The following is a 288,358-nucleotide window of genomic DNA, read 5'->3' on the forward strand; positions in this document are numbered from 1 at the left end:
GGCCAAGTCTTGTAGTTCTCGGGCTAGCGGACTGCTGTTGCCCTTGCCTATTCCTAAGAGGCCTTGGACACACATCTCGATGGATTTTATTTCAGATCTGCCTGTTTCCCAGAAGATGTCTGTCATCTGGGTGGTCTGTGACCGTTTCTCTAAAATGGTCCATTTGGTTCCTCTGCCCAAGTTGCCTTCTTCTTCTGAGTTGGTTCCTCTGTTTTTTCAGAATGTTGTCCGATTGCACGGTATTCCTGAGAATATTGTTTCTGACAGAGGTACCCAATTTGTGTCTAGATTTTGGCGGGCATTCTGTGCTAGGATGGGCATAGATTTGTCTTTTTCATCTGCTTTTCACCCTCAGACTAATGGCCAGACCGAGCGGACTAATCAGACCCTTGAGACATATCTGAGGTGTTTTGTCTCTGCTGACCAGGATGATTGGGTTGCTTTTTTGCCATTGGCAGAGTTCGCCCTCAATAATCGGGCCAGTTCTTCCACCTTGGTGTCCCCGTTTTTCTGTAATTCGGGGTTTCACCCTCGATTTTCCTCCGGTCAGGTGGAATCCTCGGATTGTCCTGGAGTGGATGCGGTGGTGGAGAGATTGCATCACATCTGGGGGCAGGTTATGGACAATTTGAAGTTGTCCCAGGAGAAGACTCAGCGTTTTGCCAACCGTCATCGTCGTGTTGGTTCTCGGCTTTGTGTTGGAGATTTGGTGTGGTTGTCTTCTCGTTTTGTCCCTATGAGGGTCTCTTCTCCTAAGTTTAAACCTCGGTTCATCGGCCCTTATAGAATATTGGAGATTCTTAATCCTGTTTCTTTCCGTTTGGACCTCCCTGCGTCCTTTTCCATTCATAACGTTTTTCATCGGTCGTTATTGCGCAGGTATGAGGTACCTGTTGTACCTTCAGTTGAGCCTCCTGCTCCGGTGTTGGTTGAGGGTGAGTTGGAGTACGTTGTGGAGAAAATTTTGGACTCTCGTGTTTCCAGACGGAAACTCCAGTATCTGGTCAACTGGAAGGGTTACGGCCAAGAGGATAATTCTTGGGTCAATGCATCTGATGTTCATGCTTCTGATCTTGTTCGTGCCTTCCATAGGGCTCATCCTGGTCGCCCTGGTGGATCTGGTGAGGGTTCGGTGCCCCCTCCTTGAGGGGGGGGTACTGTTGTGAATTTGGATTCTGGGCTCCCCCGGTGGCCGCTTGTGGAATTGGACTTGTCATCCTCTTTCCTGTTTCACCTGATTCCATCAGTAGTGGGTGTCGCTATTTAAGCTCATTTCTCTGGTGGTTTCTTGCCGGTCAACAATGTTATCTGATGCCTCTCAGTGCTTGTTCCTGCTTCTAGACAACCACTAGATAAGTTGGACTTTTGTCCATGTTTTGTTTTTGCCTATTTGTTCCAGTTCACAGCTGAAGTTTTGTTACTGTGTCTGGAAAGCTCTCGTTGATCAGGGATTGCTACTCTGGCGTTATGAGTTAATGCCAGAGTTTAAGGTAATCTCTGGATGGTGTTTTGTTAGTGTTTTTCTGCGGACCATGAAAGTATACTATCTGTCTTCTGCTATCTAGTAAGCGGACCTCAAATTTGCTAAGACTATTTTCCTGCTGCGTTTGTTGTTTCATCTGAACTCACCGTCATTATATGTGGGGGGCTACTGTCTTCTTTGGTATATTTCTCTAGAGGTGAGCCAGGTCTTATATTTCCCTCTGCTAGCTATTTAGGTCTTAGGCCAGAGCTGGGCATCTAGCGATAAATAGGAAATGCTACCTGGCTATTTCTAGTTGCGCGGCAGGCTTAGTTCATGGTCAGTATAGTTCCATCTTCCGAGAGCTTGTCCTTCTATAGGCTTGCTATGATCTCTGCCTGCAGAGATCATGACAGATGGCAAAACGCAGGAACCTTTAAGGTGGCGGGAAGACTGGGATATGGAGATAAGCATCTTTGATGTCTATTGATGCTAAAAATTCTCCTCTCTCCATTGAGATGACTGACCGAAGGGATTCCATCCTGAAGTGCCGGACCTTTACATATTTGTTTAGGAGCTTTAGATCCAAAATAGGGCGCACCGTCCCGTCCTTTTTTGGAACGATGAAGAGGTTTCAGTAAAAACCTCTGAATCTCTTGTGTTCTGGAACCGGAATAATGACCCCGTTTTGACGGAGAGACTCGATGGCCCAGAGAAGCACGCGAGACTGAGCTCCTGAACTTGGAAGATGAGAGGGAAAAAACCGAGCTAGAGGGGAGGCGGAGAATTCTATTTTGTAACTGGAAGACACCAGGTCTCTGACCCATTTGTCGTGGATGACGGAAAGCCAGACATGTTGAAAGAGAAGCAGGCGTCTGCCTACTTAGGTGGTGTCAACCGGAAGACACCCCGAGTCATTGAGAAGGAAATCTGGAGGCCCTGGACCCCCTAGTTCTGGGTTGCCTAGGCTTACCTCGCCAGGACTGATTCGGCCTGTACGAGGGCCGAGAGTCTTTGTCTGTACGTGGAGATCGTTCTGATCTGGACGAGGCTGTGGAGGACCAGAAAGGGAGGAATTTGCTTTTTCCTCCGGCAGCATCAGAAATAAGCTGTTCTAGTTTTTCTCCAAACAGACGTCCACTCTGAAAAGGCAGAGAAATCAGAGACTTCTTAAAAGATGAATCCACGCGCCACTCTCTAAGCCATAGTGCTCTTCTAATGGTGACGGCGTTTGAGGCAGCAATTGCCGCACAGTCTGCTGTGTCTAAAGACGCGTACATCACATAGTCTCCAGCCATAGCGATTTGTTTGGCAAGATCCGCCGCCTTAGACGGAAGAGCCTGGTCCTGAATGGATTTTGCAAGGGCATCTGCCCAGAAAACCATTGCTTTTGCGACCCATGCCGCAGCGAAGGAAGGGAATAGCGAGGAACCTGAGGCGAGCCATGGAATCTATCTGGTGTTCTGTTGGATTTTTAATTGAAGCACCATCAGGTACAGATAAAAGCGTTTTGGTAGCCAAACGCGATACCGGAGGATCTACTAGTGAAGGTTCCGTCCAATCTTTGACAAGATCTGCGGAAAAGGGATACTTCGTTCCCAGGGTCTTATTACCCATAAAGCGCTTATCCAGTCGCTCCCTGTGTTGCCTGACTACCTCCAAAAAGTCTGAATAAGAGGCGAACACCCTATGGGATCGCTTGGTTCTTGTAAAAGATACCGCATGATCCGGAGCCGAATTAGGGTCATCATGAACCTTTAGCGCATGATTGACCCCTTCAATGAGAGAATCCACAAACTCCGGAGAATCCGGGTCCAAGGATGCCTCAGACTCATACTCAGTCATGATCGCTGTGAACCCCTGGAGAGGGTGAGCGAGAAGTGGAGCTTCCAGAGGCTGAATGGCGTGGTGAATGCTCAGGAGAGGTAGTGCGGATCCGTTTTTTTGGATGTCCGTACCTCTTTCAGGTGAGAGCGGCCCCTGCTGGCCGATGATTCCCCTGTAAGGGAGGGGTCTCTTAACCCAGGTAAACGAGTGCCCCGCTCCCCAGAGGGGTCATGAAGGGATTCAATCGCCTTGGCCAGCGAAGCCATGGATTGTGAGTGACGCGGCCCACTCAGGGGGGCTAGATACACTAGGGTCGGTAGTGACGGAGGGCTCCTGGGCACATTGAGCATCACAGGCTGAGCAGAGAGGGGAGCTTTGAGGCCGAGGTAGAGGAGCCTGGCAGGTGGTACACGCAGTGAAAAAGGTGGTATGTACCTTTGTAGTCTTTTTAGCCTTTGACTGCGACATGATGTACCCCAATAAAAGTGAAAGAACTGCTAGTGGAAGCAATGTGGGGTAAAGCTGCAGGGAAGCACCTAGTGCAGTCTCCTTACCCAGGTCCTGTGTCCCGCAATGTGAAGATGATGGCGCTGAGTAAACCGGCATCCAGGAGTGCTTACACGTGCAGAGGGTGGCCAGAGCTGCTGTGCAGTGGGAAAAAATGGCTGCCGAGAGCTGCGAGGTTGTCTTGCAAGGAGCGAGAAGCGCCAGGTCTGGGGGCGGAGCCGCCGGAATGATGCGAGCGATGGGCAGGGCTTACCGGGATGCGGCCTACACAAGGCCGAAGCCGGGGACTAAATTTATGGCTTTGGCCGGCGCGCACCCGCGGACCGCCGGGAAACGTGCCGCAGAGCTCTGTGGGGACCCTGCCGCTATGGATCCGCCCTCCTATGACCGCCAGAGCTGTGCTGGGGGTTGTTAGGACGGTACAGGGTTGGGGAGCCTTGAAAGGGGGGGGGTGGAGAGGAACCGTCTGCCTCCTTCCATCATCCGCTTTTTCAGTGGTGATGCAGTGGGGGCTACACGGAAGCCACAATGGAGAGTGCCTCTGAACAGCCGAGGGTAAAACCTGGGGGCAGGGCAAAATGTCCGGCAATAGGCCTGGCTGCAGAAGAGGATACATGGAGGTACCACTCCAGTGCTCGTCTGATAAGAGAGGGGGAGAGATCGGTGCCCTTGAAGGGGCCTGTCGCCCCTAGAATCAGCTCAGGCAGTGGCATCCCACGTCGCAGGAGAGGATACGGAGAGTTAACACTCCCGTGCTCGCCTGTTGTTGGTTCGGGGAGATCGGAGCCTTGAAAGGTTCCATCGCCCCTTCGCCCAGGTGAAAGGGATAAATATTAGAAAAATCCAAAAAGTTCTGGTCTGAATAGCAGACCCTGTGTGCCTCCTACGGACACTAAGCTTGAACTGGGTCTCTGGAAGCCAGCATGAGGGTGTATACTGCAGGGGAGGAGCTAACTTTGTCTCAACTTAGTGTCAGCCTCCTAGCGACAGCAGCATAACACCCATGGTTCTGTGTCCCCCAATGTGGCGAAGGAGAAATATATTTTTCTTTATAAAGGAGATCTAATGATGCTCAAAATATTAGATTTTGATGGAATTTTCTGTTCATATTTCTGTCAGTTGTCTGGTTGTCATGTAGACTTTGAAGTCATCTAACCAAAATCTATTGCTGTCCCCCACATACACACAGAAGTGCAGTCTTATGCTTTGATTTCAATCATTTGCAAAATAAAAGTGTTTAAAAACTACTGATCTTTGACGTAGAAAAAGTATCTATAATCTCTATAATGAGCCGACAAACACGGGAAGAGAGTAAGCGATTGGACCAACCCCTCTCCCTGCCATGAGTGTTCTCCTCTCTAATAACCCAGCCTTTGCAATTTACTCCACCACTGGCGCAGTTGCAATGCTCTGTTACATACTCTGTGTGATCTGCCCTATGGTCGGGGTCACGTGCTAGAAACTAGAACGAGTCTCGCATCTCAATACCCGGCACTTGAGACCGGACTGTGCGGCTGCATGTATTTCTATGCAGCCGCACACTCCGGTCCTGAGTGCCGGCAGCAGTGCCGCATATTGAGATGTGAGACTAGTGCGAGTTTCTCGCACGTGTGACCCCTGCCTATCGAAAAGACTCCCTCTCCGCTTTCTGGTGTACCATACATAACCTACTGTTTCCAGGAGGTTAGATCTATTTAGATTCAGCAGAAGAGTCAACTATGTGAAAAAATGAAACACACTCATACATCATTAAAAGGGTAGGAAATTTATCAAGACAATTTAAAAAAGATGCCTAAATTGACCATAGCCTTTAAAAAAAAAAAATGGTATCACATTAACTATACGGCCTTTTAGAAATATTCTTCCGGCAGGTCTCCTTTAATCAACAATATATACTAGCTCAAATACAGAAAGTGAATGAATAGGAAAGTACATGTCATTAAAAGAGGTTGTCCAAGCTTGGCCCAAAAGTCTGCAATCACTGTGAATCATCAGTGTGTATAGCACACACTGTCAGGATTCTTCGGTTTCAGGATTGGGCGGTCATGTGACTGCAAACATGCAATATGGATTTTCTCAGTCACAGTCCGACTAGATGTTTGTGGACTTGCTCAATACAAGTGAATTGAGCAAGGCTGAACACGTAGTTGGATTGTGGCCGGAAGTATGCATATCGCAAATTTGCAGTCATGTGACTGTCTGGTCTCATTGCCGGCATTGGTGGAATCTTGACAGCACAGACTTTAAGAGTATGTGCACACAGTTTTTGTAAGGTGATCAAAAAACAAGTTTTCAAATGGAAACTGCTTTAGGAGACGTTCCTGTTTTGGGGATTTTTGGAGGAGAAAAAACACAGGGGATGTCAAAGCCAAATTTAAAAGCATATTTCCAACATTACTCGTTATCAACTATCCACAGCACAGGTGACAGCTTGCGGATAGGTCAGAGTAGGACAGATAGACAATCGTTTTCAATAACCTTTTAGAAAGGTGAGCATTTAGTTTGTTGTTTTTACATTTACTGAGACAAATGGCATTTTTGGGGAAGAACTCTGAAGACCCGTAAATGATACAATGAAATTCACATAACAAATTTGGGTAATACCACAGATAATCTTTACATTACTTATTAAGTCCACTACTCCAAATACAAAGTGAACGCCAAGTAATTACATTTCTAAAATTGTCACTTCACTATATTCAAGTTCTGCAGGTCATAACAATGACATATGTTTATAAACTAGCACACCTCATCCCAACAATACTTGTTGAATTTAGTCTTTTTCCTAAATGTTTATTTTTTCATTTTTTTCTGAGCAGCTTTCTTTTTCACCATTTGAAGTCTCTTCATGGCGTTTAACTGAGATTCTTGAGACGTCGGACCTTTGGCTCCAGACTGTTGATCTGCAGGAGCTTTACTACTAGAGCTTCCACTGCTTCCTGCAGAGCTGCCTCCGCCATTACCGCTGCTCATCTGACTGCTCATGCTACTCCCAGAACTTACGCCTGGACTTGGCAGGCCTGTTTTGCTGACGTTCTCGCTGCTCATAGTACGGCTGAGGCCTGTTTTTCCAAGTATTAGAGGCGGCAAGGGTTTTAATGGAACAGAATTTGTACTGCTGCCCCCAGAGCCTGGCTTAGAGGTAGATCCTGTCTTTATGGCTGTCAAGCTACTTGATCCCATGGGCTTTTGACCTGCAGACAGGCTCGGAGGTTTTCCACCAGCAGCCTGTACTGCGTTGCCTAGTTTGGAGGACGCAGCTGCAGCCGAAGCATTTTTTGCGACAAATACTGCCCACCCTGTAAGACCACTTGCAGCAGAGGACGATGTTCCAGAATTAGAGGAATTCCCAGAGGCTGCCGCTGATGCCTGTGATGTAAAGTAGAAATTAAATGGTGGATTATAATTACTGAGATTGCAGCAAATCACAATATACCCACATAAAATACATAAACCACGTAATCAGTCTCCAGAGGAACAAAGTAAAATCTAGCAAACAAAATAGAGAGTCCTGTATTTATATATCCAGATACACATTCGTACATCCAAATCTCCTCATATCCTCTTAGCAATGAACATATGTGTCCATCTATGATTTAGATAAGGCCGTGCTGTGGGTGACGCAGAAAAATATTGACAAAGAAAATAAAATGGTTTACTCAGCACACAACGTCTACCTTTCTCCATTGTTATCTCGTCTAAACTAAATATCGCCTGCCAGATGGCACTGATCCTCACGCAACTTCTGTATGGAACCAGATTATCAGCAGCTGAAAAGAAGATGTGGGCTGTAAACGGGCCACACCTTCAGCTGCATCATGGAAACATACAATGCAGATGATGGCAGCCTGCACTTATCTTATTTTCTTAGAAATGGAGCTAGGACTAAAAATACTGGGGTACAGGAGCAAATAGAAGCTGTGTCTTTATTAAAGGGAATCTGTCTGTAGGTTTTTGCTACCTCATCTGAGAGCAGCCTGATGTAGGCAAGGAGACCCTATATCCAGCAATATATCACTTAGTATACTGGGTGCAGCCATTATGACACAATCAGAGCTTTTAGATTTAGCATCAAGCAGTGCTGTGGAAACAGACTTCGCCCACACCAGGCTCTGTACATACAATATCCATAGGCAGTGAGCTGCCTATCACAGGAGGGGGCGTGTCAGACTAGCATGCATTCACTGCAGTGTGCAGCAATGATAAGCTCCTGGTAATAAAACAATATTTGCAAGCAAACAAAACCAATGGACCCAGATAAGAGAGGCATCGCTGAAATCTGTGTTTTAACCTCTAGATCATGTTGTCTTCAGCTTCTATAGCAAAATCCTTCTGATATATTCTCTTTAAGCGATTGATAAAAGTGCACAATGAGAATAACCAAACCATTCCAACCAAAGTGCTCCTATCATGAGACAAAAGTTCAAATTGGTGCATGGAAATAGATAAACTGGTAATAGAAGCATGCACTTAATTTAGTTCCCCGGTACGGACTTTGCAGAAGTGGACTGGTCAGCTGCAGAAACCTGAAAGCAATCTTTGCCGACTGTGTATTGGGCGCACTGAAGACACCAAACTTATGTCTGATTTAGGTTATGCTCCCATGGTGAGTGTTTGATGCTGAGTATTTTCGCTGCACAGAAAACACAGAGTGTCACAGTTCAAGCAAAGTGGATGGGATTTATCGAAATCTCATGTCCTTTGTTTTTTTCTTTTTACATACTGCATAAACTGATCTACAATGCCTGTTAAAAATCTGCAACATGCGCACCACCGTCCAGCAAGTGTGATGTTCCTGATAGAAGATGAAAAACCCCTTTAATACACACCTGTCTCACAATGTACACATTTTAATATGATAAAAGGATTTTTTCCATATGCAAACCTAATTAATCATACAAACATGAGAATCAGGGCAGGTTAAAAAAAACCTAGTGTAGTACTCAATGCTCAAGGTGGATTGTGGCTGAACTGCAAGGAATCAGCAAGTGTTCATCTTTATGTGATTCAGGGAAGCATTGCTGACATTTTAGGGTATGTGAACATGATCAGTAAACTCCGCGGGTTGGACGCTGCGTACTTCTGCAGCGTCCAAATGTTACAACATAGTGCAAGGGATTTCAAGAAATCCTGTGCCCACTCGGCGTCCAGAGATGCCCATGGCTCACCCACGGAAACGGACATGCGGTGTATCTCTCCAGACTGCAGCATGCTGATTTATATTGCGGAGCCGCAACTCTACACAAGATAAATGTCACCCGTGCAATGTATTGGATTCTGCACGGTTCAGTGAACATGCGGATTCACCTGCATTCAATAGACGGCAGCGCTTTGGATGGAGCGGACATGTTAGAACCTTCAAGGGGCCGCAGGGCTGTGGCCCATTCCCTCTGGGGTAGACCGTCCTACATGCTCTGGGACAGGTAAAATAAGGCAATACCTTCACTTCTGTCCTTTTGAAAGCTAGGAATGTGTTTGAGGAATCCGTTTTGGGCTTCATTTCAGGTTTGATGATGGATGTGTCCTTTACTACTAGCATTGTAGCAGAAGCGGCTGAAGGGGAAGGCTTCTGAGATGGCTTCTGATTTTTCTGTGCCTACAAGAACAATAATTAAACAAAAACAAAGAAATCATCAGTAACACAGAAAAGCTTAAATAGTATGTAGTCAAAAACATATGCACAAGAGCCTGCCCCTTCCCGTCAATAGCCATTTATTGTTTTTGTCATTTCATTTTTCCTGCCCTTCTTGTAAGAGCCACACATTTTTTATTTTTCAGTGGACAAAGCAGTACGAGGGCTTTTTTTGTGTGGGAGGAGTGGGAGGAGTCGCAGTTTGATATATCATCTTCATTCACTCTACAATAGAATCTACTGAAAAATAAGAAGAAAATTCCAAGCGGTGTAAAATGGTAAAAAAAAAAAAGAAAAAAAGAATTTGGCCATTGTTTTTTGGGTTTTGTTTTTACTGCATTCAATGTTTGGTAAAATGATCCAGAAACATGAAATGACAATTGCTGTCATACCACACTAGTAGTTTATTCATTTATATGTTACTGGTTTTAGTTGAAGGTGGGGTGACTAAAAAAATCAATCCGGTCCCCCCCTTCTCCTGCGCCTCCAGGTAATGCTGACCGGAGGTGGACTGGGGTCCACCCGGAACTCTCCAGCCTCTGTCCTCTTACCTTCCATGCCGCCTTGCAGTGAGCGTGCATCGGAAGAGACGCAGGACACCAATCCCCTTCAATTGACGTCACTTCTGGATGCATTCCATCATGGAACGCAGTTTTGTCCACCCCTCAGGGCAGAAAGAGTAGTTAATTGGAGGAAGGAGGACACCAATGGCCTTCACGGAGGCCTCCTGCAGATTGGAATCAGTGGGAATTCTTCAGGAAGGGGAGAAGTCACATCCAAGGGATGCCTACTGCGCTGGGTCACAGTCACTTCTATATGAGGTACCCTGACAAGAAGACACCCTAAGGTAGGATCGATCCATTATACCCATGGAGGGTGCATCTTCTCTTAGCTCTGCATCTGCTGAGGCCAGCGCGAACCCAGGCCCACTAAGTAATCTTGGGGTGGGTGCCTCATTTTGGGGAGTAGGATATGGTTATGACAGCCTCCTTCCTTTTCTTTCACGGGGACAAGGATTCTACACCAAACACGAGAGGTAAATCTACGGGCTGTAGATGTGCCATATGTAATAAGATATTCCCATCCTCACATTAAAAGCAATTAAGTCAGGAGTGCACAGAAAAGATTGGGATGAAAAGCCATCTCTAATAGAGGAGTTAATGGGGTTGTCCGGTATGACTTATGAATCCCCCCAGCATTCGCACTGTGTGTGGCGGGGATTCGCCGGTTCCAGACCCAGGACTGGAGGGTATGTATGAGTCATACATACCTCCGGCCAGTGGGCGCAGCCTCGCTCTCCATACACTTGAATGGAGTGAGGCCACGCCCTCTAGTTGGACACATTGACTGGCCGGCTGAGTCGCTAGATGGGACGCGGCCTCAGCTCCATACAAGTGTATGGAGTGAGGCCACGCCCATTGGCCAGGGCTATGTATGAGTTATACATACCCCTTATATCTCTAGTCCCGTACTGGGGAAGTTTGTTCCCATTGATGAGATAACTCCTTATTACACCTATATACAGTAGGTAGACATCAATCCATATGTTTCAAGCATACTCTGTTGCTTATGACCTTCTCTATAAAAATGCTATTTCTTTGCAATATAATAGTAGATTCCTTATTCTCACATCACAATATATTCCACACAGGTCCGGATGACCTTACATTGGGCTATAACACCCTTCCAGTTTTATGGTTCATGATACATTACAGGTATTGTGACACACTGTTTTATAGTGGATAAAACTTCCCTTGTATATGTATATGCTCCAACTAACATGTATCTCCATTATCACAGGCCCTTTTGCAACACAGCATCATCCTTGTATTCCCCCTTCTTTTAAGCAGTCGGGTAGGTACCTTGGTCCCTTCCCATTTGTCCTATGATCCCAATCCTGTTTTTTGTATGATATTTGTTTTTTTGCAAGTATGGCTAATGCATTTAAAGAGACAATGTCGTTCAGTAAATTTTCCTCATTTCTTTTTGGACCTTATATGATATATGTGTTTTATTTGGTTTTTGTTCTGTTCTTTTGTGATATAGCAGACTGATGTAGGTCTATGTGTGACCAAAACGTCTTACATCTTATACAGACTGCAATAACATTTCCATAAGGATTTATCTTGAGTTGAGTGCCAAGTTTTATTCTAACTAAAATTCATCAACCAGAAAAGTTTTCCTGGGGTTCCTTCAGGATTCTAAAAAACAGGCATCCTTTCTAACAAAAGGAGAGTAAATGCGGAAAAAATGCATAAACTCTGCGAAGTCAAGTCAGTCTCCATAAGGTTCGCAATATCGGTCCTGGGATCCATGACAACATGTATCCCGGCAGTACCATGGTGCTGGCTGGGTTATACACATAGGATTGAATAAGGCAAAGGGGTTGTCAAGTCTTCAGATAAAATTCTGTCATCAGATTCTTCTAAATCCTTAGAGCATGAGCACACTGTTAGGATTCTCCGGTATTGTCGGTGAGCGCAGTCAACCATATGACTGCAAATATGCAAGTTGCATCATGTGCCGACTAGACGGCCTGTCATTATACACTTGTACGGATAGAGGCCGAGCACTCCTAGTTGAAACGTAGCTGGATCTATGGTTATATGACCAATCGCTCTCATCGGCAATACTGGACAATCCTGAAAGCGCGCAGCAAACACTATATGGATTCAGAAGTCAGCAGTCACATAGGGTTGGCTAATATGATAGAATCCGACAGTTTCACAGTCCATAATCACCATTTTGGCATCATACTCCTACATTCAAGGACCTTACCATTCTTTTCATCTGCCTAGTACAGCGTGCACAGTACCAGACCAGTCGGGGATCATTCACATCCTTATCTGTGACTTGAGGTTTGTGACAATCTTGATGGTAGAGATTATGGCATTCCTGACATTCTACCAGCTGATTACCAGAGAAAACGGTCATCTGTCTGGAATTATTGAAGCATATGGGGTCAAAAAGACTCTAAAAAAATTGAATTGCTATTAAAAACTTGCAAAATTGTATTTCATTTAATACAACATGTGAATAGGAGCAATGGCAATGTCTTTGTTTTACAAAACATTAGATTTCAATCACTTACCGGCAGACTACGCAGGCTAAACCCATCTCCATGGCAAAGTCATCTGCATTAGTTTCATCAAAGTTGGAGAGATCAGTCATTGGTATGTCCTTACTGTTCGGCACAGTGATCGGTGAGGAGCGCACCTCTGGTTTTTCCAAGCGGGGCTTCTTCGGTAAATCAATAGGGTCACCCATATCTGCCTTCATCTATCATGATACACACAAAGTGAACTATGGTACCACAGCACTGCCATCATACTATAACCTCACTTCAAAAAGAGGTAACCAGAGCTGTGAGAGCAAGTATACATTAGGACCTACCTTCTCTGCAGACCTCTTCTCTGCCTCTTTCTTCACCTTCTCTGTTGGCAGTGGTTTCAGGATGCTGCTTGCAGAACTGCTGCTACTCTTCACATCTGACTTAGGCTTAGGCAGCATCACTTTAGACTGCTCCACATCCTACAACAAGACACAAAAGACAACGTTGTTCTAGTTAAGGGTCATCTGTGATTCACAACTACGGAATAGTACGTCCGAGGGTAGAACCCCCGCTTTGATGTTGGCACCGGTGGTGAGTCCGCATCAAAGCCGGAACATGTCAGCTGTTTTGTACAGCTGACATGTGCCTGCAATGGGAGTAGGTGGAATCGCGATCCACCCGCACCTATTAACTAAATGCCGTGGTCAAACTGAAACGTGATCGGGGGTCATCGGCGCGTCGGCACAACAACCAGAGGTCTCCTTGAGACCTCTATGGTTGTTGATGCCAGATTGCTATGAGCGCCACCCTGTGGTCCGCACTCATAGCAATGCTGTAATTCTGCTACATAGGGGCGATCTGAGCATCACCTCTATGTAGCAGAGCCAATCAAGTTGTGCCAGCTTCTAGCCTCCTATGGAGGCTATTGAAGCATGCCAAAATTAAAACAAAGTGTTTTTAAAAATATGAAAAAAACTAAAAAAAAAAATATAAAAGTTTAAATCACCCCCCTTTCACCGCATTCAAAATAAAACAATAAAAAAAAATCAAACGTACACATATTTGGTATCGCCGCGTTCAAAATCAACCAATCAATCAAAAAAGGATTAACCTGATCGCTAAATGGCGTAGCGATAGAAAAAAAGTAAAAACGCCAGTTTACGGTTTTTTGGTATAATTAAAAATGGCAGCTCGGCACGCAAAAAATAAGGCCTCATCCAACCCCTGATCACGAAAACTGGAGATGCTACGGGTATCGGAAAATGCTGCAATTTTTTTTTTTTTTTAAGCAAACTTTGGAATTTTTTTTTCACCACTTTGATAACATGTCTGATGTCTATGAACTCGTAATGACCTGGAGAATCATAATGGTCAGTTTTAGCATTTAGTGAACCTAGCAAAAAAGCCAAACAAAAAACAAGTGTGGGATTGCACTTTTTTGCAATTTCACCACACTTGGAATTTTTTTTCCCGTTTGAGTACACGACATGGTAAAATCAAGGGTATCGTTCAAAAGTACAACTCGTCCCACAAAAAATAAGCCCTTACATGGCCATATTGACAGAAACATAAAAAAAGTTACGGCTCTTGGAAGCGAAAAACAAAAACGCAAAACCGACAAAAGCTGGGGTCATGAAGGGGTTAACACTGCTAGGAACAAGCAGTAAGCACCCCTATTTTTAATGACATCCATGCAGTCAAACATTCAATGAGCCTGGTCTTACATGTCATCCTCACAAAATCAGAATGGGATTCCCCAAAAACAGACAAAGTGAACAAATGTGTCCTCATCTACCATCCTGCAAGCAGTATTAACCCCATACAGCAGTCTCCAAGGAGTCTCAGCAAGCACTTCCCCGGTATGCACCGCACCCCAGCACTTAACTTCCCTGGTAGTCACAGCAGCAGCCCACACATACTACCTGAGCAGAGGACATACTGCAGCCCTGCTCCCTAGTAGTCACAGCAGCAGCCCACACATACTACCTGAGCAGAGGACATACTCCAGCCGTGCTCCCTAGTAGTCACAGCAGCAGCCCACACATACTACCTGAGCAGAGGACATACTGCAGCCCTGCTCCCTAGTAGTCACAGCAGCAGCCCACACATACTACCTGAGCAGAGGACATACTGCAGCCCTGCTCCCTAGTAGTCACAGGAGCAGCCCACACATACTACCTGAGCAGAGGACATACTCCAGCCCTGCTCCCTAGTAGTCACAGGAGCAGCCCACACATACTACCTGAGCAGAGGACATACTGCAGCCCTGCTCCCTAGTAGTCACAGCAGCAGCCCACACATACTACCTGAGCAGAGGACATACTCCAGTCCTGCTCCCTAGTAGTCACAGCAGCAGCCCACACATACTACCTGAGCAGAGGACATACTGCAGCCCTGCTCCCTAGTAGTCACAGCAGCAGCCCACACATACTACCTGAGCAGAGGACATACTCCAGCCCTGCTCCCTAGTAGTCACAGGAGCAGCCCACACATACTACCTGAGCAGAGGACATACTGCAGCCCTGCTCCCTAGTAGTCACAGCAGCAGCCCACACATACTACCTGAGCAGAGGACATACTCCAGCCCTGCTCCCTAGTAGTCACAGGAGCAGCCCACACATACTACCTGAGCAGAGGACATACTGCAGCCCTGCTCCCTAGTAGTCACAGCAGCAGCCCACACATACTACCTGAGCAGAGGACATACTCCAGCCCTGCTCCCTAGTAGTCACAGCAGCAGCCCACACATACTACCTGAGCAGAGGACATACTCCAGCCCTGCTCCCTAGTAGTCACAGCAGCAGCCCACACATACTACCTGAGCAGAGGACATACTGCAGCCCTGCTCCCTAGTAGTCACAGCAGCAGCCCACACATACTACCTGAGCAGAGGACATACTCCAGCCCTGCTCCCTAGTAGTCACAGCAGCAGCCCACACATACTACCTGAGCAGAGGACATACTGCAGCCCTGCTCCCTAGTAGTCACAGCAGCAGCCCACACATACTACCTGAGCAGAGGACATACTCCAGCCCTGCTCCCTAGTCGTCACAGGAGCAGCCCACACATACTACCTGAGCAAAGGACATACTCCAGCCCTGCTCCCTAGTAGTCACAGCAGCAGCCCACACGTACTACCTGAGCAGAGGACATATTCCAGCCCTGCTCCCTAGTAGTCACAGCAGCAGCCCACACATACTACCTGAGCAGAGAACATACTCCAGCCGTGCTCCCCAGTAGTCACAGCAGCAGCCAACACATAGTACCTGAGTAGAGGACATACTCCTGCCCTGCTCCCCAGTACTCACAGCAGCAGCCCACACATACTACCTGAGCAGAGGACATACTCCAGCCGTGCTCCCCAGTAGTCACAGCAGCAACCCACACATACTACCTGAGCAGAGGACATACTCCCCAGTAGTCACAGCAGCAGCCCACACATACTACCTGAGCAGAGGATATACAGGTCCTTCTCAAAAAATTAGCATATAGTGTTAAATGTCATTATTTACCATAATGTAATGATTACAATTGAACTTTCATATATTATAGATTCATTATCCACCAACTGAAATTTGTCAGGTCTTTTATTGTTTTAATACTGATGATTTTGGCATACAACTCCTGATAACCCAAAAAACCTGTCTCAATAAATTAGCATATCAAGAAAAGGTTCTCTAAATGACCTATTACCCTAATCTTCTGAATCAACTAATTAACTCTAAACACATGCAAAAGATACCTGAGGCTTTTAAAAACTCCCTGCCTGGTTCATTACTCAAAACCCCCATCATGGGTAAGACTAGCGACCTGACAGATGTCAAGAAGGCCATCATTGACACCCTCAAGCAAGAGGGTAAGACCCAGAAAGAAATTTCTCAACAAATAGGCTGTTCCCAGAGTGCTGTATCAAGGCACCTCAATGGTAAGTCTGTTGGAAGGAAACAATGTGGCAGAAAACGCTGTACAACGAGAAGAGGTGACCGGACCCTGAGGAAGATTGTGGAGAAGGACCGATTCCAGACCTTGGGGAACCTGAGGAAGCAGTGGACTGAGTCTGGCGTGGAAACATCCAGAGCCACCGTGCACAGGCGTGTGCAGGAAATGGGCTACAGGTGCCGCATTCCCCAGGTAAAGCCACTTTTGAACCATAAACAGCGGCAGAAGCGCCTGACCTGGGCTACAGAGAAGCAGCACTGGACTGTTGCTAAGTGGTCCCAAGTACTTTTTTCTGATGAAAGCAAATTTTGCATGTCATTCGGAAATCAAGGTGCCAGAGTCTGGAGGAAGACTGGGGAGAAGGAAATGCCAAAATGCCTGAAGTCCAGTGTCAAGTACCCACAGTCAGTGATGGTGTGGGGTGCCATGTCAGCTGCTGGTGTTGGTCCACTGTGTTTCATCAAGGGCAGGGTCAATGCAGCTAGCTATCAGGAGATTTTGGAGCACTTCATGCTTCCATCGGCTGAAATGCTTTATGGAGATGAAGATTTCATTTTTCAGCACGACCTGACACCTGCTCACAGTGCCAAAACCACTGGTAAATGGTTTATTGACCATGGTATTACTGTGCTCAATTGGCCTGCCAACTCTCCTGACCTGAACCCCATAGAGAATCTGTGGGATATTGTGAAGAGAAAGTTGAGAGACGCAAGACCCAACACTCTGGATGAGCTTAAGGCCGCTATTGAAGCATCCTGGGCCTCCATAACATCTCAGCAGTGTCACAGGCTGATTGCTTCAATGCGGCGTGGCATGGAGGCAGTCATTTCTGCCAAAGGATTCCCGACCAAGTATTGAGTGCATAACTGAACAATATTATTTGATGGGTTTTTTTTTTGGTATTAAAAAACACTTTTATTTGATTGGTCGGGTGAAATATGCTACTTTATTGAGACAGGTTTTTTGGGTTATCAGGAGTTGTATGCCAAAATCATCAGTATTAAAACAATAAAAGACCTGACAAATTTCAGTTGGTGGATAATGAATCTATAATATATGAAAGTTTAATTGTAATCATTACATTATGGTAAATAATGACATTTAACACTATATGCTAATTTTTTGAGAAGGACCTGTACTCCAGCCCTGCTCCCCAGTAGTCACAGCAAATACTCCCATTTTCACAGTACTCGTGTCATGCTCACTTCACCAGTATTCAGCACTTGTGAGAAAAGGAAGATTACCAGCTTACACTGCCAGCAATATCACCATGAAGTCGGTGCATGGAATCCTCCAGGTCGGCACGCCTTGATATGCAACACTTGCAAAGTGGGAGATGGAGAAGTGGGATTGTAAAATCCACCACCAAATAGAAAAATCTTCAGTAGGTAAAATTAAAATTTATTAAAGAGGTTACTCCATTAAAAAAGCCATATAACAACGGGGGTCCTTATTCTACTATTGCTAGTCTGAAACGTGCTATGTTCATATATACCCCATGTCTTTCTATGGGATTTTTAATGGAGTAACCTCGTAAATAAATTAGAATTTTACCTACTGAAGATTTTTTTTTATTTGGTGCTGGATTTTACAATCTCCCTTCCCCATCCCCCACTTTGCAAGTATTCAGCAGTGCCCATAGCCCACTTTCCTAGTAGTCACAGCAGCACTCACCACACATTTCCCAAGTAGTAACACCAGAAGACTCATTCCAGGCCCATCACCAGTAGCCGAAGAAAGATTTCTTTCATGCTGCGCCAGTCTTCTGGAATGCACTAACCCAGACAATCCGATTAATGCCTAGCCTCCACATTTTAAGTGGGTTTTGAAACTTATGAATCATGTGTTACTTTGTATTGTCTTTATTGTCTGTACATGTCCCGGAGTAATTGTAAAGTGCTATGGAATATGTTGGCGCTATATAAATAATTATTGAAGGTTTCTCTTCAAAGGTCACACGATGTGCCCAACTACTAGGGGGGACTTACATACAAGAAGGAATTACTGACTGTATGGCTGACAGATGCCGTTTGCCTTCTTTACAAACACCAGAAAACCAGATGATATTACATACAGTATTTGCCCATTGTAAAAATCCCCTTTTGTAAGAAGTTATTTGTGTGCTTCTGTCAAACCTTCAGCGGAGGTCGATACCCAATGTCAATGCTTTTACACAGAGATTCATCCAACAATGCCTTCAGTCTCTCCGCAGAATCTTTGCTCTTAGAATGGAGAAAACCAAGTGCTTTCACAAAAACTGGATCCAACTCTGTGTTCATCACTGCCGCCATGTTTACACCCCTAAGAACAAAATACAAAGAAAAATCTTCATGTCACAAAGCTATTCAATATGGAAATACAACAATTCCAGTGATGACTATAGCCCTGGCACAACCATGGGGCATTTAGTCCACAATTCCCTCTATGTGATTTCTGCTGATGCAGTGATATCAGAGACAAGACATGGACGATACACAAACTTACAGCCTCGTCCTCTGCTTCCCCATATTGACACAAAGAAGTAAAGAATTTATTTAATGAAGGCCATTTTCTAACTGGACAAAATAGCACAAAACCTCTTCACTATTTTATCTGGTGTTTTGGTCAGAATCTGAGGATCCAAACAGAGTGTAGTCCTAGCAAGTGTCCCGGGTTGTCTTATCGCCAAATGGCTTATTGTACCACGGGAAGGGGTGACCAGCCAGGCATTTGTGGTGGCTGCTGTAGGGAAGGTCTAGTATGCCATGTCAGCTATGTGTCCTAGTGGGGCAGATGGACTGGGGTTGTGCAGAAACGTAAGGGTCAGATTGTGAGTAAAATGATAATGTTAGTGTGTGCAGTGTGGAAAAAACCTGCAGATAATGCGAGTGGTGCAGCAAATATGACACCGCCAGGTGCACAAGATCCACAACTGGCAGAGTTTTGGACGCAGTGCATGTTTGCTGCATCCAAAGCGCTGCCGGCTATTGAACGCAGGTGAATCTGCTAGTGATGAGCCATTGTACTGGTTGCTGGGGTTTTCCCGAGCATGCTCGGGTGGTCTCCGAGTATTTGTAACTGCTCGGAGATTTAGTTTTTGTTGACGCAGCAGCATGATTTACGGCTGCTAGCCAGCCTGAGTACATGTGGGGGTTGGCTGGTTGCTAGGGAATCCCCACATGTATTCAAGCTATCAGCTGTAAATGATGCAGCTGAGGCACCGAAAACTAAATCTCCGAGCAGTCACAAATACTCGGAGACCACCCGAGCAACGAGTACACTTGCTCATCACTAGAATATGCATGTGATCACTGAACCGTGCGGATTCATAGCGATCAATACATTCGATTGGTGAAATTTCTCTTGCAGAGACTTACGTCTCCGCAAGATAAATAGATATGTTGCAGTCTGGAAAGACGCGCTGCATGTCCATCTCCGCAGGTGACCCGCTGGCGTCTGTGCACAAATAATGGACATGCGATTTTTAGAAATCCTATTCCACTATACTGTTAGGCTATGTGCACACGTTGCGGATTTGCCTGTGGATCCGCAGCGGATTGGCAGCAGTTTTCCATGCAGTGTACAGTACCGTGTAAACCTATGGAAAACCAAATCCGCAGTGCCCATGGTGCGGAAAATACCACGCGGAAACGCTGCGGTTTATTTTCTGCAGCATGTCAATTCTTTGTGCAGATTCCGCAGCGTTTTACACCTGTTCCATAATAGGAATCCGCTGGTGTGAAAACGCATGTGAAATCCGCAGGAAAAACGCAGTGCGGCTTACCTGTGTATATTGCAAAAACAGTGCGGAAAAATCGGCACACGAATCCGCAACGTGGCCACATAGCCTAACAGCTGGACGCTGCAAGGTTGACGCTGCATGAATACCGCAGTGTCCAACCTGCAGTAACTCCTGATGATCATGGGCACAGACCCTAATAAATCTGCAGCAGAATTCAGCCTGTGCACAGAACAAGAACCGCTCAGCCTCGGTTTCCTATGAACCAGACTATATATATATATATATATATATATATATATATATATATATATATATATAGGGTCTCATGGGTCACTAGTCCTGGTGGGCACCCATGTGGCTCCCCTTTGCTGTGGCATACCATGACAGCGCCCCCACCCTGTCTATATGGGTTACTGTAAGCCCCATTACTGTAGTACACATGTATAGAGAATAATTCTTAGGGAAAATCCACAAATACAAAATCTGTGACACTGGTCAGTCACTAACTACAACCAGTAAGTGATGGAGCCCAGAATCCATAGGTGAGAACAGTACTGCTCCACCATGACACAGGGAGCTGGGAGAGAAGAGCTGCAGAGGGCTCGGCCCGCCCGGAGACCACACAGGGCAGCGGTGCACCCGCCTATACCGCCCCGCAGGACAGCTGTGCGCCCTCCTATACCGCCCCGCAGCCCAGCATTAGCCACTAATCAGTCAGTACCTGACCCCCGGCACTCGGCAGCTCACCGGCTACTTCCGGGTGTATGAAGCCACGGTCCGTCCTCCCCCTGCTCCGCGAACCTGAGCTGAACGTTCCGCTCGTGCCTCTTCGTAGAACAATTCCGGTAGGTTGTGCGGGATGGATGCGGGATTATTGGCTGCTGTGGGAGCGCTACACGGAGGTGACCAGTAATACTGCGCTGGGCAGGGGGACTTGTTCTAAGGTTGCACAGCCGGGGCCGGAAGTGTCCTTCCACATGTATGTGTATACAGGAGCCCCATCTGCGTAGGCTGTAGTGGAGGCTGCAGCTCCCCGGACAGGTAGATGACAGCATTCTCCACTATAGGAGGCAGTATATATATATATATATATATATATATATATATATATATATATATATAGTGTATTGTTAGGAGGCCACTTTGCTATACAGCTCATGTGTGGGATTCTCCTTTCTCTGTTCCATCTGCGTCATCCTCTCTGCGTCCTCTGTGTCATCCTCTGCCTCATCCTCTGCATCATCCTCTGCGTCATCCTCTGCGTCATCCTCCTCTGCGTCATCCTCTGCATCATCCTCTGCCTCATCCTCTGCGTCATCCTCTGCGTCATCCTCTGCGTCATCCTCCTCTGCGTCATCCTCTCTGCCTCCTCTGCACCAAAAACGTAGCAAAACCTAATAGCTGCATTTTTTGCAGTGATTTTTGCACTTTTTCCTTTCAAGGGTATGTGGACACGATCAGTAAACGCTGCGGATTGGACGCTGTGTACTTATGCAGCGTCAAACCCGCAGCGGCCTGATGTTACAACATAGTGCATGGGATTTCAAGAGATACCATGCCCAATATGCGTCCAGAGATGCCCGCGGATCACCTGTGGAGACGGACATTCGGAGCATCTTTCCAGACCGCAGTATGTCCATTTCTCTTGTGGAGACTCTAGTCTATGAAACAGAAATCTCACCCATACAATGTATTGGACGTGGTGAATTCGCACGGTTCAATGAACACATGCGGAATAACCTGTGTTCAATAGCCGGCAGCGCTTTGTGTGCAGCGAACATGCACTGCATCCAAAGCACTGCTACTTCTGGATCGTGTGCACCCGGCCTTAAAGATCAATATGAGGATGCGGGCAGCAGTTTCCCTCGTGTCTGCTTATGTGTTCACCAAGGAGCGCTTGTCTGCAGTGTGGATTGTACCAGAAACTTCCATCTAATGGTCAGCCTGGAGCCGCAGTACTTCATCTGCTATTAGATTATGTAGTGTATGACCATGCGGTGCACCTGCAGCAGGAATCCTGCACCTACAGTGGCCAGTGATGCACAATTGTGCCATTAAAAAGCATCTGAGTAAATGAAGGCTGGAAAGCTAAAAAGCGCAATAGGGTCTTATCCGGTATAAAAGGAACAGTGAAGGCTATGCTCATCTTATGGAGTTGTGACTGTCGCAACTCCTTTGTTAGCTTATGGGAAAAAGGGGCTGCTGCGGATCCACCTGAAGAGATGAGATGCTGAACTGCAGGAAAGTAGATGTAATGCCGAGCTGCCAATAGTCTGATTGTGGTTTGTTCTGATGAAGACTTCGAAACGCGTTGACAAACAAACACCGCATTTATACTTTCTTGATCGCGTGTGGACTATTGGCAGCGCACCATTACATCCACTTTTCCTACAATTTTGCATTAAAAAGAGTCTATCACATCTGAAATGCCTCCCCGCTGGTAGGAGCAGGGCTGTGGAGTCGGAATTGCAGAGTCAGACCCCATTTTGTTGGAGTCGGTATAAAATGGAGTGACTTCAATCCTAAAATATATAATAAATTGGGTACAGTAGTACAATGCAGGATGTGCTGTAAATATTTTCATAAGAATTTGTTAAAGTTAAAAAAATGTCCTACAAATGTCTGTTCTGTTCCTGATCTAAGGATCTCGGCTTCATGTACATGCTCAGTAGTGAGGCAGTGCTGTGTAGTCGTTGTTGGAAGTCTGGGAAATGATGCCTGTGATTTGGCTCACCGACTCCACATCCCTGGCTGGGAGGAAATGAACTTTATTCCTCCCTGCAGTGTTTGGCTTCCGGGTATGGAGGTGGCGCTGGTTTCAGTCACCACTAAGTGTTTAGAGGTATGGCTGTAACTGTACCCCCAGAACTGACTGACATCAGGCTCAGAACTAAGACTGTCAGTCAGGGGCACGGTTACAGCCATTGCTCTCTATACACAGAGCAATGATTGTGACTTTCTTTCTACGGGCCTGGCCCTTTCTTTCTACGAGCCTGGCCTTTTCTTTCTAGGGGCCTGGCCCTTTCTTTCTACGAGCCTGGCCTTTTCTTTCTAGGGGCCTGGCCCTTTCTTTCTGTCTTTTAGATAAAGAAATTCTTACACATACATACATAAGGTACACCTTATCTCAAAACACACATACTGGCTCAAACTCCATTTTGGAAAGCAGGGTAGATACTTATAAATCCTGCTCTCACACTCGCCAAGCTGGACGGCCCCGGGCAAGCTTCTCCCATTCGGTGATGTCGACTCCCAGGTTTTTGAGAGATGCTTTAAGGTAGTGTTTGTAACATTTCTTGGGCCCTGTGACTGTTCGCTTCCCTGACACCGTTCTCCATACAGCAGTTGTTTAGGCAATCGGCTGTCTGACCACCTGGCTTGGGCATTTAGCAGGAGAGTGTAGATGCTGCAGAGCCTAACTTGTTCCACGATTGCCATGTGGAAAAGTCTGTGGAGGCAGCTCAGGTGACTGAACCTCTTGGCGTGCTAGCTGCAGTCCAGGACTCGCTGGCATAGAGAAGTGTGGTAAGGACCATCGCGCAGTAAACCCTAAGCTTGCTGGTAAGGCTGGGTCCCCTTCGTTCCCAAGATGTTCTTGCGCAATCTCCTGAAGGTGCTGCTGGCTTTGGCAATTCTGTTGTTGACCTCAGTGTCTATGGTCACTATATGGGAGTGTGTGCTGCCCAAGTAGGTGAAGTTGTCAACTGCTTTGAGGACCTGCTCCTTCACCGTTGTGTGGCTGCTGGTATGGTTTTCCTGGAGCAGGTTGGTACATAACTTCAGTTTTTATAGTATGGATAATGATATCAAAGTTGTTACTAGCTTGTGAAACACGGTCTATTTCATGCTGTATCTGCTGCTCTGTGCTGGCATTGAGTGACCAGAAGTCACTGATAACAGTCCTTTATAACACCTTCAGGCATCTGGAGTTGAATGGCTTGTTGTCAGTCCTGTACCTGACATGGATTCTCTCTTCACACTTGCTAAAGGCGCCTCTCAAAATGGCAGAAAATATACTAAACAGAGTCGGTGCAAGTACCCAGTTTGTAACTGGGAAGGCCTCCGATTCATCTCCATCATTCAGGACCTTCACCATTGTACTTACATGAAGCTGCTGGACAATTGTGATGAACTTGCTTGGGCAGCCAAACTTTGCCATGATTTTCCACAGGCTTTCTCTGCTGTCTGTGTTGAAGGCCTTGGTCAAGTCGACAAATGTCACAAAAAGCTCGCTGTGTTGCCCCTGGCACTTTTCTTGAGATGATGCTCTGCGAAGACTATATCTGCTGTCCCATATTCAGCGTGGAAGCCCCAGTTGCTTTCGAGTAGACTTTACTCAAGGTGCTGGAGGAGGCTTTTGAGCAAAGAGCAAGCCAGAATCTTCCCAGTAGTTAACAGAAGGGGGAGATGCTTCAATGGTTGTCACAAGATTGTCGGTTGCCTTTTTTCTTGTAGATGTGAATTATGCTTGCATCTTTCAGCTGTTGCGGAACCTGTTTTTATTTCCACATGGATTGGAATAGTTTGGTCACCGCTTGCATCAGGACAGGGCTGCCTGCTTTGTATACCTCGGCAGGCATAGCATCATTTTCTGGCGCTTTGCCACATGAGAGTTGTTTTACTGCCTTCCTGAGTTCATCTACACTGGTAAAACATTGAAGTCCTTGTTAATTTCTACCTGGTGCAAGTGAGCAATGACATCGTCGTTGATAATGACAGAGCGATTAAAGACACTCAAGTGCTCAGCCCACTCTTTCAGAATGTTTCTTTGCTGTCAGCAGCTTAGGCTAGGTTCACATTTCAGGTTGAGTCCGCGGCATATCGTCCACAAACGCATTCTAAAACGCATGCTAACGCAGCGTTTTTTATCCGCATCAGCTTACGCATGATGGCAGAAAGATGCTGTGTCTGCATTCGTTTTTGCATGTGTTTGCGCTTTTTATGCGCATGCGATCGATAGGAAAAAGATTGTCCAGGAGAATTTCCTTGACACAAGCCACGCTTAATGGGAGTGTCTCATGGGATTTCTGTATATAAACCCTTGTACAGATGAAATCCTCAATTTTTGCTCCTGTATTCAGCATCAAGATGGATCTTCCCAGGGACAGTTTCTATCGGAATCTGGATTTGGATGTCAACTTGTTTCTTGCCTTTGCATTTGCTTGTGAGCAAGAATGGAAAAGAGAAAGACAGAAGACGGCGTCGGCGCTTTTGGCAACACCCCATTGTTGAAGTCCGGGATAGCCGTGGAGCCTACCACTCCTTATTCAGTGAGCTTCATGAAAACCCGGAGAAATATTTTGAGTACACGATGATGTCTCAAGTGAGCTTCAGGGATTTGCTGCCTCTTGTACAAGGAGACATCAGCAGGCCGGAAACCCTGCTTAACCACTGTCCTAAATATTATTGTTATAAAAGCCATGTCCTCGTCCTTTTTTTTTTTCCTTTCTTGGTTTTGCAAAACCCCAGTCATAAATATTATTGTTCTGAATTTTTTTTTCTTTCTCTGTTTGGCACATTCCTGGCTAGCGGAGAGAGCCTATCATCGCTCCATTTCCAGTTTCGGATTGGAATTTCAACACTTTCTGGGATTGTCGCAGACACCTGCTGGTCTTTGTGGGATGTTTTCCATGAGGAATTTATCCCTCTACACACCAGAAATCTGGCAGGAAACTGCAGAAAAATTCTGGGAACTTTGTAATTTCCCAAACTGTCGGGACTTGAACCACACAAAAAGGATTTTTAATTACCGAGTGACCAGGGCACAAAGAACTGTTGAGTGTTCCTTTGGTATGCTTGTCTCGAAATGGCGCATTTTAGGGACAGCCATTAATCTCAAAATTAAGACAGTCCATGAGGTGGTCAAGGCGTGTGTGGTTCTGCACAACTACATAATGGCTAAAGAGTGACCCAACGTTGAACTTGATGAACCTGTTTGTAACCCATTGCCAGATTACCATCATCAACCTCTGAGGACAACAGTTAAAGTTGCCCAAATGAGGGATACATTTGCGGCCTACTTTGTTTCTGAGATTGGACGTGTGGCCTGGCAAAATGAAATGGTTTAGTAAAATGTTATTGTAATGTTATGTACCTGGAATGTTAAAATGTACCTTTAATGTTTGCTGACAATAAAACACCTCTAATGAAACACCTGTTCCAAGTGCCCTCTACATTACAATACTTTTTTTAAAGTTTAATAAGGTGATCACCGGTTTACAACTACAGTCTTTATAAAATCCACTCCCTGTCTCATGCAGATTGCATGAGACAGGGAGTGGATTATAACCAAGTTGGGTTATGTCACCCATGCTTTACACTACACCTCTTCTCTCTGAGGTCAGTGCTATGGTAGGTGACGTTGGATTAGCTCCATCGTCTCTTCAGTCTGCATTTCTATAGTCCAATAGATTAATGCAGACTGAAGAGATGATGAAGCTAATCCACCTCATATCTTTACAGACCTGCCCGTGTGTCAGAACTAGTGCACTCAGGATGCAGAAAAACCAACATCCTGAGTGCACTAGTGCTGACACCTGGGCAGGTGAGCATTGCTGACCCCTGACCCTTTGTGCTGAATTAATATTTTTTTGGGAGGATTTTCAGTCCTCTTTGTGTTTTTGCCACCTCATAGCTCCATAACAGACACAACAAGCAAAGCTGCAGTGTAAAGAAAATAAAGAAGAGGGGCAGCAGATTGTGTGTCATGGAGCTTTGAGGTGGCAAAAACAAAGTGTGTGTTGATGGCGCACGGTGTGTGTTGACGGCGACGAATGAGACTAAGAACAAGCAGTGATTCTGGGAAAACAACACAAAATTATTTCACAACACAAACAAATTTTTTTTTTTTTTTTTTTTACACCATATTGACCTGATAAATCTAGGACGCAGAGACCTGGTGATAAGGGTCTGGTAGGACCCTATGCCAGCAGAGACACGGCGATCATGATTACTAGGTCCTACAGAAGCACTGGCATTGATGGTGTACATGTAAGAAGAAGGACTGGACCGGGGGTACCTCTCTTGTGCCAGGTCCGGAAGTGTCGGGGCTGTCTCCTCTGTTGTCCGGGGGGAAGCTTAGAAACCCGGACCGACCTTTGCACTTGGCAGCAGGGGGTGTGGCTAAGCCAAAAAGGCCAGAGTGCGCTCGGAAGCAGTCAGTCCTGGCGGGAACAAGCAGCGTGTAGCAGGGAACAGTTGGTGCTCTGTCCTCTGAGTACCATGACAGCGCAGGCCCGCGCGATAGATTCCCTGCGACCACGTACAAAGACTGACGAGAGATGTGCTGTGTGCCCATGGGCTCCACCAGCTGAAGGTGCCAAACGCTCTGGGCCAGGAAGCTCTGCTCGCGTCCCGCTTAGGAAGGACCGGGTGACTCGCCGTGAACGGAGCCCCATCTCACCCGCTTACATCTGTGTTGAGCTCTGACGGAGTCGGAGATTGCAATTCATACCGCACAACAAACCCTGGATCCAGGACCCCGTCCAAGATGACAAGGACCCACCGTAACCGCTGCAAACTGCACTTGCGCCACCGTTTAAACCGAGGACCTCTACACTCAGGAAGCCGTCATACCGATAAGTTAACCCTTAAAGAACTGCTGCATTGCTTATTGTTGTTGATCTCACCCTGCACACCATTTGTGTTTATATCACCTGCTATGTTCCTGTTTACTCCTTCCTCTTCCTGCGTAGAGCAACCCCCTGTTCAAGTAAAGTAACGTTAACCCTTGCTCTGCCTCCTGTCCATTACTGCATCCCGCTAACTGCTCACATACACTACTGTACAGTTACGTACATTGAGTGCTATGTATCTTGCGAAATAAGACAGGAGCGATAATAAACCACTTCCGTCTTGTCACCGGGAAATCTGACAGCTGGATACTAGACCTGCTTTCGCTAGATTGCAGGAGCTTTAATCCTGCGTTATAAATTTATTATCACAAGGGGTTAAAGCCCAAGACCAAGGGCCATAAATTTACCGTGCTTGGTTGTTAATAGGTCAATACATACCAAGTGTTGTGTGGTCTTACAGCCAATTAGCGAGGTGAGAGGTGCTGCCGATGTGGAAGTCATTGGCCAGATATTGGGAGTTATCATGTATTTGATACTTTGCATATTACAGTGTGGCATAATACAATATTAGATGTAATATATTAAACCTCTGGAAAACCCCTTTCAGACAGATATAAGTCTCATTTTCTAGTTATTTTTACATAGAAGATTTTTTTTGTCGGCATGGCTACACGAGTAATTCTGCATGCATGCCGATTAATTCTGACTGCATCGAGAGATAATTGCTGTAAATAGCCCAAATCAATCATTTTCAGTTGATGATAATTACTGTAATTGTTATTGAAATTAAAGGAAATCTACTAAGTAATATCAGAGCTATCCATTTTAATTACTTATAGTGCAATAATGAGCAATTGTAAAGCCGTAATTTGGTGACAATGCACTGATCTTTTCCCGCATATTCTGATATGTTGCCTGAAACTCGGATCACTGGCCTATGTATAGATGATAGTGATCTGCTGATGAACAAGCAAACTGCTTGTACGTTGGCTTTTGGCATTGTTTATGCAGGCCTAAAAATTATTGCTGCACACCTAAAGGCACTTGGAGATGCCTCAAATAGGATATATTGACAGAAACTGAAACCCATTGGTTACACAGTGGTAAGTCCAGTATTGCGTAACATTTCAGGTGAAACTGAAAACCTTTCATCAGAGGTACAGTGGGGAAAATAAGTATTTGATGCACTGCCGATTTTGCAAGTTTTCCCACCTATAAAGAATGGAGCGATTTTTAATTTTTATCGTAGGTACTCTTCAACTGTGAGAGACAGAATCTAACAATAAAAACCAGAATATCACATTGTATGGTTTCACATAATTAATTTGCAATTTATTTAATGAAATATGTATTTGAATCAATAGAATAACAGAACTTAATATTTGGTACAGAAACCTTTGATTGCAATTACAGAGGTCAGATGTTTCCTGTCGTTTTTGACCAAGTTTGCACACACTGCACCAGCAATTTTGGCTCCCTCCTCCATACAGATCTTCTCCAGAACTTTCAGATTTCGAGGCTGTCGCTGGGCTGCATTGAGTTTCAGCCGGGGCTGTGGAGTCAGTAAGCCAAATCTCCGACTCTGACTCCTCAATTTCCATGACTCCGACTCCATCAAAATGGGCTCCGACTCCAACTCCATAGCCCTGGTTTCCGCTCCCTCCAAATATTTTCTATTGGGTTCAGGTCTGGGGACTGGCTAGGCCACTCCAGGACCTTGAAATGCTTCTTACAGAGCCACTCCTTAGTTGCCCTGCCTCTTTGTTTTGAGTCATTGTTATGCTGGAAGGACCCAGGCAACACCCATCTTCAATGCTCTTACTGAGTGAAGGAGGTTGTTGGCCAAAACCTTGCGATACATGATCTCATCCATCCTCCCCCAAAGTGTGATGTTTCCCCCACCATGGCTGGGATGGTGTTCTTGTGGTTGTACTCATCCTTCTTCCTCCAAACACGGCGAGTGGAGTTGATGCCTAAAAGTGCTATTTTCGTCTCATCTGACCACATGACCTTCTTCTATGCCTCCTCTGGATCATCCATTTTGTCATTGGAGAACTTCAAACGAGCCTCCACATGTGCTGGTGTGAGCATGGGGGACCTTGCATGCCCTGCAGGATTTTAATCCATGACATTGTAGTGTGTTACTGATAGTTATGTTTGAGACACTGGTCCCAGCTCTCTTCAGGTCACTGACCAGATCCTCCCGTGTAGTTCTGGGCTCTTTTTTACCTTTCTCAGAATCATCCTTACCCCACGAGTCGAGATCTCGCATGGAACTCCAGATCGGTGATGATTGACAGCCATCTTGTGTCCATTTTCTAATAATTTTGCCAACAGTCATTGCGTTTTCACCAAGCTGGTTGTCTATTGTCCTGTAGCCCATTCCAACCTTGTGCAGGTCTACAATTTTGTCCCTGTGTCCTTAGACAACTCTTTGGTCTTGGCCATGGTGGAGAGATTGGAGTGTGACTGATTGTGTGGACAGGTGACTTTAATACAGGTATCGAGTTCAAACATATGCAATTAATATAGGTAATGAGTGCAGAGTAGGAGGCTTCTTAAAGTAAAACTAAAAGGTCTGTAAGAGCCAGAATTCTTTCTGGTTGGTAGGTGATCAAATACTTATTTCATGCAATTTAATTATTTAAGAGTCATACAATGTGATTTTCTGTTTTTTATTTTTAGATTCTGTCTTTCACAGTTGAAGTGTACCTACGTTAAAAATTACAGATCTCTCCATTCTTTGTAGGTGGGAAAAGTTGCAGAATTGGCAGTTTATCAAATACTTATTTTCTCCACTTTTTTTTAAATTATATTTTATTAATTGTATAGGATATATTCACATCTAAAGAGGGGACATGATTAACTTGTATAAGTACATAAATGGCTCCTACAAAAAGTATGGTCAAAAATTGTTTCACGTAAAACTCTCTCAATAGACAAGGGGACTATCTGCATCTGCAGAAAGAAATGTCACTGAGGAGACAAAGCTTCTTTACTATAAGGGCTCGTTCACACTGACGTAGTAAAATATAGAAGTGCAATGTGAGAAAACACCGCATTGCACTCTGACCAATGTTATTAAATGATTCAGTGCTCATCTGTGAGTTAGAATATGTAGAATAGATATATAGAATAGATGGAGAAATATATAAAAGATATAGAATACATAGGATAGATGTCGTGAAGATATTTAATGTCACAAGGCCCCTACATATAATAGACTAGCACCCTTTAGTGCACTTCATGTGACACTGAAGAGTGTTTATAGCCTTATTTAACCTATTAAATAAATACATAATTAAAAAAAATGATGTGGGGGGTCTCCCCTATTTGTGATAAACAGCCAAGGTTAAGCAGACAGCTGCAGGCTTATATTATCAGGCTTGGGAGGTCCCTGGTTATTGGGTCCTTCTCAGCCTAAAAATACAAACCCATCACCTGCCCCAAAATTGGCACATCACATTAGATATGCCAATTCTGGTGCTTTGCCTGGCTTTTCTCGATTGCCCTGGCGGGGTGGCAATTGGTGTAGGTACAGTTTATGGGGTTGTCAGCTGTGTAATGTCCTCTGGCATCAACCCCTAAGGTTAGTAACAGAGAAGTGTCTGTCAGACACCCCATTACTTACCTAGTAGGTAAGTTAAAAGAAAAAAAAAACACACATAAATATTTTATTTTCATAAACACCCCCCGACTCTAGCCCTGTTTCACCAATTTATTAGAAAAACAGAACAAGAAAACCCCCAAAGCAGTCCAGTGATCCCGATGTAGTTTACCAATTCCGAAGTAGTCCACAAATGGGAACCTGAAAGACATAAAAAGAGAGAGTTAAAGATATGATAACAAGGAACACTCCCTCATTCACCAATTTATTATTAAAAAGATTCCCGCAGCTCTGACTTAATCCATGACATTCCCATGATGTCCATCGATTCTGTACTACAACCTATGGAGCGTCACAATGACGTTAGTAACTTCTGTAACATCATCGCTCATGAGACAGGATCGGGAGTGACCTGTGCTCACAGTACACAATCACAGTTGCCCCCTTCTGCGAGACCCAGTGGCTGTGAACATCGGTGAAGTCAGTAAGGCTAGTTTCACACTAGCGTTTTGAGGAGCTGTGGAGGGATGCGGACTTCCTCCGTGAAGACCCGCCCTTGGCCGTACCTCCGCCGCTAGCTCCGCCTACTTCTGCATGCGGCCTGCGTACCTATCTTTAACATTAGGTACGCAGGTCGTGCCGCTGTATGTGGATGCTTCCACATGCGTCATTTTGACGATGCGGAGAAAAAAAAATTGCTACAAGCTGCTTTCTACTCTGGTCGCCGCATCGTCAAAACAACGCATGCGGAAGCATCCGCATACGGTGGCACAACCTGCATACCTAATGTTAAAGATAGGTACGCAGGCCGCATGCAGAAGTAGGCGGAGCTAGCGGCGGAGGTGCAGCCAAGGGCGGGTCTTCACGGACGAAGTCCGCAGCTCCTCAAAACGCTAGTGTGAAACTAGCCTAACTAGACTGCTCATCAGGTCAGCCAATTTCCAATCCTGTGGCACCGACCCTCTTACTAGACAGTCTGAGAAGATGAGATACAACGATCTGTGAATTGCTGAACTCAGCTCCCTCAATACCAGTGGATGAATGCTGCCTTTCCCCAGGGCTTTGTTGATATTTAATTTTCTCAGACGCAGCCGTGTTATGTAGATTATATTAGGTGCTCCTTGATTATTGCCTTTCTTAATGATAGCTGACACATTGGTGAATGTGCATGGAAAGTACATGTTTAATTTCTCAGCCTTCTGTTTGTCCGCTACAATCAATATAATACATTTCAATAATACCAGTTGATGGTTGATATTTAAAGGGAACCTGTCTCCTGTAGATAAGCCCCCGGGCCGACCTGCAAGTGAAGAAAAATAAGTTATATTATACTCACCCGAGGGGGCAGTCCTGTGCCGTCCAGTCCGATGGGTGTCGCAGGTCCGAGTCCGGCGCCTCTGATCTTCTTGCGACGTCTCCTGCTGACCCTGGGTAGTCATGCCAACCCATCGGCGACCCACGGTCATGTGACACAGGCGCCGTGGGAGGAGGTAATGATGCGCTTCCTGCGCATGCATGGTAAATGCCGCTGTCAGAGTTTGACAGCGGAATTTAACATGTTAACAACCGCTGGTAGATCGCCATTCCAGTCTTCTTAAATCTTTCAGTACAGAACGGCACAGAATGTAAATGTCCAGACATCTACATCTGCTGAATCCATTGCTGTAGGATATAAGAATGCAAATTATTTTAAAATGTCATTTAACCCCATTTGTATTTGCCCTTTCCTCTAAATTTGAGATTCCTTGACAACTGTCTGATGCCATAGATTATTATTTGGTTCTTGAAAATAGTGGAGTTCTTCAGATCAATTGCCTAATTCCAAGGTGACACCACCGCTTCCAATTAGCCACGGGGTGCAGCTAAACCCGGTGACATATTGTTTATGTTCTGAATATATTTTTGTCATGTCTTGACGGATTAAAGTCTTACTGCTAAAATGTAATTTAGATTTTCCTCTTGAGGGTTTGCAGTGTTTTCCGTCTTTTTTTCTGCATTGTGGGCTCTGAACAACATGCGCCGAGGTGGCTCATTAAGCAGCAGGTAAAATTAAGAATCACAGATTAGCGTGGATTTGGCTCACTGGCTGCTGAATATTCTTAATGTGCTAATAATGCCCCTGTGGCTGACAGAGTCTATGTTCTGCTGCTTGCGTCCCTGATTATAATGGGATCAATGTCTGCAAGCTGAGAATGCCGAGGGTATTACAAAGGAAAAATCCCTGATATTTCATTTTTGCCCGTTTTATGTTGCATCTGAAACAAATTTTTGGCATCTTTCAAACCCAGATTGGTTATGATTAATCGTGCCTTGAAACTATAGATTAGTGGTTTGTTGTAAAAAAATAAATAAATACAATAAAATTGTGGGCCGGGTCTGCTTAACGAGCTGGTATTTTCCTTAAGGCTGTGTGCACACGGTGTGTTTGTGGTGTGTTTTCCACGCAGAAATGGGCCAAAAACGCTATGGAATCCTTTTTCAAGCTAATTCTTGGAGAATCCTGAAGTTCTGTGCACATGATCAGTAATTTTCCTTTGAGTATTTGCAGTGCATTTTTTTTTCTGCAGCATGTCAATTCTTTGTGCGGATTTTTAGCATTTTTCACCTATTGAGTCAGTCAAAATTGTAGCAAAAACGCAGGTATAAAAGTGTTTGCTGATTTGATGAGAGTTTAAGGACTTCCTATGCTGTTTCTCACGCTGTCATCTGTTTCACAGTGTGGGAAACATCGGCGTTTCCGATTGGCGGTAACGTTACCGTCGGTCAGAGCGCTGCGGGGTCACGCTGTCAGATGTCAGCGTGACCCCACAGAGATACTGTGACCCACGGCAAAACCTTACTGCAGGTCAGCAAGTGTCGGCTGATGAGAGACTACTACTCCCATGAGGCAATGTCTGCTGTCGCTGATAACAGTGATAGCAGGTGCCGCTGATGGGAGAAGTAGTCTATCGTCAGCCGACGCCTATGCTCAATCTTAAAAAAACAAAACAAAATAAAACATGTTAAATAATTAAATACATATTCAAATGCAAATAAAAAAAACACATTATACTCACCTAACACCAAATCCCTGATGCCCTTATCTTCTATAAAAAAAAAAGTAAAATAAAAAATAAACTCACTTTAAACGCCCGATGCCCATTGTGGAGATACGGGGGTCAGTGGGTGCTCTCATCCGCTGGCCTGGCTGTGTTTAGAAAGACTGCATGGACCAGGGCTCATACCACTGAACGCCCGCTCTATCTCCCCGTGGGCAGAACACTATTCAGACAACACAGGGTGAGGGTAAAACAGTGTGGCAATAATTTATTGAACCACCAACACACAATAGCATACAGAACAGTCCCAGCAAATACCCAAGATGGTGCAAATTACAGAGTCACATCCTTCCGCTGACTTGCCGGGATTAGAGCTGCTTCCAATGTCGCATACCCCCACCAGTGGCTCCTTGCTTTTGATGGGCCCCCACAATGAGGAGGTAACAGCAAGCTTAGGAAGCTAACTGAGAACAGTGAGGTATGTGGCCAGGTGAACCTACTGCCCCAACCTTGATTCTTTAAGATGTCTCTGGGGTTTCAGTGATGGTTAATGATACAGTCCTGTGTCATTCCAGCTGGGTCCGTAGTACCTTAAGCTCAGATCCTGAAGAGTCACGCAGACCAAAAGAAAAAGTCTCTTTATATACACTGCTCAAATAAATAAAGGGGACACTAAAATCCTACATCCTAGATATCACTGAATGAAATATTCCAGTTGTAAATCTTTATTCATTACATAGTGGAATGTGTTGAGAACAATAAAACCTAAAAGTTATCAATGTAAATCATAATTAATATCTCACGGAGGTCTGGAGTTGGAATGATGCTCAAAATCAAAATGGAAAATGAAGTTACAGGCTGATCCAACTTCAGTGGAAATGCCTCAAGACAAGGAAATGATGCTCAGTAGTCTGTGTGACCTCCACGTGCCTGTATGACTTCCCTACAATGCCTGGGCATTGCCTGGGCCAACTGCACCAGCATATGGTCTCACAAGGGGTCTGAGGATCTCATCTCGGTACCTAAAGGCAGGCTACCTCTGGCGAGCACATGGAGGGCTGTGCGGTCCTCCAAGGACATGCCACCCCACACCATTTTGGACCCACTGCCAAACCGGTCATGCTGAAGGATGTTGCATGCAGCAGATCGCACGTCTGTCACATGTGCTCAGTGGGAACCTGCTTTCATCTGTGAAGAGCACAGGGCGCCAGTGGCGAATTTGCCAATCCTGGTGTTCTGTGGCAAATGCCAAGCGTCCTGCATGATGTTGGGCTGTGAGCACACCCCCCATCTGTGGACATCGGGCACTCAGACCATCCTCATGGAGTCGGTTTCTAACCGTTTGTGCAGACCCATGCACATTTGTGGCCTGCTGGAGGTACTGGTCTGTCCCCTGGTAGCGCCTCCAGCCTCTAGACACTACGCTGACAGACAAATCAAACCTTCTTGCCACAGCTCGCATTGTGCCATCCTGCATGAGCTGCACTACCTGAGCCACTTGTGTGGGTTGTCTGTCTCATGCTACCACGAGTGTGAAAGCACAACCATCATTCAAAAATGACAAAATCATCAGCCAGAAAGATGTGACTGCTCTAAACGGCCTCCAGCTAAACACTGACAGGAGCGTCACCGCTGCCGCAGTGTATAGTGCTGAGCTGCCGTGAGAGAAGTCATACGACTTCGTCAGCTGATGTACTCCGATGACCTTTGTCAGTGCTATTCACTGACACAGGAGCAATTACCTCCTATGTCAGTGTGTAGCCAGCTGTCCTTGAGAGCAGTCACATCAGGATCGTCGTGGGACATTATGGATCATTTATCTTCTCTGCAGATAGGTGAAGAATATTGTTTAGTGTTTTAAATCTGTTACAGGAGACATTGGCTTCAGTGGATTCGGCGATTACGTGAGTATAGTTTGATTTAGATTCAATAAAGGAGTCTGTATCATTTCAAATAAAGGACTTTGTTCCTGGTGTGTTTTTTTTTTTTTTACATTATCAATATGGGGTTAGTAATGGGGCATCTTATAGATGCCTCTTCATTACTATCACCCCACTTGCTACCGCAACAGGGCAAGTGGGAAGAGCGAGGCTAAGTGACAGAATTGGTGCATCTTATGGGTGCTCCTTTTCTGAGTTGGCTGAAAGCTGATGCTTTTAGTATGGGATGTAGCCAATATCCATGGCTCCTTCCTAGGCTATTAATTTCATTTCACATCTGTCTGCCTAGCCTTTGCTGATTATATTTTATATGGGAGTCAATTTTCTCTGACGCCCATGACGGCACCACGGAGAGAGGGGATCCGCCCACCAAGGACAGGAAACCTACAGATAAAAAGGCGGTACCTCTCTCCTGCATCAGTTGGTTTCCTGTCCTTGATGGGAGACCTACAGATTCACCTCCGTGGTGTCGTCAAGAGAGGAAGAGGCCTTGGTTTTCCTGGATGATGAGAATGTCCATCTCCGATCCATGGGTACTGCCGGATCTCCCAAACCTCCTCTCCCAAGGCCCAGTTCATCATCCACAGGTGGAGAATTTGCACTTGACAGCTTGGCATTTGAAAGGGAGTTACTAGAAAACAGGGGGTTTTCTCCGGGGCTGGTATCTACACTGCTGAAAAGTAGGAAGCCTGTTACAACCAAACAATACGGGAAAGTATGGAAAAAATTTCTTTCATCTTCAGGTGCCAAAATGGGGGAGGGTGTCCCCCTTAAAGCCATACTTGAGTTTCTGCAGAAAGGGTTAGAACTGGGTCTGGCCACAAGCACACTAAAAGTTCACGTTGTGGCTCTAGGAGCCTTATTCAACTATGATTTAGCAGGGAATTGGTGGATTTCTAGATTCATCAGAGCAGCCGGTAGATCAAGACCTCTACCTGTGAAGGTTACCCCTAAGTGGGATCTAAATTTGGTTCTTAAAGCACTATCTAAACCTCCCTTTGAACCCTTAGCGGAAGCTCCAATCAAAATCTTATCCCTTAAAACTTCCTTGCTCGTTGCTCTCACTTCTGCACGTAGAGTCAGTGATATCCAGGCCCTATCCGCTAACCCCCCTTTCACACAAGTCCTCGATGATAGGGTCATCCTGAAAATTGACCCAGCATATCTCCCAAAAGTGGCATCCCGTTTCCATAGGACGCAAGAAATATCTCTGCCCTCCTTCTGTCCTAATCCCAAAAACAAAGAGGAAGAGGCATTACATACGTTAGATGTGAGGAGATGCCTGATGCATTATTTAGAAGCCACTAGGGAGAGTAGGGAGGATACCTCTCTCTTTGTGTGTTTCTAGGGCCCCAGGAAGGGGAAGAAAGCATCTAAGGGCACCCTGGCAAGATGGATTACAGAAGCCATCAGCCTGTCATACTCATCGAGTGGCGTACCCGTCCCGGGAAATATCAAGGCGCACTCAACAAGAGCAGTGGCAACCTCTTGGGCGGAGAAGGCCGGAGCTTCTATTGAGCAGATATGTAAAGCTGCTACCTGGTCTTCACCGTCCACTTTCTATAGGCACTATAGATTGGACCTTTCCTCCTCTTCGGACCTTACCTTTGGTAAAAGGGTTCTGGAAGCGGTGGTCCCTCCCTAATGTACAAATCTCTGCAATTCTTTCCGTGGTGCCGTCATGGGCGTCAGAGAAAATAGTAGTTACTCACCGATAACGGTGTTTCTCTGAGCCCATGACGGCACCCGTACATTCCCTCCCTTCACTTCTTGGGTGTGCACAGAAATATAGTGCCTTATGCTAATAGTGTAAATAGTCACGCGGTATCTCAATTAAGTAATGTTAAATAAATAAGTCTCTGTTCATAGTCTCCCATCGTTCTCTAGTAAACAACTGATGCAGGAGAGAGGTACCGCCTTTTTATCTGTAGGTTTCCTGTCCTTGGTGGGCGGATCCCCTCTCTCCGTGGTGCCGTCATGGGCTCAGAGAAACACCGTTATCGGTGAGTAACTACTATTTTTTTCCTGGAGTCCCCTTAAACTAGCTAGTAAACGCTAAGCAAACAGCTCTGGGCTGATATTAATAGCCTGGGGACCTTTATGGCTATTGGCTCCTTCCCAAAATATTAACTTCAGCCGTCAGCTTTCCCTCTGCTGGTTATGAATATTATGCTGGAACCCACGCATTATTTTTTTAATTTTTAAAAAAAATTTACAGGTATCGCAGTACACGATGATTTCTGCCAGTTGCTGTTTGGTTATAGCCTATGTAGGTTCATTCTATTAATGCTCCTGCATAGGCTGGTGACTGTGCGTGTGTGTTTATTTAACGCTTTACTTACGGGTTTAGTAATGAGGAGTGTCAGGCTTGACACCTCTTCATTACTAGACACCATACAAAAGGAAGGTTGACGGCACTCACTAAGGCCGGGTTCACATTAGCGTTTCTGTGCGCAGCGTATGATCCGCATGCGTCATGCGTACATATCTTTAACATGGTGTACGCAGGGACATACGTTTGCATGTGGATGTGTACACATGCATCGTTTCGCGGTGTGCGGCGGTGTCCAGCAAACGCAATATGTTGCATTTTTTGAGGTGTCAAATATTGAGCAAAAAAGTGTGTAAAAAAATGCATTACTGTCTATGGTAACACATTGGTACGCAAGGACATGCGTACGCATGCGTTTGATACGCATGCGTACTTCAGACTGTACATGGCTAGGAAATAATTTCACCACCTCCACCATGCACATAAGCAATGCAAACGCATGCCAAAACGCATTTAACCGCATTCACACGCAGCGTTTTTTTTTTTTTTTTGCGTCATGCCAAGATGATGCAGAGGCATAAACATGCATTTGCATGCGTTTTGACATGCGTTTGCTCATGCAGATGATACGCTGTGCCCAGAAACGCTAATGTGAACCTAGCCTAAGTGGACGCTCGCTCTTGTTTCCAAGGAACCCACTTGGAAATGTGGCGGCAATGAAAATAATTAGGAACAGTGTCCAACCCAGGTGTAGAAATTCAAAAAGAGCTTTATTCCGCCATGTAGAGCATATGACGTTTCGACCTGCAGCAGGTCTTTAACAAGTACAACAAACATCTCAAAGGGCTGGCTTGTGTAGTGTGGAAGCACAATCTGCACCAATCTCAACGGAAGCCCAGCCTACCAACATATTTTACATAGTGTATATACAAAAATCACAATAAGGCAGCAAAAATACATAAAATGTCTCTAAATAATCATAAATATATATGTTACATACGTATTAATTCTGCATATCAGTAACAGAAAGCTCTATTGTTTACAAAATAGTGCAAAATATGATCAGCCAATCGTAGGGTAGCATCCCCATCGCTATAGATACCAAAAACCAATCCAAGGAAGAGGGGGAGGAAAAAAGCAATGCATAGGTTTGAATACTTGGGGAGTGGATGCCTGACAAGTCATGTGACCGGACCCCGTGTGACGCATGGACCCCCCTCTTCATTACTAAACCTAGGGCTTGGTGTCAATGACAGCTGCTGACACCAAGCCCTAATCCCATTACGCTGATGCTACTTCATTAGAATGAAAAAAAAGGGGTTTAATCAGAAAATTGCATCGCAAATCTTTTTTTTTTTTTTTTAACTATCTTTAGCTCAAAAAACATTCATTGCTGTACAAAACCGCACCAGAAATGCGCTGTTTTTGCTGGCAAGATATGCAGAAATTCTGCAAGTACACCATGTTCCAAATTATTATGCAAATTACATTTTTCTCGGATTTTCCTAAATGGTCGGTGCAAATGACAGTCAGTCTAATAAAAGTCATCACCCATTAGAGTATACATCGAATTTTATTGAAGAAACCTCCCAATGATAACAGTATAATCTCCAAAATGAATAAAAACTCAAAATGCACTGTTCCAAATTATTAGGCACAGTAGTATTTCTAAACATTTGATATGTTTTAAAGAACTGAAAATGCTCATTTGTGGAATTTGCAGCATTAGGAGGTCACATTCACTGAGCAAAAAAGCTATTTAACTCCAAAACATCCCAACAGGCCAAGTTACATATTAACCCTAGAATGCGTGACCATAGAAATCTACACTATTACGTACCTGGGGCCTTTGAGGCCTGTTTTCAAATAACATGGAATAACTAAAAAAAAATTTTTTTTCAAAGTTATTTGAAAGTAAGCATGCATTCCCACTAGCTCTGGGGTCCGCCTGGACGGGATTTCGTAATGGATCTGACCTCCTGGTGACCCCGGCTAAGGCTGGTAGAACGCGTACCTGGGGCCTCGCAGGCCTGTCAGGTTACTTTTTTATTATTTTCTGTAAAACTACTTTAGTTACAATTTTGAAACTCTAGGTATTCCTCAGCTATATAGTTGTTAGTAATTTCCAGTTGTTCGTATATTTTTATGTTATAGGCATTTCGTATAGCAACGCTTTTTTTGTGACTACCCCATATTCACGTACCTGGGGCCTTTTAGGCCTGTGTGCAAATAACATGGAATAACTCAAATAAAAATAGTTTTCAAAGTTTATTTTAAATTTGCAAAGTAAGGATGCATTCCCACTAGCGCTGGGGTCCACCAGGAGGGGATCCGTAATGGATCTGACCTCCTGGTGACCTCAGCTAAGGCTGGTGGAATCCTGGCATTCCATCAGCCTTAGCTGGAGTTACCAGGAGGTCAGATCCATTATGGATCACATTCTGGTGAACCCCAGCGCTACTTGGAACATAGCCTAAGATGTGTATAATTCCAAAAAAAAATTATGTACATAAAACAACAAAAATGTAACTAAACGGGCACGCCCAATATATTCACTCAGTACAATTTTTTATGATGGATACATTTTTTCTTATAAAAAGTTTTTACATAAAGTCTGTAGCAAACTTGGTGCAGGAATATTTATTTTCCACTTTACATATTCCCCCGACAATTCTTGCATATTATTTTTTCTTCAGAATGTTCCCTGCATACATTTTGTCCGCAAGTAGAACAGAAACGCTCCGATTTTCTTTCTTTCTTTGCTGAACAAATATAGCAGCGTTTTCTTTTTTTTTCTCTTTGCTCTGGCTGTTCCTGAAAGCATATTCCACATCGGATCATTGCCTCCGTAATTTGCCTTGATAAGCATTTTGTGCTGCTTCTCTCTAGCATAGTAGGCATCAAAAGTTCATAACAAAGTTCTGTCAAAAATATACGTCTATTGTCCTTCCTGTTGGCATGGAATTCTGGATTAGTTTGACAATAAACAATATAGCTATTGAGGGATGACACATCAAGGATATTGGAAAAAAGGGCAACAGGCCAACATTTAGTCTGCCTTTTACACGAATATTCAGTAATCATTTCGTCCATCTTGTCGACACCTCCTTTTGTCTTATTATAATGAAGTATAATTTCAGGTTTTTGTTTCCTGTCATTGGTGTCAATACTTTCATCGTGATGCATTGTGCTCAGTAATATCACAGATTTTTCTTTCTTGGCTTTATAGGACACCATTGTTGCCTCATTGCAGAAACTGAATACACTCTCGTAGATTGGTCGCTGTGCATTGTGCTTCATTATTGGTGGAATTTCTGAAGCAAAAATTTGGCCAGTTCTAAATTAGTAAAATAATTATCCATAGTGATATTTTTTCCAGAATGGAAAATTGGTAAAGCTAGTGTTTTCACTATGTTGGAACATAGATCTTTCTGGACTGGAGCGTCAGCTTCTTTTCCACAGTAAATCATGCCATTCATCCCATAATAAGTTGCTGAATCGCACATCCAGAAAATTTTTATGCCATATTTAGCTGGCTTACTGGGCATATATTGGATAAATTTGCAACGTCCCCTAAAGGCAAGAAGTTGTTCGTCCACTGTCACATATTCGCTAGAATTGTAAAGTTTGTAACAGTTCTTGATAAAAAGATTCCATATATAGCTAATAGGCGCTAATTTATCGGTTGCCAACCTCACAGGCCGAGTTCTCTTTTCATCAAAACGAATGCATCTCCGAATAGCCTCAAATCTATCTACGGACATAGTGGCTTTGTAATGTGGATCTGCAAATGGGTTCAGAAATAACTCTCTGATTGGCACATCATATGATTTAGTCGACCGTGCCAGAAGAGTAAGGCCAATATAGGCATATAGTTCCTCTTTAGTTAAATTTTTCCAAGTTTTTTTTTTTTTTCCGAAGCAATACGTTTACCTTCCACATTCGTACACAAAACTACCTCATCTGCAATATCATCTGAAACAAATTTACTGAAAACATCTTTTTTGGACATGAATTGGGAAATTCCGACAGCTCCTTGAGGAACTCTAATAATGTTATGTGATGGGGTGCGTGCATGAGCCACAGCAGTACTGTTCCAAAAAACATTTGTTTTAGATGTTCTACTTGCACATTCTGCTGGATCCATTACTTCTTCATCATCTGAGGAATCGCTGGACGATGAAGTTGATACATTAGCTGGTGGAATATACTCTTCATCCGACAAAGAAATGTCACTGTCTTCATCACTATTGAAAATAATCGCCTCAATTTCTTGGACAGTCAATCCCCTTGATGTAGACTGTGCCATTGTAATCTTAGATGTGAGTAAACTAAAATGAAAAGTAAAAAATAAAGATTACAATCAGGCTTGTGCACTATACACTGTGTGTGCTAAGACTTTGTTAGTGTTTGTGTGCTTAGGGTAAAGTACAGCCCCCCCTACTCTTACCTTCAACAGATCACTTTCTTGTAAGTGCAGTAGAAGCCTCTGGTGTTGGAGCTCAGAAAGGTTCTTTGTTACAGACCAAAGAAAGCTGACTTCTTCCTCCAAAGTCTCTCCAGCAACTAGGATTTAGGACTAAAGGACCTGTACTGACATCATAATCACGTTACTTTGTGAGGGGAAACTCCCTTCCAGGATCACATTACCATGTCAGGCAGAATCCACACTCTTCCCAGCAACAGCCATCGACCAATAGTCATAAAGACTGAGTCATAAGTTCTTCCCCAACAACAGTACAGACAAAAAGACTGAGGAGTACATGTAAACCAAAGCAGGCCTCGAAGGCCCCAGGTACATGAATCTGGGGTAGACACAAAAAAAGCGTTGCTATACGAGATGCCTATAACATAAAAATATATGAACAACTGGATATTACTAACAACTATATACCTGAGGATTACCTTGAGTTTCAAAATTCTAACTAATGTAGTTTTACAGATAATAGAAAACAAGTAACCTAGCAGGCCTGCGAGGCCCCAGGTACACGTTCTAGGGTTAACATAGGACCCCTTCTTTGATATCACTTTCACAATTCTTGCATCCATTGAACCTGTGAGTTTTTGGAGAGTTTCTGCTTGTATTTCTTTGCATGAAGTCAGAATAGCCTCCCGGAGCTGCTGTTTTGATGTGAACTGCCTCCCACCCTCATAGATCTTTTGCTTTATGATACTCCAAAGGTTCTCTATAGGGTTGTGGTCAGGGGAAGATGGTGGCCACACCATGAGTTTATCTCTTTTTATGCCCATAGCAGTCAATGACTCAGAGGTATTCTTTGCAGCATGAGATGGTGCATTGTCGTGCATGAAGATGATTTTGCTCCTGAAGGCACGTTTCTGCTTTTTATACCATGGAGGAAAGTTGTTAGTCAGAAACTCTATATACTTTGCAGAGGTCATTTTCACACCTTCGGGAACATTAAAGGGCCCTACCAGCTGTTTCTCCATGATTCCGGCCCAAAACATGACTCCTCCACCTCCTTGCTGATGTTGAAGCCTTGTTGGGACATGGTGGCCATCCACCAACCATCCACTACTCCATCCATTTGGACCATCCAGGGTTGCTCAACATTTATCTGTAAACAAGACTGGAAATTAGTCTTCATGTATGTGTGGGCCCAATACCACAATTTCTGCTTGTGAACACTGTTTAAGGGTGGCCGAATAGTAGGTTTATGCACCACAGCAAGCCTTTGAAGAAGCCTACACCTTGAGGTTTGAGGGACTCCAGAGGCACCAGCAGCTTCAAATATCTGTTTGCTGCTTTGTAATGGCTTTTTAGCAGCTGCTCTCTTAATCCGATGAACTTGCCTGGCAGAAATCTTCCTCATTATGCCTTTATCAGCACAAACACATTTGTGCTCTGATACAGCCACAAATCTCTTAACAGTACGATGATCACGCTTAAGTTTTCGGGAAATTTCTAATGTTTTCATCCCTTCTCCAAGGCATTGCACTATTTGATGCTTTTCGGCAGCAGAGAGATCCTTTTTCTTTCCCATATTACTTGAAAACTGTGACCTGCTTAATAATGTGGAACATCATTTTTAAGTAGTTTTCCTTTAATTAGAATCACTTGGCAAACCAATTATCATATGTGTTTAAGATTGATTTCAGTGATCCATTGAGCCCTGAGACACAATACCATCCACGAGTTTATTTGAAAAACAAAACAATTAAATCTTTATGACACTTAAATCCAATTTGCATAATAATTTGGAACACAGTGTAAATACTCAACTTGCGCACAAGACTACGTTCCTACAATGAGCTTTTCGTGAGGGTTTGATGGTGCAAATTTTTTGCACCTATTAAGTAAATTAGGTTACTTGCATTTTTTTACATTTGTTTTTATGGTGTGTCATGTTTTAAATAAAGCTGCTTTGTTTTTGATACTTCCTGGTATTTGATTTTGACAAAACTTTATTGATAGTCATATGCGGATTAAGTGCATTTTGACTTGTTTCCACCACAGAAACATACTAAAAATGTGTTTTTTACCTGCAGATTTTCTGCGCCTAATGCAAGTCTATGTGAAAAAATCTGCACAGAAAACTCAGTGTACCCGCAAGTGAAACGGACATGTTGCAGATGTGAAACACACGGAGTAGAAATAAACCCAGAGGGCATGAGATTTCTTTAAATCCCATCCACTTTGCTAGAGGAAAATATCAGTCATTTGCGCTGCCCCATAGACGAACATTAGTTCGAGTGCGATCCCATGTTTTGTTGGATCACACTAGGACCGATAATACTGCCATGAGCACAAGCTCTAAGGTTTATGCATTACATTCAAATTTGCTGCAATTTTTGCTAAACTGGTAACAAGGTAAATTCCACAAATGTGACTGCACAATGAAAACACAGCCTAAGAACACATTTGCACACAGCAGATTTGTTACAGAAATTACTGTGACTGAATATCTGCTTCATACCTGTAAAGGGTAATATAAGGACTTGTTTTTGAGTGTTTTCCAAGGTTAGTCATGGCCAAAAGTGTTGACACCCTTGAAATAGTTCCAGAAAATGAAGTATTTCTCCCAGAAAGTTATTGCAACTACACGTTTTATTATTCACATGTTTATTTCTTTTGTATGTATTGGAGCAACAAAAACAACAGAGAAAAAAAAGCAAATTGGACATAATTTCACACAAAACCCCAAAAATGGGCTGGACAAAAATGTTGGCACCTTTCCAGGATTGTGGGTAAACATCTACTTTATTTCAAACGATGTGATGCTCGCTCAAGCTCACCTATGGCAAGTAACAGGTGTAGGAAATATGAAAATCAATCATGAACACAAAAAGGAAAGAAGTTGACTCAATCTTTGCATTGTCTGTGTGCCACGCTAAGCAGGGAGAACAGAGAGAAGAGAACTGTCTGAGGCAGTAGCGTAACTACCGGGGGGCAGAGGGGCAGTCATCCTGGGCGCATGCTCTGAGTGGGCCCAGCTGGAGCTATGCTACTGTAACTGTATCGGTGTGCATAGGTTTCTAGCAGTGGGCAACCCTGCCCGTCATCGTAAATTCAGCTGTATCAGCTAGATGCCGATACAGTTAACCGCATTGATGAGAGTGGGAACGTTACACTCCCTATCCCATCATAACCCTCTCAGCATCTGACATCACTGATGTAGACACTGACAGCGGGTGCGATGACGTCATTACTTGGTGCCCTCTGTCCGGAGATGTGCGGGCGCTCGAAGCAGCAGGGGAATGAGAAGGAGAGGTGAGTATTGTATTTTATTTTTTATGGGGATTGTATTATACAATATAGAGTCTACCTATGGGAGTGCATAAAAATAATCTCTTTATTTATGTAGTGCCAACATATTCCGCAGCACTTTACAGACATTATCATCGCTGTCTCCGATGGGGCTCACAATCTAAATTCCCTATCAGTATGTCTTTGGAATGTGGGAGGAAACCGGAGAACCCGGAGGAAACCCATGCAAACACAGGGAGAACATACAAACTCCTTTCAGATGTTGTCAGGACTCCAGTGCTGCAAGGCTGCCCATGGGTGCTACCCATGGAGAGTGCTTTATACAATATAGAGTTTACTTATGGGGTTGCATTATTTTATACAGAGTCTGCCTGTGGGGAGCGCATTATACTATATAGAGTCTGCCTATAGAGAGTGCTTTATACTATACAGAGTCTGCCTATGGGGTTGCATTATTCTATACCGAGTCTACCTATGGGGAGTGCATTATACTATATAGAGTCTGCCTATGGGGGTGCATTGTGCAATGTACACTGTGTTCCAAATTATTATGCAAATAATATTTCCTCATATTTTCTCTAAATTACCTATCTGAATTGCAGTCATTTTTATTTTCCAATCATCTACTATTTTAGTATAATTGCAATGTTTTGGAACAAACTGCCTATGAAAACAGTATCTTTTTAAAAAAAATAAACACTCAAAATGCATGTTCCAAATTATTATGCACAGCAGAGATTTCAACCTTTTTTTTTATTTTGAACAAAAAAATGGTCAACTGTGAAGTTCTAAGCATTATCAGCTTATTACAAAATGAAATCAAACAGTTTTCAAGTGAAAACTTTATTCTAGGTGATGTTACATTTGCACATAGGACCCCTTGTTCGAAAGAAGCTTCTGAACTCTCTCGTCCATTGAATTTGTCAGTTTTTGGATGGTTTCTGCTTCAATTGTTTTGCGTGTGGACAGAATCCCCTCCCAGAGCTGTTGCGTTGATGTGAACTGCCTCTCGCCATCATAGACACTCCTTTTGATGATGCTCCAGAGGTTCTCAATGGGGTTGAGGTCAGGGGAAGATGGTGGCCACACCATAAGTTTGTCCTCTTTTTATGCCCATAGCAGCCAGAGATGCAGATGTGTCTTTTGCAGCATGAGACGGTGCATTATCATGCATGAAAATGATCTTGCTGCGGAAAGCACAGTTCTTCCTCTTGAACCATGGCAGGAAGTGTTGTTTTAGAAACTCCACATAGATTATGGAGTTCATCTTTACCCCTTCAGGGATCATAAAGGGGCCGACAATCTCTCTTCCTATGATTCCAGCCCAAATCATTACTTCATCTCCACCTTGTTGGCGCCTTAGCCATGTTTTCATGGGGTGTCTATCAACCAGCCATCCTCCACTCCATCCATCTGGACCATCGAGCGTTGCACGGCACTCATCGGGGGAAAAAACAGTTTGGAAGTCAGTCTTCATGTATCGTTTGGCCCACTGGAGCTGTTTCTGCTTGTGTGCAGTGGATAGAGGTGGTCGACAGGATGGCTTACGCACAGCTGCAAACCTCTGAAGGACCCTGCATCTTGTTGTTCTGGGGACGTTGGAGGCACCAGCAGCTTCAAAAACTTGTCTGCTGCTATGACAAGGCATTTTTGCAGCTGCTCTTTTAACCTTATGCAATTGCCTGTTGGAAAGAGTCCTCAATTTTTCCTTATCAGCACGCACACGTGTGTGCTGGGAATCGGCTACATACTGTACTTCTTGATTGTGCGATGATCACGATGAAGTGTCTTGGCAATGTTGATTGTAGTCATGCCTTGACCTAAATACTCCACAATTTGTTGCTTCTCAGCAGCCGACACATCCTTTTTCTTTCCCATTTTGGCAAAAAATGTAGGCTGCTTAATAATGTGGAACAGCCTTCTTAAGTAGTCTTGCCTTTATTTGGACACACCTGCCAAACTAATGTGCACAGGTATCTGCAATTGCTTTCAGTGATATAAAGAGCCCTGACACACATCACCATCAATGAGTTTAAATGACAAACAAAAAAATTCTAACCTTATCACTCCTAAACTCTTTGTGCATAATAATTTGGAACACAGTGTAGAGTCTGCCTATGGGGAGCTGATTATACTACAGGGTGGGCCATTTATATGAATACACATAAATAAAATGGAAATTGTTGGTGATATCAACTTCCTGTTTGTGGCACATTAGCATATGGGAGGGGGAAAACTTTTCAAGATGGGTAGTGACCATGGTGGCCATTTTGAAGTCGGCCATTTTGGATCCAACTTTATTTTTTTCAATGGAAAGAGGGTCATGTGACACATCAAACGTATTGAGAATTTCAGAAGAAAAACAATGGTGTGCTTGGTTTTAACGTAACTTTATTCTTTCATGAGTCATTTACAAGTTTATGACCACTTATAAAATGTGTTCAAAGTGCTGCCCATTGTGTTGGATTGTCAATGCAACCCTCTTCTCCCACTCTTGACACACTGATAGCAACACTGCAGAAGAAATGCTAGCACAGGCTTCCAGTATCTGTTGTTTCAGATGCTGCACATATCGTATCTTCACAGCATAGACAATTGCCTTCAGATGACCCCAAAGATAAAAGTCCAGCTAGAGGACACACAGTTCCACATAGCAGGTGCAGTAATAGGGACACATATGGCAGCAGCAGCTCAGTATTGGGGTATTAGCAGAATGACTAGTTTGTGCAGGTTGGGAATAGACGGTGCTGGAAATATCAGAAGTGAAATGTGTCTTGTTGTAATCTCTGCAGCCGTCCAGCCTGGCTGAAGTTGTCATGTCGGTCTGGGCCAGATGGAAAAGATGGGAAAAGTTAACAATTCAATCAGAAAAAACGTCCTCTATAAGTCATTATGTGTAACTGTTCTATAATCCCTTATATGTTCCTTAGGACTGGTATTTACCACTGACCATATGACGGTATTATCAATGTTGGTCTTTGTATAGAAATTATTTTCAGAAACAGTGCGGTCATCTGTTGAGGTTCTCCTACATCCACCATTAGGGTATGTTACATAGTTACATAGTTATTAAGGTTGAAGGAAGACTGTAAGTCCATCTAGTTCAACCCATAGCCTAACCTAACATGCCCTAACATGTTGATCCAGGGGAAGGCAAGGCAAAAAAACCCCATGTGGCAAAGAGTAACTCCACCATGGGGAAAAAAATTCCTTCCCGACTCCACATACGGCAATCAGACTAGTTCCCTGGATCAACGCCTTATCAAGGAATCTAGTGTATATACCCTGTAACATTATACTTTTCCAGAAAGGTATCCAGTCCCCTCTTAAATTTAATTAATGAATCACTCATTACAACATCATACGGCAGAGAGTTCCATAGTCTCACTGCTCTTACAGTAAAGAATCCGCGTCTGTTATTATGCTTAAACCTTCTTTCCTCCAGACGTAGAGGATGCCCCCTTGTCCCTGTCTCAGGTCTATGATTAAAAAGATCATCAGAAAGGTCTTTGTACTGTCCCCTCATATATTTATACATTAACATAAGATCACCCCTTAGTCTTCGTTTTTCCAAACTAAATAGCCCCAAGTGTAATAACCTATCTTGGTATTGCAGACCCCTCAGTCCTCTAATAACCTTGGTCGCTCTTCTCTGCACCCGCTCCAGTTCAGCTATGTCTTTCTTATACACCGGAGACCAGAACTGTGCACAGTATTCTAAGTGTGGTCGAACTAGTGACTTGTATAGAGGTAAAATTATGTTCTCCTCATGAGCATCTATGCCTCTTTTAATACATCCCATTATTTTATTTGCCTTTGTAGCAGCTGCCTGACACTGGCCACTGAATATGAGTTTGTCATCCACCCATACACCCAGGTCTTTTTCATTGACAGTTTTGCCCAGAGTTTTAGAATTAAGCACATAGTTATACATCTTATTACTTCTACCCAAGTGCATGACCTTACATTTATCCCCATTAAAGCTCATTTGCCATTTATCAGCCCAAGCTTCTAATTTACATAAATCATCCTGTAATATAAAATCGTCCTCCCCTGTATTGATTACCCTGCAGAGTTTAGTGTCATCTGCAAATATTGAAATTCTACTCTGAATGCCCCCTACAAGGTCATTAATAAATATGTTAAAAAGAAGAGGGCCCAATACTGACCCCTGTGGTACCCCACTGCTAACCGTGACCCAGTCCGAGTGTGCTCCATTAATAACCACCCTTTGTTTCCTATCCCTGAGCCAGCTCTCAACCCACTTACACATATTTTCCCCTATCCCCATTACTCTCATTTTATGTAACAACCTTTTGTGTGGCACCGTATCAAAAGCTTTGGAAAAGTCCATATATACTACGTCCACTGGGTTCCCTTGGTCCAGTCCTGAACTTACCTCTTCATAGAAGCTGATCAAATTAGTCTGACATGAACGGTCCCTAGTAAACCCGTGCTGATACTGGGTCATGAGGTTATTCCTCTTCAGATACTCCAGCATAGCATCCCTTAGAATGCCCTCCAGGATTTTACCCACAGTAGAGGTTAAACTTACTGGCCTATAATTACCGAGTTCAGTTTTTGCCCCTTTTTTTAATATTGGCACCACATTTGCTATACGCCAGTCCTGTGGTACAGACCCTGTTATTATGGAGTCTTTAAAGATTAAAAATAATGGTCTATCAATGACTGTACTTAGTTCCTGCAGTACTCGGGGGTGTATCCCATCCGGGCCCGGAGATTTGTCAATTTTAGTGATTTTTAGACGCCGCTGTACTTCCTGCTGGGTTAAGCAGGTGACATTTAATGGGGAATTTTTATCACTAGTCATTTTGTCTGCCATGGGATTTTCTTTTGTAAATACTGATGAAAAAAAGTCATTTAGCAGATTGGCTTTTTCCTCATCCTCATCCACCATTTCACCCAGACTATTTTTAAGGGGGCCAACACTGTCATTTTTTAGTTTCTTACTATTTATATAGTTAAAGAATATTTTGGGATTATTTTTACTCTCTCTGGCAATGAGTCTCTCGGTCTCAATCTTTGCTGCCTTGATTTGCTTTTTACAGAATGTATTTAATTTTCTGTATTTATTTAATGCCTCCTCACTACCTACTTCCTTTAATTCTCTAAATGCTTTCTTTTTGTCCCTTATTGCGCCCCTTACAGCTCTATTTAGCCATATTGGTTTCCTCCTATTTCTAGTATGTTTATTCCCATACGGTATATACTGTGCACAGGTCCTATCCAGGATGCTAATAAATGTCTCCCATTTTCTTTGTGTATTTTTGTGTCTCAGGATATCGTCCCAGTTAATTGCACCAAGATCCTCTCTCATCCGTTGGAAATTTGCCCTCCTGAAGTTTAGTGTCCTTGTCACCCCCCTACTACCCATCTTATTAAAGGTTACATGAAAACTTATTATTTTGTGATCACTATTCCCCAAGTGACCCCCAACCCTTATATTTGATATGCGGTCTGGCCTGTTGGTTAATATTAGGTCTAGCAGTGCCCCCCTCCTTGTTGGGTCCTGAACCAGTTGTGAAAGGTAATTGTCTCTCATAGTTGTCAAAAACCGATTACCTTTGCTGGAACTGCAGGTTTCTGTTCCCCAATCTATTTCAGGGTAGTTGAAGTCCCCCATAATAATGACTTCTCCTTGAGTCGCAGCTTCATCTATTTGCTTTACGAGGATATTCTCCATTGCTTCCATTAGTTTTGGAGATTTATAACAAACCCCTATCAGTAATTTATTATTTTTTCCCCCTCCCCTTATCTCCACCCACAGAGACTCTACATTTTCATTAGATTCACCTATATTATCACGCAGGATGGGTTTTAAGGTCGATTTTACATACAGACACACCCCACCCCCTCACTTATCTGTACGGTCATTTCTGAACAGGCTATAGCCCTGCAAGTTAACAGCCCAGTCATGGCTCTCATCCAGCCATGTTTCAGATATCCCCACCATGTCATAATTATGCTCCAACAACATTAGTTCTAATTCATCCATTATGTTGGCGAGGCTTCTGGCATTAGTATACATGCACTTGATGTTACTCTCTGTACCTCTATTCTTTCTTAAATTACTAACTGTTCTAACCCCACCCCCCATGCCACCACCACCCCCAACTTCCTTATTTGTGCCCAGGTCTCTATCTGCACTATCTTCCCCTCCTATAAAATGAATACCCTCCCCCCCAATCCCTAGTTTAAACACTCCTCCAACCTTCTAACCATTTTCTCCCCCAGCACAGCTGCCCCTTCCCCATTGAGGTGCAGCCCGTCCCTAGCGTAGAGCCTGTAGCCAACTGAGAAGTCGGCCCAGTTCTGCAGGAACCCAAACCCCTCCTTCCTACACCAATTCTTGAGCCACTTATTAACCTCCCTAATCTCCCGTTGCCTCTCTGGCGTGGCACGTGGTACAGGCAGTATTTCGGAAAATACCACGTTGGAGGTCCTTGCTTTCAGCTTGCAGCCTAATTCCCTGAAATCATCTTTAAGGACCTTCCACCTACCTCTAACTTTGTCATTTGTGCCAATGTGCACCATGACCGCTGGGTCCTCACCAGCCCCTCCCAGTAATCTGTCCACCCGATCAGCGATGTGTCGGACTCGAGCGCCAGGTAGGCAGCACACCGTCCGACGATCCCTGTCTTTGTGACAGATTGCCCTATCTGTTCCCCTAATAATTGAGTCCCCCACTACCAGCACCTGTCTGGCCTGCCCTGCTCTCCTTTTTCCCTCCTTACTGGAGCAGTCACTCCTCCGGCTTTCAGAGGACATGCCTGGCTGCAGCAGTGCTACCCCTGTACTGGCACCCCCCTCATCTGCCAACTTAGCAAACTTATTGGGGTGTGCCAGATCAGGACTAGCCTCCCTGGCACTCTTCCCTCTACCCCGCCTTCTATCTGTCACCCAGCTAACTGCCACACTGTCCTGCAGCTCCATCCTACCATCCCCCTCCTCATCTATCCCATTGAGCGTCTGCTCTGTGAGCAGAAGACTCGTCTCCATATTGTCTATGGATCTCAGTGTTGCCAGCTGCACATTTAGATCCAGTATCTGGGTTTCCAAATGCACAATGTGCTCACATCTCGCACAGCAGTATGCACCCTCGACCGGCTGGTCAAGGACTGCATACATGTGGCAAGATGTACACTGGATGGCATTAACAATTGTGGAGCACATTTCCTAATGGGGATTGCACCACACAGAAACGTTAATTAAAAATAAATACAAAGTATTAATTAAACCAAAAAAATGTTTCCATGTTCAGGAAAAGCTGCGTGTTTGACGCTGCGTAGGGCCACAGCGTCAAACACGCAGCGTCCAGATGTTACAGCATAGTGGAGGGGATTTCATGAAATCCCGTCTCCACTATGCATTAAAAGACGCAGGCGGCAGACCCGCGGAAACGGACATGCGGCGCGTCTTTTAAGAACGCAGCATGTCCTTGCATTGCTAAAACAACCCAAGAACAATGCAGGTGACCTGCCAGTGACCTCAGGTGCAGATTTGGTCAGGATTTTACCTGCATAAAATCCTGACCAAATCCTGATGCAATCCTGAACGTGGACATATACCCTTAGGGTGCGTCACCCAATTCTAATTATGGTTACCTGGTTAGAGGCCCACTTAGAAGTTTCAACCCCCTGAACCAAAACCCTAGATGGTCTGAGGACTTGAGAACCAAAATTGTTGAACAATATCAACAAGCTCAAGGTTACAAGTCCTTCTCCAGAGATCTTGATTTTTTTTGGCCATGGTACCCAACATAATCCAGATGTTTTCAAGCCATAGTACTGTAGCTAATCTTCCTGGACATGGACGGCAGAGAAAAATTGATGAAAGGTCGCAACACGGGATAGTCCAGATGGTGGATAAGCAGCACCAATCGGCTCAGGGTGCATTGGTGTCAGTGCAAACTATTTGTCGACATTAGAATGAAATGAAACGCGATGACAGGAGACCAGGAGGATTGCTGACACAGATATAAAATAGCTAGACTGTAGTTTGCAAAAATGTACATGAGTAAGCTAAAATTCTTCTTGGGAAGTGTTTTGTGGACAGCTGATACCAAGATCGAGCTTTTTGGTAAAGCACATAATTCTACTGTTTACCAAATGCAGAACGAGGTCTTCAAAGAATAGAACACAGTGCCTACAGTCAAATATGGTGGAGATTCAAAGATGTTTTGGGATTGTTTTGCTGCCTTTGGCACTGGGTTGCTTGAAAGTGTACAAGGCATCACAAAATCTCGTGATTACCAAAGGATTTAGGGTCGCAATGAGGTGCCCCCCGAGTCACATACTTTGTGTCCTTGGTCTTTGATCTTCTAGCAGGACAATGACCCCAAACATACTGTACTTCAAGAAGTTGCCAGAAATGGATAGAAACAAAGCTCTGGAGAGTTCTAATGTGGCCAGCAATGAATCCGGATCTAACTCCCATTGAACACCTGTGGAGAGATCTTAAAATTATTTCCAATTTTTCTTTTTCCACTATTTTTTGTTTTTTCCAGTACACAAAAGAAATAAACGTGTACAGCAAGACGTGTAATTGCAATAATTTTCTTGGAGAAATACTAAAATTGTCTGGAAGAATTTGAAGGGTGCCAACACTTTTGGTCATGACTGTAGATAAACCTCTATAAATATAGATGTATATATGGGTTAGCATGTATAATATATATATATATATAAATCCTAAGCCATATATCCGTCTATATTTACTTTGCAGTATATATATATCTACCGTATATATATCTATAGCGATATCACACACACACACATACACATAGATACGTCATACATCTTAGAATAGAATATGACCCAAGAGTCAGGCTCATTTGACATGAGTAGTAACGTAGCGTTGATCTGATGTTTCCCAATAGTCAGTAGGTCTGTGCCTGTAATGTAACATTTTCACTGTGGTCTATGGGTCACTGTGTGTCATGTTTGTATAATACTGGTATACAGTGCCACCTAGTGACAAGGGAAGGATACACGCTAGCCTTGTGCTATTTTGGTCACAGTGTAAAATGATGTGCAACGGTGTGAATAAATCAGGGAGAATACTAATCTACATCTGTCTTTAGAAAAATGTTTTATTCATGTTATTAAAAATGACAATTGAGATACACACTTTATCCGTGGGAGTGCATCTTACGTTTAGAATCATTATTATTGCTGACGTCATGACAGCTTGGATGATCGCTGTAAGATCTACATGGTGCTACTTGTGTCTCCTGGCAATGTATTAAAGTGTATAGAGCGTTGGCTGACGTTTAGGGGCATATTGTGGGTTAGACTTTGGGGGCTTCGTGATTGTGTGAGGGGGCATCAAGTCTGCCCCTGGGTACACACTAGATCTGAAATTATAAGGGCTGGCATGGTATGGAGGCACGCGGTACAAGTCTCACATCCAAATGAGGTTCTGCAGCAGCTGCTTGTAATTAAAGGAATAAATTGCTGACTAATATAAATGTTTACAAATATTGGAAGTCCCTACCTCCTTTTTCTTGCATATGATTATATACAGTGGGGCAAAAAAGTATTTAGTCAGTCAGCAATAGTGCAAGTTCCACCACTTAAAAAGATGAGAGGCGTCTGTAATTTACATCATAGGTAGACCTCAACTATGGGAGACAAACTGAGAAAAAAAAATCCAGAAAATCACATTGTCTGTTTTTTTATCATTTTATTTGCATATTATGGTGGAAAATAAGTATTTGGTCAGAAACAAACAATCAAAATTTCTGGCTCTCACAGACCTGTAACTTCTTCTTTAAGAGTCTCCTCTTTCCTCCACTCATTACCTGTAGTAATGGCACCTGTTTAAACTTGTTATCAGTATAAAAAGACACCTGTGCACACCCTCAAACAGTCTGACTCCAAACTCCACTATGGTGAAGACCAAAGAGCTGTCAAAGGACACCAGAAACAAAATTGTAGCCCTGCACCAGGCTGGGAAGACTGAATCTGCAATAGCCAACCAGCTTGGAGTGAAGAAATCAACAGTGGGAGCAATAATTAGAAAATGGAAGACATTCAAGACCACTGATAATCTCCCTCGATCTGGGGCTCCACGAAAAATCCCACCCCGTGGGGTCAGAATGATCACAAGAACGGTGAGCAAAAATCCCAGAACCATGCGGGGGGACCTAGTGAATGAACTGCAGAGAGCTGGGACCAATGTAACAAGGCCTACCATAAGTAACACACTACGCCACCATGGACTCAGATCCTGCAGTGCCAGACGTGTCCCACTGCTTAAGCCAGTACATGTCCGGGCCCGTCTGAAGTTTGCTAGAGAGCATTTGGATGATCCAGAGGAGTTTTGGGAGAATGTCCTATGGTCTGATGAAACCAAACTGGAACTGTTTGGTAGAAACACAACTTGTCGTGTTTGGAGGAAAAAGAATACTGAGTTGCATCCATCCAACACCATACCTACTGTAAAGCATGGTGGTGGAAACATCATGCTTTGGGGCTGTTTCTCTGCAATGGGGCCAGGACGACTGATCCGGGTACATGAAAGAATGAATGGGGCCATGTATCGTGAGATTTTGAGTGCAAACCTCCTTCCATCAGCAAGGGCATTGAAGATGAAACGTGGCTGGGTCTTTCAACATGACAATGATCCAAAGCACACCGCCAGGGCAACGAAGGAGTGGCTTCGTAAGAAGCATTTCAAGGTCCTGGAGTGGCCTAGCCAGTCTCCAGATCTCAACCCTATAGAAAACCTTTGGAGGGAGTTGAAAGTCCGTGTTGCCAAGCGAAAAGCCAAAAACATCACTGCTCTAGAGGAGATCTGCATGGAGGAATGGGCCAACATACCAACAACAGTGTGTGGCAACCTTGTGAAGACTTACAGAAAACGTTTGACCTCTGTCATTGCCAACAAAGGATATATTACAAAGTATTGAGATGAAATTTTGTTTCTGACCAAATACTTATTTTCCACCATAATATGCAAATAAAATGATAAAAAAACAGACAATGTGATTTTCTGGATTTTTTTTTCTCAGTTTGTCTCCCATAGTTGAGGTCTACCTATGATGTAAATTACAGACGCCTCTCATCTTTTTAAGTGGTGGAACTTGCACTATTGCTGACTGACTAAATACTTTTTTGCCCCACTGTATATATACACTCACCGGCCACTTTATTAGGTACACCTGTCCAACTTCTTGTTAACACTTAATTTCTAATCAGCCAATCACATGGCGGCAACTCAGTGCATTTAGGCATGTAGACATGGTCAAGACAATCTCCTGCAGTTCAAACCGAGCATCAGTATGGGGAAGAAAGGTGATTTGAGTGCCTTTGAACGTGGCATGGTTGTTGGTGCCAGAAGGGCTGGTCTGAGTATTTCAGAAACTGCTGATCTACTGGGATTTTCACGCACAACCATCTCTAGGGTTTACAGAGAATGGTCCGAAAAAGAAAAAAAATCCAGTGAGCGGCAGTTCTGTGGGCGGAAATGCCTTGTTGATGCCAGAGGTCAGAGGAGAATGGGCAGACTGGTTCGAGCTGATAGAAAGGCAACAGTGACTCAAATCGCCACCCGTTACAACCAAGGTAGGCCTAAGAGCATCTCTGAACGCACAGTGCGTCGAACTTTGAGGCAGATGGGCTACAGCAGCAGAAGACCACACCGGGTACCACTCCTTTCAGCTAAGAACAGGAAACTGAGGCTACAATTTGTACAAGCTCATCGAAATTGGACAGTAGAAGATTGGAAAAACGTTGCTTGGTCTGATGAGTCTCGATTTCTGCTGCAACATTCGGATGGTAGGGTCAGAATTTGGCATAAACAACATGAAAGCATGGATCCATCCTGCCTTGTATGGAGCATCTTTGGGATGTGCAGCCGACAAATCTGCGGCAACTGTGTGATGCCATCATGTCAATATGGACCAAAATCTCTGAGGAATGCTTCCAGCACCTTGTTGAATCTATGCCACGAAGAATTGAGGCAGTTCTGAAGGCAAAAGGAGGTCCAACCCGTTACTAGCATGGTGTACCTAATAAAGTGGCCGGTGAGTGTATATATATATATATATATATATATATATATATATATATATATATATATGTCGTATGATCTATGACACATGTAATATTTTTTGCTAATTGTTGTCCTTATTTGATGCTCATCATCCCCCATCTTTTATGTTGTGTCTTAGATGTGGTAAGCTGGCACCTAGAATGACTGCCTACCATGTGTGTGGGGCCAATATGGCCATTCGGAGAATGCATACTTTGAGAAGCCGTCACTGATGACTAGTCCGAGGCCAGTTCCTGGTGGCTGCTCCCCTACACTGACAGGTCCGTCCCTGCACACACACATAGGGAGAGATCTGTCAATCTAGGGGAGCACGGGGGAGAAAACGGCCGGGGAACAGCCCAGACTAGACATCAGAGACGCTATGAGCCCAATTCATTATTGCATTTGCTCCTCCTTTGGTGTTTTTCTCCAGTTTCTCATTTCTTTTTAAATCTATTTTATCTATTTTGCCTGTCTTATTATGTTTGTCATTGTGGGCAGGTTTTGGGATAGCCAAATGTATTTCGTCTGTTTTTTATTTGGTTTTTTTAAATCTATTTTATGTATTTGCCTGTCTTATTATGTATTAACGATAATGACTCTTAGGATTGCTACTTCCAGTAGGCGGCGCTAGAGTTCTAGTCCCCTCTGAAGAGGCAATTTGCATATTTCATTTCCCAGAGGAGTACGCATGGCGTATAAGTCTCCTCACTCTGACATACCAGGCCTTGTTTGTCGCTCCCCACAAGGTGAACAGTTACCCCTTAGATCCCAGTCTTAAACCTCTCACCTATGCAAATCTGATCTCATACTTTGCACTGATTAGGGGCAATACCCCGAAACACTGTGTCTGCAAATTGAGATTCTGATTTGTCTTTAATCCTAAGTCATATAGTAAGGCTCATTAAAGGGGCGATATTTTTCTTTAGGATTGGACTTCCAATAGGTGGCGCTAGTGTTAAAGTTCTTTTCCTCTCTAAAGAGGCAATTTGTAAATATTTAATTTCCCAGAGGGGCGTGCATGGTGTATAAGTCTCCTCACTCTCACATGCCAGGCCTGGCTTGTCACTCTCCACAAGGTGAAACGTTACCCCTTATTTCGCATTGTGATGTCAGCAACCCAAGGTTGCCACAAGACTAAGCCCATGAGATCCCTGTATTTCCAGCTTCTGGGGCGGCGGAGGTCCATTTAATCTTTGGCTGTTCTGTGGCAGGTTCTGATAGTCGTGCTCGCCACCTGTAAGTTCCCCGTGAATACTGAGCTGTGTGGCTCTGCTGGAATGTAATAAATAATCACTAGTATGCCGTTATTCAGAGAAGGAGAAATAAACACTGGCAGGGCAGATTGATTTTTTTTCTTTCTGTGTACAGCAGTGGTGAGGCTTAATTTTAAGAATGTATGAAAGACATGGTTTTATATTCCCAGAAACGGAATCCAATTTTAGATAATCCATAGGACAAAGCAGCTGCACCATGTGCGTCAGGCTTTGTATTGATAAGCATGTCTAGAATACATTATTTCATGGCGGCAGAGCTGGCAGCAGCACTAACATCAGCACTTACATTTAAAGGGAAAGTCTGTACCTTACCTAGCCTCTGCCTCACTTTAACCACTCAAAATCTAAACATTCAGGTACGGGTAACATTAACCCACTTCCTCATTGTCGGTGTTCTCCAGGAAGCTTAGCTAGAGGGCGTTGTCTGATGAGGCATTGTATGGGGAGGTTCTTGAAGAGGTTGTCCAGTTTTGTAGCAAGTATATGTAAATAGTGTTAAATGAAAGTTAAAAACTGGATTTTTGTCTTCTTGGGGTAAACATAGCTATTTTGAATGGGTGTCCAGTGTTAAAGGGATTTTCTGGGCACACAGATTATTAAATTATCGCAAAGCCTATGATAAATTATCAAACTTGATCATTTACTTGCTGTTAAAATTGTGTTCTACTTCTGACCTATCATGTGGTGATGTTGCCTCTAGCTCCGTACAGAGATTTCCTGCTTGTGCTTTGGCTGGAGCCTGTGAGTCAAGCACAGCTCTGCCTGCAGGGGGCGGGGCCAGAGCCAGCATTGGTTTATTCCATCTACATAGCTGTATGAGGGCTTGTTTTTTACTGGACGAGTTGTACTTTTGAATGACACTATTCATTCTACTATTTAGTGTACTGGAAAATGGGGAAAAAATTCTAAGTGCAGTGATATTGCAAAAAAAAGTACAATTCTACAATCATTTTTTTTTATTTAACCCCTTCCCGACCTTTGACGCATACGCTGCGTCATGAAAGTCTGTGCCTTCCCGACCTATGACGCAGCGTATGCGTCATGGAATGATCGCGTCCCTGCAGATCGGGTGAAGGGGTTAACTCCGATTTTACCCGATCTGCAGAGACAGGGGGAGTGGTGCTTCAGCCCAGGGGGGGTGGCTTCACCCCCCCGTGGCTACGATCGCTCTGATTGGCTGTTGAAAGTGAAACTGCCAATCAGAGCGATTTGTAATATTTCACCTAAAAAACTGGTGAAATATTACAATCCAGCCATGGCCGATGCTGCAATATCATCGGCCATGGCTGGAAATACTTAAGTGGACCCCCCCCACCCCACCGATCGCCCCCCCAGTCCTCCGTTAGTCCTCCGGTCCCCTCCGTCCGCCTGCCGGCTCCCCCGTCCTCCTGTCCGCTCCCTCCTTGTGTGAATAAAGCCCCCCTGTGCTCCGATCACCCCCCCTGTGCTCCGACACCCCCCCCCACCACCCCTTCATACTTACCGATCCTCCCGGTGTCCGGCCGTCTCCTCGCTGGGCGCCGCCATCTTGGAAAATGGCCGGCGCATGCTCAGTGCGCCCGCCGAATCTGCCAGTCGGCAGATTCCTTACAGGTACATTTTGATCGCTGTGGTAGGTTCTATCACAGCGATCAAAATAAAAAAAATAATAAATAACCCCCCCCTTTATCACCCCCATAGGGACAATAATAAAATAAAGAATTTTTTTTTTTTCTTTTTCCACTAGGGTTAGGGTTAGAACTAGGGTTAGAACTAGGGGTAGGGTTAGGGTTACGGGTAGGGTTAGGGGTAGGGTTATGGCATGTGCACACAGAGCGGATCGGCCGCGGATCCGCAGCGGATACGCAGCGGATCCGCAGCGGATCGGCCGCGGATCCGCAGCGGATACGCAGCGGATCGGCCGCGGATACGCAGCGGATTGGCCGCGGATCCGCAGCGGATCGGCAGCGGATCGGCCGCGGATCGGCAGCGGATACGCAGCGGATCGGCCGCGGATCGGCAGCGGATACGCAGCGGATCGGCCGCGGATCGGCAGCGGATCGGCCGCGGATCGGCAGCGGATCCGCAGCGGATCCGCAGCGGATCCGCAGCGGATCGGCCGCGGATACGCAGTGGATCCGCAGCGGATCCGCAGCGGATCGGCCGCGGATACGCAGCGGATCGGCCGCGGATCCGCAGCGGATACGCAGCGGATCGGCCGCGGATACGCAGCGGATTGGCCGCGGATTCGCAGCGGATTGGCCGCGGATCCGCAGCGGATTGGCCGCTGCGAATTCGAAGCAGTTTTCCATCAGGTTTACAGTACCATGTACACCTAAGGAAAACCAAATCCGCTGTGCCCATGGTGCGGAAAATTCCATGCAGAAACGCTGCGTTGTATTTTCCGCAGCATGTCAATTCTTTGTGCGGATTCCGCAGCGTTTTACACCTGTTCCTCAATAGGAATCCGCAGGTGAAATCCGCACAAAAAAACACTGGAAATCCGCTGTAAATCCATAGGTAAAACGCAGTGCCTTTTACCTGCGGATTTTTCAAAAATGGTGCGGAAAAATCTCACACGAATCCGCAAAGTGGGCACATACCCTTAGGGTTAGGGTTGGAATTAGAGTTAGGGTACCGTCTCACAGTGGCACTTTGGTCGCTACGACGGTACGATCCATGACGTTGTGTCTGACACGCAGCAGCGATCAGGGACCCTGCTGAGAATCGTACGTCGTAGCAGATCGTTTGGAACTTTCTTTCGTTGCTGGATCTCCCGCTGTCATCGCTGGATCGGTGTGTGTGACAGCGATCCAGCGATGCGTTCACTTGTAACCAGGGTAAACATCGGGTTACTAAGCGCAGGGCCGCGCTTAGTAACCTGATGTTTACCGTGGTTACCAGCGTAAAAGTAAAAAAAAAAAAAAAAACGTACATACTCACATTTCGGTGTCCTTCAGGTCCCTTGCCGTCTGCTTCCCGCTCTGACTGTCTGCCGGCCGGAAAGTGAGAGCACAGCACAGCAGTGACGTCACCGCTGCGCTCTGCTCTCACTGTATGGCGGCACTCAGTCAGAGCGGGAAGCAGACGGCAAGGGACCTGAAGGACACCGAAATGTGAGTATGTACGTTTTTTTTTTTTTACTTTTACGCTGGTAACCACGGTAAACATCGGGTTACTAAGCGCGGCCCTGTGCTTAGTAACCCGATGTTTACCCTGGTTACCTGGGACCTTGGCATCGTTGGTCGCTGGAGAGCGGTCTGTGTGACAGCTCCCCAGCGACCACACAATGACTTTCCAACGATCACGGCCAGGTCGTATCGCTGGTCGTGATCTTTGGTAAATCGTTATGTGAGACGGTACCCTTAGGGTTGGAATTAGGGCTAGGGTTGGAAATAGGGTTAAGATTAGGCTTGTGGTTAGGGTTAAGGATAGGGTTAGGGTTGTGTTGGGGTTACAGTTGTGGGTAGGGTTGGGATTAGGGTTAGGATTAGGGTTGGATTTAGGGTTACGGGTGTGTTGGGGTTAGGGTTGTGGTTAGGGGTGTGTTGGGGTTAGGGTTGTGATTATGGTTATGGCTACAGTTGGGATTAGGGTTAGGGGTGTGTTGGGGTTAGTGTTGAAGTTAGAATTGAGGGGTTTCCACTGTTTAGGCACATCAGGGGTCTCCAAATGCAACATGGCGCCACCATTGATTCCAGCCAATCTTGCGTTCAAAAAGTCAAATGGTGCGCCCTCCCTTCCAAGCCCCGACGTGCGCCCAAACAGTGGTTTACCCCCACATATGGGATACCAGCGTACTCAGGACAAACTGGGCAACAACTATTGGGGTCCAATTTCTCCTGTTACCCTTGCAACAAAAAAAAATTACTTGCTAAAACATAATTTTGAGGAAAGAACAATTATTTTTTATTTTCACGGCTCTACGTTATAAACTTATGTGAAACACTTGGGGGTTGAAAGTGCTCACCACACATCTAGATAAGATCCTTTTGGGGTCTAGTTTCCAAAATGGGGTCACTTGTGGGGGGGTTTCTACTGTTTAGGCACATCAGGGGCTCTGCAAATGCAACGTGACGCCCGCAGACCATTCCATCAAAGTCTGCATTTCAAATGTCACTACTTCCCTTCCGATCCCTGACGTGCGCCCAAACAGTGGTTTACCCCCACATATGAGGTATCAGCGTACTCACAACAAACTGGGCAACAAATATTGGGGTCCAATTTCTCCTGTTACCCTTGTGAAAATAAACAATTGCTTGCTAAAACATCTTTTTTGAGGAAAGAAAAATTATTTTTTATTTTCACGGCTCTGCGTTGTAAACTTCTGTGAAGCACTTGGGGGTTGAACGTGCTCACCACACATCTAGATAAGTTCCTTGGGGGGTCTAGTTTCCAAAATGGGGTCACTTGTGGGGGGTTTCTACTGTTTAGGCACATCAGGGGCTCTGCAAACGTAACATGATTCCCGCAGACCATTCCATCAAAGTCTGCATTCCAAATCGTCACTACTTCCATTCCGAGCCCCGCCATGTGCCCAAACAGTGGTTTACCCCCACATATGGGGTATCAGCGTACTCAGGAGAAACTGGACAACAACTTTTGGGATCAAATTTTTCCTGTTACCCTTGGGAAAATTAAAAAATTCTGGGCTAAAAAAATATTTTTGAGGAAAGAAAACACATTTTTTATTTTCACGGCTCTGCGTTATAAACTTCTGTGAAGCACTTGAGGGATCAAAGTGCTCACCACACATCTAGATTAGTTCCCTTGTGGGTCTAGTTTCCAAAGTGGGGTCAATTGTGGGGAGTTCCTACTGTTTAGGCACATCAGGGGCTCTGCAAATGCAACGTGACGCCCGCAGAGCATTCCATTAAAGTCTGCATTTCAAAACGTCACTACTTCCCTTCCGCTCCCCGACGTGTGCCAAAACAGTGGTTTACCCCCACATATGGGGTATCAGCGTACTCAGGAGAAACTGCACAACAACTTTTGGGGTCCAATTTCTCCTGTTACCCTTGGGAAAATAAAAAATTGTGGGTTAAAAAATCATTTTTGAGGAAAGAAAAATAATTTTTTATTTTCATGGCTCTGCGTTATAAACTTCTGTGAAGCACTTGAGGGATCAAAGTGCTCACCACACATCTAGATTAGTTCCTTGGGAGGTCTAGTTTCCAATATGGGGTCACTTGTGCGGGAGCTCCAATGTTTAGGCACACAGGGGCTCTCCAAACGCGACATGGTGTCCGCTAATGATTGAAGCTAATTTTCCATTCAAAAAGCCAAATGGCGTGCCTTCCCTTCCGAGCCCTGCCGTGCGCCCAAACAGTGGTTTACCCCCACATATGGGGTATCATCGTACTCAGGACAAACTGGACAACAACATTTGGGGTCCAATTTCTCCTATTATCCTTGGGAAAATAAAAAACTCCGGGCTAAAAATCATTTTTGAGGAAAGAAAAATATTTTTTTATTTTCATGGCTCTGCGTTATAAACTTCTGTGAAGCACCTGGGGGTTTTAAGTGCTCACTATACATCTAGATTAGTTCCTTGGGGGGTCTAGTTTCCAAAATGGGGTCACTTGTAGGGGAGCTCCAATGTTTAGGCACACAGGGGCTCTCCAAACGCGACATGGTGTCCGCTAATGATTGAAGCTAATTTTCCATTCAAAAAGCCAAATGGCGTGCCTTCCCTTCCGAGCCCTGCCGTGCGCCCAAACAGTGGTTTACCCCCACATATGGGGTATCATCGTAGTCAGGACAAACTGGACAACAACATTTGGGGTCCAATTTCTCCTATTATCCTTGGGAAAATAAAAAACTCCGGGCTAAAAATCATTTTTGAGGAAAGAAAAATATTTTTTTATTTTCATGGCTCTGCGTTATAAACTTCTGTGAAGCACGTGGGGGTTTTAAGTGCTCACTATACATCTAGATTAGTTCCTTGGGGGGTCTAGTTTCCAAAATGGGGTCACTTGTAGGGGAGCTCCAATGTTTAGGCACACAGGGGCTCTCCAAACGCAACATGGTGTCCACTAACGATTGGAGCTAATTTTCCATTGAAAAAGTCAAATGGCGCGCCTTCCCTTCCAAGCCTTGCCGTGCACCCAAACAGTGGTTTACCCCCACATATGAGGTATCGGCGTACTCAGGAGAAATTGCCCAACAAATTTTAGGATCCATTTTATCCTGTTGCCCATGTGAAAATGAAAAAAATGAGGCTAAAAAAAATTTTGTGTGAAAAAAAAGTACTTTTTCATTTTTACGGATCAATTTGTGAAGCACCTGAGGGTTTAAAGTGCTCACTATGCATCTAGATAAGTTCCTTGGGGGGTCTAGTTTCCAAAATGGGGTCACTTGTGGGGGAGCTCCAATGTTTAGGCACACAGGGGCTCTCCAAACCTGACATGGTGTCCGCTAACGATGGAGATAATTTTTCATTCAAAAAGTCAAATGGCGCTCCTTCCCTTCCGAGCCCTGCCGTGCGCCCAAACAGTGGTTTACCCCCACATATGAGGCATCAGCGTACTCAGGACAAATTGGACAACAACATCCGTGGTCCAGTTTCTCCTTTTACCCTTGGGAAAATAAAAAAATTGTTGCGAAAAGATCATTTTTGTGACTAAAAAGTTAAATGTTAATTTTTCCCCTATTTGTTGCTTCTGCTGCTCTGAAACACCTGAAGGGTTAATAAACTTCTTGAATGTGGTTTTGAGCACCTTGAGGGGTGCAGTTTTTAGAATGGTGTCACTTTTGGGTATTTTCAGCCATATAGACCCCTCAAACTGACTTCAAATGTGAGGTGGTCCCTAAAAAAAATGGTTTTGTAAATTTTGTTGTAAAAATGAGAAATCACTGGTCAAATTTTAACCCTTATAACTTCCTAGCAAAAAAAAAATTTGTTTCCAAAATTGTGCTGATGTAAAGTAGACATGTGGGAAATGTTATTTATTAACTATTTTGTGTCACATAACTCTCTGGTTTAACAGAATAAAAATTCAAAATGTGAAAATTGCAAAATTTTCAAAATTTTCACCAAATTTCCGTTTTTTTTCACAAATAAACTCAGAAATTATCGACCTAAATTTACCACTAACATGAAGCCCAATATGTCACGAAAAAACAATCTCAGAACCGCAAGGATCCGTTGAAGCGTTCCTGAGTTATTACCTCATAAAGGGACACTGGTCAGAATTGCAAAAAATGGCAAGGTCATTAAGGCCAAAATAGGCTGGGTCATGAAGGGGTTAACCATGTTTACTATCTGGTAAAACTGTCTTGGCAATATGATTCCCCAGGTCAGTATGAGTACACAGATATCAAACATATGGTTTATTTTTATTTATTTAGTCCCTTCCCGACATTGCACATATCCATGCGTCCAGGTCACTAGTTTCTTACCAATAAACATAAGGATGAATGACCTCGGGGAGATCAAAACATCCAACACCGCGGAGACACCATCACGTGTTTCTCAACGCAGTGATCCAGAACACTGCCCCCATCCCTTATGGGAAATATGCAAATGCATGTAGAAAAGCCGCGGAGACACCATCACGTGTTTCTCAACGCAAGCAATGAATAGCCAGGTCTTTCACCGGGAAGGAACAACCACGGGAAGGGCAGCCACCCACCCACAGCTGTTAAAGGCACATGAGACCCCTAAGTCATCTGGGTAATTTTGCAATGCATCTCTGGGAACAGAAGCTGGCTGCCGCATCGCGAGCTTCGGGACAGCTTCGCTGGACGACGGAGGGTGAGTATATAAATATTTTTTCTCCAGTCACCTTCCACGACAGCTGTATCGGAGGATGTCTCCCCGCCCTAATGGGGGACAGGAAACAGAAGAAGTTAAATACCCTCCCCTTCCTGCAACCACCAGTATTTTTCCTGTCCCCTATGGGGCATGAAGAGGTCCGGGATAGTGCTTCCGTGGCCGGCGATCGGGAGCACTTCTTACCCTTTTATGCCTGGCAGCTGAGGTCGGGGGCTCCGCTCTCCTCCTTCGGTGGCTGCTCCCGTCTCCACAGCTCTTGTGCGACTCGGGACCCCCTTTCCCGCCCTTCCTGCGCCTCCGTGTGGGGTAAAGCAGGGCGGTGACGTGCGGCCGGGGTCCTCCTGTAGCTCCTCGGCATCTTCCTCCCGCTTTGCTGCTGGATCCAGCGTCGCGCGCGCATCGGAAGTGATGTCGGCCTGAACTTCCGGTTTGAACCTGTGCGTTTCATGCTGGAGCACACGCGCACATCGGCCGGTGTTTTCCGGAGCAGGCAGTAATTGGGGTGTCCTCTTGGGGATTTCCCCCTTCTGACCACAGGGAGGAAGAGCACTCAACTAACGCTGGGACCTCAATATTTTAAAATCCTGGTCTGGGGATGCCTCCAGGTAAGGCCCATTTGTCTGAGTTCCTTTGTGACTGTCACGGACTGACCTATGGCGGCAACAAACCCTTACACTCTGCTTCTGCAGAGCCCAGCATTCACCCTCCTACTGTAAGTAGCGGATGTGGTCCCTTACTGTCCAGGGTATAACCTTATGGTGACTTAGTATACCTTTCTCTCTCTTTTTAGGGAGACAAGGTCCCTGCCCCTAAAAAGGATAAGGTGCCCAGCAGCAAGTGTGGTATATGCGCCTCCAGACTTCCTTCTGCATATAAGAAGGAACTCTGTCAGCCTTGCACGGACGAAGTATTATGTACTGTAAGGTTTCTCTTACTGAGAGTGTTGGGGGACACTCGCTTAGCCGCGATATTTAAGCACACAGCATGGGTTTTTATATCAAAACAGTTCATACGGTTTATTAAGCCACGTAAACCGGGTTTAAACACAGTTCATTACATAGAACACAACAGGCACCAACAGTCTCTTTGGTACCTGACGGGAGCTCCTGCTCCACCTTGCCGACTCTTCCAACAGCCTTTGGGTAAGCTGCCTAACGGGGATCACCAACTCGCCTGGTCAATACACAGTAGTCAGTCCAGACCTCACCGAAGGACTCCAGCTTCCCCACACTCTGTTAACCCTCTTCCGGGTAAGCTGCCTAACGGGGATCACCAACTCGCCTGTCCGGCATACAGTAGTCAGTCCAGACCTCACCGAAGGACTCCAGCTTCCCCACACAGTAACAGACACCGGCCCAGCAGATCCTGGTGCTCACCTCGTACCCACAGGTCCTGGACCCCGTCCTCCACCTGTCACAACAGGTCCTGGACCCCGTCCTCCGCCTGTCAGCTTAGGTCCTGGACCCCGTCCTCCACCTATCAGCTTAGGTCCTGGACCCCGTCCTCCACCTGTTACCTTAGGTTACCAGGATCACGCCGGTGGCCTAGTCCATGATCTCAGGTGCTCTCCGGACCCTAGTCGTTCCTAGGACAATCCAGCACCTTCACCTCGTTCTCTGGTGCTTGCAGGACCCTGGTCATTCCCAGGCCAATCCAGCAGCATTCAGGACCCTAGTCATTCCTAGGACAGTCCTGCATCTTCGGGACCCTAGTCATTCCTAGGACAGTCCCCGGGACCCTAGTCATTCCTAGGACGGTCCCACCGGTCAGCGTTGTTCGGGACCCTAGTCATTCCTAGGACAATCCCCCCGGCCAGGTCCATACACAGGAACCACACAGGTTTCACACAGGACCTGCCGGACACGCCTCCCATGTGACCCACAACCTGGTCACATTATATACCTGAAACCACACCCCTGGATGGGTGTGTGGATGTGTGGCTAGTCTGACCCTCCCGTCTCTCATGACTAGCCTAGTAAGTCACCCAAACTTAACTATACACATTGCAACAAAACTCTTGAGGGACTACAGGTCCCAGCATAACCACAATACATCTGACTTACTACGCAGACTCCTTCCGCGACACACATCGGCCATTCATAACACTGCCGATTACAGGTACACCATGAATATCACCACCACAGATACGCTTCCATGCATATCTCAGAGCGCACAAAGCGCCCCCTAGCTACCACAGGGGTCACTACACCATCACATATATCACATATCCTCCCCCTCTGTTCACACCCGTAGGGTTGAACACCTGACAAACACCTGGACTCTCGAGACAGGTTACACACACTCTCTTGTCCCACCAGTCAAGAAGACTGTCTCAAACGGTTTTGAGCAACACTCATAATCATACTCATACCCTTGTTGGGTTACCCCGCCCCCAGCGGTCAACACGTAGGCCTTAAGCTTTGGCCCTTAAGTCACAGTTTGTCTATGTTACCCAATGTCTTTACATTTCTCTACCAGGTCTCCCACCTAGGTCACTCAATACTGAGTTAACTGAGGAGTTACTGCCTCCAACTCTTCCTTGGCGATCAGCCATTCCACCAAGCCCAGGCGACTTTGAGCTTCGCTGGCTTGCTCCAAACGTCGAGTTACTTCACCCTTCCTCAACAGGACCATCTGTTCCATGCGTAAGCACCGTAAACGCGTATTCTTCAGGACAGGTCCTCGCTTCACTGTGACTTCCTTAGTCGACAGTACCACCAACTGTTTCATCTCTAGTGCCCAATGCACACCATACGCTTTTACTGACTTCTCAAAGGCTTCATGCACACCCTCACCGGTACATGCATCTTGCGCCTCTTCGGGTACATCTATCACACACTTGAAGAGTGGATCCTCACTTTCTTCAGGAACGGACGGCCCCTGTTTTGCCATTGTCCTTTCCAACAAGACACCTGCCACAACCGGGTGACTCTCTTGTTCGGCTCTTAACGCCCACTCTTCTTCAGTTTTACCCTCTTCCAGACCCCTGGTCACGATAGGCATTAGCAGACGTGAGTCTTCAACCAGCATCTTCTTCTCTTGTAGAAGACCACATAATGCTTCTCTGAGCCCTTTCACATCCTCCCTTAAGGCTTTACTCTCACCTTGCCAGGTTAACAGGTGACTTCTGAGCTCCGAGACTTCCTTCTCCAGCCCACTCATCCTGTGCTCAACCTCTTGTCTCAGGAGGCTTTCTTGTTTGACATGTTCTTTCACTGTCTCTTTCTCATCGGCGTCACCGTCTGAATGGGAGTCACCCCCAACCGTCAGCACGGCACATGCCCTTATTACTGGCCATGACTTGTCATAGTCACCCCCAGAGTCTGTGTCACACTCCACAGTACGTTGACCCCGCAAGTCACTCTCTGTCTGGGTGTCAGTTCCAGTTGTCTTATCCAACAGACCACTACCAGTCATATTGTGGCATACTCCAAGTGACGTCAGGTCAGTTAGTTGGGCAATCGCACCTTTTCCCTTGGTCAGGCCTACCTTAGGACTGTCACCTCTAGGGGGCGCACTCTCAACATTACTAACTGACATCCAAATTATACCCACAAACACGTCACCCTTTTCCCACAGTGCTGCCAAATCTTGTCCTATTACCATAGGATACGGCAAGATCGGGTCTACAGCCACTTCACGGTACGTGGAAACTTCCGGTGCGACAATATATATAGTGGCTACCAGGAGATATTCAGCGTCCTCAGGTGACACAAACTCCCCTGGATGGGTTCCCAGCACAGACGCTTCTCTCCCTGGGTCTATCAAACCCCGCACACACTTTCCATTCAGCCAAAAAGTACACAGACGTGGCTCCTCACTGATTGCCACCCCTTTTTTGGCTCCACCCACTTTTTGGGCAAGTGCTCCATTTTTTAACACCACCCCGTTTCGGGATTCAGCCCCCCTTTGGGATTCCACCCCTTTTTGGGCCATTACCCCTATTCGGGTTACCGCCCCTTTTTGGGACTCCGCCCCCTTTTGGGCAACTATCTCCATTTGGGTTTCTGTTCACTATTAGGGATACTCCCCTCCCTGGGATACACCCCGTGAACTTCCCCACGTCACTCAGGCCCCAGTTCACACAGTACACCCCTTTGTCTCTGGGCTTGTACTGGCCCTTTAAAAGTCTGCACAAAAGGAAAAAAAAATTTTATTTTTTTTTTTTTCTATGTCAGTTCACCAGCTCCTGCTGGTACCGCTACAGCTCCTGCTGCAGTCACACACAACCGGCGTCTCCAGGTGCTGCTAACCACAAGCTACCGCAGCTACTCTCGACACGGCTCTGCACGGCTCCACCGCTGCCGCTTGTCACCTTCGTGACCCCGCCGAGTCACAGCCGACGCTTGTCACCTTCGTAACCCCGCCGAGTTACCGCTGACGCTTGTCACCTTCGTGGCTCTGCCACAGCAATTAACTCCACGTGCTAGCGGGACCGTTGCCAAAATTCTCCACCAATTGTAAGGTTTCTCTTACTGAGAGTGTTGGGGGACACTCGCTTAGCCGCGATATTTAAGCACACAGCATGGGTTTTTATATCAAAACAGTTCATACGGTTTATTAAGCCACGTAAACCGGGTTTAAACACAGTTCATTACATAGAACACAACAGGCACCAACAGTCTCTTTGGTACCTGACGGGAGCTCCTGCTCCACCTTGCCGACTCTTCCAACAGCCTTTGGGTAAGCTGCCTAACGGGGATCACCAACTCGCCTGGTCAATACACAGTAGTCAGTCCAGACCTCACCGAAGGACTCCAGCTTCCCCACACTCTGTTAACCCTCTTCCGGGTAAGCTGCCTAACGGGGATCACCAACTCGCCTGTCCGGCATACAGTAGTCAGTCCAGACCTCACCGAAGGACTCCAGCTTCCCCACACAGTAACAGACACCGGCCCAGCAGATCCTGGTGCTCACCTCGTACCCACAGGTCCTGGACCCCGTCCTCCACCTGTTAGCTTAGGTCCTGGACCCCGTCCTCCACCTATCAGCTTAGGCCCTGGACCCCGTCCTCCACCTGTCACAACAGGTCCTGGACCCCGTCCTCCGCCTGTCAGCTTAGGTCCTGGACCCCGTCCTCCACCTATCAGCTTAGGTCCTGGACCCCGTCCTCCACCTGTTACCTTAGGTTACCAGGATCACGCCGGTGGCCTAGTCCATGATCTCAGGTGCTCTCCGGACCCTAGTCGTTCCTAGGACAATCCAGCACCTTCACCTCGTTCTCTGGTGCTTGCAGGACCCTGGTCATTCCCAGGCCAATCCAGCAGCATTCAGGACCCTAGTCATTCCTAGGACAGTCCTGCATCTTCGGGACCCTAGTCATTCCTAGGACAGTCCCCGGGACCCTAGTCATTCCTAGGACGGTCCCACCGGTCAGCGTTGTTCGGGACCCTAGTCATTCCTAGGACAATCCCCCCGGCCAGGTCCATACACAGGAACCACACAGGTTTCACACAGGACCTGCCGGACACGCCTCCCATGTGACCCACAACCTGGTCACATTATATACCTGAAACCACACCCCTGGATGGGTGTGTGGATGTGTGGCTAGTCTGACCCTCCCGTCTCTCATGACTAGCCTAGTAAGTCACCCAAACTTAACTATACACATTGCAACAAAACTCTTGAGGGACTACAGGTCCCAGCATAACCACAATACATCTGACTTACTACGCAGACTCCTTCCGCGACACACATCGGCCATTCATAACACTGCCGATTACAGGTACACCATGAATATCACCACCACAGATACGCTTCCATGCATATCTCAGAGCGCACAAAGTGCCCCCTAGCTACCACAGGGGTCACTACACCATCACATATATCACAGTACCGAACAGCCCTCTCTCCTGGACAGCATAAAGACCCTCATAAAACAAGAGGTTCAATCCTCATTGACTACTCTTTCCCAGACCCCAATACCACAACCATCTCCTCCTAAGAAGAGGAAAATGGCTCCTGTGGAATCGGACGCTGACTCTGGCGAGATCCGTACCTCTGGTTCGAAGGACATTGGGAGAATGAGGGTTCCACTCCCACTTCCCCCAAAAAAACAAAAAAAACTTTTTTCCTCCGATGATATGGAAGAGCTGATTAGTATGGTGAAAGGCACCATGGGGGTGGAGGAGGAGGAAGTGAAACAGTCCGTACAGGACGAAATGATTAAGAACCTTATCCTTCATGAGTGGGGGCCTCCATGGAATAGGACTTAGTGTTCCTTCAGAGTTAAGAATCCGCTTCCCGAGGGAAGAGAATTGTTCCTTATGGGAGATCCCCAAGGTAGATGTGCAGGTGTCCAGGGTCTCTAAAGGACGGCGCTTCCTTTCGAAGACTCTTCTAAGCTCAAGGATCCCAGGGATCGTAGAATCGAGAGCTTGTTATGGGAATCCTGGGACACCTTCACTAATCTACTAAAAATGAATGTGGCCTCTACGTGCGTCGCCAGGTCTGTACTCCGCTGGCTTAACACATTAGAAAATCACCTTACCCATGCTTCTAGGGAGGAGATACTGGACTCTCTTCCCCCTACTCCAGAAAGCAACAGGATTCCTGGCGGATGCCTCGGCTGAGTCCATCTGTGTACCAGCAAGATCAGCAGTCCTCTCCAATTCATCCAAGAGAGCACTATGGCTTAAGTCATGAGGGGGTGACCATACCTCTAAAACTAAGCTCTGTGGTATTCCCTTTCAGGGACTCTATGTATTTGGCCCGGCCCTTGCCAAAATTTTAGACAAGGCTATGGATAAAAAGAAATCTCTTCCATCTCTCCCATGACCAATCTTCCCAGAGAGTACAAGGGGAAAGGTAAAACAGGACAATGGAGCTAGCCAAAAGGGGATAAGGACAGAAATATCCTTGTCCCCCAACATCAGCAGACTCCTGATAAGCAATGACTGCGCTCCTGTCGGGGGTCGACTCTCAGATTTTCTCGCCCAGTGGCAAAACATCTCCACAAATCGGTGGGTTCTCCAAACCATACAGGACGGATTGAGGTTAGAATTCGAGAGTCCTCCCCCTCAGCGTCTGACAGTTACCTACCTACAGTCTTCACACCTGCGAGAGTCCTTGATGTTAGATCTGCAGGATCTTCTTCACGCAAACGTTATTTCCCTTGTACCTCATCCAGAGATAGGGGAAGGCCACTATTCTCTCCTATTTTTGGAGTAAAAAAAAAAAGAACATCTGGAAAACACAGGATTATCATAAACCTGAAACCTCTGAACCGTGTAATCAAATACAGGAGATTCAAAATTGAATCGGTCAAGTCAGCAATCCTGCTCATTGGACAGGATTGGGTGATGGCTACAGTAGACCTTAGGGATGCCTATTATCATGTGCTTCGAGTGTTTTCCAAGATTATGGCGGAGGCGGTGACCTTTATCTGACAACAAGGGATTTTCATCTCACATTTAGACGACTTTCATTGTCGCTCCATCCATCCCTCGTCTGAACCGGGATGTGACGAAAGTCCTGGAAATTTTGGAATCCCTGGGGTAGATCCCGAATTTGGAAAAATCAAATCTCCATTCTTCACCAAGGGAGAAATTCCTGGGAGTTCTTCGGGACTCGGCAAAAGGAACATCCTTTTTGCCCAGAGAACGTCAGCTCGACCTCATCCACAGGATCTCCAGATTCAGAGACCAGAAGACACCAACCTTAAAGGACTCAATGTCAATTCTGGGATCACTGACATCGTGCATTCAAGCAGTCTCATGGGCTCAGACCTATACAAGAGTCCTTCAGTCCCATGTCCTGCTGTACTCAAGAAAATACCAAAATGCACTAACCAGTAAAATTCCCCTTCTCAGTCATGTGAAATCCTCTCTCTTATGGGGGCTAAACCACCGAAATCTCCAGCGGGGAGTCAGCTGGGATCAACTTCCTCTGAGGATACTCCGCTCAGAGGCCAGTCAGAAAGGCTGGGGTGCTGTGGTGGAAGGGCCTCACTTCCAGGGGTTATGGCCCCCACACATCAGGTCCAGCAGTTCGAACATGACAGAGCTGAAAATGGTAGAGGAAGCGCTAAAAGCTGCATCGCTCCTCATCCAAGGACACCATGTACATGTCTTTTTAGACAATATGACCACAATGGCCTATCTCCGGCACCAGAAAGGCACGAAATTCGCCAACTTGAAATCGACCTCTGCAAGGATTTTTTCCGGGGCAGAAAAACATCTGTTGTCCATAACAGCAGTACATCTGAAGGGATTGGACAATACCCAAGCAGATTTTCTCAAGAGAAAGGATGTCCACCTGGGACAATGGTGCCTAAACCAGGAGGTGTTCTTGTCCCTGGTATCAAAATGGGGGAGTCCCAAGGTGGACCTGTTCGCCAATGGTCAAACAAAAGGGCAAGGGCAAGAACATACTTCTCCCTCAGGCCCGAGTACGATGCACAGGGGATAGATGCCTTTTCACATCCTTGGAAATTCAACCTGGCATATGCCTTCCCACCAATTCCATTGTGAGCAAGGATGCTACAGAAAATCCGATCAGATCGAGTCACCACGATTCTGATTGCGCTCATGTGGCCAGCAAGAAACTGGTACAGCGCATTGATGGATATGGCTCAGAAAGGTCCACTTCCTCTGCCCCAGGAGGTCAATCTTCTTGAACAAGGTCACCTATTACACCCGGGTTTACACAGATTGAACCTTGCGGCCTGGTTACTGAAGCCAAAATTCTAAAAGCCAGGTGCCTCTCAGATGGGGTAATACAAACTTTCCAGAAGAGTAGGAAACCAGTAACCAACGTTATATATGGCAAAGTTTGGAAACGGTTTTCATCCTGGTGTTTCCCGAACACCCTGACCGTCACATCCATACACAGACCAAGTGTGAACAGGTGCTAAACCTAGAGTCGCCAACTCCTGTACATTCAAGCAAATAAGGTAGCACACTGCAGCGCTGAAACATGCAAACATGAAACATGAAAACTGCATTACTGCACTAGAAATATGAAAAATGAGAGCGTTTAGCGTATAAAAAAGGCCAATTTTATGTGTACCTGGTAGCCACTTTACGGCATCTCTCTTATACCAGGTCCTACGATTTCCTTCCTCACTGAGAATAAATGTCTCCATCTGAATGGGTGCCTATGAAAACCTCTTATGAGACTACTATTCTCTCTCTCTGTGGAGGGGTAATGGAACTGCTGCAATTCAAACACCTGTCACTAGGAGGCGGAGTGCTCGGTCAGAAGGCAAAATAATACATTTGAAAAAACTGACCGTCACATCCATACACAGACCAAGTGTGAACAGGTGCTAAACCTAGAGTCGCCAACTCCTATACATTCAAGCAAATAAGGTAGCACACTGTAGCGCTGAAACATGCAAACATGAAACATGAAAATTTAACTGCATTACTGCACTAGAAATATGAAAAATTTCTAGTATATACTATATACATACTATATACTATATTTCTAGTATATAATATACTACGTGCCTGTGTTATATACTGCCTGGCTGCTATATACTACGTGGGCAGTGTTAAATACTGCATGGGCTGTGCTATATATTAAGTGGGCTGTGCTATATACTACGTGGCTGCTATATACTATGTGGCTGTGCTATATACTACGTTGCTGTGCTATATACTACGTGGCTGTGCTATATACTACGTGGCTGTGCTATATACTACGTGGCTGTCTGTTGTGTGGGCTGTGCTATCTAGTATGTGGCTGCTATATAGTATGTGGCTGTGCTGTATACTACATGGCTGTGCTATCTACTGCGTGGGCTGTGTTATATACTACATCGCTGTGCTATATATTACGTGGCTGTACTATATACTACGTGGCTGTGCTATATACTACGTGGGCTGTTATATACTACGTGGCTGCTATATACTATATCGCTGTGCTGTATACTACGTGGCTGTGCTATTTACTACGTGGCTGTGCTATTTACTACGTGACTGCTATATACTACGTGGCTGTGTTATATACTACATGGCTGCTATATACTACATGGCTGTGCTATCTACTGCGTGGGCTGTGTTATATACTACATCGCTGTGCTATATACTACGTGGCTGTGCTATATACTACGTGGGCTGTGCTATATACTACGTGGCTGTGCTATATACTACGTGGCTGTCTGTTATGGGGGCTGTGCTATATAGTATGTGGTTGCTATATAGTATGTGGCTGCTATATAGTATGTGGCTGCTATATAGTATGTGGCTGTGCTATATACTATGTGGCTGTGCTATATACTATGTGGTTGTGCTGTATACTACGTGGCTGTGCTATATTCTACGTGGCTGTGCTATATTCTACGTGGCTGTGCTATATACTACATGGCTGTGTTATATACTACGTGGCTGTGCTATATACTACGTGGCTGTGCTATATACTACGTGCCTGTGTTATATACTGCCTGGCTGCTATATACTACGTGGGCAGTGTTAAATACTGCATGGGCTGTGCTATATATTAAGTGGGCTGTGCTATATACTACGTGGCTGCTATATACTGTGTGCCTGTGCTATATACTACGTTGCTGTCTGTTACGTGGGCTGTGCTATATAGTATGTGGCTGCTATATAGTATGTGGCTGTGCTATATACTATGTGGCTGTGCTATATACCACGTGGCTGTGCTATATACTACGTGGCTGTGCTATATACCACGTGGCTGCTATATAGTATGTGGCTGCTATATAGTATGTGGCTGCTATATAGTATGTGGCTGTGCTATATACTATGTGGCTGTGCTATATACTATGTGGCTGTGTTATATACTATGTGGTTGTGCTGTATACTACGTGGCTGTGCTATATTCTACGTGGCTGTGCTATATTCTACGTGGCTGTGCTATATTCTACGTGGCTGTGCTATATACTACATGGCTGTGTTATATACTACGTGGCTGTGCTATATACTACGTGGCTGTGCTATATACTACGTGCCTGTGTTATATACTGCCTGGCTGCTATATACTACGTGGGCAGTGTTAAATACTGCATGGGCTGTGCTATATATTAAGTGGGCTGTGCTATATACTACGTGGCTGCTATATACTGTGTGCCTGTGCTATATACTACGTTGCTGTCTGTTACGTGGGCTGTGCTATATAGTATGTGGCTGCTATATAGTATGTGGCTGTGCTATATACTATGTGGCTGTGCTATATACCACGTGGCTGTGCTATATACTACGTGGCTGTGCTATATACCACGTGGCTGTGCTATATACTACGTGGCTGTGCTATATACTACGTGGCTGTGCTATATACTACGTGGCTGTGCTATATACTACGTGGCTGTCTGTTGCGTGGGCTGTGCTATATAGTATGTGGCTGCTATATAGTATGTGGCTGTGCTGTATACTACATGGCTGTGCTATCTACTGTTTGGGCTGTGTTATATACTACATCGCTGTGCTATATATTACGTGGCTGTACTATATACTACGTGGCTGCTATATACTACGTGGGCTGTTATATACTACGTGGCTGCTATATACTATATCGCTGTGCTGTATACTACGTGGCTGTGCTATTTACTACGTGGCTGTGCTATTTACTACGTGACTGCTATATACTACGTGGCTGTGCTATATACTACGTGGCTGCTATATACTACATGGCTGTGCTATCTACTGTGTGGGCTGTTATATACTACATCGCTGTGCTATATACTACGTGGCTGTGCTATATACTACGTGGCTGTGCTATATATTACGTGGATGTGCTATATACTACGTGGCTGTGCTATATACTACGTGGGCTGTGTTATGTACTATGGCTGCTATATACTACATGGCTGTGCTATCTACTGCGTGGGCTGTGTTATATACTACATTGCTATGCTATATACTACGTGGCTGTGCTATATACTACGTGGCTGTGCTATTTACTACGTGGCTGTGCTGTATACTACGTGGCTGCTATATACTACATGGCTGTGCTATCTACTGCGTGGGCTGTGTTATATACTACATCGCTGTGCTATATACTACGTGGCTGTGCTATATACTATTTGGCTGTGCTATATACTACGTGACTGTGCTATATACTACGTGGCTGTGCTATATACTACGTGGGCTGTGTTATATACTACGTGGCTGCTATATACTACGTGGCTGCTATATACTACATGGCTGTGCTATATACTACGTGGCTGTGCTATATACTACGTGGCTGTGCTATATGCTATGTGGCTGTGCTATATACTATGTGGCTGTGCTATATACTACGTGGCTGTGCTATATACTACGTGGCTGTGCTATATACTACGTGGCTGTGTTATATACTACATCGCTGTGCTATATACTATGTGGCTGCTATATACTACGTGGCTGTGCTATATACTACACGGCCGGCCGCTACCAATCAGCGATCTTGCCGCTGGATTTAAACACCGCTTCTGGTCGCGGTTGGCCAGGCACGACTAATCACAATCAGCGAAACGCAGTCCGGCCGCTAATTGGTGCGTGATTTCAACCACGCTTCGCTGATTGGTCGCGCCCGGCTGGCTGCGACCAATCAACGATATTGGCGCGGAATTTAACCCCCACTCACAGCGCAACGTACATGCATATTCTAGAATACCCGATGCTTTAGAATCGGGCCACCATCTAGTATATATTCCACCCACACCCAGACTCATAGTAAAACAGGTGGTCAGGAACAATGTCCCCACCCCTGTGCGTATAACTCCCAATAGGAACTATATAAGAGGAGGACAACGGGAATATATATAGAAAAGTAACAATTTTATTGAAAAACACAATTAAAAACACACACATTTAAAAGACACCAAATGAATGTACCAGGAATCCATATTATATCCCATTTTAACAACCAACCATTGGAATGTACAAAGAGAAGATGTGCGGTAACTCCATGTAATCCTACCAAGTGGACCCAGTTCCCAATGACCACCCTATATCCGCAGTAATACATATAAGCCTGTGCAACTATGAAGTTAGAAAAGGTGCCAATACAAGAACCTGATCCACAATGGAGACTAACATGGAGAGTGCCCGGAGGAGCAGCAAGAGTAACAAGCCATGCGGCGTTAGAAAATCCACCTCCCAGAGCACAAGCACAATCTTACCCACATGAGGATCCCTGGACTGAGCGTCACCCCCGACGCACGTTTCGCTGCTATCCTAGCGGCTTTCTCAAGGGGAAGTGTCATTTCCTCAAAACACCTAACCTTATATCCTGTAGGACCTGCATCACATGACAGTCATGTGACCGGGTATTTACACCACTGCTTGTATCGGCGCATGTGTCCACCGCTCCGGGCCCCGCAGCCCCGCGGGCCGGCCCACGTCTGAAAAACAGTGAATGGCAGCCAGGTAACCCCAGCAACCAAACAGCCACTCCCAGACGCACCGCGGCCGGACTTTGGAGGTGAAGGGGGGGAGGCAAGTGAGCACACGCGCACTGCAGCCTATAATTTGCACCCTACCACAAACTTATTTTATATTCTATTATTCAACACCGCAACTATACAGTCTGTACAATGCCCATTATAACATACAAAATGCAATTTAAGCAATATTCCAATTCCGCAGTTGCAGCGAAGTGTGATGTCATCATTAGCATGATAGATTAGGATGCGTCCTTCTTCAACCAGGATATTTAGATGTAATATAATAAAATCACTAAATACAAAACAAATAAGAAAAATACAACGTTAAAAAAAGAGAAGAGAAAACAACAGAAAGGAGGGAAAAACCACAACAATAAATTTCCATAGGCTTATAAATCACTCAGACCTTACAGGAATGGGGCAAAATTTAGAGCTTCATTTAAACCACATGGTTTAACTGTATTCAGGGTGACAATCCATTTCAACTCCCGTTGAGCCAGCATTTTTTTGACATTGCCACCCCTTATCCCCATATATATCACATCAATCCCACGCACCTTAAAACTCCGTGGGTCACAATTATGGACTTCTCTAAAGTGCCTGGGAATGGTGGTTAACTCAGAAAATCCTCCACCGTCTTTGCTGCGCCAATGCCCCGCACATGTTCCCTCACTCTCACTCTCAGTTCCCTGGACGTCAAACCCACATATATTAGTGGGCAGCCACACGTGGCATAGTACACCACATTCTCCCTATTGCAAGTGATGTACTCCCTAATTTGAAATTCTCTTTTTCCATCTGAAGAGTGAAAGGAGGTACTGCGCAGGACATTGGCGCAGGCCAGACAGTGGCCACATGTATGGCACCCCCTAATTGGTCTTGATGCCCCAAATAGGCTAGTAGTTGGTGCCATATAGTGACTTTTGACCAGCATGTCTTTTAAATTTCTGGCCCGCCGTGGGGTCATTAGTGGACAGTCGGATAGAAACGGACCCAAGGAGGGCTCGGTGCTCAAAATGCGCCAATGTATTTTTAGGATGGCTCTGATGTTATCCCACTCATGATTATATTCAGATATGAATCTGATTGATTTGTCACCACCCTCCTTCCTTTTTTTATTATACAATAATTGATCACGTGGGGTTCTCTTAGCCCTGTTATACCCGTATCGAACACGACGTCTACTATAACCCCTTTGTTGAAAGCGTCTGCTCAAGTCATCAGCCTGTTGTTCAAATGTCTGATCAGTCGAGCAAATTCTCCTCATCCGGAGGAACTGTCTGACCGGGACGGCCCTAATCGTGGCTTGGCTGTGCCCCGAAGATGCATGTACAAGCGAATTAACCGCCGTTTCCTTACGAAATACATCCGTTTGAATAAGTAAATCAGAATCCACCCTCAAACAGATATCCAAAAAATCGATTGTATTATAGTCATATCTGTAGGTAAGTCTGATATTAAAAGAATTTTGATTGAGCACAGCCATAAAATCCCTGAGCTGTTGTTCCGTCCCCCGCCAAAGAAACAAAACATCATCAATATAGCGCAGCCAACACAGCACATGGTCGGCGGCCCGTGCCCCCGCGTCCCCAAAAACCAACCTCTCCCAATACCCCAGGAAGAGGTTGGCATACGCGGGCGCACAGGCCGCACCCATGGCTGCGCCGCGCTTTTGTTGGTAAAATGTATCCTTAAAAGTAAAAAAAAAAAAAAAAAAAAAAGTTTTCCCCCCTTGTCTCTCTGCCTTGCTGTGGAGGTATTTACCAAGTTGGTAACAGAAGATTTTAAAAAACTTTCGACGCGGGGGCAATTCGACAACCTGACAAATGATGAGAGAGAAGCAGTTAGGCAGTTACAATCTATGAAAGATGTGGTCTTTAAGGCGGCAGACAAGGGGGGGAAACATTGTGGTCTGGCCGGTGGAAAAATATGAAAAGGAAGCATTTAGACAGCTCCGTAATAATAATATTTATGTAAAGCTCTCCTTTAATCCGGTGGTCTCCTTCTCGGGGCAGCTGCAGAGGATACTGTACCAGGCATTTGAGGATGGGATCATAAATAAAAAAGTTTTGGATGGTCTGATGGTTGAATTTCCCAAGGTCCCAACTTTTTACCTCCTTCCGAAGGTCCACAAAGACCCGGTCAACCCCCCTGGACGTCCGATTGTGTCAGGAATGCAGGGTCTGTGCGACTCCACATGTAAGTTTGTAGATTACTACCTAAAAGGTTTGGTGGAAACTTTACCATCCTTTGTCAAAGACACAACGGATGTCCTTACCAGGGTTGACGGGGTCTTTGTGGAGCAGGGGACCCTTCTAGTAACAGCTGACGTGGAGGCCCTGTATACCTGTATCGATCACTTGGATGGTCTACGGGCGGTTCGCTTCTTTCTGGGGACCTCCGACCTGGACGGCCCTCTGTGTGAACTTATCCTTGAGCTGTTGGAATTTGTCCTTACGCATAATTTTTTTACTTTTAAGGATACATTTTACCAACAAAAGCGCGTTGCAGCCATGGGTGCGGCCTGTGCGCCCGCGTATGCCAACCTCTTCCTGGGGTATTGGGAGAGGTTGGTTTTTGGGGACGCGGGGGCACGGGCCGCCGACCATGTGCTGTGTTGGCTGCGCTATATTGATGATGTTTTGTTTCTTTGGCGGGGGACGGAACAACAGCTCAGGGATTTTATGGCTGTGCTCAATCAAAATTCTTTTAATATCAGACTTACCTACAGATATGACTATAATACAATCGATTTTTTGGATATCTGTTTGAGGGTGGATTCTGATTTACTTATTCAAACGGATGTATTTCATAAGGAAACGGCGGTTAATTCGCTTGTACATGCATCTTCGGGGCACAGCCAAGCCACGATTAGGGCCGTCCCGGTCGGACAGTTCCTCCGGATGAGGAGAATTTGCTCGACTGATCAGACATTTGAACAACAGGCTGATGACTTGAGCAGACGCTTTCAACAAAGGGGTTATAGTAGACGTCGTGTTCGATACGGGTATAACAGGGCTAAGAGAACCCCACGTGATCAATTATTGTATAATAAAAAAAGGAAGGAGGGTGGTGACAAATCAATCAGATTCATATCTGAATATAATCATGAGTGGGATAACATCAGAGCCATCCTAAAAAAACATTGGCGCATTTTGAGCACCGAGCCCTCCTTGGGTCCGTTTCTATCCGACTGTCCACTAATGACCCCACGGCGGGCCAGAAATTTAAAAGACATGCTGGTCAAAAGTCACTATATGGCACCAACTACTAGCCTATTTGGGGCATCAAGACCAATTAGGGGGTGCCATACATGTGGCCACTGTCTGGCCTGCGCCAATGTCCTGCGCAGTACCTCCTTTCACTCTTCAGATGGAAAAAGAGAATTTCAAATTAGGGAGTACATCACTTGCAATAGGGAGAATGTGGTGTACTATGCCACGTGTGGCTGCCCACTAATATATGTGGGTTTGACGTCCAGGGAACTGAGAGTGAGAGTGAGGGAACATGTGCGGGGCATTGGCGCAGCAAAGACGGTGGAGGATTTTCTGAGTTAACCACCATTCCCAGGCACTTTAGAGAAGTCCATAATTGTGACCCACGGAGTTTTAAGGTGCGTGGGATTGATGTGATACATATGGGGATAAGGGGTGGCAATGTCAAAAAAATGCTGGCTCAACGGGAGTTGAAATGGATTGTCACCCTGAATACAGTTAAACCATGTGGTTTAAATGAAGCTCTAAATTTTGCCCCATTCCTGTACGGTCTGAGTGATTTATAAGCCTATGGAAATTTATTGTTGTGGTTTTTCCCTCCTTTCTGTTGTTTTCTCTTCTCTTTTTTTAACGTTGTATTTTTCTTATTTGTTTTGTATTTAGTGATTTTATTATATTACATCTAAATATCCTGGTTGAAGAAGGACGCATCCTAATCTATCATGCTAATGATGACATCACACTTCGCTGCAACTGCGGAATTGGAATATTGCTTAAATTGCATTTTGTATGTTATAATGGGCATTGTACAGACTGTATAGTTGCGGTGTTGAATAATAGAATATAAAATAAGTTTGTGGTAGGGTGCAAATTATAGGCTGCAGTGCGCGTGTGCTCACTTGCCTCCCCCCCTTCACCTCCAAAGTCCGGCCGCGGTGCGTCTGGGAGTGGCTGTTTGGTTGCTGGGGTTACCTGGCTGCCATTCACTGTTTTTCAGACGTGGGCCGGCCCGCGGGGCTGCGGGGCCCGGAGCGGTGGACACATGCGCCGATACAAGCAGTGGTGTAAATACCCGGTCACATGACTGTCATGTGATGCAGGTCCTACAGGATATAAGGTTAGGTGTTTTGAGGAAATGACACTTCCCCTTGAGAAAGCCGCTAGGATAGCAGCGAAACGTGCGTCGGGGGTGACGCTCAGTCCAGGGATCCTCATGTGGGTAAGATTGTGCTTGTGCTCTGGGAGGTGGATTTTCTAACGCCGCATGGCTTGTTACTCTTGCTGCTCCTCCGGGCACTCTCCATGTTAGTCTCCATTGTGGATCAGGTTCTTGTATTGGCACCTTTTCTAACTTCATAGTTGCACAGGCTTATATGTATTACTGCGGATATAGGGTGGTCATTGGGAACTGGGTCCACTTGGTAGGATTACATGGAGTTACCGCACATCTTCTCTTTGTACATTCCAATGGTTGGTTGTTAAAATGGGATATAATATGGATTCCTGGTACATTCATTTGGTGTCTTTTAAATGTGTGTTTTTAATTGTGTTTTTCAATAAAATTGTTACTTTTCTATATATCATCTAGTATATATATATAGTATTGACTTGAGGACAAAGAGTACATCCCTTTGAAAAGGAATATTTTTGTCAATACCTCACTAAACAATTTCCACAATTTTAACAAGACTGAGTTTCCTGGACCATTTTTTTTAACACATGAGAGTAAAGTTGATAATATAACTTTTATTACAAAATCTTCAGTTAGGTTGATGCAGAAATGAATACAACCCATATCAAATACTACTAAATGTAGTATTTTTTACGACCCTCATGACTTTTAGGCCCCATACACACGTTCAGGAATTGATGCAGAAAATTCCTGGGAAAATCCTGACATTTCTGCCGGTTTTCTGCATGAAAACCGCATGCGTTTGACGCGTTTTTGATGCGTTTTTGACGCGTTTTTGTCGCGGTTTTTCCCAAACATTTCCCAATGCATTAGACAGTGGAAAAAATGCGAAAAAACCGCAAAATTAATGAGCATGTCCGGATTTTTACCGCAATGCGTTTTTCATGCGGAAAAACGCACATCATGTGCACAGAAATTGCGGATTTCATTAAAAATGATAGGATGCTTAATGTATGCAGATTATTTGCGGTTTTATAGCGTTTTTATAGCGCAAAAACGCTAAAAAACCGCAAATAATCTGCACTGTGTGAACATAGCCTTAAGGATAGCATGGAATGTACAAGTGATGCTCAACTGACTGGAAGGGTGTTGGCAGGACAGATGACCCGACCGTAACACCCTGTGATTCTCCCCCTGGCTCATTTGCAGCTCTCTCCTTTCCTACACAGACACATAATTAGGGAGTAAAACCTTTCATACTGCTCTTGGCATGTTCATGGGTGCTGCTGTCCAACGTGGGCTTTAAAAAGTAAAAAAAAAAATTATGAAAAAAAACACGATATAGTTTGTATATCCTTGTTACGATGTTCAGTAATTATAAAGCCTGTTATGTAGTATCATACATACATTAATTTGATTGCTTCACTTATAGAATTGTTGTTTTTTATATTCTAGTAAATATGAAAGATAGTGAGAGCATCAAGAATACTGAAGAACGACTTTTCCTGGATATTGACCTTCACCATGATGACACATTGCTACCTCTTCATACATCCATTGTACTGTTTCTGATGTCTTATTGCGATTGCAAAACATTGAAAACCTTTCTAGTGATACCAGAAGATGACCCCAAGACTCTCAAGGAAAGTTTGTTCCCAAGTAACCTGAACGTCTCAATCATCTCCAGAAAAGATCTTCCAGCAATTGTTCAGAGCTGTCGTCTGCCGGCTGTTCTGGAGGCCTCTGGTGCGTTTTGTAGAGCCGGTTTGGCTGTGGTACTTAGACACATTATACAGAGAACATTCCTTTCCGATCCCTCCAGGAAAGATGTGATCCAACTTCTAGGGTTTAAAAAGACCTGCCTAAAGGCTTGTGCTGAAGTAAGTTTTATGTCCTTTTATCTCAGTTTGGGTCTCTCAATAGATGTACACCTATTCCGATGAACTTGTGTCCATGTAATCTATCGTTGTGCTGTGTCTGGTATAGTTACTGCTCCTTGCTATGGCTCACAAGTGCGGTGCCCCAAATCATACACAACTTGATACTTGGTGGCTGATTCTCTAATACTGACATTCTGCCCACCTGTCTTAACGTAGGGCTCACAGGAGTACGATTCCCTGAATTCACGAAAAGGCGTTCTCCACTTAATAAATCTGGCGCATCTTCTCAGTGGCGTACCGCTCCACACCTTACCGGAATTGCCATTCCAGTTAGGGACTGAAGTAGCATCTCTGGCGTAAGAAGAATGTGCAATTTTTTATTTTTTTAATTTTATGGGCAGGTATAGCCATGCCCATGCAAGCCCTGCTCCTCTCCAGCTCCACCTATTTTGGCAGAGTGGCTTCAAAATGGTGTGAAAAGGACAAAAACAGGGCTGTGGAGTCGGTAAGCCAAACCTCCGACTCCTCAATTTCCATGACACCGACTCCGCGTCCACCAAAATGGGCTGTAACTCCGACTCCACGACTCCGTCTCCACAGCCCTGCCAAACCTCTGACTTCTTAATTTCCATGACTCTGACTCCACAGCACTGGACAAAAGACAAAGTGTTTGTGCAACTCCGCATTGTCCAAAAATGATTCTACTTTTCAGAGCATTTTTTGCTTTCTTTCTAGCTTTAAAGCTTATTGTTTTGCCCCAGCAGAATTTTGATGTCACATAAATATTTATGTGCAAAAAAAAAAATAAATCTTATTTTTGGAAACCTTGAGATAATGATTCAGTAAATTGGCTTTAATTATGATTCTGTTTAGTTGAGTGTGCCAACAAGTGTAATTTCTGTATGTGGTGATGAAATGCCATGTTCGTGATATGTATACATTGTGGCTTTGTAAGTGCTTATAGATTTCATGCCAGCGAGTTCTGCAGCGTGCGAGTACACGGCTAGAAACCTAGGCAGACATGTTGGAACAGACACGGCCTGCGCTGTAGAAACTCTACCTTAATTAACCTTTAATTACGTCTAGCATGCTGCTCTTTGCATCTGTCTGCCATGTCAGATACTAATCTCCTCACAATGTAGAATTGTTTTGTCTCACATCCCAGCATTGGATTTCCAAAAATGTATCCTTTTCCATTGAGATGGACTTGTCAGATGTTTGTTATTGTAACGTGTCAGGGGCCAACGTCACGGAAACATTTCATGCCATGTTTTTCTGTCTGGATGACGTATTGGTCCCATCATCAGTATACAGGGGTAATGTAACATAATATTTGTGGGACAAGCCTGGCTTCATCAGTGGGACAGCCATTCTACAGAGATGGTTCCCTTTTGTCAGAATACCCTTTTTTTAACCAGACCATCCAGCCATTTTCCACATATATGTCCCAGTATCCTAATTAAGTAATGAACATGACCGGTACAGCAAGAGAGAAAGGTGAGATATATCATCATTCATACACTGGATAGGTGGGACACTATGGGGGCATTGTAGCTAAAGGGGTATTGTCTGTCTGCCATTTGTAGGGACGTTCGGTCAGGCAATCCAAGGGCTTGGGCTGGCATGTAGCATTGGAAATGAGGGGGACTTTTGCTGACTTTATGGGGCATTTAGACTAGTAATAAATGGCATTGTGATGAACTGTATGGGAGCACTGTGGTGAAGACTCTTCTTGCTGTTAACACGAAATAGGGCTGAAGTTGTCATCAACTTGAAAATATTGATTTAACAATCGAGTCGATAGTGGGTGACACTATGAATGACACTGTAAGGTCGAGTCACACAAGCGTATTTCACAATCCCTATATGAACTACAATATTCAATTTCCCCGTGAGTCTCCCAACCTAAACTTACATCCTTATGTGTGTCTATAAGGCTGTTAGTTCGGGTCAGGAGACCTCTTTGTTTGGGCATTGTGGTCCAGACATGGACCGTGAAATACGCTCATGTGAGCCCAGCGTAACACACAGCTGTCCTACAGACTCTACTTTTGATGGTCCCCCTAGGCCAAGGGATATTTTGTGTAACTACAACCCCTGACAAAAATTATGGAATCACCGGCCTTGCAGGATGTTCATTCAGTTGTTTAAATTGTAGAAAAAAAGCAGATCACAAGACATGGCACAAAACTAAAGTCATTTCAAATGGTAACTTTCTGGCTTTAAGAAACACTAAAAGAAATCAAGAACAAAAAATGTGGTAGTCAGTAATGGTTACTTTTTTTAACCAAGCATAGGGGAAAAATTATGGAATCACTCAATTCTGAGGAAAAAATTATGGAATTACTCTGTAAATTTTCATACCCAAATATAACACCTGCATCAAATTAGATCTGCTCGTTAGTCTGCATTTAAAAAGGAGTGATCACACCTTGAAGAGCTGTTACACCAAGTGGACTGACATGAATCATAGCTCCAACACAAGAGATGTCAATTGAAACAAAGGAAAGGATTATCAAACTCTTAAAAGAGGGTAAATCATCACGCAATGTTGCAAAAGATGTTGGTTGTTCACAGTCAGCTGTGTCTAAAATCTGGACCAAATACAAACAACATGGGAAGGTTGTTAAAGGCAAACATACTGGTAGACATCAAAGTGTCAAGACCGGAAACTTAAAGCAATATGTCTCCAAAACAGGAAATGCACAACAAAACAAATGAGGAACGGATGGGTGGAAACTGGAGTCAACGTCTGTGACCGAACTGTAAGAAACCGCCTAAAGGAAATGGGATTTACATAGAGAAAAGCTAAATGAAAGCCATCATTAACACCTAAACAGAAAAAAAACAAGGTTACAATGGGCTAAGGAAAAGCAATCATGGACTGTGGATGACTGGATGAAAGTCATATTCAGTGATGAATCGCGAATCTGCATCGGGCAAGGTGATGATGCTGGAACTTTTGTTTGGTGCCGTTCCAATGAGATTTATAAAGATGACTGCCTGAAGAGAACATGCAAATTTCCACAGTCATTGATGATATGGGGCTGCATGTCAGGTAAAGGCACTGGGGAGATGGCTGTCATTACATCTTCAATAAATGCACAAGTTTATGCTGATATTTTGGACACTTTTCTTATCCCATCAATTGAAAGGATGTTTGTGGATGATGAAATTATTTTTCAAGATGATAACGCATCCTGCCATAGAGCAAAAACTGTGAAAACATTCCCTGAAAAAAGACACATAAGGTCAATGTCATGGCCTGCAAATAGTCCGGACCTCAATCCAATTGAAAATCTTTGGTGGAAGTTGAAGAAAGTGGTCCATGACAAGGCTCCAACCTGCAAAGCTGATCTGGCAACAGCAATCAGAGAAAGTTGGAGCCAGATTGATGAAGAGTTCTGTTTGACACTCAATAAGTCCATGCCCCAGAGACTGCAAGCTGTTATAAAAGCCAGAGGTGGTGCAACAAAATACTAGTGATGTTTTGGAGTGTTTTTTTGTTTGCTTGTTTTTCATGATTCCATAAGTTTTTTCCTCAGAATTGAGTGATTCCATAATTTTTTTCCCCAATGCTTGGTTAAAAAAGTAACCATTACTGACTACCACATTTTTTGTTCTTGATTTCTTTTAGTGTTTCTTAAAGCCAGAAAGTTGCCATTTTAAATTACTTTAGTTTTGTGCCATGTCGGTGATCTGCTTTTTTTCTACTAAATTAAACTACTGAATGAACATCCTCCAAGGTCGGTGATTCCTTAATTTTGGCCAGGGGTTGTAGTTTATATTTTCATTTTTTTCTGCTATTTTAAGCATATTATGGAAAAGGCAAAATTTCAGTGGGTTGTCCTCTCCTTTTGTAGTCTTCTTAAACAGCACAGCTTACTCTAAAAAGAAAAAGTTCTGGTCTCCTTGATTCCCCTTGCAGCATTGATGGGCAGGTGAACAACGTGTCACTACTGCAGCCAAACAGGATACAAGGAGATCGGTGGGAGTACCATGCAGAGGACTCCCATGGAAAATAACAAGTATATCTTTTTTTTTTATAATGCATCATCCTGCTCACCGTTTTAGAAGAAATAAAAAGGACTTGCCAAGCTCTTTAAGTAAACTGAGCAAACAGCAAGGTAGTCCTTGACACTACGTAACAGATCCTTTGTGTCACTAGATGGATCTGACATGATGCAACAGTTGATACATTTTGTGTTATTTGCTTGCTCTCTTCTACCTACATCTGTTTTTAGCATTGCTGTCACAAAGGTATATTTTTCTTAATTTTGGAATATAAAAGTTTCTATTTTATGCTATTACGTAGGTTAGCCAGTGGACCAGACTCTGTGAGATCAGCATCCCGTTGGCTGTGGAAACCTTTCTAAAAGACCCCTCTGCCCCTATTCCTCCAGAAGTTCTTCAGCTTGAAAGAAAGCTTGGCGAGCCTGTAAGGGTCCACAATGATGATAAAATACGCCGACAGAAGATGCAGCAGCAAATGAAATCCAATGATACTGCTGAAAGAAAGGAAGTACAAGAAGAAACTTCTCAGAGCAGCATTCAAAAACCTCCAAGTTTGGAACTGACTGCAGCTTTGTCCAAACTAAGTGTTCAAGATGTGCCATCAAAAAGTACAAGAGAACCTGCACATATCAGGAAAGCAAGGAACGCCGACCTCCCATCTCTCGAGCATGTCTTTGCTGAGGGTCTATATTTTACTCTGACTGATGTTGTTCTTCTGCCATGCATCCACCATTTTCTGGTAAGAATTTCATTTATTTTGCTCATTAGCATGTTTTCCGATATTGCTGTTAGACGGATGTTACAGGACTTAGCTACTGGTGACCTATCCTCAGGCAAGGGTCACACGAGCGTATATTCTCTCATCCAAGAGACACAAGTCGATTATGCAAATCATATCAGACACTGACCAGAATTTCTCCATTCTTCCAGTCCGTGGAAATCGGGTTGCACAAAGATGACATCCGAAAGTAATCTGATGTTTTCAACGCACTCATTGACTTGCATGGCCAACTGCGATCTGATATCAGATCATACTCTGGCATGCTGTGATTTTTTGTGACGGACAGTCTCTGTTCAAGGAAAAAATTGGACATTTGCACGGTCCTATAGACTAACATTGGTTCGAGTGAGATCCGATGTTTTGTCGGATCGGACTGGGACCGAAAATATGATCATCTGTGTGAGCTCCTAGAATTGGTCATCAGTATCAGATCTGTGGGGGCCTATACCCAGATCTCCCACGACCAGCCATTTTCAGGTAACATAGCTGAGAGAAATAAAAAGTGTAGAAAGCTGGCTCAGCAATGCGACGTGGCCATTGTCAGGTACTACTCCTTTATCCCATTCCCTTCAATTTCCTGTAGTGTGTGTAGTTCTTGGAGCTTGTTCTGCCAGTATTTATGAAGCTATCTGCGCCTGCCATGGTCCACCCCTTCTATATAAATCTAGGCTGTCTTTACACTTTGTGGTTATATTGCATTTTTAACAATTATTTTTTTCAAAATACTGTAGTTTAGAGCCGCAACTTCAAAATGATCCAAAGTATTAATATATTCTTAGGTGTATAACATTGATTGATGTGTGAAATAAACACACGTAAAGGGGTTGTCTTACCGTGGCTCCCATTCTGATGCTGTCTGCTCTCCTCCAGACCTGTGAGGGGCCTGGGAGTAGTCAAGATGAGGTTGGCTGGGGATCGGGAAGGTATTGTTTTTTAATTTGTTGTTTTGGGGGTTTTTTTTGGCCTTTTCTGACCAATTTTAAAAAGAAATTTCCAAAGAAGTTCAACTTCTTTCACCTAGTTTCTACATTTTGCCATTTTCTGTAAGTCACTCCTGGTAAGTTGTAGGCATGATCTTTGTTTGTAGGTGATGACTTCATACCTGAACCTACAGACTATCACATTACAGGGAGGTCTGACAACTCCTCACTCCCTTGGTTATCTCCCAAGACATGGGTAGACACGTCTTATGTGAAAGCAAAGCTGTGCAGACACGGAGGCTCCATAAATACTCCTGATACCGTCTTCAATAATTAGTGGTTTCTGATATCACATGTTCAGACTGCAGTCACGGCCATCATGTATATTCCCAGTGGCATGTCAGTGTTCTGTCTGCATAGAGAATGTAAGAAAAGCGACTACGTGGTCTCATTGTGTAACATTGCCTGTCCTTACTGATTGCTTATCTTTATATTTATTTGCTGCTGATATCACGGAAAGTGTCAAACCATGAATCTGATCTTTTATGTATCTGGAAAAATCAGATCCTGTGTCTGGAAATCCACACATTACACGTAGCAAGTGCTGCTGCCATTAGTGACAAGACCTGGAGTTGGTAACTTCACAGAAGAGGGAAGAAAGAAGACTAATAGCAGTGTATGCAGGGAATAAAAGGATGATATTAATAAGAGGTGAGAGGATTGATTCTCGGGTCTCCGGTCCAGCGGCCAGGTCAGTGGTGATTGGCTGACCGCGAAACTCTTACCTTCCGGCATTCCCAGCACAACTTTCGATTAGCCAGATGATGTCCCACCAGCCCTAGCTAATCAAAATCCGCGCTGTGGACACCAGAAGGTAAGAAATTGACGGTCCTTCCTTTTCGCTGCCAGGTACATCTGATCTAGCCGATGGATCAGAGACCCATGGATTCATCTGCTCATCTCTAATATTAATAGTAACAAAATGTTAATTATTTTATGGACTTGATATGGAACATGAAAAACAATAGTTAAAAGACTTTTTTTTAGGGGAGAATTTTCAAGGCATGCTCTGTGATCTGTGCAGAGGTCATTGCGCAGGGAGGGGAGAGGAGGTGACATGTGACCATTACATATTGTGAATGCTGTGACCCTGTGGGGTCAAAATACAAGTGTTACTTTTAATTGTGATTCTGCCTGTGATGAGAATGAGATACCTACAGAAAAAGTGATTTATACAGTGCAGAAAGTATTATGAGACTTAGTGGCCAAAGTGAAAATTTCAGGACTTTTTTTTTTTTTTTCTTTTTAACATTAATGATGCGAGAAAAACACCACCAATACCTGTGAATATTTTCTTACCTTTGTATTAATGAAAACAAAAAAGTCGGTTTCAATAATCATTTGCATGCAGGGAAGCTATGCATAGTTGGTAGTTTATATTTTGTAGATCACAGAATTATCTGCTAGGTAAGCAAGCCATCAGAGGAAATCCTCCTCCATTGTGCCCTTGGCTTCTCGCCTGCTTCAGTTCCTGCCGGGTATTTATGACATGCTTACAACATGTGATAAATGCATTGCTTACTCTGCCCATACACGGGGCTTAATGGGCTGTAACCCCGATTAGAAAGTCCTCTGTTACACAGTAGCGGCTTTTAGGTGTATGTCTCAGGAGTACGACTAACTTTTTACAGCTTTTTGTATTATTTTCATGTGGATGTTGCTGTGTGAAATGAAATAATCATATTGATCTAGTTCTCGTGTTCGGTGCTACCTTTATCCATGTTGCATGGCCTTCCTTATGCACTTCATGCTTTCATTTACCGCAGTTAATGACATCCTATATTAATTTTGTGTTCCTATACTGTAAGGGTATGTGTCCACGGTCAGGAAACGCTGCGTATTTGACGCGTAGAGCCGCAGCATCAAACACGCAGCGTCCAGATATTACAGTATAGTGGAGGGGATTTCATGAAATCCCGTCTCCACTATGCGGTAAAACACGCAGGCGGCAGACCCGTGTAAACGGACATGCGGCGCGTCTTTTCAGAACGCAGCATGTCTGTTTACAGTGCGGCGACCCTCCGTCGCCACCCCGTAAATTTCCCATAGACAATCATGAGATGCGGTAAAACCTCATCTAATGATTAGTGAAATGCGTAGTAACTGTGTTAATGCAGCTTACTATTCATGTCACATGCCGGCTTACCTGTCCCGCCGCCGGAAGCCCCGCGTCCACTGCAGTTCTTGTGGTAAGATAAGTTCTCGCGATAACTTAGCTTACCGCGAGAACTGCCGTGCACGTGACCGGGGGTTATGTCCGGTCACACTAGGCTGGTTCTCATGGTCAGCTGACCTTGAGCGCTAGAATGTAGATGATCGCTGGAGAGTTATCTCCAGCGATCATCTACAAGCTCTGCTATGTCTGGATGTCAGGCATTCAGATGTAGCAGAGCTGGACTCGTCATGGGACACTCGTTATGGGATATCTGCGGACAGGGAGTATGAATTTGTTTTTTGTTTTTTTTTGCTTTTTTGCAGGACGAGGGTCTTCAAGAGGATTGAGCGGACAATAAAGATATGGTCAAAAAGTGTGTGTAATCATTTAATTAAAATACTTTTTTCTAGTGTCTGTGTTTTATTTACACTTTACTAGGATTAATAATGGATAAGCGTCTTATTGACGCCTCGCCATTATTAACCGGGCTTAATGTCACCTAAGGTGTAATTAACCCCTTATTACCCCATATCCCACCGCTACTCGGGAGTGGGAAGAGAGAGGCTAAGCTCCGGAATTGTCGCATCTTACATTGAATATCAGCCCGCATCATTTTTTGGGGGGGGTCCCCCCATTTTTATAGCCAGTAAAGGCTACGCAGACAGCTGCGGGCTGATATTCATAGCCTGGGAAGCTCCATGGGTATTAACCCCTTCCCAGGCTACAAATATCAGTCCCACAGTCGCTGGCTTTCCCTCTTTGGCGCAGAAAATTGAGCGGGAGCCCAAGCCATTTTTTTTTTTCAAAATTTTTTTTTTTAAATTAAACATTGAATTTAAGGCCAGGGTAAATACCCGACACTGCCGCGGGCACTCAGGACCGGAGCGTTTAGCTGCATAAAAATACATGCAGCCGCACACTCCGGTCCCGATTGCCCGCGGCAGTGCCGGGTATTGAAGTGAGAGACTTGTGTGAGTTTCTCGCAAGTGTGACCCCTGCCTAACACAGATTTCATGGGTGTATGTGTCTTTATTTAAGGCCGGGATCACACAGGCGAGAAACTCGGACGAGTCTCGCATCTTAATACCCGGCACTGCCGCCGGCACTCGGGACCGGAGCGTGCGGCTGCATAGAAATACATGCAACAGCACGCTCCGCTCCCAAGTGTCGGCGGCAGTGCCGGGTATTAAGATGCGAGACTCGTCCGAGCTTCTCGCATGTGTGATCCATCTATCGTATCCATCTATCGTATCCATCTATCGTATCCATCTATGGTATCCATCTATCGTATCCATCTATCGTATCCATCTATCGTATCCATCTATCGTATCCATCTATCTATCGTATCCATCTATCGTATCCGTCTATCTATCGTATCCATCTATCTATCGTATCCATCTATCGTATCCGTCTATCTATCGTATCCATCTATCTATCGTATCCATCTATCTATCGTATCTATCGTATCCATCTATCTATCGTATCTATCGTATCTATCTATCGTATCTATCTATTAATCTATTATCTATTTATCCATTATCTATCTATCAATATATCTATATATAGATAGATATATTTATAGATAGATATATCAGTAGATAATAGATAAATATATCGATAGATAGATACCATAGATAAATACGATATATAGATAGATAGATACGATAGATGGATATGATAGATAGATAGATAGATAGATATGGTATCTATCTATCTATCTAGCTGTGTGTGTAAACATTATTCTTCAATTAAGTATGTAAATGAAGAGGTTGGACAAGAAATGACATCACAATTCTTTTTTTTTTGTATATCTTTAGCTTACAAAAACACATACAAATCCGCTTGAAAAAAAATGCATGAAAAACGCAGGTGACCTGCCAGTGACCTCAGGTGCAGATTTGTTGCAGTTTTTACCTGCGTCAAATCCTGAGCACATCCTGATGCAATCCTGAACGTGGACACATAGGGTCATTCTATTTTGTGTCGAGTCTTCAAAAAAAAAATTCTGCCAGATTTCTTAGAGGTCTTTTGTCTAGAGAATGTGTGTGTTTAGGCTGGGATCTTTTTACTTTCCAGTCATAAATGTGATATTTGATTTATTGATGGAGATTTCTTTTTAAGAGCGTCATCATTTTTGTCAAGAAAGTTCCAGAACCTCCTTGGTAATGATGAGGTTTCTCAGTAATATTTAACATCCTTAAAGGGCCACTGTCACCCCCCTCCAGCCGTTATAAACTAAAAGAGCCACCTTGTGCAGCAGTAATGCTGCAGTCTAACAAGGTGGCTCTTTTAGTTTTAGGTTCAAGTATACCCCAAAAAAAGCGATTTGATACTTAGCCATAATTGGTGTCTCTAGCCACATAGGCTGGTCCTCCCTCCCCAGCTCGAAACGCTCCTCTGCCGTCACTCACATCTTCTTGGTCTTTCTGCGCCGCCCCCTCAGCGCTGTTTACGTTTTCAAACCGGCGCCTGCGCTGTGTAGTACTGTTCTACGCAGGCGCAGTAAGCTCTGCCCGTCTGCCGTCCAAGCCAGGCTTTCACACTGCGCCTGCGTAGAACAGTACTACACAGCGCAGGCGCCGGTTTGAAAACGTAAACAGCGCCGAGGGGGCGGCGCAGAAAGACCAAGAAGATGTGAGTGACGGCAGAGGAGCGTTTCGAGCTGGGGAGGGAGGACCAGCCTATGTGGCTAGAGACACCAATTATGGCTAAGTATCAAATCGCTTTTTTTGGGGTATACTTGAACCTAAAACTAAAAGAGCCACCTTGTTAGAATGCAGCATTACTGCTGCACAAGGTGGCTCTTTTAGTTTATAATGGCTGGAGGGGGGTGACAGTGGCCCTTTAAGTCCACTGGGTAAAGGGGTGTCCAGTGAAAACACGTTACCACTAGTGATGAGCGAGCGTGCTGGGATAAGGTGTTACCTGAGCATGTTCGGGTGCTAACCGAGTGTCTTCGGCATGCTCGGAAAATATGTTTGAGTTCCCGTGGCTGCATGTATCGGGGCTGTTTGACAGCTGCAGCACATGCAGGGATTGTTTGTTTGTTTGGGATTGCCTGTTTGTTTGGGATTGCCTGTTTGTTAGGGCTTGCCTATTGGTTTTGAATTGCCTGTTGGTTTGGGATTGCCTGTTTGTTAGGGCTTGCCTGTTTGTTAAGGCTTGCCTGTTGGTTTGGGATTGCCTGTTGGTTTGGGATTGCCTGTTGGTTTGAAATTGCCTGTTGGTTTGGGATTGCCTGATTTGTTTGGGATTGCCTTTTTGTTTGGGATTGCCTGTTTGTTAGGGCTTGCCTGTTTGTTAGGGCTTGCCTGTTTGTTTGGGACTGCCTGTTTGTTTGGGACTGCCTGTTTGTTTGGGACTGCCTGTTTGTTTGGGACTGCCTGTTTGTTTGGGATTGCCTGTTTGTTTGGGATCAAGGCAGGCAATCCCAAACAAAAAGGCAATCCAAAACAAAAAGGCAATCCCAATTGCCTGTTTGTTTGGGATTGCCTGCTTGTTTGGGACTGCCTGTTTGTTTGGGACTGCCTGTTTGTTTTGGATTACCTTTTTGTTTGGGATTGCCTGTTTGATTGGAATTGCCTTATTGTTTGGGATTGCTTGTTTGTTTGGGATTGCCTGTTTGTTTGGGATTGCCTGTTTGTTTGGGATTGCCTTTTTGTTTGGGACTGCCTTTTTGTTTGGGACTGCCTGTTTGTTTGGGACTGCCTGTTTGTTTGGGATTGCCTGTTTGTTTGGGATTGCCTGTTTGTTTGGGATCAAGGCAGGCAATCCCAAACAAAAAGGCAATCCAAAACAAAAAGGCAATCCCAATTGCCTGTTTGTTTGGGATTGCCTGTTTGTTTGGGACGGCCTGTTTGTTTTGGATTACCTTTTTGTTTGGGATTGCCTGTTTGATTGGAATTGCCTTATTGTTTGGGATTGCTTGTTTGTTTGGGATTGCCTGTTTGATTGGGATTGCTTGTTTGTTTGGGATTGCCTGTTTGTTTGGGATTGCCTGTTTGTTATTTGTTATGCCTTGCCTGTTTGTTAGGGATTGCCTAGTTTGTTAGGGCTTGCCTGTTTGTTTGGCAATCCCTGCATGTGTTGCGGCTGTCGAACAGCCGCAGGACATGCAGGCGCAAGAATTCGATAATGTGCCGAAGACACTCAACCTAGCATGCTCAGGTGTTAATTAACACCTCATCCGAGCACATTTGCTCATCACTAGTTACCATCTTACAGAATAAATTGCTGACTAATGTGGGTCCGACTACTAAGACCTGCACCGCTCAGCTCAACTGGGTACTTTTATCCCCATTACAAAATGAAGCCCGACCACCTCTCCATTCATTCTTTGTGGGGCAGTCCCATAGTTAATAATTATATTCGTGGTTAATCAGGTACAATTCTGTGCCCGTTCTGCCATTGAGTTCTGGTCCCAACAGTGGGACCCTCAGTGATCAACCAGTTATACCATAATCTGTGAATAGAGGATAACTTGTTTTCACTGGGCAACCCTTTTTAGGTTCAGTGAGGGCTCCTGTACTCCAAACAGCCAATGTACATGTATAAAAATGGAAAAACATGGCCTGTTTCAAAGCTGGGTATGACCAAAAGGTATAATGCAGCACCATTTTCTATGGTGAAACAGTGACTGAATGTTGCCACTCACTGTAGAGTTATCTGTGGATGTCTGACATCTTCAGCGTATACTTATTTCTAAAGAATATACTTCTACCTCTTTAATAGTTAATAGTTATTATTGCCTATACCCATTTATCCAGATCTGCCAGTAATCTCTTATATGTGGCTTCTATCCATCCCCACTGCACCATGCTTCGTAGTGGCAGAAAGGTGAATATGTTACTAATTTTCATTACCAATTTCTCTTCAATTTTCCACTGGGATATGCAGCAGCAGAAAAGTCTGGCAGGCTCATGCCCAGTTCCACCCTCATGATTTATAAAGGGAGTGTTTTATCAGAAAATAATTTATTCAGGTTTTTGTGTTAAATATATTTTTTTATATCAAAATCTGTATGAGATAAAATTAGCAATTTTGACACTTTCCACTGGGGTAATTATAGACTAATACTGACCTGTTCATTATAACAGTGTTTTCAGCAGCCTCATATTCATCAGAGGCAGGATTACAATGTCCACCTCAATATACAGCTGACAACATAGGACCCACCAATCACCGTAGATGACGCACAAAAGACAAGGTGTGATCCAGTCCATTGCTGCTAATGTACATGTGGATTTCTTAAAGGAACAGAAAGGAGTGTTCTATAGCCGCAGCGGTCAGTGTGAAAATTGCATGATTTTTTTTTTATACAGATCATAATATGAAAAAATAAAAAATTTATATTTAACATAAAAATCATATTTAAACAGTAGGTTATTATCTGATAGCACATTCCCTTTAATGTTTGGATCGTCTTGTGATCACATCCATCCAAAGACCTTTTATGGCTTGATTTTCTAATTATTGTACTGTGTTAGAAGTGTCTCAAGGTCATTATTTGGACAGTTTATGAACCTGTGACGGTGGGCTTATAGGATGTGCATTTTTTAATGTTATAACATATTTAGTGCTATTTGTGGGCTTCATTTTGGAGGATAAATCACACAAGAAATAAACTCTTTCAATGCTTTATTTTAGGTTGCTTTTCAGAAGATTTCTCCCGAGAAGGTTTCTGAACTTCCATTAGTATTAGGCTGGTATGAACGGGTTCTCCAGGTCCAAGGTGTCCAGAAGGCCGCTGCTGCGTCTAATATTACATTTCTACACTTTCTTCATGTGGATTCTCAGCACCAAGAAGTGGCAGCATTATTCAAAGTAGACACCGAAGAAAAGGAAATCTCAGAAGGCCATTTTCTAGGAGGCCCCAGGCCCACCATGACCAAGCTAAAAGTAAGATCATCAGGTTGTTGGTTTATTTGTTCCTGCACTTGGAGGAAAAGCATTTTCCAAAACTAGAAAACTCCATTAGTGCATGTGCATAAAATGCTTTTTGCAGGTGGGTTCGCTTGGAATCCCTTCTGAAAAAGTACTTAAAGTATGCTAAAAGCAATCAACATCTAGTTACATATCGTTAGATAGGTTGAAAAACGACCTCGGTCCATCAAGTCCGTCCTTTCTCCACAAATTATACATTTTTTGTCACTAAATTATGCATAACCCACATGTTATGTGTATTGATGAAATCGTTCAGCCTTTTTTAAAGCTGTTATAGCGTCTGCCATTACTACCTCTTTTGGTTGGCATTCCACAGTCTGACTGCTCTAACTGTAAAGAACCCTTTCCTATTTAGCTGCCGGAATCGCCTTTCCTCCACTCAGAAGGAGTGCCCCCTGGTCCTTAGTATGGTCTTTGGAGGGAATAAAGAAAGGGTGAGACTCGGCACTCCGTTTGCAAATAACTAAAAACATTTTTAATGGCATTCCAAATTATTTAGCTTTTCGGTCCCTATTCCCAGACTTTCATCGGCTGATTGCCCTCACTGTGGAGAGACACGATTGCAGAGTGGCAATGTGGTGAGAATGTGACCTATGTCGCTGTGGTACAGCGCTCTACCAGTTTCTGATGAAGGTCCGGGAATAGGGACCGAAACGATAAATATTTTGGAATACCATTAAAAATATTTTTCCCTTTCTACATTTATGGGTTGGAATCCGACTCGAGCACCACATCTTATATCCAGAATAAAATGTGGAGCCCAAAACTGGATCCCATATTCTAGATGTGGCCTCACCAGCGATTTATAAAGGGGTAATAATACGTTGGGATCGCGCGATTTTACCCTAAATCTTGTTTGCTTTTGGCGCCACTGCTGTGCTGCAATGTAAAAACAACTTGCTGTGCAGTCAGTTATGTAGAGCTTCTTTTAACCGCTTCAGGTTTTGTTAAAAGAAGTGACCTGATAATTCTCCTTGCTGCTTCACATTCACTATTGTATTCATAATGTAAAAAAAAAAAAAAAAAAAAAACGCTGGCCGCCACAAAGCATGGCGGAAAAGACACTGTAAAAATAACTCAGTTTTCCTGAAGTGTCTGCCTCTTACAAAACCAAGCAGTTAAGCCTGACATTGTGTGCACATACTCTTAAGGAGCTACTATTGCCAGCAGAAAGGCTGAAACGTCGACCTGTTTATCCATACAACAGATTTGGTGCAGTGCTCACAGCCAGTTGTAGAGCAGAAGCGATGATGCTAGTGGGGACAGGACTTTTTTTTTTTTAGAATACACAAATGCTGCATGAGATTTTGCAAAAGCAATTTGGACAAATATATGAAATATTGATGTAAGGTATTAATATTTAAATGCACTGCTCAAAAAAATAAAGGGAACACTAAAATACCACGTCCTAGATATCTCTGATATTCCAGTTGCAAATTTTTATTCATTGCATAGTGCAATGTTTTCAGAACAATAAAACATAATTATCAATGTAAATCAAAATTAATATCCCATGGATGTCTGGATTTGGAATGATACTCAAAAATCAAAGTGGAAAATCAAATTACAGGCTGATCCAACTTCAGTGGAAATGCCTCATGACAAGGAAAACATGCTCAGTATTGTGTGTGGCCTGTATGACCCAACTGTACAACGCCTGGGCATGCTCCTGATGAGGTGGCGAAGGGTCTCCTGAGGGATCTCCTCCCAGACCTGTACTAAAGCATCCGCCAACTCCTGGACAGTCTGTGGTGCAATGTGACGGTGGATGGAACGAGACATGATGTCCCAGATTTGCTCAATCGGATTCAGGTCTGGGGAACGGGCGGGCCAGTCCATAGCTTCAATGCCTTCATCTTACAGGAACTGCTGACACACTCCAGCCACATGAGGTCTGGCATTGTCCTGCATTAGGAGGAACCCAGGGCCAACCACACCAGCATATGGTCTCACACGGGGGTCTGAGGATCTCATCTCGGTACCTAATGGCAGTCAGGCTACCTCTGGCGAGCACATGGAGGGCTGTGCGGCCCTCCAAAGAAATGCCACCCCACACCATTACTGACCACTGCCAAACCAGTCATGCTGAAGGATGTTGCAGGCAGCAGATTGCTCTCCACGGCATCTCCAGACTCTCTCATCTCTGTCACATGTGCTCAGTAAACCTGCTTTCATCTGTGAAGAGCACAGGGCGCCAATGGCGAATATGCCAATCCTGGTGTTCTGTGGCAAATGCCAATCTTCCTGCATGGTGTTGGGCTGTGAGCACAACCCCTATCTGTGGACGTCGGACACTCAGACCATCCTCATGGAGTCAGTTTCTAACCGTTTGTGCAGACCCATGCACATTTGTGGCCTGCTGGAGGTAATTTTGCAGTGCTCTGGCAGTGCTCCTCCTGTTCCTCCTTGCACAAAGGCTGAGGTTGCCCTCCTACGGCCCCCTCCACGTCTCCTGGTGTACTGGCCTGTCTCCTGGTAGTGCCTCCAGCCTCTTGACACTACGCTGACAGACACAGCAAACCTTACCACAGCTCGCATTGATGTGCCATCCTGGATGAGCTGCACTACCTGAGCCTCTTGTGTGGGTTGTAGAGTCCGTCTCATGCTACCACGAGTGTGAAAGCACAACCAACATTCAAAAGTGACTAAAATATCAGCCAGAAAGCATTGGTACTGAGATGTGGTATGTGGTCCCCACCTGCAGAACCACTCCTTTGAGGGTGTCTTGATAATTGCCAATAATGTCCATCTGTTGTCTATTCCATTTGCACAACAGCATGTGAAATTGATTGTCAATCAGTGTTTCTTCCTAAGTGGACAGTTTGATTTCACAGAAGTTTGATTTACTTGGAGTTATATTCTGTTGTTTAAGTGTTTCCTTTATTTTTTTGAGCAGTGTATATATAATCTAATTATGTGATCTAATTAAGTTTAAATACATGTCTGGTGTCAGTACAAAGGACTAGCACATGATTTATTATCTTCATGGACATTACAGAGAATCAGAGGACATTCATTACGTTTGGAGAAAAAGTGACTTGTATAACTAAATAGGAAAGGATTCTTTACAGTTAGAGCAGCCAGACTGAGGAATGCCCTAGCAATGGAAGATACTACAACAGCAATTATAAAAAAGCTAGATGTTTTCCTCAGAATAAATGGCATTGTGGGTTATTAATAATTTAGAGAAAAATAATGTATAATTTAACACTAAAGGTTGAAATTGAAGGTCCATTTTTCAACCAATGTAAATACAGGGTGGGCCATTTATATGGATACACATAAATAAAATGGGAATGGTTGGTGATATCAACTTCCTGTTTGTGGCACATTAGTATATGGGAGGGGGAAAACTTTTCAAGGTGGGTGGTGACAATGATGGCCATTTTGAAGTCTGCCATTTTGGATCCAACTTTATTTTTTTTAGTGTGGAGAGGGTCATGTGACACATCAAACGTATTGAGAATTTCACAAGAAAAACAATAGTGCTTGTTTTTAATATAACTTTATTCTTTCATGAGTTATTTACAAGTTTATGACCACTTATAAAATGTGTTCAAAGTGCTGCCCATTGTGTTGGATTGTCAATGCAACCCTCTTCTCCCACTCTTGAATCACTGATAGCAACACCACAGAAGAAATGCTAGCACAGGCTTCCAGTATCTGTTGTTTCAGATGCTGCACATCTCATAGTAACATAGTAACATAGTTATTAAGGTTGAAGGAAGACTTTAAGTACATCTAGTTCAACCCATAGCCTAACCTAACATGCCCTAACATGTATCGTATCTTCACAGCATAGACAATTGCCTTCAGATGACCCCAAAGATAAAAGTCTAAGGGTGTCAGATCGGGAGACCTTGGTGGTCATTCAGCTGGCCCACGATGACCAATCCACTTTCCAGGAAACTATTTGTGTAGGAATGCTTGGACCTGACACCCATAATGTGGTGGTCACCATCTTGCTGGAAAAACCCAGGCAAAGTGCCATCTTCAGTGCATAAAGTGGGCAACACATCATCATGTAGCAATTTCAGATATCCAGTGGCATTGAGGTTTCCATTGATGAAGCATGGCCCAACTATCTTTGTATCCCATATACCACACCATGTGGAGATACGAGATGTGCAGCATCTGAAACTACGGATACTGGAAGCCTGTGCTAGCATTTCTTCTGCGGTGTTGCTATCAATGTGTCAAGAGTGGGAGAAGAGGGTTGTATTGACAATCCAACACAATGGGCAGCACTTTGAACACATTTTATAAGTGGTCATAAACTTGTAAATAACTCATGAAAGAATAAAGTTATGTTAAAAGCAAGCACACCATTGTTTTTCTTGTGAAATTCTCAATGGGTTTGTTGTGTCACATGACCCTATTCCCATTGAAAAAATAAAGTTGGTTCCAAAATGTTTGACTTCAAAATGGCTGTCATGGTCACCACCCATCTTGAAAAGTTTTCCCGCTCCCATATACTAATGTGCCACAAACAGGAAGTCGATATCACCAACCATTCCCATTTTATCAAGGTGTATCCATATAAATGGCCCACCCTGTATATTGCACTGCACTAGGGTTTTCTGTCCTACATAGCAAATTCAGGACACTTTTGCTAAATAGGTAAAGTTCTGGTTCCGTGGAAAGATAAAATATGTAAAGACAACTAACTATGGAAAAAAAGAGAAACGGACCACACCACCACATCAGCATCATTCTGTTTTTCCTTGGTACCAGAACTGCACACTTTTGGCTCAGATGTTTTTCAGTTAGCAGGAGATAACAAAAAGTCTACCACATATTTGCTCTCAGTTTCTTGTCTGAGACCACAGGTATAGATGAGTTTATATTGTGTTCACTGGCTATGGGGCTGTTGGGCAGCCATTGTTGCTTTGGTGTTTTGTGGAATGGTGGACCCAGAGCTTGTCTCTTGGTGCTTGGTTGTACAGGCGATGGCCTTAATAGAGTAGGGACCCCCCGCAGAAGGTCACTGTGACGTGGCAGTGGGCATACACTTTGATGAACCACATTTTTGTATATTTTGCTTAGCCGCAGTAGACCACTGTATAATATTTGGATGTGTGGTCCACTCTTTTTTTCTGTAGGTGTGTTGTATTTACTTATTGGACAATGGGGTCCTTGTGGTCCCATCATGCTTTCCATCAATGTGATGGGACAAATTGTGTTTCATGTTATCCTCCATCCAATTTGGGAGGCAGACCGTAGTAAAATGTAGAATGTATGCCAGCTTGAGATTTCACTTAGTCCCGAAACCATTTTACTTTGTCTCCCATCACAAACTTTCAGGTTGGCTAAAAAGTCATTAAACTATTGATCCCTCTAAAATGGAAGGACACAGATCTGCCAGTGTTAACTCCATGCTGAGGCCAAGTCCACCAGTTATTGCCAAAGACTCCCGAGGGGCATCCGAAGGCAAATTTCTTCTCTCCAACTGAGAAAGTTGTTCTGCACATGCTCAGGTGGGGAGAACGAGCGCGTAGGCCAGACTGCAGACGTAATTACTGTCCGTTGTGTTTCAGTGGTGGAGTTTCCCTTTAAACATGTTTTTGGACTCCACTGTGTTTTCCGGGAACATTCAGAAGTTGTACTTGGTTGTTTTGTTAGATAACAGATCCTAAGCAACTGCTGATGAAAGCAATGTGCTGCCGGCATTCCACGCTCAGCACTCATGTACTTTTTGGCTGAAACTTGAAAGACCGTAAAATAAATATTATAGCAGAAATGGTAAATGTTAATATTACGGAAATGTGTCTGTATTGATGTGATCTGATGATATAGTGGTTGGTGGGACTGCCGTAACCTGGGGGGAGGGATCGGAAAATGCTCACTCTTACTGAAGTTACACTGTGAGGACTGCATTTGTCCAACATTACAGACTGTTTCTTTATACCCAGTTCAGAAAACCCTGCTTCCCTTCATTCACATAAAATGCTCCCCTCCCCTGGAACTTAGTAATGATTTTCTGTGCAGTGCGCTCCATATAGTGGAGGCTGCCGGCGGCCAGGGTGGTATAATTCACCTCCATGACTGTGTAGTGTAAGAATTAAAGTTTGGGACATCCGACCCTTCTGACGATTTGTCATGCAATCATCAGTGGTTTTTGTGCCTATTAAAAAAAAAATTACTCTTGAAAATGAATGTCCTGATTCACCAAAGTGTAAAAAAGCTTGAAAAGTCGCAAAAAAACACATGGTTCCACAAAAATGGTGCGACTTTTGAGTTGAGGCACCACAAAGACGAGTGGAGGCGGCGCTATATGGGGCTTGGCTATGCTCCTCAAATTCAGCAAAAATGCCGGCGTTTCTTACATTGGAAGCGTTACTCCTGTCCCTGACTGGAGTAGCATTTCATGCTGGGCGCACATGGGTTCACGTCACTGAGAAGATGTGCCAAATTCATTAACTGGTATGGGCTTCTTAATTCGGTGCATCATACTCCAAAACGCCCCTTCATTAAAACTGCCATGTATAGCGCAACTCTTAATAAATCGGGCCCTATATTTACATTTTTGTACAGTCATGACCTTAACCTTGACTTCATAACCCAACACAAGTAACATGGCTGCAATTTGCAGTGAAGTGCCAAAAAGAATCTTCTCCACTTCTTTAAGTGTTCTATTAAGCAGATGATCTCGCCATCATGTGACCACGACTCTGCAAAGCGCATACTTGTGGTCACATGACCACCCACTGGCACAGGAATTGAAGGGAAATCATGACATTGTGCACATTGCACACTGTCACAATTCAATAATCTTCAATCACATAAAGTGATTCAGAAGTTTGTCTAAAGTCCAAAAAACCTCTTTATGTTTATTGCAAAATTCATGCAGAATTTCTGATTCCGGACTACAGCAGTGCATGCTTGTTAGTCTGACTCCGCCCCCTCCTATGATTAGCAGCTCACTGTTTATAGACATCGTACACACAGAGCCTGGGGTGGGCGGGGTTACATTTCTCAGCTCTGTTGCATTACTAAATCTAACAACTCTGTTTTCCATCCCCATTATCGTGGAGTTCTAGGGATTGAAGCAAGTGTCCTTGTCTTTTACCTTAATTTGTATTCATTATTGTTCAGGAACACAGCATCGAGGCGGTCTTTTCCCCTCATCCCTGCCCATCCCAAATTATTGACTGGGGAAGTCTTCCTGCAGCAGTAAGCCCAGCAGAAGGTAAGTGTGAATTATCCTCGCTAAACTGAATATATTGGAACTGGGATTAATAATATGTCAATCAACTGAACATGAAATTCATTGTTCTCGCCATCCCTTGTTTAGAATATGAGAATAGGTTAGAGGAAAGGATCATGGTGCAGCATTGTAGGACTGGGCCCACCAATAACATGGACTCTGGGGGACCACTGTTTAGCTAAATGCAAATATTACATTGCCCTCTTTCACAGATTTACCTGTGTCTCTATATAATAATAAACTACGTAGTTTGTTGAATGAATGATGAGATGCTGCTTTTGTCTGTACATCGTGAAGCAAATATATTGAGGGAACTACTGCTCATGTTGGGAGGGTAAGTGGCTCAATCTTGCACATGGGCCCACCGGGGGATTTTCCTTTTCTCCTGTGGGCCAGTCCAAGTCTGTGGTGCAGGCTGCTTTCCATCTCTACCACATTGTCGGTATAGTCACACCAAGAAATGACATACCAGGGAAATTCTGTTAACTTCTTGGTGACGGAGGGTGTGTGTACGAGATACATCAACTGGACTCGGGAGCTGATAAAGTGCAAGTGTCGATCAGAGGTAGCTCCAAATGCAACAATTTAACCGCTTAGATGCCACAGTCAGTAGCGAACACATCTTTTAAGTGGTTTGAAGACTGCATACTGATGGTGTTTCTATGGCAGTGGCCTACTAAAGGCCCTCTTGTCTACTGTGGTAGTAGCACTGCAAACCCCATGGCATCATAAAAGAGTGGTAACAATAATAATAATTTTATTTACGGTATACAGTGCCAACAAATTCCTGAGAACTTTACAATTAAGCGGGGACATGTACGTACAACAGAGAAATCACAAAGTAATACATAGTTCAACAGTTACAGGACTGCGAGTCCTGCTGGAAAGCTTACGATCTATAAGGAAATGGGGGGGATACAGTAGGTAAAAAATGTTTGTCATGTATGCTCCAACCATCATTATCATGAATAGGGTATCTCAAATAAAGCTGCATCAACCGGTCATCAGTCAGAATCTAAGTACAGTTACCAAGTGCTATTGGATGCATGGAGAAAATGGAAACAGATGAATAGGAGGGAGCAGATTCTGAGGACAAATTCAAAAGAGGGAACAGAAAAGAGTTAGATTAGTGAAGTGAGGTGATAGGCCTGTTCAAAGAGATGCATTTTAAAGCACAATTAAAATGTGGGGGCAGTCAAATCGTCTGGGGTAGTGCATTCCAGAAAACTGGCGCAGCATGAGAAAAGTCTTGGAGATGGAGGTGGGAGTTTTCAATTATGAAGGATGTTAGTCTTAGATCAGTTCCAGAACAGAGAGCATGGATAGGGTGATAGACAGACACAAGGGAGCTGATATAGGGCAGTGCAGAACTGTGAAGAGCTTTGTCGGTGAGAGATAAGTTTGTATTGTATTCTGCAGCGAATGCGCAACCACTGCAATGGCTGGCATAGGGTGGAGGCATTGGTGTAGCAGCTAGACAGAAATAAGACCCTTGCTGCCGCATTAATGACAGATTTGAGACCAGAAAGCTTAGATAGAGAGAGACCGATCAGTAGAGCGTTGTAGTAGTCCCGACATGAAAGAATAAGAGCATTTTTGCAGTAAAATGAGAGTACACTACAGTATAGTTTTTCAGTGTAGTTTACAAGCGATTAAGCTCTTGCAGGTTCCAAGACCCCTAGTGGGAAAATAACAGCAAGTAAATAAATCTAGAAATTCAACAAATAAAATATCTTATTATTTATCTCATATGATGTCATGCCTTGGGATTCGATCTGGCGGCTCTGTGCTCTTTTGTTGGTGTCTCTTTCCGCTGAGCCACAGCAGGTTCTGTCACTGAGTGCTGATTACTTTTTGACTTTGTCCATTCCTTTCAGACAGAAGGTGTTTTTCATTTATCTAGGCTGTCCTATCACACTGCAGTTCCTACTATATAAACCCTCCTCCTGCTGGTCTTCTCTGCTGGTGATAGTCTTTAGTGGATCCTGCCTAGACCTCCAGTGCCACTTCTGAGTATCCAGGCCAGCCAGATAAGTGTACTATGGGGTTTATTTATTTTGCTGCACTCTCCCTTGGTTTCTTAGGAGGTACATGATACATTTGACAGCCTTCTAGTGAGCCAGGTCCAAGTTGTCCTCTCTAGTTGGGTTAAAGCTAGATAGATTCACAAAATGGCTAAATAAAATATTGTTTAATAAAATGATAATGGAATAATACATTACTTACACAAAACATACAAGAGATGTGAACAGCTAACCAGGCAGGATATCAAAAGATGCATAGCATATCGAAGGATGTCATCCACGTCTATGTGCCAAACAAGAACAGTAACTAGAGGTTATGCTGAGCCTCCATATCTGGACCAGGGCTGCACTCGTCTCTCACGTTGTTAAAACAAAGGGAAAAAAGAGGATGAGTCTTCTAATAGTGACATCCCGTGGACAATTGCCTTCATCACAAAGGATTTATTCTACGGAGAAGCGTTAATACTTTAAAGTTGCATATGAAATCAGATCCAAGCAGAAGTTCATCTGCTTGACTTGGAGTTTCACCTACCAGCTTCTTCACGAGACATGACCTCTGTCCTAGCAGGTCCTGTTTAATATCTTCATGATTTGCGTATTCAGTTACTGTTGTTACATCAAAATTGTACACTGATAAAATATATTCATGTAAGATATCAAATTATAAGCACCACTTTTGATAAATGCACAATCTACAAACCTACAGCAGAGGTTTTCAAGATTGGTGTATCAAAGAAAATGTTAAATTCACCTTACAGGAATTGGCCACTACTCGGACAACCCCTTCTGAATTTCTGTATTCCCCCTTATGAAATAAAACCGCCAATACTCACCTCGGGTGCAGGGGCCGTTTCAGTGTTGTGTGCGTTGGGGCTTGCGGGACGTTGTTATGTCATGTGAGCCCAGCTGCCAATAAGTGGTCACTTCACTCTTACTTCCTGCATAACTGACATTCAGAGAGAGATGAAGAACAGCAGCTCTCTTTTCTTCCAGCTGTCAGTTTCATCTAAAGGAAGTGAGAGTGAAGTGGCCGCTTAGTGGATGCTGGGCTCACCTGTCATAACCACATCCCGCGAGACCAGGCCCCAACATTGCTAGGACGTCGCTGGCTTCTCAGGTGGCTGTTTTTATTTTGTAAGTGGGAATGTAGAAATTGAGAAGGGGTTATAGACAGCTACTTTAATTCATACAATATCTGGTTAAATATTCCTTCTCACAGGACAGAAGTAGAATTCAATCCTGAAACCCTTGGTCTTGGGACCCAAAATATCCAATAAGAATCCAAAGGTGGATTCATTCCTGTTAGTATGAGATCATTCACCACTTGTATATGATTAATTCATAAAACACTTGGTAATTTGGCCTAAAAGGTCCAAGCAGTATCCAGATTTGGATCATCATATGAAGACTTCTGAACGTACATCACTTTTATGGTGACATTGTATTTAGTCGTAATGAATCTATTACAACAGAATGTTAAACTGGTATATATTATATTATTATTTTTTCATTACATGCCGCTCACTAATTTCCCCTTCCCCCTCCCCTCCTCACCCCCATCTCATCTCACCCCCATCTCATCTCACCCCCATCTCATCTCACCCCCCATCTCATCTCACCCATTCACCACATCTTCCTCACGGTTTTTTGGCACATTGCCCACACTCCATACTGAAGCCGTCTCTTCCCCTTTTTTCACTTACTGCTCATGTGTATAATATCTTATGCCCCTCCGAAGTCATCCTTGTATTCAGCACCGTTCCCAGTCTTGTGCGCATGCGCTGGATCGGAATTTCCACTTGACTTCCCCGAGGGCACCACACGTGTGACTAGCAGTGCGTTCCACTCCGTGTCATGGAGCGCCGGACTGGAAGTCCCCTTGGTTATGGGGGTTCCTTTCAGACAGCATGCGCCATGACAATGCCATGGACACATCCGCTGACGTCACCCGCCTACAATTACCCGGCACCTTCACATAGGGTTTAAAAACTCACACTAGCAGCCTAGTTTATATCCCGCCCCAAGAAGAAGCTCATCAGCGAAACGGCGCTCGTCGGGCGCAGGGCTGGTCACTGTATTCCTCTTTCTTGCCGCACCATACCACCGCAATCCATAAATAACCATACCAGGTAAAAAAAAAACTTCTCAAACATCATCTATACACAACAAATTTTTCTTTCGTGATTCTTTTTGGTTGTGTTCCGGTAAATTTATGTGTTTTTTGACAGAGGCTGTAGCAAAGGTCGGTCCTTTGACATTTCAGTCACTTTTACTTCATTTTGTATTGCATAGCACTTTGCTAGCACCTAATAGTGACTTTTCAAGTATTTATTCAGTCCCCCTTTAGTAAAATCACAAAACACTTTTGGTTTGGCCTGCAGGCGCAATTTTCCTTTACAATTTACTGTGCCCTTCCCTGATTATTTGGAGGTTTCCTTTCCATCTTTTCCCTGTCTTTTTAAACTTCACGTTTTAACATTTTGGGTATTTAATAAAGAATATTTTAATTCACCTCCCTCTTCTTCCTTCTTCCAGTCACTTTGTACTGCAAAGGCCGATTATGTGTTTATCAATAATTGAAGTGCAATTAGCCTATCGGAAATAGGATTATGGGTTTAATATATATTATAGTATAAAGCATCAGTTGTATTAGTGCAAATGTCTCCATTATTTTTACTGCTTACAGAGAAAATTTCTCAGTTTAACAATGTACTTAGTTAAAAATTGAAAGGAAGCCCTCTAATAGTTAAAGGAGTTATCCATTACCTTTAACCCCCATTAAAGTAAAAACATCTATACTCTCCGGTGCTGGCGCCATTCTAGCGGTGTCGGCACGCATGTTCCAGGGGCTCACGTGAGCTGGTTATAACATGTGAGCCCTGCTGGCGTCACTTTCTCCTCCTTTAGGTGTATAAGTAATCAGCGGGAAGTTGGAGCTGGCCATGGCCTCTCACCTCCTCTTGATTACTTATACATCCGATGGCGGGAACAGTGACGCCAGCACTGATTGGGCACAGGGATCACATGACATAAAACGTCACGCGAATGCAGACATCGCTGGAATGCCGCCGGCACCGGAGGTGACCGTTGGTGATTTTATTTTAACGGGAATTGAGAAAGGGTTCTCCTAATAGTGAACAATCCCTTTAATTGGAATTTAGCATACCAGTCAATGCATGGACAAAATATACTATGTACTGTACGGTATCCCAATATTCTTTTAAAGGCAAACTTTTGCCAACTCTTGGAATCGCTGTCTTCTTGTTTTTTGCCGGCTACAAAGTTCAATTCCAATATAAGTAAATCTAACTGGTTAGGAAAATCAATTTTCAGATACTTTATTGAGACCTCTAATATTACAAAGAACACCTCTGTGTCTGGAGGGCCCATCTTGTCTGTATATTACATAGACAACCCACCGAATTCAATAGAATTCAATAGATGCCGTGTAATACCTCATTTCTCCTGAGGTGGCAATGCAGGGATATTAAATACTTGCTGTTCCAATCAAGAAGATGCCTTATTGTACCGGTGACAGGGACAAGGGGGCATCCTCTACGTCTGGAGGAAAGAAGGTTTAAGCATAATAACAGACGCGGATTCTTTACTGTAAGAGCAGTGAGACTATGGAACTCTCTGCCGTATGATGTTGTAATGAGTGATTCATTACTTAAATTTAAGAGGGGACTGGATGCCTTTCTGGAAAAGTATAATGTTACAGGGTATATACACTAGATTCCTTGATAAGGCGTTGATCCAGGGAACTAGTCTGATTGCCGTATGTGGAGTCGGGAAGGAATTTTTTTCCCCATGGTGGAGCTTACTCTTACCACATGGGTTTTTTTTGCCTTCCCCTGGATCAACATGTTAGGGCATGTTAGGTTAGGCTATGGGTTGAACTAGATGGACTTAAAGTCTTCCTTCAACCTTAATAACTATGTAACTATGTAAATCGCTGTCAGCTTTATATTATTTTGCTTCCCTGTACCCCCAACATGTATGTGAGGTCCCAACCGACAGAGTGCTAGACTCTAAACTTCAGAGTATTTAGGACATCGATCAGTCCACGGTGGGCATGGGAGGCCACAAATAATAATAAAGGGGTGTTTTGTAAGTGCCATTGAGACCCTCCTGCCCAGCAAATTTTCACTTGTCGATCTCAATGGACAGGTTTCTGACCCCAGATGTAGCTCATTACTTTGGACCCCCAACCTCCATGAATTTGTACATGAATAATAGCTCTAAACACAGAGAGGGCCGCTTGTCAGGAATGGTGCTGCTCTAAGTCCTGAGATGTGGGAACATGAATTCTCTCCTCTTATCTATGTCTTATCTCTGGCATATTAAACAAGGATTCACTTTTTACATTTTTGACTTGGTAAAACTTTTGATAAATTGTGCATGGCCATTTAAATTCCTTACATTTTACTGTTATCTGCGTTGATCTTTCCTGTATACATAGTAATATATACAAAGCAATCTATTCCAGAAGTGCAATTTATTACTAATAACACTATGTGTAGTTTTTATTCTGTCGTCTATAAATGTATCTGTAGCTTCTCTCACTTACCCGGAATTAGCCAGAATCCTGACAGCGTCCAGGACCCAGAAGCCACTTAACCTTATCATATATCTTCATAATAAATAGAAATGTGCATTTTTCAAATCTTCTTTATTGTTCCAATACAAAATAAAACCAAAAATATTCCAGCATTGAAACTCTTCTCAACTACTCGGACAATCCCTTGTAAAATAAAAAATAACACACACTTGCTTACTGCGCCAGTGTCGTTCCAGCAATGTCGGTGCCAGGTCGGCTGGGATTTGTATGACATTGGCTGCAGGGCTCCATGTAGCATAACAATCAGTGGCCACTATTGGGTGGAAGAAGTGAGAACACAGTAGCCTAATAGTGGCCGCTGATGTACCACGTGAGTCCTGGGAGATTTATCACCAACAAAGGAGGACTACTTCATTTTTATTAGGGTTGCCCATGTACTGTACAACCCCCTTTAAGTGCTGATTTTCTATCTCCAAAGTGGGTTAGGCTTATGTAAATATGCCCAAAATGAGCACCTCTTAGAGTTTTTATGTTGTGGGGTGGAGGTATAAGACCTGCTAATAATGTTCAAATGTTGGAAGATGCTGTATTTGTATTCACTAGTAGAGTGGTCACCATCCAGTAGCTTGGGAGCTATATGTGCCCCCTACCAAAAGCTAAGTGGCTGGCCATAGGAGCTATTTCTAACCATATGCACATCCACAATGACTAATGTTGTAAACATATCCCGACTTCCAAGCAGGGCCATTAGAATGGGATAATGTTCTGCTAATCTTTTAGATGTTATAGTTCCTTTTTACTCTTTATTGAAATGTTAGTCCACCATTTTGAGTTAATTTTGCCTTGCAAAAGTCACTCAAAATCATACTCTGTTTTCAACATACAAAAGGTTTGGGACCTCTGCAGCATTATTACTGTATTAGAACTGGTTGTGAGAATGCTGGTGACCTGACAGGTTCGGGTTATGGATGGGCCTTTCAGTAGCTACTTCTGGAAAAAATAACATGGAAATTACAAATATTCAGAAAATTATACCTATTTGACTACCAGATGTGGAATGTTGGCTCACTTAGCTGCTCCTCGAGGTAGACACAGGACCACGTTTGGTTAAAGTCTCTGGGTAGTTTATTGCGTCATAAACCAAAAACCCAAACAGCCTTTCTGGCTCAAAAGAAAGTAAACAGTTCATACAAAGTCCTGCCCAGTACTTCTGGGACACCACATATGGCAGCTCTCGCAGGAGCTTCAGTCTGGAGGCTTCCTTTCCTCCACACACTGGCTGGACATCTAACTCCCTGCAGACACGCCCTGGAGGTGGAGATATGGTGGGTAGGCGTCCTGCCCATCTCTGACCTACCCACCATGAAAGCCAGGCCCATATAGCGACTGGATTGCTGACAGCACATATCATGCTGGAGAAAACAATGGCTTTCACATCACGCAGGAAAGCACCCCTTGCGACACATATCTCCCCTCACATACTGCACAAGTGACCCTGTCACATAGTATATAGATGTATATCTCATCATATCACCCACAAGCAGACAATCGTCCTAATAATTCCTAGCCAATTGTGCATGTAGCGAGTATTTGGAGATGGGAGTAGGCTAAAGACCCAGGCCCACATGGCGGAGCTTAGCTTGAGAACGAAGAATTGTGCATATTAAAATTCAACATGCCTGATCTTTATCCAATGTAAATGGTCTTTGTGGCCAGCACAGATCATTCTAGCTTGCGTGGTATAACTACAGCACAAGTTGCTCATTTTCGACACCGCTGAATATGTTATTAAGATGGTAAGGAATGTCAGAAAACCCTCAGCGTCTCCTGTGAGCTCCTCTAAGTGCACCTGCATATGTATTTCCTGACGAGGCGGCTGATGGAGTTAAAAGCTTCCTTTTCAGACTCCTCTACAGGGACATACTTATGTCTTTGACCTAAGCAAACTACTTGTGTGTGTGATAATCCCATGTAAAGCTGTGAGCGCACAGGTTATTGACTGGGATGTGGAGTGATTATTGGGGTGGGCTGCATCCTAATGAACCCTTCTTGGCAGATGCATCTTCTTAATATTGGCACGGGACTTTCCTTCTGAAGCTCCGACATTTCATCATCGCTTTCAGAGGAATTTTTGGAGGGGATTTTAAACAAATCACATGGCTGGATAAGCGTCTTGTACCCAAATCCCTCATCGCCGGCACCGTGGTTTGTTTCCTGAAAGCCTCTCTGTTTTCACCCGTATAGGGAATAAATGAATATCATAAACCTTGCTTTTGTCACACTTCTGGACTGTCCTCGGGGAAATGCACTTAATCGCAGCAAAAGACATGAGGCAGGTGGCAAGCAAGTGTGTAATGTGATGAAGGTCAGCGACTGAGATCTGAGGCAGCTGTCATGAAAGCCGTCGTTACATTAGGAAACGTCTCTGCCTGGCCAACTGTTTCCACCATTTGGGCTTTCTATAGTCAGTTGCAGCTACAGTACGTCTAGTTTTGGTCACGTGAGACTTTCTTATCTGTACAATAAGATGGAGGATGCTTTAAAACTCCTTATAAAACAGAGACACTTTGAAAATCTACAAAATAGGGCCCTCGCACCTTAAGTATTAAATACGCACACTGTGGCCAATATACGAACATGTATACATTCACTATCCATCAGCACACTGCGGCTATTGATTATATGTATTACACTACTGTTCTACACGTAAATAAAACCATAAGATACTTAGTGAACATTTTTTGATCAAAAAGTGTAAAGGCCATCCAACCACATCAAGGTGTACCTGAACATGGATGGCACAGCCAGGCTTCAAAGGAAGTGGGGAAGAGATAGAAACCAGGCTTAGCTCATAATGAACCTTTTTGGGGGGAACAATGGGTGGATAACCATGCACAGTCCCTAGGTGAGGGCCCCCCAATGCAAACTACAACATCACAAGAGTCGTTGATGCGCAATATGTGTATATGTTTGTATATTGACCACAATGACGTATTTGTGCATCTCTATGTTAATTTCATGATTGAGGTGTGCGGGCCCTCTCTTGTTTTTTGTAGTATGCATTGGCAGGCGTGCCCCCCTCATCTAAACATCTTTCCCAAAGAGGTTAAGTTCCAAGTTAAGCTTTGTTCCGATCTCTTTCCCTTTTCATTTGAGGCCCTCATGGGCACATGGAGAGATCTTTGAGTCCTTTGTGTTAGGGACCACCCATATAACGGTCACCATGTGCTTGGATGGCTTTTATGCTTTTTGATCAAAATATGTTAAAGCGCCACTCCAACGCTTTGTTTTTATTTTTATATTTCAGCTCTGGAGTGGTGCTACTAATCTAAATTCCCTACCCCTAGTACTCTACTCACCAGCCACCGTCTTCAGCTATTTCTGGTGCCTCTCCGCTCCCGCACTGTCATATTGTGACCACAATTAACGGTCACAAGCTCTCAGTGTAAGTCTATGAGAGTCTCGTTCTGGCCTCGTTCTGGCTCTCACACTTCTGAATCACCAAGCAAGCACTGGAGCGATCCGGCAGGTCATAAATTGCTGGAGACTGACCGGAGCAGCCCGGAGCTTTAACTGAGTACCTCACATTTTTATCTGTATAGTGGGATTAGTGGGATTCAAATATGCATTATACTTGCCGGGTGCTGACACATCGTGTATATAAACATTTAAGGAGAATCTGTCACCAGGATTTGGCTGCTCCATCTTACAGCAGCATAAAGTTAGGACAGAGATCCTGATTCCAGTGATGTCTCATTTACTGGGCTTCTTACTTCTTAACTCAATCTGCAGCAGTTCCTTTAGTTTATCTGCTGTAGTTCTGCTAGTTCTCTCATTGAGGAACTCCTGCTATGTAGTCATCAATATTTGTGAGGTCTGATTGTCCCTGGTCTGGTCACATGTACATCCACCAGCAGCCATTTTATGGACAGAAGTGCCGAAAACTGCACTAACATAAACTCCTTTAACCCCTTCCCGACATGTGCCATATATATATGGCGCTGCGGGAGCTGCATTCCCACAAATTGCAGTAAATATATGGCATGATGATTTTGCAGGCTCAGGCCGAGGGCCGCCGCTATCAAATGCTGGTGTCGGCTCTATATGAGAGGTGACGCCCTGCACCTTTAACTTCTCCGATGCTGCTGTTAATAGTGACAGTGACATCGCAGGGCATCACAGAGGGAGGGAGCGCCCCCTGTGCTCCAATTGGCACAACACGGTTGCGATCACATTGTGCCGCTTGGTCACCCGTGAACGGTGGTCTGTCATCCACATGAAGCAAGAAGGACGGCATCGCAAGCAGATGGGAGGCGCAGGAGCAAGAAGAGCGACACCCCTTGGACCGGACCACCCCGCCCCGCAAGTGAGTATAATAAAAGTTATTTTTCTTGTCTTACAGGTCGGGCTGGAGGCAGATATACAGCATTATAGAATGTTGTGTATAAGCGCTGAAAGGTGATGGCTGTAACTCATATCGCCCTAAACTGCTGACAGGTTCACTTTAAGATGCTCACCACACTTCTAGTTTCCAAAATGGTGTCACTTGTGAGCGGTTTCCACTGTTTAGGCACATCAGGGGCTCTCCAAAAGCAACATGGTGTCCGCTAGTTATTCCAGCAAAATGTACATTCAAAAAGTCAAATGGCACTCCTTGAAGGTGATACAGCATGTATAAAAATCGCACCTATAGTGTTCTAATCGCTGCCTGTGTTCTACAGAGAATGGAGTTTATTATGGTGTACTAACTAGGGTGCTCTGTGCACCCTTAGTGTGACCAAGAGACTGAGTGCACTGTTTCGCCCACTGGTTTTACATGACTCCACTGCCCTGACTGGTGACTGACAGCAGTGACTTGCCTGGAGCGATCAGTGTCTGCAGAAAAAGCTCAGGGAAGCCTGTGCTGTCAATCACTAGTGATGGAGGCAAGGATGTGTAAAACTAGTGGAGTGGTGCAATGAGCACCCTTATTCACATGCTTGGTATCTGCAGAATGAAGGTATTTACTAGAAAACTAAGTACAGTTATATGAAAAAGTTTGGGCACCCCTATTAATCTTAAGCTTAATGTTTTATAAAAAATTGTTTTTTTTGCTACAGCTATTTCAGTTTCATATATCTAATAACTGTTGGACACAGTAATGTTTCTGCCTTGAAATGAGGTTTATTGTACTAACAGAAAATGTGCAATCTGCATTCAAACTAAATTTGACAGGTGCATAAGTATGGGCACCTCACCAGAAAAGTGACATTAATATTTAGTAGATCCTCCTTTTGCAAAAATAACAGCCTCTAGTCGCTTCCTGTAGCTTTTAATGAGTTCCTGGATGAAGGTATTTTTGACCATTCCTCTTTACAAAACAATTCCAGTTCAGTTAAGTTTGATGGTCGCCGAGCATGGACAGCCCTCTTCAAATGATCCCACAGATGTTCAATGATATTAAGGTCTGGGGACTGGGATGGCCATTCCAGAACAGTGTAATTGTTCCTCTGCATGAATGCCTGAGTAGATTTGGAGCGGTGTTTTGGATCATTGTCTTGCTGAAAGATCCATCCCCTGCGTAACTTCAACTTTGTCACTGATTCATGAACATTATTGTCAAGAATCTGCTGATACTGAGAGGAATCTATGCGTCCCTCAACTTTAACAAGATTCCTGGTGCCGGCATTGGCCACACAGCCCCAAAGTATGATGAAACCTCCACCAAATTTTACTGTGGGTAGCAAGTGTTTTTCTTGGAATGCTGTGTTTATTTGCCACCATGCATAACGCCTTTTTGTATGACCAAACAACTCAATCTTGGTTTCATCAGTCCACAGGACCTTCTTCCAAAAAAAAATTGGCTTTTCCAAATGTGCTTTTGCATACCTCAGCCCACTCTGTTTGTGGCGTGCTTGCAGAAACGGCTTCTTTCGCATCACTCTCCCGTACAGCTTCTCCTTGTGCAAAGTGCGTTGTATAGTTGACCGATGCACAGTGACACCATCTGCAGCAAGATGATGCTGCAGCTCTCTGGAGGTGGTCTGAGGATTGTCCTTGACTGATCTCACCATTCTTCTTCTCTGCCTTTCTGATGTTTTTCTTGGCCTGCCACTTCTGGCCTTAACTGTACCTGTGTTCTTCCATTTCCTTACTATGTTCCTCACAGTGGAAATTGACAGGTTAAATCTCTTAGACAGCTTTTTGTATCCTTCCCCTGAACAACTATGTTAAATAATCTTTGTTTTCAGATCATTTGACAGTTGTTTTGAGGAGCCCATGATGCCACTCTTCAGAGGAGATTCAAACAGGAGAACAACTTGCAAGTGGCCACTTTAAGTAGCTTTCGTCATGATTGCATACACCTGGCTATGAAGTTCAAAGCTCAATGAGGTTACAAAACCAAAAAAAGTGCTTTAGTAAGTCAGTAAAAAAGTAGGTAGGAGTATTTACCCCCCTCCCGACCAGAGACGCCATGTAGGTGTCATGAAAGTCGGTGCCAATCCGACCTGTGACGCCTATGTGGCGTCATGGAGGGATCGCGTCCCTGCAGATCGGGTGAAAGGGGTAACTCCAATTTCACCCGATCTGCAGGGACAGGGGGAGTGGTACTTCAGCCCAGGGGGGGTGGCTTCCCCCCCCCCCCCCCCCGTGGCTACGATCGCTCTGATTGGCTGTTGAAAGTAAAACAGCCAATCAGAGCGATTTGTAATATTTCACCTATGAAAATGGTGAAATATTACAATCCAGCCATGGCCGATGCTGCAATATCATCGGCCATGGCTGGAAACCCTGATCTGCCCCCCCCCCACAGCCACCAATCGCCTCCCCAGTCCTCCATCCTGTGCTCCGCTCCCCTCCGTCCGCCTGTCCGCTCCCCCATCCTCCTGTCCGCTCCCCCGTGCTCCGATCCCACCCCCCGTGCTCCGATCCCCCCGTGCTCCGATCCCCCCCCTCATACTTACCGAGCCTCCCGTTGTCCGTCCATCTACTCCATGGGCGCCGCCATCTTCCAAAATGGCGGGCGCATGCGCAGTGCGCCCGCCGAATCTGCCGGCCGGCAGATTCGTTCCAGGTACATTTTGATCACTGTGATAAAACCTATCACAGTGATCAAAATAAAAAAAATAGTAAATTAACCCCCCCTTTATCACCCCCATAGGTTGTAACAACAATAAAAATAAAGAAAATATATTTACTTTTATTTTTCCACTAGGGTTAGGGTTAGAACTAGCGTTAGAACTAGGGTTTAGGGCTAGGCTTAGGGCTAGGGTTAGGGTTAGAATTAGGCTATTCGTAGCAGTTTTCCATCAGGTTTACAGTACCATGTAAACCTATGGAAAACCAAATCCGCTGTGCCCATGGTGTGGAAAATACAGCACGGCAACGCTGCATTATAGTTTCCGCAGCATGTCAATTCTTAGTGCGGATTCCGCAGCGTTTTACACCTATTCCCCAATAGGAATCTGCAGGTGAAATCCGCACAAAAACACTGGAAATCCGCGGTAAATCCGCAGGTAAAACGCAGAGCATTTTACCTGCGGATTTTTCAAAAATGGTGCGGAAAAATCTCACACGAATCCGCAACGTGGGCACATAGCCTTAGGGTTAGGGTTGGAGTTAGGGTTGGAATTAGGGCTAGGGTTTGGAAATAGGGTTAAGATTAGGCTTGTGGTTAGGGTTATGGTTAGGGTTAGGGGTGTGTTGGGGTTAGGGTTGGGATTACGGTTGGGATTAGGATTAGGGTTGGGATTAGGGTTAGGGTTGTGGTTAGGGGTGTGTTGGGGTTAGGGTTGTGATTAGGGTTATGGCTAGAGTTAGGATTAGGGTTAGGGGTGTGTTGGGGTTAGAGTTGGTTAGAATTGAGGGGTTTCCACTGTTTAGGCACATCAGGGGTCTCCAAACGCAACATGGCGCCACCATTGATTCCAGTCAATCTTGCGTTCAAAAAGTCAAATGGTGCTCCCTCCCTTCCGGGCCCTGACGTGCGCCTAAACAGTGGTTTCCCCCCACATATGGGGTAGCAGCATACTCAGGACAAACTGGGCAACAACTATTGGGGTCCAATTTCTCCTGTTACCTTTGCAAAAATAAAAAATTGCTTGCTAAAACATAATTTTTGAGGAAAAAAATATTTTTTTATTTTCACGGCTCTCCGTTATAAACTTCTGTGAAGCACTTGGGGGTTCAAAATGCTCACCATACATCTGGATAAGTTCCTTGGGGGGTCTAGTTTCCAAAATGGGGTCACTTGTGGGGGGTTTCTACTGTTTAGGCAGATCAAGGGCTCTGCAAACGCAACGCGACGCCCGCAGACCATTCCATCAAAGTCTGCATTTCTGAACGTCACTACTTCCCTTCCGAGCCCCGACGTGTGCCCAAGCAGTGGTTTACCCCCGCATATGGGGTATCAGCGTACTCAGGACAAAAAGGGCAACAAATATTGGGGTCCACTTCTCCTGTTACCCTTGTGAAAATAAAAAATTACTTACTAAAACCTAATTTTTGAGGAAAGAAAAATGTTTTTTTTATTTTCACGGCTCTGCATTGTAAACTTCTGTGAAGCACTCGGGGGTTCAAAGTGCTCACCACATGTCTAGATAAGTTCCTTGGGGGGTCTAGTTTCCAAAATGGGGTCACTTGTGGGGGGTTTCTACTGTTTAGGCAGATCAGGGGCTCTGCAAACGCAACGTGACGCCCGCAGACCATTCCATCAAAGTCTGCATTTCTAAACGTCACTACTTCCCTTCTGAGCCCCGACGTGTGCCCAAACAGTGGTTTACCCCACATATGGGGTACCAGCATACTCAGGACAAACTGGGCAGCAACTATTGGGGTCCAATTTCTCCTGTTACCCTTGTGAAAATAAAAAATTGCTTGCTAAAACATAATTTTTGAGGAACGAAAAATGATTTTTTATTTTCACGGCTCTGCGTTATAAACTTCTTTGAAGCACTTGGGGGTTTAACGTGGTCACCGCACATCTAGATTAGTTCCATGGGAGGTTTAGTTTCCAAAATGGGGTCACGTGGGGGAGCTCCAATGTTTAGGCACACAGGGGCTCTCCAAACACGACATGGTGTCCGCTAACGATTGGAGCTAATTTTTCATTCAAAAAGTCAAATGGCGCTCCTTCCCTTCCGAGCCCTGCCGTGTGCCCAAACAGTGGTTTACCCCCACATGTGAGGTATCAGTGTACTCAGGAGAAATTGCGCAATAAATTTTAGATCCATTTATCATGTTGCCTATGTGGAAATGAACAAATTGAGGCTAAAAGAAATTTTTTGTGAAAAAAAAAAAAGTACTTTTTCATTTTTACGGATCAATTTGTGAAGCCCCTGGGGGTTCAAAGTGCTCACTATGCATCTAGATAAGTTCCTTGAGGGGTCTAGTTTACAAAATAGGGTCACTTGTGGGGGAGCTCCAATCTTTAGGTACACAGGGGCTCTCCAAACGCGACATGGTGTCCGCTAACGATTGGAGCTAATTTTTCATTCAAAAGTCAAATGGCGCTCCTTCCCTTCCGAGCTTTGCCATGTGCACAAACAGTGATTTGTGACCACATTTGAGGTATCTGTGTACTCAAGAGAAATTGCCCAACAAATTTTATGATCCATTTTATCCTGTTGCCCATGTGAAAATAAAAAAATTGAGGCTAAAAGAATTTATGTTAAAAAAAAAAAAAAAGTACTTTTTCATTTTTACGGATCAATTTGCGAAGCACCAGGGGGTTCAAAGCATTCACTATGCATCTAGATAAGTTCCTTGGGGGGTCTAGTTTCCAAAATGGGGTCACTTGTGGGGGAGCTCCAATGTTTAGGCACACAGGGGCTCTCCAAACGCGACATGGTGTCCGCTAAAGATTGGAGCCAATTTTTCATTGAAAAAGTCAAATGGCGGTCCTTCCCTTCCGAGCCCTGTCGTGCGCCCAAACAGTGGTTCCCCCCCCATATGGGGTATCGGCGTACTCAGGACAAATTGTACAATAACTTTTGGGGTCCAGGTTCTCTTTTTACCCTTGGGAAAATAAAAAAAATTGTTGCTAAAATATCATTTTTGTGCCTAAAAAGTTAAATGTTCATTTTTTCCTTCCATGTTGCTTCTGCTGCTGTGAAGCACCTGAAGGGTTAATAAACTTCTTGAATGTGGTTTTGAGCACCTTGAGGGGTGCAGTTTTTAGAATGGTGTCACTTTTGGGTATTTTCAGCCATATAGAACCCTCAAACTAACTTCAAATGTGAAGTGGTCCCTAAAAAAATGGTTTTGTAAATTTTGTTGTAAAAATGAGAAATCGCTGGTCAAATTTTAACCCTTATAACTTCCTAGCAAAAAAAATTTTGCCTCCAAAATTGTGCTGATGTAAAGTAGACATGTGGGAAATGTTATTTTTTAACTATTTTGTGTCACATAACTCTCTGGTTTAACAAAATAAAAATTCAAAATTCGAAAATTGTGAAATTTTCAACATTTTCGCCAAATTTCCATTTTTTTCACAAATAAACGCAAAAATTATCGACCTAAATTTACCACTAACATGAAGCCCAATATGTCACGAAAAAACAGTCTTAGAACTGCTAGGATCCACTGAAGCGTTCCTGAGTTATTACCTCATAAAGGGACACTGGTCAGAATTGCAAAAAACGGCCAGGTCATTAAGATCAAAATAGGCTGGGTCATGAAGGGGTTAAAACAAGAAAATGATAAGGGTGCCCATACTTTGAATGCAGATTGCACATTTTCTGTTAGTACAATAAACCTCATTTCAAGGCAGAAACATTACTGTGTCCAACAGTTATTAGATATATGAAACTGAAATAGCTGGTGCAAAAAAAAACAATTTTTATAAAACATTAAGCTTAAGATTAATAGGGGTGCCCAAACTTTTTCATATAACTGTATGATCTCTATAGGCTCTGTAACCCCTACAGGCCACGTGCTTAGTGTATCTGACAGATTCACATTAGCGACTGTATGGTTTTGCTGGTTTATCTGTACACTGCGGCCAAGTCGTGGCCTCTGCACGGGACTGTGCCCTTAACCTTATGGCTGATATCAGGTGCCGGAGCTCTACATACAGCAGCACATATAATATATAAGGACTAATTATTGGAAGGTACAATGCCCCGGGGGCCTTTTATTGTGAATTTTCAGCTCCGTCAATCACCGGGAATAGTGGTCACATTTGATAAGTGCAGTCCGACATATTAGAGTCATGATCTAGAACAGCGCAGGCAAGCGGCTCCGTTATGAATAACTTATAATGCTAGGACTTCAAATAGCCCGTCGTTCTCTAACCTATCTTTCACGATTATTTTATTTTCATGAGAAAAACATTATAGAACAGTGCCATCACTCTTAAATCTCCGCTTATTACGCTACCAGCTTGTACCAAGTCTCATCTGCAGGCGGCATTGGATTCATTTATTAGAGATTACACTTTCTAATTCACAATAGTTTTTCTCCCTGGTAGCCATTGATGAGTGTCAACCAGTCAAGATGTCACTGAATATGCAGCACCCCAACAAAAATCTGTTTTTTCATTGTGAACTACAAGTAGGCTTATTTATACTTGATCATTGTCATTCTCCCAAGGCCATGACTAATATAGATAATGTACGTTACTTGTAGATAAAGTGTACACCCAGTTTACATTTTATGCAGTCAAGTCTCTAATTTTAATTTCTTAATTTTCATTAGGACAAGTCATCAATGTAAGACTGTGGTGGTCTGGCACTCGGCCCCCCAACCAATCACCTGTGTCAGTGGTCAGATGTAGCCCAACCACCCTGTGGCACCAGTTATTGGTACTGCAGATCAGTATGGCCCCATGCCGGAGATGATCAGTATGGCTGCTGTGTGTCGTACCTCCTCCCCCAACGTGATATTCAGTATCATCGCCGAAGTACTGGAAACCCCCTTGAATCACATACCGTAATATGGAAATATTTTAGGCAAGTGGTTAAATGACACTGCAAAGTCAAAGATCTAAGTAAAAATTTAGATCCCAAGAAATGAATACATATTCATGAGACAAGGCAGCTAAACAATTCAACATATGGGTCCAAATTCATCGTTGCTGTTTCTCTGCTGTTTTCTGGACTAATTTGTTCATTTTTATTGGCTGTAGTATCTGCGTTATTTTCTATGCAAGTTGTGCCACCTTTAACCCCTTTACGACGGGGCCCATTTTTGTTTTTTCGTTTCTGTTTTTTTACTCCCCTTCTTCCCAGAGCCGTAACTCGTTTATTTTTTGTCCACATAGATAAATGATGGCTTGTTTTTGTGGGTTGAGTTGTACTTTTGTATTACCCTATTCGTTTTAGCACACAGTGTACCCAAAAACAGGAAAAAAAATTCCAAGTGCGGTGAAATTGTGAAAAGAAAACTCAATGCTGGCATTGTTTTGGGGGAATTTTTTATGGTGTACATTTTGTGGTAAAAATGACCATGCAATATGATTCCCCCCATCAGTGCGATTACAGCAATGCCAAACATGTCCAGTTTTTCTATTATTTTAGTGGTGGAAAAAAAAATCTGAAGTTTGCAAAAATAACTTTTGGGAGTGCTGTCGCCATTTTACGAGACCTGTAACATTTTTATTTTTTGTCCAATGAAGCAACAATTTTGGTTCTCAAGTCCTCAGACAGTTCTCTTGTCATCTTTCTGTCATCTTGCTTAGTGTGGCACACACTGACACACAATGCAAAGATTTGAATCAACTTCTCACATTTTTATCTGATTTCATGTGTGATGCTCATATTGCCCTTACCTGTTACTTGCCACAGGTGAGTTTGAACAAGCACCACAATTTCGGAAAGGTGCCATCAATTTTGTCCAGCCTATTTTTGGGGTCTTGTGTGAAATTATGTCCAATTTTTGCCTTTTTTCTATGTTTTTTTTGTGTGTGTTATTCCGATACACACAAAGAAAATAAACATGCATATAACAAAACATGTAATTGCAATAATTTTGTGTGAGAAATACTTCATTTTCTGGAACACTTTCGACAATGACAGTATATACCTTTCATAAATGTCCATCATTTTCCTTGAGTGGCGTCTGAAGAAAGACTGAAGTGCAATTAGTGTGTGAGATATCTCCGTAAACCTGTAGATGGGCCGGTTGGGCTCGGCTCATTCATTAGTTATGTGTGCTCTTCAGATTAAGTCATGCTGGCTGCTCAAGTTTGGAACCGAATATAGAATTCTGAGCGTTCATCCCAAATGCACATCCATCATTACAGTCCATCATCATAACTCATTATCCCCGTGCTGAAAGCTGTCATTTCTCCTCGCAGGCTTTCGTTAGTGTTTTTGGCAAACAGGATGAGTATGCTCGTCTTCCATATTACATCATGTGTGCTCAGAGGTTTCATGTCATTCCCGTTTTCAGTAACCGCTGACAATTTTGTCATTGCGTGTTATATACTCACATATCACATTCTGTTGCCTGTACACACATACTGTGTAAGTGATATTTTCCCTAGCTCATCAGATGGATTTATTAATCGTATTTATGGTTGCATTTACCTGCCGGTTTGTGGCATCTCCGCTCATGTCGGATCTTAATCCTGCCACCGCTATGACAGAAGCGCTCGGTGCCGCTTCTCCGCCTTGTTTGTGCCTGTGTCTCGGGCTGTTTGTCTCCTGTTAAAGGGCCAGGTGTTCTGGATTACGCTCACTGTTCAGCTTTCTACATCTGCAGATATATTTCTAGTCCTAGGGGGATCATGTATAATAAGTGTCAGAGATAAGAATCAGGCGAGTTACAGTTCCAGAGGAAAATTCAGTAATCTTTTTGAATTGTTTCCACATTAGCTAAACTGATTAGGAAAGCGGTGTGACTGAAAGGACTGTCCACTTTCGACAAGACTTTTTTTCTTAAAAAAAGAACCAAGCTTCCCCCCCCCCCCCCCTAAAAAGGCTGACCACACTGTGATCTGCTCCTAGGATCCAAGCGGCACCATGTGTGATCTGCAGTTTAATCTGTCTGTAAGTTTCCATTTTTTTCTGTATCACCACCTCAGGAGAAATTATCTTTTCATTTTTGAGTTAATGATATGCTCGTGCTCCGATTAATTAAAGATTAAACAACAACCACAAGACAGATTTCATCAGCAAAGTTATCATTTTAATCAGTATAATGGTGCCGAGCTGACACTTTCAGTAGGTTACTGAGCACAATCAAGTTCCCTTTAAACTTCAAGGGGTTTTTCCATCTCCAAGATCCTATCCCTATATGTAGTAAGTGTAATAATAATAATAATATTAGCAAATACCTCCAATTAGAAATTCAGTATAGTTCTTCAGATTCACTATGTCGCTGACCCCATGTGCAGGGCATTGTAGCGGCTTAGGTATCCATGGTTACGACCACTAGCAACTAACTGTCACTATATGAGTGGTGTAAGACTATTCCTACTGAGTGTGTTGGGGGACACTCGCTTGGCCGCGATATTCAGCACACGGGCACGGGTTTTTAAAACAAAACAGTCTATTTGGTTTATTATGCCTCATAAACCACATCATGAACAGTCCATTTACACACTGTACCAGGACATCACATCAAGTTTCATATCCTTAGTCTGCAGCAACTAAACATGCTGGTCCTCTCCTGACCAGTTGCCGTGGGTTACCACACAGTTCATGTTACAAGCACCAACAGTTTATGGAGGTACCTTATGGGAGCTCCTGCTCCATCTGCTGACTCCTTGTCAGTCCTCTCTCCTGGGGAAACTGCCTTACGGGGTTCACCAACTTGCCTGGCCGGCACACATCAGTCAGTCCAGAGCCACCGAAGGCCGGTAGCTTCCCCAACACCGATCATCCAGGTCCACAGTCTCTCAGGTGCTCCAAGAAGACTCCACTCACAGGAGCTTCTCACACAGACTGTCCAGGACCATGATCACACTGTGGTCTTCAGAACGTCCATCCCACCTGGGACCGTTCAACACAGAGGCATGTGGCCTGTCTGGGTGCTATTCAGGACCTAGTCCAACACCACAGGCCACCAGGTCCAAACCATGTGCTTTCCAGGAAGCCTCCTCCCAGGTCTTCCAACACAGGCTTCCAGGACCTTGCACTTGGACCTATCAGATCCAAACACTGGAACCACACAGGAACCATACAGGAACCATACAGGAACCGCACAGGAACCATACAGGAACCACACAGGAACCACACAGGAACCATGTGACCCACACCCTGGCCACATTATGTATCCATAAGCACACCCACAGTAATGGATCACCTGGGCTGGTCACATGATCCTGACATCACTGCAGGTCGATTCTCACGGCCTCAATACGCCTCCGTGCACATACCGGGGAGACCATGCAGCGCACCCTACCTGTTACAGGGGTCACTGCATCACAGTGGTTATAACCATGGCTACCTAAGCTACTGCAATACCCTGCACATGTAAGTGACATAGCAAATCAGAAGAACTATACTACATTTCTAATTGAAGCCATTTGCTAATAATATTATTATTACACCTACTACATATAGGGATAGGATCTAGAAGATGGGAATACCCCTTTAAGTCTGCAAACACCATTGCATTCTAAACCATACCTGCCATCGCCTCTAGAACTGGAGAGTTGGCAAATCTCCCTGGCACCATAAAAGCCTTCTGAGGGTTTCCTGTCCTTGACTGGAGTGCTTCATCTCGATCTGTAGCTTTGGCATATTGACCCATACTGGGGGGGATAGGAATGGAGGTATGGAAGAAGTAAATAGGCTATGGCTATGAAAATAAAATCTGTAGCACAAGAATCCTACATACGATCACGTTCACAAATTGGCAATTATGCCAGAAACATGGGATCAGCCATCAACATCACTTAATATTTTTTTTACACCTTTGTTTTTCAACTTGAATAATGAGAGTATGTGATCACTGAGGTTTTTTTGGGGGGTGTTCAAAAATGATGAATTTTTTTTTACTGGAAACCACTTCTGGTAAAGTTCCTTATTTGTGGATATTTGGGAGTTGTTTACATTTCCTAAAGCGATTTTGTAGAGTTTTCAAATTGGTTTGAAGAGTTTTTTTGCAGCCTTCTGATTGGACAATCCAAAGAAAGAGATGAACTGGAATATAAGGTGGTATGTATGCAACGTGTAGGCGCAAGTTCACACTGGCCACTAAACAGACAAAACCTAAGATTAAAACAAAATGATCAAATACCATCCATTAAATAAATAGCAATAGTGCATGAAATAGGGTCGCCTTGTCATGGTAGGATGGCTTTTATGTTTTGTTTTTTTTTATCAAAATCACGTTAACTAAGCACTCTGTATTAATTTCATGCACTATTGCTTTTCATTTACCGTACTTTTCGCTTTGTAAGACGCTCCGGATTATAAGAAGCACCCCAAATTTTGAGTAGAAAAATAGGAAAAAAACTTTTTAATAAAATGGTGTGGCTTCTTTAATCCATGCGTCTTATTGCTTACCAGGGGTGGTGGCTGCAGTGAAGCGGGGTCCCAGGGTCGCTGCTGGAGGAGGCAAGAGTGGAGCGTTGCTGCAGGCCGCAGGCTGGGGGTGTGCAGGTGTCCTGTGCTGCGGGGGTGTCTCTGGTGATGCTGGCGTCTCCGGTGCCGCCGGGGGGTGCTCTGCCGACATTTTGTGAAAGGCCAAAGCCCCCCGGCAGTTCGTCCATGCTTTCCTGTGCGGTGGACTTCGGGAAAATGGTCGCCGGGAGGCGGCGCATGCGCAGATGGAGATCTCGGCACCAGGATCTTGGGAGATGAGATTTCAGCGCTGAGATCTCATCTCTCAAGATCTTGGTCCCGAGATCTCCATCTGTGCATGCGCCGCCTCCCGGCGACCATTTTCCCGAAACCACCGCACAGGAGGAAACCAGTGAACTGCCGGGCGGCTCTGGCGTTTCACGAAATGTCTGCAGAGACCCCCTTATCCCAGCCTGCAACTGTACCAGTAAACTGTATATCTGCTTTGTAAGACGCACCCCCATTTCCCCCCAAAATTTTGGGGGAAAAAGTGTGTCTTACAAAGTGAAAAATACGGTATATACTGCAGGGTATTTGCTCACTTTGTTTTGTATCTTAGATTTCGTCTGTTTGTGGCCAGTGTGAACATACGCCTACACGCTGAATGCTTACCACTTATATTTCAGTGCATCTCTTTGGGTTTTTGTTTCAGGTGTTTGCTCTCTGTGCAAATAAGGGTGTGACTCCCTTTTCTTTGAGCTGGACATTACCTTTAGGGCTCATACTCACTTGCGAGAAACTCGGATGAGTCTGGCACGGCAATACCCAGCACTGCACCCAGCACAGAGGAGCGGAGCGTGCGGCTGCATGTATTCCTATGCGGCCGCACGCTCCGATCTGAGTGCCGGCAGCAGCGCCGGGTATAAACATGCGAGACTCATCCCAGTTTCGCGCAAGTGAGTATGAGCCCTAAAATAGCTCCTCATGGTTGTGAGTCTATTAGTTGGGGTATCGGTCCTGCTCGACTCATATTCACATTCACTTCATTTGACATCATTTGCTGTTTTAATAATAGAGGTTAGGTCCGTCCCGAATAGGGTCACCTTGACGCGGTGGAATGGCTTTTACTTTTTTTTTATGAAAATCACGTTAACTAAGAAACCTATATTATTTTCATGCACTATTGCTATCTATTTACTGCAGGGTACTTACTCATTTTGTTCTGATGTTCTGAATTCTGAATTTCAAACAGCTTCTATGAGAAGTCGCTTAAAAGAAGTGACATGCACATTTTCTCCTGCCGGGGAGAAATGGAAGAAAAGTGCCCGAAAGACTGATCATATGAACAGCAAAGTGGTTTTACAAAACAAATGCATAGTAAGTGGGGTATTTTAGCTACGGTACTTTTTTTTTCAGGCTTTTTGTTTTTGGACGGACCAGACCCTTTCCAAAAGATTCCTCTAAAAACTCAGCTTGCACATTCCCTAACACCTGCCTGCAGTCACCTCTTCACTCCCCTTAAAATCTAATCATAAAATAAAGGACGCTTACAATTTTCGGTATTTTAATGGCCCGTGTGCAGCTCCTAGGCAAGGCCTCCCAGCTGATCTTCTATAAAGTAGGCCATTGTTGGAGCTCTTTTTTTGCTTTGCTGGACAAATCATCTAATTAAATATATTAGTTAAGCCTGTCTGTGTTTGCCTATAATTATTCCGATATCTGGATTTCCAAGAAAGGAAAAATGACAAGCCAAGGGCTATGAGGTTCCCGGCTCTGGCGGGCTGCCAGTGTTTATCTAGCTGAAGGTACAGATGAATGTGGAGGTGTAGGGAAGGAGTCTGGGGTGGCAGCAGCAGCTGACAGTATTGTGATAAGAAGCAGATCTTCACGGCACATTACTTGACAGATAAAAACAAAGGGCTTACTGTAAATCTGTCATTCCATTGCCTTAGGAATGTTCCAGGTAGGGAGGGACGCCATGATAAAATTAATCCTCCCCTAGCATAGCAATTCATTTTTTTTTCTTTTCTAATATTTATCAATCAGCGTGGGTTTTGTGAGAATGCTTTGTTAGTTTTTCCATTAGTAGACTTTTTATAAGTTGCTGGAGAATTGCCTTTTTTGTTTGCTTGTTTAAGCCCCTTCAATCTTGAAGATGGTTTCAAGCCATAACTTTACATGGCAGCACAACTAGAGTATACTGACAGTCCCTTAGGCTATGTGCACACCATGCAGATTTGCCTGCAGATTTTTCTGCACTGAATCTGCATCTCTTGGCAGAAAACACAGGTGCGTTTTTGATGCGTTTTTGAAAGCTAAATAAAGATGTATTATTGAACAAAAAAAAAAATGTGTGATGTCATTTATTATCCAACCTCCTCTTTTACATTTGTCCAACCCACACTCCATTACACACAGATAGACAGATGGATAGATGATAGATAGATGATAGATAATAGATACATATAAATATACCGTAGATAGAAAATAGATAGATAGAAGGAATGAGATAGATAGATGACAGATAGATATATCTATACATAGATCGATAGATATTATCTATCTATAGATCGATCTGTCATCTATCTAGCTCATTCCTTCTATCTATCTATCTCTCATTCCTTCTATCTATTATATCTATCATCTATCTAACTCTCATTCCTTCTATCTATTATATCTATCATCTATCTAACTCTCATTCCTTCTATCGATACATAGATAGATAGAAGGAATGGGATAGATAGAAGGAATGAGATAGAAGGAATGTGGTAGATAGATGACAGATAGATCTATACATAGATCTATACATAGATCGATAGATATTATCTATCTATAGATCTGTCATCTATCTATCTAGCTCATTCCTTCTATCTATCTATTATATCTATCATCTATCTATATTTCATTCCTTCTATCGATAGATAGATAGATAGATAGAAGGAATGGGATAGATAGAAGGAATGAGATAGATAGGTAGATGATAGAATAGATAGAAGGAATGAGATAGATGATAGATAGATAAATAGAAGGAATGAGCTACATAGATAGATAGATCTATAGATAGATCTATACATAGATCGATAGATATTATCTATCTATAGATCTGTCATCTATCTATCTAGCTCATTCCTTCTATCTATCTATTATATCTATCATCTATCTATATTTCATTCCTTCTATCGATAGATAGATAGATAGATAGATAGATAGATAGAAGGAATGGGATAGATAGAAGGAATGAGATAGATAGGTAGATGATAGAATAGATAGAAGGAATGAGATAGATGATAGATAGATAAATAGAAGGAATGAGCTACATAGATAGATAGATCTATAGATAGATCTATACATAGATCGATAGATATTATCTATCTATAGATCTATCTGTCATCTATCTAGCTCATTCCTTCTATCTATTCTATCTATCATCTATCTATCTCATTCCTTCTATCTATCATCTATCTATCTCATTCCTTCTATCTATCTATCTATCTATCTATCTCATCCCTTCTATCTAACAGATAGATAGATGGAAGGAGTGGGATAGATAGATAGAAAGAATGAGATAGATATATCTATTCATATATCTATCTATAGATATATCTATGGATAGACGTAGATAGATATATGGATAAATATATATCTATCCATATATCAATCTACATCTATCTATAGATATATCTATCTCATTCCTTCTATCTATCTATCTATCCCATATCTATCTATCTATCTATCTATCTATCTATCCCATATCTATCTATCTATCTATCTATCTATCTATCTATCTATCTATCTATCTATCTATTTATAGAAGGAATGAGAAAGATACTTATATAGATAGATCTATAGATATATGAATAGATATATGTATGGATAGATAAATGTATGGATAGATATATCTATGGATAGATGTAAGAGTCCTAAAATCAGAAGCAGCACACCATTATTGATTGAAGTTTTAAAGGTGCTACATTTTAATAGCCCATTGTGGCGACGTTTCGGCTCATGGAGAGCCTTTCTCAAGGCTTGAGAAAGGCTCTCTTATGACAAGGTTTGGTACATGCCTGGGGTGCTCTGCACCCTAATTTTTTTTTTTTTTTTTTTTTTTTTTTTTTTATGCTGCTCTTAACTCTTTTTGTAATTGTATGGATAGATGTAAAAAACTTTCCTCTGTTTGTTTTCTCCGTCCGCCGGAAACAGCTTTTTTGACGGATCCGACAAAAAACGGATGAAACGAGTGGCCATCAGGTGCAGTCTGGCGCCAATACAACTCCATGAGAAAAAAACGGATCCGACAAAAAAAAAACGGATCCGTGTTTGTCAAAACTCGCCGGATTGTGCCTGACGGCAAAAACCTGATGTGTGAAAGTAGCCAGATACATATATTTATGTATCTATGGATATATCTATCTATAAATATATCTATAGATATATCCATAGTTATATCTATGGATATATCCATAGATATCCATCTATAGATATATAGATTTATCCATAGATATATAATAGCTAGGCCGATGTTGATTAATGAACATGTTTAATTTAAAAATTGTGTGAGCTCCTGAGCAATTTTCTGCGCCAGAGGGGGAAAACCGACGGCCGGGGACCAATATTTGTAGCCTGGAAGTGGGGTAATACCCATGGCCCCTCCCAGGCTATGAATATCAGCCCGCAGCTGTCTGCATAGCCTTTACTGGCTATTAAAATAGGGGGACCTATCTGGGATCTGGGTGCTATGCCAGATGACCTGGCCTCCACAGTCACCAGACCTGAACCCAATCGAGATGGTTTGGAGTGAGCTGGACCGCAGAGTGAAGGCAAAAGAGCCAACAAGTGCTAAGCATCTCTGAGAACTCCTTCAAGATTGTTGGAAGACCATTCCCGGTGACTACCTCTTGAAGCTCATCAAGAAAATGCCAAGAGTGTGCAAAGCAGTCATCAAAGCAAAAGGTGGCTACTTTGAAGAACCTAGAATATAAGACATAATTTCATACTTTTTTGTTAAGTATATAATTCCACATGTGTTAATTCATAGTTTTGATGCCTTCAGTCTGAATGTACAATTTTCATAGTCATGAAAATACAGAAAAATCTTTAAATGAGGTGTGTCCAAACTTTTGCTCTGTACTGTATGTTGTATGTACTGTAGTATGTTGTATGTACTGTATGTTGTGTGTTGTATGTACTGTTGTATGTACTGTATGTTGTATGTACTGTCGTATGTTACATGTGCTGTATGTCATATGTCGTATGTACTGTTGTATGCACTGTATGTCATGTTGTATGTACTGTTGGGTGTGCTATATGTTGTATGTTCTGTTGTATGTTGTATGTACTGTTTGTCATATGTTATATGTTCTGTTGTATGTACAGTATGTACTGTATGTAACAAAGAATAGTAAAAGCGGCGCAGGTGTCAAAAAGATGTAAATACCTGCAGCAAATTAACAATAACCACAATATTGTACGAGGTACAGAAATAAAAATACAATAATTTGCGCTGGTATAAAAGAAAAAAGTTGTACCAAACTAGTTGCAACTGTACCACCGGTAAAGTCGACCAAAATGAAGTCTAAAAAGGTGATTTATAGTTTGCCACTGTATTCAAGATACCTAAGTTGAATAATACCAAGACCCAGAGTTGGTTAAAAGGAAAAAGTAAAAATAAAGTAATAATCAAAGCCTTACTGGCAGGCGCTGAAACATGCGGCTCCGTGGTTTCCAAATGTTCCCGGAAGCGGTAAATGCGGTGAGCAGATTTCTTCCAGACGTGGAGTTGGAGAGTTGCCCCGGCCGGTGGCAGCTGCTCCGTCTTTGCACTCCTGTGTGGGGCGTGCGGGTGTATAGAAGCGCCGCTCGAGGTGCGAGCAGTGAAGGCGGCTCGTCTAGGACCTGCGTGACGCAGTTTATCAGGTGACTGCCCGCGTGATTAGGAGCTGGATACGGAACGCGTAAGGACCAAAACCAACGCGTTTCGGAAACACCTGTTTCTTTCCTCAGGGATGGTCCTTACCCCAAATAGAGATTGTTAAATAGCCTCATCAATTAGATATGCTAATAGAAGCCAAAAAGCTCAACTTCGCTATTGAGTCCTCTGGGAACCAGCGTGTTCAGCATGAAGATCCATTTGCTTTCGGTCCTTGACATGGATTTAATAAAACTCCCACCTCTCCAATGGGGGTATACAATTTCAATACCTGCTATCTCCATAGTTTGGACCAGTCCACCATGATAATTAATAAAATGTTTAGAAAGAGGGTGGCCCATAACTTTTTTCTTTATGTTCCGTATGTGTTCATTAATTCTCACCCTCAGCGGCCGTTTTGTACGTCCCACATACAGTTTATTGCAAGGACACTTAATGGTATACACTCACCGGCCACTTTATTAGGTACACCATGCTAGTAACGGGTTGGACCCCCTTTTGCCTTCAGAACTGCCTCAATTCTTCGTGGCATAGATTCAACAAGGTGCTGGAAGCATTCCTCAGAGATTTTGGTCCATATTGACATGATGGCATCACACAGTTGCCGCAGATTTGTCGGCTGCACATCCCAAAGATGCTCCATACAAGGCAGGATGGATCCATGCTTTCATGTTGTTTACGCCAAATTCTGACCCTACCATCCGAATGTCGCAGCAGAAATCGAGACTCATCAGACCAAGCAACGTTTTTCCAATCTTCTACTGTCCAATTTCGATGAGCTTGTACAAATTGTAGCCTCAGTTTCCTGTTCTTAGCTGAAAGGAGTGGTACCCGGTGTGGTCTTCTGCTGCTGTAGCCCATCTGCCTCAAAGTTCGACGCACTGTGCGTTCAGAGATGCTCTTAGGCCTACCTTGGTTGTAACGGGTGGCGATTTGAGTCACTGTTGCCTTTCTATCAGCTCGAACCAGTCTGCCCATTCTCCTCTGACCTCTGGCATCAACAAGGCATTTCCACCCACAGAACTGCCGCTCACTGGATTTTTTTTCTTTTTCGGACCATTCTCTGTAAACCCTAAAGATGGTTGTGAGTGAAAATCCCAGTAGATCAGCAGTTTCTGAAATACTCAGACCAGCCCTTCTGGCACCAACAACCATGCCACGTTCAAAGGCACTCAAATCACCTTTCTTCCCCATACTGATGCTCGGTTTGAACTGCAGGAGATTGTCTTGACCATGTCTACATGCCTAAATGCACTGAGTTGCCGCCATGTGATTGGCTGATTAGAAATTAAGTGTTAACAAGAAGTTGGACAGGTGTACCTAATAAAGTGGCCAGTGAGTGTATATCACCCCTGTTGTGGAACACGTGATGAAGTCCTTGATAGTCCTTGGTATCCCCCCTGTCAATACTTGTCAATTTGTGCACATTTGTTTTATTTACACATACTGCACTTGCAGCATGGGAAAAAAGCCTTTTAAAACGTTGTGGAAGAGGGTGGTTTGTACAGAGGGGGTTTTATTTTGGATAGTGGGCGCAATCATGTTTCCCAAATTGCAAGATTTTTTATATACAAATCTGGGGTGAGTAGGAATTTTTTCCCCTATAATTTTATCATCTTTTAATAGATGCCAGTGTTTTTTCACTATTTGGCGCAATATGTTTGAGTTGGCGTTATGTTACGTGATTATGGTGATAAACTCATTAGTTTCCCTCTGTACTGGAGTGGGATTGATCAATTCCTGGTATGATTTTGTTAGAACACTTTCCTTGGATCTAAGTGGAAATCTTGAGGCCTAGAGCAATTTCGATAAATTCTCATGAACTGACTTATAGGGATATTCAGCAGCCAGCTAAGGAGGTGACAACTCTCTAGAGGAATAAAGCTGTTGGTGTCCGTGGGTTTAAAGTAGGTGCAGGTTTGAATCGTGCAGTTTTCAATAAGCGGCGCTTCTACACAGGATCTCTGCCCCCCACAGGAGCGCAAAGACGGAGAAGCTGCCACCGGCCGGGGCAGCTCTCCAACTCCACGTCTGGAAGAAATCTGCTCACCGCATTTACCGCTTCCGGGAACATTTGGAAACCACGGAGCCGCATGTTTCAGCGCCTGCCAGTAAGGCTTTGATTATTACTTTATTTTTGCTTTTTCCTTTTAACCAACTCTGGGTCTTGGTATTATTCAACTTAGGTATCTTGAATACAGTGGCAGGCTGTAAATCACCGTTTTAGACTTCATTTTGGTCGACTTTACCGGTGGTACCTGTGCAACTAGTTTGGTACAACTTTTTTCTTTTATACCAGCGCAAATTATTGTATGTACTGTATGTAGTGTGTTCTGTATGTCATGTTGTATGTACTGTTGTATGTAGTATCTTCTGTATGTCATATGTTGTATGTACTGTATGTTGTATGTTATATGTTGTATGTACTGTATGTACTGTATGTACTTGTTGTATGTACTGTATGTTGTATGTTCTGTATGTACTGTATGTGTGTATGTGTTTTGTTTTTTTTTTACATTCAACACATTAGCCGAATGATGGGACTACTACTGTCCCATCATTGGCTAATGTGTCAATCACTGTCACTGTAGCAGGCATAGCCAATGGGACTTGTAGTCCCATCAGACGATGCCTGCACGCACACACACACACACACACACACCCAAAGACCCCCCTCCCCCCCGCACAGCCCCGCACACCCCCCCCCCCCCCCGACAACCCCGCACACACACCCCGACAGCCCTGCACAGACCCCCGACAGCCCCGCACAGACCCCCCAACAGCCCTGCAGACGCCACGGCAGCCCCAGCAGACCCCCAACAGACCCCCGCAGACCCACGGACAGCCCGCAGACCCCGTCCGCACACACATGCATGCACACAGTCACCGCCCACATTCCACCCACACACTTCCCTCCTCCCGATCTGCAGCATTTCACCACAGCTTAACCGCAGATCTTTCTTACATCTGCAGTTTTGCTGCGGATGTGCCCGACTCAATGCAAGTCTATGGGTGCAGAAACGCTGCAGATCCGCACACAGAATTGACATGCTGCGAAAAAAACGCTGCGTTCCCGCCCATTTTTTTCCGCAGCATGTGCACAGCGGATTTGGTTTTCCATAGGCTAACATGCTACTGTTAAACGCATGGAAAACTGCTGCAGATCCGCAGCGTCAAAAACGCTGCGGATCCGAGGGACAATCCGCAACTTGTGCACAAGGCCTTTAAGAGACAGGTGCAGTTAGTCCCTTTTTCCTGCTTATACGCAACTACCGTAGCTTTAAAAAAAGTCATAGCATGTCACATATATTTATTTGTTTAAAGATTCATGTTGGATAGCGCTATATATTCACTTCTACACCGGCGGCGATGTAAAAAAAAAACTGAAGCGGTATTACAGGGTGATGACCTTGGCCCTCTGGATCAAGTTTACATTGATCAGATAATGAGATCAGACATGCTGCAGAAAGTGGCTGGTTAATTACTGTCATTGAACTGTAGCAGCCTTCTAGTTCAAGTTACAGGCGTCTTTGAAGGGGACATGGCTGAGCTAAAACAGTAGACTAATTACTTGGTTGTTAGAAAGAAGAAGTTCAGACACTGATTGGGCTGCAAAGAGGAGGAATATCATATTTAACCATTGTTATGGAGACTAGAATGGTGGCAGCAAGAGAACAAGAGAAATTCCACGCTTAGATTCATTGCAATTTTTCTTACAGGTGCATTTTATGGCTGCTAAGATGTATTTTTACCTGTCCCCTTCCAGAAAAATCAAAGGGTTAAACCACGGTTTCTCATAGTAATTTTGTATTGCTGTGCTGTTTAAAAGTGGTACCTTTTATCAGGGTAGTGCTGATTAAAGTGAATCTGTCAGCAGGGTTTTTGACCCCCAATCTGAGAATAACCTAATGTATGGGGTAGATACCCTGATTCCAGCGACGTGTCACTTACTGGACTGCTTGCTGTAGTTTTGATAAAATCAGTGTTTTATCAGCAGTGGATTATCACAAGAGGACCAGTGAACCTTCTGCACATGTAGTCAAGCATATTAATGGGCTCTGTGTTACTCCATCCCCACCCCTGATTGGCAGCTTTCTGTGTACATGGGCAGAAATGTGCCAATCCATTCTGTGGGCGCAGTTATACGGAGCTCAGCATTGAGAGAACTGGTAGATCGGAATGTAAGTGACACATTAAATCATGGTTTCTGCCCCTATATTGTGCTACTCTTAGATGGGTAGTTCAACACCTGGTGACAGATTCTAAGAGGCCCTACTATTCTTCAGGTTTACACCTCTCATGGCCACCTCTGAAATAGTCATCTGCTCATGGCAGATGCCCTGGTGATGATGTTGGAAAAGAACGTGAAGATGACCGAGTTGCACTTCAGGTCACAGGATATCCAAAAGTCAAAGCCAGAAAAGCATTTATGACACTGTTGAAAGAACCAAATAAGAAGACTAATCCTAGGTGGTGAGCAAGGTCTCTGGTGTAATTCCAAAACAGGAGTGATGTTCTTGACATAGTAGGATTTAGTCAAAGGACAAATGCAAAAGATAATGCACAGCAAAGTAATGTGAGGTTCAGGCATGGTCTGTAAGGCCTTTTTCACACTTCCGTTGTTCTGTTTCCGTCACAATTAGTGTTGAGCATTCCGATACTGCAAATATCGGGTATCGGCCGATATTCGATGTATCGGAATTCCGATACCGAGTTCCGATATTTTTGTGATATCGGAAATCGGAATCGGAAGTTCCTATAAGTTCCCAGGCGTGTGCGGTGCGTATGGTTCCCAGGGTCTGGAGGAGAGGAGAGGAGACTCTCCTTCAGGCCCTGGGATCCATATTCATGTAAAAAATAAAGAATAAAAATAAAAAATATGGATATACTCACCCCTCCGATAGACCCTGGACCTCAGCGGTGCAACCGACAGCCTCCGTTCCTAAGAATGCAGTGAGTGTAGGACCTGCGATGACGTCGCGGCTTGTGATTGGTCACGTGAGCGGTCACATGAGCGGTCACGTGACCAATCACAAGCCGCGACGTCATCGAAGGTCCTTCACTCTGCATTCTTAGGAACGGAGGCTGCCGGTTGCAGCGGTGACAGCCAGGGCTCGTCCGAGGGTGAGTATATCCATATTTTTTATTTTTATTCTTTATTTTTTACATGAATATGGATCCCAGGGCCTGAAGGAGAGTTTCCTCTCCTTCAGACCCTGGGAACCATCCAGGATCACTTCCGATATTTGTGTCCCATTGACTTGTATTGGTATCGGGTATCGGTATCGGCGATATCCGATATTTTTTGGATATCGGCCGATCCAATCCGATACCAATACTTTCAAATATCGGAAGGTATCGCTCAACACTAGTCACAATGCGTCGTCACGACAGATCCATCAAAAATAGTGAAAAACGGATGCAACAGATCCTGTTTTTCCACGGTTCCATCTAGCGGATCCATGGAAAAACTGGATCCGCTGCATCTGTTTTGTTCATCCGTTTTATCCGGTTTTTCGACGGATCCGTTTTTCATATCTCCAAATGGGAGGCTCCCAAACGTGATTGGCTACTGGAAAATAATGGAAATCTATATATTGAGTGTTTTAACACCCATCTGTGAGATGTTGTAGAGCAAGTGGTAGAAATGGAAGGAGTTATAGCAAATAAAATGTGACCATTTATGCGGATTTTGCTTTTGAGGCCAATCGGTTGGCAGTGATTGTTCGGGAAAAGGAGGAAGCAAGGCAGACCATCCTTCATCTGCGGCGTCGCCGACGTCTTTGGATCCATCCGATCACAGCACAGCGATTGACCCGTGGGGTCTATTCAACGCTGTATATGGAATTGAGGCAAAACCCGGAGAAGTTCTTCAATTACGTACGCATGAGAGCTGAAAACTTTGATGAACTATACCTGCTGAAGTCACACTTGTGATGATACCATGTGTTTTGTTTTACACCCAGTTTTATACCTTTTCCTACAGTTGGGCATGTTTTTTGTAAACCAGCCATTTTATACCTTTACAACTAGAGTTGTATGTTTTGTACCCTTTTTACAAATATTTATATAAAAACACTTGACAATAAATTCTTAAACAAAAAATTTTTTTTATTAACAAAATTTACAAATTAGTATACTGTTGCTTGGAGATAGTATCGGAGGAGCTGGCAGGGCGGACCACGTCGATAGTGGGAGAAAGGCGAGTTGGGTTGGGGTTGATCAGAAGTGGAAGGGGGAGAAAACATGAGGTTGAGCAGGGAGGACAGATTGGTGTAGGTGAGAAATTATAAGGTACAGGAAGCTGGGCCGGGGAAGGAATATGTAACGGGGAAGGAAACGGTGGGGAAGGCATTTGGAACTGGGATGGATTTTGGAACTGGGACGGATTTTGGAAACTGCAAGGGTTTGTGTACTGGAAAGGATTTTGGTACTGGGAAGGATTTTGGTACTGGGAAGGATTGGTAGGAGAGACAGTGGCTGGGGGGGAGGTGTGGGAGCAACTACCAGGGTAGGTGGAGGGGCTTGGGAGGTGGCCTGCGCTAGAGCAGCATGGCAGCCTTGCATTACATGCATCTGCTGGTCAAGAGTAAGATTTTCCATGCGCGCGAGTACTGCCTGGAAAAAAATATTATTCGGCGACTGACTTGCATCTAAATGCATCCTATCCGGACGACTGCTGAGTTCAAGGATGCTTTTATTCAACATGTTGAACCCAGCAGTCATTTGCTCGGCCAACAGCTCGATCGAGCTCTGGAAGGCAGCATTCAGAACATACAGGTGTTCTAGAGGTGGTGGCAGCATCAGAGGGGTGGGGTAAAGGGAAAGCTAACTTGTCACCAGCAGCTTCATATGACGAAGTCTGACATGATGCTCCAGCGCTGGTGCATGGGGCCGAGGGATCAGATGTGAGGGAAGGGTCAGAGGGGTGTGGTATACCGACGTGGTCCCCGGTGGCATCGCTCCAGAGGGGTCCAACACAGCAGCAGGCTCCTGAGTGCTGCAGATGGTGCTGTGAAAGAAAATAAAAACAAAAATTAATATATTGATATTGCATAGCCTTGGCTGAAACCCAAAAATAAGGTTAGACAGGTAAACATTGTGACTTCATAAATGGCCTGTGGAATATTTACCTTCTGCTAACCATCATCGACCGGAGGAATGACGGGGCTCGTCTGTATTTGTATTGGCTCCTGCGTCCTCCCGATCCACTCGGGGCCTGCATCTCCTTGTTGAACTCCCTCTTGAAGCAATCCCTGAGTGACCGCCACCGCTTCATTACCCTTTCATCTGTAAAGTGTAACAAAACAAATGTTTTTTACAACACATTCCGTCCTGCAGTCTAAATTACTGAAATGTGAATACTTACGCGCTTGAGTCTGCTGCCTAGGTTCGAGGTCCTCCCAGCTGTCCGCAACGATGAAGCATACTTGCTCCCAGAGCCGACGGGTGATAAATTGATCAGCATGGCCGCGGTCAGCCATGTTCCACAGCGGCTCCCGCTCACGCACCTCTTCGATGAGGCGGTCCACATCAAGACCCCCCCTCCTCAACATACGAGTTGGGAGCACGCTGTGAAGACTGTTAAAAAATAAACCAAACAAAAAAAATTAAACTGATATCCACATGTAATATAAAAAAATAAAATAAACATTTGTACTTACTGGAGGCTGACCACAGCGGCGATCACGACTCCGACCCTGGGAGGTGCTGGGAGAACCTTGACGGCCTGGGCCAGAGCGTGCAGCAGACTAGAAAAAAAAATGATGTTGGATGTAGGCATATGTTTTGTGTGTACTGTGATGTATGATGATCTGTTTTTATATGTGTTGCGTGCACTGTGATGTCTGTAGGAACTGTTTCTGCACAACTTACGCTCTGCGTGGCCGCTCCGGGCATTTCTCCACCCATCCGGTCTCCTTCTGGGAGGCCCTCTGCTGCTTCAGCTTCCTGTGAAAACTTAATTAATGCATATAGTGTTAACCAAACATTTTAACAAGAACAAAAAGAAAAAATAAAATTTTTAAATTACCTCAATACGCCAAAGCTGTAAAGGAGGGATCCCAGAAGACTGTTTTTTGTTGTTGGATCTTCAAGTATAAAGACACTTGTTAGCTACTATACAAATTATATGCAAAGCTTTGTGTTTTTTAATACTTACATCCGAGTTCTGCTTGCTGGCCTAGTTGGTCCTTGATTTTGGCCTGGTATGGCCTGGTACTGCAAGTATAAACACAATTATCAAAATTATGTGTAGGCAGCTGACTTAAAACATAAAAAGTTGCTCCAGAGCTAGTATGATTTAAAAACCTACCCCCTAAAATAATCCCCATAAGACCCACAACCAAAAAAAAAATGCTAAGTAATTTATTAGGTTTATAAACCAGCCCGCTCAAATTTTATATCTGAGCAATGTGCAAGCAGGCAAGATCCTTCTGTAACCCCCAAAAATATACCAAAGGCACACAAGTCTGAGTTTGATATCCTCCTTCCATAATATGCGCAATGCGCAAGCTGGCAAACCCTTACCCCCCCCCCCCCCTCATCCCCCCCAAAAAAAACTTAAACCTTGCAAACAATACCCTCCTTCAAAGTTTAAATGCCTAAACCCCAGTTGAAAATCTATGGACCACATATGCTATTCTTAAAAATCCATAAAAAAAATTAAAATACTCAATTTATGCTATCCACATTTTCATACACCTTTTATTTAAGCAAATATAGCCTCAACCAACTCTGTATTGCATGTTGTGTGTTCCAGTTTTACATAAACCACACTAATTTACCTTGGTGAAATGATACATTGTGCAGTTTTAGGAGAAATGTTTATTTAATTTTTTTATTTTTTTTTACATCACAAGTAGGAGCTACACTGCTCTTTATTTTTAATACAAGTACATTAAATGCAAATTTTGTACCAAAAAAAAGGAACACTCCACACACACATGCCACACACACACACAAACATACCGCCAACAAACCACACAGACACACCACAGAACTTTGTTTAAAATGCATGTAAAGTTGTAAAAAAAAAAAAAAACCTAGACACACACACCGCCATTACACACACATGCCACACACACACACACCGCATTTTACACACACATGCCACACACGCCGCACTCACACAGGCCACACTACTTTTTATTAAATACATGACCGTAATAAAAAAACTAAACAACCACGGCTGGACACACACACACACACACACACACACACACACACACACACACACACACAAAAAAAAAACACTGGCAGGACTCACACTGACTGGCAGGACTCTGGCTGTCTGGTAGTCCTCTGGCTGGCTGGTAGTCCTCTGGCTTGCAGGCCTCTTGCTGGCTGGCAGGCCTCTGGCTGGCTGGTAGTCCTCTGGCTTGCAGGCCTCTTGCTGGCTGGCTGGCAGGACTCTGGCTGGCTGGTAGTCCTCTGGCTGGCTGCTGGTATTCGGCTGGCTGGCAGTCCTCTTGCTGGCACATTGAGGAATGAAGCCACATGGCAGGTTTACATAGATTTGGTGCTGTCTGGCCAACTGGCTACTAAATACATATTTAGAGCATGCTCACTGTAAAAAAACAGAATCCGTTCCTGGATTCCGTCATTTGACGGACAGTGACGGATCCTGCGCCCATAGGCTCCCATTCTAGCCAACGACGGACGCCGCAGGATCCATCACTGTACGTTTTTCCATTGCAGACAAAAAATGTTTCTTTGTACGTTTTCTCCAGACGACGAATAAACAAATTCTGACGGATCCAGCACACGACGGACGAAACGTGTGGCCATCCGTCACTAATACAAGTCAATGAGAAAAAGACGGATCCAGTGGGCAAATTTGCTTGACCCGTTTTTTTCACAAAACGACGCATTGTGACGGAAAAAGAAAGACGGAAGTGTGAAAGAGGCCTAACCCTGCTGTACTGTTCGGGCCTATTTGAAAAAAAAGCTTGTGAAGCTGCAGATTATTTATTATGAGGATCTGCATGTTGTGAACAGGTGAGTTTGTTTATGGGTAGGTGCTGTTTGGGTCAAGATGACCTAATAGTGTTTTATTCAGATCTCCCGCCATATTTTCAGTCACATAAATGATTTCTAATATCATTGTGGATTATCTATTGTATCTGCTATTGTTTATCGATTTCTCCAGTTCCTGCCGGTCCGTGCGCTCGATTCATTTGCAAGTTACTGCAGATGATGGGGATGGGTGGGCTTTGAGTACAGGTCTGTGCAGGTCTGTTTGGCTGTAGTATATAATCTTTTATTGTTGCTACACTGGTTAGTGTTTGCTGCAATTTTGTTATTATGGTTATTTAGTCATATAGTGCTATTTTATTCCACAAAACTGTTTTTACCACTTGAAAGTCATGAGTGTCCATTTTTGCAAGTTGGATAAAAATGTGGCAAAAATGTCGATTGAGTGAAGCTAAATTGGAAAAGCTTCCTAACGCCTCAGATTCTGAAGAAGATATCCAACTGGAAAAGGTGTCCGAAGATGAGGACCACATAAATGGCAGGGAAAGTGAGAATTCTGATTCTGAAGTTGAACCTGAGGGTGCACGATACCCAGACAACTAGTCCGATGCAAGCAATTCAGTCTAAAATAAAAGATGTCATGTGGAACTTGCAGCCTTCTTTCCAGGCAGGAAAATTGTCCTCTGCTAACATCAGATAATTTTCTAATAACTAGCTGCTATTAGAGAAGTTTGGGATTAATGGATAGAGATTCTTCCAAAATTATACAATACCGGTCAAAATATCATTGTGGATGAACAACTTGTGGCATTTGGAGAAAGGTGCCAGTTCATACAATACATACCGAGCAAGCCAACAAAGCACGGCATCATGACATGGACAGTTTGTGACAGCAAAAGTTCATACACTCAAAACTCTTATATATACAAAAAGCCTCCTAGAGAAAAATCTGAAAAGAATCAGGGTATGCGTGTCGTTTTGGACTTGACGTATGGACTATGTGGACAAAATGTGACAACTTTTTTACATTACACCAACTGGGGCAACTGTTGCTTAAACAAAAGTTGACAATGGTGGGCAGTGTAAGAAAGGGCAAGTCGGAGCTTCTGTAAGGTATCCTTGGTATAAGAGATGTTCATAGTTCAGCCTTTTACTTTACTGGAGATACGACAGTGGTTTCTTACATCCCCAAAAGCCATACCTTTATGCTACATATTCAGGCCCTCTCCAACTATTCCAGCACCGTATTCCAGGTATAACAACAACAACAACCGTAGAGGAGATTGTGTGGTATACTACTCAGTCTTGTGACCAAATGTAACTACTACGGTATATACAAGGTGTTTGTAAAGGATCCATACACCATGTTCACTGGTGTAAAATAAAGTTCATGCATCAGGCATGCTTCACACAAATGAACTAAGTGTGTTCCTTATTATCTTGTTCCTTGAAATTCTTGGCTAAAGGTATTTAAATTCTGTCAAAATAGAAGTGATAAGAAAAAAATGTCTAGTGAAGACCCGATGAAAGAGGCATAGGTAATGGTTTTAAGCTATGAGTGCAGACTAATATAGTAATAAGATCACATTTAGTCCTCGTTTGGCTATGAAGTAGTGGAAGCCTTGCGGTAATTTTCTGGTCAGATGGCGTTGGTGCTGTTGCTCACAGAGGGTGTAGAGACACAGGAAAGTGCACGTAAATGGCTTTATTTGGACATCAATGCGTTTCGAGGCCATACAGACCCCGTGGTCGGTATACTTCCACCATATGTAAAACAATCCGAGGGAAAATGCTTTAAATAGTTCAAACTGCCCTTCAAAAGATACGTCATTGTGATGTGAAATTGTGAGTGTGAGTAGTTAATTAACATCACACCTCAGCTTACAGAATTACATTTAAAAAAAAATACAAATAAATATACAAATACATCTAAGTCTCTGATAAAATTGATGAACCTTTCAGGTATAATGGAGACCCCATGAATTCAGAATGTATACAAAGGGAGAGATCTGTCAGTATAAGGGAGTGAAGAGAAGCTGTAAGGACTAGTTTAGGACTAGCGCATTGAGATGCATAGTTCCTGACCTGCTCTTCAAAGTGCGTTTTCTCTGAAATGCAGCATTTCACAGTAAAACATAGCTACCATAGCATAGCCAGACTGAATCAGGCGAGACTAAGTGATCACCAGCACAAAGCGGCCGTTGTCTGCATTTTGTACCAGCATTGTCTCCCATGAACCGCATTCTGTGTATGTTATAAAGCATTTAAACATATCCAGGGTAAGTAGTGTCACTTGTGTTTTTTATACAGTCATGGTCGAAAGTGTCGGCACCCCTGAAATCTTTCAAGAAAATTAAGTATTTCTCCCAGAAAATTATTGCAATTACACGTTTTGTAATACACATGTTTATTTCCTTGGGGTGTATTGGAACAACACAAAAAAAACAGAGAAAGAAAAAGCAAATTGGACACAATTTCACACAAAATCCCCAAAATAGACCAGACAAAATTGTTGGCACCTTTCCAAAATTGTGGGTAAGCAACTTTGTTTCAAACGTGATGCTCTTTCAAACTCGCATCTGGCAAGTAACAGGTGTGGGCAATATGAAAATCACACCTGAAACCAGATAAAAAGGGAAGAAGTTGACTCCTTCTCTGCATTGTGTGTCTGTGTATGCCACACTAAGCATGGAGAACAGAAAGAGGAGAAGAAAACTGTCTGAGGACTTGAGAACCAAAACAATGAAAAATATCAACAATCTCAAGGTTGCAAGTCCATGTCCAGAGATCTTGAGGTTCCTGTGTTAACGGCACACAACACAATCTAGAAGTTTACAACTCGTGGTACTGTAGCTAATCTCCCTGGACAAGGAAGACATAGAAAAATTGATGGAAGGTTGTGATGGTGGATAAGCCGCCCCAATCAAGTTCCAAAGAAATTCAAGCTGTCTTGCAAGCTCAGGGTGCATCAGTATCAGCGCGACCTATCCATCGTCATTTGAATGAAATTAAATGGTATGGCAAGAGACCCAGCATGACCCCATTGCTGACACAGAGACGTAAAGAAGCTAGACTGCAGTTTGCCAAAATGTACGTAAGGCAAAATCCTTCTGGGCAAGCATCTTGTGGACAGATGAGACCAAGATAAAGCTTTTTGATAAAATACATCATTCTACTTTTTACCAAAAACGGAATGAGGTCTACAAAAAAAAGATAACAGTACCTACTGTCAAATATGGTGGTGGTTCAAAGATGTTTTGAGTTTGTTTTGCTGCCTCAACACGTTTCAGCCATGACTGTATTTATACAGAGGTCATATTGCACTAATATACTTGAAGTCATCAGCAAAAGAAGTCTCCTCTTGTGTGCAGCCCAGCTGTTTCTCTTTCAGTGAGTTATGTATCAATCAGACGTCCATATGCAGACTGAGGCACGGACAGGCCACAGGCCTCCTTCACAGCCCCATGTATTTTTTATGAAGTTCAGATCAGAAGACTCACTACTAGTCTGTACATCACAGTTTGTACATAAATGTATAAATCATGCCTTGCAGCGCTGGGGTCTTGGGTTCTACATCCCACCAAGGACAACATGTGCAATAAGTTTGTATGTTTTCCTTATGTCTGTGTGGATTTCTTCCCACACATAGGTAATTTAGATTGTGGGCCCCACGAGGAACAGTGATGCATTGTCGCTTTGTGGAAATCAATGGTGCTTTACAGCGGCTTGCGAAATTATTCACCACTTTTGGCATTTTTCGGGTTTTGCTACTTCACAACCTGGAATTTCACAGTTTGTTTTTTTTTTGGAGGGTTTGCATCAGTTCATGTCTCTGCCTATAACTGTGAACATTTGGTTTCCTTTCTATTGTGAAGCAAACAACAAATCAGACAAAGTAGCTATAAACTTCAGCATGCATAACTATTCACCTCCCCAAAGTCAGTACTTTGTAGAGCCTTCTTATACGACATTTACAGCTGCAAGTCTCTTTGGATAAGTCTTTATGAGCTTTCCAGATCTTGTCACTGGGATTTTTGCCCATTCCGCCAGACATAACTGTACCTTCTTCTTCAAGTTAGATGGTTTCCTCTGGTTTACAGCAATCTTCAGGTCTGATCACAGATTCTCAACTAGATTAAGGTCTGGACATTGACTAGGCCACTCCAAAACATTTACACTTTTCCCTTTAAACCACTTGCTTTGAGCCATTGTCTTATTGGAAGGTGAAACTTCGTACCAGTCTCAAATCACTGACAGACTGAAACAGGTTTTGCTCAAGAATATCCCTGTATTTTGCACCATTCATCTTCCCCTTGACTCAAAATGTTTTCCCTGTCCCTGCTGCTGAAAAACATCCCCACATCATGATACTGCCACCACCATGTTTCACTGTGGGGAGGTATTCTTGGGGTGATGAGTTGTGATGGATTGGCACCAGACAGAGCATTTTCCTTGGTGGCCAAAAGAGTACATTTTGGTCTCCTCTGACCATAGCACCTTCCTCCATACATTTTGGGAGTCTCCCACATGTGTTTCTGCAAAATCAAAACAAGGTTTACAATTTTTGTTTGCAAGAAAGGCTTTTTTTCTGCACACACTTCCATAAAAGCCACCTCAGTGCAGTGTACGGCTTATTGTGGTCATATGGACAGATACTCCAGTCTCTGATTGGGAACTCTGTAGCTCTTTCAGGTTTACCTTTGGTCTCTGTGCTGCCTCTCTGATCAGTGCCCTCCTTGTCTGGGCTGAGAGTTTTGGTAGGCGGCCTCTCTTGGCAGGTTTGTGGTGGTACCATGTTCTTTCCATTTGTTGATAATGGATTTGATGGTGCTCCAGGTGATCATCAGAGATTGGGATATTCTTTTTATAACCCAACCTTGACTTGTACTTCTCAATAACTTGTTTGGACATCTCCTTGGTCTTCATGGTGTTTGTTTAGTGATGCCTCTTGCTTAATGGTGTTTCAGCCTCTCTGGCCTTTCATAAAAGGTGTGTATATACTGACAGACCATGTGACACTTAGATTGCACATAGGTGGGCTTTCACTAAGCATGCATGAAGGTAATTGCTTGCACCAGAAATGAAGGGCTTCATAGGAAATTGGGGGAATACAAATGATCATGACCATTTTTATATATTTAACTCCATACATTTAATTTATGCTTTTATTTTTCTCACTTGACTTCACCAACTTTGACTATTTAGTTCCATTGCATCACACACAAATCAGATTACAAAAATATTTAAACACAGGTTGTAATGTAACAATATAGGTGAAAAGCCAAGGGAGTGAATACTTTTGCAAGCCACTGTATAAGCAAGTGAAATAAATAATGTAAATACACCAATGCTATTGTATGCTCAAGTTTTTTTGTGTATTTAGCATATCCGTATGGTTTCATTCCACACTCCAAAGACATACTGTTGAGGAAATTAGACTGTGAGCCCCAATGGGGACAGCATTGATTAGTTCTGTGGAGTATAATAGCGCTATATAAGCAAGTAAAATAAATTGAATAAATCCATAATTGTAAGTCAGTTTAGCTTTATGATCCAGTATTTGGCCTTACGCTTTATATTTTTGGATATATAATGGCTGAACTGTCACGGGGAGACTAGGTGGGCGAGAGCTAATAACCCGGGCCCCTGCAATTTCCCTCAGACCAGGGAAATGCTGACTGACCCTCTACCTGAAGTTTACACTGATGGTGTCCATGTCCAGGCCTCGAACCTCGCCCTGCCTCCTGTTACAACCCTAGGCTGAAAATCTCCACCCTCCACCCGGTGAATGCAATACACCAATACCCACAGTTAGCACAGACAAGGATAAAGGAAAATATACACCACGCCGCAGTCACTCAGGAATACACTATAAATGTGCAGGGCAAAATAAACACAAATATAGGAAGGAGTAAATAAGACAAAGGAAAATACACCACCAGCAACGATTCTCCAACAACCAGCTCTCCACTCCAGACCGAGATAACAACGCAAGACAGAAGCTATAATCGTCGACGCCCAATGATCAGGAAAGCTATTTAAAGGCAATGGGCATGGCCCAGCTTCCAATCCGAGGATCAGGTAAATTAACCCCGGAACAGCTAGAAAAAATCTAGCTGACGCCAATGAGCAAATAGTGGTCAAAAGCGGAACTACCGCTGTCTGTCGGACGACCTGGTCTGAACGGCGTCCGACATGACAGTACCCCGCCTTCTACGAGGGACCCCAGGGCCCTCACGGCTTATAGGACCCGGCTTGTCCGGATGGCGACGATGAAAAAACCTGACCAGCCGATCCGCATGACGTCCGAGGCTGGTACCCAGGACCTCTCCTCAGGCCCATAACCACGCCAGTGTACCAAATACTGTAAAGTGCGACGCACTACACGACAGTCAACCACCTTAGAGACTTCAAATTCCAGGTTACCATCCACCAAAACTGGAGGTGGCATAGGCGCCGCGTCCATAGAACCCACCACCTTCTTCAGAAGAGACCTGTGGAACACGTTGTGTATCTTATACACCGTAGGGAGCTCCAGTCGGTAAGCTACTGGGTTAATGACGGCGGTGACCCTAAATGGACCAATAAACCTTGGACCCAATTTAAGGGATGGTATCTTGAGTCTTATGTTTTTTGTGGATAACCACACCCAGTCATCCACACTCAGGTCCGGACCTGGCACACGCCTACTGTCAGCCACACGTTTGTACCTGGCACCCACACTCAACAGGTGCTGTTTAACTCTCCTCCAAACTGACGACAATTGTGCTCCTAACTGGTCTTCCTCCGGAACGCCGGAAGAGCCCCTCTGACTCAAAGTACAAAATTGAGGATGTAGCCCGTAAACACAAAACAACGGAGACTCCCCAGATGACTCCTGGCGGTGATTATTGATGGCAAACTCAGCCAAAGGAAGAAAGGTACACCACTCCTCCTGGTTATCAGAGACAAAACAGCGTAGGTACTGTTCCAAATTTTGGTTCATACGCTCAGTCTGACCATTTGACTGAGGATGAAACGCCGAAGAATGGGACAACTTGATCCCCAGCCGTGAGCAAAATGCTTTCCAAAATTTTACCACAAACTGAGACCCCCTATCAGACACGATGTCAGACGGAACCCCATGAAGTCTGACCACCTCCTGCACAAATACCTGAGCCAGAGTCTTAGCGTTAGGCAACAAAGGCAAAGACACAAAGTGTGACATTTTTGAAAACCGATCAACAATCACCAAGATGACCGTGTTCCCAGCTGATGAGGGAAAATCAGTGATGAAATCCATGGAGATTTCCGTCCATGGCTTACTAGGTACCTCAAGAGGAAGTAGTGTGCCAACAGGACGGGAGTGGGGCGTCTTAGCCCTAGCGCACGTGGTACAAGCTGACACGTATGAGACCACGTCCTGTCGGATCTTGGGCCACCAAAACCGACGTGACACCAACTCCAAGGTACCTCTAACCCCTGGGTGGCCAGCCAGGACAGCATCATGATGCTCCGCCAAAACCTTTAAGCGGAGATGAAGCGGTACAAAAGATTTGTTGATGGGAAGCTCAGATGGTACCTCCTCCTGTGCCTCGGCAATCTCTGCCTCAACCTCGGTAGTGAGAGCCGAAACAACAACACCCTTTTGGAGGATGGGTACTGGATCCTCCCGAGGTTCTCCCCCCCGGAAAACACCTGGACAGAGCATCCGCCTTAGTGTTTTTAGACCCGGTCTGTAAGTGACAACAAAATTGAACCGCGTGAAAAACAATGCCCAGCGAGCCTGCCTGGGGGACAGACGCTTGACTGGCTCCAAATACAGCAGATTCTTATGATCGGTAATAACCGTAACCTGATGTACCGACCCCTCCAAGAAGTGAAGAAGTGTCGCCATTCCTCAAAGGCCAACTTAATAGCCAACAACTCCCTGTTGCCGATATCGTAGTTACGTTCGGCGGACGACAGTTTCTTGGAGAAATAGGCGCACGGACGCAAACCACTCAAAGATGAGCCTTGAGATAGTCCCGCCCCCACACCAACCTCAGACACATCGACTTCCACAACAAAGGGTTTTGATACGTCTGGCTGCACAAGAAAGGGGGCTGAAACAAAACTGTTCTTAAGAAATTCAAATGCGCGCACAGCAGCCTCAGGCCAAACGGAGAAATTGGTACCCTTTTTAGTCATGTCAGTTAGCGGTTTAGCAATGATGGAAAAATCCTTGATAAATTTTCTATAGTAGTTAGAAAACCCAAGGAACTGCTGAAGTGCTTTCAGGTTATCAGGACGTTCCCAATGCAGCACCGCTTGCACCTTAGCAGAGTCCATTTTAAAACCAGAAGCAGACACAATATAACCCAAGAACGGCAACTCTTGAACAAAAAATACACATTTCTCAAGTTTAGCATACAGCTTATTCTCTCTGAGAAGCTGTAACACCTGCCTGACATGATCTAAATGAGCATCACGGTCGCAAGAATTTATGAGAATGTCATCTAGGTACACGATAACAAATTTCCCCAAAACATGCGAGAACACATCATTGATGAAATGTTGGAACACTGCAGGTGCGTTAGTCAACCCATATGGCATCACCAAATTTTCAAAATGACCCTCAGGGGTATTAAAAGCCGTCTTCCACTCATCACCTTAACGGACTCTTCTGAGGTTGTACGCCCCCCCTGAGGTCAAGCTTGGTAAACCACTTAGCACCCGCCACCTGGTTGAACAAGTCTGGTATCAGTGGCATAGGGTATGGATCACGAACCGTAATCTGTTTCAACTCCCTGAAATCCAAACACGGGCGTAATCCGCCATCTTTCTTCTTCACGAAGAAGAACCCTGCTGCCACCGGCGAGGATGACGGCCTGATGTGCCCTTTGCTCAAGCTTTCAGCAATATAATCTTTTAACGCTTGTCTCTCCGGACCGGAGATGTTGAACATCCTTGCTTTAGGCAATTTGGCCCCTGGTTTAAACCTGATAGAACAGTCATAGGGACGATGTGGCGGCAACCCTTCTCAGAGAACACATCCACAAAATCCAGAAGTGACTCCGGAACGCTTGAAGTCACCGCAGCCACACATGTGGCCAGGCAATTCTCCTGGCAGAACTCGCTCCACTGAATTATGTCCTGAGTTTTCCAGTCAATTACCGGGTTGTGCATAGACAACCAAGGAAAGCCCAAAACCACCTGAGCAGGAAGATTCCTGAGCACCTTACAAGTAACCCGCTCAGAATGTAGAACCCCAATGTGGAGTTTCACCTCAGCCACAAATTCAGTAATCTCCCCCTGAGAGAGAGGAGCTGCATTGATGGTGACCACGCGGATAGGATGAGACAGTTTCTCAATCCTAAAACCTGCTGTGCGCGCAAACTCCTCATCAATGAGATCTGTGGCTGAACCGCTATCCACAAAAACAGTAATTGGCCGCTCACTGCCAGCGATAAAAACCTTAGAAGGGAGCATGCATTTATAAACCACCATGGAGGATATACATAAGCTCAGATTGGTCTCCTCCACACCCTCTGAGCTTAGAAGTTTTCCGCCGTTGCGTTTTTCTTAGACAGCAGAGGACAGATGTTAATAAAATGACCAATTTTACCACAGTAAAAACAGGCTCCTTGCTTCCTGATCTCTGGGGCTCGACCCTTTACATGTGACACCCCTGCGATTTGCATAGACTCCGTGGGCTCACCTGCAGCAATCTCACGTGTACCTAAACCTTCACCCACAGGCGGTGTCTCATGCTCCCCCTGACGCAGACGGCGATCAGTGCAGACAACCAGACTCATAGCAGAATCTAGAGAAGCAGGAGTCTCGTACATCAGAAGGGCTTTTTTAACCCTTCCAGAAACCCCATGAATAAACTGACTCCGCAATGCTGGATCATTCCATTGGGTATCGATCGCCCAGCGGCGGAATTCAGAACAGTAATCCTCTGCTACTCGCTCCCCCTGGCGAATAGAGCGTATCTTAGACTCTGCCAGAGCCAGTCTGTCAGGTTCATCGTAGATTTTCCCAAGAGAAGAAAAAAAACTCTCCACAGAGTCAAATGCAGCAGAATCAGATGGCAAAGATAACGCCCATGCTTGGGGATCCCCACTTAACAATGACAACACCAGGCCCACACGCTGAGCCTCATTACCCGAGGAGATCGGGTGCATACGGAAATATAGTTTGCAAGCTTCACGAAAAGAAACAAATTTACTGCGTTCCCCAGCAAATTTTTCAGGCAAAGGAAATTTAGGCTCAGCAACTCTTTCTGTCGCTCTAGCTTGCACATTAGATACTGCTAGTCCCTGTTGCTGTACTGCCCCCTCACTCCGTGACCTGTAGGGACAGTGCCTCCAACAGGCGGGTTATGGAAGTCATGGGATCCATGACAAAACACACAAAAAAAAAAAGAAACCCCTTTTTTTTTTTTTTTTTGTTGGGCCGATTATAATGTCACGGGGAGACTAGGTGGGCGAGAGCTAATAACCCGGGCCCCTGCATTTTCCCTCAGACTAGGGAAATGCTGACTGACCCTCTACCTGAAGTTTACACTGATGGTGTGCATGTCCAGGCCTCGAACCTCACCCTGCCTCCTGTTACAACCCTAGGCTGAAAATCTCCACCCTCCACCCGGTGAATGCAATACACCAATACCCACAGTTAGCACAGACAAGGATAAAGGAAAATATACACCACGCCGCAGTCACTCAGGAATACACTGTAAATGTGCAGGGCAAAATAAACACAAATATAGGAAGGAGTAAATAAGACAAAGGAAAATACACCACCAGCAACGATTCTCCAACAACCAGCTCTCCACTCCAGACCGAGATAACAACGCAAGACAGAAGCTATAATCGGCGACGCCCAATGATCAGAAAAGCTATTTAAAGGCAATGGGCATGGCCCAGCTTCCAATCCGAGGATCAGGTAAATTAACCCAGGAACAGCTAAACAAAATCTAGCCGACGCCAATGAGCAAATAGTGGTCAAAAGCGGAACTACTGCTGTCTGTCGGACGACCTGGTCTGAACGGCGTCCGACATGACATGAACACATAGTGATGTATTTGGTTGGTCTATTTAGCTAAGTTTTAATGCTGGCTTATTTTGGAGACAGTTGTTGAGAAAATTCCATGAAGTCTCCTTTCTGTAAGAAATCCCAATCGCTCTTTTCACAGCATTTTTAGTCCATGCAGAATTGGTATGCCTCAAATAAGAACATAACCACTATGTACACGCACTTTATACGTTGTTTTGTTCGCTCAAAGCCCACAGTGGGTGGTAAAATGATTTTCCTAGAAGGGGAATGGAATCTGCTTTGAAAAGGATTGTGCTATTCTTCTTAAAACATGGCAGGAATGCGTATTCATCACGCTACCTGATGACTTCCTAAACATTGCTGCACTGAAGGTGAAATGTGCTTTGTAACCATTAGTTCTGCAGAGTCTAGTGTAGGATATTTGTATTTTGTTTAGATGGTTTCCGATCAAAATATTTCTGATACGATGTCATCCTGATATTGGTCAAGGTTAGCACTAGTCAGTGTGCAATTTTAGATCTTTTTTTCGCTATACCTCTATCGTGGGTGAGTAATTAAATGCAGTGTGACCTCACATAAATTTGACATCTACTTGGATCACTGCAAACTATAGATGCCAGCCAAAATGGATGCTAGTTTTGACTATCTTGCCACCACTATTATGTCATCATCTAGCCACTCTTATTTTTTTTTTTTTTGTTAATTTGCGATATAATTTGTTAGACTGGACATACTCATGTGATAGGGAGCAGCTTGTCCAGCTGACCGCTGTCTCTCTAACCTTACCATAAACTCCAAAACATCAATGTGTAGAGGGAGACAACCAGCTGCCATACGTTTTAACAGTCCAAAACAATTGGACACGTGAAATCCAACGTGCCTTATCCTTTTTTTCCCCCCTCAAGAGCTACTGCCCGTAGACTTCAATATAATTTGTATGGACAATCTGACAATTGAAATGACTCTGTAACTAGTTGTGGATTACTCATTGATTATAAACGTCCACACTTTACTCTGCAGTGACACTCTAAAACATCAGTGCAGTGTAAGCAATTTGCTGGAGATTGCGGGACTGACTCGCCAGCTTTCAAACCTGGCCAGATTCCCCACAGATAAGGTAAACGTGATATACCATCATGTTTGCTTTCCTGATCACTGTGTACACAATACTGAACCAGATTAGGAATCACTGACAGTGCTTCCTCCTCCAGACCCAGCGGTCATGTGATCGCTTGGTGCAGGGAGGTAGCAGGAGCTGCTGGGTGTTAGTAGACACAGTCAGTTCTGCTATGCAGCCAGGAGGCTGAAATTCCAGTGAAACTGGGGTTAATACATCAGCCCCAGTTACAGTGAAAATCTGCAATAAAAAGAAAGTATTATCATGTTAACATGCCCCCTATAAATCTTTTAAGATGTCATGGGGAACAGTATGTGAAATCAATGGAGAAAAAAAAAGAATAAATAAAAACAAGAAAAAACAAGCAAAGAAGACACATCACCAGACAATCGCTGTTTCTTACCCAGTCCCTGTTAAAAAATATTTATTTATTTATTTTACTCATTTATATAGCGCCATTAATTTCACAGCGCTTTACAGACATTATCATCACTGTCCCCATTGGGGCTCAACATGTAAATTCCCTATCAGTATGTCTTTGGAGTGTGGGAGGAAACCGGAGAACCTGGAGGAAACCCACGCAGACACGGGGAGAACATACAAACTCACTGCAGATGTTGGCCTTGAAGGGATTTGAACCCAGGACCCCAGCGCTGCAGTGCTAACCACTGATCCTGAACCAGGTAGAAAATGAATATTAATCTGCTGCGCATGTAAATACAATAGTCTAGTAGTACTCTAATGGAGAAAACTCTTTGTAAATGAGCATTCTATTTATTCCCTTTTTGTAGATTGTAAACTTTATGGCAATATTCTGTATGTGGAACAATTTCATAACTATACTGGTACCATATTTTCTTTATAGATGTCAATGGAGCCTGGAAAAATCTGCAGTGTTATTTTCACTCATGGTTTATATTTGTATTTGATGTGATTTATTAATTCTATTTTCAATAAGGTATAAAATACTTGCAAATAGAAAGTATGACCAGCTCAATGGAAAGTCTATGAGTGCATCTTTAGTCTTCAAAGAGAGTAGGTCTCCTGCCCCTCCATGTTTGCAGTTGGTGGGTGTCATAGCTCCAGAGCCCCCGCTAATGACATCTCTATGACATATTAAAAGTGCAGTTACACTTTAAGCAACTGTTACAAGTCTTGGCATTCTGAACTCCTTTCTTTATAATAGTCCCTATTAGTTATCACCCAACTATACCCTAACTCAGGGGTCCCCAACCTTTCTTACCTTGAGAGCCACATTCCGCTATGAAAGTTGGTCGAGAGCCACAATGTAGATAGTCATAGAAAAACCTAGAGAAGGCACAAATAGTAACATGTAGATTTTCGCTTTCACTCTATCCTTATGTATTTTACATTATTGTTATGCAAATTGAACTCTAGTGCCACCTATTGGAAGTAGCAATCTTAAAAGTCAATACCCTATAACAGTCCCATAAGATGCTTCATATATTATTGGCCCCATATGCTGCCCAATATGGAATTGGCCCCATATACTGCTCCATATGGAATTGGCCCCATATACTGCTCCATATGGAATTGGCCCCATATATTGCTCCATATGGAATTGGCCCCATATACTGCCCCAAATGGAATTGGCCCCATATATTGCTCCATATGGAATTGGCCCCATATATTGCTCCATATGGAATTGGCCCCATATACTGCTCCATATGGAATTGGCCCCATATACTGCTCCATATGGAATTGGCCCCATATACTGCTCCATATGGAACTGGCCCCATATACTGCTCTATATGGAATTGGCCCCATATACTGCTCCATATGGAATTGGCCCCATATACTGACCATATGGAATTGGCCCCATATACTGCTCCATATGGAATTGGCCCCATATACTGCTCCATATGGAATTGGCCCCATATACTGCTCCATATGAAATTGGCCCCATATACTGCTCCATATGGAATTGGCCCCATATACTGCTCCATATGGAATTGGCCCCATATACTGCTCCATATGGAATTGGCCCCATATACTGCTCCATATGGAATTGGCCCCATATACTGCTCCATATGGAATTGGCCCCATATACTGCTCCATATGGAATTGGCCCCATATACTGCTCCAAATGGAATTGGCCCCATATACTGCTCCATATGGAATTGGCCCCATATACTGCTCCATATGGAATTGGCCCCATATACTGCTCCAAATGGAATTGGCCCCATATACTGCTCCATATGGAATTGGCCCCATATACTGCTCCATATGGAATTGGCCCCATATACTGCTCCATATGGAATTGGCCCCATATACTGCTCCATATGGAATTGGCCCCATATACTGCTCCAAATGGAATTGGCCCCATATACTGCTCCATATGGAATTGGCCCCATATACTTCTCCATATGGAATTGGCCCCATATACTGCTCCATATGGAATTGGCCCCATATACTGCTCCATATATGTAATTGGCCCCATATATTGCTCCATATGGAATTGACCCCATATACTGCTCCATATGGTATTGGCCCCATATACTGCTCCATATGGAATTGGCCCCATATACTGCTCCATATGGAATTGGCCCCATATATTGCTCCATATGGAATTGGCCCCATATACTGCTCCATATGGTATTGGCCCCATATACTGCTCCATATGGAATTGGCCCCATATACTGCCCCAAATGGAATTGGCCCCATATATTGCTCCATATGGAATTGGCCCCATATACTGCTCCATATGGAATTGGCCCCATATATTGCTCCATATGGAATTGGCCCCATATACTGCTCCATATGGAATTGGCCCCATATACTGCTCCATATGGAATTGGCCCCATATACTGCTCCATATGGAATTGGCCCCATATACTGACCATATGGAATTGGCCCCATATACTGCTCCATATGGAATTGGCCCCATAAGATGCTCCCTATAGAATTGGCCCCATAAGATGCTCCCTATAGAATTGACCCCATAAGATGCTTCATATTAAATTGGCCCCATAAGATGCTTCATATTAAATTGACCCCATAAGATGCTCCATATTAAATTGGCCCCATAAGATGCTCCCTATATTACTGGCCCCATAAGATGCTCCCTATATTACTGGCCCCATAGGATGCTCCCTATATTACTGGCCCCATAAGATGCTCCCTATATTACTGGCCCCATAGGATGCTCCCTATATTACTTGCCCCATAAGATGCTCCGCTCCCTATATCACTGGCCCCATAAGATGCTCCCTATATTACTGGCCCCATAAGATGCTCCCTATATTACTGGCCCCATAAGATGCTCCCTATATTACTGGCCCCATAAGATGCTCCCTATATTACTGGCCCCATAAGATGCTCCCTATATTACTGGCCCCATAAGATGCTCCCTATATTACTGGCCCCATAGGATGCTTCCCATATTACTGGCCCCATAGGATGCTCCCTATATCACTGGCCCTATAAGATGCTTCCCATATTACTGGCCCCATAGGATGCTCCCTATATCACAGGCCCCATAGAATGCTCCCTATATTACTGGCCCCGTAAGATGCTCCCTATATTACTGGCCCCGTAAGATGCTCCCTATATCACTGGCCCCATAAGATGCTCCCTATATTACTGGCCCCATAGGATGCTCCCTATATTACTGGCCCCATATATTGCTCCAAATATAAAAAAAAAAAAATGAAATACTCACCTCTCGTTGCTTGTCGCTGCTCTGGACTCTTCACCGTCGGCGTCTTCCTGCTCTGCGCTGTGACTGCTCAGGCAGAGGGCGCACACTAGTGACGTCATCGCGCCCTCTGACCTGAACGTCAGTGTTAGAGGATGGAAGACGCTGCAGCGCCGGAACCGGGAGAGGTAATTATTGCAAGTGCCGGGGCCCGGAGCAGGCGGGGGGTCCACTCGTGGGGGCCGGCACTATAGCGTGCCAGTGTGCCCGACGGCGAGGGGGCCCCCTGCCTGCTCAGGGCCCCGCCACTTGCCCGGGTGCTGACGCCCGCCCTGGGTTGGGGACCCCTGCCCTAACTGGTAACATAAGACATACAGAAAGTAATTAGGAATATTTATATTTTTAGAATATCTTTTTTAGGAGTATTACTCCTTGAGAGAAGCAGTGTTCGATGGTGGCATCCAGAGGCTAGGCACGGTAGACATGCCAGCAAGTTGTTTTTGGGACTGACTACTGTATTTATTGCTAGCTGGGCACTCTAATTTCAGCTAGAAAAAAACTTCATAACTGAAAGGAAACTAATCATTGAAAAAACCATAACCGTATTTACCTGCGGTCTTAATGCTATTCTGCGTGTAAATACAGGTCCATTCATATACAGCTGTCTAAAGGGATGTTTAGGTGCAGAGAGAAAATAAAGTTTCTTCCTGCAGCCATTTGGTTTCAGTCATCTGGGTGGCACCAGAACAGTTAGCAGTTATATCCTGACCTGGAGAGTGTGTGAATGTGCTGAGCAGGATGACACTGAAGAAGCTGGTTCCTTTGCAGAGAAACAGCCCCGAAGCATGATGTTGCCATCCCCATGCTTCACAGTAGGTATGGTGTTCTTTGGATGCAACTCAGCATTCTGTCTCCTCCAAACACGAGTTTTGTTTCTACCAAACAGTTCTACTTTGGTTTCATCAGACCATATGACATTCTCCCAATACTCTGCTGGATAATCCAAATGCTCTAGCAAACTTCAGACGGGCCCAGACATGTACTGGCTTAAGCAGGGGGACACATCTGGCACTGCAGGATCTGAGTCCCTGGCAGCGTAGTGTGTTACTGATGGTAGCCTTTGTTACTTGTGATCATTTTGACCCCACGGGGTGAGAGCTTGGAGCCCCAGATCGAGGGAGATTATCAGTGGTCTTGTATGTCTTCCATTTTCTTATTATTGCTCCCACAGTTGATTTCATCACACCAAGCTGCTTGCCTATTGCAGATTCAGTCTTCCCAGCCTGGTGCAGGGCTACAATACTGTTTCTAGTGTCCTTCGACAGCTCTTTGGTCTTCACCATAGTGGAGTTTGGAGTGTGACTGTTTGAGGTTGTGGACAGGTGTCTTTTATACCGATAACAAGTTCAAACAGGTGCCATTACCATTACATTATGTACATTACATTACAGGTGCCATTACTACAGGTAATGAGTGGAGGACAGAGGAGCCTCTTAAAGAAGAAGTTAAATATCTGTGAGAGCCAGAAATCTTGCATGTTTTTAGGTGTCCAAATACTTATTTTCTGCCATAATTTGCTAAATAAATCTTGCCAAATCAGACAAGGTGATTTTCTGGATTTGTTTTCTCATTTTGACTCTCGTAGTTGTGGTCTACCTATGATGTCAATTACAGGCCTCTCTCATCTATTAAGTGGGAGAACTTGCACAATTGGTGGCCGACTAAATACTTTTTCCCCCACTGTATGGATTTACCTGCAGATTTGGACATTGGCCACAGGTAGATGTTTTTTTCCCTTTAAACCCCTTTCTTGCTGTAGCCTGAACAGCTGATATATCGAAGATGGATGGGAGGAAGGCGGTGTATTTGGGAAGATGCCTAGATTGTCAAGGTGATGACAACGGCATGTTCAGCATTGAATTGCTGGTAAACTGTGGAGAAGCAGTCAGACCTGCAAGACGCTAATTGCTCCACAATTTCATTCTGTATAATGTAATAATATCCTGGGCTTACCCTGAGATGGGAGACTGAGGTCACCATGCATGTCAGTTCTTGACTGCGCCTGTTTGTGTTTACATAGGGGCTGCATCCATCAGCCATGTGTGTGCCGATGTGCCTGGAGCTGTTCACTTTTCCACTTGCTGACAACCAGACTGATCACTGAGATCATTAGTAAACTACAGGCGAAGCCCCCATGGAATGTCGGACAGAATAATGAGTGTTCTGAGAACAAATACTTAGCAGGAAAGTTTTCTGGTTCAGGGCGAAGGGACTATTTCAAACTCTGTTGCCTGCGCACGGAATTCTATTTAAAGATTAGCTCCTGTAACGGTTCCCTGCTGGCTTATTTTATTATTGCAAATGGCAACAAAAACGTATTATTACTTTCTAACCATGGGGGGCTTGCCTACATTGTCTAGCAGGAGTCTATGGTAGTCTGAAATTCACTATCTCTCTAATCTATCTATCTATCTATCTATCTATCTATCTATCTATCTATCTATCTATCTATCTATCTATCTCTTTCTTTTGGTCTTTGCCTGATGAAGAGACCTAGGTAGTCTCGAAAGCTTGCAATTTGTTACCATCTTTTCAGTTAGCCATTAAAAGGTATCAACCACTGAGGACTCTCAAATCTAAATATTGTTCTATCTCTCTAATAGATTTTCAGATTATTGTTCTATGCCATACTTCTGATTAAAATAGCAGCATCTACTTATAAGCACAAGAGCAGGAAGTTAGTCTGTGTCTTCCTGATACAAGGATACAATGGTTATAAACCACCAATGAGAAAATAGATTGTCATGTATTCTGTTCCGGTAATTCCCACAGATATGAACAGGCCTTTTCTAAACTGTGTAACACAGGAAAATAGTAAAGGGAATCTGTTGTCAGGTTTTTGCTATTGAATCTAAAAGCAGCATAATGTAGGGGCAGAGAGCTTGATTCCAGCGATGTATCACTTACTGGGCTGCTTGATGTAGTTGCATAGAATTCCTGTTTTATCTGCTGTACGTGTAGCTGTTGTCAAATGAGCTGTGTATAACCCCCCCTACACCCCTTATTGGCAGCTTCTTGTATATATTGTCAATAATCTGCCAATCAGGGGAGTGGTTACACAGATTAGGCCTCTTTCACACTTCAGTTGTTTGGTGTCGGTCTAAATCCGCCATTTTCCTCAAAAAACGGATCCGTTTTTTTTTTCGACGGATCCGTTTTTTCCCCATAGACTTGCATTAACGACGGATTGTGACGGATGGTCATCCATTCCATCCGTCATGCGACGGATCCGTCAAAATTTGGCGGACGTCATCTAGACATTGACGGTCATTGCAACGTTTTTTGTCTGCGTTGAAATGGCGGATCGCGACGGATCCATCGCGTCCGTCATTTCATAGAATGGCCATCTATGGGCGACGGATCCGTCGCGACCGTCATTTCGGCGGATCCATCGCCCCAATCCGTTTTTTCAATTTTTTTCAATTGCGCATGCTCCAAAAAGTATATACAACCCCCGAGTAACGGATCCGTCAAAAAAACGGATCCGTTACATACGTTTTTTCAACTATTGTGACGGATCCGTCGATCCGTCATTATGTCGGAAGTGACTGACGCCAAAAAACTGAAGTGTGAAAAAAGCCTTAGCTGGACTGCCTGGCACCAGACACCTAGTCCCGCAGTGATAATCTCCTGTTGGTAAAACACTGATTGTACTGAAACTACAGCAAGCTACTAAATAAGTGACACATCCCTAGAATCAGGCTCTCTGTCACTACATTATGCTACTCTGAGATTAAATAGTTAAAGCCTGCTGACAGATGCCCTTTATTTTATACTAGCTGAAGAGCCCGGCGTTGCCTGGGCATAGTAAATATCTGTGGTTAGTTATAGCACCTCACTTCTCTTATTTTCCCATCACGCCTCTCATTTTCCCCATCACATCTTTCATTTTCTCCCTCACATCTCTCATTTTCTCCCTCACACCTCTCATTTTCCCCCTCACTCTTCTTATTTTCCCCCTCACTCCTCTCATTCCCCCCTAACACTTGTCATTTCGACCTCACATCTGTCATTTTCCGATCACTCCACTATTTTCCCTCACTCCTCTCATTTTGCACTCACACCTTTTCATTTTCACCTCACACCTCTCATTTTCACCTCAGTATATACATGTTTGTCATCTCCCTTATATATAGTATACACCTGTATGTCATCTCCTGTATATAGTATATACCTGTATGTCATCTCCCCTGTATATAGTATATACCTGCTGTGTGTCATCTCCCCTGTATATAGTATATACCTGTATGTCATCTCCTCCTATATATAGTATATACCTGTATGTAATCTCCTCCTGTATATAGTATATACCTGTGTGTCATCTCACCTATATATAGTATATATCTGTGTGTCATCTCCTCCTGTATATAGTATATACCTGTATGTCATCTCCTCCTATACATAGCATATACCTGTATGTCATCTCCTCCTGTATATACTATATACCTGTAGGTAATCTGCTCCTGTATATAGTATATACCTGTGTGTTATCTCCTCCTGTATATAGTATATACCTGTATGTCATCTCCTCCTGTATGTAGTATGTACCTGTATGTCATCTCCTCCTCTATATAGTATATACCTGTGTGTCATCTCTCCTGTATATAGTATATATCTGTGTGTCATCTCCTCCTGTATATAGTATATACCTGTGTGTCATCTCCCCTGTAAATAGTATATACCTGTGTGTCATCTCCTCCTGTATATAGTATACAGGTCCTTCTCAAAAAATTAGCATATAGTGTTAAATTTCATTATTTACCATAATGTAATGATTACAATTAAACTTTCATATATTATAGATTCATTATCCACCAACTGAAATTTGTCAGGTCTTTTATTGTTTTAATACTGATGATTTTGGCATACAACTCCTGATAACCCAAAAAACCTGTCTCAATAAATTAGCATATCAAGAAAAGGTTCTCTAAACGACCTATTACCCTAATCTTCTGAATCAACTAATTAACTCTAAACACATGCAAAAGATACCTGAGGCTTTTAAAAACTCCCTGCCTGGTTCATTACTCAAAACCCCCATCATGGGTAAGACTAGCGACCTGACAGATGTCAAGAAGGCCATCATTGACACCCTCAAGCAAGAGGGTAAGACCCAGAAAGAAATTTCTCAACAAATAGGCTGTTCCCAGAGTGCTGTATCAAGGCACCTCAATGGTAAGTCTGTTGGAAGGAAACAATGTGGCAGAAAACGCTGTACAACGAGAAGAGGTGACCGGACCCTGAGGAAGATTGTGGAGAAGGACCGATTCCAGACCTGGTGTGGAAACATCCAGAGCCACCGTGCACAGGCGTGTGCAGGAAATGGGCTACAGGTGCCGCATTCCCCAGGTAAAGCCACTTTTGAACCATAAACAGCGGCAGAAGCGCCTGACCTGGGCTACAGAGAAGCAGCACTGGACTGTTGCTAAGTGGTCCCAAGTACTTTTTTCTGATGAAAGCAAATTTTGCATGTCATTCGGAAATCAAGGTGCCAGAGTCTGGAGGAAGACTGGGGAGAAGGAAATGCCAAAATGCCTGAAGTCCAGTGTCAAGTACCCACAGTCAGTGATGGTGTGGGGTGCCATGTCAGCTGCTGGTGTTGGTCCACTGTGTTTCATCAAGGGCAGGGTCAATGCAGCTAGCTATCAGGAGATTTTGGAGCACTTCATGCTTCCATCGGCTGAAATGCTTTATGGAGATGAAGATTTCATTTTTCAGCACGACCTGGCACCTGCTCACAGTGCCAAAACCACTGGTAAATGGTTTACTGACCATGGTATTACTGTGCTCAATTGGCCTGCCAACTCTCCTGACCTGAACCCCATAGAGAATCTGTGGGATATTGTGAAGAGAAAGTTGAGAGACGCAAGACCCAACACTCTGGATGAGCTTAAGGCCGCTATTGAAGCATCCTGGGCCTCCATAACATCTCAGCAGTGTCACAGGCTGATTGCCTCCATGCCACGCCGCATTGAAGCAGTCATTTCTGCCAAAGGATTCCCGACCAAGTATTGAGTGCATAACTGAACATTATTATTTGATGTTTTTTTTGTTTGTTATTAAAAAACACTTTTATTTGATTGGACGGGTGAAATATGCTAATTTATTGAGACAGGTTTTTTGGGTTTTCAGGAGTTGTATGCCAAAATCATCAGTATTAAAACAATAAAAGACCTGACAAATTTCAGTTGGTGGATAATGAATCTATAATATATGAAAGTTTAATTGTAATCATTACATTATGGTAAATAATGAAATTTAACACTATATGCTAATTTTTTGAGAAGGACCTGTATATCTGTATGTCATCTCCTCCTGTATTAGACCTCGTTCACACGTTATTTGCTCAGTATTTTTACCTCAGTATTTGTAAGCTATATTGGCAGCCTGATAAATCCCCAGCCAATAGTAAGCCCACCCCCTGGCAGTATATATTAGCTCACACATACACATAATAGACTGGTCATGTGACTGACAGCTGCCGGATTCCTATATGGTACATTTGTTGCTCTTGTAGTTTGTCTGCTTATTAATCAGATTTTTATTTTTGAAGGATAATACCAGACTTGTGTGTGTTTTAGGGCGAGTTTCGTGTGTCAAGTTGTGTGTGTTGAGTTGCGTGTGGCGACATGCATGTAGCGACTTTTGTGAGATGAGTTTTGTGTGGCGACATGCGTGTAGCAACTTTTTGTGTGTCGAGTTGCATGTGACAGGTTAGTGTAGCAAGTTGTGTGCAGCAAGTTTTGCGCATGGCGAGTTTTGCGCGTGGCGAGTTTTATGTGTGGTGCCTTTTGAGTAAGTGCAAGTTTTGTGTGAGGCAACTTTTGCATGTGTTGCAACTTTTGTGCATGTGGCAATTTTTTCCGCGTGTGCAAGTTTTGCGTGTGGCGAGTTTTCCATGAGGTGAGTTTTGCACGTGTGGCGAGTTTTGCATGTGGAGAGTTTTGCGCGTGGTGAGTTTTGAGCGGCGACTTTTGTGTTTCGACTTATGTGGCGAGGTTGGTGTATGTGTGGTGAAATGTGCGCTGAGGGTGGTATATGTGTTCGAGCACTTGGTAGTGTGTGGCGCATTTTGTGTGTGTGTTCATATCCCCGTAATGGTGTGGTGATTATCCCATGTCGGGGCCCCACCTTAGCAACTGTACAGTATATACTCTTTGGCGCCATCGCTCTATTCTTTAAGTCCCCCTTGTTCACATCTGGCAGCTGTTAATTTGCCTCCAACACTTTTCCTTTCATTTTTTCCCCATTATGTAGATAGGGGCAAAATTGTTTGGTGAATTGGAAAGCGCGGGGTTAAAATTTCACCTCACAACATAGCTTTGACGCTCTCGGGGTCCAGACGTGTGACTGTGCAAAATTTTGTGCCTGTAGCTGCGACGCCTCCAACACTTTTCCTTTCACTTTTTCCCCATTATGTAGATAGGGGCAAAATTGTTTGGTGAATTGGATAGCGCGGGGTTAAAATTTCGCCTCACAACATAGCCTATGACGCGCTCGGGGTCCAGACGTGTGACTGTGCAAAATTTTGTGCCTGTAGCTGCGACGGTTCAGATGCCAATCCCGGACATACACACATACACACATACAGGTCCTTCTCAAATAATTAGCATATAGTGTTAAATTTCATTATTTACCATAATGTAATGATTACAATTAAACTTTCATATATTATAGATTCATTATCCACCAACTGAAATTTGTCAGGTCTTTTATTGTTTTAATACTGATGATTTTGGCATACAACTCCTGATAACCCAAAAAACCTGTCTCAATAAATTAGCATATTTCACCCGTCCAATCAAATAAAAGTGTTTTTTAATAACAAACAAAAAAACCATCAAATAATAATGTTCAGTTATGCACTCAATACTTGGTCGGGAATCCTTTGGCAGAAATGACTGCTTCAATGCGGCGTGGCATGGAGGCAATCAGCCTGTGACACTGCTGAGATGTTATGGAGGCCCAGGATGCTTCAATAGCGGCCTTAAGCTCATCCAGAGTGTTGGGTCTTGCGTCTCTCAACTTTCTCTTCACAATATCCCACAGATTCTCTATGGGGTTCAGGTCAGGAGAGTTGGCAGGCCAATTGAGCACAGTAATACCATGGTCAGTAAACCATTTACCAGTGGTTTTGGCACTGTGAGCAGGTGCCAGGTCGTGCTGAAAAATGAAATCTTCATCTCCATAAAGCATTTCAGCCGATGGAAGCATGAAGTGCTCCAAAATCTCCTGATAGCTAGCTGCATTGACCCTGCCCTTGATGAAACACAGTGGACCAACACCAGCAGCTGACATGGCACCCCACACCATCACTGACTGTGGGTACTTGACACTGGACTTCAGGCATTTTGGCATTTCCTTCTCCCCAGTCTTCCTCCAGACTCTGGCACCTTGATTTCCGAATGACATGCAAAATTTGCTTTCATCAGAAAAAAGTACTTGGGACCACTTAGCAACAGTCCAGTGCTGCTTCTCTGTAGCCCAGGTCAGGCGCTTCTGCCGCTGTTTATGGTTCAAAAGTGGCTTTACCTGGGGAATGCGGCACCTGTAGCCCATTTCCTGCACACGCCTGTGCACGGTGGCTCTGGATGTTTCCACACCAGGTCTGGAATCGGTCCTTCTCCACAATCTTCCTCAGGGTCCGGTCACCTCTTCTCGTTGTACAGCGTTTTCTGCCACATTGTTTCCTTCCAACAGACTTACCATTGAGGTGCCTTGATACAGCACTCTGGGAACAGCCTATTTGTTGAGAAATTTATTTCTGGGTCTTACCCTCTTGCTTGAGGGTGTCAATGATGGCCTTCTTGACATCTGTCAGGTCGCTAGTCTTACCCATGATGGGGGTTTTGAGTAATGAACCAGGCAGGGAGTTTTTAAAAGCCTCAGGTATCTTTTGCATGTGTTTAGAGTTAATTAGTTGATTCAGAAGATTAGGGTAATAGGTCGTTTAGAGAACCTTTTCTTGATATGCTAATTTATTGAGACAGGTTTTTTGGGTTATCAGGAGTTGTATGCCAAAATCATCAGTATTAAAACAATAAAAGACCTGACAAATTTCAGTTGGTGGATAATGAATCTATAATATATGAAAGTTTAATTGTAATCATTACATTATGGTAAATAATGAAATTTAAAGGGAACCTGTCACCACGTTTTTGGAAGATGGGATAAAAATAGCGTTAAATAGGGGCAGAGGTGGGCGTTACATTAGTGTGTTTGTTATGCGTTTATTACCCACCTAAGTTGCCGAAATACCTTTGCAAAGTCTCCGTTTTCGCCTGTCAATCAGGCTGGTCTGGTCAAAAGGGCGTCTTGTCTTCCCCCAGATTTTGCGTAGTTTTCCGTTGGTGGCGTAGTGGTGTGCGCATGCCCAAAGTCCTGAATCCTCTGCCAGGGGATTTAAAAGAGCGCGCTGTTCGTTTTCATTGGTGATCGGTGGGCGCGGCCATCTTCCTTTGGCCGCGCGTGCGCAGAAGCGGCGCTCTGCTGGCCGCGGCTTCAGGAAAATGGCCGCGGGATGCCGCGCGTGCGCAGATGGATATCGCGGCGGCCATTTTCCTGAAGCCGCGGCCAGCAGAGCGCCGCTTCTGCGCACACGCGGCCAAAGGAAGATGGCCGCGCCCACCGATCACCAATGAAAACGAACAGCGCGCTCTTTTAAATCCCCTGGCAGAGGATTCGGGACCTTGGGCATGCGCACACCACTACGCCACCAACGGAAAACTACGCAAAATCTGGGGGAAAACAACGCCCTTTTGACCAGACCAGCCTGATTGACAGGCGAAAACGGAGACTTTGCAAAGGTATTTCGGCAACTTAGGTGGGTAATAAACGCATAACAAACACACTAATGTAATGCCCACCTCTGCCCCTATTTAACGCTATTTTTATCCCATCTTCCAAAAACGTGGTGACAGGTTCCCTTTAACACTATATGCTAATTTTTTGAGAAGGACCTGTACATACATACACACATACACACATTCACACATTCAGCTTTATATATTAGATTGGAGTTGTAGAAATGGCTTTGTTTATTCATTTGCAGCCATTTCCATGGCCCTGCCGCACCTGGATGGGGCAAAGATGGGAATATTCCTTGATGCATCGCCCCTTTGCTATGTTCTTGCCACGTGGGTAAACCCTGTCTCATCAGCCATCTAGCAGATGAAAATGACAGAGATGCAACTACCGGTATCCTCTGCCAAGTCTCCACACGACTGTTGTGTCAGGAACACACCGAAAATCTAGCAGAGACGAACAATCATGTTGATGCTCAGGAAAGCAAAAATCCCCAGAGACTACTAAGATTTCTTCTAGTGAAAAAAAGAAATTCTTCTCTGCTCCAGTTACATATTGAAAATATCTCTTGTTGTTTTGGTAACATTTGCCATCACAGCTTCTACCGGGCTTCTTCCAGGTTCTGCAGTGTCTCCCATCCTGGTGTCTGCTGCTGCTTTATCTTTGTGCAATTCCGCTTGGACAACATAATGCTACAGAGTCTGTTCAGGTGGCGAAGAGTACTTGTGTTGCTATCTCTGTGCCCTTCAGGGCTTGTTTAACCTTGAGGACCCCTTTCTATATGTCCTACAAAGGCCTGTGGGTGTAATGAAGGGAATAGACGTAGGCAGAGGAAGAGCAGAGGGATGCGTACAACACTCGCTCAGGTAGGCCCGGTTGCTTCATATATTCATCTGAATGACGGGGTGTAATATTACATTTTTCTTGAAGCAGCCAAAAAGTAAAACTAGCCACATCTTTCTCAGGTAAAATCAGTTTATCGCAGTGCTCATAGTAAATAGGTTGTCCGTGATAAAACACATTTATCTGTACCATTTTTAATGAAGACCCATAATCCGCCAGCTTGCAGTATAAGCCATATATTGGCCTACCTCCTCTAGCCCCTTTACCCCCAAGGGTGGTTTGCACGTTAATGAGCAGGCCAATTTTCACAATTCTGACCACTGTTCCTTTATGAGGTTATAACTCTGGAACGCTTCAACGGATCCCGGTGATTCTGACATTATTTTCTCATGACATATTGTACTTCATGATAGTGGTAAAATTTCTTTGATATTGCCTGTGTTTATTTGTGAAAAAAATGTAAATTTGGTGAAAATTTTAAAAATTTCGCAATTTTCCAACTTTGAATTTTTATGCAATTAAATCACAGAGATATGTCACAAAAAATACTTACTAAGTAATATTTCCCACATGTCTACTTTACATCAGCACAATTTTGGAACCAAATTTTTTTTTGTTAGTGAGTTATAAGGGTTAAAAGTTGACCAGCAATTTCTCATTTTTACAACACTATTTTTTTTTAGGGACCACATCTCATTTGAAGTCATTTTGAGGGGTATATATGATAGAAAATAACCCAGTGTGACACCATTCTAAAAACTGCACCCCTCAAGGTGCTCAAAACCACATTCAAGAAGTTTATTAACCCTTCAGGTGTTTCACAGGAAGTTTTGGAATGTTTAAATAAAAATGAACATTTAACTTTTTTTCACAAAAAATTTACTTCAGCTCCAATTTGTTTTATTTTACAAGGGTCACAGGAGAAAATGGACCCCAAAAGTTGTTGTACAATTTGTCCTGAGTACGCCGATACCCCATATGTGGGGGTAAACAACTGTTTGGGCGCATGGCAGAGCTCGGAAGTGAAGGAGCGCCATTTGACTTTTCAATGCAAAATTGACTGGAATTGAGATGGGACGCCATTTTGCGTTTGGAGAGCCCCTGATGTGCCTAAACATTGAAACCCCCCCACAAGTGACACCATTTTGGAAAGTAGACCCCCTAAGGAACTTATCTAGATGTGTGGTGAGCACTTTGACCCATTAAGTGATTCACAGAAGTTTATAATGCAGAGCCGTAAAAATAAAAAATCATATTTTTTCACAAAAATGATCTTTTGGCCCCCAATTTTTTATTTTCTCAAGGGTAAGAGAAGAAATTGGACACCAAAAGTTGTTGTCCAATTTGTCCTGAGTACGCTGATACCCCATATGTTGGGGGGAACCACCGTTTGAGCGCATGGCAGAGCTCGGAAGGGAAGGAGCGTCATTTGGAATGCAGACTTAGATGGATTGGTCTGCAGGCGTCACATTGCGTTTGCAGAGCCCCTAATGTACCTAAACAGTAGAAACCCCCCCACAAGTGACCCCATATTGGAAACTAGACCCCCCAAGGAACTTATCTAGATGTGTTGTGAGAACTTTGAACCCCCAAGTGCTTCACTACAGTTTATAACGCAGAGCCGTGAAAATAAAAAAACTTTTTTTTTCCAAAAAAATTATATTTTAGCCCCCAGTTTTGTATTTTCCCAAGGGTAACAGGAGAAATTGGACCCCAAAAGTTGTTTTCCAATGTGTCCTGAGTACGCTGATACCCCATATGTTGGGGTAAGCCCCTGTTTGGGCGCACGGGAGAGCTCGGAAGGGAAGGAGCACTGTTTAACTTTTTCAACGCAGAATTGGCTGGAATTGAGATCGGACGCCATGTCGCGTTTGGAGAGCCTCTGATGTGCCTAAACAGTGGAACCCCCCAATTATAACTGAAACCCTAATCCAAACACATCCCTAACCCTAATCACAATGGTAACCCTAACCCTGACACACCCCTAACCCTAATCCCAACCGTATTCCCAACCGTAAATGTAATCCAAACCCTAACCCTAAATTTAGCCCCAACCCTAACCCTAACTTTAGCCCCACCCCTAACCTGTAGCCTTAACCCTAGCCCCAACCCTTGCCCTAACCTTAGCCCTAACCCTAATGGGAAAATAGAAATAAATACATTTTTTTTAATTTTTTAATTTTTCGCTAACTAAGGGGGTGATGAAGGGGGGTTTGATTTACTTTTATAGCGGGTTTTTTAGCGGATTTTTATGATTGGCAGCCGTCACACACTGAAAGACGCTTTTTATTGCAAAAAATATTTTTTGCGTTACCACATTTTGAGAGCTATAATTTTTCCATATTTTGGTCCACAGAGTCATGTGAGGTCTTGTTTTTTGCGGGACGAGTTGACGTTTTTATTGGTAACATTTCGGGCACGTAACATTTTTTGATCGCTTTTTATTCCGATTTTTGTGGGGCAGAATGACCAAAAACCAGCTATTCATTAATTTCTTTTGGGGGAGGCGTTTATACCGTACCGCATTTGGTAAAATTGATAAAGCAGTTTTATTCTTCGGGTCAGTACGATTACAGCGATACCTCATTTATATCATTTTTTTATGTTTTGGCGCTTTTATACGATAAAAACTATTCTATAGAGAAAATAATTATTTTTGCATCGCTTTATTCTGAGGACTATAACTTTTTATTTTTTCTTTGATGATGCTGTATGGCGGCTCGTTTTTTGTGGGACAAGATGACGTTTTCAGCGGTACCATGGTTATTTATATCTGTCTTTTTGATTGCGTGTTATTCCACTTTTTGTTTGGCGGTATGATAATAAAGCGTTGTTTTTTGCCTCGTTTTTTTTTTGCGGTGTTCACTGAAGGGGTTAACCAGTGGGACAGTTTTATAGGTCAGGTCGGTACGGACGCGGCGATACTACACTATGTTCCAAATTATTATGCAAATGATATTTTTCTAGGATTTTCTTAAATGGTCGGTGCAAATGACAATCGGTCTAATAAAAGTCATCACCTGTTAGAGTATACATAGAATTTTATTGAAGAAACCTCCCAATGATAACAGTATAATCTCCAAAATGAACAAAAACTCTAAATGCACTGTTCCAAATTATTAGGCACAGTAGAATTTCTAAACATTTGATGTTTTAAAGAACTGAAAATGCTCATTTGTGGAATTTGCAGCATTAGGAGGTCACATTCACTGAGCAAAAAGCTATTTAACTCCAAAACATCCTAACAGGCCAAGTTACATGGTAACATAGGAACCCTTATATGATATCACCTTCACAATTCTTGCATCCATTGAACTTGTGAGTTTTTGGAGAGTTTCTGCTTGTATTTCTTTGCATGAAGTCAGAATAGCCTCCCAGAGCTGCTGTTTTGATGTGAACTGCCTCCCACCCTCATAGATCTTTTGCTTGATGATACTCCAAAGCTTCTCTATAGGGTTGAGGACAGGGGAAGATGGTGGCCACGCCATGAGTTTATCTCCTTTTATGCCCATAGCAGCCAATGACTCGGAGGTATTCTTTGGAGCATGACATGGTGCATTGTCATGCATGAAGATGATTTTGCTCCAGAAGGCATGTTTATGCTTTCTACACCATGGAAGAAAGTTGTCAGCCAGAAACTCTATATACTTTGCAGAGGTCATTTTCACACCTTTAGGAACCTTAAACGGCCCTACCAGCTGTTTCCTCATGATTCCGGCCCAAAGCATGACTCCTTCACCTCCTTGATGACGTTGCAGCCTTGTTGGGACATGGTGGCCATCCACCACTCATCAGTAAATAAGACTGTTTGAAAATTAGTCTTCATGTATGTCTGGGCTCACTGCAACCATTTCTGCTTGTGAACACTGTTTAGAGGTGGCCAAATAGCAGGTTTATGCACCACAGCAAGCCTTTGAAGGATCCTACACCTGGAGGTTCGAAGGACTCAAGAGGCACCAGCAGCTTCAAATAACCGTTTGCTGCTTTGTAATGGTATTTTGGCAGTTGCTCTCTTAATCCAATGAATTTGTCTTGCAGAAACCTTCCTTATTATGCCTTTATCTGCATGAACTCTGTCTGTGCTCTGTTTCAGTCACAAATCTCTTCATAGTATGATGATCATTCTTAAGTTTTAGTGAAATATCTAATGTTTTCATACCTTGTCCAAGGTATTGCACTATTTAACGCTTTTCAGCAGCAGAGAGATCCTTTTTATTTCCCATATTGCTTGAAACCTGTGGCCTGCTTAATAATGTGGAACATCATTTTTAAGTAGTTTTCCTTTAATTAGAATCACCTGGAAAACTAATTATCACATGTGTTTAAGATTGATTTCAGTGATCCATTGAGCCCTGAGACACAATACCATCCACGACTTTATTTGAAAAACAAAACAAATCCATATTCCGACAACTTCCAGTATAGGCCATATATTGGCCTACCTCCTGTAGTAAGCGCCTGGACACAGTTCTTTCCGTTTCAGCCATGGAGCCCCACATTCCGACAGCTTGCAGTATAAGCCATTCCAAAGACATACTGATAGGGAATTTACAGTCATGGCCAAAAGTATTCACACCCCTGCAACTCTGTCAGATAATACTCAGGTTCTTCCTGAAAATGATTGCGAACACAAATTCTTGGTATTATTATCTTCATTTAATTTGTCTTAAATGAAAAAACACAAAAAGCATTGTCCTAAAGCCAAATTGGATGTAACTCCACACCAAACATAAAAAAGGGGGTGGACAAAAGTATTGGCACCATTCGAAAAATCATGTGATGCTTCTCTAATTTGTTTAATTAACAGCACCTGCAACTTACCTGTGGCACCTAACAGGTGTTGGCAATAACTAAATCACACTTGCAGCCAGTTGACATAGATTAAAGTTGACTCAACCTCTGTCCTGTGTCCTTGTGTGTACCACATTGAGCATGGAGAAAAGAAAGAAGACCAAAGAACTGTCTGAGGACTTGAGAAACCAAATTGTGAGGAAGCATGAGTAATCTCAAGGCTACAAGTCCATCTCCAAAGACCTGAATATTCCTGTGTCTACCCTGCGCAGTGTCATCAAGAAGTTTAAAGCCCATGGCATTGTGGCTAACCTCCCTAGATGTGGACGGAAAAGAAAAATTGACAAGAGATTTAAACGCAAGAGTGTGCGGATGTTGGATAAAGAACCTCGACTAACATCCAAACAAGTTCAAGCTGCCCTGCATTCCGAGGGTACAACAGTGTCAACCCTTGCTATCCGTCGGCGTCTGAATGAAAAGGGACTCTATGGTAGGAGACCCAGGAAGACCCCACTTCTTACCCCGAGACATAAAAAAGCCAGGCTGGAGTTTGCCAAAACTTACCTGAAAAAGCCTAAAACGTTTTGGAAGAATGTTCTCTGGTCAGATGAGACAAAAGTAGAGCTTTTTGGGCAAAGGCATCAACATAGAGTTTACAGGAGAAAAAAAGAGGCATTCAAAGAAAAGAACACGGTCCCTACAGTCAAACATGGCGGAAGTTCCCTGATGTTTTGGGGTTGCTTTGCTGCCTCTGGCACTGGACTGCTTGACCGTGTGCATGGCATTATGAAGTCTGAAGACTACCAACAAATTTTGCAGCATAATGTAGGGCCCAGTGTGAGAAAGCTGGGTCTCCCTCAGAGGTCATGGGTCTTCCAGCAGGACAATGACCCAAAACACACTTCAAAAAACACTAGAAAATGGTTTGAGAGAAAGCACGGGAGACTTCTAAGGTGGCCAGCAATGAGTCCAGACCTGAATCCCATAGAACACCTGTGGAGAGATCTAAAATGGCAGTTTGGAGAAGGCACCCTTCAAATATCAGGGACCTGGAGCAGTTTGCCATAGAAGAATGGTCTAAAATTCCAGCAGAGCATTGTAAGAAACTCATTGATGGTTACCGGAAGCGGTTGGTCGCAGTTATTTTGGCTAAAGGTTATGCAACCAAGTATTAGGCTGAGGGTGCCAATACTTTTGTCTGGCCCATTTTTGGAGTTTTGTGTGAAATGATCAATGTTATTCTTTTTGCTTCATTCTCTTTTGTGTTTTTTCATTTAAGACAAATTAAATGAAGATAATAATACCACAGAATTTGTGTTTGCAATCATTTTCAGGAAGAAACTGAGTATTATCTGACAGAATTGCAGGGGTGTCAATACTTTTGGCCATGACTGTAGATTGTGAGCCCCTCGGGGACAGCGATGATAATGTGTGCAAACTGTAAAGAGCTGCAGAATATGTTAGCGCTATATAAAACTAAAGATTATTATTACTTCCTGTAGTAAGCACCTGGACACAGCTCTTTCCATTTCAGCCATGGAGACCCATATTTCAACTGCTTGCAGTGTAGGCCATATAGTGGCCTACCTCCTGTGGTAAGAGCCTGGACACAGTTCTTTCCGTCTAAGCCATGAATGGCTGAAACGGGAAAAAATGATTTGCCTGTTTCTACATTTTGTGTCTGAAGTGTCATCAAGAGCCTCTGTTGTAAACTCCATTGTTAATTTTTTTGTGATGACAGTCATATCTGTGTAACCCAGCAGACCACATTGAGAGTTAGTGGGTCAATTGCATGGGTGTTCAGTAATATGTGGGGTTTCCAGTTATAAATGGAAAGGACATCAAATGGTTAACATCTTGCAGTGTGAAATGCGTGGGATATATATATTTTTTTCTTAATTGGCCAGTCCTAAATTTTGTTAGATCCACTCTTTCCATGGCTACAATAGACTTGAATGGAGCACACCGTGGACAGCTAATCCGTCTTCTCTAGAGGGAAGCTTTCAGCCAGAATCGCTGAACAGGGTCACAAAATCCCTGTTCTCCTGACAAGAGTGTAGTCACTATTCCATACTTACCCTTCCTAATATATTCTTGGTTACTGAGTTCTGGAGGAGGAGGACCATGGTCATGGGAAAGATGAGGGATTTGTTTTTGTGTCCTTCGGTGGTCACATACAGATTCCTTCCGGACTGATTCATTGTATCTAGCTTGACCCTGCTCTGGTTTTCTGATTGATTACTTCTGGCTGCTTTTCATCTATACTTATTTTTATAAATGATCTTGCTGCTTTGCCAAGCGGTAATTATCTGTCAGCTAGTAGATCCTGCAGCTGGTTGTACATTGCACAGTGAGGCGTATTTATAGTATAGGAAGGGTATGATATAGACATTTGCGCTCCCACCAAGGTTTCGGTCGTCACAGGACATTAGAATAGGAAGGAATTTTATTTATAATGAAAGATACAATTAAAAAGGGATAGATAAAAGATAAAAGAAATACGAGAGACAATACCATAATGATAGCTGTTTGTTTTGCCCTCCATGAGGGGTTGTCCAGGCTTTGGGCCCTAGTCTGCAGGCATTCTCTGTGACTGCAGACCTGTGGATCCTCACAGCACACAGTGCGGGGATTCTCTGGTACCGGCGCAACGTGACCATTACAATATTTGCATACATGCGGTCACATGCCGTCTAGTGCACGTCTACTCAGAATGTGGCTAGAAGTATGCAAATCGCATACTTGCAGTCACATGACCGCCCCCATCCCAGCAGCGGATAATCCCTGTATGGTCAGACACAGCCATTACACAGTACACAGCAGGGCACATTTATAAGATTATCTCAGCACCGGAACATTTTCTTTAACCCCTTTCTACCATTGGACGTACTATTCCGTCCATGTGACCTGGGCCCTAATTCCCATGTACGGAATAGTACGTCCAACGCGATCAGCGGGGGGAGCGCGGCCGGGTGTCAGCTGATTATCACAGCTGACATCCAGCACTATGTTTCGGCGGCATAGGGGAGCATCGCGCATGGAGTGGCCTCCCTGTGTGCTTCCCTGAGACCCTCAGAACAACGCGATGTGATCGCCTTGTTCTGATCATCTCCTCTGTTCTCCTCCCTGCAGGCCCCTGGATCCAAGATGGCCGCAGGGGTCCTTCCGAGTCCTGCAGGGAGGTGGCTTGTCAGTGCCTGCTGAGAGCAGGCGCCGACAAGCCTCCTGTACTGTCTGTCAGATCGATGATCTGACCAACGCTCTACAAAGTGTTAGATCAGCGATCTGACAATATATAGTGATGTCCCACCCTGGGACAATGTAAAAAAAGTTTAAAAAAAAATTAAAAAAATTACACTGTGTAAAAATATTTTTAAAAAATTCCTAAATAAAGAAAAATAAATAAATATTGTTCCAATAAATAAATTTCTTTATGTAAGTAAAAAAAAAACAATAAAAGTACAGATATTTAGTATCGCCACGTCCGTAACGACCCGACCTATAAAACTGTCCCACTAGTTAACCCCTTCAGTGAACACCGAAAAAAAAAAAAAAGGAGGCAAAAAACAATGCTTTATTATCATACCGCTAAACAAAAAGTGGAATAACACGCGATCAAAAAGACAGATATAAATAAACATGCTACCGATGAAAATGTCATCTTGTCCCGCAACAAAAAATAAGTTATAACCCTCAGAATAAAGCGATGCAAAAATATTTTTTTTATATAAAATAGTTTGTATTGTATAAAAGCGGCAAAACATAAAAAAATATAAATGAGGTATTGCTGTAATCATACTGACCCGAAGAATGAAACTGCTTTATCAATTTTACCAAAGGCTGAACAGTATAAACGTCCCCCCCAAAGAAATTCACGAATTGCTGGTTTTTGTTCATTCTGCCTAACAAAAATGGGAATAAGAAGCGATCAAAAAATGTCATGTGCCCGAAAATAGTGCCAATAAAAACATCAACTCGTCCCGCAAAAATCAAGACCTCACATGACTCTGTGGACCAAAATATGGAAAAAATATAGCTCTCAAAATGTGGTGATGCAAAAACTATTTTTTGTAATAAAAAGAGTCTTTTAGTGTGACAGCTGCCAAAAAACAAAAAACCGCTATAAATAGTAAATCAAACCCCCCTTTATCACCCCCTTAGTTAGGGAAAATAATAAAATTAAAAAAGTGTTTATTTCCATTTTCCCAATAGGTTTAGGGTTGTGGCTAAAGTTAGGCTTACGGTTAGGGCTAAAGTTAGGGTTAGGGTTGGGGCTAAAGTTAGGGTTGGGGCTAGAGTTGGGGTTAGGGTTTGGATTACGTTTACGGTTGGATTAGGAGTGTGGTTATGGTTAGAGTTGAGATTAGGGTTAGGGGTGTATTGGGATCAGGGTTAGGGGTGTGTTCGGGTTAGGGGTTTGGTTAGGGTTATGGTTAGGCTAGGTTCACATTGTGTTAGGGCAATCCGTTTAGCGCTAGCGGATTGCGCTAACGCAATGTATTTTTAGGGGTCGCGCTAACGTCCCCGCTCTCGCAGATCCCCGATCTGCGAGAGGGGGGGACGGACCTCGGGCACGCCGCGGACGCTGCAAGCAGCGTCCGAGGCGCGCCACAAAAGAACGGCACATCGCTAGCGCGAGCCGAAAAAGGCACGCAGTAGCGATGCGCTTCAGGCTGAAACAACATTGCTGTCAATGGGTGCGCTAACGGACCCATTGAACGGCGTTAATTGCGACATTTTCGCCGTGCAACGCTGTCTGTTAGCGATCACCCACTAACGCAATGTGAACCTAGCCTTAGGGTTGGGAATAGGGTTAGGGGTGTGTTGGGGTTAGGGGTGTGGGTAGGGTTGGGATTAGGGTTAGGGGTGTGTTGGGTTAGGGTTGGAGTTAGAATTGGGGAGTTTCCACTGTTTAGGCACATCAGGGGCTCTGCAAACACAACATGATGTCCAATCTCAATTCCATTCAATTCTACATTGAAAAAGTAAAACAGTGCTCCTTCCGTTCCGAGCTCTGCTGTGCGCCCAAACAGAGGTTTACCCCCACATATGGGGTATCAGCGTACTTTGGACAACTTTTGCCGACCAATTTCTCCTGTTACCCTTGGGAAAATAAAAATTTGGGGGCTAAAAAAATCATTTTTGTGGGAAAAAAATTATTTTTTATTTTCACAGCTCTGAGTAATAAACTTTAGTGAATCTCTTGGGGGTTCAAAGTTCTCACAACACATCTAGAAAAGTTCCTTGGGGGGTCTAGTTTCCAATATGGGGTCACTTGTGGGGGGTTTCTACTGTCTAGGTACATCAGGGGCTCTGCAAACGCAACGTGACGCCCGCAGACCATTCCATCAAAGTCTGCATTCCAAAAAACGCCACTTTTTCCCTTCCGAGCCCCGACGTGTGCCCAAATAGTGGTTTACCCCCACATATGGAGTATCAGCGTTCTCAGGACAAATTGGACAACAACTTTTGGGGCGCAATTTTTCCCGATACTCCTGGGAATATACAAAATTGGGGGGGGATTCCACTGTTTAGGCACATCAGGGGCTCTCCAAACGCGACATTGGCGTCTGATCTCAATTCCAGCCAATTCTGCTTTGAAAAAGTCAAACATTGCTCCTTCCCTTCCAAGCTCTACCATGCGCCCAAACAGTGGTTTACCCCCCACATATGGGGTATCCGCGTACTCAGGGCAAATTGCACAACTTTTGGGGTCCAATTTCTCCTGTTACCCGTGGGAAAATAAAAAATTGGGGGCGAAATGATCATTTTTGTGGAAAAAAAAATATGATTTTTAATTTTTACGGCTCTACATTTATGAACTTCTGTGAAGCACTTGGGGGTTCAAAGTGCTCGCCACACATCTAGATAAGTTCCTTAGGGGGTCTACTTTCCAAAATGGTGTCACTTGTGTGGGGTTTCCACTGTTTAGGTCCATTAGAGGCTCTCCAAACGCAACATGGCATCCTATCTGAATTCCAGCCAATTTTGCATTGAAAAGTCAAATGGCGCTCCTTCCCTTCCGAGCTCTGCCGTGTGTCCAAACAGTGGTTTACCCCCACATATGGGGTATCGGCGTACTCAGGACAAACAACAACTTTTGGGGTCCAATTTCTCCTGTTACCCTTGGTAAAATAAAACAAATTGGATCTGAAGTAATTTTTTTGTGAAAAAAGTTAAATGTTCATTTTTTTTAAACATTCCAAATATTCCTTTCAAGCACCTGAAGGGTTAATAAACTTCTTGAATGTGGTTTTGAGCACCTTGAGGGGTGCAGTTTTTAGAATGGTGTCACTTTTTGGTATTTTCTATCATATAGACCCCTCAAAGCGACTACAAATGTGATGTGGTCCCTTAAAAAAGTGGTGTTGTAAAAATGAGAAATTGCTGGTCAACTTTTAACCCTTATAACTTCCTAACAAAAAAAAAACTTGGTTCCAAAATTGCGAAATTTTTGCCAAATTTCCATTTTTTCACAAATAAACGCAAGTAATATCAAATAAATTTTACCACTATCATGAAGTACAATATGTCATGAGAAAACTGTCAGAATCACCAGGATCCATTGAAGCGTTCCAGGGTTACAACCTCATAAAGGGACAGTGGTCAGAATTGTAAAAATTGTCCCGGTCATTAACGTGCAAACCACCCTTGGGGGTTAAGGGGTTAAACCTATCCAATTGTGGAAATTAGTATTATACCGAGATCTGTTGATTAAGATGAGCTTTTGTTCGTGGCACAACCCCTTTAAGTCAAAATTCTGGTTCCCAGCGCATTCCCAAACCAAAATAATTTTAATATTACAAAGAATCATGTTTGCATGAACAATTTCCAGTTTTCTAGTATCATCTTTATGCCCAAAAGCTCAACAGACTGTTCTCTTACTAATAATCAAGTCCGCATTTGTCCTTCACTGTTTTCAAAACATAAAATGTGTAATGCAGTGTACACATTTATATACAAATTGTGGTATGGAGACTGGCCGTATGTGTCACAGAGATGGCTGCTTCCTGCGTTTAGTGCACCTGGGTCTGGGTTGCGGGTAGCTATGAGAGATGGGAGGATCTGGCTACCCACACACCTTACCTCTGGGTGAGGGTGCTCACTGTACCCCTTTTCCATGCAGGACCTGCAGGTGTTTGAGGACCAGCAGTGATGTCACGATCACGTGACCAGCCCATGTGATACATACCTCACCTGTGCGTGTGGCTACAACTTACATAATGGAGGTGTGTTTGGCACATGGCAGTGTTTGTGAGTCTGTCAGTGTGGCCAGATTTCCACGTGTCCAGGCTGGACACTACAGAGTGGTCTGTGTGCAGAGAGAGAGAAGCCTTCCTGTGTGCGGGGCTCCAGACCCTCCCATCTCTCATAGCTACCCGCAACCCGGACCAAGGTGTACTAAGTGACATCTTAGTGTTTATGTGCACTAAAGACAAAATACTCCTGGTTGCATTGCAGGGAGCAGCCATCTCTGCGACACTTACCTCCCATTAACTACACGGCCAGTCGCCATACCACAAAATAAAATCATAACTTATTAATTAAGGTAAGCAATATTGGCAACTTAGAGGTTATGACAGCTATATTGATTATTTCTTCATCAGTTAAGTGTGGTAGTGAATCGCTTAATTAGAAATATCCTTTTCATACTTACATTATATAGGACTGTGTCTTTTCTTAAAGAGTACCCGTCACTTGCTCAAAAAAGTGAAACGCTGAGCTCCCCTGATTCTGTCTCTTTTTTCCATTTTGCGCTGCGTCGCTCTATTGCAGTTATTTACTTCTTTTTTTTAACCTTTGGAGCACAGTATGTGAAATCTCTGGACATTCCTTCAGAGTGTTCTCTGGGGGCGTTTACATTCTCACATTTTTCCAGATGCTGCAAATCACAGCTCAGAAGTGTCTGAGACTGCTAGGTAAGCTGACTAGTTGTGATTGACAGCGCCTGGTAGAGATTCGTGAAACTGTGCAACCCCAGGGAAAACTCTAAATAAACACCCAGTTGGTCTGCAAGCAGAGATTTCACATATTGCCAAAAGCAATGAATACTTATTCAATGGTGCAATATATGCAAAAAAGATTTTTTTAAAAACTAGAATCAGGGAAGTTCAGGGATTTTTACAAGGTGTTTAACGCAACTTTTTTAAGCAACTGACGTCCTCTTCAAAGGACATTTCCACTTGTGGATGTGGTTATTCACTCACTTTCATTGTACATTTGAGACCATAATTCCTCTTACACGTACCGATACAAGGGGTTGGAAGGATCTCTGTAATGATATTTTGGGAAGTATCATGATCCACCAATACGTGGGGCACCTGTAACTTCCTAATTTGAAGCTTCTGCTGTAAAATGATACAGGTATTTAGAATGGACTTGATACCTGAGGTTCTTCTGTTCACAGCTGAATGTTCAGTATGGTTTTATTCTAGAATCTAGACCAGATAATTACATATACTGTACACGAGCACTCTCCATTATAGTCTGAGGTATACAACACAATTGCACGTTACCCAGTTTCAACCCCTTGATTCAATAGTCTGACTTACTATTTTACTGTCTGCTTCGGACATAAGCAGTGAGGTCACCTGGGACTTCTCAGGTGGTGAATTACTGCTGCCAGCTGTGTTCTCTCAAGTAACATGGAAGCTGGTACGCACTACCCTAATTGCAAGGTAAGCAGGTGCCAGATAAGATTTGGCTTCCAATCATTTATAATGTTGCTTTGATTGGATTCTGCCCTATAAATAATGGTGCAGAACGTAAGATGATTTATCATTGGTGTTCCAAGTCCACTCATTTATAATTATATAAAACTGTGAAAAATAAGAATAAAGGAATAGTGTATGCCAACTGACAAGCCTGCCTCACGATGTCTAATGGTGTTTTTAATGTATATCCTAGGTAAAATGTCCAGTGACCGTGCACTAAGGAAAGAGCAGCAGCTGAATAATCTCTTATCTATTGTCACTAATATGGCAAAACCAGGAGACACAGTCGTGGACTTCTGCAGTGGAGGGGTAATGTATCCCTTTCTACTAGATATGTTTGTTTTTCTATTTCTTAAGTTTTCATTATATTAGCCAGTTAAAGAGGACCTTTCATCAAATTTTTCATGTTGAACTGAACACACAATTTAAGAGTGTCTGCAGAATATAGCATGTTGTTGTTGTTGTATTTTATTTTATTTTTTCTCTATTTCGCCACTACATTACTGAGATATTAGCAATCAAAGGATTTGGCACCTAATGAGTTCATTTTTGTTAAGTCCAGGTGGTTGTTTTCAGATATGTTTATCAGAGGGCGTGCACTTCTTACCCCTGTGTGGTTCTGACAAATCATAAGAGGGCAGCAACACAGCAGAAAAAGAATAGAATACAATAGAATAGATTAGGTTTCTCAGTGTGGGACATGTACGACAGATAGCCCTGTTCTCCTGGTCTAACCTCCTGCATGAGTAGAGGTGGTGGAGAGGCGAAATTTAAAAGAAAAAAAATGTAATCCATGTTGCAGCCACTTGTGTCCAGATCAATATTAAAAATGTGATGAAAAGCCGACTTTAAATAGTATGTTGTATATTGATTTTTGTTTACGTGAAGCTATTATAAAATAAAATGGTCACTGTTTTGCTACTTTGTTGCCTTATATAGAACAGTGAAAACATGAGAATATTTTCTCATTCTTTCTACAACACCAAGTCCAAAAAAGTTGGTGGCAAAACAGCCAGGACAGTTTGCAAAGGGCTGGATAAGTGTTACTAATGAAAAACAGCTGGAGGGTCAATGTTCAACTATGTGACAAGACAGTGTATGAAAAGAGCATGCTAGAGAGGCAGAGTCTCTCAGAAGATAAGATGGTCAGATGTTCACCAATCTGGGAACAACTGCGCCTAAAAATTGTAGATCAATTTCAGAAAATGTTGCTCAATGTAAAATTGCCAATGCATCATGTGTTTTTCTCACACAGGGTCACGTTGGAATTGTTTTGGCATATATGCTGCCATCATGTCAGGTAGGCTTCTGCATTTTATAACAGTGCTTCAGACCACACAAGTACGTGGATATATATGAATGTGTCTTGTTTCTTTATTCATTTGCCATAAAAGGAAAATAAAATTACTTGCTAATAGGTAAACTTCTAAAAACAAAGTAACCTGGAGGAGATCTAAAATTATATACCGTATTTTTTGCTTTGTAAGATGCACTTTTTTCCCCCAAAGTTGGGGGGGGGAATGGGGGGTGCGTCTTTCAAAGCGTACATGCCTTACCGATGCCATGGGTGTAGGCTGCAGGCTGGGATGAGGGGTGTCTCCGGGTGCCCGGCAGTTGCTGGCCGTTGCTGCGGGTGTCTCAGGTGCCCAGCAGTGCTGCGTGGGTGTCCGGTGCTGCCTGGGGCTCTGCCTACATTTTGCTACAGGCCAGAGTCCCGGTAATTCCACGGTTCCCTGTGCGTGGGCGGTGGACTCCGGGAATATGGCAGCCGCCGGGAGCGGCGCATACGCAGATGTGATCTTGGGGCCAAGATCTCGAGAGATGAGATTTCAGCTCTGAGATCTCATATCTCGAGATCATGGTCCTGAGATCACCATCTACTCATGCCCTGCCCCCCCGGCGGCAGCCATATTCCCGGAGTCCACTGCACATGCCCGGGAAACCGTGGAATTACCTGGGCTCTGGCCTGTCGCAAAATGTCAGCAGAGCCCCGGGCAGCGCTGGGCACCAGAGACGCAGCACCGGACATGCACCAGCACAAGACCCCCGCAGTAGCACAAGGCCCCCGCAGGAGCACAACACCCCGCACCAGCGCGACACACATCGGAGCCCCCCTCATCCTAGTCTGCGGCCTGCAGCATCACCCCACTCCTGCCTCCAGCAGCGACCCTGAGACCCCGCTTCACCGCACCCACCACCCCAGGAAAGCAATAAGACGCATGGATTATAAGAAGCACCAGCAATTTATTAAAACAAAAAAATTTTCTTATTTTTCTCCTCAAAATTTGGGGTGTGTCCTTATAATCTGAAAAATATGGTAGCTACAGTTTCCTTTTATAGGTTCTAAATCTATTGCTTATAAAATATTTGATAGCTGTGCATCTTACAGACATTGACAATAAATCACTGCTGTGTTGTTGCAGCGCATAGCTAGCCTTTGAGTCTATGCTGCTGTACCGTTATGGTTTATAGGAGAGACTTTGATGTCATTACTTCCTGTGATTTGTTTTTGTAATTATTTAGAATTCTAGGATCTCTACTGAATTATATATGTCCTTGTTTCTGGACAGTAGGCATGTAACTTGTAGATTAGATATTAATAGACAAATGGGAATGGTTGAATTATAACTTTTTATATATTGTATGTGATATTGGTCTGTTTCATCTTCCTATAGTCTCTGTCCAGTTAAAACAAAAATACTGACAGGTCTACAAAAACTGTCAGCTCTTACTTTCACCCCCATAGACAATGAATGGAGTTGCAGGGCGCTTGTGCAGCTGGTTGCTCCATTCCCCTGTTCCTGGCTAGCAGGGATACAAAACGGACCAAAGCCCCCATCCTGATTATTAGTGGGAGTCCCAGCAATAGTACCCACTTTAATCTAATAATTATTACCCATCCAGTGGTTAAGTAATAATATTTTTAGACTGTACTACAACCTTAAATTATTAAACTGTGCTTCTGCCTAGCTAGTTCGTAGTCTTTAGGGCAGTACTCACTAGAAAAAAAAATATATATATATGTTTGTGAAAGGAAACCTGTCACTAGGTTTATGCTGGCTGTTCCACAAGCAACGTAAATCAGACATGCTTGATTGTAACCAGGCATGCTTTTCTCTGAAACGCCGCTGCATTCCACAGAAGTTGTGTGTTGGACAGCCGGCGGGGACTATAGGTGGAGACCTAACTAGTTTGGAGCAGTCTCTAGACAGCTTCTCCCTGCACCATTCCAGGTGATTGATGGGTATCCTACTATGTACACAAATAGGAGAGACCTGTCAATCACTTAGAGCTGGATAAGGAGAATCGAGGGGCCCTACTGGATTAGTCAGGTCCAGCTCTATGGTCACAGACTGGACAAACTATGTTTTCTCTGAAAGAGCAGTATGTTTCAGAGAAACACATGATTAGCTGTCATCAAGTAGCCAGATTCTGATTTATGCAGCCATGGTTCGAGCAGCATGAATCTCATGACAGGTGACTTATGAATATCTGATAAATGAGTTCCACTTTTAGAACTTGCACAAATTTCAAGAACCGGTCCCGGTATTACGCCACGTGTGTATTTTATGTGAATGGGCATGATGTATGGAAATGCTTACCATGACTGTTGTATCTTCCAACTTTAGGGTCAGTTATCCCTGTAGAAATTCTATATTTATTGCACACATCTTTTTCTGTTGCAATAAAAGAAATTCTCATCGTTAGACAGAGCAGTCCTATAATACAATAACATAAGACATTTTGCTTCTCCGACTTCAGATTGTTCTGATAGAGAATAAAGAGGAGTCTTTGATGCGTGCCAGGGACAGAAGTAATGGATTAGGATTAAGTAATATCTGGTTCGTTCAAGCAAACTTGGATTACTTTGCTGGGAAGTTTAATATAGGGGTAAGTAATTTGTCATGTCTAATTGTGTCTTTTCTTAGTTTTTTTATGTAATGCAGTTTTATGTTCAAATTTCTGCACTGGCTGATTATGGTGGTTTTATGTAATACGGTATATTTCTTTTTTGTCTCTCTTTTATTTTGAAAAGTCATACCATACATGTATTTACACACAAAACATTCCATTAGATTACACCGAACATAAAACTAAACTTGCAAACTAAACAACTTGCCTTACACATTCCCTATACATCATACAATGCAGCATATTCGCATTTCTACGTGTATAAAATGACTGGGCGTATAAGACGACCCCCAACTTTTCCATATAAAATATGAAGTTTGGGATATACTCGCCGTATAAGACGGGGGTCATCTTGTACGCCCAGTCATCTTATACGGCGTAGCTAGTTGCAGATTCCTCATTGACAGAACTATCAAATACATCAAAATCCAGAATTTCCAGCCCAACAGCAGAACCTGCAGGAACAAAGATCTGCCACAGACAGTGAGAGCTAGGGAGGTAGTTGTTGGGAAATCCTTGAGATAAAATAAGATCTCTGTCTGCCGGGTTTAGTACAGCTCCACAATCAAAATACACCTTGCATTCCCCTGGCTCTGTGATCCTCAGCAATAAGCTTGTCAGGAAGATCCATGCTGCAGGAGGGCTCCCCATATCTGGAGCTGCAGCTGATCCAAGACAGCACAGTAGTAACTGATGTGAGTCTCTTAGATCTTGGCTTTCCCACAGTGGACCCCTCTCTCTGACTCAACCTTCCTCTCTGGTTTTCACTCCGGCGTGTGCGGTGCGGATGGTTCCCAGGGTCTGGAGGACAGGAGACTCTCCTTCAGGCCCTGGGATCCATATTCATGTAAAAAAAAGAATAAAATAAAAAATATGGGATATACTTACCCTCCGACGGCCCCCGGCTCTCAGTAGTGCAAGCGGCGGCCTCCGTTCCTAAAGATGCATTGAGCGAAGGACCTTCATTGACGTAGCAGTCGCGTGACCGCGACATCATCGAAGGTCCTTCACTCACTGGACAGGACCGCTCCCTGCACACGCCGTACCCGGCGTATAAGACGACCCCCGACTTTTGAGATGATTTTCAGGGGTTAAAATGTCGTCTTATACACTGGAAAATATGGTACATCCATAAATGACTGTCCAAAGTAAAGGAACGTCCAAGCAGATCTTTATCTCTCCGTCGGGTCTTGCCTACCTATCCATACATTTTGGAAAAAGTAGAAAATGCTTCCGCAAATATTCCTACTGATTTATAGGCATAAGAAACCTAACACAAATTGAATGATGTGTGCTAAAACTGTTAAAATTCTACATCAACTCATCGTCCAAATATAGTTAGAAGCAACATGGCCATGGACAACTTTTTCCTAAATGGACTGGATTAAAGCCACAGTCCAAATACAGATATGATGTAAAAACCTCTTCTTGTGTTCAATGTCATTCATATTGATTTGAATATCACGCCAACTAATCTCAATTAAAATTCCTTGGGACAAAAACACAGTAAAGGGAATAAAAACTGAATACCAAAAGGTTACACTACAGCTGTCGAAGAAGATGGCCAAACTTCTACACCCAGGAGAGAATATGTCTGCTCTATCTGCAGGTTAGCTCACCTTCTTGGTACCCGGCTTGTCTGGAATAGGTTTCCCAGAAAGTGAGAAAACTCTGCAAGCCTCTGATCCTGGTAAATCTTGATGACCGCTTACTAGTTGGTGTGGAATTGTATGTGTCTAATGCTATTCTTTGTTTGCTAGGTATGAAAACGGGAAAATATATAGTAGACCCTGTGTATCATTCAGTTTTTATAGTAAGCTTTATCAGAGAGCATCAACTTCCAAGAAAGTGGAGATACCATGACTCTGATATTTTGGCATTTCCAAAATTGCTTTTAATCTTTTTTATTTTAAATGGTTTGGAAAAATAGATTTTTTTTGTATAGGCAAACCTTTATTTATTTATTTTTTTAAGGTCAGTCAACTAAGCCAACCATAGTGACCACTGTCTTCTTTTGCAGGGGACCTTTAATGTATTTCAAAAACCGTTCACGTTAAAGGGAATATCCCCTTTCAAATAATATTCAGCCCCGGCTGATAATGTGCATAAATTCTCCTTGTTGCAGTATGACGAGTAAAGCTTGTTAAAAGCCTATGGCTTAGTTATTCTAAAAATTAAAATAATGCAAAATAGCATTTGAAGTTGATTGATAAATTCTAAGTATCATCAGTTACTTGTATTTCCTTTTTGCAACAATTCACTTAGATATTCAATTGGTTTATTTTTTTTAAAAAGTGTCAATAAAATATAATAATGTTGCTAGTAAAGCACTTATTTATTCCACTAATTTCATTGCAAGTTGGAATAAATAGATTAATATGAACACCTGAATATTTTGCTGTGAATTATATAACTCTGTTTTAGACATTGACTAATAATTCTCATCTGCAGTTGTGACATAATTTACTAAAGTCGCTGGGGGTCATTGTTTCATGTTTGTTTTATGTTTTGGCCAGAAATAAAGAAGGATCTTTTAATAGTGTTCTGCTATGCGGACTGCTTCCTACTTTCCTCATGGTAATTTACGAAAGATATCACTATTGTGCCCCCCTAAAAGTGAAAACCTCACTAGTCAATCCACATCAAGAACTGATCATTTAAAACTGAAAAAGGCTGCTCAACCCTGACCTGCCTATTTTAGGCCTTAAAGTGAACCTGTCAACAAGATTTTGCTATGTAAACTACAGGCACTGTCAGGTTGGCGTTGTTACATGGTTTAAAATGATATCTGGGGTGAAGAAATCAGTCTTGTGGTTCTTGTGTAATCAGTGTTAGAAGTTTTATGTTAATGAGTTGCTCTTATCTTGGTGCTCTAGGCCAGAGAAACCAAGTAGAGACCTGCCCACCAGCCGCCACAAAGCACAGGGCGCCAATGTCGAATCTGCCAATCTTGGTGTTCTGTGGCAAATGCTAATAGTCCTGCACGATGTTGGGCTGTAAGCATAACACCCACTTGTGGACATCAGGCCCTCATATCACCCTCATGGAGTTTGTAAGTGACAGTTTAACCAGACATATGGATGTTAGTGGCCTGCTGGATGTCATTTTTTGGCAAAGTCGGCGTCTCATGAAACCCGACCCGATCCCTGTGTGGGGTCGGCCATGCGGTACGCGATCTAGGCGCGAAAGTCGCGTTTCGTATGATGCGTTTAGCGCCATTTTTGCAGCCAATGAAGGAGCGGTAGAGTGCTGACGTAGGTGTTAGGGGGCGTACACAACAACAGGCATTTTTTTTCGCGTGCATTACAGCGATGTGCAAAGTGTAAAATGAGCGTTCTGGGAGCGATGTTGAAAAGAGAGAGAGAGAGAGATTTTAAAAAATAAGAGAGATTTAAAAAATAATATTAAAAAAATTTCTTCATTGAGTTTCGTGTTTCGGCCGAAACCCGACACTTCGGTGGTCGGCCGATTACACTCGACTCGACTTTTAAGACAGTCGGGTTTCACAAAACCCGACTCGACCCTAAAAAACTAAAGGTTGCTCAACCCTAGTGCTCACCTGTTTGAGTTTTGTATGTCACAACTCCAATAAACGCACGTAGAAGATAAAGCTGCTGCAGTCACATCTCCAGAGAGAAGTGATCCTTCTGCATACAGGTTGAGGAAAAGTAGAGAGGTTGACTCATACCTGACAGCGCTGCTATGTAGAATTAGTGGTTCCATGCTTGTAGTTGTACATCAAGTGTTTTGTTAAAGTAATTTGAGAAAGAGACCAGTACGAACTCGAAACGCATGATAAAATTACTTTAAGCACAGCTACAACTATGTGGAAGCACTTATTCTTCACAGCAGCTCAGTCAGGTATACATCAACCTCTCTACTTTTCCTAAAAAGAAAAATTTCTGTTGACATTTTGGGAGTCATACCTTTATTTTTCTGGTGAAGGAGCTGTTTTGTTTTTTTTTTTGTTTGTTTTGATTGGTGCCATGTTTTATATATTTTATTATATATATTGTATTATATAACAAGGCAAGGTGACTAACAATCCTGACGTTTTTTATTTATTTATTTTTGCTTATGAAGTTAACAGGTTACTTTAATATGATTATGTTTAGGAAATGATGGATAAAGAAATAGAGACTATTTATACATTTTTCACGTAAAGCATTTTGTTAACTTCTGTATGCTGTGTATTGTGCCTGTCAGTGTAAAGCTGGTTGAACCTATGAGAAGTACAAAGAAGACTAGAAGGCCTTGACAAGCCATTGGCTTATTGGCCGTTTGTCTTGATGGGGTGATAGGATGACAGAGGAAGCCCCCTTCCTAGTGACTAAAGGCCCCGTCTCACTAAGCGATTTACCAACGATCACGACCAGCGATACGACCTGGCCGTGATCGTTGGTAAGTCGCTGTGTGGTCGCTGGGGAGCTGTCACACAGACAGCTCTCTCCAGCGACCAACGATCAGGGGAACGACTTCGGCATCGTTGAAACTGTCTTCAACGATGCCGAAGTCCCCCTGCAGCACCCGGGTAACCAGGGTAAACATCGGGTTACTAAGCGCAGGGCCACGCTTAGTAACCCGATGTTTACCCTGGTTACCAAAAAAAACAAACAGTACATACTCGCCTTTCGGTGTCCAGGTCCCTTGCCGTCTGCTTCCTGCTCTGACTGAGATCCGGCCGTACAGTGAGAGCAGAGCGCAGCGGTGACGTCACTGCTGTGCTCTCACTTCTCACTGTACGGCCGGCAGTCAGTGAGAGCAGGAAGCAGACGGCAAGGGACCTGACGGACATCAGAAGGCGAGTATGTATTGTTTGGGGTTTTTTTACATTTACGCTGGTAACCAGGGTAAACATCGGGTTACTAAGCGCGGCCCTGCGCTTAGTAACCCGATGTTTACCCTGGTTACCAGTGAAGACATCGCTGGATCGGTGTCACACACACCGATTCAGCGATGTCAGCGGGGCCTCAACGACCAAAAAAAGGCCCAGGCCATTCCGACACGACCAGCGATCTCACAGCAGGGGCCTGATCGCTGGTACGTGTCACACATAGCGAGATCGCTATGGAGGTCGCTGTTGCGTCACAAAACTAGTGACTCAGCAGCGATCTCGCTAGCGATCTCGCTATGTGAGACGGGGCCTTTAGTCATACTTACCTTGTAATGTCTTCAAATCCTGTTCCGTCCAGATGTGTCTGGATCCCAGAATTCCATGCGGCGGAAGTTCATGCAGACGCCTTAATTGAGGCACTTTGTCCTTCACTTGTGGATAGCTGTTCTCCTAGTGGGTATTCTCATCTAATATTAGACTAGTTAGACCACTTGCACACATTGAGTACTTGGTAGTTTTTTTACCTCAGTATTTGTAAAACCAGAAGGGGAACAGTAAGACTCTGAGTATGGACTTCATTATTTCACTACTCCCAGAATTATTTTTCACATGAAGCACTACATGTGGGATACTCCAAAGTGTATCTTAGGCTACTTTCACACTAGCGTCGGGCCGACGTTCCCGACGCTAGCGTTGTCTCCACCGCACAACGGGGGCAGCAGATGCATTTTTCCAGCGCATCCGCTGCCCCATTGTGAGGTGCGGGGAAGTGGGGGCGGAGTTCCGGCCGCGCATGCGGGGTCGGAAAAGGCGGACCGTCGGGAGCAAAAAACGTTACATGTAGCGTTTTTTGCTCCCGACGGTCCGCCACTGCACGACGCATCTGTCGCACGACGGGTGTGACGTGTGGCAATCCGTCACAATGCGTCGCTTCATGTTAATCAATGGTGAAAAAACGCATCCTGCAAACACTTTTGCAGGATGCGTTTTTTCGGCAAAACAACGCATTGTGACGGAATGCAGTTAAAGCTAGTGTGAAAGTAGCCTTACTAAACCATTATTTCTTTAGGCCTTTTGCCCCACGATACAGTGTGCAATTTGGAACAATTTTGCAGGCCGTTCAGCGTGAGGTGTATCAGAAAAAAATAGAACTAGTAGAGAACTTTATCCATTGTACCCAGGGGGCAGAGGGGGCCATTTCCCCGGGCCCAGTCACCTGAAGGGGCCCCCCGGGAGATCCACTGCCGAGTCTGAGGTGTCAGGGAGAGAGCAGCACAATGCCGGCTGCAGAGCCTCCCTCCCTGCAGAGTGCAATGTGGCCACTGGTCTCACCAGAGGAATCTCTTCCTGGCTGGCAGCAGCTGCAGTTACTTTCTGGCTGTGCAGTGTGTGCACGCTTGGTTTGGCTGAGGCACGCTGGGTCCTAGTGCCCTCCCTGCATCTATCTGGACACTTCCTGGTTCTCCTCACTGTCTGCCTGAAAACTTCATCAGTAAGTGGGGATGGAATTTATTAGAGTAATTCGATTTAGGCATATCATGGTCACTGTGGGGGTGAATGTGAGAAGATTGTGGTATTGTAGGGGCTGAAGTGGGAGAGGAGGACAGGGCTCTGTGGGGTAAATGTGAAACGATGGGGGTTATTGTGGGTGTGCAGGGGGACAGGGCACTGTGGGGGTGAATGAGAGGATGGTGGTATTGTGGGAGGGGGACAGGGTACTGGGGGTGAATGGGAGAGTTTGAGGGTATTGTGAGGGCTGACGTGGGGGAGGGGGCACTGGGGAGCTGATTATTATTATACTGTTTAATGTTATGAGATATTCACTCCATCATATGTGAGGGTATGTGTCCTCGAGGTGTATTGGCAGCACTTTGGATATTTTTATATTGGATTAAAGGGTTTTCGAATTGTAAAAAATCATGTATCAAACCCCATACAATCTTTATTATTAAAATGGAGAGCAAACCATGCCACCAAGAAGTGACCAAAACACAACCAAAACAAAACAAAAACGTGTTCCACCCAGTTTAAGAACTATGGGGTAAAGCTAGCAGTCCCTACACCGGTTCCTAGATGATAGCTGCCTGCCGGCGGAGGTTGGCACCCTAGGGGGGAGCGTATTGGCGCCCCCGCTCCTCGATGACTGACCCTAGTGGCCCTGATGGACCCTACAACCTCTGGTGAATCCCACTACCCGTAGGCTAAAGGACCACTAATTCTAAACAGACAACAACTCTTCTAAGGAACGCTAGCACCCATATATATTAAAAACAATATGAACACATGAGGACCAAACCGGTGATTAAATTGGAAAGTCTGAGCAGAAATAGATACCTCTCTTAGGTGGCTATTTGGCAGATATGCCCCTAACACTCCAAGCTGGGGCTATCAGTAGAAGCCAAAAGAAAGATCAATATGCTGAACACCAAGTGTGTGAAAACAGGATACACTGATACTCGTTTGTCCAGTGTGTGTGTCAGCACAATACGGATCAACCTATATCACCTCAATTCTGATATCAGTGCATAGCCCGCACGTGCTTGAGGCCACCAACTGACACTAATGTACACACACCATCTGTTATCGATATATACACTATTGGTGTTCAGCAGCCACCATGACATAGATACTGTTGAAATTGTTGATACTCATCTGTATCACGCCAGACTTCCCACACCGTCTGTCCTTTCAATATTAACGCCTCAACGCGTTTCGCCTGCCTAGGCTCATCAGGAGGCTCGATGGATTGATAGCTTTGTGTCCCACATAGATTGGCTACGTGCCCGCCGATATCTACTCACTTTTATTTCTCCCGCTTGTTACACCGTGTCCAAGCCACTCCCCTTAGCTTCCTGCCTCGTATTCCCATCAACTCTTGCAATTCACTCCCGTGCGCATGCGCGGGCTGGAGCGCAACTGCGCCCGTCTATTCCATACAGGCTCACTACGAGCGTGCGAGCGCTTCCGGTTCATCCGGGAACTACTTCCTGTCTGCGTCATAGTCAGGTGCTCACCGTAAGTGTGTAACTGCAGCCGGTTGCCCAGCAACCCCATGGAAGCGCCTATTTGTTTATATTCTTGCCCCCACTGTTGGGTACCTTCGGAACAGTTCATCAGAGATCTACTTCACAGGACATTGAGGTGCTCGCCGTAGGTATCTGGCTAGATCGAGTTACCTAGTACCATATAGAAACCTTCACACCGGTTAGGGCGGGCCAAGATCCATACATCTCGACTGGGGTGCGATATCATATATCACTGATCAGGGTAGAAGTGCCATATCCAGAAACCTCGCCCATCAAGCCCCTAATCTGTATCCTTTTATGGACTATATCCCTTCAAGGATAAAGATACATCAAATCATTCAAAGAGATAAACTTGCTATGCATGTCACACTTTATATCAGCCACTCCTAACCGCCCACAAGATATCAGGCATACATAAGGCACTCACAGGTAAATCCTGCTTTTTTTCGGTAATTTACGTGTAACGGGGAAAACTAAAGAAGGGAAAAAGATGTCGAGGATAAAATATATAAATATATATAATTTCTGAAAACTAAGAAATCTATACATCAGTTTACATGGTTCAGTTGTCGGAAGCCCTATCAAATTATTATTACATACAGGTATACGAAGAACGCGCCTTCCAGAATATCACAAATATTTACAGAAAACATGCATATGAAACCTGTTCATTTAGACCAAGAGGCTCCCGGGACTCCATTCTAAATATCCATTCACATTCACGGCGTAGAATTGATTTATCTATATTACCCCCCCTGGGGTTAGCACTGACCACCTCCATGATAGTGAATCTGACTCCCGTTATATCATCACCATGGTGGGAGCGCATATGTTTGGCTAGTGGGGTGTCCCGATTATTTCTAATATCTCCCATATGCTCCCCCACTCTTCTCCTGAACTCCCTCTTTGTCTTGCCCACGTAGTCTCTAGTAAATATAGAAAAACTGACTGAACAGCCATCTAGTCTGAACTGGTGCATAACCAAAAAGTCTTACGTAGCAAATAGATAATGGCTGCACTCAAGTTTATTGTGCTAAAGCAAGGAAATGTGCAATACATGAAATGTGAACAGCATAATGGCTTGTGAAATTTATGAAAAAACACATGAGATTTTTAGCACAAAATTTGGCCAAATATTGTGAGCCCATTCACCAAACGTCAAGGTAATCTCAGATCGAATGGGTAACTAACCTGTCTGCCTAGTGTGAACACTTACCTATGGCTAATAAAATGGTAAAGCCTGTATTTATAGAGGAGGTTAGAACCAACTGTGTTTGGATGTAGTTAAAATCACAGCATGGTGAAGGGCGGGGCGTTCAAGTCAGAAAAAGCAATACATAGTAAATATAGAAAAACTGACTGAACAGCCATCTAGTCTGAACTGGTGCATAACCAAAAAGTCTTACATAGCAAATAGATAATGGCTGCACTCAAGTTTATTGTGCTAAAGCAAGGAAATGTGCAATACATGAAATGTGAACAGCATAATGGCTTGTGAAATTTATGAAAAAACACATGAGATTTTTAGCACAAAATTTGGCCAAATATTGTGAGCCCATTCACCAAACGTCAAGGTAATCTCAGATCGAATGGGTAACTAACCTGTCTGCCTAGTGTGAACACTTACCTATGGCTAATAAAATGGTAAAGCCTGTATTTATAGAGGAGGTTAGAACCAACTGTGTTTGGATGTAGTTAAAATCACAGCATGGTGAAGGGCGGGGCGTTCAAGTCAGAAAAATCAATACATAGTAAATATAGAAAAACTGACTGAACAGCCATCTAGTCTGAACTGGTGCATAACCAAAAAGTCTTACATAGCAAATAGATAATGGCTGCACTCAAGTTTATTGTGCTAAAGCAAGGAAATGTGCAATACATGAAATGTGAACAGCATAATGGCTTGTGAAATTTATGAAAAAACACATGAGATTTTTAGCACAAAATTTGGCCAAATATTGTGAGCCCATTCACCAAACGTCAAGGTAATCTCAGATCGAATGGGTAACTAACCTGTCTGCCTAGTGTGAACACTTACCTATGGCTAATAAAATGGTAAAGCCTGTATTTATAGAGGAGGTTAGAACCAACTGTGTTTGGATGTAGTTAAAATCACAGCATGGTGAAGGGCGGGGCGTTCAAGTCAGAAAAAGCAATACATAGTAAATATAGAAAAACTGACTGAACAGCCATCTAGTCTGAACTGGTGCATAACCAAAAAGTCTTACATAGCAAATAGATAATGGCTGCACTCAAGTTTATTGTGCTAAAGCAAGGAAATGTGCAATACATGAAATGTGAACAGCATAATGGCTTGTGAAGTCTCTAGGGCATGGGCAGGAGGCCACATATACCACACCCGTAGTCTTACAATTCGAGAACTCTCTGTGGTAGAAGATTTTCCCTGTGGCGGAGCTCTGGAATCTTTTGCCCGGTTTCATCCACTTACAGAGGCTACAGTCGCCGCATTTAAAAAAACCGCAAGATCTCCTGTCCAGCCAGGTACTCCCAGTCTTGGGTCTCTGATATTGGCTATGTACAAGCATGTCCCTAATTGACCTGCCCTTCCTAAATGTAATATTCGGGCGGTCACCAACCAGTTCCTTCAGGTCAGGATCAAATTTAAGGATGTCCCAGTGTTTTGTAAAGATCTTTCTTACATCCTCATGTCGTGAGTCAAACGTCCCAATAACCCTCACCACGTCCCCAGGGTCATCCTTTATGTGTTTTTGCAACAGCCTCTGACGATCCGTCATTCTAGCACAATTAAAAGCTGTATCTATGACGTGTCTCGGGTACCCCTTCTCATGGAACCTATCTGACATATCTGCCGCCTGACTTTTGAACATATCAAGTCTGGAACAATTTCTCCTCAGCCTAAGGAATTGTCCCTTAGGGATCCCTCTCTTGAGGGGAGTAGGGTGGTGACTATGCCAATGCAGTAGGCCATTAGTGCTTGTAGGCTTCCGGTATATGCTCGTGGAGACTCCTCCATGTGCCTCCTTTTTGATATTAATGTCCAGAAACGCCAGTTCCGTCTCCCTAATCTCAAAGGTGAACCTAAGACCCATATCGTTGATGTTAAGGACTCATAGGAACTCGTGGAACTCCTCCTTTTGCCCCGTCCACACTACAAGCACATCATCGATATACCTATACCACATAGATATATGTTCATGCCACCACTCCTCCTCACCCCCGAACACAACAGTCTCCTCCCACCAGCCCAGGAACAGGTTGGCATACGATGGGGCACAGGGACACCCCATAGCAGTGCCCCTGAGCTGGTGGAAGTGCCTGCCGTCGAAGGTAAACGCATTGTGCGTCAGTGTGTACTCAAGTAGTGACAGTACAAAGTTGTTATGTCTCGTGCATGTCACAGATCTCTGCTGCAGGAAATGTTTTACACCCTCTAACCCTGCCTGATGTGGGATGCTGCTATATAGTGCTTCTATATCAATTGAAGCTAGCCACGCACTTTGGCCAAGACATACCCCCTCAAGTTTAAGGAGCAGATCCGACGTGTCTCTCAGATATGAGGGAATGGAAATCACAAAGGGTCGAAGGATCTGGTCTATGTATAATCCACAGTTCTGTGTAAGGGAGTCCACCCCCGAGACGATCGGTCGTCCCTTAAGGGGGTGGAGACCCTTGTGGACCTTAGGGAGTACATAGAATGTTGCCGTGATGGGAAATTCTGGTAGCATAAAATCAAATTCATTTTTTGACACCAAGCCCTGCATTAGAGCAGTCTCCAAAATACCCCTTAATTCGTCCTTAAAGGTCCCCATTGGGCTTTCAGCGAGAGTCTCATAAGTTGTTCTGTCCTCCAAAATGGAGGTACATATTGCCCGGTATTCTGGGTGGTTCAGAATGACCAGATTACCCCCTTTATCCGAGGGTTTTATAATAATCTGGTCATTCTTCCTCAACTCGTTCAATGCCTTACGTTCATTTTCAAGGAGATTATCCTCTGATTGCCAATCATATTTCTTCAGTCTTTTAAGGTCCCTCTCAACTAGTAATGAGAATAGATCAAAACTACTCATGTCGCCCTGGGGCGGCATCCTTACACTTTTATTTTTAAGTGAGGTAAACGGACCTTTACCTTCCTCCGGGGTATTATAATTCTCTTGTAAGAGTCCCCGAAGTGCCTCATATCCCATCATATCTTCGTCTTGTAGACCTAGTCTATAGCATTCCTCCCTGTTGTTATGTTGGAAGAACTTCTTCCATTTCAATTTCCTACAAAACAAATGCAGGTCCTTGACCCATTCAAAGCAATTAAAATGATTTGTAGGAACAAAGTTGAGGCCTCTCTGGAGTACCTTATACTCATCGCTTGTAAGAGTGTGCGAGGACAGGTTCACAATCAAACCCCTACTTAATTGAAGCGGGTTCTGAGGTCGTAGCCTGCTCTCGCCCCCTGCCCCAAAAAAGAGGAGGAGGAAGAGGAGGTAGGTGTTGACAAGTGTGTAGCAGATACTTGCCCTAGGGCTGTATTGGGTGCCAGGAATGGGGTCATGGTGCCCATTCCACCTTTGTGGGCCCCTCTCCCCCTTTTTCCCGGTCTTCCCCTCCCACCTTGCCATCTCTGCCTGGATTGGTGACCTCTAAAAAATTGTGTATTTGTTACTGTTGTCTCTGTCCTTTCCGTATCAGACGTATCAATGTCGGAGGAGGAAGCTTCAGACTGTCTCTCTACCTGAAAGTTCAGGACCTGATTTTCCTTGAAGTCCTTCAGGTCTCTTTGGAATTGTAGGTGTTTTCTCTCCTTAAGGAGTGCCTGATATCTCTCCACTGAAGACTGTAATAAACCTTCCCTTCTATTAAAGTCAGGATCAGATCTACACTTCAATACTCGCTCTATTAGTTTGTTCAACTCTGTGGTGGATTTCTCAAACACTTTTTTCTCCTCTGCTAGTAAAATTTGCATGAACCTGATTGATGACTCAATTGATTCTTTAAACCACACATTCATTAATTCCCCCCTAGGGTGCCAACCTCCGCCGGCAGGCAGCTATCATCTAGGAACCGGTGTAGGGACTGCTAGCTTTACCCCATAGTTCTTAAACTGGGTGGAACACGTTTTTGTTTTGTTTTGGTTGTGTTTTGGTCACTTCTTGGTGGCATGGTTTGCCCTCCATTTTAATAATAAAGATTGTATGGGGTTTGATACATGATTTTTTTCAGCACTTTGGATGCAGCAAATACCCCGCTCCGCCCCAAAGCGCTGCCCCCTGTTGTATGCGCGGTGATTCTGTATATATTCATTGAACACAGGTGGAATCACCACATCCTATTCATAGACTGTTTTATTTATCTTGTGGAGACAGAGCATCTCCACAAGATAAATAGACACGCTGCTGTCTAGAAAGACGTGCCACATGTCCGGTTACGCAGGTCTGCCTCCTGCGTCTGTGTACGCATAGTGGAGATGGGATTTCATAAAATCCCCTCCACTATGCTGTAACATCTGGAAGCTGTGGTTTCGACGCTGCGGATGTACACTGCGTCCAATACCCAGCAAAAACTCAAGCAATACGCCCCATGGAAACATACCCTAATAGTTGCTGTCTTGGGGGCTGAAGATGGCGTGGTCGGGGGCTTTTTATTATTGCGAGCTCGGTCTTTTATAAGTATTAGTTAAACAAGCATAGCAAAGAAGGTTAATATTACTATAACAAGGATAATTATTAACATAAGGGCACAGACAGACACTGTATAACTCATGCGACAATCGCATTGCAATCCTCGGACTGGCCCGACACCTCTCCTGACATAAGCATGACAGCGTGATAAATTACTATGCAACTGTCAGCCTCAGGTCAGGAGAGCCGACGGTCAGTCCGAGGATTGCGATGCGATCCTCACATGAGACATACGTCCGTCTGTCTGCCCCCTAACAAGTATAACACTACAGTAACCACGGGCTGCATTCTATGTTATAAGAATAAATTGCTTATAATTAAATTATTAAAGGGAACCTGTCACCCCCCAGGGCCTATTAAGGTAATAGAGCCAGCCACCTTCAGCAGCACTAAGGCTGCATTCTGTGAAGGTGGCTCTTATGTTTTTGATCCCTAATAACGCTGAAATATTCACTTTTATAAATTGCGTGCCATACCTGTATTGAGTCTGTGGGGTACGTCTTTTGTCTCCGGACACAACCGCCTCCCAGCCGTCCATCATCCCACCGGGCGCCGATGCCTGGGCTCTTATTTTTCGGCATGTGCCGTGTGCGCTGCCCTGGAACTCACATCAGCTGATGTACTGATATCGCGCCTGCGTGTAGCGGAGGACCGAGATCCCGCCCCGCAGTGTGTTATAATTTATTCACACTGCGGGGCTGGGAATCTGGCGCTGTGCGCAGGTGCGATCTACTTACATCACTTGACATAAGTTCCAGGGCAGCGCGCACTGCGCATGCCCGAGAAATAATTGCAGAGTGCCGGTGACGGCACAAGACAGAAAGGAGGCGGTGCTCGGTGGGATGATGAACTCCTGCGAGGCGGCTGAGTCAGAGGGAGAAAACGTACCCCCCGGACTAAATACAGGTATGGCGCACAATTTATAAAAGTGAATATTTCAGCGTTATTAGGGATAAAAAACATAAGAGCCACCTTCACAGAATGCAGCCTTAGTGCTGAAGAAGGTGGCTCATTTACCTTAATAGGCCCTGGGGGGGTGACAGGTTCCCTTTTATTAAAGGCTTGGGATAATTGTCTGCAGTCACTCTACAGACTGCCAAATCATGATGGGGTGCACCTGCCATCATGAGACCCCAAGACCACTGGTGTGATCAGGTGGTCATGCGACCACGTTTGCTATTTGCACGTGTAGACTAGACAAGTTTAACTTCTCTCAATAGAAGAAAATCGTCACATGACCACCTGCTCTCATCAGCGATGCTGGGGCCATTATTACTGTACATAGGGGGACTCCTAAATATTAAGTAGGCCCTTACGAAGCATTGAAGCCTAACTACTGGGTGGCAGGTAGTGCTGTACCGGCTGTCAGTCTGTCCTGGGGCATCAGTTACAGCCGCCGCTCTCTATACACAGAGCGGTGACTGAAAAAGGTTGAAGTAATAGTATACACAGTTTGTCAGTCTGGGCCAGGTGGAAAAGATGGGAAAAGTGAATGGCTCCACCGGAAAGAACATCCTCTGTAAGTCACCATCTATAACTGTACTGTGATCTCTCATCTCCTGAGGTTCCCCTATACCCACCGTAGTTACAATCATGGTTACCTGGTTAAGGGCCACAGGTGGACACACAGAAAAGGGCCCATGTGCAAGAACAATATATGGGCCCTTTGCAGCACAAGAACTTCTAAAAATATAAAGTTGCACCTTATTGGGCCCCCTTAACTCTTGGGCCCATGTGCTGCCACATAGTTTGCACTAATGATATGTCTGCCTGTTAGGGGCCCACTCACATGTTTGCCCCCCCTGAGCTGAACCCCTAGCTATGCCTCTGATTGTACCTTATTATATTGACAAGTGTCAGAAACTTTTCTTTATGCATAGTTTTCAGATATCACTATGTTTACTCAGTGGCATCCATGGTGTCCATATTCAAGTACTGTGTGATGTAATGTTTGCATGAGGCCTCCTGTTTGCCAAAAGTATTGTGAGCGTCTACAACTTTTTCTGCATATTTGGAGTGAATAGGCTTAGCAGACAGTTTGAAGAGTATATAAACCATTGTAGAGCAGAACAAACCTGTATTTTCTCCTCATTGTTAAGCTGAAGCGGAAAACAACAAGATGTCACTGTGGAATTTTTCATTTTTTGAGTCTGAGCTTGGGTAAACATTGTACCAGATGAACGAGTCTCATAAACATGATGGTGGAATGCTGACCTATAATGTGGTTTTACCCAGTGATGAAAGCAATCTTCCATGACCTCTTCTCCCACAGTGCCATGTATACTAGAAATGTGCAAGTGTATGATCATCATCAAGTCACCTTTGACAATTACACCTCCTCCTACATTACAAAGCAGTTGTTTTGCAAAGAATTAGGCTACTTTCACACTAGCGTTAACTGCAATACGTCGCAAATGCGTCGTTTTGCCGAAAATACGCATCCAGCAAAAGTTCTTGCTGGATAAGTTTTTTCGTCATAGACTAACATTAGCGACGCATTTGCGACGCATTGCCAAACGTCGCGTCCGTTTTGCGACGCTTGGGCGTGTGGTAGCGGACCGTCGGGAGAAAAAAACGTTACATGTAACGTTTTTTGGTCCCGACGGTCCGCTTTTTCCGACCGCGCATGCGCGGCCGGAACTCCGCCCCCACCTCCCCGCACTTCCCCGCACCTCACAATGGGGCAGCGGATGCGTTGGAAAAATACATCCGCTGCCCCCGTTGTGCGGCGGAGACCACGCTAGCGTCGGGAACGTCGGCCCGACGCACAGCGACGGGTCTTTCCCGACGCTAGTGTGAAAGTAGCCTTAGTCTTCCGAGATTCCCTATAGCATCTGAAGACACCTGCTTATTTTAAGCATTTCTAAAACTTTATTTATTGTGGCTATCCAGTTATTTATATATTTATTACATGGATGCATTACATATACAGAACATATACATTTGACTGTTTGTACAGTTGTTTTGTACTGACAGCTGCTTCTATTGAAGTAAATGAAAGTCTGTTCAGGTGCTCACATAGGTAGAACCCAAGGTGCATGTGGCTTTTTGTGAGCTCAGTGTGCCTTTTACTTATCTGCTAATCCTAGTAGGCCCAGGAACCACAGGGATGTGACTATACACTAAGATATCCATTACTGGTCAAAAGTTTATACATACAGTACCTGATCATGCATTGGTTTTCCTTGTTCCTTTTGGAATGTGCACAGTGTAGATTCAGACTCAACGTAGCAAAACCAAGTAAGAACAGATGTGGAAACAAGGAGTAAACGTGTGAAACAAACCAGAATGTGCGTTAAACTGTAGATTCCTTGTAGGAACTTCTATTTTACACTGATGACCGCTGTGCACACCCTTGACTTTCTCTTAAGCAGCTCTATTAGGGTGTCACCTGGAATGGATTTCCAACAGTCTTGAAGGCATTCACAGATTCACAGAGAAGCTGAGCATTTGTTGGCCATTTTGCCTTCACTCTGTGATCCAACTCATCCAAAACCATCTCAGCTGGGTTGAGATCGGATGATTGATGAGGCCATGTCATCTGACGCAGAATTAATCCCTCACCTGGAGCTGTTTTGTGTTATTGTCCTTTTGCAACAAAATTGATTCTGATGTGTCTTGGATTTGGAATAAACTTTGATGAACTTATCGTCTGCAGCGTAATTCTTGGTCTTCTTTTCCTGAAGCGATCCTCATGAGAACCAGTTTCATCATATCAATTAAAGGTATTCATACCTGCCTCTACAAAACACACCTGATGGTTGCAAAAACTTTTTGAAGGGTGAGTATTCCCCAATTGAATTCTTGATAAAAGCATACCTGATCATTGAAAGCTATTCTAGATTTTTAACCTGATGAAGCTGCTCAAGAGAATGCCAAGGATGTTTAAAACTGTCTTCAGACTAAAATGGGAGTACTTTGAGGAATCTAAGAGTTAACAAACATTCTGGTTTGTTTCACACGCGTCAGTTCGTGGCATTGCTACCTTCAGTCTAAGTCTACAGTGTGCACAGTCCAATAAGAACAAGGAAAACTATTGCATGATCAGTTGTGTCTGATCTCTGTACTGTTGACCGGTACTGTATGTGAATCTAGAAAATGCCAGTAAAGTAGTTTAAACTTCACATATTCAATGTTTGCATATATTTTAGTGCATAACTGCGGGGAGCCAGCTGTCAATCAGCACGACATCTGCAGTCACACCCCGTCAGCATAATAGCCCGGAAGAGCAGGGAAAAAAATCCTGGATAATCCCTTTAACTCTGTTAGGATGCGTTGGACAAGTTTTTTTTTTATATATATATATATATATATATATATATATATATATATATATATATATATATATATATATATATATATATATATATATTGTAGGGATTTCACTCATTCAGGTGCGACGGCTGACACGTAGGAGGCAGGTTCCAACAAAAGTTCAAAGGTTTATTACCTCATAAACCACATGGCAAAAATAACAGCAAACAAAATAGCCTTTAGTTCAGGAAAAGAAAAACAAAGTGTCCAGTCCTTCAGGCTCAGTCCTATAGCCTTAACACACTCAGGAGGGTTTCACCTCCACACATATCCCACTGTGTTAAGCATTAGCCTGTCTTATATAAAGCTAACCACACCCAGTAACCCATCACATGATTAGCCATGTGGTCTGACATCACCACAGGTCCTGAACACACATATATACATGGTTATATACAACAAAGAAATAGTCCGGGCTACATTACAGCAACAAGGCACTTATGTGGCACATACCTCCCATCGACTACACACCCTTTAGCCATGCTACATACCTCCCCCTCTGCCTAAAGCCGTGGGGCTTGGCACTTTTCCCCACTAAACAAGGGATTCTTGATAGGGCATCCGCATTACCGTGCAGCTTTCCGGCCCTATGTTCCACATGGAAACTGAAGTCCTGCAGGGCTAAGAACCAACGGGTGACCCTAGCATTTCTACCCTTTGTTTCCCTCCTCCATCTTAGTGGGGCATGGTCAGATATCAGTCTGAATTTACGACCCAGCAGATAGTACCGTAACGTGTCCACTGCCCACTTTATGGCCAAACACTCTTTTTCCACGACTGAGTAGTTCTTCTCAGATGAGGACAGCTTTCTACTCAGATAGAGCACAGGATGCTCCTCCCCATGTAGCTCTTGGGAAAGAACTGCTCCTACCCCAACATCTGAGGCATCTGTCTGAAGAATAAATTCTTTATTAAAGTCTGGAGCCATCAGAACGGGCTGCTTACATAGAGCCCCTTTCAACTCTTTGAAGGCTGACTCTGTCTCTTCAGACCATTTAACCATCACCGATTTTGTCCCCTTTAGCAGATCAGTCAGAGGCGCAGCCACTGTGGCGAAGTTCGGGATGAACCTCCTGTAATATCCCACGATTCCCAGAAAGGCTTTAACTTGCTTCTTGGAGAGTGGTTTCGGCCATGTTTGGATTGCCTCCACTTTCCTGATTTGGGGCTTTATTTCTCCACAACCCACTATATAGCCTAGGTATTTAGCTTCTTCCTTACCCAAGGCACACTTCTTCGGGTTTATTGTAAACCCTGCCTCTCTTAGAGCATCAAACACCGCTTGGACTTTCTCCAGATGACTCTCCCAGTCCGGGCTAAAGATGACGATATCATCTAGGTACACAGCAGCGTAAGCCTTATGGGGTGCAAGGACTCTATCCATAGCCCTCTGGAAGGTCGCCGGAGCTCCCTGTAGGCCAAACGGCATCCGGACATACTGGAAGCATCCATCAGGTGTCGAAAAGGCCGTCTTCTCCTTGGCTTCCTGTGCCATGGGGATCTGCCAATACCCCTTTGTCAAATCCAAGGTGGATATATATCTGGCGTGCCCAAGCCTTTCAATGAGCTCATCAACGCGGGGCATGGGATAAGCATCAAACTTGGAGACCTCATTCAGCTTCCGATAGTCGTTGCAAAACCTCCACTCTCCATCAGGTTTTGGGACCAGGACAATTGGGCTCGACCACCCGCTCTTGGATTCCTCAATGACTCCAAGCTTCAACATACGCTTCACTTCCTTGGAGATAACTTCTCGACGAGCCTCAGGAATATGATAGGGCTTCACGTTCACCCACACATGTGGCTCTGTTAGGACCTCGTGCTCTATGACCTTCGTGTGTCCTGGCAACTCTGAAAACAGGTCCCTGTTTTTCTGGAGTAACTCCCGGCACTGCTGTTTCTGGGTCTTCGATAGCGTCTCCGCTATAGTAACCGCTCCAACCTCACCTTCTGGGTTGCTTAACAACGATGGAGTTACTGTCGGCTCTCTATCTTGCCACGGCTTGATGAGGTTGACATGGTATACTTGGAATGTTTTCCGTCTTCCTGGTTGGTGAATTTTGTAATTTACTTCACCAAGTTTCTCGACAACTTCATATGGTCCTTGCCATTTGGCCAAGAACTTGCTGTCCACCGTCGGAACTAACACAAGAACTCGGTCTCCCGGATTGAACTGCCTAACTCTTGCAGACCGGTTGTAGACTCTGGCCTGAGCTTCTTGTGCCTGGAGAAGGTGTTCTCTCACAATAGGCATCACCTTTGCAATCCTCTGCTGCATCAGGGCCACATGCTCAATGACGCTTCTGTGGGGAGTGACTTCGGCTTCCCAGGTGTCCTTGGCTATATCCAAGAGTCCTCGCGGATGTTGGCCATATAGAAGCTCAAACGGTGAGAACCCTGTGGAGGCCTGTGGAACTTCACGAATGGAAAACATCAGGTAGGGTAAGAGACAATCCCAGTCTCTACCATCTTTCTCTATAACTTTTCTCAGCATGCTCTTCAGTGTCTTGTTAAATCTCTCAACAAGGCCATCTGACTGGGGATGGTACACCGAGGTCCTCAACTGGGAGATTTTCAGGGCTTTGCATAATTCCCTCATCACCTTGCTCATGAAAGGTGTCCCCTGGTCAGTCAGGATCTCCTTCGGCAGACCTGTCCGGGAAAAGACATGGACCAACTCGCAGGCTATACTCTTCGAGGAAGAATTTCTCAGAGGAATTGCCTCAGGATAGCGTGTGGCATAGTCCAGGATGACTAATATATACTGATGGCCCCGGGCTGATTTAACTAAGGGACCGACCAAGTCCATGGCAATTCTCTCGAACGGCACCTCAATAATGGGCAGGGGCACAAGAGGGTTCCGGAAATGAGGAGTGGGAGCAGTTAGCTGACATGTAGGGCAGGACCTGCAATAGTTCACTATTTCCCGGTGACACCCAGGCCAATAGAACCTCTGCACAACCCGTTCCTGCGTTTTTTCCACCCCTAGGTGTCCACCCAAGATGTGTGAATGGGCCATGTCCAACACCTTCCGTCTATATGGACCCGGCGCTAACAACTGCTCTACCAACTCCTCCCTTATTTTCGTGACCCGGTACAACAACTCCCCCCTCATCAGAAAATGGGGGCTCCTGTACCACCCCGTCAATAACTGTGACATTATTAAAGGCTTCTCTCAGAGTGGGGTCCCTATGTTGGGCAATCCCAAAATTTTCACCGGTTACCTCTAACTCCAGAATGTCAGATGCAGAGGACACTTCCTCCTCATCCCCAAGCAGAACACAAAAAGGAAACCTGTCTGTCTCTGGGTGTGGCGATACCTTTTTAGGGTTCATTGGTTCCCTACTCTTGCTAGCGACCTCAGAACCTTTTCCCCACAAATCCCAAAACAAACAGAAATCCCGGCCAATAATTATAGGGTGCAACAAGTCCTGCACGACGCCAACTATGTGGGACTCAGTGCCACATGCCGTTTCAATGTCCACCCTGGCTAAAGGGTAGTCCTTTGCATCACCATGTATGCACCGCACTCCGACCTTCCTTCCCGGGAGCAGGTGGAGAGGAAAAGTGGCCCTCACCAGGGTCACTAGGCTCCCCGAGTCTAACAGTGCTGTTACTGCTCGACCGTTCACCTTTGCGGGACACGCTTGAGGTCCCTCGTTGGGCGGAGAGTTTACACTGCAAGCTGGATACGCATAGTATGAACAACGGCGTCCCATGCTGCAGTCCATCTGCTCAGTGGTCTGGGAACAACGGGCAGCTATATGTCCTGGCCGGTGGCACCTCCAACAAATAACATCACCTGTAGGGACCTTGGGCACCACCTTTTTGGGACTCCGCTCCCTTCTGGGACCCCCAGTACAGCATGCGTTGCCTCCCGGAGGAGCCTTCCAACCCTTAGTATCTCTCAACCAGTCCGATCAGCTCGTCGGCATTCTGGGGATCACCCTGGGCAACCCAAGTCTGTATGGACCTCGGGAGGGAATGCACAAACCGATCCATCATCACCCGTTCCACCATCTGTGCAGGTGTACACGACTCTGGCTGCAGCCATTTCTGGACCAGGTGCAACAGATCAAACATTTGAGAGCGAGGCGGTTTGTCCCGGTGATAGGCCCAGCTGTGAACTCGCTGTGCCCTGACAGTCAGTGTCACCCCCAAACGTGCGAGAATCTCGACTTTCAATTTGTGATACTCTTTGGCATCCTGCAGGGTCAAATCATAGTACGCCTTCTGGGGTTCTCCCGTCAGGTATGGTGCCAGTACCTCTGCCCACTGCTCTGGCGGGAGTTTTTCCCTCTCAGGGACCCTCTCAAACAACGTCAGGAAGGCCTCAACATCATCCCCGGGGGTCATTTTCTGCAATGCGCGTCTTACCGTCTTCCGGACGTGGGTGTCATCAGGCAAACTTGGGGTTGGGGCACTCGACTTGCCCTGGATGGCGGTTGCCAGAAGCTGCATCTGCTGCCGTTGCTCCTGCTGGTTCTGTTGCATCTGCTGCCGTTGCTCCTGCTGGCTCTGTTGTATCTGCTGCATCAACAGCCTGTTGGTCTCTTGCTGCCGTTGCTCCTGCTGGCTCTGCCGTTGCTCCTGCTGTGACTGCAACTGGACCAAGTGTTTCAGCAGTTCCTCCATTTTCCCCGGCTGGCTTACAACAGACTTGACCCAGGACATTCAATAACAGACTTTTCGTCTCTGCTGGGAACGCTGCCCGCACGTCTACCACCAATTGTCGGGATTTCACTCACTCAGGTGCGACGGCTGACACGTAGGAGGCAGGTTCCAACAAAAGTTCAAAGGTTTATTACCTCATAAACCACATGGCAAAAATAACAGCAAACAAAATAGCCTTTAGTTCAGGAAAAGAAAAACAAAGTGTCCAGTCCTTCAGGCTCAGTCCTATAGCCTTAACACACTCAGGAGGGTTTCACCTCCACACATATCCCACTGTGTTAAGCATTAGCCTGTCTTATATAAAGCTAACCACACCCAGTAACCCATCACATGATTAGCCATGTGGTCTGACATCACCACAGGTCCTGAACACACATATATACATGGTTATATACAACAAAGAAATAGTCCGGGCTACATTACAGCAACAAGGCACTTATGTGGCACATACCTCCCATCGACTACACACCCTTTAGCCATGCTACAATATATATATATATATATATATATATATATATATACTAACACCCATGACTCCCTGACATGGGAAGGATGTTTGAGAATTAAGAAAAATAGATATTGGCGTGCACTCTGAGTTTCACTAGTGGAGGTGCCAATTGAGGGGATTGGTGATATCCCTCATAGACCATGTAGAATAAATATCAATTGCACACTCCTTTTGAATGCAAACAAGATTTCTTTTATTAAAGTTCAAAAAATAAGAACAACCTTTGAATGTCTACGCGTTTCGGCCAACTAGGCCTTTTTCACGACAGTTGCACCCAGTAGGTATTCTTTTCTAGACAGTGATTTTCTTCCCTGGCGGTGCGATTTGTTAAGTCTGGAAAGTATTGTTCAAGAGATATCCTGGAGTAGGTTGATGAATGTGGAAAGCCTGTATTTCACATGTCCCAGACCGGGTGCTTGCTTAAATGTGTACAGAGATACACAGTATAAAAAAAGGATTCTTCAGAATTTGGGTCTGGTTTTGTAAGTTAGGAATGCTTAGCATTTATAACACTTGGTTTTCTTGCAGGGAATAGTGTACTTGAGAAAGATATTGTTATTTTCTCTGCTTCTTGATCGAATAAAGCGCCTATTGGCAGTCCTATTCTTCAATATTAATATTGTATCTGTGTGTAGTCTAGAGGAAGCAGGAGGGGACTGTTGGAGCATGGTAGGCATTATTGGCAGGCTTTGTTCAGAATTACCCCAGATGAATAAGCATGACAAACGTACATTTTACACATTATATCTCTCCTAATAATTATGCTGTGGACCTCATTAATGGAATTACTTGATAGTGTGGGTACATCGTTTTTTGTGGATATATATTTTACTTTTCCCAGTTTGTGCTATGATTCTTCTTGTAACCAATGCATTTTTATCCTGGAATGTGCCCTTTGTAGGTAGCACTACATGCATGCGGAGTGGCGACAGATATGGTGATAGAGCACTGCATCATTGCTAGAGCAGCATTCGTCATCTGCCCATGCTGCTATGGCTTTATCCAGAATACTGTCAAGGCCACATTTCCACAAAGGTAAAATAAATTGATCTACTTTATTGTACATTATTTCAATAATTTCATGTATAATCTCAATAAAGACATTTAAAAAAATAGTGATTGTATGCTGCTGGTGTCCCGTTTTTATGATCAGTTTTGGATCGCTCGAAATTTTAGAACTGTTATTACCAATTATATTTTTATTATTTATTATTACTTATTGTTAGAGCGCCATTGATTCCATGGTGCCATACATGATAAAGGGTTACATACGAAATACAATATAAATTTCAGTGAACAACAATGACAGTCTGTACAGAAAGGAGAGGGCTCTTCACTTGCTGGCTTACAGTCTACAGAATAATGGGGAAGGAAGACAATAGGTTAGGGCAGTGATGGCGAACCTATGACACGCGTGTCAGTGCTGACACGCGTAGTCATTTTCAGTGACACGCCGGCTGCCGGCCGCGGCCCCATAGAAATTGCTTCTTTCCCAGGGTCTGAAGGAGAGGAAACTCTCCTTCGGGCCCTGGGAACCATATTAATATGTAAAATAAAGAATTAAAATAAAAAATATTGCTATACTCACCTCTCCGACGCAGCCTGGACGTCCGCGAGGGAACCGGCAGCGTTGTTTGCTTAAAAATCGCGGTTTTCCTTCCTTACTTGAAGTCCCGGCTTGTGATTGGTTGCGTGCCGCCCATGTGACCGAGACGCGACCAATCACAGCAAGCCGTGACGTAATTTTAGGTCCTTCAGGATTTTAAAATTACGTTCCGGCGTTGTGATTGGTTGCGTCGCCCATGTGACCGCACGCAACCAATCACAACGCCGGAACTTAATTTTAAAATCCTGAAGGACCTAAAATTACGTCACGGCTTGCTGTGATTGGTCGCGTCTCGGTCACATGGGCGGCACGCAACCAATCACAAGCCGGGACTTCAAGTAAGGAAGGAAAACCGCGATTTTTAAGCAAACAACGCTGCCGGTTCCCTCGCGGACGTCCAGGCTGCGTCGGAGAGGTGAGTATAGCAGTATTTTTTATTTTAATTCTTTATTTTACACACATTAATGTTGTTTCGATACCGATACCCGATACCACAAAAGTATTGGATCTCGGTATCGGAATTCCGATACAGCAAATATCGGCCGATACCCGATACTTGCGGTATCGGAATGCTAAAGTAAACAATGGCATCCGATCCGATTTTTTATCGGATCGGATGCCATGCAGGAGGTCTGTGGGTCCAAACAACAGAGCTCCGGTGCAGAGCGTCTAGGCCTGGGACTTCCGGTAGGCCAGGCGCAGCTCCCGGAAGTCCCAGGCCTCTGCGTCGGATCTGTGTTGTTTGGGCGACATTGCGCTGCTCCCTGCTGCGCCGACCAGAAGTCCCAGGCTGCACTTCTGAGGCCTGAGGAGATAGCTGTCTGGAGGCCCTGTGATTGCTGTCTGGAGGCCCTGTGATTGCTGTCTGGAATCAGGCCCTGTGATAGCTGTCTGGACTCAGGCCCTGTGATTGCTGTCTGGACTCAGGCCCTGTGATTGCTGTCTGGACTCAGGCCCTGTGATTGCTGTCTGGACTCAGGCCCTGTGATAGCTGTCTGGACTCAGGCCCTGTGATAGCTGTCTGGACTCAGGCCCTGTGATAGCTGTCTGGACTCAGGCCCTGTGATAGCTGTCTGGACTCAGGCCCTGTGATAGCTGTCTGGACTCAGGCCCTGTGATTGCTGTCTGGACTCAGGCCCTGTGATAGCTGTCTGGACTCAGGCCCTGTGATAGCTGTCTGGACTCAGGCCCTGTGATAGCTGTCTGGACTCAGGCCCTGTGATAGCTGTCTGGACTCAGGCCCTGTGATAGCTGTCTGGACTCAGGCCCTGTGATAGCTGTCTGGACTCAGGCCCTGTGATAGCTGTCTGGACTCAGGCCCTGTGATTGCTGTCTGGACTCAGGCCCTGTGATTGCTGTCTGGACTCAGGCCCTGTGATAGCTGTCTGGACTCAGGCCCTGTGATAGCTGTCTGGACTCAGGCCCTGTGATAGCTGTCTGGACTCAGGCCCTGTGATAGCTGTCTGGACTCAGGCCCTGTGATAGCTGTCTGGACTCAGGCCCTGTGATTGCTGTCTGGACTCAGGCCCTGTGATAGCTGTCTGGACTCAGGCCCTGTGATTGCTGTCTGGACTCAGGCCCTGTGATAGCTGTCTGGACTCAGGCCCTGTGATAGCTGTCTGGACTCAGGCCCTGTGATTGCTGTCTGGACTCAGGCCCTGTGATAGCTGTCTGGACTCAGGCCCTGTGATAGCTGTCTGGACTCAGGCCCTGTGATAGCTGTCTGGACTCAGGCCCTGTGATAGCTGTCTGGACTCAGGCCCTGTGATTGCTGTCTGGACTCAGGCCCTGTGATAGCTGTCTGGACTCAGGCCCTGTGATAGCTGTCTGGACTCAGGCCCTGTGATTGCTGTCTGGACTCAGGCCCTGTGATAGCTGTCTGGACTCAGGCCCTGTGATAGCTGTCTGGACTCAGGCCCTGTGATAGCTGTCTGGACTCAGGCCCTGTGATAGCTGTCTGGACTCAGGCCCTGTGATAGCTGTCTGGACTCAGGCCCTGTGATTGCTGTCTGGACTCAGGCCCTGTGATAGCTGTCTGGACTCAGGCCCTGTGATTGCTGTCTGGACTCAGGCCCTGTGATTGCTGTCTGGACTCAAGCCCTGTGATTGCTGTCTGGACTCAGGCCCTGTGATAGCTGTCTGGACTCAGGCCCTGTGATTGCTGTCTGGACTCAGGCCCTGTGATAGCTGTCTGGACTCAGGCCCTGTGATAGCTGTCTGGACTCAGGCCCTGTGATAGCTGTCTGGACTCAGGCCCTGTGATAGCTGTCTGGACTCAGGCCCTGTGATTGCTGTCTGGACTCAGGCCCTGTGATTGCTGTCTGGACTCAGGCCCTGTGATTGCTGTCTGGACTCAGGCCCTGTGATTGCTGTCTGGACTCAGGCCCTGTGATAGCTGTCTGGACTCAGGCCCTGTGATTGCTGTCTGGACTCAGGCCCTGTGATTGCTGTCTGGACTCAGGCCCTGTGATTGCTGTCTGGACTCAGGCCCTGTGATTGCTGTCTGGACTCAGGCCCTGTGATTGCTGTCTGGAGGCCCTGTGACTACTACAGCAACCATCATCCAGTGAACTGTGGGGTGTCATTGGCCATTACTGAGATAAGTGAGAGGGAGGCATCAGTGATGGCGAACCTGTGGCAGTCCAGCTGTTGCAAAACTACAATTCCCATCATGGCTGGCCATTCAAAGCAAAGGCTTTGGCTGTGAAGACATGATGGGAATTGTAGTTTTGCAACAGCTGGAGTGCCACAGGTTCGCCATCACTGGAAGAATTCCCCCTCCCCCTCACTTATCTTAGTTCACGGCACCCCACACAAGTTAAATAATAGCAAGACCAACAAAAGAAACCAACTGACAGATGAACAAAGAAGTCACTAAGCAGGTAAGTTAATTCTAATTATACATATTTGTTATTTAAACTATACATGTCGCAAAATTATGTTTTTTTATCAAGGTGACACACCACCCAAGTTATGCTCGGTTTTTTGGCGAATTTTGACACACCGAGCTCAAAAGGTTGCCCATCACTGGGTTAGGGGGTTGCGAAAACTTTGTTAGTGATGAGGTAGGTCATTGCAGGCTATAAGCTGTCTTGAAATGATGGGGTTTCAAGTTCCGTCTGAAAGTTCTGAGAGTGGCTTATAATTAATCAGATGTGTTGCGGCACAGAATTCCAGAGGATGGGAGATACTCAGGAGAAGTCTGAAATGCGATTGGATGAGGAATGTTTGACTGTGGAGGAGAAGAGGAGGTCTTGGGAGGACCAGAGGTTGCGTGCTGAAAGATATTGGGAGATTAGTTCAGAGTTATACAGCGGAGACAGATTATGGACGGCTTTGTAGGTTAGAGTTAGTAGTTTGAATTGGATACGTTGGGGAATTGAGAGCCAATGAAAGGATATGCAGACGGGAGAAGTAGAGGAGTAGCATAAAGAGAGGTGGATTACTTGGGCAGCAAAGTTAAGGACAGACTGGAGAGATATGAGAGTGTAAGCAGGGAGGCCACAGAGGAGGATATTGAGGCGGGAGATTATGAGGGCATGCATTAACATTTTAGTAGATTTAGGATTGAGGAAAGGACTGATTCTGGAAATATTTTTGAGTTGGAGGTTGCAAGAGCTTGGATGTGCGGTTTGACGGATAGGGCAGAGTCAAGGGTCACTCCAAGGGAGCGGACTATCAGTACTGCTGAAAGCGTGGTGTCTTCAATTGTGATAGATCGGACTGCGTAGTTAGGTGAGATGGAGTAAAGATGATGAGTTCAGTTTTGTCCACCTTGAGTTTTAGAAAGCTAGAGGAGAAGGAGGATATGGCTGATAGACCCTCTGGGATTCTGTATAGCAGGTAAGTGATGTCTAGGCCAGATATTTAGATCCGAGTGTCATCAGCATAATGGAAGTCATGGGACTTTAAGTTGTCCCAGGCCAGAGATATAGATGGAAAAGAGTAGGGGCCCCAGGACAGAACCTTGAGGCCATGTGCACACGTTCAGTATTTTTCGCGTTTTTTTCGCGTTTTTTCGCTATAAAAACGTGATAAAAACGCGAAAAAAACGCTAACATATGCCTCCCATTATTTTCAGTGTATTCCGCATTTTTTGTGCAAATGTAGCCTTTTTTTCCGCGAAAAAATCGCATCGCGGAAAAAAAAGCAACATGTTCATTAAAATGCGGAATTGCAGGGGATTCCGCACACCTAGGGGTCCATTGATCTGCTTACTTCCCGCACGGGGCTGTGCCCACGATGCGGGAAGTAAGCAGATTATGTGCGGTTGGTACCCAGGGTGGAGGAGAGGAGACTCTCCTCCACGCACTGGGCACCATATAATTGGTAAAAAAATAAGAATTAAAATAAAAAATAGTCCTATACTCACCCTCTGATGGCCCCCGAAGTGTTCCCGCCTCTGTGCTGCACGCTGGCTTCGGTTCCTGTAGCTGGTGTGCGGTGAAGGACCTTGCCGAATGACGTCACTGTCCTGTGATTGGCCGAGACCGCTCACGTGACCGTGACGTCATGGAAGGCCCTGCGCGCACACATCAGCTATACGGAACGGACGCCGGTGAGGAGATCTGATGTCTGCGGGTGAGTATAAGCATTTTTTTTATTTTTTTTATTATTTTTAAACGTTCTATCTTTTACTATAGATGCTGCAAAAGCAGCATCTATAGTAACAAGTTGGTCACACTTGTCAAACGCTATGTTTGACAAGTGTGACCAACTTGTCAGTCAGTTTTCCAAGCGATGCTACAGATCGCTTGGAAAACTTTAGCATTCTGCAAGCTAATTACGCTTGCAGAATGCTAAAAAAACGCAAAAAAAACGGAAAAAAAACGCAAAAAAAAAACTGCGGATTTCTTGCAGAAAATTTCCGGTTTTCTTCAGGAAATTTCTGCAAGAAATCCGCAACGTGTGCACATACCCTAAGGGACAGCAGCAGAGGGAGGGTGGGATGAAGAGATAGTGTGGGAGTGGGAGGCGCTAAGTGTGCATTTAGAAAGGTATGAGGAGATGCAGGAGGGGGGAAGGTCTTTGACACTAAGGGAAGTGAGGATTTGTAGTAGGTGGGAGTGATCAACTGTGTCGAAGGCAGAGGATAGTTCTGGAAGGATGAGTATAGAGAATTGACTGTTAACTTTGGCAGTAAGTAAGTAGTTAGTCATTTTGGTCAGGCCAGTTTTGGTGGAATGGTGTGGACGGAAGCCAGATTGTAGGTTGTCAAGCAGTGAGTTAGAAGAGAGGTGGGAAGAAAGTTCATCATGGACATGTTGTTCGAGGAGTTTGGAGGCGATCAGGAGCAGCGTTATGAGACGTTATCTGGACATAGAGGCCAGGTCGAGGTATACAGTGGTTTCTTTCTGAGTTGAATGAAAGTCCATTAGTTAAGATGCCATATTTTGTTGCACCCAGTTACCCTAATCTCTTACAGGGAACCTGTCACCAGATTTTCACAATGTAAAGTACGGCCACCACGTTTAAGGCTACTTTTACAGCATTCTAGTATGCTGTAAGTATATCCACAAGCTCCTCTGGATAGCACAAAAATTACCATTTATTATACTCACAGAAGGCATGGTTCAGCCCTGTGGGCGTCACTTGTTTTGATCCTACACTTTCTCTCTTCCTGCAACCACCTTCCTCTTGCCCTGCTTCATGTGGATGATACGTTTTAAGTCATCCACAAAGTGTCCCCCAATTGCTTTTCTGCGCAGGTGCCCTTCTCTCTGCCCTGTTGAGGGAAGAACAAAGTACTGTGGTGCGCATACGCCGGCTTTACTTTGCTGAGGGCATGACAGAGAGAAGTGTGCCTATGCAGGAGCGCGATTATGGGACACTGTGTGACGTAAGACGCATCGGCCGCATGAAGCAGGGCAGGAGGACAGTGATTGTAGGAAGAGACAAGGTGCCGATTCAAGACCAGTGACACCCATCGAACCGGACTATTTGTGCTATACAGAGGGGATTGGGGACATACATTTGGCTTACTAAAATTCTGTAAAACAGGCCTTAAAGGTGGTGGCCGTACTTTATATAGGGAAAACATGGTGATAGGCTCCTATTTAACTCCTTTCCGAAGTTGTAGTATGCCCACGTCGGACTTCCTCCCTTTTTGAACAGCTAACGTGCCGGTGGAATCGCGATCCACCCGTGATCTGATGGTTTGGCATGACAACCACTGCCGGATTGCTATGAGCGCCATCCGGTGGTAGGCGCACATGGCAAGTGAGGTATTCTGCTACATTCAGGCGATCTGATCATCGCCTGCATGTAGCAGAGCTGATCGGTTTATGGCAACTTCTAGTCACCATGGAGACTATTGAAGCATGCCAAAAGTGAAAAAAAAATGTTTTTAAAAATATTAAAAAAATAAAAGTTCAAATAACTCCCCTTTCGTACCATTCAAAATAAAACAATGAAAAAAATCAAACACACATATTTGGTATCGTCATGTTCAGAATCGCCTGATCTATCAAGAAAAAAAGGATTAACCTGATCGCTAAATGGCGTAATGAGAAAAAAAAGTCAAAATGCCAGAATTACGGTTTTTTGGTCGCCGCAACATTGCATGAAAATGCAATAACGGGCGATCAAAAGAACGTTTCTGCACCAACATGGTATCATTAAATGTCAGCCTGGCGTGCAAAAAATAAGCTCTCACCCAACCCCAGATCACGAAAAATTGTGACGCTATGGGTATCGGAAAAGGGCGCAAGATAAAAAAGAACCTAGACATGTTTGGTGTCTATTAACTGCTTATGACCTGGAGAATCCATAATGGTCAGTTTTAGCATTTAGTGAACCTAGTAAAAAAAGCAAAACAAAAAACAAGTGTGGGATTGCACTTTTTTTGCAATTTCACCGCACTTGGAATTTTTTTCCCGTTTTCTAGTACATGACATGCTAAAACCAATGATGTCGTTCAAAAGTACAACTCGTCCCGCAAAAAATAAGCCCTCACATAGCCATATTGACAGAAAAATAAAAAAGTTATGGCTCTGGGAAGGATGGGAGCAAAAAACGAAAATGCAAAACCAAAAAAACCTCCTGTCATGAAGGGGTTAAAATAATTTCCCTACTGGCTGCAATGACTCATTACAGAGATACCTCCTCCATTAACATGTAATCGTTATCCTATGGTATTACAATAGATGTAATTACTGATCCAGCAACCATCAATTCTTCTTCTGTTTCATTGCAGCTGCCGCTTCCAGAGTGTACTGTCCTACAAGGTATTGTCCTCTTTATCTCATTATACGCCTCATAGTTTGTATATAGTAACTGTTGGATTGCAAAGGGTCTTATGAATGGAATATTATACTGTAAAGTGATGCTGCCCAGGGACAGCAATGGAGACAGAGTTCCACTTGCTTCCAATAACACTGTATCCCCATGTCAGTTGTGAGGTTTGAGGAGAGCATTTAATTTGCTCCATGGAAATCTATGGAGAATAAAGCGATCCCCCTTTTTTTTTTTTTTTTTTTTAATCCATGTTCAGGTCTACATTTGTGGTCGGGTTTATAGTTTACACATTAGTTAAAGAGGCTTGGGGATAATAAGTAGGTCTTAAAGAGAAAAGGGAAAAAAAGTTCCTTCTAGCATTTTTTGCCATCAGGTAAGCACTGACAAAAATACTGAAATCAAAACAGTCCTAAACACAGAGAAATATAGTATTTCCTTCCATCCTCCAATGTATTTATATTTCAGTGATTGAGGCCAGAGATCTGATTGAGATGATTGAATGATCTAGTTAATAATGTATCTCCCAGTCAAGTCTCTATTACAGGACAGCAGCTTAATAAACAGAAGTCCTCCCTGGACATATCATTAATGGAACAATATGGGCTCAAAGCAGACTTCTTGTTAATCCCTTTAAGTAGTGTGGGAGGTTTCATTTTCTTCTAGGGTCACCGACCTCCTGGCTAATTAATTCTCAGACGAGGAACTCTTTAGTCAGCTTAAGGTATTTAGCAGTTGTCTTAGTAAGTCAGCTAGGTCGGTGTTCTCACAGCGCTCTCATATGATCTGCGTCTGAGACTTCTGTGTAGCCAAGTATTTACCCCCTAAACCTAGGTGATACTGCAGCTGTAGTGCAGAGCTCCAGGAACTCCAGACATACAGCGCAGTACTTCAAAACCTACAATGGTGGGTGAAGAAATAGTTAAAAAGAACCTAAAGCTTCATGGCTACTTTTGATTGCCCAACCTCAGTGTATTGTTTTTTGTGAGGAATAAACAAAAAAAGTTTCCGAATCATATTATTAATTGGGAATTTATATATGTTTAAGTTGTAAAGAGTGGCTAAACCTTTCACGCCATTTTTTAAATTTTTTTCTTATATTAATTGCAAGTAGATCGGCGGGGGTCCGGGCCCTGAGACCCACCACCAATCACTGAGAAAACCCTGTTAGTTGTGCAGCTCATACAGAGCAGAGCAAAGCACTAATACAGTAGAAAGCATAGATTACAAACACCATATGTTGTGTATGTGCTCATAAGCAGCAGATGTATTCTTCCCCATCCCTCCCCCTTCCTGAGCTTCTCATTTCATGGGGGGGCTTGAGCGATCCAGACACCCACCGATATGCTTTCAATTTGGAGGACAAAAAAAATAGTATCACAGGTTTAGTTACTCTTTAAGCTTTTTTTCAGAATCTTTTTTTTTTTTTTATTAAATGATCACATTGTTATAATTTCATTAGACTTTCAATAAATCAATGGTTTTAGCAAATATAAGAAACCTTGTAATATATCTTATATATATACAGTATATCAGGTTACGTCTGCTTATTGAAGTCTATGGAGGTTGGAGGGAGGCCCAAAGTAAGAAAGAGGTGGATCTGATTACATCTGCCTATTGAAGTCTATGGAGAGAGGAGGAGTTGGAGGGGGAGCAAAGTGAGAAAGAGGTGGGTCTGATTACATCTGCCTATTGAAGTCTATGGAGAGAGGAGGAGTTGGAGGGGGAGCAAAGTGAGAAAGAGGTGGGTCTGATTACATCTGCCTATTGAAGTCTATGGAGAGAGGAGGAGTTGGAGGGGGAGCAAAGTGAGAAAGAGGTGGGTCTGATTACATCTGCCTATTGAAGTCTATGGAGAGAGGAGGAGTTGGAGGGGGAGCAAAGTGAGAAAGAGGTGGGTCTGATTACATCTGCTTATTGAAGTCTATGGAAAGAGGAGGAGTTGGAGGGGGATCAAAGTGAGAAAGAGGTGGGTCAGAACACATCTGCTTATTAAAGTCTATGGAAAGGGGAGCAAAGTAGGATAGAAGCATAGAGACATTAACATATGGTGCTGTGTGTTTTTTAGTTTTCACCATGCATTCACAGCTACACCGCTCAGTACTGCTATATACAGTAATGTCCCTCCATGCTGCTTTTGAACATGTGATGCATAATGATAGCAGATAAGAAAAGCCTCATGTCTGTGTGTGCTGTGTATTGGAGACATCACAGCAATTATTTTCTGCCCAGTAACTCGGAGCCAGCTGAAAATTAGAGATTGAGTCTGCAGTGGGGAAAACTGGTGCAAAATACAGAATATAAGTGATATAATGGCCATAAATAATGTAATTGTACACACTTGGCAGCATATTCTGAAAAGACACTTGAAACGGCTTGAACTTGTCTTTCACAGATTGCTTTTGCTGGCAGCCACCTATTGACCAACCTAATGAAAAATTGACAGAATCATTATTTCTTTATTTGCCCCTTAAAAATCCTGAAAGTTGCACATTATTTTATTTGTATTCCACACGGAGTATAAAAAAAACTTTTAATATTGAGGTGCTGCAACATTTGAGGGTTTTCCCTTTCTATCGATTAGATGTGAAAGCCCTCTTTAGGGCTTTTTAATATTCTTTTACAGTAGGAGTGGCATTATCTGATTAAAGGGAATCTGTTAGTAGCATCAACCCTCTTAAGCCGTATATGCGTGCATGCAGGTCACAGGAAACTGAAGAACATCATACCTTAATATGTGATTTTATTCCTGAAACATTTTTCTTAGTATGTTAATGAGCGGTTAAGATCTATGGTTGGGACATAAATCTCCCAGAGCATCTGCCTCCAGTGCTTATTTTAAATGAAAGGAGGAGTTACCAGTGTGAGACATGTAATGACTGACAGTCCGGTTTCCTGATCTACATGTCTCACACTAGGAACTTTCCTTTCATTTAAAATAAGCTCTGGAGATCTATGTCCCAACCATAGATCTTAACGGCTTATTTACACATTAAGAAAAACGTGGCTTTCTCTGGAATAAGTCATCGGATTGCCGTTAGAAAGGTATCATTTTATTCAGCTTTTATGGCCATGTAGAGTGCTTAGGGTTGATCCCACTCACTTTAATTTATCTTTAACTCATTATCTCTATATTTGTGCCCCAGATAGGTATATATGATGAATATACAAAATATTTTAATCGTTCAAGTTTGGGTGTTAGACATTTCATTAGATCCAGGCAAAGCTCACCACCATTGGCTTTGAAGACCACAACAACAATGTGCAAATATTTGAGTCCAGTATGTCAGGAGCAAAGATCCACGTTTTAACTTCAGCCAATTTTTCTTTTCTTCAATTTCCGGTCTGTGGAATAAAAGACATTTTATTTGAAAAGTTTAGACTAATCACATTCCTGTTTTATTTTTTGTTTGCTTGGCCTCAGCCGCCATTTCTGAGAATGTGAGAGGGATATGTGTTTGCACAAGCTGCAGCAAAGCAGCCCCAGTGCCAGCAGGGATGTGTGGTACTTTTAATAGCCTATTTAGGGACTTATCCTTGATAATTGGCGGAAGGCCCAATATTCAAGGCAATAGCCTGGCTGGACAAGCAGATTTAGTCCTCTTGACCATTAATTATCTGAGCTAAATCCTACTTTGATGGAGTTACACAGTTTAAAGATTTTTCTTTAGTCCTCCTCTGAAAGCCAGTACTTCAAAAGTGAAGTGTGGCAAGGAATTCACAGTGAATTTTAAATCTCTTCTTAATTGGTTTACTTAAAAAAAATAATCAATTCTAAGGAAAAAAAATACAGAAAGGAGCCCAACAGAAATAACTGGTGCAAATATCAGATCTTCTCTGTACATTGCATGGCCTTAATGTAATGTATAAACTTCAGCAGTAGTTTAAAACTCTAATATTTCTTCATTTTTTTTGCAAACGTTTGAAATAAATGACTAGACAATTCTCTTGTGCAATTCTAAAGCAAACTGGTGTTAGCGGAATGTGTGCCTTTCCTTACTTAAAGAATCCACTCTCGGTGATCAATTTGTGGTCTTGGTGTATTGTGCTTCAGAAGTTTTACTATAATGATATATACAATTTTTTTTCTTGGACAGAGTCTGTCCCATCAAAAAATCTCAGTATACTCATCTGGCATTTGCATCCAATATTCAGGTCGCGCACAGCCATGCATGTCAATGAGTCTGGAAAACATGGTACTGCACACGGATGTCATCTGTGTGTAGTCAAATTTCCACCCACTGACAGAATGGAGAAGGTGATCAGAGTATGATTAGTATAATCGGCCCGATTCTCTCGGATAAGAGATTATACTGTCTTATAACTCTAGCCTTAAACAATGTGTCATGATGACAGTTCACTATACCATTCATTGAAAAAAGGTATACATTAAACATACATTTTTTGTTTAACATATTAGCCTATGAGTGACGGATATCAAACAGATGTCATCTGTCAGAACAATGTGGTACAGCCATCCAGGAAAAAAATTACATGGGAGAGTATGGGCAACAAATACCATATTTTTCGGACTATACAGTTATATGAAAAAGTTTGGGCACCCCTATTAATCTTAAGCTTAATGTTTTATAAAAATTGTTTTTTTGCAACAGCTATTTCAGTTTCATATATCTAATAACTGTTGGACACAGTAATGTGTCTGCCTTGAAATGAGGTTTATTGTACTAACAGAAAATGTGCAATCTGCATTCAAACAAAATTTGACAGGTGCATAAGCATGGGCACCTCACCAGAAAAGTGACATTAATATTTAGTAGATCCTCCTTTTGCAAAAATAACAGCCTCTAGTCGCTTCCTGTAGCTTTTAATGAGTTTCTGGATCCTGGATGAAGGTATTTTTGACCATTCCTCTTTATAAAACAGTTCCAGTTCAGTTAAATTTGATGGTCGCCGAGCATGGACAGCCCTCTTCAAATGATCCCACAGATGTTCAATGATATTCAGGTCTGGGGACTGGGATGGCCATTCCAGAACAGTGTAATTGTTCCTCTGCATGAATGCCTGAGTAGATTTGGAGCGGTGTTTTGGATCATTGTCTTGCTGAAAGATCCATCCCCTGCATAACTTCAACTTTGTCACTGATTCATGAACATTATTGTCAAGAATCTGCTGATACTTTGAGGAATCCATGCGTCCCTCAACTTTAACAAGATTCCCGGTGCCGGCATTGGCCACACAGCCCCAAAGCATGATGGAACCTCCACCAAATTTTACTGTGGGTAGCAAGTGTTTTTCTTGTAATGCTGTGGTTTTTTTGCCGCCATGCATAACGCCTTTTTGTATGACCAAACAACTCAATCTTGGTTTCATCAGTCCACAGGACCTTCTTCCAAAAAGAAATTGGCTTCTCCAAATGTGCTTTTGAATACCTCAGCCCACTCTGTTTGTGGCGTGCTTGCAGAAACGGCTTCTTTCGCATCACTCTCCCATACAGCTTCTCCTTGTGCAAAGTGTGTTGTATAGTTGACCGATGCACAGTGACACCATCTGCAGCAAGTTGATGCTGCAGGTCTCTGGAGGTGGTCTGAGGATTGTCCTTGACTGATCTCACCATTCTTCTTCTCTGCCTTTCTGATGTTTTTCTTGGCCTGCCACTTCTGGCCTTAACAAGAACTGTACCTGTGTTCTTCCATTTCCTTACTATGTTCCTCACAGTGTAAATTGACAGGTTAAATCTCTGAGACAGCTTTTTGTATCCTTCCCCTGAACAACTATGTTGAATAATCTTTGTTTTCAGATCATTTGACAGTTGTTTTGAGGAGCCCATGATGCCACTCTTCAGAGGAGATTCAAACAGGAGAACAACTTGCAAGTGGCCACTTTAAGTAGCTTTTCTCATGATTGCATACACCTGGCTATGAAGTTCAAAGCTCAATGAGCTTACAAAACCAAAAAAAGTGCTTCAGTAAGTCAGTGAAAAGTAGGTAGGAGTATTTAAAACAAGAAAATGATAAGGGTGCCCATACTTATGCACCTGTCAAATTTTGTTTGAATGCAGATTGCACATTTTCTGTTAGTACAATAAACCTCATTTCAAGGCAGAAACATTACTGTGTCCAACAGTTATTAGATATGTGAAACTGAAATAGCTGTTGCAAAAAAACAATTTTAATAAAACATTAAGCTTAAGATTAATAGGGGTGCCAAAATTTTTTCATATAACTGTAAGAAGCAACAGACTATTAGACACACCTAGGTTTTAGAGGAGGAAATAAGAAAAAAAAAATTTGAAGCCAAAAATGTGGTAAATTCTGTACTTAATATCCCCTATCCTGGTATATATGGTCCCCTCATCCGCATGGCCCCCTCATCCCTATCCTGGTATACATGGCCCCCTCATCCCCATCCTGGTATGCATGGCCCCCTCATCCGTACCCTGGTATGCATGGCACCCTCATCCATATCCTGGTGTACATAGCCCCTTCATCCCTATCCTGGTATGAGGCCCCCTCATCCCTATCCTGGTATGAGGCCCCCACATCCCTATCCTGGCGTGCCTGGCCCCCTCAACCCCATCCTAAAATGCATGGCCCCCTCATCCCTATCCTGATATTCACAGCCCCTTCATCCCCATCCTGGTATGCATGGCCCCCTCATCCCCATCCTGGTGTGCATGGCCTCCTCATCCCCATTCTGGTATGCATGGCCCCCTCATCCCCATCCTGGTATGCATGGCCTCCTCATCCCTATCATGGTATGCAAGGCCCCCTCATCCCTCGCCTGGTATGCGTGCCCCCTCATCCCTTGTCTAGTAGGCATGACCTCATATACCTAGCCTTGTAGGCATGGCCCCCTTATCCCTATTCTGGCAGGCATGGCCCCCTTATCCCTATCCTGGTAGGCATGGCCCCCTTATCCTTAGCTTGGTAGGCATGGCCCCCTTATCCCTATCCTGGTAGGCATGGCTCCCTCATCCCTATCCTGGTAGGCATGGTCCACCTCATCCCTATCCTGGTGTGCAGGGCCCCAATCTCTGTCCTGGTATGCATGGCCCCATCTTTATCCTGATATGATTGGCCCTTATCCTGGTATGCATGGCCCCCTCGTCCCTATCCTGGTATGCAGGGACCCCATCCCCATCCTGGTATGCACGACCCCATCCAAAAAACATAAACCAATAAACCATTATACTTGCCTTCCTGCGCACCGTTGCAGCATCTTGTTCTGATGCCAGCAGCTGCTTTATGCTTGTAAGCAGCGTATGGCAGTGACGTGATGCGCTGCTTACAAGTCTAGGATAGCTGCCAGAATACTCACTGCTCCACACGCTGGGACTATGTGCGCGGAGAGCAGTGAGTATTCATTGCTCTCTAATAGCGAGCACAGTGTTAGCCGCAGCCACCGGTTTCCTGCAGCTGCTGGGCTTTCATGTGTGTCTGCTACTAAAGGAAATCAATATTCACTGCATTCCATGCCAATGGGAGTGGAGAGCAGTGAATATTCATTGACTTAAGTAGCGGGGACTTGTGAAAGCCCGACAGCTGCAGGAAGCCAGCAGCTTCAGCTAAAAGTGTGTCTGCCACTAAAGTGAAATGAATATTCACTGCCCTCCACACCCATGGGCGTGAAGTGCAGTGAATATTAATTTCTCTTTAGCAGCGGGCACTTGAGTAAGCCACCGGCTCCTGCCTCCTGTGACCCGCTGCTCCGCCGCTGCTGCTCCCCCCCACAGACAAACAGGTCCATCCGGACCGTAAGACGCACCCATTTTCCTCCACATTTTTGGAGTAAAAAAGTGTCTTATAGTCCGACAAATATGGGAACATCCAACAAACGTATACAGTTTTTACATGCTTGTCTACCGAGTTGCACAGTACTTCTCTGTTTCGAGACATGCATATCAAGTTTAGAGAAAAGTTGAGGTTGAACACGTGTAGAATAGAGATATTACTTAGGGAATGTAACTTTTTAAAAGGCCACATGAATACTCCAGGGCTGTGATATGGAAGCAGTGTGTGGGGCTTCTATGGACATCCCATATTCTATTGGGTGCCATATGCAAACACCTACTTATTAAGGGATGTTTTGGAGGAATATTGAAATAAAGAAGAGGTCTTGTGGACTTTTATGTGCCTTTTTATAAGCGGGTAATCGCTTCTTTAAGTGATTACTTAAGACGATTTGCCTGTGGATGAAATTATGTATCCTCCAAAAATACAGGAACTTTTGGTCACTTTTCTACTATTTCCAGTTGAGATCTAGTCTAAACTGATTATGTTATAATTGATTTTTTCAGTGTCTTTTATAATACAAATCTATATTTGCATTCATCCAGATCTAAGTAGATGTTCTTTTCCTTCTTTCCAGGAGCACATGGTGCTGTGTAGATTTGCGGATCAGACAGCTGTCCAGCTTCCTCTGGAGCGGAGGCTGATAGGTATGCCTGTGCTATGCCGCTTACTTGTAGTATGCATGCTCTCTGGTTCGAGAATGCAGAAAGAAAACATTCTGGATATTTAAATATCATTATATGCATCCTAAATAAAAGCTCAGCAAATGAGTGTGTGCCCACTGAGGGTTGCATTTCAGATACTAGTTAGAATGGCCAGGGATGGTCTTGCGTTATAGCTTCACATGCATGACGAGAGAGGAGACCGGGTTTATGAGACAGTGCCACCAAGACTTAGGAGGACCTTAGATGTGTCTATCTGTGACCATTTGTTGTCACTTTCAGAACTGAAAGAGAAGATAATCATTACTGGGTGAATATCTCTGTCTAATGAAGTCCACTATACAGCACCAGAAAAAGTGCCCGTAGGTCCATGATTGAGGTGGTACACTACACTCAATGGTCCACGTGTTCAGTGTTTTGCCGCTATTATAGCAGTGTGAGACTATGGTAATCTAGAAGGACGTCTATATGTTACAAATGGCTTCATATCTTCTTTTGCAGGGAAGAACTGCATGGGTTTGGTAGACCTGGATCGGGCATGGGCTTCTGAACGACATGGCTACACAACCAAGGTTTTCTCAATGGAACCAGAGAGTTGCTCACCAAAGAATAATATGATTGTTGGCTGCCCAAATTAAATTACTGTAGTATTATTTTTTTTAATTTCTACGCTGTTATGTTGGAACTAAGTTTTTATAAATATATCCTGTTTTAACTCACTGTTTTAATAAAATTATGAAAAGCTTATAAATATTTTTTATAGCTTACTGAATATAAATTGGTGTTAATGACATTCAGAATTATAAGAATTTCTTTCATCATTTTACAAACTCTTGAAAGCAATCTGTCTGCAAGTTTTTGCTATGTAATCTGAGATCACAATAATGTAGGAGCAGAGACTCTGATTCCAGGGATGTGTTACTTTCTGGGCTGTGTTTTGCTATTTCAATATAATCAGTGTTTTATCAGCAGGACATTATTATTGCTATAGGACAAGTTGCCTCCTGCTCCAGCCACACATCCAGCACTGATTAGCAGCTCTCTGTCACTATACAATGTACACAGCTGTGATTACAGGCGGGGTAATACACAGCTCATGATCTGAGCTAGAAAAATGTGACTGCATCATAACTGCTGCACCCAGTAAACTAAGTGATATATCACTGGAATCAGGGTTTATCTCCCTACATCATGCGTCAGTCAGTTAACATGCTGCTGATAGATTCCCTTTAACCATATAGTCTGTAATATGCAAATAAACTGCAGATTATGCCTAGGGCTAGTCTGCAATCTCATGGCTACTGTCACATCATTTAATTCAGTAGTATAAATCACATGTAATCTTTGAGGGTCTTGGTCTAGATTATGCATCGCTGCTTTGGTGTTTCTATGGCTTCCAAAGGTCTAGTTTAATTTCGACCATAACTAGAAAGTCCTTCCAGGAGAGTGTGCCAATGGCTACTTAGTTGACTATATGATATATTCTGCAGATATATTAGCAGCTCTTGATAAGTTTCAGGCTATGTGCACACGTTGCAGATTTTGATGCGGATCCGCAGCGTTTTTGGACGCGTGGAATTGCATCAAATTCGCAATATAGAGCACTTCTAATGTTGTTCTATGTGAAATGAGGAATTGTTGGTCACATGCTGTGGAAAAATCCACGCGGATTTGCAGCATTTTATTTTCCGCAGCATGTCAAATCCTTTTGGAGATCTGCAGCGTTTCTGCACCCATTGACTTCCATTGAGTCAGGCACATCCGCAGCAAAACTGCAGGTGTAAAAAAGATCTGTAAATTTGCTGCGGAAGTGGGTGCGAGAAACACTGCAGATCGGGAGGGGGGAAGAGTGTGAGCGGAGACTATGTGCGTGTCTGTGTGTGTCTCTGTGTGTGTCCCTGTGTGTGCGTGTCTGTGTTAGGCTACGTTAACATTTGCGTTGTTGGGCGCAGCGTCATGGACGCATACCGACGCACGCGTCATGCGCCCCTATCTTTAACATGGGGGGCGCATGGACATGCGCCGGTATGCGTTGTACTGCGTTTTACAACGCATGTGTCATATAGAAGCACAAGACAGGGCGCAGGGGACGCTACTTGTAGCGTTTTCCCTGCGCCGAAAGTCCCGATCTGTAGGATCTTATGACAACGCATGCGTCGCAAAACGCTGTGTTGTGTACATGCGTTGTTGGTTGCGTCGTGTCGCCGACGCTGCGCCCAACAACGCAAATGTGAACGTAGCCTAAGCAGCCATTTCCTGATGGGACTACTGCTCCCATCCAGCTATTAATGCTCACAGTGACAGCATTGCCGATGATGGGAAAGTAGTCCCATCAGACAATGCATGTGTTCAGTAGTAACAAAAAAACATACAGAACATACAGCAGACATACAGGACATACATTACAGACAGTACATACAACATGTAACATACAGTACGTACTCAACAATCACCTAGTCCCCAAAGCCATCGATCACCTGTAATAAAAAAATGACATAATAAACCAACCTATACTTACCTGTCTGCTGTAGTCCAGTTAATAACTAGTGTCCCGCGACAATCTACCATGTAGAACAGTGACATCAGGCGATGTCACTGCTCTACAGGGCCTTCGCGATGAACTGACAGGCGGAGGTAATCCTCCGCGATGTATCCCTCCGCCGCTGCCGGGAGAGGGGTCACCTGAGTTCATTTTCACCAGCAGCATTGTGTGAGAAAATTCCCACGCAGCATTGCCGTAAAGTGAGCCTAAACTCAGGTAACCCCTGCAGCGATGCACTGCAGGAGCCATTATCTCCTGTCAGTGCATCGCTGGAGGCCTATAGAGCATCACCCGATGTCACTGTTCTATAAGAGATATCGTCATGGGACACTCGTTATTAATTCGACTGGGTCAGAACAGGGATTATACTGTTGGTTTATTTATTTATTTTTTTGCAGGTGATCGATGGCTTCAGGGAATTAGGCGTGGTTGTAAGTATGGTGAAATTAAGACTATTAAAATACTTTTTTCTGGCTGTGTCTTTAACTCTTTCACTACTATAGAATTAGTAATGGATAGGTGTCTTATTGATGCCTCTCCATTACTAACCGGGCTTAATGTCACCTTACAATCAAAGCTGACATTAACCCCTTAGTACCCCCATATGCCACTGCTACAGGGCAGTGGGAAGAGAGAGGCAAAGTGCCGGAATTGGCGTATCTTACAGATGCGCCATTTATTGGGCGGCTGGGAGCTGGTGTTTGTAGCCGGGGAGGGGCCAATATCCATGGCCCCTCTCTAGGCTATGAATATCAGCCCGCAGCTGTCTCTGCATGGCCTTTCTGGCTATTAGTTACAGTGGGGCAAAAAAGTATTTAGTCAGTCAGCAATAGTGCAAGTTCCACCACTTAAAAAGATGAGAGGCGTCTGTAATTTACATCATAGTTAGACCTCAACTATGGGAGACAAACTGAGAAAAAAAAATTCAGAAAATCACATTGTCTGTTTTTTTATCATTTTATTTGCATATTATGGTGGAAAATAAGTATTTGGTCAGAAACAAACAATCAAGATTTCTGGCTCTCACAGACCTGTAACTTCTTCTTTAAGAGTCTCCTCTTTCCTCCACTCATTACCTGTAGTAATGGCACCTGTTTAAACTTGTTATCAGTATAAAAAGACACCTGTGCACACCCTCAAACAGTCTGACTCCAAACTCCACTATGGTGAAGACCAAAGAGCTGTCAAAGGACACCAGAAACAAAATTGTAGCCCTGCACCAGGCTGGGAAGACTGAATCTGCAATAGCCAACCAGCTTGGAGTGAAGAAATCAACAGTGGGAGCAATAATTAGAAAATGGAAGACATTCAAGACCACTGATAATCTCCCTCGATCTGGGGCTCCACGCAAAATCCCACCCCGTGGGGTCAGAATGATCACAAGAACGGTGAGCAAAAATCCCAGAACCACGCGGGGGGACCTAGTGAATGAACTGCAGAGAGCTGGGACCAATGTAACAAGGCCTACCATAAGTAACACACTATGCCACCATGGACTCAGATCCTGCAGTGCCAGACGTGTCCCACTGCTTAAGCCAGTACATGTCCGGGCCCATCTGAAGTTTGCTAGAGAGCATTTGGATGATCCAGAGGAGTTTTGGGAGAATGTCCTATGGTCTGATGAAACCAAACTGGAACTGTTTGGTAGAAACACAACTTGTCGTGTTTGGAGGAAAAAGAATACTGAGTTGCATCCATCAAACACCATACCTACTGTAAAGCATGGTGATGGAAACATCATGCTTTGGGGCTGTTTCTCTGCAAAGGGGCCAGGACGACTGATCCGGGTACATGAAAAAATGAATGGGGCCATGTATCGTGAGATTTTGAGTGCAAACCTCCTTCCATCAGCAAGGGCATTGAAGATGAAACGTGGCTGGGTATTTCAACATGACAATGATCCAAAGCACACCGCCAGGGCAACGAAGGAGTGGCTTCGTAAGAAGCATTTCAAGGTCCTGGAGTGGCCTAGCCAGTCTCCAGATCTCAACCCTATAGAAAACCTTTGGAGGGAGTTGAAAGTCCGTGTTGCCAAGCGAAAAGCCAAAAACATCACTGCTCTAGAGGAGACCTGCATGGAGGAATGGGCCAACATACCAACAACAGTGTGTGGCAACCTTGTGAAGACTTACAGAAAACGTTTGACCTCTGTCACTGCCAACAAAGGATATATTACAAAGTATTGAGTTGAAATTTTGTTTCTGACCAAATACTTATTTTCCACCATAATATGCAAATAAAATGATAAAAAAACAGACAATGTGATTTTCTGGATTTTTTTTTCTCAGTTTGTCTCCCATAGTTGAGGTCTACCTATGATGTAAATTACAGACGCCTCTCATCTTTTTAAGTGGTGGAACTTGCACTATTGCTGACTGACTAAATACTTGTTTGCCCCACTGTATATGGGGGACCCACGTAATTTCTTTTGGGGGGTCCCCCTATTTTTAATAGCCAGTAAAGGCTAAATATACAGCTGCGGGCTGAGATTCATAGCCTGGGAAGATTCATGGGTATTAACCCCTTCCCAGGCTATAAACATCGGCCCCCAACCGTTGGCTTTCCCTCTCTGGCTCAGAATATTGCACGGGAGCCCACGCCATTTTTATTTTTTTTTTCAATTTTAAAAAAAATTAAACATATTACATTTAAGGCCAGTGTCACATTTTACCCGGCACTGCCACTGGCTCTCGGGACCGGAGTATGTGGCTGCATGTATTTCTATGTAGCTGAACGCATCGATCCCAGTGCCGGCTGCAGTGTCAAGTACTGAGGTGCGAGACTCATGTGAGTTTCTTGCAAGTGTGACCCCGGCCTAACGCAGATTTTGTGTGTCTGTGTGTCTTTATTTAACTCTTTATGTACCATTTTATTATTTTTATTTCTAAACATCGGTCTTGGTATTATCTATCTATAGATATATCTATCTAATATATATCTATCTATAGATCTATCTATGGATAGATAGGTTGACCTACCTATCATCTATCTATCTATAGATCTATCTATCATCTATCTATAGATAGGTTGACCTACCTATCATCTATCTATCTATAGATAGATGATAGATAGATCTATAGATAGATAGATCAATAGATCTATCTATTATCTATCATCTATCTAGCTTTGTGTGTAAACATTATTCTTCAATGGAGTATGTAAATGAAGAGGTTGGACAAGAAATGACATCACAATTCTATTTTTTAACAAAAAAACAAAAAAAAGATCTTTATTTAGCCTACAAAAACGCATACAAATCCGCATGAAAATCCGCATAAAAAACGCACAGATTTTTACCTGTGTTTTCTGCCAAGAGTTGCAGATTCTGTGCAGAAAATTCTGCAGACAAATCTGCAACGTGTGCACATAGCCTCATAGTTCTGGAGCTCAGCTAAACTCACAATATGGCTTCTTACAATGCAGCACTTCCCAAGGTGTGATCTTGTTGTATATTTTACCTTATGTGAACCCAAGATAGATCTCTTTTTGCACAGTCCTATAGCTTGCTAATTAAGATATATCCCTAGAACATCATTAATAATCTCTGGCTATTAGTAATATTGTGAAGTAAGATCATTTGGCCTCCTCTCGCCTCTGCCTTAGGACAGTATCCACACCCACAATCTGTATTCCGTTACATAGCCTAAAGCTAGATATTATGCACAGTCTGTCAGCTTGCCAAATCTCCTGCATATAAATCAAGAGTTATTATGCTATGCATATGCGAATATTGTACAAATCCATTGCTCCAGGCACTCTGGGTTTATTATTAATACTTGAAGTTAATAATTAGATTCTGCATCTTCATAAGTAAGAATTAGTCTGTTTGAGAACGAGTTAAAAAAAAAATGTATTTTCGTAATACATACTAAAGTTTTCACCCTCACTCCCATAACTTTGGGTCCACTGCACACAGATAATGGAGCTTCTGTTACACCTATTTCTAAGACCTCCGTGGCTGCACTCGTCCTCAGAAGTGGCGAACGTGCCTCAGTGTGCAGGTTCTTTCTGATCCTTAAGAACCCCATACATAAAATGATATGGTCAGACAGTCATTGGCATTAAAAATAGCATTTCAGACTGCAATGGCCAGTCCTCATCATTGAGTGAAAAAAATCCAACACGGCCAGGCGAGTTTTTGAATGATAACAAACGTTCATCATTCAAACAATTGTTTGTTTACGAAAATAATCCACTTTGTTCTTCTGTATGGAGCAATTACTACCTAAGCATCCCATGAAAAAGTATACCAAAGATAATGAACAGCATCTCGGGCTTTGTCGTGTAAGTATTATATATATTATAAATCATATTATATAGTATTCATTATGAAATTACATATCACTTTGTGATATCAGTATTTATTATGTAATCAGGGTTTAACACATGAACAGCAAAAGCAACGTTTCAGATAATTATATCCTTAGTCAAGCTAGGTAAAGGCTAGGAGGACATGGACATGTTAGTGAGCTGCAAAAGAGTGAAAGTAAATAGATGAATGAAATACATATAACCTTTAACTACAGTAATAATAATCAACCAGGCAGTCCATGTTCTACTCTGCACTGACGCTCTAAATTGTCAGTGCAGCTTGCAGAAGATCCTGCAGCTGTGGGGGTGGGAAGCCAGCTGTCAGACACAGCCAGACTCCCCACAGAGAATAAAACCATGGTTTATCCTGTTCAGTCAGGGAAAATTCTACTTATTTTGACTCACTGTCCAGGGAATGAAACAAAACCACTATAACGGTAATAATAATAGTAATGTGTCCAAAAGTACATGCTCCATCTCCAAAACCCAGACAACTAATGAGATGGGATATTTGAAGGGTGGTGCATGGCAGATAATTTGATCATATTTGCCAATGCTTTTTACTTTACAAATCGCAGGAAATGAGCCATGTTTACGATTATGGAAATACCCCATAGCCATTTGCCGTCATAGGCTAACAAATCAATCTAAAGGTTTATTCAGGCATCCGTGCAAATCGGTTTAAGATTGAACCACAATGCACAGACTAGCCATGACTCTCCCGACACAAGTTGGACAACCTCATAGAAATACATGAAGCTGTCCCGCTTGGGTCAGGAGAGCCGCTGCCAGTCCATGCATTGTGGTCTGATCTCAGACCAATGCGGACAGACTTCTGAATGAGCCTTTAGGCTGGATTCACACATCCATGTGAAATGTCTGTCTGCTGTGTTTGTTTTTTTATCGGACTGCACATGGACTGATTGAATATAATTTTCAAATAATGACATCTGTTCAAATGATGAATTCGAGACTAAGATTTATAAAACTCAGCACATGTTATCTGATCCGATTTTGAGGCTCAGAATAGGGAATAGGACACACTCATTGGTTCGGTATACAATCCCATCAGACAGCACACCGACACTTAACACGAATGTATGCATGCAGCCAAAAAGCTGGCTTCAGAAGAGCAAATAACAGCTGAAATCCCAGCCTGACCCAAACTGAAACCATCACAGATCTAAATGAAACATGGTGGAGTATTGACTAAAAATACTGGTAATGTTCTCGTGAAACAGAAGAGGCGCAAAAGCGTTTCTAATTCCGGAGAAGTATTAAGTATATAAAAATGAGAAATCTTGTGTGTAAATAGCTGAAAACCAGAGCTCCTTCTACAAATGGAAAATGTATTGGTAAGGAAGTGATAGGAAATATGTTGGTGCCTTGATGTCTGTCCCACCTTTTCTGAAATGTCTCTTCATCTTTTATCTTCATGTCCTATAGGATCATTTTGAGTTTGTACCTACAATGGAGCATGGAAAGGACGCCTTTATGTCATAGTGAAAATATGTTTTATTAAGGGAAACGCCAAATGGTTCGCTGAAGATGATACTTTTTATAGCTTCGCGGTGTTTTAGCTGAAAGCTTTCCAGACAATTTAGGCCTTTCCTCAGGCCTTGTCATATTTTGCATTCCTCTGATAGGCACAGACTGTATTTCTTTCTGAAGTATTTATTGCTTTGCCTGACAAGAATTTTACAAGAATATTTGTCTCTACGGATATTGTTCAGCATGTAGTCATTCTGTATCCAGTCACCTGTCCTACAAGAGTTCAACATTCTCACTTTAATAATCCAAGACTATCGCTGCCAGGAGTCATTTTTGCAGACAGCTGATTCTGCTGACAAATGATGTTAGGGGAAGGTCACGGCTTCTTATGAACCAGTTAACTCATTTTGTTTTACTCTTGTCCTTACAAGATTTAAGATTCACATCAGCCTCAGTCCGCCTGCTTGTGTTCTAGCAGATTTGACCCATTTAATGATTAATTAAAACTGACACATATGCCCAGGCTAATTATACAGACCCCAAGATTTTCAGCTCATTCTCCATAGGTTTTTCTCCAAAAATAATATATCTGTGAAAGTCATTGGGCAGTCATATGACCGCAGGTATCCAATTTGCATACTTCCAGCCACAATTCAACTAGACTTCTTGAGCCTTGCTCAATACACTTGCATTGAGCGAGGCCGCACCCATCTAGTTGGCGCATGACGGCATGTGTGCAAGTCACATACTTTCAGTCAAGCGGATGCTGCTCCCAGTGCCAGCATCGGAGAATCCACACAGTGTGCATGATGTGAGGATTTACAAGTCTGCAGTAACACAGAGTGACTGTACACTTATTGTCTAAGACTGGAGAACCCTTTTAAGACCCAAATGTTTTGTGAGTGTAAAACTGAACCTTCAATCCATTGATTGTACTGAATAAAGGGAATTTAAAACTTTATTTTTAATTATACTTTCTGGAAACATAGGGCACGATTCATCAAAGCTTTTACGCCAGAATTCTGGCATAAAAAGCTTTGAAAAGTTTCAAAATTTTGGCACAACCTGAGGTTGCACCAAAATTTTGTAACTTTTGGCCTTATTACACCATTTTTGTCCAGCTCTTACAAAGTTGGTGGAGCTGGGGCGGGATGGGGGCATGGCAACCCCTGCTAGTCAAATTCATGATGAGCTGCAGCATTCGCTACGCCACACCTCACACTAGTCCCCAACTAGAGTAAGATTTGTGGTGAGGCACACGACACTTTTCAGATGCTACTGATTCATTAAAGAGCGGTTCACCTCTTAATGAATCAGGAACGTCTGACTCCAGCATGTCTCCTCATCAATATCGGCATGAAAAACTAGAAGTGATGCATCATGACAATAATTGTTCACATCTGGGGACTGAAAACCTAGCCTATTCATGTCATGGCCATTGTTCACATGGACCCAAGTCTGTGTGGTAAACATTAATAGCAGGCAGCTCCTGTAGCCATTCACTATGCGGGCGAGCACACAGAGCTGCACACGGAGCCCTTCTCATCTGCAGGTTGTGTTTGTCTGATTTTAAGCTTATGCCAATTGCAGATCCTTAGGGACCCGCGCAAGGGATTCTATTGTGGATCGTCTCTGAATTCCTGTATCATGCAGCGTTCCTTTTAGGCCTGTAGCAAACACAAGGCAGAACACTCCTAACTCTTCATGGTATGCGCGCATGGGGCAGTTACGTAGCGGGTTGTCTGGACCAGCTTATTACAGTCCCAGCATTGTAGCTGAGGTTTTACTAAATCTAAAGCACATAATGGCTTCCACTTGTCAAGGCTGGTGTTTTCACACTGGCATTAATGAGAGGCATGTGGGAGTCCGAGGCGCCTGACTCATTATGAGGCACACTCATCAAGTGTTTTACACCAGATTGTGGTTGAAAACATTTTGATAAATGCGTATCATAGTGTAAAAAAAGTTGCAAGATTTCATGTGGGTTTCATCGCTACAGATTTTTCGCTGTTGAAATTCCGCAGCAAATTAGTCTGGGATGGATTTACCATTTAAACTAATATCATAGGTAAATAGATAATAGACCCAAAGTGTGCTCTGTTGGCTGACTGAAACTTCCAGGCTCATTTTAAAGATCATCTGTCTTTTCAGACCATTCATTTTTAATTTAAAAAAATGTCAAATAAAATGTTTATTTCTTATTGTCACTAGAAGCACTGAAATAATAACTCCTCGACTAGCAAAATGTAGTGGAGGGGGACAGGGGTTTTCAAAATCCATACAACCACGGTTTATAACTTGCCGGTTTAGATATACTACAAACTATGTGAACCACTTACATGGACCAGATTTAATGGGGACAAGGCAATTTGAAAAAGAGCTGTAATATGCACTCACTAAGTTCTGTGCTATAATGCCATTCTTAGGGTTCCCTGAAAAATCAAGGTGAGGATGTTCACATGATATGTGACCAACTTGTGATTTACAGTTGACCTAGTGCAAAACTGCAAACATGCTGAAGATCTGTGGTTTGTAGCAGTCTGTCATTATTGGCAATAGATAGATCGAGTCTGCTCTCATCTCACTGATTCTGCCTTACTCCCCCCACCAGCCCAGAACAGCAGCAGTGTGATCCAGAGGAGCCATCACTGCTCTCAGTACTCACAAAAGTATCACTGTGTTCTGTGGAGTTACACGGGACTGCAGGTCACGTCTAAAACATTATCATCTCAGTGGGAGCCCACCAGAAGCAGGGTGCTGCTGGCAGATATAGTTGGTCCTGGAAGCCCAGAAGGCACAGCAGAAAAGTGAGATTCTGTCACTTGTAGCACCTTGTGTTCTTGCTGGGAATGTATATGTTTTTGCAGTGGTGTAGCTGGAGTCCGATGGGCCCCAGTGCAAAATTTGGACCTGCCCCCCACACACACACACACACGTTGGTCAGATGTATGGGCCCCTGTAGCGTTCTAAATTCTATAAAGACTAATGAATTGCTCCCCCTTCATTATGTAGTAATGTCCCCCATCCTGGAATATATGCCCAGCATCCCGGTATATGTGTCCCAATGCTGGTATATACTGTATAGTCCCTTTCCTAGTATGTATGGTACACATGGTCTCCATACTGGTATATAAGTCTCTATCCTGGTTTACATGGTCCCCAATCCTAGTGTGTGTCCCCGTTCTGCCTCTAATGCATAATTAAAAACAAAAACATTCTACTCACCTTTTCTCTGCTCCTACGTCGCTCAGTGTCTTTTGTAGCCACCATACAGCCTGGCAGCTGACATCAGAGTGTGGAAAACTGTCATGTTCCGCTCCCTGTAGCTGCACCTCCGACATCAGCTCCCAGCCATTGCGCCGGTGGCATGTATCGCAGTGCAGGGACCCGATAGGTCTCTGCAACACGATGCATGTCATACTTAAGGAGAATAGCTAATTTGCAGTGAAATGGCTAATTTTCAGATATGCAATGTATGTTAACTAAACCGGAGTTATTGTTGTTATTAGGCCTCTTTAACCCCTTAGTGACAGAGCCAATTTGGTACTTAATGACCGAGCCAATTTTTACAATTCTGACCACTGTCACTTTATGAGGTTATAACTCTGGACCGCTTTAACAGATCCTGCTGATTCTGAGACTGTTTTTTCGTGACATATTGTACTTCATGTTAGTGGTAACCTTTCTTCGATATTACTTGCGATTATTTATGAAAAAAATGGAAATATGGCAAAAAAATTTAAAATTTTGCAATTTTCAAACTTTGTATTTTTATGCCCTTAAATCAGAGAGATATGTCACAAAAAATAGTTAATAAATAACATTTCCCACATGTCTACTTTACATCAGCACAATTTTGGAAACAATTTTTTTTTGTTAGGGAGTTATAAGGGTTAAAAGTTGACCAGCAATTTCTCATTTTTACAACACCATTTTTTTTTAGGGACCACATCACATTTGAGGTCATTTTGAGGGGTCTATATGATAGAAAATAACCAAGTGTGACACCATTCTAAAAACTGCACCCCTCAAGGTGCTCAAAACTACATTCAAGAAGTTTATTAACCCTTTACGTGCTTCACAGGAACTGAAACAATGTGGAAGGAAAAAATGAACATTTAACTTTTTTTGCAGACATTTTACTTCAGAACCATTTTTTTTTTATTTTCACAAGTGTAAAAACAGAAATGTAACCATAAATTTTGTTGTGCAATTTCTCCTGAATGTGCCGATACCCCATATGTGGGGGTAAACCACTGTTTGGGCGCATCGCAGAGCTTGGAAGAGAAGGAGCGCCGTTTGACTTTTTCAATGCAGAATTGGCTGGAATTGAGATCGGATGTCATGTCACGTTTAGAGAGCCCCCGATGTGCCTAAACAGTGGAAACGCTCCACAAGTGACAGCATTTTGGAAACTAGACCCCTTAAGAAACTTATCTAGATGTGTGGTGAGCACTTTAAACCCCCAGGTGCTTCACAGAAGTTTATAACGTAGAGCCGTGAAAATAAAAAATCACATTTTTTCTACAAAAATGATATTCTGGCCCCCAAATTTTTATTTTCACAAGGGTAAAAGGAGAAATTAGACCACAAAATGTATTTATGCTGAGTAGGCTGATACCCCATATGTGGGGGTAAACCACTGTTTGGGTGCATGGCAGAGCTCAGAAGGGAAGGAGTGCCGTTTTGGAATGCAGACTTTGATAGAATGGTCTGCGGGCGGTATGTTGCGTTTGCAGAGCCCCTAATGTACCTAAACAGTAGAAACCCCCCACAAGTGACCCCATTTTGGAAACTAGACCCCCAAAGGTACTTATCTAGATGTGTGGTGAGAACTTTGAATGCCCAAGTGCTTCACAGAAGTTTATAATGCAGAGTCGTGAAAATTAAAAAAAAAAAAATTTTTCCACAAAAAAATATTTTTTAGCCCCCAAGTTTTTATTTTCACAAGGGTAACAAGAGAAATTGGACCCCAAAAGTTGTTGTTCAATTTGTCCTGAGTATGCTGGTACTCCACGTTTGGGGTGGGACCACTGTTTGGTCGCACAGCAGAGCTCGGAAGTGAAGGAGCGCCGTTTTGGAATGCAGACTTTGATAGAATGGTCTGCGGGCGTTATGTTACGTTTGCAGACCCCTAATGTACCTAAACAGTAGAAACCCCCCACAAGTGACCCCATTTTGGAAACTAGACCCCCAAAGGTACTTATCTAGATGTGTGGTGAGAACTTTGAATGCCCAAGTGCTTCACAGAAGTTTATAATGCAGAGTCGTGAAAATAAAAAAATATTTTTTTTTCCACAAAAAAGATTTTTTAGCACCCAGGTTTTTATTTTCACAAGGGTAACAGGAGAAATCGGACCCCAAAAGTTGTTGTCCAATTTATCCCGAGTACGCTAATGCCCCATATGTGGGGGTAAACCACTGTTTGGGCGCACGGCAGAGCTCAGAAGGGAGGGAGCACCATTTGACTTTTTGAGCGCAAAATTGGCTTTCGTGTTTGGACACCCCCTGATGTACATCTGGAAAGTCTCATAATCACTGATACGATCAGTGTGAACAGTCCTAAGAAATTAGTACAACAGTAGTTAAAAATAGTTCTCCACTTTTAGAAAAGTGGACCCTAAATGTTTCCTGTAATGTAAAGTAACAGAGAGAGTACTCGCCCTCTCCTGCTCCAGATTCTGTTCTGGTCTCTGTGTTTTACAGTATTGGTAATACCTTGTCAATAGCTTATATTACCATTGCAGCCAATCACTCAGTGTCAGTGTCAATGTAGATAGTGCAAGATGCTGAGCGCAGTGATTGGATGCAGCTGTAATGTGAGCTGACAATGCGACAGCGAGGAACCTTGGACACTCACTGCCAGTTAAATTTCTCCTTTAGCTTTGTATCTCTGTCTAGTGCTAACTCCTCTTCTGTTACTTGTTGAATTCCTGATGTCTAACCACCTGCTGATTTCATACCTTTTCTGCCCTGTGGCCTGTTTCCTGATGATTCCTTCTCTGCTGATTTTGCACTTTTGCTGCCCTCCTGGTTCTGACCTGGGTGCTTGGACTTCTGTCGCCTCTGATTCTCTGCTCTGGCCAGCAGCCCTGCCATGGAAGCAGTCTAGTGGACCCTATTGTAAGAACCGATCTCTATACAGAAGTAAATTCCTCCGAAGGCCGGGTTTCCTCTGGAATCTGCCAGACAGTGGCTAGCGCCAAGTCTGTCCGAGGTAGCCTTTTTGAGCCTACGGCCTCTGACACACATTACAAATACACTCATTTGTATCTGTGCCCTGTTCCTTGTAAGTGGTCTTGGTATCTTCAAACCTACCAATACCCAGATTGTAACCCTATCCTAGCTTGAGACCTCTCTGTGAGATACATCCATATATTGCTGTATTTAGCAGAGATTGTTTCCACCTTGTATCTGGGCTTTTCATGCTTATTTCATTGTACATTTTGGTATGACTAAACATTGCAGTTTCAGTTAATCAAAGTGGTTTTATTCCACAGAGTTTGATATATTTTGTATACCCAGCTTTATTTTTTATTCCTGATTCAGATTGTTATGGTTTAAATATAGGAAAAATGTTTAGCAACTTAGCTTATACTTTGTTTTACAACCAGAATTCTCTGGACCCAAAAATGCTTCTGAACTGGTGTCCATTGCTGATGAGGAATGATCTAAGATTCATCAATAACACTGACAGAAGTTGATGTTTGGATATGCATCATGTTTGCAGCAAGACATAGCTGCCAAAGGGGCTCTACTAAGTAACAAAGATTCTTGTCATGAAGGGGTTGAATAATTCCAAGACTGCAGTTGTCAATAAAAGTGACATTTGCAGTGAATTTGGAGAAACCACCTACTGTATTAGTTGTGTTCAGCTATTTATGTTGTTTTTTATTGGTTTATTGCAAACAGTTTGTAAATGTTACTCATAAACCCAATTTGTAATGGGGCTGAGTAATTCAATTTGCAACTGTAAACTTAAGTGTTCTTCATACCGCTTCTTCCTAATTTGCTCACATGAGTTTGTTACGGAGACAGTGGAGTTGCAGCCTGGTCACTGTCTCAATAAGCCTACTATGGCATGTAGACTGTATTTCAACGATGAACTTATAATATAAACATCTAATTGTGATTATGAATATATTGCTATTAACTGCAAGGATGTCTTATAGGTTAAAAAAAAAAAAAAGCATACCTGCCACCGAAGTTCATTCCACCATCTAATGCTTCACCTTTGAAGGTCTTTGTCAAAACTGAAATGATGTCCTCCAGACCACCAAGTCACTCATCCCTTCAGTGTGATGAGACCGCTGAAGCTGGGAGCAGATTCTGGTGATACGGATGCCTTCTTTTTTCCCTTCACTAGGGTGGCTTCTGGTAACTTTAAAAATATAGCAAGAGTTCCCAGATGTATTATAACTATAGGTTCTTCGTGTGAGTCTGATGCATCAGAAAATGATTTTGCTTAGAGTAAAGTAATTTGTTTTTAATTGTGAATTTGTCCAGCATGTATGACCATGCCCAATTAGATATAGATTGGAATTATAAAAAAAATATATATACAGTATATTAAGATAGTGGATACCATATTGTCCAGTCAAGTGGCTGAGGAGGACTCAAATTAAATCCAAGAGCCCCATCAAATGTGACATTTTTACAGAATGTATTCGCTCTTGGACTGTCACATTAAATAGGTTGTCAATACATAGGCAATACCTTCATAAATTGTATTTCCCATCTGAATTGAGATAATACTCGGGAATAATGATGGACCATTTAGTATGGTTGTTTTACTCATAGCACCCAGTATGGGAAATATAACATTCCGAATATAAAATTATAAGTCTGACATTCACATGATTAACTCTGCACAAAGAGCCATAAATTCTGTCAGGTCGTATTACAGGTCAGGAGGCTAACAGAGCCAAGGGGGGTATTGCTGGGAATACAGAGGGTGTAATTCCTTCAAAGGATGGGCTGATGGTTCTATATAGCCAAGCAAGGCAACCCCCCATTTACTAAAGGAGGGAATGAATGAAGAAAACAAGCTATATGGAATGTACATGCCTCTTTATTATCCCATGGTCATGTTACAGATGTGTGATTTGTCTATTAAAATATAGGATATCCTGGAAACTTGAGCCCAAGACTAGGCATGTAAAAAGATGGAAGGGTGTTCACATGTTGGGGTCAACCAAGTTGACTGTGATCCATAAGCCTTCCCTACCCTCAAGGAAACAGAACAACTATAGGTGAACATGTTTAGGTATTTTTGTTATTTCCCCTTTCTTATTTTATCCTGTTGCCATATTGGTGTGTTTCCTTATAAGAAAATGAATAATAAAAGAAAAAAAAATATTATACTTTTTATATTAAAACTTTAATAAGTTTGGTCCTTGTATGCTCTAAAGAAGCCATAGCCTTTCGGCGAGTGTGTGGCCTTTCAACTGTTGGACAGCAGTGTATATTTTGGGGTCTTGTCACCCAGTTTGATTAGTGGTGGCAGCGTATTGTGTAGTTGGGGTGTGTTGACTTTGTTGGGATGTGACTTTTGCTCTCTTTTCACCATATAATTGAGTTTAAGTGCATAATTAAATGAGAGTAGATAGATTAACCCTTGTAGTCGCACACCACATCATATGCTGAAAAGTGTGTATGTAACCCACCCCTTTACGGAGAACAAAGAATGCAAAAACTTGGTTAACCAATAACTATAAGCATGTAAGTATCTAGTTTACTAGTTTGAAAACTACATATCTTCCTTACTTTCTGCTTCAACAAGTGAAGATCATGGTCAAGTAGATATCCAGCTTTATGATCGATCCTTTTTTGACTGCAGCTTTTTTTAAATTCTAAAACTATGATCATGTAAGTCAAGAAATGGTGCTTAAGGACATAATTCTTCTCCATACACGTCCTCTGCTCACTGTGCCTGCTGTATCCCTGGATATCTTGGTCTCAAGCTAAAGTGGATAATGAATACAACTTATTACTTTTGTTTTTTATTACATTTGCTTACGGTCAAGCTTCAGCTAAGTAGAAGGGTTTTGTGTGATTAGATTCCTGAAATTTATGGTTGTTCCACAGAACATGCTCCAGTTTCTATTTTTCCAGAGTGGTTGCTATGCTGGTGCTTTTCAGAAAGAAATGTGGGGGAGTCAGTTGTTTTCCTTTTACATTTTTTACTCCTCTGTCCAAGTGCAATCAAATCATTTACAATTGCTTTGAAGATTCGTTTGGCTCCACATCAAGAACATATAGCTGTCTCCTCAAAGGACATACATTTTACAGACAGCAAAAACCTGTTTGAATCCTGATTTTTATCCACCACTTTTAGAAAACATTCTGCACATTTTTTGGGCAGCACAAATGGGTAATGTTTTTCTTTGTTATACAGGTTTCTTGTAAAGATAATGGGAGATGATAAAAAGAAACCCGCATTAGAAAAGTGGAGTTAGTGTAAGCATTTTCTAACCTAGATCTGCATTACAATGGTCACTTCTTTTTATTTCTAAAGGCCCCGTCTCACATAGCGATTTACCAACGATCACGACCAGCGATATGACCTGGCCGTGATCGTTGGTAAGTCGCTGTGTGGTCGCTGGGGAGCTGTCACACAGACAGCTCTCTCCAGCGACCAACGATCAGGGGAACGACTTCGGCATCGTTGAAACTGTCTTCAACGATGCCGAAGTCCCCCTGCAGCACCCGGGTAACCAGGGTAAACATCGGGTTACTAAGCGCAGGGCCGCGCTTAGTAACCCGATGTTTACCCTGGTTACCAAAAAAAACAAACACTACATACTCGCCTTTCGGTGTCCAGGTCCCTTGCCGTCTGCTTCCTGCTCTGACTGAGATCCGGCCGTACACTGAGAGCAGAGCGCAGCGGTGACGTCACTGCTGTGCTCTCACTTCTCACTGTACGGCCGGCAGTCAGTGAGAGCAGGAAGCAGACGGCAAGGGACCTGACGGACATCAGAAGGCGAGTATGTACTGTTTTTTTTTTTTACATTTACGCTGGTAACCAGGGTAAACATCGGGTTACTAAGCGCGGCCCTGCGCTTAGTAACCCGATGTTTACCCTGGTTACCAGTGAAGACATCGCTGGATCGGTGTCACACACACCGATTCAGCGATGTCAGCGGGGCCTCAACGACCAAAAAAAGGTCCAGGCCATTCCGACACGACCAGCGATCTCGCAGCAGGGGCCTGATCGCTGGTACGTGTCACACATAGCGAGATCGCTATGGAGGTCGCTGTTGCGTCACAAAACTTGTGACTCAGCAGCGATCTCGCTAGCGATCTCGCTATGTGAGACGGGGCCTTAAGGGATGGGAAACCATTTGCACGAAGTGCAGCACACAGCATCATCAAGAGGAGCATAATCACTTATCCCACCAACTGTATATGTGCAATGTCAGAACCTCGATAAGTGCAATGATTTTAGACACTTTATAATAATCTAACATTTCTTCAGTAAAACACACTGTTTTTTAATTTTTTATGTATATTATACTTAAAAAATCTGAAATATTGCACTTTTCATGGACAGGGCTTACAATAAGCCGACAGACTCATTGATACGTTTGTGAAATTAGTTATTTTTTTTCCACTAAGGATATATGAAAGGCAAAAAAGAAAATGTTTCACTATATAGTTGTAACTAATAAAAAAAGTGCACCCGTTAACTCTCCTGACTTGACATTTTAGTAAGTGCTTATATTCTTCAAAAAATAGCAATGCTAATGCATCTTTTCTTACACCTCTGCATTGTGCTGTTTCTGTTATTCATGGAGAATACATTTATTTGCAAAAGCATAAATGATGGAAGTGGAGACCAGTCTATTTTTAAGCCCTTCCCGATGTACAGTAGTATGTGTACAGTGGGTAAAAGGAGCATGCCATATTGGTCAGAGGCGTAGCTAGGGGTTTCAGGTCAGGGGGGTTGGCAAAACATGTGAGTGGACCCCTAACTGGTAACCCTGATTACAAATATGGTGGCACACTGAAATTACTGCCATATGGTGACCATATTGTAGTAGATACAGTGGGGAAAAAAAGTATTTAGTCAGCCAACAATTGTGCAAGTTTTTGCAATTAAAAAAATGAGAGAGGCCTGTAATTGACATCATAGGTAGACCACAAATATGAAAATAAAAATGAGAAAACAAATCCAGAAAATCATCTTGTCTGATTTGGCAAGATTTATTTTTCAGATTATGGTGGAAAATAAGTATTTGGTCACCTAAACATGCAAGATTTCTGGCTCTCACAGACATGTAACTTCTTCTTTACGAGACTCCTCTGTTCTCCACTCATTACCTGTAGTAATGTCACCTTTTGAGCTTGTTATCAGTATAAAAGACACCTGTCCACAACCTCAAACAGTCACAGTCCAAACTCCACTATGGTGAAGACCAAAGAGCTGTCGAAGGACACCAGAAACAAAATTGTAGCCCTGCATCAGGCTGGGAAGACTGAACCTGCAATAGGCAAGCAACTCGGTGTGATGAAATCAACTGTGGGAGCAATAATAAGTTAATGGAAGACATACAAGACCAATGATAATCTCCCTCGATCTGGGGCTCCATGCAAGGTCTCACCCCGTGGGGTCAAAATTATCACAAGAACGGTGAGCAAAAATCTCAGAACCACATGGGGGGACCTAGTGAATGACTGCATAGAGCTGGGACCACCATAACAAAGGCTACCATCAGTAACACACTACGCCACCAGGGACTCGGATCCGGCAGTGCCAGACGTGTCCCCCTGCTTAAGCCAGTACATGTCTGACCCCGTATGAAGTTTGCTAGAGAGCATTTGGATTATCCAGAAGAGTATTGGGAGAATGTCATATGGTCTGATGAAACCAAAGTAGAACTATTTGGTAGAAACAACTCGTCATGTTTGGAGAAGACAGAATGCTGAGTTGCATCCAAAGAACACCATACCTACTGTGAAGCATGGGGGTGGCAAGATCATGCTTTGGGGCTGTTTCTCTGCTAACGGACCAGGACGGTTGATCTGTATACATTAAAGAATGAATGGGGCCATTTATCGTGAGATTTTGAGTGCAAACCTCCTTCCATCAGCAAGGGCATTGAAGACGAAACATGGATGGGTGTTTCAGCATGATAATGATCTCAAGCACACCGCCAGGACAACAAAGAAGTGGCTTTGTAAGAAGCATATGAAGGTCCTGGAGTGGCCTAGCCAGTCTCTAGATCTCAACCCCATAGAAAACCTTTGGAGTGAGTTTAAAGTCTGTGTTACCCAGAGACAGGCCCAAAACATCACTGCTCTAGAGGAGATCTGCATGGAGGAATGGGCCAACATACCACCAACAGTGTGTATCAACCTCGTGATGACTTACAGAAAACGTTTGACCTCTGTCATTGCCAACAAAAGATATATAACAAAATATTGAGATGATATTTTGATAATGACCAAATACTTATTTTCCACCATAATTTGCAAAATAAATCTTGCCAAATTAGACAAGGTGATTTTCTAGATTTGTTTTCTCATTTTGACTCTCACAGTTGTGGTCTATCTATGATGTCAATTACAGGCCCCTCTCATCTTTTTAAGTGGGAGAACTTGCACAATTGGTGGCTGACTAAATACTTTTTTTCCCCACTGTATATAAGTGATTACAATACAGTTAGAGATAGTGGCTTACAGCTGATATTCTTTTTGATGAAGTAGTTCATTATTTCCATCTGGCCCAAGCCAAGGTGACAACTTCTCCAGCCAGGACTCGGTTGCAGAAATTACAACAAAGACATATTTGACTTCTCACATTTCCAGCCCTGTCCCCATCTATTCTCAATCTGCACATACGCCTCATCCCAATACTGAGCCACTGCTGTCATTACTGCACCTGCTGTTTGGCACAATAACAGCGCTCTTCTTAGTTCCCCACATAATAATGCCAATATCTGTGCCCCTTACATAGTAATAATGCCTCAATTGTGCCCTCTAGATGGTAAAATTGTTCCCTAGAAAATATTAATGCCCTAGAAAACAGTGTCCACATGTTACCCCTCTGAGTGCCCCAATAATAATTCTTCTGAAGGGGAATCTGTCACCAGGTTTGTCCCACATAAGATACAGCCATCACCTTTCAGCTCTTATTTACAGCATTCTAATATGTGGTGTATATGCCCCCAATCTGGCATGCAACAAAAGAAAACACCTTTTACTGAACTCACCTTATGTCCGATGGGTGTTGCTGGTCTTGGTCTGGTGCCTTCCTTTTTCTTGCTGTGTGTGGATGATGCATCCCTACATCATCCACACAGTGTCCCCAGCATCTCGCTCCTGTGCATTTTTATTTCTCTGCCCAGACTAGGGCAAAGTAAAGTACTGTAGTGCGCATTGGCCGGGGCACTTTGACATACTGCACCTGCAGTACTTTGCTCTGCCCTAGTCAGGGCAGAGAAGAATGCCTCACCACCCAAAAGAAATGCAGAAAATTCTGCACTCCCAGTTACAAATGCTCCCTCCCTTCTGAGCCCCACAATGTGCCTAAACCAAATTTAGCATTCACGTGTTTGGCCTTTCTGTTGCGATGAGAGCCTGCTGAATTTACTGGTGCATGTCTTCAAGAGCACAAGTTGGGCACCATGTACTGGGCACTAGAACATACTGGGCACTACAATAGCAAGTTTGCAATTTTCAGTTAGCTGCTTGTATCTGGAAAACACCTGTGGAGTCAAATTATCACTACACTTGTAGATAAACTCCCAAAGGGGTATAATTTTCAAAATAGGGTCACTTGAAGGGGGGTTTCTGCTCTTCTGGCACTTAGGAGCTCTGTATAATGAGCCTGCAATCGATTCTAGGAAAATCTGCGCTCCAGGAGGCAACTAGCGCTCTGTCCCTCCCGAGTCACTCCGTGTGGCTAAGCAGTGTTGTACAGTACTGGAGTATTTCCAAGTTCAGCAGAAATTGTGTAACAAATTTTGGTGCCATTTTTGAACAGTTCCCAGTGTAAAAATGCAAAATATGGGTTAAAATAAGATTTTTGTGGTAAAATAGTAATTATTTTTTCTTCACTGCCCAATGGTATAAAATTCTGTGACACACCCGTTGTGTCAATATGATCACTGCAGCATTAGAGGAGGATGAATTTATTGCGAGGTGTAGTTTGTACAATGGGGTCTCTTATGGGGGTTCTGCTGTTCTGGCACCTCAGGGGCTCTTCTAAGTGGGTTAAAGGAAAAACAAGGTGGAAAGAGAAAGCACAACATTTCCATCACTTATAAATCCAGCTGCTGCAGGTGCAACGGATGATAAGACCGGGAAAACACAGATAAGGATGATTTGACAATATTCTGAGCTGCTGGTATCAAATATAATAGATCCAGGTCCAGACAGAAAGTATACATACTAGTGCAGATTATCTGCAAATCTTCCTTATCTCTGTCCAATTGGTCATAGCACCCACCAGCCATAACTTTATAATCTGTGCTAAATTATAGAGCTTCCTCATGAGTTTTGCACGGTGGCTCAAAAGTACAGTAGTTCTCAATTACATGTAGGCTATTGGCGTACTCAGGAGAAATTGCAAACAAATTGAGAGGTATTTTTTTTCCTATTAGCCCTTATGAAATAAAAATTTTGTGCTAAAACATTTTGACAGAAAAAATAGAATTATTCTTTCTTCACCACCCAATGGTATACATTTCTGTTAAGCACATGTTGTGTCAAAATGTCCAATTTGGGGAGTTTCTGATGTTCTGGCACTTCTGGGGGTCTGCCAATGTGACATGACAATTGCACAGCATAACGGTAAAGCCAGAACTAATATGGAGCTTCTTCCCTTCTGAGCTTTCTACTGTGCCTCAAAAGTAGTTTTCGCCCACATATGGGGTATCTGTGTACCCAGGTGAAATTGCAAAACAAATTATATAGTCTATTTTTCTTCTGTTAGCCTTGTGAAAAATGTGGGTCAAAACCAACATTTTTGCTGAAAAAAATAATTTTTCAGTTTTCACTGCTCAACGTTGTTAACTTCTGTGAAGCATCTGGGAGTTCAAAGTGCTCACCACACATGTAGGTAAATTCCTTGAGGGGTCTTGTGTTCAAAATGGCATTACTTGTGGGGAATTTCCACTGTTTAGGCACATCAGGGTCTCTCCTAACCCAACATGGTGTTTGCTAACGATTTCAGACAATTTTGCATTCAAAAAGTCAAATGGCACTCCTTCCCTTCCAACAGTAGTTTTCCCCCACATCTGGGATATCGGTGTAATCAGGAAAAATTACACAACAAATTGTATGATGTATTTTCTCCTGTTCCCTTTGTGAAAATGTTAAATTTGGAGCTAAAAAGTACATTTTTGTGGGAAAAATGTGACTTTTTATTTTTACGGCTCTACGTTATAAACGTCTATGAAGCACCTGGGGGTTCAAGGTGCTCAACAAATATTTAGATACATTCCTGGAAGCGTCTAGTTTCCAAAATATTGTCATTTGTTGGGGATTTCCACTACTTAAGCACATCAGGGGCTCTCTAAATGTGACAAGGCGTCTGCTCTCGATGCCAGCCATTTTTGCATTCAACAAGTCAAATGGTGCTCCTTCCTTTCCGAGCCCTGCAATGTGTCCAAATAGTAGTTTTCCCCCCGTACTCAGGAGAAATTGCACAATCAGCATTATTTACCCCTGCCACTCCAGTGTTGCGTCTCCCTTACAGTCTCTGGTCTTTGTTTACAGACTGCAGTAGCCACGTCACGACTACCACACATGTGACAGCTGCAGCCATTTACTGGTCTCGGTGGTCTCATACATCATGACCACTTAGCTCAATGATGTGGTCACATACTGTAGGTTTGACATCACTACTGCAGTCTGTGAGCAAAGATTGGAGACAGCGATGGAGAGGTAGCACTTGTGTGCCAGGTGGAATTAATTCTGATTTTATAATTTTACAAAGAAGATGAACATAAATAATGGGGTTGTCTACTACCTGGACAGCACCTTTTTAAATGCCCCAATTATTTGAGTAAAATAAAAATAATATTATACTCACCTTCCTGCTCTGGCGTCATTTTTGTGATGAACCATTTAAAAAGAAAATATTAAAATAATTCAATTAAGACAGCTCCAACAAAGTGTTAATCCGCACAGCTGGGAAGCCCACTCAGTGCACAGGTAATTGCATGAACTGATGGTGCAAGCATGTATACAGCAGTAAGTGCTTCGTGAGCCGGGGTGCCACTCCAAAGAAAATAGCCACAATGGATACAAAAATTGTGACCAGTAGAAGCACCACTGCAGCGCGAAACGGCTGTCGTCCATTCCACTCCTGCTCCCATCCACCCAATGCAGATGTTTTAAAGTATTGGAATAAAGAAGTTTTTTAACTGGTGAGTGCCATCCGTTCCTTTCAATTTTTGTAATTCAACTAAGACACCCTTAAATATACACAAATGTAGTATTGCTGTGTCCATAAAAATGTGATCTATAAAAATTTAAAATCAATTAACCCAATCAGCAAACACCATAAAGAGAAAAAAATTAATAATAAAAAATTGCGGGTTTTTTTATGTTTACCACAACCCTTCAAAAAAATGCAATAAAAAGCGAAAAAAAACATTGTAGTGATCCCAAAATGGTATCAATAAAAACATCAGCTTGCATCCTAAATAAAAGATAAACTTTCGTTGTGGAAAAGTAAAAAAAGTTATGGGTCCCAGAGAGTGGCAGCAGCATTCTTTTTTTTTTTCTAACCACTAAAGTAATTTAAAAGACTGGAAACGTTTGGTAATTATACTGACATGTAGAATTATACTGGCAGGTCATTTTTACCAAACAATGAATTCTCAAATAACAATGTCAGAATTGCTTTTTTTTCGCAATTTCACCACTCCATTTTCCAGTATTATTGCTAAAATGAATGCTGTCATTCAAAAGTACAACTCGTTCCACAAAAAGCAAGCCCTCATAAGATTATGTTGACATAAAAAAAGTTTTGGCTCTTGGGAGAAGGGTACAGTAATTAAAAGCTGAAGCGCAAAAACTAAAATTGGCAGGGTCTGGAATTTGCTGAACCTTTTATCTCATACTGCTATTTTTCTTAGATTGAGGATTGTATGTGGCCTGGTGGGGTTTGTGTGCCACAGCTGCTCTTTATTCCGAGTCTAGCTGTGACTCTGAGCCATTTCAGATGGGACTCCAGAATCACTTTGTTGGTTTCCATGGCCTGATATTGGGATTGTTGGAGGTCCCAGCGGTTGAACCTCCAATGATCAACAAGTTACCCCCTATACTTATACAAAGAGGAATGCGAGTCCATGCTATTCAATAAAAGTAAACATTTTTTTGGAACAATTCATCAAAGAAATTTAGACATACAAACATATAGATAAAAATGGGCAAATAGTTGTATAGATCAAAAATGTACCCATTGGAGATAGAGTGCTGCTCCAACTATACCAATGGGTAATGGCCGCTGTATTTGACATATGCCTCTATGGTATTGCCGTCCTTTATGTACATTTTGTATCTATATAACTATACAGGTGTTGGACAAAATAATGGAAACACCTAACGTTTTGGCAACATAATCTTCGAACATGTGATAAACATGCAAACCGTGACATATGGTAATGTTTTGTGGCTGATTATTTGTGTTATGTGATATGTGTATGTAAATTAACTGTTTGTTTTGCATAATTGTAAGAACATTGATGAGAACCTGATACCAATGGCAGACCTCTCGGATTTTCAAAGAGGCCAAATTGTTGGTGCTCGTATGGCAGACCATAGTGTGGCGTGTCAAGAGGTACTGTCTTCAAAGTAATGACTGCGCTTGAAAGAGAAGGAAAAACATCCGCAGCAAAGCACAGGTCGGGCCAAAAGTCAAAGTTGACTGAGAGAGACCGTCGGACTCTAAAGCGAATTGTAAGAGGATCGGAAGACCACGGCTCTGAAAATCACTGCTGATCTCAATGAACACCTACAGAACCCAGTTTCCACGAAAACTGTTTGTCGGGAGCTGCACAAATCTGGATTCCACGGAAGAGTTGCAATTAGAAAACCGCTGCTCTCTGACAAATGTTTCCAAGCGTTTAGAGTGGTGTAGAAACCTCCAGAATTGGTCCCTCGAGCAGTGGAAACATGTGATATTCTCAGACAAATTATCGTTTACCCTATTTCCGACCTCCGGCTGAGTGTACGTTTGGAGACAGCCGAAAGAAGCATTCAATCCAGACTGCCTTCTCCCAACCGTAAAACATGGCGGAGGTTCTGTGATGATCTGGGGTGCTATTTTGTGGAGATCCGCTGGGCCAATGATATCCCTTCATGGAAGAATTAACAGCCGAGATTATTTAGGCATTTTGGGCGACCAAGTGCATCCAATGGTTCAAGCACTGTTCCCGGAGGGGAACGCCATCTTTCAGGGTGATAATGCACCAATTCATACAGCTAGAATCGTTAAAGCATGGCACGAGGAACATTCTAATAAAGTTGAGCATCTCATCTGGCCCCCACAATTCCCAGAGCTCAACATTATTGAGCATTTATGGTCAATTTTTGAGATTCAAGTTAGACATCGATTTCTGCCGCCATCGTCGCTCAAAGAACTGGAGGGTGTTTTAACTGCAGAATGGGCTAAAATTCCTTTGGAAACAATTCACACCTTGTATGAATCCATACCTCGGAGAACTGAGGCTGTAATCGACGCAAAAGGTGGACCTACACCATATTAACCCCTTAGTGACAGCCAATTTTTTTAAATCTGACCAGTGTCACTTCATGTGGTAATAACTCTGGAATGCTTCAACAAATTCCAGTGATTTTGAGACTGTTTTTTCGTAACACATTATACTTTAGAGTAATGGTAAATTTAGGTCGATATGTTTTGTGTTTATTTACAAAAAATATTAGAAATTTGAGAAAAATGTTAAAAAATTAGCAATTTTCAAACTTTGAATGATTATCTCTTTAATCCAGATAGTCATGCCACAGCAAAACATTAATAAATAACATTTCCCACATGTCGGCTTTACATCAGCACCATTTGTAAAATGTTCTTTTATTTTGTTAGCATTTTAAGAGGTTTAAAAATGTAGCAGTAATTTTTCATTTTTTCAAGGAAATTTACAAAATTTATTTTTTTAGGGACTTAGCCATGTTTGAAGTGCCTTTAGGGGTCCCATATATTGGAAAACCCCCAAAGTGATTCCATTTTAAAAACAGCACCCCCTGACATATTGAAAACTGCTGTCAGGTAGTTTATTAACCCTTCAGTTGCTTTTTAGGAATTAATGCAAACTGACATGACAGAAATGACAATGTGCATTTTTACCACCTAAATGCCTCTAACTTCTGAACAGGTTACAACAGCTGGCAGACTCTTAGGCCAGAATTTGGTCATGAATTGCCAATCGCAAACATCAGGACCACACAATCATGATCTGAGGGCACCAATTGGGATAAAGAGGAAGCTCTCACAGTCTGTTAACCATTTATAATGATGTAGTCACTATTGAAAGCAGCATCTAAGGGGTTAAACAGATTTGGACGGTGCAAACACTGATCGTGGCTGATGCAGCAAGTTGTCAGCTATAGTGTACAACCGACAGCTGCGAGATTGTCACCTGTAGGGGGATGCTATTCTCTTATATCTCAGGTCAGTTAAAAGACGTATTGGCGGTCATTAAGGGGTTAAACTAACTTTTGTTGATGTTTCCATTATTTTGTCCAACCCCTGTATGTCATGGGTGGTATTATGCATATTATTACTTTTGACTTCTAGTGCGGGGTTAAGATAGATATGCCTTTATATCTGATTAAGTGTTAATTATTTATATCAATACACATTTGCACTCCATATAATGCTGCACTGAATACTTAATGATATATGTGTAATATATAACTACTACATGCATTGCCACCCTGACTTTCAATAGGATGGTTATCATATATTGGTCACTCTGCTGGCATCTACCCTAGGCTTACTTTATATATTAAGCGCCCCATGCTCCATTTACTCTGGTTCTACTGTCATTGTCTCACTTCTAACTCTGCCCAGTTTTGCCTATATGTTTGTATGTCTAAATTTGTTTTATGAATTGTTCCAATAAAATGTATATTTTTATTCAATGGTATGGACTCGCATTCCTCTTTGTATAAATATTTGACAGAGTTGCTATTATACTTAATGTATGGGCATCTTTTGCTTGTGTGTGCATAAATTATAACAATGTTGATTAGCAGTTTTTGCTATACAGTGGTGCTCAAAAGTTTACATACCCCGGCAGAATTTTTGCTTTCTTGGCCTTTTTTCAGAGAATATGAATGATAACCCCAAAACTTTTTCTCTTTTCACCACTCATGATTAGTGGTTGAGTGAAGTCATTTATTGTCAAACTACTGTGTTCTCTCTTTTTAAATCATAATGACAACCCAAAACATCCAAATGACCCTGATCAAAAGTTCACATATCCTGGTGATTTTGGCTTGATAACATGCACAGAAGTTGACGCAAATGGGTTTGAATGGCTACTAAAGGTAACACTGTTTGCTTGTAATCAGTGTGTGTACATAAAAGCTGTGTGAGTTTCTGGAATCCAGACAGACTCTTGCATCTTTCATCCAGCCACTGACATTTCTAGATTGTGAGTCATGGGGAAAGCAAAAGAATTGTCAACGGATCTACGGGAAAAGGTAGCTGAACTGTATAAAACAGGAGAGGGATACAAAAAGACAAGAGAAATAAACCAGCTCACCCATGATGCATTAGTTGAACTTCGGGAGCATAGACCCACTGTGTCTAAATGTGTAAAGTAAAAAAAAGAAGGAATGAACATGATTAAGGGAGCTTAGTCTCCAGAAATACCTTTGAGATTCACACCCATATGGTTTGTGCAGAAGTTTGCATCCTATATGCTACAAGTTTGTGAATAAAGAAATTTTATCTTCACGGAATCAGTGGAGCTGGACATTCTTTTTTTTTTATACAAAAAGATATCCAAGGAATTGATAATGCCAGTCAGCAGCGTTCAAACTGTGATTAACAAATGGAAAAACAAAACCACGGTCAGGTAGGCCAACAAAAATTTTGTTCACAACTGACAGGAAAATTGTTCGGATGCAAAGAAAAACCCACAAATAACATCAACTGAAATACTGGTCTCACTGAAAACTAGGGGTGTGGCTGTTTCAAAATGCATAAGTAGGCACTTGAAGAAAAATGCTGCTTGGTCAAGTAGCCAGAAGAAAGCCATTACTGCGCAAATGCCATAAAGTATTTTGCCTACAATATGCAAAACAGCACAGAGACAAGTCTGGAATAAGGTAATTTGGAGTGATGAGACCTGGAGGCAAAATTGCAATCATCAGCCCGGAAGCTGCGCATGGGACGTACTTAGACGTTCCAACATCACAACGATCCAAAACACCAGGCCAAGTTGACCTGTCATTGGCTACAGCAGAACAAAGTGAAGGTTCTGGAGTGGCCATCTCAGACTCCTGCCCTCAATATCATTGAGCCACTCTGGGGAGATCTCAAGCGTGCAGTTCATGCTAGACAGCCCAGGAATTTACAGGAACTGGGGGCTTTTTGCCAAGAAGGGTGGGAAGCTTTACCATCTGAGAAAATTAAAGAACCTCATCCACGGGGCGTGGCTATGTAGTCCAGGAGAAAGGACGCACCTTAGGAGAGCTCCGGTTATCCTGAACAGAATCCTGCCATAAATTCCCGTTTCACCGGCTGGAGAGGTGCCCTTAGGATCCCAGGAGACCGGCGACCCCCTGAAAGCGGCGGTTTTGGAGCCCGGAGACGCCGGGAAGTGAAGTGGCCTGGATGGGCAGTGTAATCCCCGGGCTGCGGCGGCCATCTTGGGCGCGTGTTCCACTACACAGGGACGCGGCGCCGGCGGTTGCTGAAGCCGGACACATCTCCCCTGGAGGAAGCGGACACCTGCGCTGAGGCGGGAGCGCTGTGGAACGCTGAGGTACAGGTGCTGGGTCCGGAGCGGCGGGCGGCACCCGGGAAACAGCAGCCATTACTGCAGCGTGCTCTCCAGCAGCAAGGAGAGCGGCGCTAATATTAGAGGCGCTGCCGAACACCAATTACCGGTGGAGGAGTCCCTGAGTATCCGGGGAGCGGTGGGCACCAGTCGCACAGCGAGGAAGCCATAGAATGACGCGCAAGAGGCAGAAGGAGGTCGGGATGGCGGGCAGCACGCGCTCCCAGGATGGTGCCGACAGCGCTGTGGAAGAGGCGGCAAAAGCAAGCGCTGCCTATCAGAAGCGGCTGGAGGTGATCGCCAGACTGGAGCAATTTGCCAGGACAGAAGGTGCAGTACAGCTGATGCAGGGAGCCGGTGGAGAGGGGTCAGGAGGAGCGGCGGACTCAGGGGAACAGGTGTGTGAGCAGGCTGGGGCACAGGCAGAGGGGAGGATGAGTGGATCCCCCATGACACCCAGCAATGTTCCAGTTATGGGAAATGCCCCACTGACTGAGTTAGCTGAGCTGACCCCGAAATATGCTGCTCAAATGGGGAATGTGTGTGCTGATGAAACTGGGGAGCCGACCCTGAAGGATATCTTTTCTGCGGTCATGTTCTGTAAGTCTGCTTTGACAACCCTAACTGTCCAGGTGGATGACCTTAGGGGGGAAGTTGCCTCTTTTCGCTCAGCTATGCATAAGATGGAGGGGAGAGTTGAATTGTTGGAGGAACGTGTGGGAGGAGCGGAGGATCAGATTGCTGAACTGGCAAAGAGAGAGAAAAAATATGTCCAGCGCATAGCGGAGTTGGAGCTTAAAACTGACGATTTGGAGAATCGTTCGCGCAGGAACAACTTGAGAATTATTGGTGTGCCTGAAAAGACAGAAGGAAATAACCCCACTGAGTTTATAGAGACATGGCTGAAAACTAAGGTTGGAGGGGACAGTGTCACTAAACTTTTTGCAGTCGAAAGAGCTCACCGGGTGCCGTCCAGACCTCTGCCCCCTGGCTCCGCCCCACGGACCTTTCTAGCTAAAATCCTGAATTACAGAGACCGGGATATTCTGCTAAGGATGGCCAGGAATATGGAGGTACTGTCTATTGACGGCAAACGAGTATCTATATATCCTGATTATTCTACAATTGTACAGAAGCTCAGGATGAAGTTTGGAGAGGCTAAAAGACGCTTACGTGAACTGGGCCTGGTTTATTCTATGCTGTATCCGGCTAAATTACGTGTGGTGGCCATGGACAAGGTCCACTTTTTTCAAAATCCTGAGGAAGTATCACATTGGCTGGACTTGAATGCAAAACGTATTGGAGCAGAAAAGAACCGCTGAGGAGGGTCAAATGTGGTCTTCTGGCTATTGTGATAGGTTGGGGGGAGGAAAATCGAGTTGATGGTTAATACTGATTGGCTACTAAAAGAATTTGATGTATGGTTCTTAGGCGCTAAGGTTGTGTTAGGCGGCGCAAATGTTTATATATCCTGTTTCTAAAGGGCGGGGGGAGGAACGAATGGAAGATAGTGGGAAATCTACTGTTGGTTGGTATCGGCTTCTGAGCCACTGCTGGGATAGCAACAGCGTGTTCCCCTTTCTCATACAGAGAGGGAGTAGGAGATTGTACGTTGTCTGTTATAACGTTTTGGGGGAGGAAGATATTGAGGGAAGGGAAGGGTAGGGTTTGGGGTTATTTTGTAATAATGAGGGCTTGGGGGGGAGGTTTGGGTAAGAGGGCCCAGTTTAGGGGGGTAAAGAAGACCAATGGAAAGAGGAAGAGATGGTTAACTATTATGCAAAATGATGGGAGATAGAGTTAAAATTTTGAGCTGGAATATTAGAGGTCTATCCAATGATACAAAATGTACGGCTATTTTGCAATATATTGTAAAACAGAGACCCTCGCTGGTGTGCCTTCAAGAAACTCACTTACTAAAAGGAAAAACGGGTATATTGCATAAAAGATGAGTGAGGAAGGCCTACCATGCGACATTCTCGACCTACGCCAGGGGAGTGTCAATCCTCGTGCATACAAGTGTTCCGTTCGAGGAGGTGGAGGTGGTAATAGATAGTGATGGACAGTATGTATTTCTTGTGTGTAAGGTGTTCGCTAGACTGATATGTGTCGTGTCAGTGTATATTCCTCCACCGTTCTCGGGGGAAAAAAACTACAGGAAATACTAAATTTATCTGGCAGGTGGGGAGGAGTCCCGTTGCTCATAGTGGGGGATGTTGGCAATGTCATTGACGATCATTGGGATAGGGGGCAGCATGCTATGTTGAGGAAGGAGGGGAATTTGACAGAGTTCGGTAGTTATTTGAAAGAAGTGGCATGGAAAGACTTGTGGAGAGGGCGTAATACTGATACATACTGTTTCTTATGCTGTTCGGCGACATGTGGCTCTCTATCTCGTATTGACAGAGATTGTGATAAAAAGTTGCAAATATTATAGTATGTATGTATTGTCTTTTTTTTTGTTTTCTCTTCTTTCCAGGAGTAATGTTTGGTCGGAGATGGGTCTTTAGAGGGGAGGGGGGAGGGGAGGGGGAAGGGTTGTTTCTTTTAAAACAAAAACACAAATGTACCTTGTTTATTTGTATGGATACTGTTGTATTTGGTATGTACAATAAAAATTATCTGATTTAAAAAAAAAAAAAAGAACCTCATCCACAACTACCACAAAAGACTTCAACCTGTCATTAATGTTAGAGGGGGCAATACACGGTATTAAGAAATGGGGTATGTAAACTTTTGATCAGGGTAATTTGGATGTTTTGGATTGTCATTATGATTTAAAAAGAGAAAACACAGTAGTTTGGCAATAAATGGCTTCACCCAACCACTAACCAGGGCCGGACTGGCCATCTGGCAATTCTGGCAAATGCCAGAAGGGTCTGTCTGGTAGTGGGCCACTGTGTCTGCTACATTGTTATCAGAATTTGCATCCTCGAGACGCCCATACTGTTAACAATTGTGATGGAGCACCAAGTCGCTGCCTGTGTCACTTACCCCAGTAGTCCATGGGCGTCCCTCCTGTATGTGACCTGCCGGAGGCCAGTGTTATGATCCGGTGACCTTGGAGCCGCATGAAACTTTCTCTGGAGTCGGTGGAACCTGTACTGACCGCAAATCCTGAACTAACACCGCAACTAGAAGTAGCCGTGGGGTGTGCCTAACAACCCTAGACACCTCGACACAGCCGGAGGACTAAATACCCCTATAGATGGAAATAGGAATGCTATCTTGCCTCAGAGCAGACCCCCAAAGGATAGGCAGCCCCCCACGAATAATGACTGTGAAAAGGAGAAGATTAGACACACGCAGGTAGAAAACAGGATTTAGCAAAAGAGGCCACTCTAGCTAAATAGGAAAGGATAGGACAGATTACTAGGCGGTCAGTATTAAAACCCTTCCAAAAATATCCACAGCAGATAATAGAAAAAGTTCCACAATCTAACTAAAGACATGGAATGTATATCTGCCACTCCAGAGAATCCAGCAAGACTGAGAAAATACTGACACAATCTAAGCTGGACAAGAAAACACAAGGAATAGCACAGAATTGTGAAACACACAGCATGTGTGTCACAGGAAAAAAAAAACAGACACTTATCTTTGATGATTTGGCAGGAAGGCAGGAGGAACCAGGCAGAGGTCAAACACCTCCCAACAACAATTGACAACTGGCAAGGACTAATGAATCCTGCACACCTAAATACCCCAGTCAGAACTGCAATCAGCAGATACACCTGACCAGGACTGCAACTCAGGGACAACTGCATTACCACCTACAACCACCGGAGGGGGCCCAAAAGCAGAATTCACAACAGGCCAGCACCAATAGGGGATGTTGGCGGTGCAATAACGTCACTGCATAGCGCCGCCAGCATCTACTGTGAGACTGGATTACTGGAGTGAGTCAGACGTTACGAAGGATGAGGTGTCTGGATTAGGTGAATATAGGATTTTTTTAAAATTTTGAGGGCCCATCCCAGTATATAGGGTGCTGTCAGTTGGCTCATCATGGTATATAAAGGGTTGTGGGGTAGACCATCATACAATATAGTGTAGTGTTAGGTGGACCATCATACTATATACAGGGGCTGTTGAGAGGACCATCATACTATATGGGGGACTGTGAGGTAGACTGTCATACTATATGGGGGACTGTGAGGTAGACTGTCATACTGTATAGGGGCTATGAGGTGAACCATCATAAGATGTGGGGGGCTGTTGGGGGTACTATTATACTACATAGGATATGTGAGGTGTCCCATCAAAATATATAAGGAGCTGTGAGGTGTATCATCATACTATATGGGGGGGTGATGGGGGACCATTATACTATTACTATATAGGGGTCTGTAGGGTGGTTGTGGTGGACATAATACTGTGTACGGGTGGCTGTGGTGGACATTATATTGTCTGGAGGTCTACGGTGTACATTATACTATGGAGGGTGCTGTGGTAACCATCATACTGTACGGGATGGCCATGGGGGACATCATACTGTATGGGGGCTGTGGGGTCCTCATACTGTACGAGGGGCTTTGGTGGACACCAAACTTTATATAGGGGTCTATGATGGACATCATACTGTGAGACATCTGTGGTGCCTCTAGTACTGTATATTGGGGGCTGTGGAGACAAACATCCTGTGTAGGGTCCTGTGGGGCATCAGACTTTGTATAAGGTTTATGAGGCAATCATACTTTGTGGGGGCATAATACTCTACAGGGGTCATGAAAGGGATATCATAGTGAGTGAGACAACATATGGGCTTCAGTAGGGACAATGCATTTCCTTCTCTATTTCTTAAAATGTTGGGAGATATGCTCTTCTTTGACTGTGACATGATAGGACTTTTTCTATGGGGCCTGTCATTTCTATGTACGCCCCTGCTCAGGAGCATTATTACAATAAAGAGGCACCGAAGGTGATTATTATAAGGAGGTACAATGGGGAAATCGTTATCATTAACGGGAAGCAAGGAGTCATTATTCTTCTTATTAATAATATAAGAAAGCATAGGGGATATTTTTATTATTATAAGGAGGTACAGGGTCATTATTATAAGATGTCAAGGGGGTGCATTATTAAAGGATGTACAGGGGAATTATTATAAGGCATCACAATTTGTGGTTTGTGTAGATGTGATAGAATTTGAGTGTCCTGGGAAATCCGTAAAGTAAAGATGTCTGTGTGTTACATTTTGCAGGGACAAGATATGGATGGAAGAAGTAGTCATGGTGATCTGGACCGAATGCAAAGGGAAAATGGATGACTATGATCAGAGAAACGTTACTGGTGAGAACCTGCACAATATACACATATATGGTCTGCAGAGCACTGGTGTAAAATTGATATTACCATTATATGGTCACTGTATGGCGGTAATATCAGTCTTAGTACTCAGTGTGCACTATGAGGATTCAGAAGTCTGAAGTTACATAGATTTTAACCTCAACCCCTTTAGCGATCAGTATGTTGGTATTATCAATACTGTATATGCTGGTAAAATTTGGTTATGGTTAGTTGGTATTTGTCTGTAATATTGCAATATTATTATTTTGATATTATAACTATTTAATCTTATACAGCAATATTATTGGTTTTATTAAAAATATTGGTCGTGTAGGAAATCTTGATTTCCTCCATCCAGGTTAATATTAGTAATTTATCCCCATCTGGTGCTCGGGGACGGGGACACCATGGGCCTGTGTGTTTTCAAATGCCAGAGCTGAATTTCAGTCCCAGTCCGTCCGTGCCACTAACCATAAGTCTAGAAAAAATGTTTGTGTTATCATTCATATTCTCTGAAAAAAGACCAAGAAAGCAAAAATTCTGCTGGGGTGTGTAAACTTTTGATCACAACTGTACAAGTTATCCCCTATACATAGTATTTAGCTGTACTTTCCTAAGCATGAAATAGGACATACATACATAATATACACATGGCGATGCTATGGAGGCCAAAAGGACATTATTTACCTTTGTCAGATAAATATGGGACTGAGACTGTGTTCAGTATATGTGCAAGGAACTATCTGTTGTTTGTGTTTGGTCTACGTAGGAGGGGATGCAAGTTTTAAACATCTCCAAGCTCAACTTTACTGGTAAATTAGAATGTAATTCCAAGCTCAGGTGGGCAGAGTACCAGGGGCACTTTTGTAAGCTTAACAATAAGTGTAGTTGATTCCTAGTGAAAGCTCTTAAAACTACAATGCATTTCACTTTGTCCAGTCAATCTGTTTGACAGAAAGGGCTACACTTCCCTTGCCTCACAAAAGCAGAACAAATTCCCTTCAATCACCCAAAATAGTTGGTGTAACTGGAGGGAACAAACCTGAATCTTCCTCTGGGCTACACACCTTTTCCCAAAATGGATGATTCCATGAATGCCCTATCAGTAGCAAAGTGTCTTTAAAGATCACACAACAAATTAATCTTTGTTTCATCTGCATAGTGTCTGTCCACATACAGGTACTTCTCACAAAATTAGAATATCATCGAAAAGTTAATTTAGTTCAGTTCTTCAATACAAAAAGTGAAACTCGTATTTTATATAGTCATTACAGAGTGATCTATTTCAAGTGTTTATTTCTGTTCATGTTGATGATTATGGCTTACAGCCAATGAAAACCCAAAAGTCATTATCTCAGTAAATTAGATTGCTTTATAACACCAGCTTGAAAAATTATTTTAAAATCTGAAATATTGGCCTACTGAAATGTATGTTCAGTAAATGCACTCAATACTTGGTTGGGGCTCCTTTTGCATTAATTACTGCATCAATGCGGCGTGGCATGGAGGCGATCAGTCTGTGGCACTGCTGAGGTGTTATGGAAGCCCAGGTTGCTTTGGTAGCAGCCTTCAGCTCATCTGCATTGTTGGGTCTGGTGTCTCTCATCTTCCTCTTGACAATACCTCATAGATGCTCTGTGGTTAAGGTCAGGCGAGTTTGCTGGCCAATCATGCACAGTGATACTGTTGTTTTTAAAACAGGTATTGGTACTTTTGGCAGTGTGGAGAGGTGCCAAGTCCTGCTGGAGAATTAAATTTCCATCTCCAAAAAGCTTGTCGGCAGAGGGAAGCATGAAGTGCTCTCAAATTTCCTGGTAGACGGCTGCGCTGACTTTGGTCTTGATAAAACACAGCGGACCTACTCCAGCAGATGACATGGCTCCCCAAACCAACCCTGATTGTGGAAACTTCACACTAGACCTCAAGCAGCTTGGATTGTGTGCCTCTCCACTCTTCCTCCAGACTCTGAGTCCTTGATTTCTGAATGAAATGCAAAATTTACTTTCATCTGAAAACGACACCTTGGACACTGAGCAACGGTCCAGTTCTTTTTCTCCTTGGCCCAGGTAAGATGCTTCTGGCATTGTCTATTGGTCATGAGTGGCTTGACATAAGAAATGCGACACTTGTAGCCCATGTCCTGGATACGTCTGTGCGTGATGACTCTTGAAGCAATGACTCCAGCCGCAGTCCACTCCTTGTGAATCTCCCCAAAATGTTTGAATGGCCTTTTCTTAACAATCCTTTCAATGTTGCGGTTATCCCGGTTGCTTGTGCACCTTTTTCTACCACACTTTTTCCTTCCACTCAACTTTCCATTAATATGCTTGGATACAGTACTATGTGAACAGCCAGCTTCTTTAGCAATGACCTTTTGTGGCTTACCCTCCATGTGGAGTGTGTCATTGACTGCCTTCTGGACATATTTCAAGTCAGCAGTCTTCCCCATGATTGTGGAGACTACTGAAACAGAGTAAGGGACCTTTTTAAACATTTAGGAAGCCTTTGCAGGTGTTTTTTGTTAATTCTAATTTACTGACAATTACTTTTGGGCTTTTCTTTGGCTGTAAGCCATAATCATCGACATGAACAGAAATATGAAACTTGAAATAGATCACTCTGTTTGTATTGACTATAATATATGAGTTTTACTTTTTGTATCGAAGAACTGAAATAAATTAACTTTTTGATGATATTCTAATTTTGTGAGAAGCACCTGTAGATCCTTATTATTAGAAAGGCTAAGTCTACCATTAAAGTTGCCCACATTTATAAGTGACTTATTCCCTCCGTACAATGGCTCTGCTGTTTAACGATCTGCACGGTGTGTTCACTTATAAACCCGGAGGTTCATTTATTAAACATATTCCACATTAAGTCAAACGTCAGCCGCTTCCATCTGACCTCGACTTATATTTTCTTTACCAAGTGCTACTACATAAGTGTTGGAAATTGTTCTCACATTTATAATTAATCCTAAAATAATAAAGCATTCAAATAAAAAAAATTGTACAACGATCAGCAAATCAGACAGAAGCCAATATAAAAAATGTTAAAATTTTCTAAATATATCTAGCAAATCATACAATACAATGAGATCTTATAGGCTCAGGAAATGTAAAATGGCGGCTGCTAAAATGATTACTTTTATTCTATCACCAAACATCTAAGTTAAAATTCTGAATTTTTTTTCTATATGTTGCAAAACGCAGTAAATGAGCTCATCCTACCTATTGTTGTGTGGGAGAGATCAGTTTACATTGCGTTACTCCCGGCATTATATCATATTTCTGTAACAGTCAGGCTGACATACCACCGTCTGTCACTCATCAATAAGCACAATGCCCTCTATAGCCTGGGGAGAAATGTACCTGTCTATATATCTCACAATACAGGCGAGGAGATCATTTCCATTGTGTTATCATTCCAACGTATATACTGCGTCATACATATGCCGCATCTGTACAATAGGTCTGAGCTAGGCCTGCCACAGTCCGTGCAAATCTGCTTTAAAGGGATTATTACTGTTTGTGAATTTCAATCTGACATACGGTACACCATAATTCTACACTGTATGAACCAAAGCATTTGTGCGCCTACAGGAGTTATTTTTACATCCTAATATAAATCCATAGGCTTTAATATGGAGCTGTTCCCCAAGATCATGGAGTGTCTGTGGAAATTGTTGTCACTCTGTGATTACAGACTTGTGAATCCTCACATCGCGCTCGTTGTGAGGATTCTCCAGTGCCAGCAGTGGGCGCGTGACCACAAGTTAGCGATTTGAATACATGTGGTCACATGCCGACTAGATGGGCGTGGCCTTGCTCAATGTAAGTGTGTTGAGCAAGGTCGGACAAGAATATCGCCTGAAGTATGCAAATTGGATACTTGGCGGTCACATGACCACCTGGCACCGGCATCAGAGAATCCTCGAAGCGGGCACATGGGGTAACTGCTGCCTTGCACCCTAAGCCCGGACAACCCCTCTAATAACAACGAGCATTTGTGAGGTCAGTTAATGATTTTGTAGAAGGTTTGGCCCACAATCTCTGAACCTTCCATCTCTATTTAGTTCATCCCGAAGGTTTTCAGTAAGGTTGAGGTCAATGCTATGTGTGGGCCAGTAAAATTCTCCCACACTAATCTCACCAAACCATGCTTTACTTACTTTAAGCACTGGATACATAGTAGCTCTGGAACAAAAGGGCCTTCCCCAAACTTTTCCTACTAAGTTTATTTTCCTTCATGGATCTAAGTGGCCTAGGTCCATTCCTGAAAAACAACTCCATGGCGTTATCCCTCATCTACCAATTTTTACAGATTGATTGCACAGTGTAATCACGCAGGTAATTCATAGCAGTCATTCACCATCCTTCAGACCACCAGATAAAGAAGCTTGATATGTCACTCCACATAACTTGCTTTACCACTCCATCTGACAATTGACATTGTGCTTGTTGATGTAAGGCTTGCATGCCTCACATACCCATGACATGAAGCTGTCTGTGCATAGTTATTGGGCCCGATTCCTCAATCTGTTTATGCCAGCATGGCGTAAAACACAATGAAACATTGCCAATTTTTTATGCAATTCAAAGGTTTTACTTTACATTATTCTCTGCCAGCTCTAACAAAATGGTCCTGAGTTGTGGCTGGACAGATTGTGGCAAAGCCTGCCTTGCATATTCATCAAAATTTATTTCAATTATCTGGCAGAGGCATGTCTTAATGAATTAGCTGCATCTTACTACAATGGCATCTTCAGTATTAAAGGGGTTCTCCGGTCCAAATTGATAAGTCTGCTGTCACTCTATGTGACTGCACACTTAAGAATCCCCCCAGTGCACACACTGTCCGCTGCGAGGATTCACTGGTTTCTGAGCCGGGGCCGGAGGGTGTGTATGAGTTATACATACTCCCGGCCCGAGCCTGGCACCTTTCTTCATACACAGATATGGAGCGAGGCTGCGCCCTCTAGTCAGCTACGCACGCCCACTGAACGGACTCGTCACTAGTCGAGGCCTCTCTCAATACAAGTGTATGAAGCAAGGCCGCAACCACTGGACGGGCTCTGGCTGGGAGTATGTATAACTCATACATGTACCCTTCAGTCCCAGATCAGAAACAGGCGAATCCCCGTAGCACACAGTGAGTGCGCTGGGGGAATTCATAAGTCTGCTGTTACACAGAGCGACTGCAGACTTATTAATTTGGACCGGACAACCCCTTTAGTGAATTGGCCCTGTGTGTTGATAATGTTGGAGGATGAGATCTGTGCTGACTTTTAAGCCTTAGGCCACATTCACCCGTTCAGGATTTGGTCAGTATTTTACATCAGAATTTGTAAGGCAAAATCAGTGGGTGATAAATGCAGAAGTGGTGCATATGTTTCTACTGTATTATACTTCTCCTTTGATTGTTCCACTCCTGGTTTTGGCTTACAAATAATAATGATGTGAAATTCTGACCAAATACTGAACGTGTGTATACATGGCCTTATGCTCCTCAGCACTGTATGATCCGCTCTGTAACTTTACATGGTCTTCCACTTCGTGACTGAGCTGCTGTGGTTCCTAAACACTTCCATCTATCAATAACACCACTCACAGTTGATTACAGAATATTTGGGAGGGAAGAAACTTCACAATTTGAATTGTTGCACAGTTGGCCTGCTACAACATTCCTACACTCAAATTCAAATACAATCCTACCATCAAAGGTTACTTTTCCTTTTTTTATTTGGTATTTCATTTTTTAGCCCTGTGACCTTAACTGCACAGTTTTATCAGCTCAATTCCTTTTCATGCGCCCTGTTAGGTTGTCTGTCGTTCTACACCTTCCTATCTCTACAGTATGGCAGATCAGTAGACTTTTATTATAGGAAAGGTTGTGCTGATAGAACAACCCTTAGAAAAACTCCTTTATTAATTAAAAAATATATATAATTCCTTGTAAAAGGTCTTGTAAAGCTCCTTCCCTCTATCAGCAACGTCTCTAATATAAAATGGAGCATTTATGACATTCAGCTTTTGCTGTTTTATTTGCTTTGCTTTATTTTTACACATCTCCATACCCCAAAAATCTGTTTTTATATACAGCTAATCACAATACATTGTAAGCAATACATCGCATTCTGTATTTTTCCCTAAGAACATGGCTATTACTTCTTTTGGACGTTCATGGTTTGTTACAGTGCCTCACTAGCTGTGAATCCACATTTGCTTAGGTTTATTTCTGTTACCTAGATAGATCTGTGATCATTATTGCCAGTATTTCTGCCAAATATGTCAAATGTCTCTGGTATGGGCTACCAGATGTACGCATGGGCTCATTTTAAGTAGAGGCAAGCACATACGCAGATGGACGTATATAGAACTTGGGAATCTGGTTGCTAAGTGAACCTAAAATACATAGTACAAAAATAAGTTTGCTCATCTTAGTATCTTTCCATACTTAGCCCGGCAATAGCAAGCTCCGTACTACGGCTACAGTAACCTGTACCAGCTCACACTTACTCCACGCTTTATTCTGCTTTGCCAGGCTGGCATTATTCCTTATTGGCAAACTTAAGGCTGAGTCACACATAACGATATCGTTAACGATATCGTTGCAACGTCACGCTTTTGGTGACGTAGCAACGATCTCGCTAACGATCTCGTTATGTGTGACAGCGACCAAAGATCAGGCCCCTGCAGGGAGATCGTTGGTCGATGGGAATGATCAGGACCTTTTTTTGGTCGCTGATCACCCGCTGTCATCGCTGGATCGGCGTGTGTGACGCCGATCCAGCGATGTGTTCACTTGTAACCAGGGTAAATATCGGGTTACTAAGCGCAGGGCCGCGCTTAGTAACCCGATATTTACCCTGGTTACCATTGTAAAAGTTAAAAAAAAAACAGTACATACTCACATTCTGATGTCTGTCACGTCCCCCGGCGTCCACAGGGTTAAAACTGCTTTCGGCAGGAGTGCTGCTAATATGCACGCGCGGCTGCCGAGAGCTTCCCTGCACTGACTGTGTCAGTGCCAGCCGTAAAGCAGAGCACAGCGATGACGTCACCGCTGTTACTGCCGGCGCTGACACATTCAGTGCACGCCGGTGGACGTGATAGACATCAGAATGTGAGTATGTAGTGTTTTTTTGTAGTGTGCGGCCCTGCACTTAGTAACCCGATGTTTACCCTGGTTACCCGGGTGCTGCAGGGGGACTTCGGCATCGTTGAAGACAGTTTCAACAATGCCGAAGTCGTTCCCCTGATCGTTGGTCGCTGGAGAGAGCTGTCTGTGTGACAGCTCACCAGCGACCACACAACGACTTACCAACAATCACGGCCAGGTCGTATCGCTGGTCATGATCGTTGTTAAGTTGTTTAGTGTAACGTATCTTTATACTTCACATTCATTTTATGATCTTTGAGATCTGTCATGGCACCTTTATCCCCATCTCCCCAGGGGCGATTTTTCATTTTTGTTTTTTTTCTTCCCCTTCTTCCAAGTGCTTGAACTTTTTTTTTTTCCACCCATATAGCCTTATGAGGGCTTATTTCCTTGTGGGACGAGTTGTACTTTTGAATGACACCATTCACTCTACCATATAGTGTACTGGGAAATGGGAAAATTCCAAGTGCAGTGAAATTGCAAAAAAAAAGTGCAATTCCCCAATTGTTTTTTGAGTTTTTTTATTTACCATATTAAATATATGGTGAAACTGAGCTGCCATTATGATTCTGCAGGTTAGTACAAGGACGAAGATACCAAACATGTATACTGTAGTTTTTTTTATTTAAGTAATGAAAAATAATTTAGAAATTTGTGAAAAAAAAATGTTAAGCTTTTCTCGAGATTTCCAAGACTTGTAACGTTCTCATTTTTCGGGATCTGGGGCTGTGTGATGGCTTATTTGGCAGTGCCATTTGGCTGGTTAACAGAGAAAGATAAAGGCAAGGACATGGTACATCGGTAGTGAAGAGATTACCAATTTCAAAAATCTCCTGTTTTTGCCAGTATACCAAAGGGTTTTTTCATTTTGTTTTTTTTGTAGGGAGTTAGTAATGATTCATGGTTTTTTTTACAAGATAGTTTTTTAAAAGATTGTAAAATATTGACCAATGAGAAATAAAGGATACTGGTAGGTGGTAAATACTTTTCACAGCACTATGGGCCTGATTCGTTAAGACTGGCATTGTGCATGTCATTTTTAATGAACAGCGCCAATGGAGTAAGATGAGCCTAATTCATTAAGATTCGCACGCCACTCTATGGATTAGTGCAATTTGCCCCAGTGCATCTCACCAGAAATGTACTCCAGTACATAAAGTCATGTAACTTTTCATGACTTAGATGAACGGCATGCCTCTTCCTGTCCATGCTCTGCCCATTTTGATGGACCTGTTCAGGACTGGTATGGGAAAGCCAAAATCATATATTTTTTTAACCAAAAATCTTGTGACATTTGAAGGTGTTTTACACCAGAAAACTGGGCAAACGCCTCCAGGAATCAGGAGTTATACGTGTGTCTACTGTTTCCTCACTCTACAGAATAAGATATAAATAAAGCTTCCGATCCTTATTATTCCACCAAGCGCGCCCATGATTTTATGTGAATATTTTATCTAGCTACTTTTAGGTCAAGTGGAAATTCACATCTATTTCTGAAGTGTGTTTTATATTTAGGTCTCCTCAGTTCATTCTAGTACCCGCAGTATTGTATACGATCATGATCAGGCACAAACGACCGTACAATGCAGCTGAGCAGGTTTTGCAAAATTGCAATTTTAATTATCGTAAATTTTTATTTCCCACAGCATGTTGGCAGCAAATTTACAGCAATTTGTTCATCTAATTGAGTCTAAAATGCAACTGCTTGAAATACTGTCTTGTGTTTACCTGCATTGTGTATAAGTATCTCTATAAAAATGTGCTGTTAGCATGACAAAGGGAGTTCTGCCTCCAGTTTTATATTTTTAACATTGGCATGTCAATGCTTAAAGGGAACCTACTGGTCCAGAAAGGCTATTTACCTGCAGATATAGGGGTAATCTGCATTTATTACCTGTTTAGCTAGATTATTGGAGCAGCGGCTACAGGGAGAAAATGAAGTAATATTCTCCCTACAGCTGCTCGCTTCCTGTCATCAGGGCAGTGTAGGGAGTTGAGACATTTACCTCTCACTATACATTGAGAATGTTGTTATTACTGCCTGGCACATTGATTGACAGCCAATCTCTACTCGCATGCTGCAGAGCAGGCTGTCAATCAATGTGATTAGAGCGCACTCACTGTATAGTGAACGGTGACTTACAGCCCCCCACCGCCACTATGATGGAAAGCAAGTGTCTGTATGGAGAATAAAACTTAATTTGTTTCCCTTTAGCACTTGTTCCAGTAAGCCGGCTACATGGGATTTAAATGCTAATTACTTGTATATTACACCTATATTTGCAGACAAATAGCATTCCTGGATGTGACAGGTTGCCTTTAAGCTGGATAATTCATTGTTTAGAACCTTCAATTTATTCCACCCCCTGTATGATGTACCATATAGTGGCCAAACCATGACAATCATACAGGTTATAAGTAATGTAGGGATGTTGCCAGCGCCCCTGCACTGTGTCCCCTTCTCCCTCCGTGCAGTCCTCGTCGTACTCTTGCTTCCTGTGTGCACACCACAGACCAGCAGCGTGCCTTGTAAGCGCGTGTGCATGCTCATCCGTTCTTAAAGGGGCAGAACGCGCTCATCCATTCTTAAAGGGGCAGCGCGCATATACTAAATGCCCTTGACTTGTAGCTGAGAGGCATTTAGTTTAATGTGAGCAACTGCAAGATGGCTCCCACCCAATAGCTGGGAGTCATCCTGTATAAAAGACTCCCTCTCCCTTAGGGAGTCTCCAACCAACGTGTAAAACCATTAGTGAGTAAGGCGTACTACTAGTGGGTTGTTAGGTCCCCTGGTCCCGGTATGGCCAGTGTCCTGAACCTGTATCCCTGGTCCCGGTGTGGCCAGTCCTGTATCGGAAATCCCCTGGTGGTGTGGCCAGTGCTTGAACCTCGTCCCTGGTCTGTGTGCAGCCAAACCTGGATCCAGTATCCTAGACTGGCGTGTCTGAACCAAGCCCAAATCCATTCTTTAAAGGTGCCAGAACTTACTAATCTGAACGAAGCCCTAGCCCTATTTAGTGTCAGCGTACCTGACCCCTGGGATCAGCAGCTGCAGTACCAAGTTCTGTACATGAGTGGTACCTAGCAGCGACCTGCAGCTCAGTCTGTCTCCACCATCAGGAGCTCCAGTGAACACCAGATAACCACATAGCTACTTCGCTTCCTAGGCAAACACTGCCCTGTGACACAGTGGGTCCACAAATCCACATGCGCCACCATTGGGCATAACAACTTACACTGTCATACAGATTCCTAAATAATACTCATGTGCCAAATACAGTAGCTAAACTATGTGATGGAGAGGCATTCTGTTCACCTAGGTCTGGGATTGGGGTTGTGAGTTCAGAATAGTGCCCTTTTCAGTGATGAAAACTCATAGACCCTGACAGTGACCCACCAATCTATATTGAGCACATGCACATTAACATATCCTAATCTATGCTGTTATCATATAACACACAGGCCACATTATTGCAAAATTCATCTTTATTAGATTTGTCCCTCACTGCAAATTATCAGAGCCAATAAGCTTCAAAAGCCAAAGTCTTCTAGACTTCTAGGGCTTATTACTGTGTCACAGTCTGGGACCACCACAAAATTCATTGGTATGCTGATAGACTAGCCCAATTCTGAATGTGGATCCTGGAGGCATCACTATTTTGTTGATTGTACCCTATGCACTGTTATTTCCTTATATGTGAAGGGTAAACTTGTGTACATGAGACTACAATTCTAGCGTTTAAAGCGTAACCGTCATTTTAGTTTGTATTAATCAATAGTGCACCTGAAAATAAGCTTCGTTGTAATCTATCTTATTAGATAAATCTGCTTCTTTCTCCGCCAGAATTGATAATTCGTTATCAAAATTATCAATTCTGAGGTAAAATCTGTTTTCAGTGAAGATTTTCCCATTACTGAGATAGGACATGGCTGCTGCTACTGATGAGATTCTTTGTAGATGGAAGGAGGGAGGAGCTCTGCCTTGTATCTGAGGAAGCCGACGCGAAACGCTCATTGGGGGGGCATGTGACATCCGCAGACATGGATACGGGTAAGAGCCAGTAATAATATGACTCATTCCACCACTATTGTGGATAGTGTCTGGATAGTCACTTACTTTGTGAAATATATATTACAAATTGCCTCCCTTATGTGGTGTTAAGAGTCTGTTACTATACTTGTTCGCTTTATAATCAGCTGCACTGTCACTTTATTCATGCCTTCAGTATAATGTGTGGCTCTTTTCCCTGTGTCTGTGGGGTTACACCATATTTTTGGGGCACCTGAGAACTGATTTGAATAGCTCTGTCAATGATAAGTCTTTTTTTATATGTGTATTGCATTGTATACTATGAATTATTTATTATTATATATTCTTGTTGGATTATATGCTCCATGTTTTCCTGTTTAAATGTTAGTTAGGAGCTCCAATAGCTATAGCCTGCAACAATCCTAACAGACAGGCTTGTGGACTGTTCCTGAATAATATGGTTTCTGTGTCTGACATCCTGTATTATAGAATTGCATCTGTAGCAGCTGCCATCTTTTTTCTCGGTATTGGGAAAGTCTATCTTCACTGAATGCAGTTTTTAACTCAAAATTGAACATTTTAATAATTATCAGTTGTCAGATTTGTCTGATAAGATATATTACAAAGTTACTTTTTTCATGAGTACTATTGATTTATGAAATAAAAATTATAACAACGGTTACTCTGTTAGCAGTATGGCTAGCTGGATCAGTCTCACAAAGCTTTAAGGCACTGAATACTTTGATCTTCCAGATGAAGTTCTAGTCTTCTTATATTTCATGTTTATTATAGTTTTTTTTTTTCATTCCCTTGCCCTCTTTTAATGTCTATTTACTTCTGTAAAGTAACGGCGACTCATTTCTCGTTCTCGCTGGTTGTTAGCTCCATGTCAAACAGCCGGAGTGTACCGACTGGCTAGAAGGAGACGCTGCGACGCCCCCTATGCTCGTTGCTGGCGTCGTTGCTTTTGATGTCAAACATGACGATACACGCCGACCTGGTGACGAAATAAAGTTCTGGACTTCTAGCTCCGACCAGCGATGGCACAGCGGAATCCAGATCGCTGCTGCGTGTCAAACACAACGAGATCGCTATCCAGGACGCTGCAACGTCACAGATTGTTGTCGTTCTCTTTGCAAAGTTGCTGAGTGTGACGGTACCTTAAGAACATTATTCCCACTGCCTCTCCATTTGTAAGAAAATGCCTAATTTGATTACCTTGGCGTATCTATGGACTCATCACACTTCCCACCCCCTAACAAATGTCCTCCTGTAGTATTCTTTAAATGTTGTGCCTTTTTCTTATTAACCCCTTAGTGACAGAGCCAATTTGGTACTTAATGACCGAGCCAATTTTTACAATTCTGACCAGTGTCACTTTAAGAGGTTATAACTCTGGAACGCTTTATCGGATCCCGCTGATTCTGAGATTGTTTTTTCGAGACATGTTGTACTTCAAGTTAGTGGTAACATTTCTTCGATATTACTTGCAATTATTTATTAAAAAAATGGAAATATGGCGAAAATTTTTAAAATTTTGCAATTTTCAAACTTTGTATTTTTATGCCCTTAAATCAGAGAGATATGTCACAAAAAATAGTTAATAAATAACATTTCTCACATGTCTACTTTACATCAGCACAATTTTGGAAACATTTTTTTTTTTGTTAGGGAGTTATAAGGGTTAAAAGTTGACCAGCAATTTCTCATTTTTACAACACCATGTTTTTTTTAGGGACCACATCACATTTGAAGTGATTTTGAGGGGTCTATATGATAGAAAATAACCAAGTGTGACACCATTCTAAAAACTGCACCCCTCAAGCTGCTCAAAACCACATTCAAGAAGTTTATTAACCCTTTACGTACTTCACAGGAACTAAAACAATGTGGAAGAAAAAAATGAACATTTAACTTTTTTTTGCAAACATTTTACTTCAGAACCATTTTTTTTTAATTTTCACAAGTGTAAAACAGAAATTTAACCACAAATTTTGTTGTGCAATTTTTCCTGAGTACGCCGATACCCCATATGTGGAGGTAAACCACTGTTTGGGCGCACCGCAGAGCTTGGAAGTGAAGGAGCACCGTTTGACTGTTTCAATGCAGAATTGGCTGGAATTGAGATCGGACGCCATGTCGCGTTTGCAGAGCCCCTAATGTGCCTAAACAGTGGAAACCCCCCACAAGTGACACCATTTTGGAAACTAGACCCCCCAAGGAACTTATCTAGATGTGTGGTGAGCACTTTGAACCCCCAAGTGCTTCACAGAAGTTTATAACGTAGAGCCGTGAAAATAAAAAATCTCATTTTTTCTACAAAAATGATCTTTTTGCCCCCAAATTTTTATTTTCACAAGGGTAACAGGAGAAATTAGACCACAAAAGTTGTTGTGCAATTTCTCCTGAGTACGTCGATACCCCATATATGGGGCTAAACCACTGTTTGGGCGCACCGCAGAGCTTGGAAGAGAAGGAGTGTTGTTTTACTTTTTCAATGTAGAATTGGCTGGAATTGAGATCGGACGCCATGTCACGTTTGGAGAGCCGCTGATGTGCCTAACCAGTAGAGACCCCCACATATGACACCATTTTGGAAACTAGACCCCTTAAGGAACTTATCTAGATGTGTGGTGAGCACTTTAAACCCCCAGGTGCTTCACAGAAGTTTATAACGTAGAGCCGTGAAAATAAAAAAAATCGCATTTTTTCTACAAAAATGATCTTTTTGCCTCCAAATTTTTATTTTACCAAGGGTAACAGGAGAAAATGGACCCCAGAAGTTGTTGTACAATTTGTATTGAGTACGCCGACACCCCATATGTGGGGGTAAACCACTGTTTGGGCGCATGGCTGAGCTCGGAAGCAAAGGAGCGCCATTTGACTTTTCAATGCAAAATTGACTGGAATTGAGATCGGACGCCATGTCGCGTTTGGAGAGCCCCTGATGTGCCTAAACAGTAGAAACCCCCCAAAAGTTACCCCATTTTGGAAACTAGACCCCCCATGGAACTTATCTAGATGTGTAGTGAGAACTTTGAATGCCCAAGTGCATCACAGAAGTTTATAATGCAGAGTCGTGAAAATAAAAAATATATATTTTTTAACAATAAAGATTTTTTAGCCCCCAAGTTTTTATTTTCACAAGGGTAACAAGAGAAATTGGACCCCAACAGTTGTTGTCCAATTTGTCCTGAGTATGCTGGTACCCCATATGTGGGGGTAAACCACTGTTTGGGCGCACGGCAGAGCTCGGAAGGGAAGGAGCGCCATTTTGGAATGCAGACTTTGATAGAATTGTCTGCGGGCATTATGTTGCGTTTGCAGACCCCTAATGTACCTAAACAGTAGAAACCCCCAACAAGTGACCCCATTTTGGAAAATAGACCCCCCAAGGAACTTATCTAGATATGTGGTGAGAACTTTGAATGCCCAAGTGCTTCACAGAAGTTTACAATGCAGAGTAGTGAAAATAAAAAATATTTTTTCCCACAAAAAAGATTTTTTTAGCCCCCAAATTTTTATTTTCACAAGGGTAACAAGAGAAATTGGACCCCAAAAGTTGTTGTCCAATTTGTCCTGAGTATGCTGGTACCCCATATGTGGGGGTAAACCACTGTTTGGGCGCACGGCAGAGCTCGGAAGGGAAGGAGCACCATTTTGGAATGCAGACTTTGATAGAATTGTCTGCGGGCGTTATGTTGCGTTTGCAGACCCAAATGTACCTAAACAGTAGAAACCCCCAACAAGTGACCCCATTTTGGAAAATAGACCCCCCAAGGAACTTATCTAGATATGTGGTGAGAACTTTGAATGCCCAAGTGCTTCACAGAAGTTTATAATGCAGAGTAGTGAAAATAAAAAATATTTTTTTTCCCACAAAAAAAAATTTTTTAGCCTCCAAATTTTTATTTTCACAAAGGTAACAAGAGAAATTGGATGCCAATATTTGTTCTCCAATTTGTCCTGAGTATTCTGGTACCCCATATGTGGGGGTAAACCACTGTTTTGGCACACGGCAGAGCTCGGAAGAGAAGGAGCGCCATTTTGGAATTCAGACTTTGATAGAATTGTCTGTGGGTGTTATGTTGCGTTTGCAGAGCCCCTGATGTACCTAAACAGTAGAAACCCCCACAAGTGACCAAATTTTGGAAACTAGACCCCCTAAGGAACTTATCTAGATATGTGGTGAGAACTTTGAAAGCTCAAGTGCTTCACAGAAGTTTATAATGCAGAGTGGTGAAAATAAAAAAATATTTTTTTTTCCAACAAAAAAGATTTTTAGCCCCCAAGTTTTTATTTTCACAAGGGTAACAGGAGAAATTGGACCCCAAAAGTTGTTGTCCAATTTATCCCAAGTACGCTGATGCCCCATATGTGGGGGTAAACCACTGTTTGGGCGCACGGCAGAGCTCAGAAGGGAGGGAGTACCATTTGACTTTTTTAGCGCAAAATTGGCTGTCGTGTTTGGAGACCCCCTGATGTACCTAAACAGTGGAAACCCCCAAATTATAACTCCAACCCTAACTCCAACACACCCCTAACCCTAATCTCAACCCGATCCATAATCCTAATCACAACCCTAACGATAATCACAAGCCTAACCCCAAAACAGCCCTAATCTCAACCCTAACCATAACCCTAATCAAAACCCTAAATCCAACACACCCCTAACCCTAATCCCAACCCTAACTCTAATCCCAACCCTAATCCCAAACGTAACACTAATCCCAACCCTAATCCAAACCCTAACTCTAACCCTAACTTTAGCCCCAACCCTAACTTTAGCCCCAACCCTAACCATAACTTTAGCCCCCGTCGTCACAAAAAAAGTTCAATGTAACCTTTTTTTTGTACGTCGCGTCCGCCATTTCCACGCATGCGTGGCCGTAACTCTGCCCCCTCCTCCCCAGGACATAGACTGGGCAGCGGATGCGTTGAAAAACTGCATCCGCTGCCCACGTTGTGCACAATTTTCACAACGTGCGTCGGTACGTCGGGCCGACGCATTGCGACCGCCCAGTACCGACGCAAGTGTGAAAGAAGCCTAAGGCTACTTTCACACTAGCGTCGTACTTGGCCCATCGCAGTGTGTCGGGCTGACGTACCGACGCTAGCGTTGTAAGCGCCGCACAACGGGTGCAGCGGATGCTGTTTTTTTAACGCATCCGCTGCCCCATTGTGAGGTGCGGGGAGGCGGGGGCGGAGTTCCGGCCACGCATGCGCGGTCGGAAATGGCGGACACGTCGCACAAAAAAGTTGCATGTAGTTTTTTTTGTGTCGACGGTCCGCCAAAGCACGACGCATCCGTCGCATGACGGATGCGACATGTGGCAATCCGTCGCAATGCGTCGCTAATGCAAACCAATGGAGAAAAAACGCATCCTGCAAGCACTTTTGCAGGATGCCTTTTTTCTCCAACGACGCATTGCGACGGAAGCCAAAAAACGCTAGTGTGAAAGTAGCCTAACCCTAACCCTAGCCCTAACCCTAGATTTAGCCCCAACCCTAACCCTAACTCTAACCCTAACTCTAACCCTAACCCTAACCCTAACTCTAACCCTAACTCTAACCCTAACCCTAACCCTAACCCTAATTTTAGCCCCAACTCGTCTTCTCCTGCCGGCCGGCAGATGGCAGCAGATGGCGGGCGCACTGCGCATGCGCCCGCCATGATGAAAAAGCCGGCTGGCAGGAGAAGACAGAAGAGGACCCAGGGACACCGGGTGAGTATGTTAGGGTCCCCGAATCCCCCTATTTCTCTGTCCTCTGATGTGCGATCACATCAGAGGACAGAGAAATAACTGATCTCTTTTTTTTTTTTTTTTTTTTTTTTTTTTGCGGTTGCCGGTAAACTGTTAATTACCGGCGATCGCAAAGCAGGGGTCGGTGCAAAGCGACCCCGATCATGTTCTTTGGGGTCTCGGCTACCCCCGGCAGCCGAGACCCCAAAGATCTTCTGGGTGCCGGGCGGCGGGCGTACTGCGCGTGCGCCCGCCATTTTTTCCCGGAAAAAAGATGGCGGCGCCCATCGGGAGCCACGAGGAGCACTGGGGGAGGTAGGTAAGTATCGGGGGGCTATTGGGGGCCATCGGGGACCACATTTCTCTGTCCTCCGATGTGCGATCACATCGGAGGACAGAGAAATTAAACGGCAAATCGCGTTTTTTTTTTCTTGCGACCGCCGGTAAACGGTTAATTACCGGCGATCGCAACTCGGGGGTCGGTAAAAACCCCCCGAATCATGTTCTCTGGGGTCTCGGCTACCCTCGGCAACCGAGACCCCAGAGAAAATCCGACTCTGGGGGGCGCTATTCACTTTTTCCACAGCGCCGTTAATTAACGGCACTGTGGTTTAAGTACCCTTAGCGGCCGCCGTTAAAAGGCGTATCGGCGGTCGTTAAGGGGTTAATCTAATCTATTTGTAATCCTGCCTGAAGAAGGAGCCACTGTGCTCTGAAAGCGTGCAAACATATTATTTTCTGGTTAGCCATTAAAGGTATCACTCCTAGAATACTTCTGTCATCATTGGACAGAAAAATATTCACATCGATTTTTCTGGCTAACACGGTACCACAATACAATTTGTTATTGTACATAATGTTGATGATTATAACTTACAGCCAATGAAAACCCAAAAGTCATTATCTCAGTAAATTAGAATACTTTATAACACCAGCTTGAAAAATGATTTTAAAATCCGAAATGTTGACCTACTGAAATATATGTTCAGTAAATACACTCAATACTTGGTCGGGGCTCCATTTGCATAACTACTGCATCAATGCGGCGTGGCATGGAAGCGATCAGCCTGTGGCACTGCTGAGGTGTTATGGAAGCCCAGGTTGCTATGATAGCAGTCTTCAGCTCGTCTGCATTGTTGGGTCTGGTATCTCATCTTCCTATTGACAATACCCCATACATTCTCTATGGGGTTAAGGTCAAGTGAGTTTTCTGGCCAATCAAGCATAGTGGTACTGTTGATTTTAAACCAGGTATTGGTACTTTTGGCAGTGTGGACAGGTACCAAGACATGCCGGAGAAATTTCCATCTCCAAAAATCTTGTCGGCAGAGGGAAGCATGAAGTGTGCTAACATTTTCTGGTAGACGGCTGTGCTGACTTTGGTTTTGATAAAACACAGTGGACCTACACCATCAAGTGACACTGATTGTGGAAACTTCACACGAGACCTCAAGCAGCTTGGATTGTGGCCTCTCCACTGTTCCTCCAGACTCAGGGATCTTGATTTCCAAATGAAATGCAAAATTAACTTTCATCCGAAAACAACACCTTGGGCCACTGAGCAACAGTCCAGTTTTTTTTCTCCTTGGCACAGGTAAGATGCTTCTGATATTGTCTATTGGTCATGAGTGACTTAACACAAGGAATGCGACACTTGTAGCCCATGTCCTGGATACATCTGTGTGTGGTGGCTTTTGAAGCAATGACAACAGCAGAAGTCCACTCCTTGTGAATCTCCCCCAAATTTTGGAATGGCCTTTTCTTAATCCTTTCAAGGCTGCCATTTTCCTGATTGCTTGTGCACCTTTTTCTACCACACTTTTTCCTTCCACTCAACTTTCCATTAAAATGCTTGGATACATCACTCTTAGAACAGCCAGCTTCTTTAGCAATGACCTTTTGTGGCTTACCTTCCTTGTGGAGTGTGTCAATGACTGCCTTCTGGACATCTGTCAAGTCAGCAGTCTTCCCCATGATTGTGGAGCCTACTGAAACAGTCTAAGGCTGGGTTCACATTAGCGTTTCTGTGCGCAGTGTATGATTTGCATAGATCCGCATGCGTGATGCGTACATATCTTTAACATGGTGTGCGCAGGGACATGCATTTGCATGCGTACGCATGCATCATTTCGCGGTGTGTGGCAGTGTCCGGCGAACGTAACATGTTGCATTTGTTGAGGCGTCAAATATTGCGCAATCATGCACATGCGAATGATTGCGTATGAGTACGTCAAAAAACTTATTATTGTCTATGAGAATGCATTGATACGCAAGGACACGCGTACGCATGCGTTCGATACTCATGCATACTTCAGACTGCGCATGTCCAGGAAATGATGTCACCACCTCCACTATGCGCATAAACAATGCAAACGCATGCCAAAACGCATTTAAACGCATGCACACGCAGCATTTTTTTGCGTCATGCGCAAGATGATGCGGAGGCATAAGCATGCGTTTTGGCATGCATTTGTGTATGCAGATGACATGCTGCGCAGAGAAACGCTAATGTGAACCTAGCCTTAGGGACCTTTTTAAACGCTCAGGAAGCCTTTCCAGGTGTGTTTTGTTAATTATTCTAATTTACTGAGATAATGACTTTTGTGTTTTCATTGGCTGTAAGCCATAATCATCAACATTAAGAGAAATAAACACTTGAAATAGATCACTCTGTAATGACTCTATATAATATGAGTTTCCCTTTTTGTATTGAAGAACTGAAATAAATTAACTTTTTTATGATATTCTAATTTTGTGAGAAGCACCTGTATATTGAACCTGAAATGTGCCCAAACTCCCTTGGAAACGATAGTCATTTAATTACAAATTAATTATTTCGATGGTACTCTTGTAACGTTGCTCCTTGTAGAGTAGTTCAGTGTGTGAATGATACTCCAAGCAATAATGATCATTAACTGCTGCTCAGCATAATCACATTCATCAGGCAGTACTTCTTTTTCTTAAAGCTTCTTAAGAAAGAAAAACATTTCAATTTTAGTTGAAGTTAAAAAACGATCTACAGAAGCGAGGATGAAGTGGTTTACAAAGCTTGAATCTTTCAAAGTTACATCACTTGAATATTGAATCTTTTCTGTGTTTCTTACGTGATTCTACTGGTAATAAATACATCGAAATTGACATCCTATATGTGCGGGGAGTAAATATCAAAGTGCACGGCTCAACATTGAAGCCAAAGAATAGTCCCCATCATATATATGGACCATATTAGGACAAACTGCAATATACTAAGGAGAAGAAAAAGCACCACAAGCAGTTTTTAAATATCCAAAAATAGCAAAGTACTTTATTAATCATAAAAAGAACAAACAGGTACATTGAGAACATGGGAACACATGTACAAAATACGGTGCAATAAGTGCCCAAAGAGAGCCGTGGACGGTATCCATAAAGTGTATTAGTGAACAATGGTAAGACCAAGATATATCATGGCGTGACCCTATATACAGCCCTATATGGCTACCCTAGTCAGGATTTTGTAAAACATATAAAGTGATATAGTGCACATGCTAACGTAATAACATACCAGGGTTGCACGTCCGTCACCACGCCGACCACCGCTATCCCCGACGCGCGTTTCGGTTAAGAAACCTTCCTCAGGGGGCATACCAGAGAACTCAAATGTGCCGTCTTATATAGTGCGAGTGTACACCACAGAGGAAAGACCAGAAATCAACTCCCATTGTCATCACCTGCAAAAAGCCGGTGACGTAAAACCCGGAACTACTAGGGTGTCACTCAGGCGTCACCATAACAACGAAAGCATCGTGAAGATTCATAATAAGTACTTAGATTCATGATATAAACCAGCGGCACAACACCAACACGTCACTAGAGAACCGCTCAAGCGTTGCCACAACAGCGAAAATACTATTGCAACATATATGGAACGCACCTCACCGGAAGCATTAGAGCTTCACCATGGAGAAACCGGAACTACTAGGGCGTCACTTAGGCGTCACCATAACAACAGTAACGCCATGGAAGCTCAGTGTAAGTACTTAGAAATATGATGTAAACCAGCGGCACAGCGTCAAGGTGTCACCGAAACACTGCTAGAATGTTGCCACAACAAAAAAAGGTACTATTTCAAAATATATGTAACGCACCTCACCGGAAACGCTAGAGCTACACCATGGAAACAGCCGGGGCACCCAGGTACGCCGCTACCCGATCAGCTGATGCCGGAACACATGGGGCCCCATGTTACCGAGCAGCAGACTGACACAAGGGGCGGAGTCCCAGTGCCCAAATATCACATATAGTAAATCATAACAAAAACAAGACGGACATAAGAAAAAGAAAGCATTAAAAAGCGCATAATTAGCCAATGGAGTAAGGGTAGAGGTATAACATATTACTATATTGGTATACAGGTCCTTCTCAAAAAATTAGCATATAGTGTTAAATTTCATTATTTACCATAATGTAATGATTACAATTAAACTTTCATATATTATAGATTCATTATCCACCAACTGAAATTTGTCAGGTCTTTTATTGTTTTAATACTGATGATTTTGGCATACAACTCCTGATAACCCAAAAAACCTGTCTCAATAAATTAGCATATTTCACCCGTCCAATCAAATAAAAGTGTTTTTTAATAACAAACCAAAAAAACATCAAATAATAATGTTCAGGTATGCACTCAATACTTGGT

General features: G+C 43.6%; 2 protein-coding genes across 9 annotated transcripts; one reads left to right on the forward strand and one right to left on the reverse strand.

Annotated features, from left to right (window-relative positions):
* Positions 1-5,540: 5,540 nt before the first annotated feature.
* INTS12 (integrator complex subunit 12) lies at positions 5,541-21,014 on the reverse strand. 6 transcript variants are annotated; one of them, XR_013218666.1, is made up of 8 exons: positions 20,888-21,014; positions 18,555-18,720; positions 12,822-12,959; positions 12,520-12,707; positions 12,207-12,366; positions 9,237-9,392; positions 6,179-7,165; positions 5,542-6,099 (listed from the first exon to the last, which is right to left on the reverse strand). XR_013218666.1 is itself a non-coding variant. In XM_077278299.1 (7 exons), the coding sequence occupies exons 2-7, from the start codon at positions 18,708-18,710 to the stop codon at positions 6,590-6,592; spliced, it is 1,374 nt and encodes a 457-aa protein (XP_077134414.1). In that variant the 5' UTR covers positions 18,711-18,720; positions 20,888-21,014; the 3' UTR covers positions 5,541-6,589. The 6 variants fall into 6 exon arrangements, 4 of the variants coding, with proteins under 4 accessions (XP_077134414.1, XP_077134403.1, XP_077134433.1 ...); XR_013218665.1 differs by having other exon boundaries at positions 20,862-20,994; XM_077278299.1 differs by having other exon boundaries at positions 5,541-7,165.
* GSTCD (glutathione S-transferase C-terminal domain containing) lies at positions 20,939-232,422 on the forward strand. 3 transcript variants are annotated; one of them, XM_077278271.1, is made up of 12 exons: positions 20,939-20,985; positions 86,523-86,947; positions 91,263-91,700; positions 100,524-100,775; positions 107,916-108,009; positions 187,146-187,261; positions 188,208-188,252; positions 190,715-190,843; positions 214,773-214,906; positions 222,673-222,703; positions 231,039-231,108; positions 231,625-232,422. In XM_077278271.1, exons 2-12 carry the CDS (start codon positions 86,528-86,530, stop codon positions 231,759-231,761), a joined length of 1,866 nt encoding a protein of 621 aa, XP_077134386.1. In that variant the 5' UTR covers positions 20,939-20,985; positions 86,523-86,527; the 3' UTR covers positions 231,762-232,422. The 3 variants fall into 3 exon arrangements, with proteins under 3 accessions (XP_077134386.1, XP_077134366.1, XP_077134376.1); XM_077278251.1 differs by lacking the exon at positions 20,939-20,985 and adding an exon at positions 21,000-21,042; XM_077278261.1 differs by lacking the exon at positions 20,939-20,985 and adding an exon at positions 21,008-21,181.
* Positions 232,423-288,358: the final 55,936 nt, after the last annotated feature.

Source organism: Ranitomeya variabilis, chromosome 1 (genome assembly GCF_051348905.1).
Source record: "Ranitomeya variabilis isolate aRanVar5 chromosome 1, aRanVar5.hap1, whole genome shotgun sequence".
Lineage (NCBI taxonomy): Eukaryota > Metazoa > Chordata > Amphibia > Anura > Dendrobatidae > Ranitomeya > Ranitomeya variabilis.

What these genes read in the sequence shown, in the direction of transcription:
- GSTCD (XM_077278251.1), top strand. Translation starts at nt 21,000, where the DNA reads ATGGATGCGGGATTATTGGCTGCTGTGGGAGCGCTACACGGAG. An exon ending in GCCTAAAGGCTTGTGCTGAA is followed by an intron (nt 86,948 to 91,262) that starts GTAAGTTTTATG and finishes GCTATTACGTAG; the next exon opens with GTTAGCCAGTGGACCAGACT. An exon ending in TGGACTTCTGCAGTGGAGGG is followed by an intron (nt 187,262 to 188,207) that starts GTAATGTATCCC and finishes TTTCTCACACAG; the next exon opens with GGTCACGTTGGAATTGTTTT.
- INTS12 (XM_077278281.1), bottom strand. Translation starts at nt 20,706, where the DNA reads ATGGTGGAGCAGTACTGTTCTCACCTATGGATTCTGGGCTCCATCACT. An exon ending in TTAGCCTGCGTAGTCTGCCG is followed by an intron (nt 12,367 to 12,519) that starts GTAAGTGATTGA and finishes CAATAATTCCAG; the next exon opens with ACAGATGACCGTTTTCTCTG. An exon ending in CTAGGCAGATGAAAAGAATG is followed by an intron (nt 9,393 to 12,206) that starts GTAAGGTCCTTG and finishes TTGTTCTTGTAG; the next exon opens with GCACAGAAAAATCAGAAGCC.